Below are 287,511 nucleotides of genomic sequence, written 5' to 3' on the forward strand. Positions count from 1 at the left end.
TTTTCACTTATAGAAACATAATATGTGTCAACATTTTATCAAAATGTTATCTGACAATAACAGTACAAAGGTGGGAGCAAAGCTGTTTGGGGGTAAGTTAGTGATAACTCACATCCACCAGAAGAATCAGACATGATAAAAAAGAAATTTAGTGTAACAAACTCTATAAATATATAATCGCTCCACTTTCGTCTCACAGGTTCTTCAAGACAGAAGATTATGTAAAGTAGGCCTATAAGAATGTATTGTTGGGCTTATAATATATATGGAGGTAATATATATAGTTTCCATATATATATATATATATATATATATATATATATATATATATATGAACAAAGATCATGGCATCCGGTCCCATCAAATAGATTGGAAGCAATGGAAACAGTGACAGACTTTATTTTCTTGGGCTCCAAAATCACTGTGGATGGTGACTACAGCCATGAAATTAAAAGGCTTGCTCCTTGGAAGAAAAGCTATGACAAACCTAGACAGTGTATTCAAAAGCAGAGACATTACTTTGCCAACAAAGGTCAGTTTAGTCAAAGCTATGGATTTTCCAGTAGTCATGAATGGACGTGAGAGTTGGACTATAAAGAAAGCTAAGCACAGGAGAATTGATTCTTTAGAACTGTGGCATTGGAGATGACTCTTGAGAGTCCCTTGGACAGCATGGAGATCAAACTAGTCAATCCTGAAGAAAATCGACCCTGAATATTCATTGGAAGGACTGATGCTGAAGCTGAAGCTCCAATACTTTGGCCACCTGATGAGAAGAGCTGACTCACTGGAAGAGGCCCTGATGCTGGGAAAGATTGAAGGCAGGAGGAGAAGGGGACAGAGGATGAGATGGCTGGATGGCATCACTGACTCAATGGACATGATTTTGAGCAAACTCATGGGGATGGTGAAGGACAGGGAAGCCTGGTGTGCTGCAGTCCATGGGGTCGCAAAGAGTTGGACACGACTGAGTGACTGAACAACAATATGTGTAACAATAATAACAGAGAAGGGGAGGAGACATCTATAGACCATTCAACCTAAAAGCAGCAAAATATACATTCTTTGCATGGGCACATGTAACATTCTCCAGGACAGATCATATGCTAGGCCAATAAAACAAATCTCAAAACATGTAAGGTGACTGATATCATACAAAATAGGTTCTCTAACCACATGGAATGAAATGAGAACTCAATAACAGAAGGAAATTTGGGAAATTTACAAATATGTAGAAATAAACATAAGCCTAAAAAACAAAAGGGTCAAAGAATAAATCACAAAGGAAACTAGAAAATATGTTGAGATGAATGAAAATGAAGAGAAATAAGAAAAACTTGTAGGATGATGAAAAAGTAGTCCTCAGAGGGAAATTTCAATCAGTTCAGTCGCTCAGTTGTGTCTGACTCTTTGCGACCCCATGGACTGCAGCACGCCAGGCCTCCCTGTCCATCACCAACTCCTGGAGTTCACTCAAACTCACGTCCATTGAGTCGGTGATGCCATCCACCCATCTCATCCTCCGTCATCCCCTTCTCCTCCTGCCTTCAATCTTTCCCAGCATCAGGAAATGAGTCAGTTCTTCACATCAGGTGGCCAAAGTACTGGAGCTTCAGCTTCAGCGGCAGTCCTTCCAATGAATATTCAGGACATTTCCTTTAGAATAGACTGGTTGGATCTCCTTCCAGTCCAAGGGACTCTCAAGTCTTTTCTCCCAACACCACAGTTCAAAAGCATCAACTCTTTGGTGCTCAGCTTTCTTTATAGTCTAACTCTCACATCCATACATGACCACTGGAAAAACCATAGCTTTGACTAGACGGACCTTTGTTGGCAAAGTAATGTCTCTGCTTTTTAATATGCTGTCTAGGTTGGTCATAGCTTTTCTTCCAAGGAGCAAGCGTGTTGTAATTTCATGGCTGCAGTCACCACCTGCAGGGATTTTGGAGCCTGCAAAAATAAAGTCTCTCACTGTTTCCATTGCTTCCCCATCTATTGGCCAAGAAGTGATGGGACCAGATGCCATGATCTTAGTTTTCTGAGAGGGAAATTTATACCTGTCAAATTATATATTAAAAAAGAAGAAAGATCTCAAATCAATAACCTAACTTTTCACCTTATGAAATTAGAAACATGAGCAAACTAAACCCAATGCAAGCAGAAAGAAGGAAACAAAATAGCAGAGTGGAAATAAATACAGAATGGGAAAAAAATCAGTTTAATAAAAGTCGGTTCTTTGAAGGGATCAACAAAACCGGTAAACCTCTACCCAAACTGACCAAAAAAAAACAAAAACAAAAATCACCCCCCTCACACACATAACTAAAATCTGAAATGAGAGAAAAGAATCACTATCAAGTTTACAGAAATAAAAGGATTATAAGAGAGTATTATGAACAGTTTTATGCCCATAAATTAGATAATCCAGATGAAACAGACAAATTCATAGAAACACAAATTACTGAAACTGACTCAAGGAAATATAGAAAATCTGGATAGATGCATATCAAACAAAGAGACTGAATTAGTAATTTTTGAAGTGTTTTTGTTTGTTTGGCTGGGACACACGACTTGCGGGATCTTAGTTCCACAACCAGGGATTGAACCTGGCCATGGCAGTGAAAGCTTGGAGTCCTAACCACTGGCCTGCTAAGCAATCTCCTGAATTAGAAATTTAAAAACCACCCCCATCTGGCGTCTCTGGCGTCTCTGCATGTGGCACATGGAACTGAGGTGTTTATGGGGCTATTTCTTCCTAGGAGCTCTGCTCTGAAGTGTAGGGTGCAAGGCCTCTGCCCGTGGCCTTCTGTGAGCCAGTGAAACTAGACTAAGCACCAAGCGGGGAAAAGGATCAGAAATTTGAGCCCCTCTCATTGCTCTGTTGTGGTTATGTCCACATTCAGTACCACCCCCCTCAATGTCTTCTGGCCTATCCCCCATCATCACTGCCCTTGTCTGGCACAGTGTCCTCTGCCAGAACAAATGCATCGCTCAGTAACTGCCCTTCCTTCCTCCTGGATGGCCCTGTCCAGTCCACCCTCCATAGACTTCACAACTCTCCTGCTGTTGCTCACTTGTCCTCCATGGTGTTTGTATCACTTAGGATTAGGTTTGGCTGCTTGTTACAGAAAACCCTAAATTACAACTGCTCAGGCACTTCATTTCTGTCACTTTCAAGGAGTCCGGAAGTAGCCATTCCAGGGCTGCTGCCAGGCTTCATGGTCTCAGAAACCCAGGCTCTTTCTATGTTATTGCTCTGCCACATGTGACTCCTCGTCGTCCAATATGGCTGCTCAAGTGCCAGCAGAATGTAGAATGTATCTACATTCCAGCCAGCAGGATGAAGGAAGGGGAAGACTCATTCCTTCCTTTAAAGACCCTCTCTAGAAATTGCACAGGCAACTTCCACGTGTATCTTGCAGGGCAGAAGTCAATCCATTGTCACACATAGCTGCAAAGGAGGCCGAGGCAGGTATAGCTTACCCTAAGTAACGTATACAGCATGAAAGATGTGTGCATGTGTCTGGACTTGGGTGATCACATCCAAGACCAAGACAGAGGCCCTCAGTGCCTTCACAGACTTCCTGTGTGGCTCCCAGTTTCGAGACCTCCCCCAGTTCTGCAAATTTTGACAAATCTGTACAGTCCTGTGGCCACCACCGCAACCCAGACACGGAAGTCTCATCATCCCTACTTCCCTTTGTGGCTGGCCCCTCCCCAACTCTCAGCTCCTGTCGGCCACAGATATGTTTTCTGTTCCCCACAGTTTTATCCTATCTATTAAGTCATATAAATGGAATCATGTAGTGTGTAGGCTTTGTCACTGGCTCCTTCCACTCAGGGCAATGCCTTTGAGATTCATCCATGTTGTAGCAGTCTCCATAGTTCAAACCTCTTCAGGGCAGAGTAGCGCTTCATTGTCCAAGTGAAGGACATTTGGAGTGCTTCAGGCTTTGGGTAATTATGAGAAAAACCACTTTAAACAATTGTGTGCAAGTTAAAGGAAACTAAGTTTTCGCTTTTCTTGGGTAAATTTCTGGGAGCGAGATTGCTGGGTCATAGGCTTCACTGCGAAATTGTTTTCCTTTCGTGACCCCACCACTGATGTTGCTCTGCATCCTCACCAGCAGTTGGTCATGTCAATTTCTTATAAAAATTATAGTCACTCTTGAGAATTTCCTGGTTGTCCAGTAGTTAGCACTCAGAGCTTTCACTGTCGTGGTTCCAAGTTCGATTCCTGGATAGGGAACTAGGATCACACAAGCCTTGCAATGCAGCCAAAAAAAATATTTTTTTAGTCATTCTGGTGTGGTGTTTTATTGTGGTTTTAAATTATCTTTTCTTAATGACTAACAATATTGAGACTCTTTTCATGTTCATATGTGCCGTCCAATATGTCTTTAAAAATATTTGCCTGTTTAAAAATAGGGGGGCTCCCCTGGTGGCTCAGTGGTAAGGAGTCTGCCTGCCAACAGAGTTCGATCCCTGATCTGGAAGCTCCCACATGCCAAAGAGCACTAAGCCCACAACTATTCCGCCCGTGCTCCAGAGCCCAGGAGCCGCAACGACTGAGCCCATGTGCTACAGCAACTGAAGCCCCGTGCCGCAGAGCCTGTGCTCCTCAACAGGAGAGGCCGCCACGTGGGGGAACCAGTGCCCGGCAACTAAAGAGTAACCCCAGTTTGCCGCAACTGGAGAAAAACCGGCATAGCAAAAAAGACGTGGTACGAATAAATAAATAAGTAAAATTATTAAAAAAAATTCTTTAGAAAAGGGAGTTGTTTGAATTTTCTTATTGCTGAGTTTTGAGAGTTCTTTATAAGTTCCAGCTAAAGATCCTTTATCAGATCTGTGATATTATAGTTATTTTCTCCTAGTCTTTGGCTTGCCTTTTTACTCTCTAAACAGTGTCCTTTTTTAAAGGCTGCACTACACAGTATGTGGCATTTTCTCCAACCAGGAACTGAACCCTCACCGCCTGCATCGGAAGCTCAGAGTCTTGGTCACTGACTGTTCTGCCAGGTAAGTCCCAACAGTGTCTTTTGAAGAGCGTAAGTTCTTCGTTTTGATGAGGTCCAGTTTGTCAAGTTTTTTTTTTGTTTTTTTTTTTAACGGATTGTGCTTTTGGTGTCACATCTCAGAAACCTTTGTCTAATACAAGGGCCCCCCAATTTTTTCTGATGTTTGGTTCTAGAACTTGTATAGTTTTAGCACTTACATTTAAGTCTATGACCCATCTTGAGTTAGTTTTTGATTAATGTGTAAGGTAGTGACTTTATTTTGATGGCAGTAATACATGTACAGATTTGAAAACACCACGTTTTAAAATGAAAGGCAATCCCATGCCCTCACTCCACACTGGACCTCTCAAAGGCAACCATTATCAACTCGTTTAACTTTTTCTTCTGGTGTTTATCTCCATATAACATGCTCATAACTCTTGATTTACAACATTAGACCCTTTCTGAGTTCCTGTCATTGCAGATCAGGTTCTTTCTTACACTTCCGCACACATCCCCTCCCCGATCCCATCACAATCCCAGTGTAGCTGTGTAACAGTTTTGGTAATTATTCAGTTCAGTGCGGATCTCATAATGACTGTATACATACTACTCACAGCTAAGCAAAACAGTGTGTTATGATGCCACCTCTTTCCTAAGACTCTTTTTTTCTTTTATAGTAACAGTTCATATATTTTCACTTGTTTGATTTTGTAAGTGCTTTGTAAATGCTAAGTCATCCCCGTGTTCTATGACAGGTTCTATCAGACCTCTCCACGTAGTATGATAAAATCAGATCATCTCTTAAGTGTTTCTGCTTCTTTAGAGTTCCCTCTTGCTCCTTTGGATGGGCACCCTCCAGGCCTGTCCTCTACGGGCCCTCCTGGGGCTGCTTCTCACCTGGGAGGGCCCTTCCTGTCTCCTTTCTCAGACACTCGTCTTCCTCTTTCCTGTTTGGTTCCCTGGTTTGGGTGGATACTTCACTTCCTCCAGAGCATCCTAAGGCAGTGCCCCGGGACCCTGTGTGACCGCAATGTCTTTATTCTGCTTTCACCCTTGTGTGAAGTCTGGTTGCTGTACAGAAATCCAGTTTGGGTATCCTTTTCCCTCAAAATGTCACACTTGTCTCCAGTGCTGTTGAGAAGTCTGAAGCCATTCTGATGGCAGATTCCTTGTGCAAGTTTTCTCATTTTTTCCCCCCTGGAATCTTTTAGTGGACATAATGTGGATAAGGCGCAGACCCACCAACCAGGGTTCTGGGAGCAGAGAAGGGGAAGGCGCTGGGGGTTTCATTTTCCACTCTCATAGTCTCTCATAACTTCCCCATCTTCAGCTGGGCCTCGGTGCCCTGTCCAGAGCCTCCTGGTTCATTTTGCCAGATGCAGGGTTGCCTCCAGATGAAATATGCGATGCTCTGGATGCTGGATTTGATTGTCAGATAAGCAATAATTAGTGTTTTGGAATAAGTATATTCCATGCAATATTTGGGGCATACTTATACTAAAAGAATTGTTTGTTGTTTGTCTGAAATTCAAATTTGGTTTAGCTCTTGTTTTTCATTTGCTAAATATGGCCTTCCTATCCAAAATCAACTGTGTTTCTATAAACTAGCAAGAAACAATCTGTAAATTGTTACCCAACAATTACATTTAAAATATCACAAAAATACTTCGGAATAAATTTAACCAAAGTGCAAGATACATGGAAAACTACAAAACTTCACTGAAATAATATCTAATTAAATGGAAAGACATCTGCAGTCATGGATTAGAAGACCTAATATTGTTAAAATGGCAATATTGCCCAAATTGATCTATAGATTCAATGCAGTTCCCATCAAAATAAGAGCTGATTAATTTACCAAAATTGACAAAGCTGATTCTAAAATTTATATGGAAATCTGAGACCCAGAATAATCAAAATAACCTAGAAAAAGAAGAACAACATTGGAAGATTCACACTTCCAAATTTCAGAACTTACTGTGAAGCTACAGTAATTAAGAGTATGTTACTGGCATAAAGACAGACACATCAATGGAACAGAACTAAGAACCCAGAAATAAACTCATACATTTGTGGTCAGGTGATTTTCAGCAAAGATGCCATGATAATTCGATGGGGAAAATAAAGAGTTTTTTCAACAAATGGTCCTGGGACCACCAGATGTCTCACAGCAAAAGAATGTAGTTGGACCCCTCTTATACCACATATAAAATTTAACTCAAGATGGATAAAGGACTTAAATGTAAGAACTAAAACTTTAAAGTTTTCTTAGAAGGAAATTTTAAAACTTTTCTTAGAAGAAAACATAGGTGTAAATCTTCTTGAGCTTGGATTGGACAATGGTTCTTGGATATAACACCTAAACTGCACACGTAACAAGAGAAAAAATGATAAGGGACTTGTGTCTAGACTATATGAAGAACACTTAGACAAATAGTCCAATCTTAGAATGAATGAAGTATTTGGGTAGATATCTCTCTAAAGAAGGTATATGAATGACCAATAATTTCATGAAAAGATGCTCATCATCAGGAAAATGCAAATTAAAATCACAATGAGAGACTTTCTTGGTGGTTCAGTCATTGAGAATCTGGATGCAGATTTGCAATACAGGGGACATGGGTTTGATCCCTGGGCAGGAAACTGATGTCACATGCCAAGGAGCAACTAAGCCAGGGTACTGCAACATCTGAACCCACATGCTGCAATGAAGAACTCACATGCCACAACTAAGACCCTATGCAACCAAATAAATAAGTAAATATTAAAAAAAAAAACAAACCCAGGAGATGCCACTTCCACAGATTGTTGTTATCAGTCACTAAGTCATGTCTGACTCTCTGTGACCCTATGAACTGTAGCACACTATTTTCCTTTGTCTTCCACTATCTCTGGGAGTTTGCTCAAATTCATGTCCATTGAGTTGGTGATGCTATCTAGCCATCTCATCCTCTGCCCTCCTCTTCTCCTTTTGCCTTTAGTCTTTCCCAGAATCAGGGTCTTTTCCAATGATTTGGCTCTTTGCATCAAGTGGCAAAAGTATTGAAGCTTCAGCTTCAGCACCAGTCTTTCTAATGAATATTCAGGGTTGATTTCTTTAGCATTTTCTTTAGGATCTCCTTGCAGTCCAAGGGACTCTCAAGAGTCCAACACTACAATTCAAAAGCATCAGTTCTTTGGCACCCAACCTTCTTTATGGTCCAACTCTCACATTTGTCTGTATCTGACTACTGGAAAAACTATAGCTTTGACTAGACGGACCTTTGTTGGCAAAGTAACATCTCTACTTTTTAATATACTTTCTAGGTTTGTCATAGCTTTCCTTCCAAGGAGCAGATTAAATCAGATCAGATCAGTCGCTCAGTCGTGTCCGACTCTTTGAGACCCCATGAATCGCAGCACGCCAGACCTCCCTGTCCATCACCAACTCCCGGAGTTCACTCAGACTCACGTCCATTGAGTCACTGATGCCATCCAGCCATCTCATCCTCTGTCGTCCCCTTCTCCTCCTGCCCCCAATCCCTTCCAGCATCAGAGTCTTTTCCAATGAGTCAACTCTTCGCATGAGACGGCCAAAGTACTGGAGTTTCAGCTTTAGCATCATTCCTTCCAAAGAAATCCCAGGGCTGATCTCCTTCAGAATGGACTGGTTGGATCTCCTTGCAGTCCAGGGGACTCTCAAGAGTCTTCTCCAACACCCCAGTTCAAAAGCATCAATTCTTCACCATTCAGCAAGTGTCTGTCTTTTAATTTCATGGCTGCAGTCACCATCTGCAGTGATTTTGGAGCCCAAGAAAATAAAATCTGTCACTGTTTCCACTTTTCCCCCCTTTTTGCCATGAAGTGATGAGACCAGATGCCATGATCTTATTTTTTTGAGTGTTGAGTTTTAAGCCAGCTTTTTCACTCTGCTCTTTCACCGACATCAGGAGGCTCTTTAGTTCCTCTTCACCTGCCATTAGAGTGGTATCATCTGCATATCTGAGGTGGTTGATATTTCTGCTGGCAATCTTGATTCCAGCTTGTGATTCATTCAGTCTGACATTTCCCATGATGTACTCTGCATGTAAGTTAAATAAGTAGGGTGACAATTTACAGCCTTGTCTTACTTCTTTTCCATTTTGGAACCAGTCTGTTGTTTCATATCTGGTTCTAACTGTTGCTTCTTGACCGGCATACAGGTTTCTCAAGAGACAGATAAGGTGGTCTGGTACTCCTATCCCTTTAAGAATTTTCTACAGTTTATTGTGATCCACACAGTCAAAGGCTTTAGTGTAGTCAATGAAGCAGAAGTAGATGTTTTTCTGGAACTCCTTTGCTTTCTCCATAATCCAAGGAATTTTGGCAATTTGATCTCTGATTCCTCTGCCTTTTCTATATCCAGTTTGTACATCTGGAAGTTTATGGTTCATGTACTGCTGAAGCCGAGCTTGAAGGATTTTGAACATAATCTTACTAGCATGCGAAATGAGAGCAATTGTACGGTAGTTTTAACATTCCTCGGCACTGCCCTTCTTTGGGATTGGAATGAAAACTGACCTTTTCCAGTCCTTGTGGCCACTGCTGAGTTTTCCAAATTTGCAGACATCCTGATCATTAAGACCTTTTTTGTATAGTTCTTCTGTGTATTCTTGCCACCTCTTCTTAATCTCTTTTTGCCTCTATTAGGTCCTTATAATTTCTGTCCTTTATTATGCCCATTCTTGCATCAAATGTTCCCTTGATTTCTCCAGTTTTATTGGACATCTCTAGTCTTTTCAGTTCTATTGTTTTCCTTTACTTCTTTGGATTTTTCATTTAAGAAGGCTCTCTTATCTCTCTTGCTGTTCTCTGGAACTCTGCATTCAGTCAGGTATATCTTTCCCTTTTCCCCTTGCTTTTTGCTTCTCTTCTTTCCTCAGATATTTGAAAGGCCTCCTCAGACAGCCACTGAGGAGACAACAAATGACTTCTTGCATTTCTTTTCCTTTAGGATGGTTTTGGTCACTGCCTCCTGTACAATGTTATGAACCTCTGTCCATAGTTCTTCAGGCACCCTGTCTACCAGGCCTAATCCTTTGAATCTATTTATCACCTCCCCTGTATAATTTGATTTAAGTCATATCTGAATGGCCTAGTGGTTTCCCCTGCTTTCTTCAATTTAAGTCTGAGTTTTACAGTAAGGAGCTGATGATCTGAGCCAGGTTTCCTTCTTGCTGAATGTATAGAGCTTCTCCATCTTCAGCAGCAAAGAACATAATTAATCTGATTTCAGTATTGACCATTTGGTGATGTCGGGTGTAAAGTCGTCTCTTGTGTTTTTGGAAAAGGGTGTTTGCTAAGACACAACTCTGTTAGCCTTTGCCCTGCTTTATTCTGTACTCCAAGGCCAAACTTGCCTGTTACTCCAGGTGTCTCCTGACTTCTATTTTGCATTCCAGTCCCCAGTGATGAAAAGGCCATCTTTCTTTGGTTTTAGTTCTAGAAGGTTTTATAGGTTCTCATAGAACCAGTGAACTTCAGTTCTTCAGCATCAGTGGTTGGGGCCTGGGCTTGGATTACTGTATGTTAAGTGTTTTGCCTTTGAGATGAACCAAGATCATTCCATCGTTTTTGAGACAGCATCCAAGTACTGCATTTCAGACTTTTGTTGACTATCAGGGCTACTCCATTTCTTCTAAGGGATTCTTGCCCACAGTAGTAGATATAATGATCATCTGAATTAAATTCTCCCATTACTGTCCATTTTAGCTCACTGATTCCGAAGGTGTCAATGTTCACTCTTGCCATCTCCTGCTTGACGGTGTCCCATTTACCTTGATTCATGGGCCTAACATTCCAGGATCTTATGCAGTATTGTTCTTTACAGCATCAGATTTTACCTTCATCATCAGACACATCCACAACTGAGCATCGTTTCTGCTTTGGCCCATGTGCTTCATTCTTTCTGGAGCTCTTTGTAATTGCCCTCCATTCTTCCCCAGTAATATACTGGACACCTTCTTACTTGGGGGGCTCATCTTCTGGTGCCACATCTTTTTGCCTTTTCATACTATTCATGGGATTCTTACGACAAGATACTGGAGCGGTTTGCCATTCCCTCTTCCAGTGGACCAGATTTTGTCAGAACGCTCCACTATGACCTGTCAGTCTTGGGTAGCCCTGCACTGCATGGCTCGTGGCCTCACTGAGTTACACAAGGCCCTCTGCCATGACAAGGCTATAATCCATGAAGTTGCCCAATGACCCAGCAATTCCACTCTTAAATATATGCCCCAAAGAACTGAAAACATATGTTCAAACAAAAACTTGTACCTGAATGTTCACAGCAGCACTCTTCGCAATAGTCAAAAAGTGGCAACAACTTATTAAATAATGAATAGATAAATAAAAATGAATAAATAAAAGATGGTTTATCCATTCAGTTGATATACCAAAAAGAAATGAAGTTCTGACATCTGCTAAACACAGGTGAGCACTAAAAACATCGTGCTCAGTGAAAGAAGACAGTCCCAGAGACCGTAAATTGTGTGAAGTATTGAGAATAGGCAGTCCATAGATACAGAAGTCGGATTAGTGTTTGCCAGGGGGTGGGGGGTGGTAGAGGAGATGAGGGGGTGACTGCTAAAGTGTGTGCAGTTTCTGTTTTTATAAGAAGTATGAGTAGGCTGATTTTATTTATTATTATTAATTTAATGGAATATAATTGCTTTACAATTTTGTGTTATTTTCTGCTGGACAGCAGAGTGAATCAGCCACATGTATACATACTGCTGCTGCTAAGTCGCTTCAGTCGTGTCTGACTCTTTGCGACCCCATGGACTGCAGCCCACCAGGCTCCTGCATCCGTTGGATTCTTCAGGCGAGAGCACTGGAGTGGGTCGCCATCTCCTTCTCCAGATGTATACATATATCCCCTTTTTTAAAAATTTCCTTCCCATTTAGGTCACCACAGAGCACTGGGTTGGGTTCCCTGTGCCATAGAATAGGTTCTCATTATGCACAGGTTGATTTTAGACAATACTTATTTGTATCAGAGAATGATAAGGAGGAGCTGAGATCTGTGATTAATCAATGAATTCTCTTCATCCAGATGTCACAGTCCCAAGTGTCTTTACAAGTTAGTTCCTCCTATCTTTGGGATTTCTTTTTGGGGTGATAAAATGTTCTAATATTGGTCGTGGGGACTTCCTTATTGGTCCAGTGGTTAAAACTCCATGCTTCCAATGCAGGGGGCATAGTTTCCATTCTGGTTGGGGAACTAAGATCCCATATGCTACACAGTGGAACCCAAAATTAAAAATTAAAATAAATAAATTTTAAAAAATTGGCTGTGGTGATGGCTGCACGGCTCTGAATAGTATCGTATAAATCACTGAACTGTACATTTTAAGTGGATGAACTTTATGGCATGTGAATTTTATCTCAAAAAAGCTGTTATATGGCAAAAAAAAATAAACAAAATAAACAAATAAGCTACCCACAAAGGAAAACCCAGGACCAGAAGTCTCACAGGGGAATTCTACCAAATGTTTAAAGAAGACTTAGCATCAAATCTTTGCAAGCTCTTCCAAAAATAAAAGAGGAAGGAACACTTCCCAGCTTCTACTACAAGATAAGGTACTTGGTACCAACACCAGAGAAAGACAGCACAAAGAAAACTATAGACCAGAATCTCATGAATATACAAGGGCTTCCCTGGTATCTCTGTAAAGAATCCACCTGCAATGTAGCAGACCCGGGTTTGATCCCTGGGTTGGGAAGATTCCCTGGAGAAGGGAAAAGCCACCTGCTCCAGTATTCTGGTCTGGAGAATTCCATGGGCCATATCGTCCATGGGGTCACAAAGAGCTGGACACAACTGAGCATATAAACAAATTCTCAATAGATTATGAACAAACCAAATCCAGGAACATGTACAGTGGATTACACACCATAATTAAGTAGAATTTATCCCAGGAATGTAAGCTTGGAATAAAATATGAACATCAATGTAATGCATCACTTTAATAGAATAAAGAACAAAAATGACATAACCTGTTCAATAGATACAGGAAAAGCATTTGACAAAATCCAACCACCCCTCCATGATAAAACATAAACAGCTAAAGATGGCACAGAAATTGCTCAACATGATAAAGGAGGTTTATATTAGCTTATACGAGCTAATATATTTCATGGAGAAAGAGTATACTTTCAGGCTAACAGCAAGAACAAATTTTCTATTCAGCAGTGTACTGGAGGTTCCAGCCAAAGAAAATAGGCAAGAAAAATAAAAAGCATCAAGATTGGAAGGGAAGAAGTAAAACTTTCTCTATTTGCAGATGACATCTAGTATGTGGAAAAACTTAAGAAATCCCCTATGAAATTTTGAGGATTAAAACACAAGTTCAACAGGATTATAGGATACAAGATCAGTATACAAATTTTAATTGTATTTCTATACACTAACAATGAAATATCTGAAAAGGAAATTAAAAGGCAATTGCATTTGCAATCACATCCAAAAGAATGAAATACTTGGGAATAAACTAAAGAAGCACAAGACTTGTTCACTGAAAACAATAAACATTGTTAAATGAAATTAAATAATATCTAGATAAATGGAGACACAACTCATGCTAATTGATCAGAAAACTCCTTTATAGTCACACCTCAGTCGCTCAGTCGTGTCCGACTCTTTGTGACCCCATAAACCGCAGCATGCCAGGCCTCCCTGTCCATCACCAGCTCCCGGAGTCCACCCAAACCCATGTCCATTAAGTTGCTGATGCCATCCATCCATCTCATCCTTTGTCGTCCCCTTCTCCTCCTGTCCTCAGTCTTTCCCAGCATCAGGGTCTTTTCAAATGAGTCAGCTCTTTGCATCAGGTGGCCAAAGTATTGGAGTTTCAGCTTTAACATCAGTGCTTCCAGTGAACACCCAGGACTGATCTCCTTTAGGATAGACAGGTTGGATCTCCTTGCAGTCCAAGGGATTCTCAAGAGTCTTCTGCAACACCACAGTTCAAAAGCATCAATTCTTTGGTGCTCAGCTTTCTTTATAGTCCAACTCTCACATCCATACATGACTACTGGAAAAACCACAGCCTTGACTAGATGGACCTTTATTGACAAAGTAATGCCTCTGCTTTTTAATATGCTGTCTAGGTTGGTCATAACCTTCCTTCCAAGGAGCAAGCGTCTTTTAATTTCATGGCTGCTATCACCATCTGCAGTGATTTTGGAGCCCCAAAAATAAAGTCAGCCACTGTTTCCACTGCTTCCCCATCTATGTGCCATGAAGTGATGGGACCAGATGCCATGATCTTAGCTTTATGAATGTTGAGCTTTAAGCCAAGTTTTTCACTCTCCTCTTTCACATTCATCAAGAGGCTCTTTAGTTCTTCACTTTCTGCCATAAGGGTGGTGTCATCTGCATACCTGAGGTTATTGATATTTCTCCCGGCAATCTTGATTCCAGCTTGTGCTTCCTCCAGCCCAGTGTCTCTCATGATGTACTCTGCATATAAGTTAAATAAGCAGGGTGACAATATACAGCCTTGACATATTCCTTTTCCTATTTGGAACCAGTCTGTTGTTCCATGTCCAGTTCTAACTGTTGCTTCCTGACCTGCATACAGGTTTCTCAAGAGGCAGGTCAGGTAGTCTGGTATTCCCATCTCTTTCAGAATTTCCCACAGTTTATTGTGATCCACACAGTCAAAGGCTTTGGCATAGTCAATAAAGCAGAAATAGATGTTTTTCTGGAACTCTTTTGCTTTTTCGATGATCCAGCGGATGTTGGCAATTTGATCTCTGGTTCCTCTGCCTTTTCTAAAACCAGCTTGAACATATGGAAATTCATGGTTCACATACTGCTAAAGCCTGGATTGGAGAATTTTGAGCATTAGTTTACTAGCGTGTGAGATGAATGCAATTGTGCTGTAGTTTGAGCCTTCTTTAGCATTGCCTTTCTTTGGGATTGGAATGAAAACTGCCCTTTTCCAGTCCTGTGGCCACTGCTGAGTTTTCCAAATTTGCTGACAAATTGAGTGCAGCACTTTCACAGCACCATCTTTCAGGATTTGAAATAGCTCAACTGGAATTCCATCACCTCCACTAGCTTTTTTGGTAGTGATGCTTCCTAAGGCCCACTTGACTTCACATTCCAGGATGTCTGGTTCTAGGTGAGTGTGAGTGATCATACCATCATGATTATCTGGGTCCTGAAGATCTTTTTTATACAGTTGTTCTGTGTATTCTTGCTACCTCTTCTTAGTATCTTCTGCTTCTGTTAGGTCCATACCATTTCTGTCCTTTATCGAGCCCATCTTTGCATGAAATGTTCCCTTGGTATCTCTGATTTTCTTGAAGAGATCTCTAGTCTTTCCACATACCCCCTCTCCAACCATTCCTAATGCTTGTTGTTATTGTTCAGTTGCTCAGTCCTGTCCAACTCTTTGAGACCCCATGGACTGCAGTGAGCCAGGCTTCCCTGTCCTTCACCATCTCCTGAAGCTTGCTAAAACTCCTGTCCATTGAGTTGGTGATGCCATCCAACCATCTCATCCTCTGTTGTCCCCTTCTCCTCCTGCCTTCAATCTTTCCAGCATCAGGGTCTTTTCCAATGAGTCGACTCTTCGCATCAGGTGTCCAAAGTATTGGACCTTCAGCTTCAGCATCAGTCCTTCCAATGAATATTCAGGGTTGATTTCCTTCAGGATTGACTGATTGATCTCTTTGCAGTCCAGTGGACTCTCAAGAGTCTTCTGTAATACCACAGTTCGAAAGCCATCAATTGGCGCTCAGCTTTCCTTATGGTCTAACTCTCACATCCATACATGACTACTGGAAAAACCATAGCTTTGACCATACAGACCTTCGTTGACAAAGTAATGCCTCTGCTTTTTAATATGCTGTCTAGGTTTGTCATAGCTTTTATTTGCAATTTTTAATTTCAAAGTTGTTATATGAATTACACAGTATGTCATCTTTTAAGACTGGCTTTTTTTCCCACTCAGAAAAATGCTCTTGAGATATGTCCAAATTGTGTATGTATCATTCCTTTTAATCCTGACTCTGTATGTAACCTTGAATGTTTTTTTAGAATTCCATGTTGCTTCATCTATAGTGCCTTTTGGTGTATCTCTTTGTATAGATTTTTAAGTACTTGCTCTAAAGAGCTGTGTGTACATAACTTATCACGGTCCGCTAGCATCAGTATTTTACCGTTTTCTGGTAGTGTTACCGGCTCCTAGGGGGCTCTGCATCGTTGTCAGCATAGCTCTCCATGCTCAGTTTGGGTAGTTTACCCTCCTCCATCCTGGGCTTTCTCAATCTGGCTGCTGGCAATAGGCATTACTCTTGGCCCCATGTGGGTGCCAGGCACTGTTTCTGCGTACTCTTTTGGGTGTTTTTTCCTCCCCCCAAGGAGTTGTTTCTCACATGCACGTGCTTGTCAGCACTCTGTTGGATACCTGAGGGCGACCCTCTGACCTCGGAGTTCTCTGTCTGTGCAGCCTTCTCCTCCCCAGGGTCCAGCTCCACGAGGTGCAGCTGCCTCGGTGTCCCTGGGCTCTCCACGCCTTCTCTATGGGAATCCTCTCAGGTTTGCTTGGGTTCCTCTTCTCCTGGCGTGGGTTTGGGAGCACTCTCCAGGTAATAAGCTGGGGCAACCGCTGTCCACTGATCTGTTCTCCTGTCTCTTATGGATTACCATCCTTTGCTACCTGGTGTTCAGTTTCTAGAAAACAGTTGTTTCATATATTTTGTCTCTTGTTCTACATATTTTGTCTGGTTTCTGCTACTATATCTTGGTTGAGCGTAGAAGTCTTAGTAATTGTTCTTTGTCTTGGAAAACATAATTTTTATAAACATATATTGTGTTAATATGTAATGATGTTCTTATTGATTTTAAATGAATTTATAACTAATCACAAATTTTCATTTTCATTTTTAATATGGTAAATATTGATAGATATGACCCACATAAATAAAAGCATCCTTGCTATACCTTGGCATATCCAGGCTACCTAAGTATCTTTGGTATCCTCAATACTTTGGAGAATCACTTACACATATGGGTTTATTTAATCCCCATGACATCTCTATTAGGATTATTGTTACTAACCCTGTTTATAGATGAGGAGACTGAGGCCCAGGGAAGGGAAGCAGTTGTCCATCATGTGGCTAGTTCAGTTCAGTTCAGTCGCTCAGTTGTGTCCGACTCTTTGCGACCCCATAAATTGCAGCACACCAGGCCTCCCTGTCCATCACCAACTCCCGGAGTTCACTCCGACTCACATCCATCGAGTCAGTGATGCCATCCAGCCATCTCATCCTCTGTCATCCCCTTTTCCTCCTGCCCCCAATTCCTCCCAGCATCAGGGTCTTTTCCAATGAGTCAACTCTTTGCATGAGGTGGCCAAAGTACTGGACTTTCAGCTTTAGCATCGTTCCCTCCAATGAACACCTTAGTGCCAGACAATATTTGAACCCATGTAGCCTGATTCCGTGGTTTATATTCTTCAAGTCACTATGCCCCACTGCTCTTAAGAGCATGGATTTGTCCACTTGTTACAACATTTCTAAGCTTCAGAGTAACCATTAGATGCAGGCCCAGCCCTTTTCCCCCCAGGTGTCTGCATCCTTCTTGCCCAGCAGAATCCTTGGGTTCCAAGTGTCTTCATATGGACATCCTTCGGGTGGCCCTAGGAAAAAGATGTACAGTTGACTTCTGCTTTGCCCTCATGCTACCCCACATTAATGGACTCAAACCTAACTGATAGATGTGCAGGTGGAATTATAGCTTCTCTGCATGGCACTGGCCAGAGGCCTTGCCCCTCTCTGTAGCTGGTCAGTCAGCAAAGCAACATTAGTGCTGGTCAAAATTACTGTGCCTTATCCGGTGAGCGGGGGGAGTGTCCCCAGACCTGCTTCTCCTGGGGCAAATCTCAGACCAGTGAACTGCTATGAAAATCCAGCATAAGTAAGATAAATTTGAGCATCAACTGCATTTTCAAACAGATTCCACTTTTAAAAAAATACTTTCCATCAAGACTTCTTCAAATTACAGATTCACTTAGGTGTAAGTACACTTTTTTTATTTATACAAATTCAGTTCAGGAATTTATGTCTTGAGTAAAATGGTATCTGAGATGCCTCCAGCAACAGGAGTGTGATACGCAGTTTACAATTAGGCAGCTTATCATATATGTACAAAACTTACCAAGAATATTCAAAATAGTGTTAATCTAACAGATATTTACTGAACAGTTTCTCTGAGTAGAACCCTGCCCTTGGCTCAAGGGATAGAGCAGTGAGCAAGGCAGGAGTCTATCCTTGGAGAGTTTACGTTCTGGTGTATAGCACATTCATAGCATAAAGACAAGTCATTCTAAACAACACCGCAATACGGCGTAACGTTACTAGCTCTGGAGAATAGCCGAGTGCCTGCTCTGTGTCTAGGCAGCCCTCTGCTGGGTGCTGTTTTGTGTACACGTTAAACAGTTCCAACCTTGAGGTGTGTAACATTGGACTGAAAAATGAAAACCAGTTATCCTCATAAAAGTTGTGAACATAGCGCACATGAATGCCGGCCCACCCCTTGCAAGCAGACGAGTCCAGGGAGATCCCGGGGCAGCATTTTTGTACAACAGAGTGTGACTAATGCTCAGCGCTGGACAGCGGGGCAGTCCGGCTCAGGGCCAGTGTGGACACCTGCCATGAAGACACAGAACGTGGAATTGGGAACACAAAAGAATCACAAAAGAACTGCAAAAGGGTCACAAAATAACTGCAAGAGGATCACAAAATAACTCTACCCAAATAAGACTGGAAGCAAAGTGTCATTCTCATCTTGGATGATGCAGCTCAAGGTAAGTTTTCTTCTTACTGCCTCTGGGCGGTTCCCGATACATGAAATTTTTATAGCAGAAAATTATAATTAATTTGATGTGGTAGAAATAATCCTAAGAATTCCCTTCTTTGGGGACAACAATAACTGACAGCGAGGTGTCTTAGTAACTTTTCTTAGGTTACTCCTAGTGATTGCAGATTCTCTCATGTCCTCATAGGGGGCAGCTTTAGGGTGTGTGCCTGCTCTAAGCATCAGGCTTCCCAGGGGCTCATTAACCCCATTTAGCGAACGCTCAGTTTAGTGGCTGCACGGGGAGGCCACCCTGGCTGCTGTACCTTTGCTGGCTCCTCTGATTTCAGAGGGCAGCTGTTGCTCCGTTTGTCCTGCAGCCCTGGCTCCTGGCCTGCAGAGGAATAGGCTTTCAATGGCCCGCCCAGCAGGCACCTCTCCAGGGAGGCCGGCCCTTCCTTCCTTGGCTTCCTCCATCCTCTCTGGCCCCACAGAGTGCCTCTGGCTCCGCCTCTAGCTCTAGCCCAGCCTCCTGTCCAGGGAGAGATGAGCCAAAGTTCCTGGGCACCTGGTGGTGGCTGGACACTCCCAGCCGCTGCCCAGGCTTCTCCACGTGGCTGTGCCAAGAGGGCCGGGCAGCTGCTGTTCCCCAGAGAAGTGACTGGCAGCACTCCACTCGGGGCAGGGAGCAGCAGGAGGAGGCCGAGGGGCAACTCAGCCCTCTGAGGTAGAGACATTTCACAGTGCCCACTGAGTGGTGCTTGTTGCTCTCGAGATGTGCATGGGGCCCAGCCTGGTTCTCCCTGCCATTCTCTTTATGGCTTCTAAGTGGTCATGCTACTGTTGGGGTAAAGGACCAGCTGCAGCGGGAATGCCTAGCTCATCCTGGCTGGATGCTGGGCCTCCTGCAAGTCTGGACAGGTTGGGGGTGAGGGTGGGGAGCACCTGATCTCTGTTGTAGACACAGGCTGGAGATGCTCCAATGGAAGGGTTAGTGGTTGGTTGTCCTCATGAGAAAGGGGAAGCAATGTGAACCTTTACATGCGGAAGAAAGGTGCTTTGGGAAGCAGGGGAGGCTGATGAAGAACTCTGTGGTCACTGTGCACAGGTGGTTTCTTGTTGGGTAACTGAGGCCAGGATGCTTTGAGGTGCAAAGATGTGGCATTGCTGCATGCCAGCTAGAGGCATTCTGGGTCCAAACTCGGCCACTCTTGGTCCAAACCTGGGAGTTGAGTGAAGTCTGTCCCAGAGCTAAGGTAAGAGTGAAATACATTTCTCTCTTCAAAGTTCAAGGCAGGCAGTCTTTGGAAAGGAAGCAGAGCCATGAGCGGTAAAGCTCCTGGGCTCAGCTCCACCGCTGAGTAAACCAGATCTGAACAAGGGCCCTGTGTTCTCTTTACATTGAAAAACATCTCTGGGTCTCAGTGGTAAAGAATCTGCTCTGCCACTGCAGGAGACGTAAGAGATGTAGGTTTGAGCCCTGGGTTGGAAAGATCCCCTGGGTCGGGAAGATCCCCTGGAGAAGGAAATGGCAACCTACTCCAGTATTCTTGCCTGGAAAATTCCATGGACAGAGGAGCCTGGTGGGCTATAGTCCATGGGGGTCACAAAAGAGTCGGACACGACTTAGTGACTAAATAACAACTTTGTTTTTCTACAAGTGTTAAAAGAATTAGTGGGTTATGATACCACCAGCTTCTTTCACTGAGGTCTGCATGGTCCAAGAAGTAAGTACATTTTGTGCCGGTCAAACGCTGTGTTCTGAGGGCGTGCTCACATTTTAAAATAGAAAAACTCAGGGATTCCCTACGGTCAGAACTCCATACTTCCACTTCAGAAGGTGTGGGTTTGATCTCTGGCGGGGAAACTAAGACCCAGCATGCCGCATGGCACAGCCAAAAAGAAATATTTAAAATAGAAAAATGTGTTTGTTAAAATGACAGCTGTCCTGGTGTGTGTGGGTGCACAGAGGCGGGTGTGAGAGGCGGGTGTGCCGCTCACTGTTTGTTTCTCTGCCTGGGGAGAGGCTCCCGCTGGAACAGGCCAGGTGCTTCCCCGCCCTTCCCCAGGGATTCTCACAGGCCTCTTCGGAACAAACTTCAGGCTCGAAGCAGCTGGCTGATTTGAGTTATGTATCCCTACTCTACGAGGTTCAGTGTTGGACCATCCCCAACACCCTGAGAGGGAAATGCCCAGACCAGTTCCAGGGAGGGGGAGCCCCTGGGGCACTCACATCACATTGGCCATTAAAACTAGGCATGATACTGGTCCTGCCTGCTGGGAAGGCACTTTGCTCCTGAGGGGGACCTGAGACCTCCTCCTCCTCCACCCACACCACAGCCCCACGTGGCTCTGGGGAAAAGGCCGTTTGCTCAAGGCAACTGGAGGCCCCAGTTCTCACTGCTGCTGCCATGGCCATGCTGGTCCAGGGAGGCCCAACCCCTCCTTTGGACCCCATGACCGCCTCCCTCTCCCCCTGCCGTGGGACCTCCAGGGAACTGAGTTAGCTCAGGTGTGGCAGTGTGCTGGAGTGGGGAGTGAGAGGGTGGTGTGGGGCAGCCAAGGAAATCCCCTGGGAAGGGGGTGCTCACAGAGAACCTGAGACTCAGAGGGCATGGGGCCTGCACCTAGAGGGACCCTGCACCTCCCAGTCTCTTCTAGGACAGCTGTCACGTCGTCCACTGCTTGCTTTGTGGCCCAGCCTTGACCTCTGACATCTCAGAGCCTCATCTGTCCTGCTCTGAATCGTCACATGCAGTGGGTGATTCAATCCTCACTTCTGAGTGTCAGCAGCTCTCTCCCCGTCAAACCCCAGCCTCCGAACTGCACCCTTTCCTCCTCCCTCCCTCACATGACAACTGCCCGCTTCTCTGCTCTCTTTAGAGCAGGATTTCTCCAAGCAGTTATAAAGTTCTCTGCCACCTCCATTGCCCCCATTGGGTGCTGTGTTACCCACCCCAGGGAGCGCTGTCTACAGGACCACAGGACCCTGGGAGAGGGCATTGCAGGCCTCTGCCTTACCCAGATGGTGCTAGTGGTAAAGAACCTGCCTGCCAATGCAGGAGACGTAAGAGATACAGGTTCAATCCCTGGGTCAGGAAGATCTCCTGGAGGAGGGCATGGCAACCCTCTCCAGTATTCTTGCCTAGAGAATACTCCCATGGACAGAGGAGCCTGGAGGGCTATGGTCCATAGGGTTGCAAAGAGTCAGACAGACACGACTGAAGCGACTTAGAACACACGCATGCCTTATTCTTCCAGCTTGTCCCCTCACTCCCATGGGTCTCCTCCTGACACCAAACCCAGGTACCTCCCTGATCTGCACCTGAAGCAGCTTGCACAAGGGAGCAGAGAGTGGTCGTGCTCTCTGGGCTTCTGTGACACCTCACCCCAACCTCCACACCCTGGCTTCCCTCCCTCACTGGGACCCCTGACCTCTCATCCTTAGAGGGCTTCTAACTCAGCACAGACACCTTCAGTGACATGAGCCCCAGGCTTGAAACCCTATCTGCACAAAACCATCCACATCTTTGCAGAGATGGGACCTCATTGAGTTCCAGGGTCATGGCACCCACTCCCCTACTACCTTCCCTGGGACACCCAAAAGGCTCTTCAGGGTTACATACCCCTCATCTGACCTGCCCCAGCTGTCTTGCCACATGGCCAACGAGCAGGAGAGAAAGAAAACCTGTCAATCATCTGGACTCTAACAGAAATCACATCCACATCAGCCACAAACACCCCAGTCAAGCATTCAGCAAAGCTCAAAGAATTTTAACCACGAATGCTCAGATACCCGGGCTTCCCTGGTGATGTGGGTTCAGTTCCTGGATGGGGAAGATCCCGTGGAGAAATGGCAACCAACTCTAGTATTCTTTCCTGGAGAATTCCATCGACAGAAGAACTTGGCAGCCTGAGTCCACGGGGTCGCAGAGTCAGACTCCAGTGAGCGACTGACTACAGCAGAAAAACTAGTCGGTGGTGGAAAAAATTCAGGATGGTGGCTACCTCTGTTGCTGCTGCTGCTACGTCGCTTCAGTCATGTCTGACTCTGTGCGACCCCATAGACGGCAGCCCACCAGGCCCTCCGTCCATGGGATTTTCCACGCAAGAGTACTGGAGTGGGGTGCCATTGCCTTCTCTGGGTGGCTACCTCAGGGAGCTTCAAATAACGGAGCAGCCCTCTTTTGCTTAAGGCTTCTTTCCGAGTAATGCCTGGAGATTGACCCACGTTGGTGTCAGAGTGTTGTGTCCTGCGCTCAGACTCCGCGCCTGTGCTCTGGCCCCGCCCTCTCCCTTATTTCCGATGCCCCGCCCTCGTGTTCTCCTTATCACCTTCTTTCTGACCTCAGGGTCCCTGCACTTGCTAACTTTTTTCTTCATTCAGTCGTCACCACCACTTGCCTCTCCATGCTCTAAAGCAGCCCTGTACACTGCCTCTTCTTTGCAATACTGTTCCTGACTGAAACCGTATTTATTAATTTGTTTGTAGTTCGTCCCACACCCCAGCTAAACTCAGTGTGAACCTGGCCCAGGTCCTCTTGTTCACAGCTGAACCCCCAGTGCTCATAAACCATAAATAGTCTTGAATGAAGGGGTGACGAGTGATTGAACATCTGAATAACCACTGCCAGGCAATTGCCAGCTCTTTACTGCAAATCTGACCTGTAGCAGCTCTGTACGAGGCTGGCAGACAGCTCCTTGAGGCTCCACCTCTGAATGATGGCACAGTCGCCACCCAGCTCTTGCTGAGTTTGCCCAGGCCCAGGGAAGAGGCACTCTGCGTGACAGGTGAGCAGCAGAGAGCTCTGGTTTGGCCACAGGTAGATCCCCGCCTGCTCAGTGACCATACAAAAGGGGACTAGAAGGCTGGAGGGCAGGCATGGGATCCCCAGGTAGGGAGCAGGTCCCTTTGGTGTTCTGCTCTCTACTTTTCATCCCCTTTGGTTCCCACAAAACCCCAATATTTGATTAAGCATCCAGTCCATTGCTGGTGCACAACCTCCAACACATTTGCGTCTCTGTGTCAGCAATTATGAAAAGCATTTCTCTATCAACAGGCGGATGACCCAAGAAAGCATCCATACTTTCCACTTAATCATCAAATTGCAGTTAATCAGAATCAGCCAAGACACATTTGCAAAAAGAACTGCAAACCGCAATAGTTTCAAGATATCAGCTACTTAGGAACAGGTGCCTTTCCCAAGCTTGCTCTGCAGGTATAATGCTGCACGTTACTATCAATTCATCGCTCTGAATTCCACTGTTTATTTGTGAGTTGCTACTTTGTATGGCCATTTCTAGATAGTTTTTGTCTGTTTCCAAGAAGTAAGGCAATGTTCAGTTGGTTTAACAGACCAGGCTGCTCAGTTTTATTACAGCCTTGGTATTTGGGCTGCCTTGAATTATGAGCTACACTCCACTGCCTCGCTAGAAATTTCTGCCTTTAGGTGGAGTAAAGGTTTTTTTTATTTAACATTTTTATTCAGAATATGTTCCCTAAATTTTTATATTTCTCCAGGTCAGTTTAATGACTCCTCTCTAGCTTTCCTTGGTTCTCCTCCTCAACTTCTGGCGTTTGGTTCATCTTTATAGAGTAACTTCTGCTAGGTTAGGGGGCTGCTCACAGACTCGGATGACTTGGGTATCTCCGGGGGAGGGCACTGGCCTGTAAGTATGCAGGATCAGGCTCCTGACTCAAAGAGGGCGCCCCTCGACCTTGACTTTCCTGGAAGCGGGACTCCGTGGACTGGGAGTCCCCAGTGCCCGAGGAGGGAGTCGGTGTCCAGATACGTCTATCTGCAGAATTAAAGCGTGAAGGTGGCCCCTTCTCCTGCCCGGGGCCGCAGAGGGGACTCGGGGTTGGGGGCCAGCGAGGAGGTGGCTTCAGCATCTGTCCCCGTTGCTCCTTCCCCCGCATGTGTTCGCGTTCCAGGGCAGCCTGGGACAGCCGGGGCGGGGGAAGCTCCGGGCGGGGCGCCCCAGCGGGGCAAGGGGGCTCGTTCGTGTTTATTATAACTTCACTCCCTTTTAAAGGAAAGCTATGCCCGGAATCCGGGAGGTGGCGAGCGAAGCCGGCGGGGAGGACGTGACCCGCGCGCTCCGCAGGCCGTGTTCGGGTGTCCCCAGAGGCGAGGCTGCGCGGGTGGCGCGCGCCCCCTCCTTGCCCTCCGGCGCGCTGTGCCCACCGCCTCCCCCCGCCTCCCGCACCCCAACCTCCTGGGCGCGGCGGGCCCACCCCACCCTGCCCTTCAGAGCGAGCCCCCACCTCCGGCTCGCCGGGCTGGGCGGGGCGGGGCTGGGCGGGCGGAGCGGCTCCGGCCTTTTTTGGGCGTCTCCTCGCTCCGGGAGCGGACCTGCCGGCGGGCGCTCCGCGAGCGGCGGCGGCGGCTCAGGGGTCCCGAGGCGGCCCGGGTTCGGCGTGCGCAGCCACCATGACGGGAAGGTAACTGCCCCTCCCCGCGCCCCTGGGCGGTGGGCGCCGTGGGCCCGGGAGGGGGCGCCTGGGGCGCCAGGCTGGGCGGGGCTGCGGGGCAGGACCCCGGCCAGCCCAGACCCCTGCGGGCACCCCGGCCTCACCAGGCCCCTCCCCGGGTGGCAGCGCTGGTCAGGTCAGGGGCGCCTGCCCCGCTCCCGCGCGTCCAGCCCTCTGGCCGGGCAGCGGCAGGTGAACGGTCTGTGCTGTCCCGGACGACGGAGCCATTGCCACACCCGCCCCCTGCTCCCGAGAACTAGTGCTCCGAGGGGCCCGGGACTTGCTCAAGGTCACTACCAACTGAAAGGCACGGCGTCAAAATCCAGGCGGTCGGCTCCCGCCGGCTTCCCTGTCCCCTCGCTGGGTGACCCTGGTGACAGGTCACCTCTAGAGCCTTCTGTTTCCTGCTCTGTAAGATGGGGTGGTAAAAATGGTAAACGGTCGGTCTGGGGACCTAGCAAGACCTGCCCCCAACACAGGCTGCACAGGGATGGGTTGAACCCCAGAAACTCCCCCAGGCCTGGCCCGGTTTCCACTTTTATATCCCTTGTGGCCATTTCACAGATGAGATGACTGACGCCCCATAGGCCAAGTGACTCACCAGGCCAGTCACATGGCCACCAGTGTCTGGCCAGTGCTGGCCTCTGCAACCCTTTCTGGAACTTGGCTCGGTACAAGTGCATGACTCAGGGGTGGGAGGGGCTGGTCTCTGAGGCCCACAGACCCCCTTCTAGCCAAGCCCTGGGAGGAGGATGCTCTTCTTTATGACCCCTTGACTTGGGGCTGGAGGCTAGAGTAGACCCCGTGGCTTTGCTGGGGAAAGGAGCTTGGAGAGGCAGTACTCAGAAATGGGGAGCAGCCACAGAGGGCAGAGTGGTGTCCCCAAAACCTAGGCGATGTGCAGGACAGTCACCCAGCCTTCAGGGTCACACAGATCGCTATGAAGGCTATGGCCTGGAGTCCTAGGGCAGTCCCAGGAGCCAGCACAGGTCCTGTTATCTGGGGAGTCCTGTGCTTCACATGCAGTTTACTGCCCACTTCCCAGACCTCCTGCCGCAGCCCAGGTCTGCCAACAAAGCCCGCTCCCAGTGCTCACCCCTCCTAGTGTGCTCTTGCCTTCCTGTCCCTCGCAGGGCACCCCTGCCGGCTGCCTCACTCCCCACCCTCTAAGCTCCCGAGGAAAAAAAAGGGGAGAGAACAGGGACAGAATCAGGAGCAGCGACAGATGGGTGTTGGTGTGGGGCTGGGATGCGTGACAGGTGGTTTTCCAGGCACAGCGGAGATCGTGTAAGGCCGAGCTGCAGGATGTCAGCGTCTATAGTAGCTTCAGCTCTGATGCTCTGGGGTGGGGAGAGGCAGAAACCAGATGCACCTCTGTTCCCTCAGCAGGAACTCTTTCCCCCCTGAATCCCGGGGGTCTTCCGGGGAGAGGCGGGTATCAGGTTGGCCAGAGGATAGCGCCGCAGGAGAAGCTGGGAACGCAGGCCAGGGTGGGCACAGGGGTCAGCCTGCTCCAGCTGCTGCCTGGCTCCAGTGGGCACCCTGAGCCTGAAAGATGCTAGTCATCAAATGACACAGGGACTGGAGTGAGCCTTGGAAAACTCTGAGTTGGGTTAAAAGTAAATCTGCTCATCTTAGAGAGTTAGGGAGTTAGTAAAGAATCTGCCTGCAATGTGGGAGATCTGGGTTCTATCCCTGGGTCAGGAAGATCCCCTGGAGAAGGGAATGGCTATCCACTCCAGCACTCCTGCCTGAAGAATTCCCTGGACAGAGGAGCCTGGCGAGATACAAACCACTGAGGTTGCAAAGAGTTGGACACAACTGAGCAACTAATACTTTCTCTCCCTCACTAGGAAAAACCCAGAAACAAAGAGGTAACAGAAATGTTAACAGAAAGAAAGAAAGAAAATAGCCTGTGGTTCCACTCTTCAGAAATGCCCTCAGTAACATTTTGGTGGTTTTCTTCTTTTCTTGTGTATTCTTCTGCTCTTTTCTTTTTCACGAGCTGGGAGTGGTCTGTGAGCCCATGCTCCCATCCTCTTTTGAAGTTGGCCTACCACATGTGGCATCCATGCCAGGACTGGCTGATCTCCCTTCCACATGCAGGCATAGGGGCCAGCCTGGCAAAGGAATGGACGTCCGACCCAGCCTTTGGGGTGGGTGAGGTTTTTCCTGTCCCAGAAGCTGTGGAGTTTCCTTTTCATTCAGTTTCATGCCACCGTGCCCTCTACACATCCACTACCCCCATGAGATGCCAGGGGAGTTCTCACACCTGGATGCTGGTTTTCCCCACATTATCCCTTGCTGCCCAGACCAGACTGATTTTTGGAAATTACCCTCTCCTTGTACACCTCCTGCATCTTCTGGGCTCTCCCTGCCAACAGTGTAAAGCCCCAGCCCTCCAAGCAGGTGAGACAAGAGGGAGGTCAGTGGGGGAGCCGCTGAAGTGACCTGGAGTGCCATGCATGGCTGGGCACTTTGGAACTACTCCTCTGAGTACTGTTAGGAAAGGGGCTGCTGAGGAAGAGACAGGGAAGGAGACCAGCCAGGTGGCAAGCAGTGATGAAGCCTCTCCTTGGCAGCCATGGGGCAAGAGAAAAGGAGAGGGATTCAGGAGACCTGGGAGGTGGAGTCTGGACCCAGGGCAGGTGCCCAGTTTGTGGTGGCAGGTGTGGGAGTGGACACAGAGCTAGTTTGGGCCATGAAGCATTTGGAGAGCGGTGGTAAGTCTCGGGGGAAACCCTGAAACTGGACATGAGGGCCTGTAGCCCAGGAGAGGGCTGAGCTAGGCCAGAAGAGTGAATGAGGCCTGGGACGTGGGCGTGGTTATTTAGGGAGCCTCCATGCTGTGGGAAGAGGCTCAGCCCTGGCTGCAGCCCTGAGAACTCTGGACTTAAAAACACCGTGTCTTTGTCCCAACTGAAGGGACCTTTGACGTCAACGTTTTCCAACCTTGGGCGGGTTACCTCCCCCGCCCAGGGAACTGACCTGTCAGCGGCTGTCCTCCAGAGGGAGCCTGGGGCACGGTGCACACAGCTGTGACTCAGTGGCTTGGCCTGTTGGAGGGGAGGCCCACCCACCACATGACCGACACCCACAGAGGCCGCCAGCTCACAGCCGGGCCCCGTCCTTGGCACAGTGCAGAGTGGGGCTGCTGGATCCCTGTCCTCACACCTACCAGCCCCCTCACCCTGTCCACCACACCCCCCCAGTGCTCCCAGATGCTCCCCACCCTCCTCAGGAATATGCCCAGTGACTCCCTCAGCAGAGGAGCCTGCCAAGGAGCAGCTAGGGTGGCAGCCACAGGCCCTGGGACAGCACATGGGGCTGTGATGGACTCAAGGGTTTAAGCAAACCCTTGAGTGTGTGAAGTGTGAAGCAGGTGACAGGGGATGTGCAGCTGGGCCCTGAGCCCCAGACTGGGCCCCACCCATGGCCCTCACCTCCTCCCTTTTCTTCTTCTGGTGGAGACTCCCCTCTCTGGCTGGCCAGGGGAGTGCCATGGGGCCTGATCTATAGGGTGTGCGCAGTTCCGTGCTGTAACACCTCTTACTTGGGCTCACTTCAAGCTACCAAGGTGATGTGAACCAGTTCCCAGAATTCCTGAAAACTGAGCACTCGGCACTTGTGAGCTGGCCTACTGCTTGGGGAGGGCCTGGGCTCTCCCTGCACAGCGGCTGACCTACCTCTCCAGCCACATGTCCACTCTCTGCTTCCACCTACTACATACAGTCACACTTAAACCATCCTTAGGGCTTCATTTCTGCCGGGGGGTGGGGTGGGGGAGGAAGGGAGGGGAGCAGAGGGAGGCACCTGAACAGTCCTTCTTGTTCTGTTTATTCAGATCTTCTAAATTTTGGATGATGACTGTTCATTCGAGATGACCTAATAAGATGATCTTAATGAGATGCTCACGTGAGATGACTGTATCTCACCAAGATGAGAGGTCTCATATGCGTGTATATAAAACCAAACATACATGCACCGTAAGAAAATACAATCACTCAGAATGTCCTGGTGAAATTATCATTCATCTCAGCCATGCCAAAGGATCTGGGCGAGTTGTCTTCAGTCCCCCAGTGAGACTGGCTCTGGCAGAGAGGCTGTGGTGGTATCGCTGGCTGCCCTGGGGATGGCACTCACCGCCCAGAAAGAGATAGCAACCCCGCCTCCCAGCTTCGTGCTGCCTCTGGGGCTCTTGTCTCTTAGTAAGCAGCATAGTTGCATTCTTCACTATGTGTGTGCTGCTTTAACATTTGAGATATGAATCCCATGCCATGAAATTCACTATCAGAGTGTGCAGGTCAGTGGTTTATAGTATATTTACCAGGTTATGCAACCATCACCACTAATTCTGAATATTTTCATCACCCCCAAAAGAAACCCATTTGCAGCTAATCCCTTCTTCCCCCAGCCCCTGGCAATCACTAGTCTGCTTTCTGTCTCTACAGGTTTGCCTGTTCTGGACATTTCATATGAATGGAGCCATACATTATGTGGCCTCTTTTTTTTTTTTCTCTGCCTAGCTTCTTTCATTTGGCATAATGTTTTCAAGGTGCATTTATATTGTTGTATGAATCAGTACTTTGTTCCTTTTTTGACTAAATAATATGCCCTTATATGGATAAACCACATTTTATCTGTATATTCATCTGTGGTGGAAATTTCGTTTCCACTTTTGGCTCTTATGAATAAGCGCTGCTGTGAATATTCCTACATATATTGTCTACTATCTGGAGAATATACCTAGGAGTGGAATTTGGGAGTCCTATAATAACTTTATGTTAAACTGAGGAATTGCCAAGCTGTATTCCAAGTAACTGCATCAATTTTACATTCACATCAAGAATGTCTGAGAGTTCCGTTTTCTCCACTTACCGTTATCTGTTTTTGTAGGTGTAAAGTGACACCACATTATGGTTTTGACTTTTATTTCCCTAGTGACCTGTGATCTTGGACACTTTTTCAGGAGCTTATTGGCTGCTTGTTGATCTTATCTGGAGAAATGTCTACTCAAATTCTGTGCCTGTTTTAAGATTGGGTTCTTTTTATTGCTGGATTGTAAGAGTTCATGTATTCTGGATAATAGATATTTATCAGATATATAATTTGCAAATATTTTCTGATGTAGGTTGTCTTCACTTTCCTGGTAGTGTCCTTAAATACACAGAAGTTCTAAACTTTGGTGAAGTTCTACTTATTTCTTTGTGCCTAGAGTCTGAGCTGCAGCTGTGGGGTCTTTTGTTGCTGTGTGTGAGCTCTCCAGTTGTGGCACATGGGCTTACTTTCTCTGCAGCTTGTGGGGTCTTACTTCCCCTACCAGGGATGGGACCTGCACCCCCATGTTGCAAGGCAGATGATTAACCAGAAAGTCCCTATTTATTTATTTCTGATGGCTTGAGTTTTTTGGTGTCATATCTAGGAAACATACCTAATTTATAAATATTTACACATATGCTTTTTTTTCCCTCTGGAGTTTTTAGTGTTAACTCTTTAACATTTCAGTTTTCAGTACCTGAGTCGATTTCTATTTCTTTATTTTATGAGACAGTTTTTATATATGACCTGAAGTGGAGGTTTAAAATCATTCTTTTGCATGTGACTATTCAGTGGTTCTAGCATCATTTGTTGACAAGACTATTCTTTTATCATTGAATTATCTTGGCAGGCTTGTCAAAAGTCAGTTGACCCATAATAAAAGCCATATATGATAAACCCAGAGCAAACATTATCCTCAATGGTGAAAACTTGAAAGCATTTCCCCTAAAGTCAGACACAAAACAAGGGTTCTCTCACCACTACTATTCAACATATTTTTAGAAATTTTACCCGCAGCAATCAGAGAAGAAAAAGAAATAAAAGGAATCCAGATTGGAAAAGAAAAAGTAAAACTCTCACTGTTTGCAGATGACATGATCCTCTACATATAAAACCCTAAAGACACCACCACTGATCACTAGAGCTAACTGACGAATATAGTAAAGTTGCAGGATATAAAATTAACACACAGAAATCCCTTGCATTCTTCCACACTAACAATGAGAAAAACAGAAAGAGAAATTAAGGAAACAATTCCATTCACCATTGAAATGAAAATAATAAAATACTTAGGAATAAATCTACCTAAAGAAACAAAAGACCTATATATAGAAAACTATAAAACACTGATGAAAGAATTCAAAGATGACACAAATAGATGGAGAAATATACCACGTTCACGGATTGGAAGAATCAATATAGTGAAAATGAGTATACTACCCAAAGCAGTCTATAGATTCAATGCAACCCCTATCAAGCTACCAATGGTATTTTTCACAGAACTAGAACAAATAATTTCACAATTTGTATGGAAATACAAAAAAACCTCGAATAGCCAAAGCAATTGAGAAAGAAGAATGGAACTGGAGAAATCAACCTGCCTGAATCAACCTGCTACAGTCATCTAGACAGTATGGTACTGACACAAAGACAGAAATATAGATCAATGGAACAAAATAGAAAGCCCAGAGATAAATCCACGCACCTATGGACTCCTTATCTTTGACAAAGGGGCAAGAATAAACAATGGAGAAAAGACAATCTCTTTAACAAGTGATGCTGGGAAAACTGGTCAACCACCTGTAAAAGAATGAAACTAGAACACTTTCTAACACCATACACAAAAATAAACTCAAAATGGATTAAAGATCTAAATGTAAGGCCAGAAACTATAAAACTCCTAGAGGAAAACATAAGCAAAACACTCCGTGACATAAATCACAGTAGGATTCTCTATGACCCACCTCCCAGAGTAATGGAAATAAAAGCAAAAATAAACAAATGGGACCTAATTAAACTTAAAAGCTTTTGCACAATGGAGGAAACTCTAAGCAAGGTGAAAAGGCAGCCTTAAGAATGGGAGGCAACAATAGCAAATGAAGCAGCTGACCAAGAATTAATCTCAAAAATATAGAAGCAGCTCATGCAGTTCAATACCAGAAAAATAAACGATCCGATAAAAAAAAATGGGCCAAAGGACTAAGCAGACGTTTCTCCAAAGAAGACATACAGATGGCTAACAAACACATGAAAAGATGCTCAACATCACTCATTATCAGAGAAATTCAAATCAAAACCACAATGAGGTATCATCTCACACTGGTCAGAATGGCTGCTATCAAAAAGTCTACAAACAATAAATGCTGGAGAAGGTGCGTAGAGAAGGGAACCCTCTTACATTGCTGGTGGGAATGCAAACTAGTACGGCCACTATGAAGAACAGTGTGGAGATTCCTTAAAAAGCTGGAAATAGAATTGTCATATGACCCAGCAATCCCACAGCTGGGCATACACACTGAGGAAATCAGAATTGAAAGAGACACCTGTACCCCAATGTTCATCACAGCACTGTTTACAATAGCCAGGACACGGAAGCAACCTAGATGTCCATCAGCAGACGAATGGATAAGAAAGCTGTGGTACATATACACAATGAATATTACCCAGCTATTAAAAATAACACATTTGAATCAGTTCTAATGAGGTGGATGAAACTGGAGCTTATTATACAGAGCGAAGTAAGTCAGAAAGAAAAACACCAATACAGTATACTAACGCATATATATGGAATTTAGAAAGACAACGATGACTCTATTTGTGAGACAGCAAAAGAGACACAGACATAAAGAACAGACTTTTGGACTCTGTGGGAGAAGGCGAGGGTGGGATTTGAGAGGATTGCATTGACACATGCACATTACCATATGTGAAATAGATCACCAGTCCAAGTTCGATGCATGAAACAAGGCACTCAAAGCCGGTGCACTGGGACAACCCTGGGGGATGGGATGGGCAGGGAGATGGGAGGGGGTTTCAGGGTGGGGGAACACATGTACACCCATGGCTGATTCATGTCAATGTATGGCAAAAACCACTACAATATTGTAAAGTAATTAGCCTCCAATTAAAATAAATAAATAAATTTTAAAAATCAGTCGACCATGGATGTGTGGGATTATTTCTGAATCCTCAATCCATTCAATTGATGTATCTGTCTGTCCTTATGCCAGTACCTTACTGTTTTGATTACTGTAACTCAGTAGGAAATTGGAAAACATGAGTCCTCTGGTTTTGTTCTTCTTCAAGTTGTTTTCAATAACTATTCTGAGTCCCTTGCATTTATTTCCATGTGGATTTTAGGATTACCTTGTCCATTTCTATTAAAAAGGCAGTTGGAATTTTGATAGGGATGGTGTTGAATCCATAGGTCATGTGTGGGAGGGGGAAATATCGCTATCTTAACAATGTTAGGTTTTATAATCCATGAACATGGGATGTCTTTCTGTTTCTTTAGGTATTCTTTAATTTCTTTCAACAATGTTGTGTAGTTATCAGTATATATAACATGTGTGCAGGCTCAATCATGTCTGACTCTTTGCAACCTTATGGGCTAGCATCCTCTGTCCATGGAATCTTCCAGGCAAGAATACCAGAGTGTGTTGCTTTTTCCTACTCCAGGGAATCTTCATGACCCAGAGAGTGAACCCACGTATCATGCACCTCCTGCATTGGCAGGAAGATTCTTTACCACTGTGCCACCTAAGGCTTACACTTTTTTGGTTAAATTTATTTCTAAGTATTTTTTCCTTTTGATGCTATTTGATCCCATGGACAGAGGAGCCTGACAGGCTACAGTCCATGGGGTCACAAAGAGTCAGACACGACTGAAGCAACTTAGCATGCACACATAGCCATTCCTGTCTTCTTTTGGTTGCTGTTTGTATAGTATATCTTTGACATTCTTTTACTTTCCATCTTTCTGTGGTTTTGAATGTAAAGTGAGTCTCTTGTAGAAAGCATATAATTGGATCACCTTTAAAATATTCATTTAAAGAAAGTTAAAAAACTTTCTGATTGGAAAGTTTAATACATTTCAATTCAGTTCAGTCGCTCAGTCATGTCCCACTCTTTGCGACCCCATGGACTGCAGCACGCCAGGCTTCCCTGTCCATCACCAACTCCCGGAGCTTGCTCAAACTCATGTCCATCGAGTCAGTGATGCCATCTAACCACCCCATCCTCTGTCGTCCCCTTCTCCTCCTGCCTTCAGTCTTTCCCAGTATCAGGGTCTTTTTTGATGTGTCAGTTCTTTGCCTCGGGTGGCCAAAGTACTATTGGAGCTTCAGCTTCAGCATCAGTCCTTCCAGTGAATATTCAGGACTGATTTCCTTTAGGATTGACTGGTTTAATGCATTTAGTTAATGTAATTACTGGTAACTGGGGTTTACATCTGCCACTTCGCTATTTTTTTCTCTATATCATGTCTTTTTTGTTTCTCACTTCCTACACCATTACCTTCTTTTGTGTTAAATTATTTCATTTTGCAGTCATCTTTAAGCCAAATGGGAAAAAAGGTTTACAAGCAAAAAATACATTTATATTGTCTTTTATATTTATCTTATGGTTACCGTTACTGCTCTTAGTTTCTTCATGTGGATTGGAATTGTTGTCCAGCGTCCTTTAATTTCATCCTGAGGAAATCTCTTTGGTATTTCCTTTTAACTCTAGGATTTCTATTTGGTTCCATTTTATCATTTCTATCAATTGATATTCTACATTTGATAAAGCATCATTTTCATGCTTTTCTTTAGGTTTTTAGACCTGGCTTCCTTTAGTTCTTTGAACATATTTAAATTAGCTGATTTGAAGTCTGTCCAGTAAGTCTAACATCTGGGCTTCCTCAGGGCTTCCTTTCTACTGATTGCTTTTCTTTTTTTCCCCTGAGTCTAGGTCATTTTTTGTTGTTGTTTTTTTGCATGTATTTTAACTTTTGCTGAGAACAGAACTTTTCAAATAAAATAATGTGATGTGGCAGCTTTGGAAACCAGATTCTCCCTAATCTCCTGGTTCTGTTGGTGCTGCTTATGATTTGTTTGTTTGTTTAATGACTTTCCTGAACTTACTCTGTAAAGTCTGTATCTCTGTCATTTGTGGCCACTGCAGTCTCTGCCTGGTTAGTTTAGTGGCCAGCTAATGACTGGACAGAGATTTTCTTTTTTTTTTTCTTTAACCATGCTGCATGGCCTGTGGGATCTTAGTTCCCTGACCAGTGGTTGAACCTGAGTCCCCTGCATCCCTGGAGTCTTAACCACTGGACTACTATGGAAGTCCTTGGGTAGAGATATTTTTGAATGCCTGAAACTGTTGACTTAAAAAAATGCACCATGTATGAGTTGTGAGTTAAGTTTTATCTGGGTCAAAGTGTGGGCTATACCCCAGGAGACAGCATTTCAGATAGCTCTGAGAAGCTGCTCTCAGTGGGGTAGGGGGGGATTCTGGTGACAGGAGAACACGTGCAATTAAGCAGGGTTTTTTTTTTTTTTTTTTTTTTTGGCAATAGGTTTCTGCTAGTCATGAGGAACTGCCGTCACCATGAAGGATTTTAGTGCTTTTCTCAATATGAGAAGATATCTAACTATAATACCTGTTCTGCCAGTTTTTCTCAGAGCACAGAGTGCCTCATTTCTGCTCTCCATCCTGATCTCCTTTCAGAGAGTATTAAAAGTTAGCAGATACAGCAGCACCTGATTTACCCTTGTAGAAGTAGATGGCAAGTGCTGATGGCAAATGCCAAAATTTGTAGTTGACAAAATTAGTGTCTCCCAGCTTTTACAGAAGGCTCTGAATGTATTTTTGGGCACGTTTTCAACATTCAACCTGGCATTTTACAACTCTGCCCTAGCCCTCATTTCCTGCTGTATGGAGCTAAAAGGATCTGTCAGAAGTGAAAGCTTAGGACCTTCTAAGGTCTTTCCTGAGCATACGCACAGCCCTGGGCATGTGCATGGCCTTCTAGAATCCCGGAGATATGTCAGTTCTTTTCAGAGCTCCTAAGCACATCTAATTCCTTGGTTTTTCCTTTTAAGCATCTTTAAGTTAGTTATCTGTTTGCCCAACTGTTATCCATTGTCTGTGACAGTGATATCATAGGTAGTTTTGATAGTAATATATTTGAAAAACTCTCCCTAGGAGAGGCTTTCAGCACTGGGTTGGTATGACTGAGGTCACATTAAGAAAAGCCCTCAAGTGTGATCTTCAAGAGAAGACCAGGTCATTCTTTGGGAATGAAGCCTTGAAAGAATTTCAGCCCTCTTCTCCCCTGTTACTGGGAATGTCGGCAGTTACTGTTCTAGGCAGCTATGGAGTTAGGACTTGGGGATTAAGGTACTAAGATAAATTAAAATACCATAAAAGTGTTCTTACGAAGATTCAGCTTTTTTTTTTTTTTTTTGCTTTTATTCCCTCCCAGTTATTATTTTTTTAATTTTTTTCCCAGTTATTTTTTAGCTTATTGATTTTTATTGAGATATAATATTAATTTTAGAAAATGTGCAATATAATGATTTGATGTTTGTATATATTGTGAAATGATCACACAGTAAGTCTAGTTAACACCTGACACCATAATTATAAAAATTTTTTTCCTTGTGACGAGAACTTTTAAGATTTATTCTCTTAGCAACTTTCAAATATGAAATACAGTATTATTAACTATAGTCACCCTGCTATACATTACATCCCCATGACTTATTTATCTTATAAATGGAATTTTGTACTGTTGATTCCCTTCACCCATTTTGGCCACTTCCCATCCCCCACCTCTGGTAGCCATCAAACTATTCTCTGTATCTGACCTGGGCTTTTGTTTCTAAAATTCCACATGTAAGAATAAATAAAATTCCACACGTAAGTGTGATCATGCAGTATTTTTCTTTCTCTGACTTATTTCACTTAGCATAATGCCCTCAAGTTTCATCCACATTGTAGCATATGGCAAGATTTCATTCTTTTTCTTTTTTTTTTTTGCTGCACTGAGTCTTCATCACTGCTCCAGGGCTTTCTCTAGTTTTGGGGAGAGAGGGGCACTCTTCATTGCAGTGTGCAGGCTTCTTATTGTGATGGCTTCTTGTTGCAGAGCATGGGTTCTAGGCACAGGGGCCTCAGTGGTTGCAGCTCAAGGGCTCAGTGGGTGTGGCTTGCAAGCTGCAGAGCACGGACTCAGTAGTTGTGGCGCGCAGGCTTAGATACTCTGCAGCATGTGGAATCCTCCTGGACCAGGGATCAAACCCGTGCTCCCTGTGTTGGCAGGTGGATTCTTAACCACTTCCACCAGGCAAGTCCCTTTGTTCTTTTTTATGGCCAAATAGTATTCCATTTCATTTGTATACCACATCTTCTTTATCCATTCATCCATCAATGAACACTTTAGGTTGTTTCTATACCTTGGCTTTTGTAAATAATGCTGCAATGAACTTAGGGGTGTGTATATCTTTTCTAATTAGTGTTTTGTTTCCTTCAGATAAATACCCAGAAGTGGAATTGCTGGATCATATTGTAGTTCTATTTTTAAATTTTTTTGAGGAAACTCTATACTGTTTCCATGGTGGCTGCATCAATTTACATTCCTTTGAACAGTATGCAAAGGTTCCTTTTTCCCCACATCCTCACCAATACTTGTTATTTCTTGTCTTCTTGGTAATAGCCTTTCTGACAGGTGAGAGGCGATATCTCATTGAGGTTTTGACTTGCATTTTCTTAACGATTATGATTATAATATATTGAGCATATTTTCATGTACCTTTTGGTCATCCATATGTCTTCTCAGCTGTTTTTCTTGCTGTCTGCTTACTGCAAGTCTTTGGTTAATTTCTAGAGTTCTGAAAAAGGGGACTCTGACAGTTTGTGCTAGTTTTTTCATTGCTTTTGTTGTTGTTGTTTAGTCCCTAAGTTGTGTCTGACACTTTGCGACCCCATGGACTGTAGCCTGCCAGGCTCCTCTGTCCATGGGATTTCCCAGACAAGGATACTGGAGTGGGTTGCCATTTCCTTCCCCAGGGGATCGTCCCGATCCAGGGATTGAACCCATGTCTCCTGCATTGGCCAGCGGATTCTTTACTGCTGAGCTACCAAGGAAATCCTTCATTGCTTTTACGGAAGGACAGACTTTCAGAGGTCCTTATTCTGCCATTTTTGCTGACATCATTTTTGCTGTGTTTTTGCAACTGTGTTCTCTGGAGCCAGAATGCTGGACAGGGAGGCCTGCATGACTGGCAGCCTCACCCTGCAAGAGAGGCTGAAGAGTGGGAAAACAAGTCTATGCAGAGATTTGGGATTTGGACTCAATTAGTCACTAAATTTCTCTCAATTTCTAGCCTCTGGTGCCCCTTTTACAGTAAATATTTGTTGAATCAATTAGTGTTTGGTAATCTTGGACTTGAACTTCATTTAAAATGGTGATGTGCAAAACAGTTGTGGCTATAGCCTCCCTCCCAGGTCTATCCACCATTGTGGACATGTTCCCTCATTAAACATAACTCTGACTCTGGCTGAGAGCTCTGGGTTCTAGAGATCAGAATTTCCATACGGGTCAGGTTGAATGGAGGCTGGTAAGAGGGGCCTAGGCCCTGGGCCATCAACTTGAAGCTGCCCTAAGAAAACTCTATACCCTAGCTTTCTTAAGCATTCAGCTCTAAATCAGAAGGCAGGAGGTGATCCTTCTAGTTGTCAGCTCCAGGCTCAGTTTCTCTATGCCCTTTTAGCCCCTGGTGCCACCTTTAAGAAAATATTTATTGAATTGATCAGTACTTGGTACCTTTGGAATCAAGGTGTATTGACAAACTGTACTGCACACAGTGCTTGTAGTCACCTGGCTGTGTTTGGGGGTTGACTCCCAGAGCAGTTAAGGAGCACTTACTTCCTCGAGTTTGAATTTATTGGGCGATGTTCGTTCTTTGACATGTAGGCCCGGCATCTGAGTGCTGATGGATCCCCTCTAAAGTTTCCTCCTTCCCCAGTGTCAGAAGACCAGCACCCTGCTGTCTGGAATGATGGAAGGCAGGGGAAGATACTGCTCATGCTTTCTGACCTCACTAGAGAGGTTTTTCAGGGAAATGGAATCAATGTGATAGATTTCTGTGAGTGCTGTGGATCCTTATTAAATGCTGATCGTGGTTCTTCCTTGGCCATCAGTGGCCACAGTTCAGATGCTGGTCGTGGGTGTTTGCACATAGATCACAGTAGCCCCACCAATAAATACCTTTAGATAAAAATGCATGGAAACCATGCCTTCCTGGGGGTCTTCCATCAGAACCTGCTGCTTCTGCTCTCCATGAAGAGCTGGGGGACTGCATGCCCTCCAGGTTTTGACCGTGTGAACTTTTTTTGGAGTGGATGGTTATTTGTTGGCCAGGTCCAGGGACTGGGCTGCCCTGTTCTGGGTCTCCTGTGCTGTGCTCAGTCGTGACCAACTCTGCGACCATGGATTGTAGCCCACCAGGCTCCTCTGTCCCAGGGATTTCCCAGGCAAGAATACTGGAGTGGGTTGCCATGCCCTCCTCCAGGGGATCTTCCCAACCCAGGGATCCAATCCAGGTCTGCCACATGGCAGGCAGATTCTTTACTGTCTGATCCACCAGGGAAGTCCAAGAACACTGGAGTAAGTAGCCCATCCCTTCTCCAGGGCATCTTTCTGATCCAGGAATTGAACTGGGGTCTCCTGCATTGCAGGCAGATTCTTTGCCAGCTGAGCTACCAGGGAAGCTGGGTCTCCTGGGTCTCCCTGGGTCTCCTAGGTGGCTGCACTTTCTCAGGGAAGGGACCAAGGCAGAAAGTGGGCACGTGTGTGAATCCCTCATCAGCTTCTTGACTACAGGATTCGTAAGCTGGCTCAGGTCCATACTGCCCTCCTCAAAGGAGGACATACCATCCTCAGGGTGTTCAGGGGGCTTAGGATTTCCTCGGAGGCTCCTGGCAGCCCGGGATCTCTAGGCAGCCTGCCCTGCCACTGTGGACTCACCTCTGTGCTCGTTGGGATCTTCCCAGCGCGTCCCCTCCCCAGCCGGGACCCAATCCTGCTAGCCTCAGCTTTCACTGCGCTGCCCCCGCGGCGGGAACAATATCCTTTCTATTTGGAGTTGACTCCGCTGCCCTTTGGAGATCGCAGTGCCTAACGTGAGCTCCGGTGCAGAGGGGTGGGTGCCTGCAAGCCGGGCGTCCGGGCCCCGGTGTCCGGTCGTTGGTGGCTGCCCGTGGCAGCACCCGCCCTCCGAGCCTGGGGTCCCTCGACCCGGCGGAGCGGGCGGCAGGAGGGAGGGAGGCCCGTGCCATGGCCACCCGGCTGGGCGCGCTCGCTGCGTCGGGGCTGTACCGGCGGCGCCAGCACCGGCAGAGCCCGCCGCCCGCGGCGCCAGGGTAGGTGGCCCGGGGGGCAGGGCAGGGGCGCGGGGGACAATGGCCGGAAAGCAGCGGCCGCGGGCCTTTCCTCGGACACCCTGCCTGGCCCTTCCGACGGCGGCGGCCGCCCGGCTGCCCGCAGCCCGGGGCGTGGGGACAGCGCCTGGCTTGGCGGCCAGAGTGGAGGCAAGGCGCGGCTTCATCCAGCCGGGGTTACTGATCTGGGATCAGCACTCTTGGGCAGGGCGCTGAGCATGGGGCGCTCAGATAAGTTGTCGAAGTAACCGCCACTACCGCTTTCAGGCTCCTCGAAACTTTTTGGCCGCTTTCTAGCGGATGGAACTGAGCGGTCAATGAACCTGCCGGACATCACTCATCTATAAAGGGGGCTAAGCGGTGAATTGAAGCCAGGTTGGACTGACTCAAAAGCATGAACTGCTCTATCCTGGGGAGAACTGCTGGGGTAGACCAATGATGAACGCTTCCTTTGGGACTGGGAGGGGGAGCCTCTGGGGCTCAGAATGGACCTCAAGGTGTCTCTGAGGATGAGTTAATCTGGCGTGGAGAGAGTCTGAAGGGCACATAGATAGTGGAGCCCTCCGAGTGAGAGTGGGGCTGGGGGAGGGGGTCCTGGATTCCTTGCATTTGCAGCATCTCAGGGGCCATCTGGGTGGAAAGATCTGCTAGAAATTGGGGCAAGAGAGCAGTGGGAGCTGTGAGTTTGTTGTCTTTTGCATCAAAGTAGCCGGTGGGAACCCCGGGGGGTGTGGGGGCAGAGTGTGGGGGAGGACTTGAAGGTTGGGAGGAAGGGGTAGGGATTCAGGGATGAGACAGAGCAGCAGTCATAGAGGTGAGGTGCCTGGAGGACCCGGGGAGAAGAGGAGGTTTAGAGGCTGATGCTCAGCGGTGACCACAGAGCACCGTGGTGGGTGCCTGGGAGGGAAGTGAGCCCGCAAAGATGTCTGGGAGTACGAACGCAGCAAGCAAGAGGCTGTCATGTGGGGAGTGGAGAGCAGAGGCTGCAGAGAGGTACCCGTGGGATACCTGTTGCAGCTGGACTTGTATCCGCACCGGTGTTGCAGGTTCCTCGCCAGGGGCCACACCAGGACAGGAACTGGATAAGCCCACTGCTCTGGTGGGGGACTCGGGGCTTGGGAGGCCAAGTGACTTCCCTGAGTGAACAGGAACCCTCACCGGTTGGTCTCCGGATGACCCTAGATGTGAGTGGAGGGAGCCATGGGGCAAGGAGTGGGTGACAGGGCACTGATGGGCCAGAGACCCGTGTGGAGGCTGGTTTCATGGTATGAATGCAGCACAAGAACTTGGTCTAGATGCAAGGAGGACAGGGCTGATAGTGAGGATCAGGCATCAGGAATGTCCCACACACGCACGCACGCACACATGTTCAACTCAACTTCCTATTGCCTTGAGCTTCTGGCTTGTGACCTGGCCTCACCAACACTGACTCACCCTTGAGTGTGGAAAGTCCCCGATGGCTGGCCCTGCCTGTGCCCAGGCCCTTTTGCTGGCTTTCCAGGGTTAGGTGGGGGGGAGGCTGCAATGGAGGTTGGTCTGAGGTTGTAGGAAAAACAGAGTTTTGCATGGTCGTGCCTGCGTGATGCCACCAGGAGCTGAGGGGACAAGAGAGCATGGATCCAATCCCGTGTGACCTCAGCAGGTTTCTGACCCTCTTGGTAGGTCAGTTTCCCTATCTGGAACCAGCAACCTCCCCTCATGAGGACCTGGCTCAGAAAGGACCCCACCCACTACACCCCAGGCTAGAGCTCCAGATGTCTTGCATCAAATTCTTTTATGTTGGGTATCAAGACAGAGTATTTGGGGATGCTGGGGAGGGTTGGAGAGGGGGACAGGGTGGGGTGACCACCTACCTCCGGCTCCACTGGCTGCCCCAGCTCGTCTCAGGCAGTGTGCACATCTGTGGGTGAGTCTCCACGCCCGCCCCCCGCCCCCCGCCCCCAGCAATGGGGTTTGGCTTCTAGGTGCTGGTGGGGCGGTGGTGTCTCCCTGATGTTAACTGGGCAGACTGCGCTCCCCGTTCTTGGGCAGAATGTGAAGGAGGACATGGAATGCCTGCCTCCCTCCTTTGCCGTCTTGCAGGGAGCACTGCTGGGCTGGGTGGGAGGTCCCTGGGCTGCTGGAAACAACAGCTCTTTTATCCAGCACTTGGCCTGTCTGGCCCTGTGCTCTGCGGGCTGTCTGCTGTAGGCAGCAAGTTCTTTACTTCAGTTCTGAGGGGCAGTTCCTGCTCCTCTGGCCCCCTCCTTGCGGATGAGGAAATGAGGCCCCAGGGAGCTGGTACCTTTCTCCAGGGGCACGACTGGTGGCTAGAGCTGTCAGGCCTTAAACACGAGAGGTTGAGCCTGGAGCGGCTGCCTCCTGCAGCTGGCATCGTCTCTGATGGGGCTGTGATCCAGTTATCGGGCACATGGGCTTGTCTGTCCATCCCCCGTCTTTGGTCAGTGGGTTGGAGTACTGTGTTCCCAAGCAAGGACCATGGGGATGCAGACATGGAAGTGCCATTGGGGGTGCTACTGACCAAAACTTGGGCTGGGGCCACCAGCGGGGCGGGAGGTAGGTAGTCTCCCCCATGCCCCACCTACCTGAGAGGCGTGTAGGGGACAGATGGCAAAATTGTTGACCTGAGCCTCCTAGGGCCCCAGCCAGGGAGCTGGACCCAAGCAGAGTGCAAAGCCAGCCTCTCTTTTAGGGGCCAGCTGCTGTGGCCATCACGTGGAGATGCTGTCTCCGAATGTCTGCCCTGGGGTGAGGCTGGGGCTCTGTAGGGGCAAACTGATGATGGGCCTGCTGCATGCTCACTCGGTCAGGGTCCAGATGTCTGGAACAATCTGAAAGCCTGGGGCTGGACTTGAATACGTGTTTTGGCTGCATTTTCTGGGTTCTTTGGGTGGGGAATTCCAGGCCCAGAGTCACAGGATTTCCTGTTGATTTCTGACTTCTCCAAGACCTGCCAAGGTCTTGTTCATGGCCAGGCATTGGAACTTCCTCCCAGCTACCTTGGGTGTGTGTTTTGGGAGGACAAGGCCTCCAGGTTCACGGTGACCTTGGGACAGGAAACTGTGCCTGTGTTGAGAGTCCAGCCCAGCTCCTGAGGGCCTGGGTGATCAGTCCCTGTCCTGTCTGTTCCTCTACATGGTGACCAGCAGTAAGCCAGAAAGGAAGGTGGTGGCCGCTGCGTGCAGAGCCTCCCTGTCGACTTGGGCTCTGCCCAGCCCCTCCTGCGTCTGTCCTGCTTCCTCGCCCCTTTGGCCTAAATGTGGACATGGGAGGTGGCTTTGGTCCCCCAGGGATGCCTGAGGGCAGGCGGAGGTCTGCTTGCCTGACAGGGCTTGCTGAAGAGCCTTCTGGCCCTTCGCCTGCCATGAGGGCTCCTCTGGCAGAGCAGAGAGGAAGTCCTACCTGGGTGCCCCAGCCCAGCTCCCCTTCTGTGTCTGTGGCAGCACCTTCTGCTAGACCCACTGTCCACAGCCCCCACCTGAGAGGCAGAGCCCTAGCCTGCCTCCCGGGTTCATCCTGCCTGGGGACTCCAGCACGAGCAGTGTCACTTGAGACTTCTCACGGTGCTGTAGCCCTGAGAGAAGGATGGGGTTCAGCATGGCGGGAGGCAGAAAAGGCTGGAAAGACGTCCTCCAAAGATGGGCCGAGCGCCACTGCACGAGTCTACATGACACGCCGATTGGTTGCGTCTCTCGTCGCTGAGCCTGACCTCCCTCCTGCGCCCACCCTTCCGGCAGCCACCAGAATCCACCGGAGCTGACAAGAGACAAAGTCTGTTTGCTGCTTTGTAGTCGAGGTCGCGGGCATTAGGGTGCTGGGAATTTGTAGAGGCTCTTGTGGCTGACCGCCAGGTTCGTCCTCCTCTCTGAGCTGGGGCCCTAGGCTGGAGCCAGCGTGTGTCTCTGTGGCGATTTCCCCTGGAGTTCAGTTTGGCTTTCACGCCTCCCATAAGGACAGCCATCACTTGCCCCGGGGACAGCAGTTGCCCGCTCCCATCCTGCTCCCATTCCCAAATATTCATAGTCTCACCTTCTCCATGGTAGGGTGGTTTTGTGTTTGGAGTGGGGTGGGGCAGGGATGAATCTAACTCGTGGTGCAGGGGAAAGAGCCATTGAACTCAGTCCAACCTGAGTTCACATTTGGACTTTGTCATCTGCTCTGTGAGTTTGCTCAAGTTACTCAATCTCTCTGAGCCTTAGAAAAGCAGGGTGACCTCAGGGATGAAATAAGTATGTGAATCCCACGCTGCTCCCCTGTGTCTGGATGATGCTTTGTACCCGAGACACTCTGGTTCCCTGAGTGGGAGACAGGAGGCACAGGAGGGTGCCCGGGTGTCCCTGATGCCCTGAGAGATGGCCCAGCTCCACGACTGAGTAGCTTGGGGGCCAGGTCAGTGGCAATGACAACCACAACACCGTCCTCTAAGCTTACAGTGGGCCACGCACCCCATAGACAGCTTGTGTGTCCGCCATCAAAAGGCCAGAACACACGCTCATGGCCATGATTAGGGTCCTTCTCAGGCTGGGTGCCTGGGCTTGGAGCGCGAGGGCCAGCCCCAGCTGCACCACGAGTGAGGGCCTAGACTGGAGCCCTGACTGCTCTGGCTGGCATGAGCCCAGTGGTGGCCTGACCTGCGCCTGACCCTCCATGAAGGGCACTGGGGGCTGCAGGGTATAGGGAGAGACAGGGCTCCAGGGTGAGGGGCTTTGTCTCTGCCCACTGCGGCCCGGGGGGTCACTCTCTCCAGGTGTCCGCTCGTCCGTCTGTGAGCTGGACACGCTATGCGGGGCTCACAGGGTTGTCATCGGGGAAGGCCACTGCATCCTGGCACACACTGGCACCTGGTGTATCCTTGGCACACGGTGGCTACAGGGATGGGGTGTAGACAGCCACCCGGGGTGACCCAAGCTGGTGCGGGGCAGCATGGACTGACTGCGTGACTGAGTCTCCACGGCGCCAAGGCCAGCCTGGGGTGGGGATGGTGCTGTCCTCTGCTCCAGAAAGCGTGTTCCTTGAGTGCGGCCCGCAGGTCCTGACTTCTGTTCCTTTTTCCTGCCCAGCAACATGTCCAACGCCTTGGCCAACGCCGTGTGCCAGCGCTGCCAGGCACGCTTCGCCCCTGCCGAGCGGATCGTCAACAGCAACGGAGAACTGTACCACGAGCACTGCTTCGTGTGCGCACAGTGCTTCCGGCCCTTCCCCGAGGGGCTCTTTTACGAGGTGAGAGTGCTCCCTAACCCTTGCCTCTGCTTCCCGGAGCCCAAGCCCCTGACCCAGCTCAGGGTCTGCCCTCTGGCAGCCTGCGGGCCTCGCCTGGCCACGGCCCTCCAGTGACAGACTGGCAGACGTGCCGCGCCGTGAGCCGGTGGTGCTCCTGCCAGCCCAGAACCTTGCTGGCCACCCCGCGGGGGCCCAGCCCTCACCTCTGTGAACGGTGCTCTCCTGCTGTGCGTGGTGCTGAAGGAGTCACCGTTCATCCTGTCATCTCTGGGAGGCCCTGGGGTCCGACAGTAAACATAACCAACATACACCTGATGCTGCTAAGTGCCCAGGTTATGAGGAATCCTGAGGGTGGGGGGCCTGAGCAGGGAGGTAACGTTTGAGCAGGCCTGAAGGAGGTGAGGGAGCATGTGTGTACCTACAGGAAGAGCTCTCAGCAGAGGGCACAGCAAGTGCAAAGACCCTGAGGTTGGGGCATGTGGGTTTTGGAGCAGTAGGAGGCTGGTGTGATGGAAGCAGAGGAAATGAGAGGGCGCGGCAGAAGATGAGGGAGGGCAGGCAGAATCGTTTAACCCTGCGGGCCTTCATGGGGCCTTAGGCTTCATCCTGGGAGGGGCGGGACCCATCCTGTCTGTCTGTCAGTAGAAAAGGGCCTCCCTGGTTGCTATGCGGAGGGGACACTGTGCAGGAGTGGGGACAGAAGCTGGGAGAGCAGGTGAGGCCAGAAGCCAGTTATTTCTTTGGTAATCCAGATGGAAGACAAGGGACCTAGGCTGAGGTGCCCTCGGTCCCAAGAGCAGATGGTTAAGTTTTCAGCAATCCTGCAGACTGGTTGCTAAATACAGTCATTATTAAAAGTTAAATGATGTATACATACAATGAGATAAAATTTTATTAAAGACAAAAATAGCAGATACTCAAAACTCATCATTTCCTGTTTTATTACATTTCACTACCTGTTATTGTGTTTGGGTGCTGGAAACGCAGTACCGTGGTGGCTACTGACATCTCTTCTCAATTCCACATCAGCGTCATTTTGGCAGCTTCAAACTGACCACGGTGGGACTATTTACACCACAGAAATTGGCAAATGCTGCCAGGCTGCCTCAGCGCTGCCTGTTAAGCGTTTATAGGCACACCACGGCAATGCTCAGAGGCTGGCTAGATTTTGAAGCTGAGGGGACTGGCCGACAGACGGCTGGGAGGTGTGTGAGCTGCCTGACTGAACAGGAGCTGCTGTTCCCCATGGTGCCTCCTGAGAATTGCTGGCCAGTGGTGGAGGTGGGGTAAAGGGGTGGAGTGGTACAGGGCTCTGTGGATGTGCCTATGATGATTTAGATTCCCGCTGCTCCTGCTGGGTAGGGCTCTAGCCAGGTGCAGCTTAATAAGACACTCTCAGGGAACAGGGGACACCCAGATAAAATCGTCAAGGGCCGAAAGGCAGAGGCAGGTGTTGGCCACCCTTGGGGCCGTGCAGGGGTCCACCTTGCCCAGACAGATGGGGACAGCGTGCAGGGCTCAGGGTGCTCTGGTGCACCCCATTCCTGTGCCTCTTCTTCTGGGTCCCTTCCCTACATATTTTGTGGGCCCTGGGGGAGTGGACCTCTCACACATGAAACAGGGCCAAGGGACACACAGAATTCAGCCTTGATCCCTGGGCTTCCCGGCATAAACATCCACCCCCAGCCCGCAGCCTGCCCCTGGGACCAACATGGCCAAGATCTTCGGCAAACAGCGGTGGCCCTCTGAGGGGCCAGCCTTGCCGTAGCCAGCTTCCTCGAGGTCCCTCACTTTGCACTCTCCCCAAGTCAAACAGGCCAATCCCGTGCCGCCCGCAGGCCGTGCACTGACTGCTCCCTGTGTGGAAATCCCTCTTCTTAGCACCCCCTCCCCTTCTGTCTTTCCACTCCTTATCACCTCCTTCAGGAAGTCCCCACCCATGCTTCCTGTGGTGGTAGCAGGTATACAAAGTGGGGTGCTCATCCAGCCTCCCCGAGGGCAGGTCCTCACCCCACCGACCGGCGCAGCTCAGAGAATGACAGTGCCTTCCTTGTCCTTTCTCTCCTGGCCCCATTTGCAGTTCGAAGGTCGGAAGTACTGCGAGCATGACTTCCAGATGCTGTTTGCTCCGTGCTGCGGGTCCTGCGGTAAGGCTTCCACGATGCCTGGGAAGTGGAGATGCGAGAGTAGGGGGTCCTGTCTGAGCATTGGCCTTCGGGCCCCTGTGCTCATCACCTTCTCAAGCTCTGGGAGGGGCGCCCTGGGGCCAGGCAGAGCCAGGCGGGCTCCAGTGCAGGAACTCTGGAGGGGGAGGGCACAAGGCCAGCAGGGATGTCTCTCCTCCAGGTGAATTCATCATTGGCCGTGTCATCAAGGCCATGAACAACAACTGGCACCCTGGATGCTTCCGCTGTGAGCTGTGCGACGTGGAGCTGGCTGACCTGGGCTTTGTGAAGAACGCAGGCAGGTGAGATGGGCCTAGGCCTGGTCCAGGCGCCTCGGGCTGCCAGTGGGGCTGCCACCCCCGCCGTCCCTGTGAGGCGGGCAGGAGAACTCTCTCTGGTTTAGGGGTGATGATGGAGGCTGGAGAGTGAGGGGTCAGGAATCGGGGCTGCCCCAGGCTCAGGGCTGCTTCCTGGAGCGGCTGACGGTAGACGCCAGCGGGCAGGCAGCCGAAGCCGGAGCTGTTGGTGCAGAGTGAGGATGAGGAGTTGTGAGTTAAGCTCCTGCCTGCCTGGCCACCCAGGCTGCAGCCGTCCCCCGTCCTTAGACCCCACGGGGGCTGCTAGGAGAAAAGCACTCAGTTGGGGCCCAGCGATGCTCCAAACTTCAGGCCCGGGTTCCCTTAGCAGGCTAAGCTGTCACCTTCCACGAAGACCTGCTCTTTCTCCTCTTCCTCCCCTCCCCTCACTGTCCCTGCACCTCCACCCCCACAGCCAGGACCTCCCTTCCCCCTGCCCTGCCCTGCCCTCCCCTGCCCTGCACCTGTGTTTCCCTCCCTTGTCGCAGCGGGGTCTGTGTCCTTACACCCAAAGCCCTGCTCACTTCCCGCTCCTCCAGCGGGGCTCACAGCTCTGGACCTCTCTGGTCCCTTTCTAATGGCTCAGGCAAGGTGGCCCCTGGTTCAAGGCACCCTGTCAGCCTTCACTGCACAGCGACTCCCTGCAGCCCTTCCCAGTACCCAGCCGGTTCCTCCACCTACTCCCCCCGCCCAAGCTGCTCAGGGCTCCCGCAGCCTGCACTGCCCCTCCCGCTTCTCTCCAGGTGCCCAGGAACCCATGGGGTCTCCTACCGCATGGCTGTGCTGTCCCGGTTCCCCTTCCTCCACCCGTCTCTCTATGGTGGGCTCCTTTGGGGCTTTGCATTTGGCCCAAATGGCACATCTGTGCTGGGCAATCCAGATGTAGGCCTCCACCCTAGACCTCTCCCTCGGAATACCCCATTGCCCACATGCCATCTCCACAGTGTCTGGCAGGCATCCCAAATGCCACAGAACCCAACCAGCCAACTTTGAGTTTCTCCTCTGCTGGTAGTCAGGCCTCACAGAAGCTCACACCTGCCTCGCTAGCAACACCTCAGTTGTCTGTCTGCCCCCTGCTTCCTCCCCTATCTGGGCGCTGGGCACCATCTCCGGCCCTGTTGGAGCCCCACTTCCTAACGGTGCTGTAGTGACCTTGTCCATCTGCCTGCTCCTCCAGAGACGTGTGTTGTTCATCCTGGTGTCTGCAGGGTGCTCACTAGGAGCCTGAGTGTTGAGTGCTGATATGAGTGGCCTTGGGGGGCACAGTTCAGCAGGGGTCCTGAGCATGGGCCTAAGCTGCAGCTCACGCTGGGACTCCTGCTCTAGTGTTTGCTGGAAAAATCGAGAAGAGGCTGGACTTATTCAGGAAAGTAAAGTATTGCTGTGGTGACAGGCAGGTGGGGCACCTGTGGCCCAGGTCGGTACTGAAGCCCACAAGGCAGAACGTCAGCGTCTGTGCGGGGCGGGCCGGCTGTGGCACCACCGGAACCACAGTGCACACTGCTGCCTGCGCCGCCACTTTGCCGTTCTTGGGTTGGAAGGGAGAGAAGTTCTGGGGAGGGAGTTGCATTAACCAAACAGAATAACTTTCAGTTATTAAAGTACAGTTATGTTTATGATCAGTATGCATGCATGCTAAGTTGCTTCAGTCGTATCCAACTCTTTGTGACCTGGACTGTAGCCTGCCAGGATCCTCTGTCCATGGGATTTCTCAGGCAAGAATCCTGGAGCGGGTTGGCATTTCCTTCTCCAGAGGATCTTCCTGACCCAGGAATCAAATGCAGGTCTCCTACATTGCAGGCAGTCTCCTGCATTGCAAGCAGATTCTTAACCAACTGAGCCACCAGGGAAGCCCTTATGATCAGTATAACCAAGGACATAAAAGGACCCTTGAGGAGCATACAGGCCACCCTCTAAGCAAAACACCTCACAGCTGGGCCAGCCAGGCGAAGACTTCTTGGGGAGGAGTGGGGCCCTGCACCTGCTGGGTCTGGGTTAGGGGGAGATAGATTCGTGGGCCAGGCTGCATGCCCCCCACAGCTGGCAGTGATGAAGCTGGGCTTCCCGTGATGGCGCCCCATAGTCTGTGCTCCCCCAGGACTCAGGAGGGACAGGGCAGCTGCTGAGAAGCACTGGGGATTGTCGGCACATGCAGGTCTGTGTGTGGCAGGAGGGACCCACAGGCCCTGTGTTGCTGGACGTCACCTGCAGATCACCCTGAAACGTGCTTCGAGTGTTCGGCTCTCATGTACTGCCTGTGTCCACTAAACACAGGGGCCTTTGGGAAAGGGGGCACAAAGGGAACTCAAAGCACCTTGCACTTGAGGGGAAATCTCTAGACACCTTCTCCTGACCCTCCGCCGAGCGCTGCCCCGACCCGTGCCCCCTCTTCTGGCAGGCCGTTCCCCTCTGTCTCCTGAGTTCTCTCAGCTAAGCTTCACCGCCATGTGCTTCTATTGTGAGGAGGTCCAGAGCCTCGCAGAGGGCACTTGGCAAAGAAAGACGCTCATTGTTCAGGAATGTTCCTCTGGCCTCCTTGCCCCTCACCGGGGGAGGCGGAGTGGGGTCCAAGTCACTGAGTGTCTCGTGGCTGTGAATGAGCAGGGTCAGCCCAGTCCCCGCAGAGGAGCGGCCGTCTGGGCGCTTCGGTGCTGCCTCGCCAGGGATCTGCTGACAGCCAAGACAGAACTCGGCGCTGGGGGATGAGTTCGGACCTGGAGCAGGTGATGGTGACCGGCCGAGGTTTCGGTTTCTTTTCACAGAGGAGGTGGGCTCCTCCTCGGTGAGTCTGCGGGGTGGTCCTTGTGGGGTTGGGGAGGGGGCGGGGCCCAGGCTCACAGCTCCGACCTGGCGCTCAGCGAGCTCTCGTTGGTCCTCCCGTCGGCACTGGGCGGCGGCCCTGGGAGCCGCTTGCCACACAGCAGGCTGCACAGGGCATCTCGGAATTTCTCGGCCACGAAGAAGTACATGATGGGGTCGAGCGCGCCGTTGAGGCTGGTGAGGCAGGAGGTGATGCGGTTGCCGAGGGCCAGCGCACGCTGGGCGGCGCACGAGGTGCGGTGGCCGCGGTAGTGCAGCACGTAGACGGAGCGGTGGACGTGATACGGCACGAAGCAGATCAGGAAGATGGCCAGCACCGCCGCGATCATGCGCACCGCCTTGTTTTTGAGGCGCCGCTCCACGCGTGGGCCCTGCCGCAGGCTGCGGATGATCAGCAGGTAGCAGGTGACGGTGGTGACGAACGGGAAGGTGAAGGCCACGGCCAGGGACGCCAGGGCATGCTGCGAGGCCTTTTCCCTGTACAGCTGCAGGCAGACCACCGTGGTGTTGGTCCGCATGGTCTGCGGGCTCACCAGCAGCGGGGCCATGGCCACGGCCACCACCACCCAGAGGAAGGCGCAGGCCAGGTGGGCGTGGAGCGGCCTGCGGAGCTTGAGGGACTTGACGGGGTGCACTATGGCCAGGAAGCGGTCAGCGCTGATGCAGGTAAGGAAGTAGATGCTGGCATACATGTTGAGGTAGAAGAGGAAACCTGTGAGCCGGCATGGGATCTCCCCGAACGGCCAGTGACTCCCTGAGAAGTGGTAGACCAGGCGGGTGGGGAGGACCAGCACGCAGGACAGGTCGGCCACGGCCAGGTGCATCAGGAACACGTTGGCCGGGGTGCTGGACTTGTGATCCCGGATGAAGAGCCACAGGGCCAGGGCGTTGCCCACAAAAGCGAGGATGAAATCCAGGAGGTAGAAAGAGGCGAAGAGGACGTTCTCCAGGGGCGTCTCTTGGCCGCATTGCTCCATAGGGGCCAGGGAGGAGTTGGCCAGTAGACCTGGGGAGGCCACCTCGAGGCCATTCATGCTTCAGCCAGAGGCAGAGGCACTGAGCCTGGAGGGAACAAGCAGACACCCCCGCTTCAGAGAGCCTGGGACAAGTGAGGCATCACCCTCTGCAGACATGAGCTCTTGGAAGCCTTTAGCACCTGCCGACCCCTAACCCCTGGATAGACTGTTCATGCTTGGCATTGCCTCAGGGGCTACAGGGCACCTCCTGTGTCCAGCTGGGGGTGGGCAAGTGTCACAGTTGTGTCTGACTCTTTGCGATCCCATGGACTGTAGCCTCTGTCCATGGAATTCTCCGGGCAATATTGGAGTGGGTTGCCATGCCCTTCTCCAAGGGTTCTTCCCCACCCGGGGATGAAACCCTTTCTGTTTTATGTTTTGATTTTTTTTTTTTTTTTTAACCTCAAGGCATGTCTTAGCTCCCTGACCAGGGATTGAACCTGCACCCCCTGCTTTGGAAGGCTGCAGAAAGCAAAACCAAAACCAGGGCCTGGGTGCCAAACTAATGCTGGGGTCAGCTCCCCACCGTGCGGCCGTGTCCCTGTAGAGCATGGAGAGCTCTGGGCAGAGCCCTGGTGTTCCTGAAGGCCACCTCTCAGGCCTGGGGGATAGAGTCAGCACCGCAGGGAGAGAGAGCATGATGGCCTGTCTGTCTGAGGCCCTGGGGGGTGTGAGGGCTGAGGGAGGGGCCCGCATCTTCTGTCCCTCTCCCCTGTGTGCTGTCTGACTGGTGGGGTGCATGAGTCCCCTGAGCCCTGCTTCTCATGGGTGGGGCACCTAGGCCTGAGAGCCCAGTGTGGGGGGCTCAGCCAACCCTGCCTCAGCATCAGGTGAGCCCTGCTCAGCCTCCCTGACCCGCCTGTCCACTAGGTTCCCCCATGCTCCCAGCACCAGCCACGGGAGGGCCTCACGAGGAATGCAGTGTCCTGCTCTGTCTACAGCACCCGAAGGCCGTCCAGGCCAGCAGCCAAGGTCTTGAGCTTTTTGAACTCAGCCACCAGCCCTGCTTTGGGCATATTAGTGGGCGGAGACTTGTGTCTTAGAAAGACAAGTGTCTTAGACTTGTGCCTGTGGGTCCAGTGGGTGTTTTACTACCTGGAGTAGTTTAACTAGAGCTTCCCTGGTGGCTCAGACAGTAGAAGTATCTGCTTGCAATGCGGGAGACCAGGGTTTGATCCCTGGGTGGGGAAGATCCCCTGGAGAAGGAAATGGCAACCCATTCCAGTATTTTTTTCTGGAAAATTCCATGGATGGAGGAAGCTCATAAGCTACAGTCCATGGGGTCGCTTTAACTATCAGGAGGCAGATTCTTTTCCAGGAGAGGAAGAGCCATATGCCCCAGAGGTGGGGAGACTGGCCGTGGTTTTCTGGCCAAGATCTGCAGCCCCAGAGAGGCCGGGACCCAGGGAGGCGGCCTGTCTCTGCCCAGCCTTGCCCACCTGGTTTACCCTCAGCATAAACCAGGGGGTGCAGCTCGGAGCCCTCCTGGCCTCGGAAACAAACCGTTTCTGTCTGGTGACCCCAGTTCTGAGTGGGTCACCGGTGGTCCCTCCCCAACAGACAGAGTGACAGATTTCCCATGTTGATTTTGGTCGACTCAGGAGATTCACAAAGGAGAGGAAAGGTCCAAACGCCCTGCCTCCCCCAGGCCTTGGACAGGTGTGGGCAGGAGAAGGCCAGATGGCACACAGCCCACAGCCCCACGTGGGCTTGGGGGGGCAGCTGCCTGTTTCTTCTCAGGGCACCTCTGCCTACAGTGCAACTTCAGGGGCTCCCCTGAATCCCACCTCCCAGCAGCCACACTGCCTGCCTGTGGGCTGCAGAGGGGGCAGGAGAGGGGCTCACAGGAGCAGTGGGGATGGAGCGGGAGCAGCAGTTGCTTGTGTGTACAAGCCGCAGGGGACCTGGAGCAAGTTCTCTGTAAACTCCTCCTGTCCTCGGGTCCTCTCCTTTTAATGACCAAGATAATAGTCCTGGCGGGGGCTGGCAAGTGCTCCGGGAGCACGGGGACGTTAGCGCTGGCAGTCCCTGAGTATGAGGCTGGGCGCCATCACCAGGCATGGGTTCCCAAAGTAGACGGAGCAGGGCCAGCGGTTCAGACTTTGGCAGCTAGGAGGGCAGGAGGGCAGTGTGGGTACTGAGGAGCTGTCGGGCCAGGCAGCAGCTTGACCCTCCGCTTCATGCCTCATCAACCACCACTGGGGTCCCTGGGCACACCTGGCACCCCCGCTGCCCCACAGGTGGCTGAACAGGAGGAAGGCAGGGGTGGTGAGCATCTGGCCAGTCATTCTCAAGCCAGCGGAGACTCTCGCCTGATCACATCACGTTTTGATTATTGGAGAGATCCAGGGATGTCCCCTTGCCCAAATCTCTCCTGGACCCAGAGTGGTTCAGGTTCCCTAAAATTCTAATACAGAGATTATTTCTTGTTGCTCCCAAGTGTGTGTGACCTGAGGCAGTGGGGGAAGTGGGGGAGGCCTGGAGGCCAAGTGAGGGAGGGGTCTTGATGGGGATGGGGCGGGGCTGAGCTGGGTGCCCTCCACTCTGGGCTGCTCTGAGGCCCAGACTCTGCCCACCCCCCTGGTGGTACAGTCATCACCCAGCCCCTCCGTGAGGTCTGCTCACAGGTACTGACCATCTTCTCTGCCCGTCGCGAGGCAGTCCTGCCTGGGCAATGCCCACCAGTCCTCAGGGGCAGATGTCCACTGCCTCATTTTACAGAAGAGGAGGCTCATTTTACAGATGGAGGCTCAGCATCAGCTAACTTGCCCAGGGTCGTTTGGCCAGGGCAACAGCGCAGGGGTAGGAAGCCAGATCCGGAAGACCCAGCAGGGACAGCCAACACCTCCGCCTGCTTTTCCTCCAGGGGCTGATGGGTCCCCGCTGCCAGGGCTGGTGTGGAGCTGCCTCCCAGGCTCAGTGCCTCCCCCGCGGGCCTGGCCCCAGGAGCAGCGACAGTCTGCACCAGCCTTTGTTCCAGAAGCAAGGCTTTCCAGATGGCGACAGTAGAGCAGTGGCCTGAGCGTGGGGCCCTGCGTGTGCGCAGGTGGCACCCGTGGGCTGCCTGGCACCTGGCTTTCTGCTCCTGCCCAGCGCCTTCTGAGTCCCACCACTAGGCCGCATGCCCCGTGCTCTCTTTGGGTGCAGACTTGATTTCAGAATGCTTTCAGGCTTGTGTGAGGTCTGTTGCGGTTTCTCCACCCTGCCCCTGTGTTAGGAGTTTTGGTGCTGGTTTTGGAGTAGGTCTGGGGGTGGCTCCTGCTCCTCTCCACGTGTCCCTAGAAATGCCTGCTCTCACTGTCTCTCGACGTCTCACTCTGCTCGGGGCAGGGCGGCTTGGGGGCGTGGGGCCCCCGACCACGGAGCAGGTGCAGGGCTCGGCCTCTGAGCGAACATGGGCAGGTGTGCAGCAGGAGGAGGCTGAGGTGGCAGGAGGTCTCTTGGTGTTGCCGGCACCTGTCCCTCCTGCCTCCTCGTTGGGCCCCTCCAGGTGCCCTGGCTGGAGGAGAAGAGTGTGGGGGCGTTGCTGCAGCCATGGGGCCACAGACTGGGCACCCACTCTTCCTTTAAAAGCCCCCACAGTGAGACAGGAGCACTGCCCATGGACTGCTCTAATTCAAACCAGGGAGGCCTCGGTAAATAGGTTGAAGCGAGAAGGCAGAAATGGCCCTGCTCTGCTGGGCCCGCGCTTGCCCCGCACCCCTGTGCCCCGCTCCCCAGCCCTGCCCTTACCTCTCACAGCGGGTCTGGGGCAGCAGGTGGGCTGCGGCCTGTGGGTGGGTCGTGGCTCCGTGTGGCCGTGGTAGAGGCTGGCTGGCTATTTAAGGAGAGGCGGGGAGGCTGCACCCCCTCGGGCCCTGAAAGGCTGCTTCATTCCTGAGGGGTCCCCTGTGTGGTGGGCCGCTACTCTGGCTGCCTCTGCTGCCGCTGGGCTGTGAATATTCCAGTGTGGCCCAGCACCCCCCGCCCCCCAGCTGGGCCGCCGAGCATCACAGAGGCCGAGTGTGTGACTGTCTGCGAAGCCGTGGAGTGGGCGCCGGCTGGGTGGGGGGCTTGGCTGGGACCGACAGACAACAGGACGTTTCAGAACAGGGTAATTTCCTATCGAGGGGAGGGGGCCTGGGAGGGGCTGGTTGCCATGACAACGGGCCTGGGCGCCCAAGCCTGCACTGGCCATCGGCGGGGGGGGGGGGGGGGGGGGGGGGTCTTGTGAATGGGGAAGGGTGGGAGGCCGAGGAGTCTTGTTTGGTCAAATGAGAGGGGATTCTTTCAGGACACTTGCTGTAGGGTCCTTGTGTCCTGCCCTGTATAATGAGGCCCCCTTTGGGTGTGCGGAATAAATCATGGCCTTTATCTCCAGCAGGGCCCAGCTGCAGGCTGCCTCATAATGGGGCGCTGTCTGTGCCTGTGGGGACCCGGAGGCCTGGCCCTCGTCTCTGCGGGCTCCTCCTCTGGACAGGAGGCCTGGGAACAGAGCCACTGCCGCCTGCCCCGTGCTGCTCCCCCAAGGCTCCTCCTGGGAGTCTGGGGGGTGGCTGTTTGCATGTCACCCAGTGGCTACTCCAGCAAAGTTGGTTCTCTCTGTCTTTCCCAAAACGATACACCCAGTAGCACAGGGCACCAGACCACTATTACTTGTTTCAAAAGACTTTACAACTTTTTAGTTAAGATGTTTAAAGATGTACATGCTATCACTGGGAGGAACCTCCCACAAGTACTCTCTGAAATGTCTTCTTTCACGCAGTCCTGTGCACTTGGGATTACTGCCCATTTTACAGACGAGGAAACTGAGGCTCAGAGAGGTGACCTGACTGGCCAACCACAAACCAGTGAGCCAGGATTTGGACTCAAGCATGTGTCGCTCTAAAACTTAGGCTGCATGTGTGTGTGTGTTGTTTTGTTCTCTTCTTCTGTTGCACCTCAATGGTAGAATTCCTAGGTTCCATCTTCATTCTACCTTGGAAAAACTCTACTGGTTGTCCTTAGATCTGGTGCTGGGATCAGGTCTGTTGAAAAGCTATTTCACGTCTGGAGTTCCTCTGAGAGAGCGGGGTTCCTCAGTTCTGTCTTGCTCCGGAGCTGGTGGGGTGTGAGGCTCCCTCCCCACTGTGGCCCAGGGTAGCTGTCTAGGAGAACTGGCTCATGGTGGCTTGAAACACGGGAATCTGGCCGGCTTGCCTGAGTGCACATGTCTGTTGTTGGATGATTGATGACAGTGTTTAAGGGCACAGAGTGTTGCAACCAAATTTTGGGGAGTTGCGCTCATTTCTGTAAACTTTGAGGCAAAAATCTTTCCATATGGGTTGACTGTTGTCCTGCTGCTAAGAGGACTCATGCAGAAGGCCTGGGATGGGGCTGGGGCACAGGGTGGCTTAGGGAGAGTGGGGTGGGGAGAGCCCACTGGGCTTCAGGAATCTTGCGGGGGAGGGGGGCGAAGCCTTGCCCAGGAGATGGAGGCTAGAGCCCAGGCCACATCTGTGGCCCCTGGGCGGGTAGAGTGAGCCAGGGGTCCCAGGCCCGGAAATGGCCTTCCAGTCTCAGTGGCCGTCATATGTTGGGGACATGACACCTGCTGTCCTTCCCTTCCTGTTGTTCACAGTCGTTCATGTACTCACGCATCAGAAGATGCATCCCGAGCCTCCGCCCTGTGCGGGGCACCCAGGGTTCAGAGGAGTACAGCTGGGAGCCCATCAGCAGCTTAGCAGGTGGCTGCTGGGCACTCCCTTGGGCCCTTGCCCTTTAGCCCTGGGGAGATGACACACTCGGGGCAAGCAGAGGCCAGTCCAGACCCAAATGCAGTGGCCAATGCTGTGGTCAAGGGCAGGGAGTTCTCTGCCCTGGAATCTAGGCCCTGCCTACACACCTGCCTGGCGGGGGTGGGGGGGTGTGTGTGTGTGGGGAGCAGCGCGGTCCTGAGTCTCAGAGTTAATCTTTTAAGGAGACTCCCTGTGCGTGCTCAGATGCTCAGTTGTATCAGACTCTTGGCGATCCCATGTTCTGTAGCCTGCCAGGCTCCTGTGTCCATGGGGTTTCCCAGGCAAGAATACTGGAGTGCGTTGCCATTTCTTCCTCCAGGGGATCATCCCAACCCAGGGATCGAACCCGAGTCCTCTACATCTCCTGCATTGGCAGGTGGATTCTTTACCTGACCTGCCTCTGAAAGAGGCCAGCGCTGGTATCAGGTGGGCAGGAGGCTGGTGGGAGGGTTGGGGGCCTGGAAAAGGGAGGCAGGAAGGCCCAGATGCCGAGAGCACCGGCAGATCAGGTGGCAGGTGGGGGACGGGAGCAGGGCACTGCGGCCTTTGTATGAATGCGTCTTTGCCCAGGGATCCTGAATCTAAATCCGTGCTGCCTGTGAGGCCCAAGGAGACAGAAACCGTGTTGATTTCTCTCAGTAGAGACCGCAGCTGTTGCCCAGAGGAGAAAGTACCGTCAGAAATTACTTGGAGGTCTTTACAAAAAAGACTCTGTAATGACAGTTCCTAGGTCTGGGGGCCTCCATCTGGCACAATCGTGCTTGTCTTTGGAGACAGAGTGAGCCTGTAGACGTCCGGGTTCCTCTTTGTTGGGAGGACCCCTGAGGAAGCAGGCCCCGAGTGCCCGACAGGCCTGGCACTCCTTGGCTCCTTGACTGGGCACAGTGGGATGGTAACACACTGCACAGTTACTCTTATGTGTTCAACGATATTTGAAAAATAAAGCGAATTTTTGAGCTGCTCTTGTCCACGTGATGTCCTAGGTTCAGGAAAAGCATAAAGAAGAAAAACACCATGTTTGCCTTGCCGTCCAAAGATGTCAGCTCCAGCTTGCTGCCATGTCTCCTTCTGCTCTCTGTCCTGTGCCGAGGTTCCTGTTAGAGGGCTCACCTGTGGCCTTCCCAGCAGCAGGATTGTTGGCTGGCTTTTCTGGGCCAATGGGCTGAACCCCCAAGGCTTCCCGGCATTTGTTCGGGCTGTGGGGGTGAGGGTGTTGTTGTTGTTCAGTCGCTCAGTCGTGTCCAACTCTTTGTGACCCCATGGACTGCAGCACGCCAGCCTTCCCTGTCCTGCACCAACTCCCAGAGCCTGCTCAAACTCATGTCCATTGAGTCGGTGATGCCATCCAACCACCTCATCCTCTGTTGTCCCCTTCTCCTCCTGCCTTCAATCTTTCCCAGCATCAGGGTCTTTTCTAATGAGTCAGCTTTTTGCATCAGATGGCCAAAGTATTGGAGCTTCAGCTTCAGCATCAGCTCTTCCAATGTATTGATTTTCTTTAGGGTTGACTGGTTTGATCTCCTTGCAGTCCAAGGGACTCTCAAGAGTCTTCTCCAACACCAGTTTGAAAGCATCAATTCTTTGGTGCTCAGCCTTCTTTATGGTCCAACTCTCACATCCATACATGACTACTGGGAAAACCACAGCCTTGACTAGACAGACCTTTGTCTGGGGTGTTCGGGGATGTCTTCTCCAGGGAGGCGGCCCAGCTGTCTGGGGGGGCTGCGGAGGGGCGTCTGTGTTCCTCACACCTGCCTCACTCCCCACAGACACCTGTGCCGACCCTGTCACAACCGCGAGAAGGCCAAGGGCCTGGGCAAGTACATCTGTCAGCGCTGCCACCTGGTCATCGATGAGCAGCCCCTCATGTTCAAGAATGACGCCTACCACCCTGACCACTTCAGCTGCACCCACTGCGGGTAGGGGGAGAGCTGGGTGAAGGTGGGACAGCCGCCCAGGGCAGTTATGGGGCTGGAGAGGAGGACCAGGTGGGCAGAGGGGCGACGGGAGAGTGGGGTGCAGGGGAAGGTAGAATGGGGGCCCGGGGGCAACCGTGCTGGAGACTCCTCTCTTTGGGGCTCCGTTCAGGGAGGACTGGAGACTCAAGAGTTGCACGAGGGACGAGAGAGGAAGGAGAGGCTGCAGAGCCCCACCTCGGGTCTGTCCCAGATGCCCAGTCTAATCTAGGGGCAGAGGGGCCGGGAACAGATCTGTGCCAAACACAGGCCTCCTTCTGTGAGGGCTAAGCGGGAATCCCATGCCCTGGGGCGTGTCTGGGGCACAGGAAGTCTCCAAAGAGAGCAGAGATGAAAGCACCGCCTGCCTGAGGGGCTCTGCAGGGACAGAGCTGGAGTCGGGGGCTGTCTGGAAGCTGCTTCCTTGGGTCTGCAGGGGCGGGAGCTGGGCAGCGCCCTCACGGGGGGCTCTGCATTGTCTTCCAGGAAGGAGCTGACTGCAGAGGCCCGGGAGCTGAAGGGCGAGCTCTACTGCCTGCCCTGCCACGACAAGATGGGGGTCCCCATCTGCGGGGCCTGCCGCCGGCCCATCGAGGGCCGGGTGGTCAACGCACTGGGCAAGCAGTGGCACGTGGAGGTGAGCGAGGCCGGTGTGGACAGCAGGTGGGGGCCCCGGCTCACACTCACACTCCCTCCCAGCCCTGGGCCGTGCGGCCGGCTCCCAGAACCAACCTTCCTCTTGGGTGCTGCCCTTCCTGGCCCCTGGACGGGGACAGGTCAGTCCCTGGGGCCCAGAGACCTGGGCACACAAAGCATGGCCAAGCAGGCACACCACCCCCCAATCTTCCTTTCCCTCCTGGCCTTCTAGAGGATTCCAAAGTCCTGAGACACCCCCACCCATCCTCCCTTTCCTGGTCTTCTAGAAGATTCCAAAGTCATGAGAACGCCTTGGGGACACCGGTCCGGGGCGCCCTGTGGGATTGTGGTTGATGGAAGTGGCTGTGTGTACTGTGCAAACGGGAGCTCAGCCCACCTGCGGGCAAGATGGTCACGTGTGTCCCACTGGGTCACACTGGGGGTTCCGCTGGGGGTCTGGCACTCACAGTCACTATCTGGAAGAGAGGCATGCAAGCCCGTGGCCAGGCCAGCTCTGTGTCCCACAGGCTCTGCCTTGGGTGGCCCCTCTGTGAGGGTCCTGATGTGGCCCCTGGCCCCCAGCCCTCCATGGGAAGGTGAGTCATCACACCCAAAAGCCTCCCTGAGTGGGAAGACGTGTCCGGTGACTCTGGGCTTGTAGAGACAGAGGAGTCTGCGGGAGTGCAGCCCTCGGTGCTCCAGGCACCTCACCAGCACCTGACCTCTTGGGCTGCGGGTGCCTAGCAGCGAGGAGTGAGGTCTGCTGAGCAGGGTCAGCTCACGGGGGTGTCGGCCCCACGGCCCTCCTGTGGGTCCACCCCATCAGCCTCTGGGCTGTCTCCTGGGGTCACTGCCGTCTCCTGGGGAGGTGGCTCCTGCTCCGACTCTGCCATCCCTGCCCCTCGCCCCCCTCCCCAGCACTTCGTCTGCGCCAAGTGTGAGAAGCCGTTCCTGGGGCATCGGCATTATGAGAAGAAGGGCCTGGCCTACTGTGAGACCCACTACAACCAGGTGCGGCTTGAGGCAGGGCAGTGGGATGCAGTGCTGCGGGGAGCCAGTCAGGGCGGGCTGGCCGGAGAGGGTATGGGGCAGCCTCCTCCCCTGGGAGCCCCGTGGCGGGTGCTGAGTGGGGGCTGTGCTGCAGGCCTGTGTGCTGAGTGTCTCGGGACCTGGGCAGCCCCTGTGACCTCAGTGTCCCCGTTTGGGAAATGTGCCCTGTGGCCAGGCCTGTCGTGGGGACTGAGTGAGATGGCATGTGGAGTCCTGGGCTCTCGGGGTGACGTGTGGCAAGCCCCCTCCCTCCTACCAGGCCCAGCAAAACCGCCCAGACCGCGCCCCTCAGGACACCAGGGGAGCGGAGGGGCCTTACAGGGGGCAGCACCTCCACCTGTGTTTCCTGGGGGGCGGTGATTCTGACCAGCCCTCAGGCCCGGGAGGCCTAGGAGGCCCGGGAGGCCCGGGCAGATGACAGGAGCTGCCCTTTGGGACGGGGTGGGGCCACACCCCTGGCCCAGGGCCGGGGGCATGAATGCCAGCAGCCTGTTTAAGCCCCTGCTCTGTCCACAGCTCTTTGGCGATGTCTGCTACACCTGCAGCCACGTGATCGAGGGCGATGGTGAGGCCCCCCCGCCCCCCGCCCGGTCCCTGTGCCCACTTCCTGCCCCAGCCCCTGTCCCCCGCACTCTCTGGGCTTGTGGGTCTTGCAGCTGTGTGCCCAGCTGCCCCTCCCTGCGCACAGGGGGCCCTGTGGCTGACCTGTGGGGTCACTGAGCCTGCGTCTGCCCCAACAGTGGTGTCAGCCCTCAACAAGGCCTGGTGCGTGCACTGCTTCTCCTGTTCCACCTGCAACAGCCGGCTCACCCTGAAGTAAGTGGCGTGCCCACCCCCCACCGCAGCCCCGCCCCGCCCCCACTCCCGCGCCCCGCCCCCACTCTCGTCCCCCGCCCCCGGGCGGGAGAGGAGCCGCAGTGGGCCGAGACCCACACAGCACCCCCCTCCTCCCCTTTCCTGCTCCTGGAGCCTGCTGGGGTCTCCTGTTGGAGTTGGCTTTCCGTGGTTTCTCCCCTTCATTGGGTCTTACCCTGAACGCCCACTGACATCAGCCTCTGGAGATGCAGTGGGCACAGGGGCAGCCCCCACCCCGAGCAGGGAGGTCCAGGGACCCTCAGGGCCCAGTGGGAAGAAGAGTCACACTGAACTTTGGGGAAGGAAGAGCCCGCAGCAGCACGCTCAGAGCCAAAGGAAGCAGACCTCCTCAGAGAATGAAAGGGGCAGGATAGCTGGAGCCGGAGCCTGGTTTCCCAGGACAGCAGGGAACCTTCCCATGGAAGGTTCTGGAGTGTCAACATTCAAGAAAAGTCTCTAGGCAGAAAGGGAGGCCTGGAGGCCCATCTCCTACCTCCAGAGGTCTACCGTGACCTCTGGCCACAAAATCACCCCCAGGGCGGGGGACAGGCTGCTGTGTGGGAGGCGGCGTGCTCCGGGCTGGGGCCCAGAGGAGACCCCACCCCTCCTGACCGCTGCCCGTCCTCCCCAGGAACAAGTTTGTGGAGTTCGACATGAAGCCCGTGTGTAAGAGGTGCTATGAGAAGTTCCCGCTGGAGCTGAAGAAGCGGCTGAAGAAGCTATCGGAGCTGGCAGCCCGCAGGGCGCAGCCCAAGTCCTCGGGCCTCCACCCTGCCTGAGAGGCCCACCCACCTGGCTGCTTCCTGCTAGGTGCTCCTCTGCTGCCCGAGGCTTCACTCTGCACTTCGGCTCCCTGAACCTGCGGCATCTCGCTCCTGTCTCTGTGCTCAGCATCCCTCCTCCTCCCCGCCACCTTCGAGCATCCCTTCTCTCCCTCCTCTCTCCCCCCTCGTGGGAACGAGGCCATGGGGCAGGGGCCTGGGTGTAGTGAGCCTGTGACAGGCCCACATCCGCAGTTTCGGCCCAAGGTCCTCCAGGGCCAGGAACAGATAGGGGCCGGTGCCACCTGACTCAGCCTGCCCTGCCCTGGCCTGTCCTGTCCCATCCCTGCAGGAGGCCTCCTGGCAGCGTGGCCAGCCTCCGCCCCTCGTGGCACAGATGGATCCCCCAGCCGGGCAGCCGCCCTGGGCCCTAGGCCACGTGAGTGAGGGCCCTCCGGTAAACTGTCCTTCTATCCCCACCACGTGCTCACTCAGTCAAGGAGGATCCCAAGACCCAGACCAGGCCAGCACATCCTGCACTTCACCCCACACAGCAGCTGGAGGGGCCCAGCACACCCCGCCTCTGGGGCACATGCTGACTCCCTGGGTGCAGTCTGGAGCCAGGAGGTGGTGGGCCCCAGTGGGTGGCTCGTTCCTGCCCTCCAGGAAGGATGTTACATTCGCACAAAGAATGAAGGCTTCTTTACACCATTGCACGGCCTGTGTGGTTTGTGGCATCAGGGTGGACGTGCTACCACAGTGAAAGACAAAGACCAGACTGGACAGGCATCCCAGGGCCAGGCTGCAACGGGGCCTGGAGACAAGCTCAGTAGAGACCCTCAGTCCTTGAGGGCTGGCCCCGTGGGTGGAGTCGGGGGACAGGCCGGCTGGGGCGGTCCAGGGCGAGCCCAGGCTCCACAGCCCTGCATGCAGGTCCGCCCTGTGTGTGGGCAGAGGGGCCCACAGCTCCTCCAGCAGACCCCCCGGCAGCCTCCCGTGCCCAGAGTCCTGCTGGGGACGGGGGAGAGGTGTGCCAAGGGCCCATAGGGAGTCTGAGAAGCAGGAAGGGAAGGAAGTGGAAAGAAGGGTGGGACATGAAGGAAGTCATTCTCTGAGGATGAAGCTGTCCTCCCTTGTCCCTGGGGGGATCATAGTGCTTTTTGCTTTTTGCAGAAGGAACTTTTCCTGGCCAGCACCTCCTGGATCTCCTGCCCATCTAACCCGCAACCCTCTTCTCTCATCGACACACACTCCCCAGTGCTCCATGAACGTTTATTGAACATTTCTAGGGGGGTCCTCTCCATCATCCACCCATCAGCTGGGAGGCCTACCACTCCCAGTGCTGCCCTGGGCTCCTGCCTTTGCCCCTCATAGTCAGCACCCGGGGAGGGACCCACTGGGGTGCCAAAGGGTGGGAAGGGGTGTTCTGGGGAGAGGGCAGGCCTCAGGCCCAGAGGAGGGCCCTGGGTAAGCCCCACAATGACCCCTGACTGGGGAGGGCGGCTGAGTGGGCCAGAGGACCCTGCTGCTACGGGTGGCTTGGGACTGAGCTGCGGGGGGCCCGCTGCCGGTTCACGGCGCTTAGCAGCTGCTGCACGTATGAAGTCAGCAGGTCATCCATCTTGTAGCCCTGCGTTAGGGAAAGGTGGGGTACAGTTAGGCAGGGCGTGGACCAGGGCTTAGGGGGCCCAGCTGCCTCAGTGACACCCCAGGCAGACGTGGTGAAGAGAGAAGCAGAACTGTGTCTGGACCCTGAGTACTCATCCCTCCTGGGACCACAGAGGCCCCTGCCAGGTCTTGATGCCCCCGAGTGACACGCCCAGCCCTCCTTGCACTGCACCTCCATCGAGTCCTCCACCGGCCCAGCCTGGCCTGTCCCTGCCAGGCGTGGGAGCCGGGCCCTCCCATGAGCAACTCACCCAGGGGCATCAGGGGTCAGGCTGAGGGAAACCTATTGTCCAGAGCCTCTGGGCGCTTTGTGTCTGGGCTGGGAAAAGGGACCTGGGGGCCCCGGAAGGCCCTCCGGGCCTGGAGCTCACCAGAGAGGTCTCACACAGCAGGCGGCTGCCCCGGCCCAGCCCCCCCAGCACCATGTGGAAGTAGGTGCTGCCGCTGCTCCAGCTGGCGATCTTGGTGAAGGGGTAGGTGGTGAGCAGGTCCTGCGGCCACAGCAGGCGGGTGGGTCAGAGCCAGCCCAAGCCCAGGAGGCCTGAGGGGCCCTGGGGTTGCACTGCTGCCCCGGATCCTCTAGAGCCCAGGGCCGACGTGTAGGAGGACGGGCACCCAGCCCCCCTGCACGGGGCCCCCCCCGGCCCTGCCAGGGCCCTCTGCTACCTTGGTCTTGGGGTGGATGAGCAGGACCCCATGCCGGTTGATGGCGATGAGGATGATGTCCGGGTGGGAGGGCTCCGAGGTTTGCTGCGGAGGGAGGGCGTCACCGGGATCACAGCCCCTCCCTGAGACGCATGCACGCATACGTGCCCTCCCAGACCTGGCTGTGGCCCTGCCTGTGGCCTGTCTGCAGGAGAATCTCAGGCTGCCGGGGCCAGAGCTGTGTGGGGCCTGCTTGGCCAGGACAGCGGGTCTGGGGTGCCACCTACCTTCACTTCAAAGAAGGCAGACCCAAAGGTGGGCCACCGGCAGATCCACTTCAGGAAGGCCACTTTGGCCTCCTCCACCGTCTTGTCCTTGTGCTTGTTGCAGGCCAGGAGGATGTTCTAGGGGAATCCAGGACCAGTGAGGTCTCAGTGGAGACCACAGCTTAGCTGGCCCACCACCCGAGGCTCTGTGGCCCCAGCCAGAACAACAGCCGCAGCCCGAGGCCGGGGTTGGCAGACCCAGTCCACCCTCCCACAGCCACACATGGGCAGGACCCCTACAGGGGCAGCAGCCAAGGGCCCCCTCCCCAGCCCCCAACAAGGACCTTCTTCCATTCCTCTGGGGACATTAGGCGCGTGAGGCTCTCAGGCACGAGTTCCCGCAGGATCTTGGGGATGCTGGCTATCTGGGGCCGGTCATCACCAAACCTGGCCTTGTAGATTAGGCCGGCCAGGTGGATAGCATCCTCCCTGGAACACTTGTGGAACCCACGCAGGTACTTGGGCAGCTCCTGGGTGAAGGAAAAGCTGGATTTTAGGCTCCTGCCACCCCCAGCTTTGCGCTCAGGTGGTAGCCCAGTAGAATGTAGGAAACGGAGCCTGCAGAGAGATAAGGTCCTCAGGGTTAGGGAACAGAGGGAAGATGGATGAGTGCGGGTAGGGCTCCCCAACGCCTCGCTGCAGAGCCGGGCCTGCTCTACCCCTTCGGGGCAAGGCCTAGCACTTGGCAGGCGTGGGACCCTCTGGGTTCTCCCCTCGCCGGTAGGCATGTTGCAGGTGAGGGTACAGCCACTGTCTGCAGGTGCCGCTGCCCCAGGCAGCACTCTCCATCTGCTCCTGGCTCCAGAACCCTGACCGACCACGAGGCCCTGGGCGGGAGGTGGGTGGCCCTGGACAAAGAGGCCATGCCCCACTCTGAGGGCAGGTGTGACTGAGTGAGAGTGGCCCCAACACCCCCCAGGAGGGGCAGCCCAGTACCTGGTGGTAATGAAGGATGGTGTCTGCTTTCACATCTTTCCCAGGGGCCACGTTGAGCCACAGTTTCCGCATGAAATATACCTGATAGGGGATTGTCACAGGGGCCCCTGGGCAGGGGCAGCAGTGAGCACAGAGCCTGTCCCTGGCCAGCCAGGCTCTGAAGGCTTACCCCCACTCCTGCACCCCGCCACTTGGCCCTCCCACGTCGCTGCTGTGTCTGCTACCATGACCTCCCCTTTGGAAAGCCCCCATGCCTCTCTCCCTGGCCCCCAGCCCTTCCTCAGCCTTCAGGATGAGTGGGCGCTCCTGGATCTCCCTGCGGGGTCAGACTCCCTTCTGCCCCTGTGCACCCTTCATCACCCCAAAGTCCAGCCATGTGTTCCAGGCCTGCCCCAAGCCCAGCCCCTGCCCGAGCTGGTAGAGTTCTCAGGGCAGGGCCTCAGTGCCTGGCCCCAGGCCTGGCCACACCCATGAGCCAGGGGACCTGAGGAGAATGAATGAATAAATGGGCATGGGTCACGTGGGAGGGTCCAGGGAAGCTGTATGACCCTGGCCCAGGAGGCAGACAAGCTCTGCTTCACCTCACATCCCAGCAACACCGTCCTTTGTGGCCCCAGCCTGGCTCCCAGAATCTTCTGCTCACCTTCCTTCTGGGGCTTGTTCTTCTTTACCCAGTCGGACACATGCCGCAAGGAGTCAAAGAAGAAGTCTCCCTCCTTCTGGCTGATGACCTGGGCCAGGTGGAGAGGAGGGTACAGGCAGGCAGGTGTGCAGGAGGCCAGGTGTCACCCTGGGGCTCCGTGACCCCCTCGCCTGTGTGCCTGTGAACCTCGGCCGGGCTGGCCCAGTGCTGGTGGGAGACCCCCACCCGCCTTAACCGCCTTCCCTCCCGCCCCCTGGCCTGTGGGCCACACACCTTGTCTGCGATCTTGATGAAGAGGCTGCAGCCCTCCCAGGAGGCAAGCTGCAGCCGGGCGGCGATGCTGTCACAGGCGTCCCGCACCCGGGTGTTGGCACCTACCTCCAGCATCTGGGCAGAGAGGCAGCCCGGCTCAGCTCTGCATAACCCTCTGAACCCTGCTGGCCAAGGCTGGGCGTGCCCTGTCCTGAGAAGGGTGAGACTACCCCTCTAGAAACCTGGCCAGACGTGTGCACTGTTCCGTCACAGGGCTCACCATCTTGGGGTACCCAAGAGGCCTGGCTGTCTCAACTTGCTCTGAGAGCCTGCAGCCAGACTGGGAACTTCCCATCATGGGCTCTGCCATCTCCAGGCCACAGTCCACTTGGGGAGGGCCGTGAGGTCATCACCCCACTTTTCCTCCCTCCACTGCTGCCATTTAGCCAAGGTCTCCCACTGGAGGAATGGATGGCAACCCACTCCAGCACTCTTGCCTGGAGAATCCTTTGGACAGAGGAGCCTGATGGGCTACAGTCCATGGGGTCGCACAGGGTCAGACATGACTGAGCGACTTAGCACGCACGCATGCACTCCCAACTTGCACCTGGCTCTTCCGCTGTCCCCAACAGCCAACTGGGCTCCATCCATAGGCACCTCATGGGCTCCCTGTTCACTGTGGTCCCAGGGCTGGGTGGAAGCCCCTAGGGGCCTCTAGGCCCTGGAACTCAGCCTCGTTGCCCAGCCTCCTGGCCTCCTCACTCCTGTGCCTGGCCTGGAAGGCCCCCCATGCCTTTGGGACATCCCAACTCCCCACCATACTACAACCTGCCCAGGGCCAGTAGTCCCCTGCATGGTGCAGAGCTCCCGAGCGCACCCAGCACTCAGTTCATGCTGGTGGGGGCCAGCGAGAGCAGAGCAGTATTTTCACAGGAGAGGGGCTAGAAGCGCACAAGGGGAGACAGTCCATTCGAACTCACACAGCTGTGTCCGTAGGCGTCTCCCAGCCCTCCTAGAGTGACCCCAGTGGGGAAGTGCCTTGCTCTGGCTGTGAGCCCCTGGTGGCATGGGGGGCGGGGCGGGGAGGCTCACCTCGCTCGTGTCGTTGGGCAAGTAGACCTTGTGGCAGATGCGGGAGACGTTCTGCTCAGCGGCCTCCACCTCCACCTGGTGCGGCGGCTGCTTCCGGGGCCCTGTCCTGGAGCCAAGGGCACGCTGCACGGGCCACCCACCACCCCCACCCAGGCCCGGCCCCAGCACCAGCCTCTGAGCTCAGCTATGTGCCATGCACACAACAGAAGCTAACCCCAGAGACATGCACGGTGGTGCCCAGGTCAGGGCGGGGAGCTGCCCTGCGGAGGCGCTGGGCACATGGCCCATAGGAGGCGGCAGAGGCCAGACTGGCCTCATCTCCCAGGAGCCCCGAGGTTTGAGGACACATGGGGAGAGGACCAGGCTGGGCAGGCCACCAGTGGGCAGTGTGGGTTGTGTTCCCATCTTCACATAGCCGGGCATTGGGTATGGGCCTCTTCATGACCCAGGCGGCCACTCATGGCCAGGAACTCCGCCAACCCCTCCAGCCTCCCCACAGCCCTCCTGGGCCTCTCTTGTGTCTTGCTCCCTGGTGGCTGGGACCAGGTCCTGTCTCCCCAGACTGACACCACTTCAGACAGGAAGCTGAGTCTGGCTCCTCTGGCGGGTGTCCCCACTGGAACATGATCCTGGGAGACTGGAGGCTGCCCCCCCTCACCCGGCACTCCCAGACCAACGTTCCAGGGGCACCTAGGAGTTGGCAGGCTCACCTCAGGACCCTCTGGATGCGGCGGCTGCAGTCGGGGGCCAGCACCTTCCTTCTCCGCGTGTCTATGAACTTCTGGGCGTGCGGCAGCAGCACCTTGCCAGGCGGGAAGAGGCCGGTGCAGAGCCATAGCAGCTGCCAGCCCCGCTCCTCGCTGTGCCTGTGGGCGGCAGCACAGGTCAGCCCGGGAGGGGCCCCTCCTGGAGGCCCGCCCGCCAGCACTGCAGGGAGATGCGGCTCTTTGTAGGGTTATCATGTGAGCAGAGGCCTGCCTGAGGCCCTGGGCAAGGAGGCCACTGCCCTGCTGCCAATGCCACCAAAGCCTTCCTGCTCACAGGAAGGGAGTGCTATCATGCCCATTTTGTGAAGGAGAGCACTGAGGTTTAGAGAGGCCAGGGGACAAAGGAGACAGGGTCAGAGAGGCACGGCTCAGGGCAAGAAGTCCCAACACCACCCCCCCTCAATGTTACAACGAAGGCTGCCTTTACAAGGTGGGGGCTGGGGGAAGGACCAAGGGGGCCCCAGGCACAGCAACCCTGTGCCCACTGTGCCTTCCATCCCTCCCTGCTACCCACAGACCTCTTGGTGTTGTGCGTCAGCTGCTTCAGGATCTGGCAATAAACCTCATCCTGCAGGACAGCCTCCTGGAGGGCTGATGAGAAGATCTGGTCGGTGAGCTCTAGGGAGGTCCAGGCCTGCCGAGAGGGGTAGTCACCCATGTACCTGAGGATGGGTGCAGCCGTCAAGGAGCAGCGCCCGTCACCACCGATCCTGAGTCTGGCCTGGAGCTGATCCCGCACCCCCGCCGGGGCACTTTACTGCCTCCGGAGCAGCCCCCTGCCCTGAGAGGCCTGGCCCTTGGGTGGGCCAGCTGTGGGGCCCGTGCCCACAGGCTTGGCATGGGGCTGGGGTAGGTTGGCCGGGAAAGGATATCGATGAAGATCTGACAGGCAGCATCCCGCAGCTCAGCGTTGGCGTGGACACGCCGGAGCAGCGGCTGCCGCAGGGGCTCGGCCGAGTGGGCCCACAGCTGCCCGCGGGTTCGGGCCAGGGGCAGCACGGCTCTGCTGACGGTCTCCTTCTCTGGGACCCTGTGGGGATGGGGGCCAGGGTCAGGGTGTGTGCTGCTCCTTGTGCCTACCCACCATGGGCCATGTACACACAGTGCAGAGAGAACCCAGGGTTCGAGGGTGGGCCCCCACGGGGATGCCCTCTGCACTCACAGCACTCCACTAAGAAACGGGTGGGTCATGTCAGAGTCAGAGGGCCCCCTCCCTGCCCAGGGAGCCCAGGTGGGCACTGCATCTGCTTTCATGGACCTGAGTCCCCAGGGAGCACAGAAGGGCTGGTTGGGGGGGGGGCCTGGGATGGAGCAGGGTGGGCACCTAAAAAATTCATAGGAGAATTCCTCCAGGGTGTGCAGGTTCTCCTCGGGCTGCTCCTCGGGGGGAGCCTCTGTGGGCCTCCCCTCCTGGGCCGCCAGCTTCCGCTTCTCCGGTGACATGGCCAGCAAGCTCTGGGGGTGGGGGGGCACAGGTATGGGTGTCCAGAAGGCCCCACTCATGGGCTCCTCCTGGCTAGGTGTCCTCAGAGACTTGGGAGGGGCCGGGCCACAGGGCTGGACAGGCCTGGACCTACCCGTCCTGTGTCACCTGCTCTAGAACCCAGGACCAGTGACTCGATGTTTCTGAACCTGTTTCCTTTTTCTTCAGGGGGCGCTCAGGCCCACCAGGCTCCCCTCTCCTGGGGCACTTCTCTTCAGGGGTATCCCTCACCCTGGCCCTGCTGGCCTGGCCCCCTACCTCCTTCGGGCCTCGTCACTGAAGTGTCTGTCCCTCAGGGAAGTCCCCCTGGACAGGGTGAGCCCCCTCCTAGAATCTGCTCCTGTAACAAGTGCTGCTTCTTGGTGGCACTTTGCACACTTGCCATCAAGTTATCATTCATCCAAGTCTCCTTGAAGGTGGAGAAGCTACTGTGTTTGACACTGTATTGTGGTACATGGCCCTCAGTTGGCACTCATACATGCATTGGGAGGCCTATCTGTCCTGTCTCCCTGGGCAGGGGCGGGGGGCGCTGGTCTTGGGGGTTAAGGTGGAGTGGTTGTCAGGGGTAGGGAGACTTGAGCCCCTGTGGGTCAGGGTTTTTAAACGACATTGAGGCAAGATGGGTTTACCCCCAGGATGCTCCCTGGTGGGAGGGATGCGCACTGATTGAGCACCTGCTGAGTGCCAGGTAATACCCCAGCCACTCACTGCACAAGCACTTCCTGCCTCTCCCAGAGGGGCGGCGGGGCTGGCAGGGCTGACATGACACCCAGGCTTTCTGGGGGGTAGGCCCAGGCACCTGAGCTAGGACCCCAGGCCTGGCCTCTCAGCCTCTTCCACAGGTGCCCAGGGGTGCCCAGCTGAGGGCAGGCGAGCACGTGAGTTACCAGCAGCTGTGCTGAGGGCTTGGTGACTGTCGGGATGGCATAGAGGCAGGAGGTAGGCACCAGTCCCGTCTTCTCGGTCCGGTCATTCTGGGCCAGGGTCCAGTTCTCAGAGGCCAGCAGCCCCTGCTTCTTTGTCAGGATCAGCAAGTCCCCCTTCTTGAAGGGCAGGAGGGTGGAATCCTCTACAGTCACACGGACACACACAAGAGACAGAGAAGACAGTTTCCCCAGGGTTCAGTGGAGGCCAGAGGCCCTGCTGGCATCCTGTGGGCGGTCCCCTCTGACAGGTGAGGAAACAGGGACACCGAGCAGGGGGCCCAAGGCCACCCTGAGAGTGACTGGGGGTGGAATTCCCTGAGCTCAGGCACTCGGGGGGCCTGGACAGACACAGCCGGGCAGGCAGAAGCTGGGGAGACCTGCTCAGAGGCCTGACCAGGAAGTGGCCAGGGAGCCATGAGGCAGATGGACCAAGGGGACAGAGGACTGGCAGGCTGTCACCACGCCTGCCCAGGAGCTAAGTGACCCGTCTGAGCCTGTTTCCTCAGCTGTAAAATGGAGAATATCACCCTTCCCTCCCAGGGCGGCTGTGAGGATGGGATGGGCCATGGGGACAAAGCTTCTGCTGATGTTTCCAGCGCAGTTAAGACCCTATGCACAGCCCTCCCCTGCTCCCCTACTTTCTGAAGCCTGATTTCCAGCTGTGCTGAGAGAAGCTGTGGCCATCAACGAGACCACCAGGGCTCACCCCTCTCCCATCCCCACCCGCAAGCTAAGCGGCCCTGGACAAGCTGCGTTCCTCCTCTGAGCCGGCAATCCTTGTCTGCAACACTGGATAATGGTGGCTGTGGGGATGGTGTGCACTGCACAGGCTGGTGACCTGGCTGGCTTTCCCCCTGCTTCCAGAAGAAGGACATCCCTCGGTGCCCTTCACTTTGGAGGGGCTGAGAGCCCTCCTGAACTCCCTTATCTTTCAGGAGGGAGGGCTTTGCCCATGGGTGACCCTGAGCACTTTGTGGCCTCTCTCCCTCTCTCTGCTCGAGTCCCTGCCCTCCTCCTGCTTCGTGACCACCAGGACCTGGCACAAGCAAGCCGCCCTCCCACCAGCCACATGAGCGGCCCCCCTCACCAGCCCCCTCCCTGCCTGGCTGGGTACCTGTGGCCTTCCTGTCCTGCAGGGCCATGGCGAACACAGACCTCTCCTTCAAGCCCTCCAGAAACATGGCCACCAGCTCGGCGACGGCCACGCTGCTGGGGGACCGGAACTCATACTCCTCTTCGTGCAGCGTGGACAGCATCAGCCTCTGCCCACCCCGGGCCTCCCTGAGGGGAAAAGGGGGCAATGTGACCAGAGGCTGCCCCATCCTCCCCCTGGGTCAGCCCCTCAACAGCCTGAGGGGTGACCTGCCCAAGTTACAGAGTCCAGAGTGCCAACCATCACACCATGAAGCCTTCTTAGAAATGAGGAAACTCCAGTGTGTCTGGAGCCATACAGGGCCTGGGGCTGAGCATGGATCTGCCCTAGCCCCGGACTCTCTGTGTGCGTGGGCAGATGAGCCAGAGCTTAGGGTCCTGTTCTATGGGCTTCAAAGGCAGTGGCGGTGCCAAGCCTGTTTGTGGAGTCAGCTCTGGGCAGGCAAGGTGGTGGCCGGCGTGCAGGGCCACCATGGGGCCACTGCAAAGAAAGTTGGTGCTGAGATGGAGCACCAGCCTGGGTGAGTTTGGGTGAGCTACCCAGCCTCTGTGGGCTTCCCTGGTAGCTCAGCTGGTAAAGAATCCGCCAGCAATGCAGGAGACCCTGGTTTGATTCCTGGGGTGGGAAGATCCCCTGAAGGAGGGCATTGCCACCCACTCCAGTATTCTTGCCTGGGAAATCCTATGGACACAGGAGCCTGGCGGGCTACAGTCCATGGGATCGCAGAGTCGAACACAACTGAGCAACTAAGCACCTACCCTCTGCATGCCTGTTTATTCATCTGCAGAGTACGGGGTGATGGGGGGACTTATTGGAATAGAAGAGAGCACCTGGCACAGTCTGCTTCAGTAAGTGGTGCCAGCATGTGCCCTGCACACACTGGGAATGACCATAATGGTCATGCCACACTAGGGTGTGTTTTAACCAAGGAGGGGCTCTGGCAGGGCACAGGCAGGCCTTCCAGAAGGGCGTGGAGGCCTTCTCAGTAGATGAGAGCCTGGGGCAGGGTGTCTGGGGCACGCCTGGCATGCAAGGTGGTCCTCACTCTGCTCCATGCCCTGCACACACAGGCCTGTCCCTCGCTCCTTCTCCCAGACTGCTGGCACCTCCAAGTGAGCAGTACCCCCCAGCGAGAAGAGAAGGAACCTATAAGTGAATGGACGCCCCGAAGGCTGCAAGCTTATGTGCCTCTTTCCAGGGGAGCTGGGCTCTAGAGGAAGTTTGAGAGGGCAATCCATGGTGTGTGGACACATTGCTGACCCCAGGACAGTAGAGGGCAGGGCCTGAGCCAATGGCCATCATGCCACACATATGACGCAGTGTGAGTCAGTCGGGCCCCCAGTAACAGTGTGCCCCACCCTCTCCTGGTCTCTCCTGGAGCCCCAAGGACTGAGGTTGTGGGAAGAAGCAGGTTTGGGGCTTCCCTCGGAGCACCCACCTGTTGGTGATCAGACTCATGACCTCGATGAAAGAGAGTTCTAGGAGCACCTTCTCCTTCTGGTCCAGGAAGTACAGCCCCTTCCAGTTAACAGCCAAGATCAGCTGAGTCTTGGGCAGTCGGGGACCTGGCAGAAGGAGAGACGGGTGTGAAGCCAGGGCTGGTCCAGGGTGGGGGCCCACTGGCACCCTCTTACACATCAGACACCATTACCTGAGAGTGTGGTGACTTCAAAGAGCCGGGAGAAGAGCAGCGGCCACTTCAGGCAGGCAGTGTCCACCACCTGCTCCTGCACGGTCAGTGGCCTGGCCCGCTTCTGGGTGTAGGGTGCCTGCACGGAGGTTGCGATGATGAGTCACCGCCATCACTTATCCCCCAGCTAACTCCTCACCCGGTGCCCAGGGAGCTCATTTGCTGGATCATTCTGTGAAGCCGCTGCCTAAAGCCAGGCCAGTGTCCATGAGAGTCAGGTGAGGGACTCTGGTGGGCTGGGGAGGGCCCATCACTGGTGGTTCTGATCCCTGCTTTAGAATCAGAGCTCCCAAGAGCCGGAGGGCCAGGCTGCTGCTCGCTGCCTGAGCCTGGAAGACAATAAGGGGCACATGCCGCTGTCTGTGGGCCCCCGTCTGCGGACTCAGACGGGCTCTCAGCAACGCCGGCCTCCTGGGGCTGCGTGATGCTCCGTGCTCGAGGCCCGCGTTGGTGCCTGTGCCTATGTGTTGGTGCTCCGCTCTGCCTCTCTTCTACACTTTGGGAGGCGTCTCTCAGGGACCTTCACCTCAATCCCCCTCCCCAGTCCTGTCTCACCTTCCTCCCTCCCTCACCCTTGGCTCTATCTGACCTTCACCCTTTCCTCTTCCCATCTCCACAGATCTGTAACATCCAACTGTAAAATCGCCAGCTGTAACATCCAGTTGAGCTTTCCTGTTATGGTTTGTTGGATAAAATGTTGTTTCTCTTGTTCCCTCTTTAAAAGGTGGTTGGGTAACATTCATATACTGAATCAGGGGATGTAAATGGACACATCCTGAGATTTGGTGCTTTGCAACACATATCAAGGATTTTAGAACATTCATGCGTGCTCATTCACTTTTGTCATGTCTGACTCTTTGCGACCCTATGGACTGTAGCCTGCCAGGCCCCTCTGTCCATGGAATTCTCCAGGCAAGAATACTGGAGTGGGTTGCCATGCCCTTCTCCAGGGGATCTTCCCAACCTAGGGACTGAATCCATGTCTCTTATGTCTCCTGCATTGGCAGGCAGCCACCTGGGAAACCCAACATTTGTACACTCTGAAATCCTTTTTTAAGAAATTTATCTTGATGAAATAACCATCAAGCATATAAAAGTTGTATCTACAAAGAGATTCACTTCATCAGTTTAACAGTGAAAATGGGACATGACCTTAAAATTCACCAGTGAATGAATTGTAGCTCATGAATACAGTACTATTCAGCCCTTAAAAACAGATTGGTATTTAGTGACACAGAAATAAGGGCCCAAACTATTAAGCGAAGTGAAGAAGCAGGTTTAAAGCTGTCTAATGATGATCCAATTTTTATTTTTTAAAAAGGTGTGTTTCCTAACAATGAGAAAACAGAAAGAGAAATTAAGGAAACAATCCCATTCACAATTGCAATGAAAATAATAAAATACTTAGGAATAAATTTACCTAAAGAAACAAAAGATCTACATATTGAAAACTATAAAACACTGATGAAAGAAATCAAAGAGGTCACAAATAGATGGAGAAATATACCATATTCATGGATTGGAAGAATCAATATAGTGAAAATGAGTATACTACCCAAAGCAATCTATATATTCAATGCAATCCCTATCAAGCTATCAACAGTATTTTTCACAGAACTAGAACAAATAATTTCATAATTTGTATGGAAACACAAAAACCCTCAAAAGCCAAAGCAGTCTTGAGAAAAAAGAATGGAACTAGAGGAATCAACCTGCCTGACTTCAGACTATACTACAAAGATACAGTCATCAAGACAGTATGGTACTGGCACAAAGACAGAAATATAGATCAATAGAACAAAATAGAAAGCCCAGAGATGAATCCATGCTCCTATGGACATCTTATCTTTGACAAAAGAGGCAAGAATACACAATAGAAAAAAGACAATCTCTTTAACAAGTGATGCTGGGAAAACTGGTCAACCACCTGTAAAAGAATGAAACTAGGACACTTTCTAACACCATACACAAAAATAATCTCAAAATGGATTAAAGATCTAAACATAAGACCAGAAACGATAAAACTCCTAGAGAAAAACATAGGCAGAACACTCTCTGACATAATCACAGCAAGATCCTCTATGACCCACCTCCCAGAGTAATGGAAATAAAAGCCAAAATAAACAAGTGGGACTTAATTAAACTCAAAAGCTTTTGCACAATGGAAGAAACTATAAGCAAGGTGAAAAGATAGGCTTCAGAATAGGAGAAAATAATAGCAAATGAAGCAATTGACCAAGAATTAATCTCAAAAATATACAAGCAGCTCATGAAGCTCAACATCAGAAAAATAAACGACCCAGTCAAAAAATGGGCCAAAGAACTAAACAGACATTTCTCCAAAGAAGACATACAGATGGCTAACAAACACGTGAAAAGATGCTCAACATCACTCATTATCAGAGAAATGCAAATCAAAACCACAGTAAGGTATCATCTTATGCTGGTCAGAATGGCTGCTATCAGAAAGTCTACAAACAATAAATGCTGGAGAGGGTGCCGAGAAAAAGGAACTCTCTTACACTGTTGGTGGGAATGCAGACTAGTACAGCCACTATGGAGAACAGTGTGGAGATTCCTTAAAAACCTGGAAATAGAACTGTCATACGACCCAGCAATCCTACTGCTGGGCATACACACCAAGGAAACCAGAATTGAAAGAGACACATGTACCCCAATGTTCATCACAGCACTGTTTACAATAGCCAGGACATGGAAGCAACCTAGACGTCCATCAGTAGAGAAATGGATAAGAAAGCTGTGGTACATATACACAATGGAATATTACTCAGTTATTAAAAAGAACACACTTGAATCAGTTCTAATGAGGTGGATGAAACTGGAGCCTATTATACAGAGTGAAGTAAGTCAGAAAGAAAAACACCAATACAGTATTTTAATGCATATATATGGAATTTAGAAGATGGTAACGATGACCCTATATGTGAGACAGCAAAAGAGACACAGACATAAAGAACAGACTTTTGGACTCTGTGGGAGAAAGCAAGGGTGGGATGATTTAAGAGAATAGCATTGAATCATGTATATTATTATATGTGAAACAGATTGCCAGTCCAGGTTCAATGCATGAAACAGGGCACTCAAAGCCAGTGCACTGGGATGACCCAGAGGGATGGGATGGGCAGGGAGGTGGAGGGGGGTTCAGGATGGGGGAACACATGTACACCCATGGCTGATTCATGTCAATGTATGGCAAAAACCACCACAATATTGTGAAGTAATTAGCCTCCAATTAAAATAAATTAATTTTTTAAAAGTGTGTTTCTTGCATTCCAATCATATGCACATGTCAATTGCGTACACGTGAATACAGCAGTCTAGAAGGATATATACCGCAGTGTTAAGAGGGATGAGCTCTTTGATGTGATACTATTGGTGATTTCCCTTTTTTCTTTGTGTTTGTCTTGTTTTCTGGTTTATTTGGTAATGTCCACATTTTAGTGTTTACTGAAGAAAAATCAGTGAAACTTATGTTCCCTTTGGAAAAAACAGTGGCATAAATTTCCTCATTCTTTATTCTCACCCTATCTCCCCTTTCCCCAAATGATGATGCCACTTCTTACTCGTGTTCATTCGGGTTCATGTGCATCTCTTGTCTCCTCTGCCTCGTACTAGCCCTAAAAAGTCCATGGCCTCTCCCCTGTAAACGCATCCACTTGGGCTGGGAAACAACAAAAATAATCCACAAGGTTTGCTTCCCCAAATTCCTGTTCAAGGATTGTCCCCAAGAAATGATAGCAACTGCCTTGGGGAACAAAGCTTCTGTGGTGAAGCTTGTGTGAGGAATATTAGGCAATACAACTGGGTTTCTCTCTGGCAGGACTCCTCGGAGCCTTTCCTCAGGGTTGTGCACTGTGACTCCTGAAGAGCAGGACAAAGCACGCTGCGTCCCCCACTGCAGACGTGCACAGGGCCCTTGTCTGCAACCCACACTGAGCACCTCCTTTCCTGCGGCCGGAATGCAGGCTGCATTGGTCACCTCCCTGCCCCGCTCTGAACTCGGGCAACGCCTGCTATCTGAGCCATGCACCTGGGACTCATCTCCTGCAGCCAGGCTGTCAACCCCTGACAAACCAGCACTGCACTGCCTTTGAACTGCCCACTGCTTGTCCTGCTGTTTCTTGGCTCCCAGTGCCACAGGGTAATTGAAGCTGGGAAGGCTTTCCTGGTGGCTCAGATGGTAGAGAATCTGCCTGCAAAGTGGGAGACCCGGCTTTGATCCCTGGGTTGAGAAGAACCCTTGGAGAAGAAAATGGCTACCCACTTCAGTATTATTGCCTGGAGAATTCCACGGACAGAGGAGTCTGGCAAGCTACAGTGCATAGGGTGTTAAAGAGTCAGACAAAACTGCGTGACTAACACACACACAAGCATTAACCAAAGGGCTTTATCCTCCCCCTTAAACCCCCCCTCACCCCATGCACAGCTCTTCTGCAGCAGCAGCTGCAGCACGGAGCCCACCAGCCCTTGGAGATCCCTTTGCACCCTCAGGACACACTGCAGAGCAAAGCACCCTATAAGGAAGGAGGCTCTGACAGAGGGGTGGTTTGGGACAACCCTGTGGGGAGGGGAAGAGAAGCAGGGGGACCAAGTCAGAGGGCTGTCTTCTTGGGGAAAAGGCTGTGAGCCTTCAGGAACCATCTTCACTTGCTGTGGGCTGACCAAGCAGGGGTAGAGGAGGGGCAGCCCTCCCTGCCGTCCAGGCCAGCATCGGGCATTCAGGGCCCAGCAAGGGGACACCAATAAGGCCCAGGGCGGAACTGGGGCCAAGGTGAGGGTGTGTTCATGGTCAGCAGCTGGGGATGCCTTCTTGCACCCAAAAGCCAAGGCCCAGATTGAGCCTGTAGTAGAGACCAGTGGAGGACTGAGTTGCCCAGACCAGCCAAGATGCCATCTTGTGAGGGGGTTGAACCTGAACGAGATTGTTTAAACCTGAAGACATAGGGCTATGCTGACCGGGAGGTTAGTCTCCATCCCCTCAGTGAGTAGGGACTCATAATGGGATCTCCAGCCCCTCTAAATACCAAGGGGCCCGCCACCCCCAAAAAGAGCTTCATAGCCGGAGTACACAGGCTCTGGGGAGGCTGACCTTGGCATAGGCGGTGGTGACCAGGCTGGCCCACTTCTCTGGGGTCTTGGTCCTGTACAGCTTGGAGGGGACACAGCCGGGCAGCAGCTCCTGGATGGCCTGGCTCCCGGCCGAGGCACCGAGCTGCACGTAGCAGTGCTGGGCCAGCAGCTCCACCAGCTCTTCCTCCTGCAAGGCCCAGGCACACACACGGGAGCCAGGGTGGGGTGTGCATGTGCGAGCCCACTCTCCCCCAGGAAGCCTTGCCCCTGATGAGTGCTCACCCCCCACAGCGGAGGTGAGCAGCCGCCTCTGCTAGGCAGGACCTGCCCCTCCCCCAACACGGCAGAGCGCCTGTGTGCGCTGACTGGGCCCAACACGGGCTGCGCTCCTATTGGCAGGCCGGAGTCTCCCAGCAGCCCAGCCTGAAGACAAGGCGGGTGTCCTGCATGCTCCTTGTTCAGCCTTCATGAGCCAGTGAGTGTGCGGGATTGAGCTCTGGGGCCTGGAGCCCCAACACTGCTGAATGAGGTGAGTGCTGTTGTTCAGTCACTGAGTCGTGTTCGACTCTTTGTGACCCCGTGGACCACAGGACATTAGGTTTCTCTGTCCTTCACTTGTGGACAAGGCCTTTACCCTGTCTCCCCCTGTCCCTAGCCATTCCTGCAGAGCCTCTGCTAGGATTCATGTGGGCAGGAGCCTGTGTAAGTCACTAGCATACCCAGCACACAGAAGGTTCCCTGCTCCAGGCGCCCCACAGGGACAAGCTGCCCTGTTCTTTCCAAGGAGACAAACCTTGCCCAGCCATCTATTTGCCTGCCCTCTGTCCCCACGACCCCTTTGCCCCCACCTCTCCCTGCCCACTGCCCTGCTCCAGGCAGGCCTCCAGGACTGCCACAGTTGCCTCCAGTTCCCAGCTCATCCTCTGGATTCAGGCCTGGGGAGGTCTGCACCCGCTGAACAGGCACAGCATTGCCCAAGGAGGTCAGGTGCGTGGGCTCCCCTACCCTGAGTCTCACAACCACACAGAAAGCTCTGGTGACTGCACCTTCCAGGAGAGAGCCAGAGGCTCAGAGAGGTGACCTAACGTTCCAAGGCCAGACCGCCAGGAAGAGGCACACGTGGGACCTGAATTCAAGTGCTGGGACTCCAAGGCCGTGTTCCTGACCCCCAGGCCCTGCTGTCCCATGAGCAGCTGCTGTGGTGAGGTTAGGTGGGCCTGGGGCTGACTGGGCAGAGTGGTGCTTTGCTGTTGGCGGCAGATGGCTCAAACCCCAGAAGCTTGAGTGAACCTGTGGCTAAAGGAGGGGATGGAGGCTACTGGGCAGGGACAGCTGCTCCCAAAGGGCCGCAGGGACCTGTACTCGCAGATACATCCCAGGCCCACTCCTCTCCCTCAGCCTCCTGCCCTTCATGACCCACAGGGCCTCCCCAGGGACATGCCTGGTGCCCAGCCCAGCTGCCCTTGTTCTGTCTCAAAGTCCCTGCCCTGGAGCAGGGCCCTTCCCCAGGCTGTCTGAGAGGGGGGTCTTTGGGGCCCTGAGCGCTGCGGTCCCCTCACCTTCTCGAAGGGGTACTCGCCAAGCCAGACTCCATGGAGGACTTGGCGGTAAATGAGATGGGTGCTGACCGGGTCCTCCTGGGAGTCGTGCCACGGGGTGAAGAACTCCTTCCGGAAGTAGATGCGCCAGGGCGCCTGGCGCTCACTCTCGCCCCTCTCCCGGGCCAGTTGCTCACACTGGGCCAAGGCATCCATCACGTGGTCACGCCCGCTGCCCAGGGACCAGAACTGAGACCAGAATCAGAGCGGCAGGGGTGAGCGACTGCTGCGTGTCAGCCCCCCAGGGACACCTGCCTTTGCCATACCCATGTGGAGGTGTGGACATCAAGAGGACAGGAACCCTTCAGACTCCTCCCTATTGGGCGTGGCCTGTCATTCACCCCTAAACACGCCTAGACTCTCCCCCTGCCGGCCCCTCTCACAGGAGGCTCATGTGTATACCTGGTTCTGAGCGTGGGAATCAGGGCATCTGGGTGGGTCGACGATGTGGGGTCAGGATGGGGCAGTGCTGGTGTGACCTCCACATGGATGCATGGGATTCTGAGCTCCTCAGGGTGAGGGGCTTGGCGCAGGATGTAGGCACAGCAGGGGACCTTCCAGGTGTGTGTGTGAGATACTAGGCTGAGTGTGTGAGTGTTGGGCCAGGGGGCAGGCTGCCTGGTTAGGAGGCACGTCTATAAGCGGGAGTTTGTGCTCCCATCTGTGTTTGGCAGCTGGGAAGGTGAATGGTGCCTAGGCTGGCATGATACAAGGGCTGGTGTTGCCCTGCATGTGTGAAGGAGGCGGGCGGTGGATGGGACCCCTGGCCAGTACCTTGTCGTACACGGCGACCTGCAGAGAAAAGCCCAGGTGGTCGCTGAGGCCCTGCTTGCGGGCGATGTGCAGGCAGACTTCCCGAGACGTTGAGGCTGAGTCCACCATGACTGTCAGGCTCTCTCCAGTCGCCAAGCTGATATGGATTGGGATGTGCTTCTTGGACTTGACAGCCTGGGGACGGACGAAGACTCAGGTCCTCTGCCCAGGAGGCCCCTCGAGTCAGTTGCCTGCGCTGGAGCTCCTGGAACTCTGCGATGGGAGGCTGGCCCACCAGCCCCTCTTCCCAACCCACTGCCACTGCGGGAGCATTCCCATGGGTTCTGGTGGGCGGGGCCTTCTGAGGCCCCGCCCAGCTCGGCAAGTCATTTACGAAGTCCTGGCCAGCAGACATCGCTGCTGAACTGAAGAACCCGCCAGGGCAAGAGCTGTTTAAGCACCGTGTCCGTGGGGGTGCAGCCTGTACTGGAAGGCCCCATTTTAACATGAGTTCCCTGAGCTTTGGCGAGATTGGGTGACCCAGAATCACAGAAAAAAGCTCTCGGAGATGTCTGAGTCTTGGACTCTGGAACGTTTTGGGTCAGAGGAAGCCACTGTTACTCTCTGTGTACAGCAGGGCTTGAGCACAGGCCACATAGCTGCAGCGAGTTCACTTTCAACTCCAAGGCTTCTGGACAGAGCAAGTAGATGAGGTGGAGGAGGGAAGTCCCGTGGATGTTGGTGGCAGAGTGAGAACAGGACGGGGTGTGGTGGGAGGTGCTCTCTGTGTCCTGGTATAGGGCACCGCAGGGCATAGAGTGTGAGTACCTTCCAGGAGCCACGGGTAGAGTGGGGGCCAGACCCTACCTGTGTCTGAAGTACTGTTCCTGAGGATCCTGCAAGAACTCACAGGTAACACAAACAAGAATGCCACCTAGGTAGACAACTTTGCATGACCATATACAATGCAAGTGTCTTTGGGAGGGGTAAGCTTTAGGCAGTTAGCAGCCACTCACACCCTGCAGCTAAGGAACTAAGACTGATTTTCCCCTTCAGCTAGAAGGGCCCTAAGTGAAAGAGAAAGTGTTAGTTACTCAGTCATGTCTGACTCTTTGCAACCCCATGGACTGTAGCCCACCAGGCTCCTCTGTCCATAAAATTCTCCAGGCAAGTATACTGGAGTGGGTAGCCATTCCCTTCTCCAGGGGATCTTCCCAACCCAGGGATTGAACATGGGTCTCCTACATTGCAGCAGATTCTTTACCATTTGAGCCACCAAGGAATATCAATTTAGATGTGGGGGAGGTGGCACTTTTGAAGCCTGGACTGGGCCTGGAGAGGCTGAGCCCCAGCTGGGGCTCCCAGAGACCACTGGCCCAGAAGAGCGGGGAGGGGCCCAGAGCACATACTTCCTGTTTTCAGCCCCATGAGCTGTGCTGGAGGAGTCACGGGGGCTGCCACCACCCCACACTGGCTGCCTCCCATCCCCTCCAGCCCCTACCTGCAGCTCCAGCCAGGAGGGGGGCTCTGTGCGCACCCCATTGGCACAGGTGCGTCTCAGGCGCTCAGCACAGAAGGGCCCGTAGCCGACTGGTCCTTGACCAATGAAGTTCAGCAGATACTGGTGGATGAGGAAGGGAACGGCATGAAGGTACTTAGAATGGAGGCCACTTTCTATTCACTGTCCAGATTCTAGGAACTATGATACTAATTGTAATTATGGATGATGTATTACTTGGCAATCATTTTACAATACACACCTATATAAAATCACAACACTGTATACCCTACATTTGAACAATGTTATATGTCAATAATATCTCAATAAAACTGGAAAAAAGCTAAAAATGATAATAGTGATAGCAAAGATGCAATAACACGGGGCTGTCACACTATGAGGAGTATCAGTTGCACAACATTTCTGAGGACCCATTTGTCAATATGTTTTAAATAGTACATAATTTTAAAGTGTGTTCACTCTTTGACCTAATTTGGTAAAGGTAAAAATAATTTGGTAAAGGTAGATATATAGTTTTTAATCATAGTGGTGTTTATGGTGATGGGCAATTGGAAGATAGATCCTACATGTCCATCAAAAAGTGAAATATGCATTAGGAACACTAGCAAATGGCATTAGCACTGCCATTTGGGGACAGTTTATGACGTGAGAAGACGCTTATAAGTGAAAGCTGCAGGAGAGCCGATGTTCAAAATATGTTCCATGAGATATTGAAACAAGGTGTTGAAAAGCTTTTTGTCTCTCAGAGAGATTCTTTGAGAAGATGCAGCCTGGAAGGATTTACTGCTGTCAAGGCTGCCCCAGGGCAGATGGCCAGGGTGATCAGACTTCCTGCTGTCCCTGGAGGCATGAGCGGTAGTGAGATTGTTTTCTGTGTGATCACAAGTATGACTCTCTCACACCACAAAAGGTCAGAAACCGTAATGCAAGTTGCCTCTGGGTGTGAAGATGACTTTTATCTTCTATTTAGACTTTTTACATTTCCTACACATTACTTTTTTCTCCCTCTTGGCTGCAGGGCATATGGGATCTTAGTTCCCCAACCAGAGACTGAACCTGTGCTCTCTGCAGTGCAAGAGCAGACTCCTAACTACTGGATCACCAGGGAAGTCCCCCCTACATATTACTTTTATATTCAGAACCAAAAGGTGTATTAGAGTAGCGAAGCCTGGGGCCTCCAACACTTGGAAACACCTCTCTTGTTAGTTCTTAGGCCTAGAGGGAGATGCTGCATCCAGCCTCTCATTGGTACGGATTCCTCAACACTTTTGTCTTTTCGATGCCCATTTCATCCACCACCTCACTGTCTTTTGGTGATGGAGCCCAGATGAGATGGCCCTGCAGATCCTGATTAGGGGCCGGAGGAGCATCCTCTTTCATAGACGTGAAACTGAGGCCCAAAGAAGGCCAGGCACTGCTGCCCATCCTGGCCTGCAGGAGCAGGAGAGCCAGGCCATGGGCTGGGGTTTCTCCATCTGCTGCAGGGCCCTGGGCCCACCCATGCTGACCCCACCCTCAGGTCCTGCTCCTGCCCCTCCCCACCTTCAGGAACCTCTCAGAAGGCGGGAAGCAGCCCAGGCACAGGCCGAGCAGGATCCAGCCCCTGGCCAGGCTGCTTGTTTTGTAGTTCTCTGAGAGCTGCTTGCAGATCTGGCAGTAAATTTCGTCCCTGAAAGACACAGAGCAATGGGAGGCCAGGCTGGGGGCTGGCTCTGGAGGAGGGGAGGAACCCTATATTCTGTATATAAAATCTTCCTAAATCTCTGGCTCACCCCTCACCTACACATGTCTGAGGCAGACTCCAGGCAGCGCAGCAAAGGCTAAAATAACTGCACAGGGATTCCAGCTGCTGCTTACCACAGGGAGACAGAGTTTGAATCCAACCAAACTAATTGCCTCCCAAAACGAAAAGTCTTTGAAGGAATGTAACAGATTCCAGAGTCTTCAAACATATCATCCCCAAATGTCTAAGATAACAACCCCAAAGTACTAGGCTACTGAGAAAATAATAGTCAAGTATCAGACAAATGAGGAGACAGGAAAACATGATTATTCTCAAGAGAAAAGGCAGTCAATGGAAACTGACCCCAAGATGAACCAAATATTGATTTATCAGGAAAGGTTTTAAAATTACCCTGACTATGATCAAAGATATAAAGGACATTAGGCTCATAGTGAATGAACAAACAGGAAATCTTGGCAAAACAGAAACTATTTTAAAAAAAAAAAGAGTCAAGTGCAAACTCTGGAATTGAAAAATATAATATTTGATATTTTAAAAAATATTGGATGGGTATAACAGCAGACTGGGGAAAACAAAAGAAAAATCAGTTAATGTGAAGACGGATTAATAGAAAATATCTAACCTAAAGAACAGAAGGGGAAAAAAGAAAGCACAGATGAACAGACCCCTTAGGGATGTGACAGACAATATAAAAGTCTTCTACAGATTTAATTAGAGTTCAAAGGAAAAGAGAGAGAATGAAGTAGAAAAAAACATTTGAAAAAAATTATGACTCAAATTGCTTGAGTTTGGTTAAAAATATTAATAATAACTTAAAATATGTGAACCCCTGAAATACAGTAGTCTGTCCTTATAAGCAGTATACATAGTTCTTAAAATTTGTATAAAAACACAATTTCTGTAAAGCAAATTATATATAAAGCAAAACATATATAGAATAAATGAGGAACTTGCCCATTTACAGGGTCTTGCAGTAAAGCTGGTTATAAGATGAATCAACAGCCCATGATGAGTTTGTCTTCCTAAAACTGGGTTTTACCCAGGGGTTTTAATGCAGAGCATTAGAGAACCCATGGTTGTTGTACCATCTGCTGTCCTGAGAGCCAGCCTGCAGGCTCCAGGGTGGGGAGCAGGTTAGGGATGGGGCCCTGGGCTGAGAGCTAGTGAGGGGCTGTGTTCTCAGGGGGCGTGATGGGGGTGGGGACTGACCTGAGGTCGGGACGCAAGATGGCGTAGCCCACAACGAACTGCACCTTCTCCAGGTTGGACATGGGTCGGTCTGAGAGGGGGCTGTCCTCTTCAAATACCTCTTCTCCAATATTCAGCTGGCTGGCCACCTTGAAACCCAAAGGTGGCAGTCAGGACAACCAAGATCGCTTCCATTTGCAAAGAAGGAAACTGGGTGAAAGCCTGGAACGCTGCAGCCGGCTGGCCAGTGGGCAGCAGAGCTGGGAGCAAGCCTGGGCCCCCTGGCCCTGGGCTTACCTGGCCTGTAACCCAGGAGGACCGCTTCAGCTTCATGGAGGAGATGTCCTTGGTCCCTCTGTCCCTGCGGCTGGGCCTCTGTGGAGGGAGACAGCTCCTGAGGGAAGGTGAAGCCTGGGCAGCACCTCCAAATCTAACCCAAGAGCCGCCTGGGTGGGGCTCATCTCTAGCTCCCGAGCCTTTTCCCAGCCTGACTCATAAAGCAGCATGCACTCCCTCATCTCCACCAAGCTGTGCAACTCTGACAGGTATGCACCGCCATCCTCACTGCTGGGTGAGGAAACAGGCGAGAGAACGTGAGAAACTGGACAAAAGCCGCTCGGCCAGATACTGGTCCTCCAGGAGGGTTCAGGACTGCTCCGATTCCAAAGTCAGGACCTCGCACCAGCCAAGTGGGTTGGGTCTGAACCCAGGCGCCCAGGACAGCCACAGGCTACAGTCATTCTCTGTGATCATGTGGTGGATGAACCAGAACACACTCTGCCCACTGCAAGGTCAGAGTTTTGCTAGAGACTCAGAAGACTAGACTTTGGGGCCCGGGCCCACTCCCAGCCATCAGGATCGGATGGTCTCCGTAGGCAGGGGTCACAGCCTGTCCTGATGGTGTCATGAGAAGTTGTTGCCAAAATCAGAGCTCACTGTGGGACTGGGCTTGGGCTGGGATGAGCCAGGTCTGAGGCTGGGCACGGGCTTCTGTGTGTGCATGCTGTGTGCTCAGTTGCTCAGCTGTGTCCAACTCTTCGCCGTTGCATGGACTGTATAGCCTGCCAAGCTTGTCTGTTCATGGGATTTTCCAGGCAAGAATACTGGAGGGGGTGTCATTTCCTCCTCTAGGGGATCTTCTCGACCCAGGGGTTGAACCTGTGCCTCTTACATCTCCTGCACTGGCGGGCAGATTCCTTGCCACTAGTGCCACGTGGGAAGTGGGCAGTGGCTTCTGGCTGGGTTAAAACTGGTTTGCCACACAGGGACCAAATTGAAAATACATTAGCTGGTGAACGAGGGTGGGCAGGGCTCAGTAAGACCCCTGCCCCTCCTTGGGGGCACACACACTTAATAAGCGTGCAAGAAGGAGCACTGGGGATCTGACTCTGTGCTCACCTTCCAGAGGTGCCGGCGGCTCAACCACCTCTCGATGTCCCCTCCCTGAGTAGTGGCCAGACTCCAAGGTGACCCCCAGGGAACCTTGCCTCCTGACATTCTCACCCACAATGGCATGCAGGCAATGAAGCCTCCTTCCTGCTTTCTCTCTTACGTCACTTGTCATGGAGGAAGCAAATTGTGAGAACACTCAGGCAGCCCAGTGGAGAGGTCAGGGTGGCCAGAGCTGAGGTCTCCCACCATCAGCTATTTGAGGGAGCCATTCAGAGGCAGATCTTGTGGCCCCGGTCAAGCTTTAAATGACAGTTTGGCTGCAACTTTGTTAGAGACCTGGAGCCCGAACTAACGAACTAAGCCACTCCTGATCCTCAAAAACTGTCTGAGATAATGAATGTGGGCTGTCTCATGTCATCACCTTTAGGGGTTCATTTGTTGCACAGCAATGGATGACATTACACTAGGCAGAGTCCATGTCTCTAGAGGTCATGGAGTCAGGGCTTGAGCTTGGGCAACTTCCGTGTAACCTCTGGACCAGATTTGACTATGTAACCCCAGATTGCAGACCTGCTTAGATGTCTGTGCAGTTGCTCTGCTATCTGAGCACCTCATGTTTGGGGGCCTGTGATATTTCAGTTTATAATAAGAAATAGATACTTAGTCTTTGTCCCCATTGCTGGCACAGAACTCCTAAAACCCTTGGAATCGCCTGTGATAAAGATGTCTTTTTATGTTAATGAGGTGACTTTTAGAAAGCACCTAAGGATGGGGGCAAAGCTTTGGTTTTTCCAGTAGTCATGTATGGATGTGTGAGTTGGATGGTGAAGAAAGCTGAGTGCTGTAGAATTGATGCTTTTGAACTGTGGTGTTGGAGAAGACTCTTGAGAGTCCCTTGGACTGCAAGGAGATCCAACCAGTCCATCCTAAAGGAGATCACTCCTGGGTGTTCATTGGAAGGACTGATGCTGAAGCTGAAACTCCAATACTTTGGCCATCTGATGTGAAGAACTGACTCATTTGAAAAGACCCTGATGCTGGGAAAGATCGAAGGCGGGAGGAGAAGGGGATGACAGAGGATGAGATGATTGGATGGCATCACAGACTTGATGGACATGAGTTTGAGTAGGCTCTAGGAGTTGGTGATGGACAGGGAGGCCTGGTGTGGTGCAGTCCATGGGGTCGGAAAAAGTCAGACACGACTGAGATACTGAACTGAAGGATGGGGGCTGGTGGCTAGTGGTCAAGGGGAGGAGGGAAGGCATAAAACTGAGCTCAGTTGGCTCAATGGCCAGTGATTTATTTGATCATATCAATGAAGTGAGGCCTCTGTCAAGACCCAAAAGGACAGGGGTCAGAGAGTTTCCAGGCTGGTGAACACATGGAGATTTGGGGACAGTGGTACCTGGAGAGGGCATGCAAGTTTCTTAATCTTTTTCATATCTTGCCCTGTGCATTTCATACCTTGCCTCTTTCATCAGGCTGTAGTGACTTGTATCCTTTATAATAAACCAGTAGGCTAGTGAGGACAATGTTACTCTGAATTCTCTGAGCTGCTCTTGCAAATTAATCAAACCCAAGGAGGAGGTGTGAGAATGTCTAATTCAAGCCAGGTAGTCAGCAAATAAAGACCAATCTGGACTTGCATTAAAGTAGGGGTAATCTAGAAGGACCGGGCCCTTCGTCTGTGGAATTGGACACCATCTCCAGGCAGATAGTATCCAAACCGAGTTGAATTTTAGGACACCCAGCTGGTGCTGAGAAGATTTGGTGGAAAAAACCCATATACATTGGAACTGGTGTCAGAATTACAGGCCGCTGTGGGGCTCCCGTTGCTGGTGGGCCCAAGTGCTATCACTGCTGTGTCATTCCTTTGAACTATTCTTGGTTAATTCCACTAAGATGATATCATGAAACTGAGGCCTTAGGAAGGGCTTCTGACCAAAAATGGATATAACAGCCTTTCATCAGAGGGCAGTGTAGAAAACGGGTAAAGAACTGGGTCTTTGAATTCAGTGGAGTGGATTCAAAGCCCAGCTGTGTAACATGTATTCACTGTGATTTGGGGGCAAGTTACTTAATTTTAGCTACAATAAATTTAATAATCCTACTTTGTAGGGATAGCTCCTCTGGAAATTAACTGAAGAGAAGCAGACGGCATACAGCATGTTGACAGTCGGTAACAACATTTGTTGTTATTATTACTGGTCTATGCATGTGAATCCTGAAGGGCTTCCCTAGTGGCTCAGACAGTAAAGAATCTGCCTGCAATGCAGGAGACCTGGGTTTGATCCCTGAGTCGGGAAGATCCCCTGGGGAAAGGAATGATTATCCGCTCCAGTATTCTTACCTGGAGAATCCCATGGACAGACGAACCTGACAGGCTACAGTCCATGGTGTCTCAAAGGGTCAGACACAGCTGAGTGACTAAGCACCAAGTTTGACTAAGTCAAACCCAGTGTTCAGCGTCTGAAGGACCTTCTCCAATAATGACTGTATAATTCACAAAGTCCTGGGTATAACGCCTGACTCATGAGTTCCTGAGTGCAATTCAAGACTGAAAACCCTAGGGGTGCCTAGGTCCTATGGGCGATGCTCACTCCACACTGTGCCTCCCCTTTCTGGTCCAGCTTCTCCAGGCCCTGGGCCTGGGGACACCGGGAGGGCATCTCCCCTTGGCAGTGCCCTCATGGCGCACCTGTGCTGATCTGCTGTGTTGTGGAGGCTGGGTGCTGCTGTCCTTGCCCAGGGCATCGTGGATCTGCCGCATCACTGAGCCGCCACGCAGGGTGTTCCTGGTGAAGAGCACTGGCTCCGGAAGGTCGCCCATGAACCGCAGGATGATGCTCCATACAGCCAGGGCAGCCTGGGAAAACAGAGACAGAGCCCCGGCTTGGAACCCAGCTGCATGCAGCACAGAGCCCACAGCATCCTGCCCCTTTGTTGCTCCCGCAGAGTCAGCGGGAGGCCTGAGCCACTAGAAAGCACGGGACCAGGCACCGAGCAGTCAGTGTCATCCTCGTGGTAGAGCAGAGGGTATCGGAGGGGCCGCCGGATATGTGTGTGGCTGGCTGATTTCTGGAAGTAGGTCACAGCGAACTTGGGGAAGGTGTACTCGGCCAGGTCATCCTCAGGCTCCTCCATCATGGGGACCGTGTCTAGGTCAACCTCAGGCAGCTTCTGGGTCATGTCCTTCAGATCCTGGGACAGAGACAAGGGTCCACTCTCCTCTCAGATGTGATCTGCCAGTGTGCACATCTTGGGGGCCAGGGAGCCCCAAGAAGGGCCTGCCTGGTTTGTGACAGGGTACAGAATGACCCACTCCCCCTTGTGTTGGGGACCGTCCCCTGCCCACACCTTCAGTGCATCCCTGGTGGGCTGCCAGGTGCTGGGTGGGCCTTGATATGAGAGGTACCCAGCAGCTTGCCCTCAGAGCCCTCTGCCTGTAGACCTCGGCTCCCCAGACACCCCCACTCCTTGCTGCCTCCTCCGCCTGTAGACCTCGGCTCCCCAGACACCCCCACTCCCTGCTGCCTCCTGCCTGCCTCCCTTAGGTGCCCCTCCAGGGGAGGTATCCCCAGCTGCCCCCACAGCACAGACGGTTTGTGGGTAGGTGGAGCTTGGAGGAGCAGGCATGATGAGCTCCTGGAGGGATGCAGTGAGAGTCAATAGGACGGCCCTGGAGCTGCCCTCTCTGCCCAATCCTCCTGCTCTGCTCCCCACCCCCAGTCCCACAGGTCCCATTCTGCAGAGCAGCAGCCAATGAGATGCTCTGTGACAGCGGCCAAATACAGGTGGGAAACACTGCCCAGTTGAAAGCCCAAGAACATTTGCACAGTAAAGGCTCTAGGAAGCCTTGCAGCTAAGACACCTTCTTAACTTGAAAGGGGCTGACCATAGAGACCCTCACTCCTCTTTTCTCTGCATCTTCACCCACAACCACAGAACTCACTCCTCGAGCCAAGTCGTGGCTTTTCAGTAAAGCCTAGAGGTTGGCTGAAGCCTGGGACCGGGCAGGCACCCCACAAGATCCCATGCTGGGCTGGCAGGGCCCAACTTACCTCAATGTCCGGTGTGGCCGGGCTATCCTGCCCACCAGTCAGGGAAGGCAGGAAGCCAAACACCTGCTCCACCATCTCTGTGTCGGTGATGGTGTCGTAGATGGACTTACGCTTCCTTTTGGGTGTAGCGCTTGGGCTCTTCTGCTCTTCAGCTGGAATGACCAGAGGCACCTGCACAGACACCCCGTGGGGCCAGAGTTGCCACCAGCCCAGCTGGGGCAAGCCCCTCACAAAGCTGAATAAACCTTCTGCTGCCATATTTGTCAAAATCAATAGGTTTCCCTTTAAAACCCTAGGTTTCAATAGCTAGAGGCACTGGAGATCAACCAGCCTGGGCTTCCTGTTTCAGAGAAGATGTAAAGAAGGGACACGCTTGCTTGTCCCCACATGGGACCACACCAAACCCCACAGATTCCCAGAACCTAGCTGAAAAACCCACTCAGGCCCACAAGGTCCCTTCATTAAAAGCAAGGAGGCTCCCCTGGGAGAGGGCCCTGGCCCGCCCGGTCTGTTGCTCGTCCAAGGCCATGTAGGTGTAGGAGCATCTGCTGATGAGGCTCTGCACTCTTTCTCGTTGTGGCCACTGTACCAGTACTGTGCTCAGGGGACCTGTATTATCTATGGAGCAGGAGAGAATTTCACCCTAGCCCCCTTCTTTATCACCATTGCCAATGAGTGAGTTCTGAGGAGTGAGGTTGAGTCTTGGGTCCTCTCTGGATGGAGGGAATGGGACCACCCAGGGGTGAAATGTCACAATGCAGGGATACACATCTCAGTGACTTTTGTTTGCCTCCTGCCCTCCCGTCTCTCCTGCCCAGACTCTCTTGAAGGCTATTGGTATTCTCTTGGTATTTCTCTGCCCTAAGCTATCAGACCCTCCCAGGAACCAGGCACCTCCACCCTCCTCCATGGAACTGTGGCCTCCCATAGCTCAGCTGACCCTGGTTTCCTAAGCCTTCCTGGGGACTGATCAGTGCTGCTGAAAAATCATCCCCAAAGCTAAAGGAAGGGGACCAAAGAACTTGAGTTCCAGATTCCAGGTATAAGACTGAGATAATCCATCTCCCATGCTGCATCCGCAGCACCCAGGGTATGAGCTGGCTGTGCCTGATGGTGGGGGCCTACTACGGTAGTAACTTTGGACCCAGAGGGGTCAGGAGTGTCTGATGATGGTCTTATGTTGCTGCCCATTCCTTCTGCCTGCCCTCCCTCATCTGCGCCCAGACATTCCCACCTGCCCGAGAGGGCAGTGACCACCTACATTGGCTTTCTGCTGCCGGAAGTTCCGTCGAGCAGCCATGCCCCTGGCATGTGCCTGGATGACCACCACAGCCCTCCTCTTGGCCTGGACTTGCTGGCGCACTAGGTAGCCCCTGCAGAGGGCCTGCAGCCTGACCATTCTCTGCCGCAGGGCCTGGTACTGCTTTGCCAGCAGATGGCTCCGGGCAATGGCCTGCAGACGCTCAAAACCCAAGAGGATCTGCGGAGGCAAGAAGGGCGTACACTCTCAGATGGACCTGGGACTGGCAGGGCACAGAGCAGAGAAAGGCTTCCTGAGGGGACAGAGAGCGAGAGGCAAGGTGTTCTCGCCAATTAGCTTTACAGTTACATGCTTTTTGGCAAAGTGCTGGTGCTAAAATTTTGCACACCTGTGAGCACAAGCAGATTAAGTGACTTATACTTGTAAAGCAGTTAGAGCCTGGCATGAAATTGGTGCTAAAGAAGTACTTTTACATGGCATAAATGATAGAGTGGTCTTCTGATGGCTGCTGCTGCTGCTAAGTCATTTCAGTCGTGTCCGACTCTGTGCAACCCCATAGACGGCAGCCCACTAGGCTCCCCCGTCCCTGGGATTCTCCAGGCAAGAACACTGGAATGGGTTGCCATTTCCTTCTCCAAAGCATGAAAGTGAAAGTGAAAGTGAAGTCGCTCAGTCGTGTTCGACTCCTAACGACCCCACGGACTGCAGCCTACCAGGCTCCTCCATCCATGGGATTTTTCCAGGCAAGAGTACTGGAGAGGGGTGCCATTGCCTTCTCCCTTCTGATGGCTAGTGACAGAGAACTGGGCTGGAAGTCACGTGGGTGGCAGGATTGCAGAGGTCCTGCTTTTCACACCTGCAGCCAAGTACAGTCAGCTTGTGTGGGGCTGTGACCTGGTGGAGGCCTTTGGCCTGCTCGATCAAGCAACTCCCTCACAGGGAACTTGAAAATAAAGAGGAAATAATAAACTATGAGCACGCACTTCTATGCTGCAAACACACTATGGGCCAGAGGTCTCTGAGCCTCTGGGCTGACTACTATTGGCTTTTCAAAGACCAACCCTGGTGCGTGCTGTCTGTGTAGGGTCGTGCTTCATTTTACAACCATCAAGTCACACAGGCCTGCATCTCAGCTCCAGCTCTGCTGCTTACTGACTGCGTGCTCTTGGGAAAATGACTTAATTTCTTTATGTCTCAGATCCATGACATATAGTGTTGGTTTAATAATAAATAAAATGATGCACATAGAGCAACACACCCCATGTAGCCTTTCCATCTGCGTGTTCCAGCCACAGTCATAGCCATGACCAAGGCAAGCAGTCAAGGAGGCCCAGCAGGGCATGTTAAAGGTGCCCCTGGTTTGTTTGCTTAGCAGACACTCATTAGCAGTGCCTGTGGTCAAGGAAAAGATTTGGAAGAAGTGCTTGAAACAGAATAATCAATCCGTTAACTTCTATTGCTGCCTGCAAATTGGGGGGAAAAAAACCAGCCACCATCTCATTTCAGAGCAGGACATCTCATTCCAGCTCTGGAGATGCCTCAAATCCTGCAGGAGAACACTTGAAACCCACAAACACGTGACCTGACACTGCTAAGAAGAGTGTGGGGTGCTGAGGTTTGTGACTGGTGATGCTCCTTGCCCCAGTGCTCACATTCATAAATAAATGTCTCACACTCACAAACAAATGTTGATATTGGTTTCTAACTGGACAGGTGTCCCCTGCCCCTGCAGGTTCCACCTCCCGCATGAGTTCTCTTACCAGCTTGAAGTTCCGCTGGCTGTAGTGGCCTCTCCACCAGGCCTGGAGGGTCACAGCTGCCTGCCTCTGCCTCAGGAACTCCTTCCTAGAAGGGGAAATGCAAGTCCGTGGTACCACAGGCATTTTAAAAGCCTCGGGGGCAGGGGGCGGGGGAGAGGGAAACTGATTTTGAAAGGAAGAGAGAAAACAAAATTCGGGTAAAAATGAATACACATGGTATTTCTTTTCCAGAAGACTTTATAGGCTGAAAGGTTAGGAACAAAAAATCTACTGCCAACAAATAAACTTGTGAATGAGGACAGTCTAGTTTCTGTTATTTATTAAATTTATCTTATATCTTTTATTTATTTATTTTTGCCATGCTATGCAACATGTGGGATCTTAGTTCCCTGACTAGGGATCAAACCTATGCCCCCTGCAGTGGCAGTGTGGCACTCTAACCCCTGGACTGCCAGGGAATTCCCGAGGACAGTCCAGTTTTTAGAATGAGGAGGAATAATTTCCTCATTACCCCCAAAGATCTGTGAAGGTATAAAACCAGTTTCCAACTTTTTATTCCTTGCCCCCTCCTCTGGCCACTAGCCCAGGAGTCTACTGAAATCAGGTCAGAAATCTTAGTACCAGAGCTCCTTTCTGGGGACAGGTCAAACCAGAGGGCAGCACCCAGGCGCTGGCAGCCTGGCAAGTGCCATCTAACTGCTCCCTCCACAAGGAGGAAGTGCTAGTGCTAAGTCACTTCAGTCGCGTCCGACTCTGTGCCACCCTATGGACTGGAGCCTGCCAGGCTCCTCTGTCCATGGTTTTCTCCAGGCAAGAATACTGGAGTGGGTTGCCATGCCTTCCTCCAACAGAGAGGGAAGTGGACTGAAAATGGAGGGATGATCTGAAACCTGGCCTCTGGAGAGTCAGAGGTGTATATGGTTGTATCTTTCTTCCCACACTTAACTGAGTTTTCTTATCACTTCTAATAATTTTTCAGGGTATTTTCTTAGGTTTAGAACAGTAGATTTCGATCATATTAAAAATCACCCTCAGGGAGTAGGGGCAGGGGGATTTAGATGAAGATGATCAAAATGTGCAAACTTCCAGTTATAAGTAAGTGCTAGGGATGAAATGCACATGGTGACCAGAGTGAATACGGCTCCAAGGCACATGCGAGAGTTGTTAGAGCAAACCCTAAGAAGGATTCTCATCAAAAGGAAAAAAAATTTCTTTTGTTTTTGTATCTATATGAGAAGATGGATATAATAATAACTCTGGTGGCCCAGTGGTAAAGAACCTGCCTGCTAGGAGGCTGTCCTAAGATGGCAGAGGAACAGGACAGGGAGACCACTTTCTCCCCCACAAGTTCATCAAAAGAACATTTAAGTGCTGAGTAAATTCCACAAAACAATTTCTGAATGCTGGCAGAGGACATCAGGCACCCAGAAAAGCAGCCCATTGTCTTTGAAAGGAGGTAGGAAAAAATATAAAAGACAAAAAAAGAGACAAAAGAGGTAGGGATGGAGCTCTGTCCTGGGAAGGGAGTCTTAAAAAGAGAGGTTTCCAAACACCAGGAAACACTCTCACTGCCAAGTCTGTGGTGAGCCTTGGAAGCACAGAGGGCAACATAACAGGGAGGAAAAATAAATAAATAATTAAAACCCACAGATTATGAGCCCAACAGTAACTCCCCCAGTGAAGAAGCAGCGCAGATGCCTGCACCCGCCACTAGCAAGCAGGGGCTGGGCAGGGAGGCGCGGGCTGCATTGCTTAGAGTAAGGATCTGGCCTGAATGCCCCAAGGGCAATTTGAGCAAACTAACTTGGGCTAGCAAACCAGACTGTGGGATAGCTACCACGCGAAAAGCCCTAAGACACCACCAGGCCCGCGCATGGAACAAAGGACTGAACAGAACTAGCCGGCTGCAGACCATCCCCCTCTGATGACAGGCAGCCAGAGCCGGAAGGGGGCAATCGCAGCCCCAGAGAGACATTATCTACCTAACTGCAAGCAGGCTTCTTTGCTAACCAAGACTTCTTGGGGTTCTGGACGGTCAACATCCACCTGAGAAGGTGTGCTGGTTGTACACCCAGAAAACCGAGCAGCAGGGACAGGGGAGGCGATAAGTCTCAGTGACCGAGCTCGCCAAACACCTCATCACCTGAGCTGCTTGGACCTGGGAAGGGCACAAAACTCAGGCCCAACCAAGTCTGCGCCTCTGAGGACTACCCAAGTGCCTGAACCTGAGCAGCTTAGACCTGGGAGGTACATGCAGCCCAGGGCTGGCCTCAGATGGTTCCCGGCGGAGCAACCTAGAGCCTGAGCAGTGTGGGCAGGGAAGGCACACGTGCCGAGAGCAGGGGCAGGCCCAGTGTGGCTGAGACACTGCGAGCACACGCCAGTGTTATTTGTTTGCAGCGTCCCTCCTTCCCCACAGCGGGACTGAACAAGTGAGCCTAAAAAAGTGTCCACCACCGCCCCCTTGTGTCAGGGCAGAAATCAGACACTGAAGAGACCAGCAAACAGAAGAAGCTATAACAGAGGGAACTGCCTTGGAAGTGACAGGTGCAATAGATTAAAACCCTGTAGTTAGTACCGACTACATAGGAAGGGCCTATAGATCTTGAGAAATATAAGCCAGACCAAGAAACTATTCAATAATGAACTGATCCCACAATACCCACAACAACACCAGAGAAAGTCCTAGATATATTTTTACTATTTTTACGATCATTCTTTTTTTTTTAATTTTTTAAAAATTTTAAGTCCTCTATTACTCTTTTAATTTTCACTTTTATAACCTACTATTACTTTGCAAAAAAAAGACCCTATTTTTTAAAAGCAAACTTCATATATATATATTTTTATAATTTTTGTGACTTTTTTTCTCTTTCTTTTTTTTCTTCTTTTCTTTAATATTGTATTTTTGAAATTCCAAACTTTACTCTAGATTTTTAATCTTTGCTTTTTGGTATTTGTTATCAATTTTGTACCTTTAAGAACCCAATCTTCAGTACCCATTTTTACTTGGGAGCGAGATTATTGGCTTGACTGCTCTCTCCCCCTTTGGACTCTCCTTTTTCTCCACCAGGTCGCCTGTGTCTCCTCCTTACCCCCTCTCTTCTCTACCCAACTCTGTGAATTTCTGTGTGTTCCAGACGGTGGAGAACACTTAGGGAACTGATTACTGGCTGGATCTGTCTCTCTCCTTTTCATTCCCCCCTTTTATCCTCCTGGCCACCTCTGTCTCCTTCCTCCTTCTTCTCTTCTCTGTATAACTCCGTGAACATCTCTGAGCGGTCCAGTTGTGGAGTGCACATAAGGAAGTGATTACTGGCTAGCTTGCTCTCTCCTCTATTGATTCCACCTCATCTCATTTGAGTCACCTCTAACTCCCTCCACCCTCTTCTCTTCTCCATGTAACTCTGTGAACCTCTTTGGGTGTCCCTCACTGTGGGGAAACTTTTCATCTTTAACCTAGATATTTTATCAATGGTGCTGTATAGAAGGAGAAGTCTTGGGACTACTGTAAAAATAAGACTGAAAATCAGAAGCAGGAGGCTTAAGTCCAAACCCTGAGAACACCAGAGAACTCCTGACTCCAGGGAATATTAATTGACAAGAACTCATCAAACGCCTCCATACCTACACTGAAATCAAGAACCACCCGAGGGCCAACAAGTTCCAGAGCAAGACATACCATGCAAATTCTCCAGCAACACAGGAACACAGCCCTGAGCTCCAATATACAGGCTGCCCAAAGTTATTCCAAAACCAATGACATCTCATAACTCATTACTGGACACTTCATTGCACCCCAGAGAGAATAAATCCAGCTCCACCCCCCAGAACACCGACACAAGCTTCCCTAACCAAGAAACCTTGACAAGCCACCTGTACAACCCCACCTACAGCGAGGAAACTTCACAATAAAGAGAACTCCACAAGCTGCCAGAATACAGAAAGGACACCCCAAACTCAGCAATATAAACAAGATGAAGACACAGAGGAATATCCAGCATGTAAAGGAACAGGATAAATGCCCACCAAACCAAACAAAAGAGGAAGAGATAGGGAATCTACCTGATAAAGAATTCCAAATAATGATAGTGAAAATGATCCAAAATCTTGAAATCAAAATGGAATCACAGATAAATAGCCTGGAGACAAGGACTGAGAAGATGCAAGAAAGGTTTAACAAGGACCTAGAAGAAATAAAAAAGAGTCAATATATAATGAATAATGCAATAAATGAGATCAAAAACACTCTGCTGCTGCTGCTGCTGCTGCTAAGTCACTTCAGTCTTGTCTGACTCTGTGCGACCCCATAGACGGCAGCCCACCAGGCTCCCCCGTCCCTGGGATACTCTAGGCAAGAACACTGGAGTGGGTTGCCATTTCCTTCTCCAATGCATGAAAGTGAAAAGTGAAAGTGAAGTCGCTGAGTCTTGTCCGACTCTTGCGACCCCATGGACTGCGGCCCACCAGGCTCCTCTATCCATGGGATTTTCCAGGCAAGAGTGTTGGAGTGGGGTGCCAAAACACTCTAGAGGCAACAAATAGTAGAATAACAGAGGCAGAAGATAGGATTAGTGAATTAGAAGATAGAATGGTAGAAATAAATGAATCAGAGAGGAAAAAAGAAAAACGAATTAAAAGAAATGAGGACAATCTCAGAGACCTCCAGGACAGTGTTAAATGCCCCAACATTCGAATCATAGGAGTCCCAGAAGAAGAAGACAAAAAGAAAGACCATGAGAAAATACTTGAGGAGATAATAGTTGAAAACTTCCCTAAAATGGGGAAGGAAATAATCAACCAAGTCCAAGAAACCCATAGAGTCCCAAACAGGATAAACCCAAGGCGAAACACCCCAAGACACATATTAATCAAATTAACAAAGATCAAACACAAAGAACAAATATTAAAAGCAGCAAGGGAAAAACAACAAATAACACACAAGGGGATTCCCATAAGGATAACAGTTGATCTTTCAATAGAAACTCTTCAAGCCAGGAGGGAATGGCAAGACATACTTAAAGTGATGAAAGAAAATAACCTACAGCCCAGATTACTGTTCCCAGCAAGGATCTCATTCAAATATGAAGGAGAAATAAAACGCTTTACAGACAAGCAAAAGCTGAGAGAATTCAGCACCACCAAACCAGCTCTCCAACAAATGCTAAAGGATATTCTCTAGACAGGAAACACAAAAAGGGTGTATAAACTTGAACCCAAAACAATAAAGTAAATGGCAATGGGATCATACTTATCAATAACTACCTTAAATATAAATGGGTTGAATGCCCCAACCAAAAGACAAAGACTGGCTGAATGGATACAAAAACAAGACCCCTATATATGTTGTCTACAAGAGACCCACCTCAAAACAGGGGACACATACAGACTGAAAGTGAAGGGCTGGAAAAAGATGTTCCATGCAAATAGAGATCAAAAGAAAGCAGGAGTAGCCATATTCATATCAGATAAAATAGATTTGAAAACAAAGGCTGTGAAAGAGACAAAGGACACTACATAATGATCAAAGGATCAATCCAAGAAGAGGATATAACAATTATAAATATATATGCACCCAACATAGGAGCACTGCAATATGTAAGACAAATGCTAACAAGTATGAAAGGGGAAATTAACAATAACACAATAATAGTGGGAGACTTTAATACCCCACTCACACCTATGGATAGATCAACTAAACAGAAAATTAACAAACTTTAAACACAAACTTTAAACAATACAATAGATCAGTTAGACCTAATTGATATCTATAGGACATTTCACCACAAAACAATGAATTTCACCTTTTTCTCAAGTGCACACAGAACCTTCTCCAGGATAGATCACATCCTGGGCCATAAATCTAGCCTTGGTAAATTCAAAAAATAGAAATCATTCCAAGCATCTTTTATGACCACAATGCAGTAAGATTAGATCTCAATTACAGGAGAAAAACTATTAAAAATTCCAACATATGGAGGCTGAACAACACGCTGCTGAATAACCAACAAATCACAGAAGAAATCAAAAAAGAAATCAAAATATGCATAGAAACGAATGAAAATGAAAACACAACAACTCAAAACCTGTGGGACACTGTAAAAGCAGTCCTAAGGGGAAAGTTCATAGCAATACAGGCATACTTCAAGAAACAAGAAACAAGTCAAATAAATAACCTAATTCTACACCTAAAGCAACTAGAAAAGGAAGAAATGAAGAACCCTAGGGTTAGTAGAAGGAAAGACATCTTAAAAATTAGGGCAGAAATAAATGCAAAAGAAACAAAGGAGACCATAGAGAAAATCAACAAATCCAAAAGCTGGTTCTTTGAAAGGATAAATAAAATTGACAAACCATTAGCCAGACTCATCAAGAAACAAAGGGAGAAAAATCATATCAATAAAATTAGGAATGAAAATGGAGAGATCACAACAGACAACACAGAAATACAAAGGATCGTAAGAGAGTACTATCAACAATTATATGCCAATAAAATGGACAACGTGGAAGAAATGGACAAATTCTTAGAAAAGTACAACTTTCCAAAACTCGACCAGGAAGAAATAGAAAATCTTAACAGACCCATCACAAGCACGGAAATTGAAACTGTAATCAAAAATCTTCCAGCAAACAAAAGCCCAAGTCCAGACGGCTTCACAGCTGAATTCTACCAAAAATTTAGAGAAGAGCTAACACCTATCCTACTCAAACTCTTCCAGAAAATTGCAGAGGAAGGTAAACTTCCAAACTCATTCTATGAGGCCATCATCACCCTAATACCAAAACCTGAAAAAGATGCCAAAAAAAAAAAAAAAAAGAAAGAAAGAAAGAAAACTACAGGCCAATATCACTGATGAACATAGATGTAAAAATCCTTATCAAAATTCTAGCAATCAGAATCCAACAACACATTAAAAAGATCATACACCATGACCAAATGGGCTTTATCCCAGGGATGCAAGGATTCTTCAATATCTGCAAATCAATCAATGTAATACACCACATTAACAAATTGAAAAATAAAAGCCATTTGATTATCTCAATAGATGCAGAGAAAGCCTTTGACAAAATTCAACATCCATTTATGATAAAAAAAAAAAAAACTCTCCAGAAAGCAGGAATAGAAGGAACATACCTCAACATAATAAAAGCTATATACGACAAACCCACAGTAAACATTATCCTGAATGGTGAAAAATTGAAAGCATTTCCCCTAAAGTCAGGAACAAGACAAGGATGCCCACTCTCACCATTACTATTCAACATAGTTTTGGAAGTTTTGGCCACAGCAATCAGAGCAGAAAAAGAAATAAAAGGAATCCAAGTAGGAAAAGAAGAAGTAAAACTCTCACTGTTTGCAGATGACGTGATCCTCTACATAGAAAACCCTAAAGACTCCACCAGAAAATTACTAGAGCTAATAAATGAATATAGTAAAGTTGCTGGATATAAAATCAACACACAGAAATCCCTTGCATTCCTATACACTAATAATGAGAAAATAGAGAAATTAAGGAAACAGTTCCATTTACCATTGCAACGAAAAGAATAAAATACTTAGGAATATATCTACCTAAAGAAACTAAAGACCTATATATAGAAAACTATAAAACACTGGTGAAAGAAATCAAAGAGGACACTAATAGATGGAGAAATATACCATGTTCATGGATCGGAAGAATCAATATAGTGAAAATGAGTATACTACCCAAAGCAATTTATAGATTCAATGCAATCCCTATCAAGCTACCAACGGTGTTTATCACAGAGCCATAACAAATAATTTCACAATTTGTATGGAAATACAAAAAACCTCGAATAGCCAAAGCAATCTTGAGAAAGAAGAATGGAACTGGAGGAATCAACCTGCCTGACTTCAGGCTGTACTACAAAGCTACAGTCATCAAGACAGTATGGTACTGACACAAAGACAGAAATATAAATCAATGGAACAAAATAGAAAGCCCAGAGATAAATCCACGCACCTATGGACACCTTATCTTTGACAACGGAGGAAAGAATATACAATGGATTAAAGACAATCTCTTTAACAAGTGGTGCTGGGAAAACTGGTCAACCACCTGTAAAAGAATGAAACTAGAACACTTTCTAACACCATACACAAAAATAAACTCAAAATAGATTAAAGATCTAAATGTAAGACCAGAAACTATATAACTCCTAGAGGAGAACATAAGCAAAACACTCTCCGACATACATCACAGCAGGATCCTCTATGACCCACCTCCCCAAATATTGGAAATAAAAGCAAAAATAAACAAATGGGACCTAATTAAAATTAAAAGCTTCTGCACAACAAAGGAAACTATAAGCAAGGTGAAAAGACAGCCTTCAGAATGGATGAAAACAATAGCAAATGAAGCAACTGACAAACAACTAATCTCAAAAATATACAAGCAACTCCTGCAGCTCAATTCCAGAAAAATAAATGACCCAATCAAAAAATGGGCCAAAGAACTAAATAGACATTTCTCCAAAGAAGACATACAGATGGCTAACAAACACATGAAAAGATGCTCAACATCACTCATTATCAGAGAAATGCAAATCAAAACCACAATGAGGTACCATTTCATGCCAGTCAGAATGGCTGCTATGTAAAAGTCTACAAGCAATGAATGCTGGAGAGGGTGTGGAGAAAAGGGAACATTCTTACACTGTTGGTGGGAATGCAAACTAGTACAGCCACTATGGAGAACAGTGTGGAGATTCCTTAAAAAACTGGAAATAGAACTGCCTTATGATCCAGCAATCCCACTGCTGGGCATACACACTGAGGAAACCAGAATTGAAAGAGATACGTGTACCCCAATGTTCATCGCAGCACTGTTTATAATAGCCAGGACATGGAAGCAACCTAGATGTCCATCAGCAGACGAATGGATGAGAAAGCAGTGGTACATATACACAATGGAGTATTACTCAGCCATTAAAAAGAATACATTTGAATCAGTTCTAATGAGGTGGATGAAACTGGAGCTGATTATACAGAGTGAAATAAGCCAGAAAGAATAACACCAATACAGTATACTAATGTATATATATGGAATTTAGAAAGATAGTAACAATAACCCTGTATGCGAGACAGCAAAAGAAACACAGATGTATAGAAGAGTCTTTTGGACTCTGTGGGAGAGGGAGAGAGTGGGATGATTTGGGAGAACGGCATTGAAACATGTACAATATCATATATGAAACGAATCACCAGTCCAGGTTCGATGCATGGTACTGGATGCTTGGGGCTGGTGCACTGGGACGACCCAGAGGGATGGTACAGAGAGGGAGGAGGGAGGGGGGGTTCAGGATGGGGAACACGTGTATACCATGTTGATGTATGGAAAAAACAATATAATATTGTAAAGTAATTAGCCTCCAATTAAAATAAATTTATATTAAAAAAAAAAAAGAATCTGCCTGCCAATGCAGGAGATGTGGGTTCAGTCTCTGGGTTGGAAAGATCCCCTGGAGAAGAAAATGGCAACCCACTCCAGGATTCTTGCCTGGGAAATCCCATAGACAGAGGAACCTGGCAGGCTGCAGTCCATGGGGTTGTAAAAGAGTTGGATGTGATTTAGTGACTAAACAACAACAACAACAATCTCACTGTGGTAATCATTTCATGATATAAGTCAAATCATTACTTTGTTGTTGTTCAGTCGCTCAGTCATGTCTGACTCTTTGAGACCCCATGGACTGCAGCACTCCAGGCCTCCCTATTATGTGGTACACCTTAAACTTATATGGTATTGTATGTTAATTATACCTTAATAAAACTGGGAGACAAAAAAAGAAGAAGAAAATCTTCTGGAGAGCTTCAATATTTATTGATGTCTGGGTGCCACCCAGTCCAATTAAGTCAGAATCTTTGTTGATGGGCAAAGAATATATGCGTGCACATATAATAGTTTTAATGCATGTACACACACACTTACATGATGATTCTAATATAAGGCCAAAGTAAACAACCGAATAGTCTAAAGAAAATGTTGTCTCTTTTCGAATGTACCAGTGGTCCTCAGTTGGGGGTGATTCTGCTCCCCAGGCACATTTGGCAATGTCTAGACACATTTTTGGTTGCCATGACTGGGGGGTTGGGGAGGAGAATGCTACTGGCATCTTAGTAAGTAGAGTTTAGATGCTGCTAAACATCCCACAATGCCCAGGATAGCCCTCTATAATGAAAAGTTATCCAAGCAAAATGTCAATAGTGGGACTTCCCTGGGGTTCCAGTGGTTAAGAATCCACCTTGCAATGCAGGGGACATCAATCCAATCCCTGGTCTGGGAAGATTCCACATGCTGAGGGGCAACTATGCCCATGCACCACAACTACTGAGGCTGTGTTCTGGAGCCGGCAAACCACAGCTATTGATGCTCACACACCCTAGAGCCTATGTTCCACAACAAGAGAAGCCCGTACACTGCAACCAGAGAGTAGCCCCTACTCACCACAACTAGAGAAAGTGTGTGTGTAGCAATGAAGATCCAGCACGGCCAAAAATAAGTAGATAAAGAAAATAAATATCAATAGTACTGAAGTTGAGAAACCCTGATTTCTATTTATATCTTTAAAAAAAGTTCTTGTCTAATTGCTTTGGCCAGAACAGCAATAACACTGCAATTATCAATAGTGATCAGTTCTGGGTAGATGGAGTAAATATACTTTTCCTTACCTCTCCTGCTAACTATGACTAAAAACTCTTAGACATTATACATAAAACAAATATGAAGAAGACCCTGAAAGATGGAGGATGAGAAGGAAGACAAGCTAAGGATCTCAGACAGTGGTGCCTTCTCTGAGCTTCTTTTTGTCTCATGAACCACAGACTAGGAGCTAAAGAAGTAGAAAATCCAGAAATGACAATGGGAACAGACCAAAAAACCCCAAGAAAAGCCTTCTCTCTCCAGTAAAAAGACCAGAAAAGGGACAGTTTAGCAAGACACAAAACTTTTAGATGATAACCAGTCTACTCCAGTGAAACACCATGTAAACAACTGTGGTTCTCACCCCTAGTTACACCAGAAAATGCCCATTGGGCATTTTCGATTCCCACCCTCACCTGTATTGTGTCAGAAAAGGCTGAGCAGGAAGTCATTCTCAATAGGCAGTAATGAGTCCATCCCCCACAATGTCACTGGAGACCACTGGGGACTCCTGCACCTGTATGGCCTTCCAAGCCACACTGCCCTGCCTCCTGACCCTTCTTACAGGTGCGCACAGCCTCTGTTCCTGTGACTCAGCCACTTCCTCCTATTTTGTCCTGTCCGGGTTTCCAGGCTTTCCTGTGGTTGGTAACAGGCCGGTGGGACAGCAGGGAACAGCATCATGGTATCTGCAGAGTCCTCTGAACCTGCAGAGGGGATAGGCTCCCCACTCCAGAATTTCTGGGCTTCCCTGATGGTTCAGCTGGTAAAGAATCCGCCTGCAATGTGGGAGACCTGGGATTGATCCCTGGGTTGGGAAGGTCCCTTGGAGAACGGAACAGCTACCCACTCCAGTATTCTGGCGTGGAGAATTGCATGGACTGTATAGTCCATGGGTTAGTCTTTGGGGTTGCAAAGAGTGGGACATGACTGAGCAACTTTCACTGGACATGGTGAGGGTCAGGGAGGCAGTAATATGGCTGATTTGCTGAACCTGGGCTGAATTCACACGTTACCTATTTACTGACCAGGGAACTGAGTCAAAGATGGTTCTTTTCTTCCCTCCAAAACCAACCACCTCATAAACCCAAATCCATATGTTTTCTAAGATAATTGAAGGAGAATCAAAACACAGTTGAGACCACACTGGTAGATTCTGCCCTTCACCCCTAAACATTCAAATTGTGTATTAGAAATTCTCTCCCAACACAGACGGCAGTGTCCCTGGTCAGCAGGTTGCAAAAGCTTTTCTGCCTCAGTCACCCCCAGAGAGAGACCAGAGGGAACATGTGACCCTGGTTTAAGGGGTACACACCTGCCCAGGGGACAGGGTGTGTGGATGTGTCAGTGGGGGAGGGGGGGCGGCGCTTGGGCCAGGGCCTGCACCTGTGTGTGTAGCCCCGCAGGACTCTCTGGATTCTGATGGCAGCCTCGTCCAGGGCCTGGCTCCTCTGTACCTCCAGCAGGGTGTCCTGGTTTTCCTGGAACAGAAGAGTTCTCATCGCATAACTGCCCTGCCTCACCCCCAAGCCCCTACCTGCAGCCAGGGCTCTGTCTCCAGAAGTCAGGAACTCTCAGACTCTTCCCGGGAGAAGCGGGCAGGGGTTGAAAGACATGAGGTTAAAAGACCTGCTCTTAAGTTGCCACTGATGTGGCTCCAAGCCCAGAGCCACAACCCAGCCCCTCAATCCAAGAACTTCCCATTTTAGCTCTTTCTTCTTGTTAATTCAATCTGGAAAATTTCATTTCTGCTCTGGAAAACCCAAGAGGGGGGCAAAAACTGTCCCTGAAGCTGTGTTTTATTTCCTAAAAATCATGTGAAACACGCATTCAGGTGTAATATAGACGCATGCTTGTTTCAATATTAACATGTTTCCCCAGCCTTTGCAGAGAATTCACACTGTGAGGTGATGGACTGTATTCATCCCTGAGTGGTGACATTCCCAGGCCCACCTTGATGCTCCCCCTGGATCCTGGTTTCATGGAAAAGACAATTTTTCCATGGATTGGGTTTTTCATGGACTGAGGGGTGGGGGGTGGTTTGGGGATCATTCAAGTGCATTACATTTATTGTGCACTTTATTTCTATTATTATGATTATATCAGCTCCACCTCAGATTATCAAGCATTAGATTCCAGAGGTTGGGGACCCCTGCTCTAAACCACACCCTACTGGGTAGCACCCTGGGATTCCCCAGACCTCTTCCCTCTGTGGAATCAGCTGCCCCAGTGGAGTCTGAAGCCCCTCTGCTTCTTTCCTTTTTAAGCCCCACAGTCCCAGCTCTAGCCTAACTAGTGATGGATCGACAATAGGCCCACTGGAGAGCTGGGGCTGGGAGGACAGACAAGGATTGGTGGGCAGGCTCCATGGGGTAAGAGGAGAGAGTGGAAGCCTCAGGAAGGGGCAGTGGGGACGGGGTGTGGTGCCAGGTGGGCTGCAGAGCCCTGATTCTGGCCCTGATCTTCTCTTGTTCCTCCTCCGCACCCTGTTGACCTACCCAAGGTGTGTGGGGCTAGGAAACACTGACAGTCTCTCCCTTAGACCCAACTCAAAATCCTACAGGGCCCGAAGGCCAGCCTCAGGGGCTGGAGGCTGCCTCAGCTGTGACCTTGGGCCTCCCTGTAAGTTGATGGAGAGGGAGATGAGAGGTGGGAAGTGGTGCTGCTTGCCCGACCCTGCCAAGGATGAGCTGTCAAAGGGCAGGGTCTGCACTGCCGCCTTCCCTGAAGCTCCGCCTCCCCAGGGAGGCAGGGGCGGGGCTTCCCCAGGACTGATGCAGACTTCGCTTCGGCTCCGGCTCCGGCAGCAAAGACTGCTCCGGGGCTGGGGGACAGTGGAAGACCTCCCTCAGGTCCTGTTTGCTCTTGCTCAGTAGCTTGGAGGCAGCCCCTCTGTCTCCTTAGGTCTTGTCCTAAACGTCCTCTCCTAAGAAGCCGCCCGGGCTTTCGCAGGCTGGGCTGGGCCTTTTCGGTGACTCCATGCCCCTAGCATGGCTTTCTACGACCAGGCTCCATGAGGGCAGGGACTAGGCATGCAGCAGGCACCCACGGGCACCAGACCAGCCACACAGGCTTCAGGCTCTCACCTTCAGGAAGATCTTGGTCTTTCCCATCTTCCATTCTTTATCTGTCCCCAGCCACCTTTCGGCGATGCGCAGGGTCATTTGGCGAAACTTGTTCCGGAGCTGCCAGGAGGAAACGAGTGACTCAGTGGAGTCACGCAGGAGGCCGAGGTCCCTCCTCAGGGCCTTCTTAGGGATCGGGGTCTTTCTGCTCCCACAGGGGTCATCGTCAGGGGCTGCTGGGCCAGGGCACAAGCACCCTGCACCCTGGATCAAGGATGGGGTCCAGAGGATTACGAGACCACAATGCTTCCAAGGGTGTGGGGTCTCAGTGTGGCCCTTGGACACGGGCAGTCCAAACTTCAGGATGGCTGAGTGTTTGGGGGAAGGATAGGACGACCACACATCACCTCTGTGACATTCTGCCCTAAAAGGGAGTATTTGCTTTAAACTTTGGTTGCTCCTAGAAGCAACATATTCAGCCGCGAGCCTCCTCCAGAGAAGGGAAGCAGAAACAGGGGTCATTTCAAAGCTTCGGCCCCTGGGCATCAAGAAGGGGCCCTGAGCCCTCTTGGAACTGGGAGGTTGGGGGCGCCCAGAGGCACCCGGGTTTTCAGGATGCTCACGCCGCGTCTTGCGGCCTGCGGCCAGGCTGCGGGGACACACACCTCCGTGCGCACGGCACTGGGCAGCAGGACGCGGAACCTCTGTGAGAACTCCTCGAACGAGTAGCGGATGGGGAAGCCGGATTTGCGGATGTGCACGGTCTCCATCATCCCCGAGTAGCGCAGCTGCTGGATGCACAGCTCCCGGTCGAAGAGCTGCGGGTGCAGAGGCGAGGGGCTGATAGCACGGGCCGCCCCCTTCCCAACCACTCGCCACCAGCTCTGCGCCACCACCTCTGCCGCTGTCCCCAAATGCAGGAGAACGAAATAAACACTTGGTTTCATGAAAATTCTATTCTGAAGAGAGATATTTGGTTGAAGTCGCTGAAAGTCCTGGAAGTGTTTCCAAGGAGATAAAAGTCCATCACATACAAACTGGGACATCCATAAGAAGAGCCAATATTTCCCTCATTTTCAGGATATGCAGAGTATGAGGAATAGAAAAATTTTTTGCATATGCCACATTTAAAATATTTTTAAATGCCCCCAAACAGTGATCCCAAAGAACACGGTTTCCTCCTGACCTTGCCAATGTTGGGGTGACCACTGCCCCTGGGGTCCTTCCGGCAGGGGCACCATTATGCCTCCCACTCTAGTGGAAGGAAAAAGTACATTCCTTACTTAGACTCAGAAAATATTGTAATCGATTTAGTCTCTGCATCCTCCAGAGATAGCTATTTGGAGAGGAGTTTGGTCACAATGCTTTGCACAAGGGTATGGGGGCTCAGCCATGGCTGGCACCCTAGAGGGGCCCCCTCCCCCTGGAACCAGGAGTGTCTGGGGACTAGGTGCATGCCCTCCAATCTGGCAAGCCTACCAGCAGGCAGTCACCCACTTGGAAACATGGAGGGCCACCAGGGCAACTGCTAATGGGGTCAAGGACCACCCAGCAGTTTTGGGCAACTAGATTTCTTCCATTTGTCCAGTATTTCTGGTGAATCTGCTGTTTCTTATTTAATCTTTACAACAGCTCGACCTGGATGGGGTACTTAGCTCCAATTTAAAGATGAGGTGCCTGAGCCTCAGAGACATATTCTTAAGTGGCAGAGCCAGAGTTTCAACCTTAAGCCTGCCTGGCCCCTCAGCCTGGGTTCCCCTATACCTGCACAGGAGCTGCCTCTCCCAGGGGTGTTTCAGCCAGGGGCACCCACAAGACCTGAGCACAACCCACAAGCCTCTGTGGCAGAGGGCCTTTGGGAGCACAGTTACTATCTAACATCTGTGCATTGTGATTTAAGGAAGATGCATTTTGGATTTCCTGGGCCAGCCTGAAATTCATGTAATTTTATACTTTCAAAAAAGAAACTTTATTTAATGTAATATTATTTTTTTCTCTTATAAGACTTTTTTTTTTTAATCATTTTATCTCCTTTCAGATGGCATCTTCCCATGTCTGGAAGCCTTTAAATTTGTGGTCTCTGGGTGGGATTCCCAAACTGGAATCCCAGGGACTGGGTAGGCAGCAGGCTCCCACCCAGCACATAAGTAGATACAGCCACTTTCCAAGGGTTTAATGGCCTCAGGTCTCGGTGACCAGTAGTTGGTGTCAGCCTCTAAAATCACAGTACTGGTTGCTGCCCGTATGGAATGTGGCTTGATTATGCAGATATGGTGCACGCACACACACACATACATACACACACACACAAAGTCATGTGCAACCCTTGCTGCTCCCTGCAGGCTGGCAGATCCAGAGTTTATGGAAGAGAAAACTGAGGCTCAGAGAAGCAACACACTTGGCCAATGGCAAGCAAATGGCAGTGTGAAAACAGTTGAGGTCTGGGAGATCCAAAGCCTTGAAGGTCACCAGCCTTCAAATGGTCTAGACTGGCCACCTTGCCTCAGTGTCCCCATCTGTAAAATGGGGGCAGATAGCTTCAAAGCTGCTCAGGCACTGGTGAAAGGAGAGACATGACTCCAGATGCCATCAGATTCATTCCCTTAGATACCTCCCCTCGTCCTGTGCAGGTCCCCAGACTCCCCTCATTACCAGCGGCTTCTTGTAGTCATTAGGTTTGATGCAACGGACGAAGTAGGGCTGGCAATTGGTGAGGATTTTCATCAGCTGGTCCAGAGATTGCTTGAACTGGCCAGCCAAGGTGGAGGGCCGCTTGCTGGAGTCTGCAGACTAGACAGAGCACAGGGTACAAGTGGAGCTTGGTCCAGGGCACAGCTGACCCAGGGCACAGCGAGGGCTTCTGCTGAGGTCCCACAGGTGGGCAGGGCTACATTCATCCAGTCGCTCATCCATTTGTTTAGCATAGGTTCCCCAAGTGCCTACTGTGTGCAGGCACCCAGGAGACACTGGGAACCCAGAGGCAAGTAGAGCTGGGCAAGCCTCCTGTCTAGGAGTGGGGACCCCAGAGCGAGATGCACCAGGGTGAGGAGACAATGTCAATTTTTACCTTGCCATTCTACATTTTTCAGTTTTTGTATAGATTTTGTATGCTCTTTTTGAATGTTATGTACTGTACATTGTAAGCATTACTGTAAATGTATACAGCATTTTTTTAATGTATTAAAATGATGGATGCAAGAGAAAACAAAAAACCCAGGCCAAGAGTGCGTAAGTGGGTTCTCAGTCACTTCAGTCATGTCCGATTCTGTGAACCCATGGACTGTAGCCCACCGGGCTCCTCTGGCCATGGGATTTCCCAGGCAAGAATACTGGAGTGGGTGGCCATGCCCTCCTCCAGGGAATCTTCCCAACCTAGGGACCGAACCTGAGTCTCCTGCGTCTCCTGCATTGCAGGTGGATTCTTTATTGCTAAGCCACTGGGAAAGCCTTGGGCCAAGAGTAGTGTGTGTTTTTGTGCCATACTGATCTTGGCCAATGCTCCTTGATCAAACTTTTTCCAAGGTCAAGTGCGCTTGGCAAACATATGTACTGCCAAATTGCATCAGTCTGGAGACTCGAATTCATGGTTTAACGCCTCTGAGAATAGGATGCAATCCCTGGCAGGTATAGTAACAATGGGCAGCATTCTCCTGGTCTTAAAATAATGCATTTTCCTCCTGTTCCTGCTCCCTGAAACCTGTGGACATGCCTTGGAGGCCCTACAGGGCCAGGACCAGGCTGTGCTCCGGCCTCAGCTGTGGAGTCCAGCCTGGCTCCATGAGGGCAGAGGATCTGGCTCAGCTTCAGCTGGTTCCAGACCTTGGTAGTTCCTGCAAGCCTCATAGCTCCTTGGTGCCTCTCTGCTGGCTCTGCATGTGGTCATGCTGTGGGCCCTGGGCACTAAAGTGTTAGGAGCTCCTGTGGAGGTGGGGGTGGGGTGCCTCAGTGTGGACTACAGCATGGAGTAGGGGGCGGGAGGTTCCTATGCCTGCACCCACAGTTCCTGTGCCAGTGTGCCGACCCCGTCTCCCAGCCCAGGGGTGGGGAGCTCCTCATCAGATGACCCACAGGGATTTTCTGGAACAGTCACTGTTAAGGGGTGAAGGGAGACCCCCACCTGGCAGGATGTCCTAGGCTGCTCTGAGGAGCACCAGGGGCTCTCTGCTCCCTCCTCTCTGGTCAGCAGGCCCAGCGCTGTTGCCACCACACCACACACCCACACACACCCCACCTACCACACACACCCACAAAACACACAAGTACCCCACATACCACACACACACCACACCACCCACACACACCCCACCTACCACACACACCCACAAAACACACAAGCCCCCCACATATCACACACACACCACACACACACACACACCCCACCTACCACACACACCCACAAAACACACAAGTACCCCACATACCACACACACACCACACCACACACACACACCCCACCTACCACACACACCCACAAAACACACAAGTACACCACATACCACACACACACCACACCACACACACACACCCCACCTACCACACACACCCACAAAACACACAAGCACCCCACATATCACACACACACCACACACACACACACCCCACCTACCACACACACCCACAAAACACACAAGTACCCCACATACCACACACACACACACACACCCCACCTACCACACACACCCACAAAACACACAAGTACCCCACATACCACACACACACCACACACACACACACACCCCACCTACCACACACACCCACAAAACACGCAAGCACCCCACATACCACACACACACCACACACACACACCACACCTACCACACACACCCACAAAACACACAGGTACCCCACATATCACACACACACCACACCACACACACACCCCACCTACCACACACACCCACAGAACACACAAGTACCCCACATACCACACACACACCACACCACACACACACACCCCACCTACCACACACACCCACAAAACACACAAGCACCCCACATATCACACACACACAACACACACACCCCACCTACCACACACACCCACAAAACACACAAGTACCCCACATACCACACACATACCACACCACACACACACACCCCACCTACCACACACACCCACAAAACACACAAGTACCCCACATACCACACACACACCACACCACACACACACCCCACCTACCACACACACCCACAAAACACATAAGCACCCCACATATCACACACACCACACACACACACGCCCCACCTACCACACACACCCACAGAACACACAAGTACCCCACATACCACACACACACCACACCACACACACACACCCCACCTACCACACACACAAAACACACAAGTACCCCACATACCACACACACACCACACCACACACACACCCCACCTACCACACACACACACAGAATACACAAGTACCCCACATACCACACACACACCCACAAAACACACAAGTACCCCACATACCACACACACACCACACACACACCCCACCTACCACACACACCCACAAAACACACAAGTACCCCACATATCACACACACACCACACACACATACACCCCACCTACCACACACACCCACAAAACACACAAGTACCCCACATACCACACACACACCACACACACACACACACCCCACCTACCACACACACCCACAAAAGACACAAGTACCCCACATATCACACACACACCACACACACACACACCCCACCTACCACACACACCCACAAAACACACAAGTACCCCACATATCACACACACACCACACACACATACACCCCACCTACCACACACACCCACAAAACACACAAGTACCCCACATACCACACACACACCACACACACACACACACCCCACCTACCACACACACCCACAAAACACACAAGTACCCCACATACCACACACACACACACCACACACACACCCCACCTACCACACACACCCACAAAACACACAAGTACACCACATATCACACACACACCACACACACACACACCCCACCTACCACACACACCCACAAAACACACAAGTACCCCACATACCACACACACACCCCACCTACCACACACACCCACAAAACACACAAGTACCCCACATACCACACACACACCCCACCTACCACACACACCCACAAAACACACAAGTACCCCACATACCACACACACACCCACAAAACACACAAGTACCCCACATACCACACACACACCACACCACACACACACACCCCACCTACCCACACACACCCACAAAACACACAAGTACCCCACATATCACACCCACACCCACAAAACACACAAGTACCCCACATACCACACACACACCACACCACACACAGACACCCCACCTACCACACACACACCCACAAAACACACAAGTACCCCACATACCACACACACCCGCAAAACACACAAGTACCCCACATACCACACACACACCACACACACACAGCCCACGTACCACACACACACACACAGAATACACAAGTACCCCACCTACCACACACACACCCACAAAACACACATGTACATACCACACACACACACACACACACCCCACCTACCACACACACACCCACAGAATACACAAGTACCCCACATACCACACACACACCACACACACACAGCCCACGTACCATACACACACCCACAGAATACACAAGTACCCCACCTACCACACATACACCCACAAAACACACATGTACATACCACACACACACACACCCCACCTACCACACACAGATGCACCCACAAAACACACATGTATCCCACTTACCACACACACTCCCCCACAAAACACACAAGTACCCCACATACCACACACACACATATACCCCACCTACCACACACACACACCCACAAAACACACAAGTACCCCACATACCACACACACACACACACACACACTCTACATACCACACACACACATACTAGACACCACACAGAGCACACATACACCACATACACCACACACCCCCATAAAACATACACAGAGACCAATATAGAAAGAAATAACACAAACAAACTCAGTGAGCCCTACAGAGACCACTGCTCACTGGGAAGCAGGCAGAGCCCCGTGCTCCTGCCCCTGGCCACTACCCCCACAGTACCTCAGCCCCTTTTCAGTCACCTCTGCACCCCAGACTCCAGGCAGCAGGGCTTCTCCATGCCTGTCTGCCCCCCAGGCCCTGGGCAGAGCAGGGCCACCAGAGCCCACCTTGAATTGCTGGCTGCTCGACTTCAGCCGGACGATGCTTCCAGGGCCCCGCCTGCTTTCCTCCGACTCCAGCCCAAATATCTCCCGCAGGAACTTGTTTTGGGAGGAGTGGACCAGGGCGAGGATGTCCCTGTTCAGCACATCCCGATTCTTCTCCAGGAAGCCTGTGGGGAAGCAGAGCCCCCAGCCCCTGCCAGCTCAGACCGGGGAAGGCAGGGTGAAGCGCAGGCAGGAGGCCACCATCTCCACCTCCCCACGTCTTGGCATCCAGTGCCTCCGCTCAGCGCCAAGTCATGTCACATCCACACCCTGCAGCCCCCACAACCCACCATCCCCACCCCAAACTCCCTCATCCAAGCTTGCACCCCACCCTGGGGGTCTCCTCTCCCCTAGTACCTGTGCCCCACCCCAGGGGCCTCCCCTCTCCTGATGGCCTATGGCCCCCAAGAGATCTCTGGGGCGTTCTTCCCTTCTAAGCCCTCCGGGATAATGCTGGCTTGTGCTTCAAGGACAGCTCGAGCGTCATCTATTCCAGGAGGCCCTACTGACCCACACGTGGCTCCCATCTGCCCTGTGTGGCCCTTCACCTGGGCCCTGTCATTCAGCTCAGGGAAGCCTGAGGCCTTCCCATCTGTTCCATCAGCCGCAGCTCCCCGGGGGGACCACGGGTGGGAGCGAGTCCCTTCCCCTCAACATCCTGGCCTTCCCAACCCCCGCTGTCACTCCCGCGTCCACCTAGGAACCCACTAGCAGCACAGCAGATGGAGTGTGCATTCATTGTGCGGTTTGGACCTCCCGAGGGTGGTGCCTGTGGATTCTTGTCAGGGCTCTGAATTTCTGGGGAACCCTGGGCAAGTCTGATTGAGCCAACCACTTGTCTACATAAGGGAGCAAAACAGAAGAGAAGGAAAAGGAGAAAGTGAAGAAGCCTGCCCAGCCCCATAACTTCTGAAAATCTGGCAACCTGGCTGCGTCCAGGGAGCTTGCAATCTGGACAGGAAGGCCTGGCCATTCCTGCTGGGAGGTCCACCCTTCCCCAGCAGCCCGTCTGAAAAGGAGCAGCTACTTCACATGTCCCTGTGGAACCAGCAAGTGGGGGAAATCGCTGCTTTGCTCTTCCTGGAAGCCCGAAATGGGGAAAGGAAAGAAATTAAACACGACTTGGCTTCCTGGCGTCAAGGATAGGGGGCAGGGCTAGGTGACTTGCTGATTATGAGGTCCTAAAATGTATTTCTTTCATCATAAGTATAAACTGCATTGGTCTTGGAATTGAACGTGTGCCCATAGGCAGTGTGTGCACATACACGTGAGCACTTGCGTGAATACACATGTGCAGGCACATGCATGGGCCTGGACCCAGTAGGTTTGAGAATGAAGCATGTCTTCTGCTTACTAAGGAGACTCTGAGGGCCTGGGTGCCCCAAGGCCCTTCTACCAACCTTGCTCTGGGGCCTTGGAACAACATGCTAGAGTCAGAGGCCCCTCCAGCCTAAGGAGTGAGACTCTAGAAATTAGGGACGGGGGAGCTGAGCTGAGCTGAGTTCAGCTGAGTATGGGCTGAACTGTTTGCTCCCCAAATCCAAATGCTAAAGCCCTAACCCATAGTACCTCAGAATGTGTGTGGAGAGAGGGCCTTTGAGGAGGTCAGGGAGGTAAAATGAGGCTGTTAGGGTGGGCCCTAACCCAGTCGGAGTGGTGTCCTACAAGAAGAGGAGATTAGGACACAGACACGCACGGGAACAAGAAAGATGCCAGGGAGAGATTTCAGAAGGATCCGGCCCTGCTGACATTTGTCTTGGACTCCTGGCCTCTGGGACTGTGAGAAAATGCATTCCTGCACCTCTTTGTGGAATGTTGCTATGGGAATGTTGGCCAGGGGACACAGCGTGGGTCTGGAGGCGAGCGGACAGCCCACCTCCCCTCCCGCTGTGGGAGAGTGGACCTGCCTGAGGCAGGGCACGGAACAGCAAGAAGAAGGCGCCAGAGGATGGTTGCTTCTCAAAACCAGGCCAGATGATGACTGGGGGCCTGCTGAGGGCTGCACCCTACAAGCGCTCGACTCCGACTTGTCTTCTCCCTTTAAGTCACCCCTTTTTAGTGGGGTGCTCTGTGCATGCCTGCACAGCCTCGTGTGGGGTCTGGGAAGGCCATGTCAATGGTGGAAGAAGGAAGCTTGATTCCCTCTCTGCTGGCAGGTGCTATAAGAGGGGAAGACTGGACCAAGAGCTCAAACCGAGCCGCCCTCACCAAGCTGAGAGTGGTGACAGCAAGCTTGCTTTGCCAGGCTCCAGGGCCACCTGAAGAGAAGGCTGGCACATAAGCCCTTCTCTGAGCCCTGTGCTGGAAGACTGCCTTCTGCAGACGGGGCGAGCGGACATGTGATGCTACCCTGTGCCCTTCCAGGCTTAGACAGAGCCTCCCCGCCCCAGGTGCTTTCGGGGGGATAATTGAGGCACACCTGGATCCAAATCTCCCTCCACCCCATCCCCGCCAAAAGACAGAGTAATGGGGCTTAAGTCATGAAGATAACAGGGCACTGAAAAAAACCCAGCAGGATCAGTTTCAAGGAGCAATAATGGAATTCTGTGCTCCGAAAGCCTAGAAAGAAGCTACCTTACTTTCAGCACACATGTAAGTTGCTGCCGCTGCTACTACTGCTGCTAAGTCGCTTCAGTCGTGTCCGACTCTGTGTGACCCCATAGACAGCAGCCCACCAGGCTCCCCTGTCCCTGGGATTCTCCAGGCAAGAATTCTGGAGTGAGTTGCCATTTCCTTCTCCAATGCATGAAAGTGAAAAGTGAAAGTGAAGTTGCTCATTCGTGTCCGACTCTTAGCGACCCCATGGACTGCAGCCCACCAGGCTCCTCCGTCCATGGGATTTTCCAGGCAAGAGTGCTGGAGTGGGGTGCCATTGCCTTCTCCCAGAAGTTGCAGATCACTTCAAAAACTAAAACTTGGCCTCGAGTAGCCCACGGAGGTTGATGTGCTCAGTGTCTTTGTGTTCTGGAATTCTGAAGTCCCACTAGCTCTGGTCTCCCCCTTTCGGAAAAGCCCCAAAGCCAGGATCTGGTGGGAGTTATAAAGGAGCCCCCTTACCTCCTCATTTCTCCAACAGAAATAATCCCCTGGCCTCGGAACACCTCCCTGCTCCATGTGAAAACAGCAGCCCCTCCTGCTGCCTTGTCCCTCCACCTGAAAAGTGTACTTGGAGCACCCCTGACTCCAAGTTTCCAGTTAGACCACAGTAGCTCCTCAGTTCTCCTTACAAGCCACACAGAGTCACCCTCTGGCTTTCCGCCTCATTTTCCTGATCACGGCACCCACTGGCCACCTCTCCCATTTTTCTAAGCACACCAGCAGCTTGACCACCTCAGCCCCTTATTTCTTTAATCAAAACTATGCTTGGGACTTCCCTGGTGGTCAAGTGGTTAAGAATCCACCTGTCAATGCAGGAGACATGGGTTATATCCCTGGTCCAGGGAGATCCCAAACACTATGGGGCAATTAAACCCAGGCACCACAACTACCGGGGCTTGTGAGCTCTAGGGCCCACACGCCACAGCTACTGAGCCTTAGCGCGGCAGCTACGGAAGCCCTCGCTCCCTAGAGCCTGTGCTCCGCAACAAGAGAAGCCCCCACACCACACTGCAACTAGAGAGGACCCCCTGCTTGCCACAGCCAGAGAAAGCCCACGTGCAGCAATGAAGACCCAGTACCGCCAACAGATAAATAAAATCTTTAAAAACATGCCTGACCTTATCTCCACATATACACTTTCACTACCAAGAGAGTGAAAAGATATCCCACAGAATAGGAGAAAATATTTGCAAATTTTATATCTGATGAGGTAATTACAATAAAAAAGAAAACAATTAACATGTGTTGGTAAGGAGCTGTAGGAATTGGAAACTTCATATGTTGCTAACGGGAATGGAAAATGGTGCAGCCACTTTGAAAAACAGTTTGGTGTTTATCCCAAAAGTTAAATAGAAATACCACGTGACCCAGCAATTCCTCTCTTAGGTATGTGTCCCAAAGAAGGGAAAACGTATGTCCACAGAAAAACTTGTACATGAGTGTTAATAGCAGCGTTACTCATAATGGCCAAAAGCATCCATCAGTTGATGAAGGGATAAACAGAAAGTGGCCTATCTGTGCTGCGGACCGTTGTACTGCAGTATAAAGAACCAGTGTGAATGAACCTTGAAAACGCCATGCCAAGTGAACGGAGCCAGTCACAAAGGCCGCACCGTGTACGATTCCAGTTATGTGAAATGTCCAGAACAGGCGACTCCACAGAGACTGAAGTTAGTAGTTGCTGGGGTTGGGGAGAATTGGGGAGCAACGAGGAATGAGTGCTAATGGGAGTTCCTTTTGTTTTTCTGAACGTAAGAATGGAGTCTTAACCTTTGGACTGCCAGGGAAGTCCCTAGTGAGGATTTCTTTTGAGGGGTGATGTAAATGTTCTAAAATTGTGGCAACAGCTGCCTAAGTCTATGAATATACTAAAAAACCATTGAGCTGTAGACTTCAAATGAGTGAATTCTATGGATGTGAATTATCTCTCAGTAGAACTATTACCAACAAAACAAAACACAAACATACATGCCTGGTCCATTCCATTCCCTCTGTCCCATTTTTGGCTCTGCAAAATGACCTAGCCTTCTTTCCATGGCCTCCCTGGGGCGCTCCAGATGTGGAAGGAAGGGACTGTGGAGAGGAGCTTCACCTACCTTCTACATGGTAGTGCACCTCGCCAGCAAAGTGGGCGATGCCAAATTGGGCATCGTGGATGTTCTTGGGCTGCAGGAAGCCCTTGTTGTTAGCGTGGACGCTCTTCAGTTTTTGCAGCAAGGTGGTATCTGTCCCCTGGAAGAACGGATGCCCTATGGGCCGAGGACCTGCAGCCCAGCCACTGGGTACACCCCCAGATCTCAGGGGCTCCCTCAAAGGGCAAAGCAACTGGGTTCAGAATGACTGAGGGCCTTTCTACAGACAGCAAGCGGATGTGTCAGGGGCAGGGGATTGTTCCCTGAGTGAGGGCCGAGGCAGGAAGAGAGGCTGCCAGCTCGCTGGCTGTAGCCTTCCCTGGGAGCAGAGCATCTCCTTTCTCTGGATCAGAGCTTTTACTGACTCCCTGAGAGTCCATCTCCCCAGAGACATGCAGAGTCCCCCAAAGCAAGAAGGAAAGTGTTGCCTCGTCTTGCACTCTATGCAGCCCTTGGCCCACAAGGCTCAACCAGCCCTCTCTGGGGGTGTGTTCCTGAATCTAAATAATCTATGCTGAGGAGCAGAAGTGAGGGAGGACTCAGGTGCCTTCCTCCAGGAGGTGAGCCTTGAGGGAGAGGGAGGCTGGAAGGCGGGGGCTCCTCTGCCAGCCCCTGCGGTTTCGGCGGCCCTGGAGTTTCCCAGGCATGGGGTCTCCCCCGAGAGGGGCGGGCCCGGGGCGCACCTGTGGGAAGCGGCTCTCCTCATCCAGGAGGGAGATGACGCTCATGGGCTTGAGGGCCAGCAGGTCCAGGGTGGGCCGGTTGTCGGTGTAGTGAATGTAGTCCCAGGCGATGTTCTCCGCGCGGTACTCCTCCTGCTCCACGGTGAACACGTGCTGCACGAACAGCTGCTGCAGGTGCTCGTTGGCCAGGTTGATGCAGAGCTGCTCGAAGCTGCAGGCGCAGCACCGCCCCAGGGGGGCAAGGTTGGCCTGGCTGCCACTGCAGCCAACCCCCGGCACACAGCCCCACACATGTGTACCTACAGAGCACACCCCCAAACACCGTACAGGCCTACAGACAGCCTCCCTCTTCCCCTGACTCCGCCTCCATCCCCTCCTCCATCCCACAGCAAACCGATTCAGAGAAATGAGGAGGCTCCACTTAGCATCAAGCCCTGACTTTGACTCCGTAAGGTCCCCAGCAGGATCCTCTGCCAAACTAGGCTGTCCTGACATGGAGACAATCTCTGGGGGCCAAGGGTCCAGTAGCCACCCTGCCCCATGGGCAAGTGGCTTGGGTATTAAGACAAGCTTCTGGAGACCCGTCATTGATGGCTGGGCTCCTTTGCATCAGTCAGACATACCCCTTTCCCCTCCCCGAGTCCTCCCACTCGCTCTTCCTCCTGGGCTCCATTTCACCTCCTGAAATGGCCCCTCCACTCATCACCCCTGGCTCAGGTCAGAAACCAGGCCGTCATACCTGACACCTCTCCCTCGTTCCCAACTCCAACCCGTTGCCAAAGTCTGGCTGCGCTCTCTCCAACACAGCGCCTAACCTGTTTACTTCTTTTCACTCCCACTGCTGTTCCCTTAATCCAGGTCACCCTCTTTCTCACCTGGAGCACAGTAACAACCGCCTCATGGCTCTCTCTGCCTCCAGCCTCACCCCTCCAACCATTCTCCGTGGCCACTAGACAGAGGTTTCGGACGTGCAGATCTGATCCCCACCCCACCCTGCTCTCCCCCTGCCTTGAATCCTTGTGGACCTGAGCTCCCATTATTTTCGTGATCCAGACAGACAGTGACACAGTGGAAAGCCTGCCCAACACAGCCAGGGAATGGACACAGGGGACTCTGTGAGTGATAGTCGCTCAGCCGTGTCTGACTCTTTGTGACCCCATGGACTACAGCCTGCTAGGCTCCTCTTGTCCATGGAATTCTCCAGGCAAGAATACTGGAGTGAGTTGCCACCTCCTTCTCCAACAGGGCGCCCTGCCCTTCTCTAATTCTAAGTCTTCACACATGTGAGACCCTCCTTTCTCTGACCTGCTCTTTTGGTTCATCCTTTGGGTCTCACTTAGGCATTTCTTCCCCAGGATGGGTTGCCCATTTATGCAAAACCTTATGGCTCCTCAGGCTGGTTGTTCAGGTCTGTTAACCCAAGAGAGTTCACACACTGCTGGACAGCGTGGAGTGATGCCGTAGCCATCGGCAATTGCAGCCACCCCTGACAATGAGCCCTGAGGGAACTCAGGATGGAGACCAGGAATCCTGGCCACCTAGCAGTCATCAGACCGCCTGTGTGCTCAGTCACTCAGTCACGCCCAACCCTTTGAGATCCTTTGGCCTGTAGCCTGCCAGGCTCCTCTGTCCATGGGATTTTCCAGGCAAGGATACTGGAGTGAGTTGCCATTTCCTCCCCTAGGGGATCTTCCTGACCCAGGAATAGAACCCACGTCTCCTGCATGCAGGTGGATTCTTTACTGCTGAGCCATTGGGGATGCCCCATCAGATTGCAGTCACTCACAACAGTAGAGCTTGAAGAAACTCAGGATGTGAAAACACAGAATGCTGGCCCCAGATATCTGAGATTCATATCAAAGGAATGATTTAAGTGAACCCAGACTCTTGCATCTTTCCACACACAGAAAAGTGCTAAATACCTTAACTTGAGATATCTAGTTTTCTTTTATTAACGATAATCTTTTGATGTTCTACCTGCCCTTTGTCGCAAAAAAACTCCTATATATCCTGGCTCCACCCTCGCCTCCTCAGAGCATTTTTCTCAGAATTATTTGAGATGCTGTCTCCAGGGCTTGAAGTTCTAGGAATGTCTGCTGAATAAAACATACGTCTCAACTTTTAGGTCATGCGCTTTTTTTCAGTTGACAAGAGTACTCGGTGCACCCTTGCAGAAGGCAGTTTGGGTAAGTGACTGGGTGCTGAGTGACATGGCCCTGCTCCTTCAGGTGGCCCCCAGACTGCAACCCTGCCACAAACCCAGCTTGTGGCTCCTTCACAAGGAGGGGAGGCGTCCCTGAATAAATGGCCAGATCCCCCCAAATAAACTACTCATTCAGCTCCACAGTGGCCAAAGATATGCTTGGTCTGCTTAGCTGCCCCTCTCAGGGCCAGAAACCAATGATCAGAATCATTTTTTACTTTACTGCTCCTTAGAGCTTCCGTCATGTTGGGCTGAGTTCTGCCAGCCCTGCCCCATCCCACCTGCCCACGGTGAGCTGGTCCTAGGAGCCTGCAATCCCAGTGTGCATGCACTCAGAATGGCTTGCATCTTGACCAAGGGGCCTTCTCAGCCTTCAGCTGGAGACAGGGCCTTGGGCAGGGGCATGCCAAGGTCAGGACAGCCCCTTGGCACCTCTGACAGTGCCCGGAGACCTCCACTTGGGACTGAAACCAAGCAGAACCCTGTGGGGCCCTCCTGGATACAAAACTCCCTCCTTGTCCCCCATTTCCTATTTGTAGCAAAAGGCTTTAGTCTCCTATGACATCTCTGAGTCCTAAGAGCAGACTCAAGACCAATTAGGGAAGTGAAGAAATGCAGTCAAGAAACAATAGTGCAGTGATAAAACAGTCCTAGTTCTTCGTCAAGGGATATCTTTGAGTCGTTGTGCAGAAACTAAGACCCCTGCCCAGGTGGAGTGTGGTGACTCCATGTAGTCACAAGCATGTAGACCCCAGACTGGTTGGAACCAGATGTTGATGATTAAGATCCCCTAAACATCACCCCATTACCTCACCACCAACCAATGAGAAGAAAGTCCACAAGCTGATCGTGTACCCTGTGACTCTCACCCCTAAAACTGCCTTTAAAAAACTTTACTTGAAAGCCATCAAGGAATTTGGATTTTGAGCTGCCTCAAATTTGGAGGAGCTGCCTGCTCTCCTTCTCGGCCCTGCAACAAGTGTTGTGCTTCGCTTCACCACACCCCGGTGTCAGTAGACTGGCTTTGGCGCACTTTGGGTGAGCAGACCTGAATTCCATTTGGTAATGGAACTAGGCCTAGGCTCTGTCTCACCCATGCTTTAAACGAGCCAGGCTCATGTTGGGAAGCTAGGTTGCCCGTGTAGGACACTTCCTGCTTGCTTGTCCCCCTGTCCTTGTTTCCTCATCTGGCCCCTTGATGATACTTCCCCAGAGCATCACCTGCCCTCGTCCAGCTCCACGGCCTGGCTCCCCTTGCTGCCTCTGTCTACTTCCACCCCAGTCTTCATCGCAGTCTTCGCTGGGAATTACTTTTCTGACCTGCTTCATTTCTCTAGCTCTTCAGCCTCCAGGCTGGGACACTGGGTCAGAAGTGTCCTGCCTCACCTTACCCTTGTCAGACTGAAAAATTGGGGATGGGCCACAGATCCCCTGCCTTCCCCATCACCTAGTATGATAGCCCACCCAAGGATGCAGTCACATTAGTGTTATTGATTTCCACTCTCACCTTAACCACACGTGATAATTCACTCTAGTTTGTGAGAAGAGTGGATAGCTTGAGGTGGGTGATGAGTGCTGGAGTGTCAGCCTGACTCTCATGATGTTCTTAGCTATATGGCCTTTTCTAGACACCCTGTGGATGCCAGGGGATGAGCACAACTGCCTCACTGAGGAAGGACACAGTCTTGCTGAGGGACTCACCCTGGCGTCTGTGAGCAGAGGCGAGGCCCTGCTCCCAGCCAGTCTGGGGGGGAACGGCTGCCTTCCAGTTGGCTCAGGGAGGACCTAAGCTTATCTCTCATTTTTCTGAAAGCAGGTGCAGGGACCTCCATACCTATTTTTCTGGAAGTTTTCAAAACCAAATATGTCCAGGAGGCCGATTGTCCTTTGCACATTTTTGGGGTCCTGGGCAGGTGGGGTGAAAATTGCAGCATTGATCTTCTTGACAATCCACAGGAAGAGATGCCCATAGATGCCCTGTAGAGACATGGGGTAGAACCCACAGGCTTTGATGCATGAGAGGAAGGCGGCTGCTTTCTCCAAGTTTACCTGGAAAGGCCCCAGGCACACTGAACCTACTGAGAGAGATCACCCCTACTTTATGGCAAGAAACCACCCTGGAGAGCCTAGGCAGCCCACGGTCACCAGACAGGGGACTGGCAGAGTCAGGACTTGCCCAGCTCTCTGCCCTTTCCTGCTGTCCACTCACCAGGCAAGGAGCTACACTCAATACCTATACACGTAGGCCCCTTCTCCCACAACTCTGCACCTTGACAAAGGCGTCCCTCCGGTCTGCAGCCTGAGTGATGTTCAGGGGCCTGGTGACAAACTCCCCACGGATGATGATGGAGTGCTTGATCAGACAGTCTCGGAGGGCCTGGTCCTTCACCTGGAAGGCAGGTAGGGGCTGGCATCACAGCTGATAGAGCAGGGCCTGGTGCCAACATGCTCTCTCATAACCAAACATTCCATGCCCAAAGTCCAAGGATGGGAGATGCCTGTGACTAGGACCAGAGTCAGGATGCTGGCAGGACTGGTCCAGCGTCAGTCTGAGCACGGGGATATCAGTGTCAGGGAAGGATGCGCCAGTTGGGTGGGCCCTGAGCGTGCTGGCTGCTTGGTTGACCAGTCTTACGCTGGTCTCCTGGTACTGGGCCCACCATCGGGTGGACCCTGGAAAACAATGGCCATGGAGGGCTCTGAGGCCTGGCCACTGACATCTGAATACACCTCAACTGAAGGCACTCCTGCCTGGAATCTGGAGGCCCAAGTTAACAAGAGGAGTCTGGATGAAGTGCCTCCTACATGCAGAGAAGACTTGGCTGGAAAACTCCCAAAGTTTCTAAGAACCCTGCAACCACATGAAAAACATTAGCAGCAAAATGTGCCTACCTAATGTGATTGCCTTTTCCCCCCCTTTGAGTCTATTAATTTCCCACTGAACCTGTTAGTGGGGTGTGATTACAAAGCCCCATCACTTGTCCTCCAAGTCAAGGCTCTATTTGATCTCTTTAATAATGTGCAGGGGAAACTTCCCTGGTGGTCCAGCAGTTAAGACTCCGTGCTTGCAATGCAAGGGACACAGGTTCTATCCCTCATTGGAGAATTAAGATCCCACATGCTGTGTGAAAGTGAAAGTGTCAGTCGCTCAGTCATCTAACTCTTTGCAACTCCATGGACTATAACCCACCAGGCTCTTGTGCCCATGGAGTTCTCTAGGCGAGAATACTGGAGTATGTTGCCATTTACATCTCCAGGGGATCTTCCTGACCCAGGGATTGAACCTGAGTTTCCTGCATTGCAAGTTATATAGAAAGTACAAGTATCAGCAGTCACAGCCTAAATGCCTACAGGGCCAGCAGGTGTGGCAAAGCTAAAAAATAACAACAGCAGAAATAACACGCAGGGGGAATGGTCTGAGTAACATTCCGTCAACCCAGAAGAGCACAACTCATGGAGAAGCCCTGGGGACCAGGATATGGGGCAAGGATGTCTTGCTGTAAAGGCATCAGATTGGTTAAGTGGGGACAACCTGGGGAATGGGTGAGGTAGAAAGTTGAGCAAAGGCCCTGGAAGAGCACGAAGGTCAGGGAAAGGGCAAGAAACACAGGTTCAAGCCAAACTGATCATGTCCGGGACTTTGTTAATGATTAGCTCCACAGGCCTGATTCCCACGCCTAGGGCCTGCAGTGCTCCACAGGGGAGTTGGAGGGGAGAGGGTGAGCGAGAGCCTGGGAGGCAGGAACTGGAGACTGGCAAGGGCTGCCAGCCCAGGCCCTGGGGCTGCTCACAAAAAAAGGAGGCTGGCGGACAAAAGAGCAGAGTTACCTCCAGTAACTTCATCACAGTGGGAAAGGCAGGGGTCTCCATCACGTCAGAGGAGTCCAGGTTCTCAAAGACTGCAGCTGCAGAGAGAAGCAATGACCCGAGAGGCAAAGTGGCCTGAAGGGATGGGACAGGGGCCCCGGGGAGGCTGTTCCAGATGCATGGCTCAGAGACAGCCATCCCTGGGTGCCGGGCACTGCCTCTCCCAGGCCCCCTCTGAGAGCCGTGGCCTCTCTGGGGACTATCAACACTTTGCTTCTAACCACTGTTCCCAGGGTATGTCCCCTGCTGCCCAGATTGAGATTCTGACTCAAAGGGGCGTCTGATGCTATTGGAGGGAAAAGTCTGGTGCCAGTGGGGCGGGTGAGGTCTATCAAGGGAGAGGAAGACCCGTTGGTCCCCTTCCATCCACTTTGTTGTCCTTAGAAACCCAGGTGTGCTCATGCATTCAGCAAAGGAGGAAGCAGGGCCCAGCTCTGCTGCAAGTCTCCTGACCCACCTCCTGGTTCAATCCCTCCCCTTTGAGTCCCTCCCTTTGGGGCCGCTGAGCTGCAGGGACGGAAGAAAGCTGTTTCTGTCATTTTTTTTCTTCTTTAGACTCAAAAATCGTAAACTAACGCATATGGATAAGAAATGCATAAAACCCAAAGGTATGTTATAAAGGATAATTATTATGTCAATATTGTGAATCAACCACTAAAGCCAAACCCAGAGCTTCACGAACAGCTGGGGCCTCCCACGACCTTTCCTGCTCAGACCAGTTCCTCCACTGAAGGCAGTATTCTCCTGACCACCACGGAAACCACTTCCCTGGTTTTTCCTTATCTTTTTACTACCTATATGTTAATCCCTGTTGCTGTTCAGTCGCTCAGTCTGACTCTTTGTGACCCCACGGACTACAGCATGCCAGGCCTCCCTGTCCCTCACTGATTTAACCACTAAGCTGCATTTAATCTTACCCGTTTACTTATGTGTCATCTAACTACCTACATTCCTTTGTAGCATCTAATTTTTTAAAAAAATGTTTATTTATCTATTTTTTGCTGTGCCGGGTCTTGGTTGCTGCATCGGCTTTTTCTCTAGTTGCAGAGAGTGGAGGCTACTCTCTAGTTGCAGCGTGTGGGCTTCTCTTGCTGCGGTTCCTGGGCTTTAGGGCACAGGCCCTATAGTTATAGCTTAGTTGCCCCGCAGCATGTGGGATCTTCCTAGATCAGGGATCGAACCTGAGTCTCCTGCTTTGGCAGGCAGATTCTTTACCACTGAGCCACCAGCGAAGCCCTGTAGCATTTAATTTTATCTTTGTTTAAATTTTGTGTGTGAGCTCTCTGCATTCTTTTGCCTGATTTCATTTCCCCAACATCACATTTGGTAGTATGTCCATGTCCTGACGCCCCCGGCTTGTCAGCACCCACTTTTTACCAGCAGAAGTGCCCGGTTTGGTTGATAGATTACATGGTCACCCAGCTACAGCTTGCTGGAGTAGATTTCCTTATATGATCTGAGATAGTGGTTCATGTTTTCTACATGAATACCCAATCGCTCTGGAACAATTTATTGAAAAGTCTGTCTTTTCCCCACTGCTGTGTGAGTTGGTGTCTTTCATTAGCTCTAGAGCCAGCCATAATCTCTTCAAGTGTTGTTTAAGTCCCAAACCTCTCTTTTCCTTTACATTTTCTAATACATTTTCTAATTAAATGTATTCTGCATCTTCTCACTCTATCTTTGAGGTCTCCTACTCTGTCTTTTATATTTTCCATCTTTTAAAAAATATTTACTTATTTATCATTTGGCTGTGTCGGGTCTTTGTTGCGGGATGTGAACTCTTAGTTGCCATGTGAGATCTACTTGTCTGACCCAAGATCGAACCTGGAAACCCTGGATTGGTAACATGGAGTCTTAGCCACTGAGCCACTAGGCAAGTTCCTATTTTCCATCTTTTTTGTCTTTCCATGCTGCACACACAGTTTCTCTCTCCCTTTAGAACTCTAATTAAATGTATACTTTATCTTCTCACTGTATCTTCTAAGTCTCCTATTTTCTCTTTTATACTTTCCATCTTTTTTGTCTTTCTGTACTGTACACACAGTTTTTTTCTGACTTTTTCTCCTTTTTCACATTATAACACTGCTGGTTAAACTCATCCATAGAGTTCATTTTGGTTTTAACATTTTTAACTTTAGAATTTTGATGTGGTTCACTTTAAAATCTGTAATGTCACTTTTTTATACTTTCCAGCTTGCAAGTTCATGCATGGCTTTGCTTACTCCAAGTTGTTTACTCTTTGGGTTTCCAGCCAAAAGTTAGGGATGATTGATCAATGCCTTCACCTTTGGAGGGCCCTAAGCTTTGGCATCTTCCCCCTAATTCCACAACACCTCCAAAATTACAGCTAAAATTCCTAATGCACTTTTCCAGCACGTTGCGACTTTGATGGGCCCTTTGGATGAGAACCCACAGGGATTTCTTCTTCCTCTCGTCCCCATTCTTCCTCCCCAGGGGGTGTACTTTGGGCGGAAGCAGCATTACCCATGAACTCCACATTCCCCAGGTGGAGAATAGTGGCCAGCAGCTTGCTGAGGTCCCAGTTCTCAGAGTCAGAGAACATGAGTATCTTCATGGCCGAGCGGACATGGGCATAGTCCTTGGCGTCATTGCACCCCTCACAGGAAGTACAGTTCCCCTGAAAGATTGAACACATCAGTTTTTGGGGGCCTTCTCCATTGTAAGGCCAGCAAGGCAGGGATGTATCAGGGACTCAGCCAAAGGCCCCTGGTAAGTGATACTTCATTGGCTCTGGGTGGGTCCCATGGGACCATCTGGAGGACCAAGCTCATAAAATACACAAAGGTATTTCCAAAGGCAGAATTATGGTGATATAGACCCAGAATTCTATGGTAGCTTGATAGCTGTGTGGCCATAGCTAAGTCATTCAGTTTCTCTGAGCCTCTGTTTGTCAACCGTCCATGGTAATGCCTGCCTCAGTCTCTTGGGGGAATACCATGGGTTAATTCCTTTAACAAACACCTTCTAAGGCTCACTGTGTGTCAGACCCTGGGGTCCTTACTGGGAAGTCATTAATGAGAGAGCGGGTCCTGCTCTGCATGCTGTTGCATCCAGGAGAGGAGACAGAAAGATTATGTCATAGGCTTCTACAGATGCTGAGACAAAAGGGGGGGTTGGCCAGCCCTCCTGGGAACTGGGGAAAGGCTTCCTGGAGGAGGCACCTGAGCTGGTTCCACAGGTTGAGCTTTATAGCAGCACAGGGAGAGAGGGTTTTGGCAGATAACAGCTTGAGTTAGACTGTGAGATGGGAGGCAGGAAGGTTGCAAAGAGGTTGAGGTCATGTGGAAGAGGAGAGGTTGGCAGAAGGTGGGATCTGGAGGGACTTGGAAACCTTGCCAAGGAGCCACAAGGAACTTCCAAAGAGCTGTGACCAGGAATATGGTCTGCCAGGCGCCCTGTATGGGAGATTTGCGGGGTGGATGATAGATTGGGGCTGAAGTCTGGGGAGAGGGGGCACCCAGTAGGAAAGTAGCACCATGGTCTAGGCAAGAGATGATGAAGTCCTCAGGCAGAGACAGGGGAGACAGGGGCGAGGCAGGAGAGAGTGTCAAGAGGTGGATCTCATTCATTCTGTTGTCAACAATGCAAGCCCAACTTGTGAGACTGCTTGTGTGGCAATGTTCCAGGCATGGGGACACAACTGAGCAAGGCCTCTGCTGTCCTGGAGTTCAAGTTCTAGGGGCACCCAGGAGGATAGTGACTGGGATGAAATGAGGCAGGGGCTATGGGGTGGCCAGGAGCCTTCTGTCCATGAGGACCAAAGGAAGGTGAGGCTTGTGGAGCAGGACTGTAGGCTCTGCAGAAAACAAGGAAGCACACAGACAAGGGTAGGGCTCTGATGGTCAAGAGTAATCCTCTGATGGTTGTACAGTGGAGGTCAAACACAGAAGGGTGGCGTGGAGAAGGGGAAAGGGAACCCCCAGTCCCCGCCCAGGGGCCTACCCAGAGTCTGGGCTTTTATGAGGCTGTAAACCAACGCTGAGCAAGAACTGGCCCTTCTTACTTCTTCCTCATTGTAAGAGGCAGGGCAGGGAGAGGTGGGAAGGGGAGGAGGGTCGGGGAGGGGGCAGGCGCCTCACCATGGTGAGGTAGTGGTACTCCGAGGGCGTCCCCAGGCACAGCAGCTTCTTCTCCTCCGTGCTCATCCCCATGAGCATGCAGTAGAAGATGTGGTAGTTCCGCTCCTCCGGGGCCTGGCAGGGAGGGAGTTCAGGAGCTTGTCAGCAGCTTCCCTGAGGTTCTGGGTCCTCAGGACTGTCTCCTGGCCCCAGCCCTGTCCCAGTTTCTTGCTCCCCAGCCAGTAGGGCTCTGGCATTGACCCAAGGGATGAGCACGCCCAGTTGCTGTCCTCACCCAAGGCCAGTTCATCCTGACAGCTCCGTGCAGAAAGTCACTCCCCGGCACTTCCCTGCAGCCCGACTGCCCCCGCAGTCCAGAGTCACAGGCAAAGCAAGGTGTCAGGATTCAGATCCAGGCTCTCTGACTCAGAATTCCCAACTCTACAGTCTAGGGAAAGCCTTTCCTGGTGGCTCAGTGGCAAAGAATCTATCTGCTAATGCAAGAGATGTGGGAGACACAGATTTGATCCTCCAGGAAGATCCCCCAGAGAAGGAAATGGCAACCCACTCAGTATTCTTGCCGGGGAAATCCCATGAACAGAGGAGCCTCGTGGGGTCGACTTAGCAACTGAGCAACAATAAAAACAACAAAGCTTTCCTATCACCTCATGACCCCCAGGGACCTGACTTCCACAGGTTTACCTAGCTGGGTCTTCTGCATTTTTAAACATTATTTATGAGCACATCTCTGTTGTGAAATTCAGGCAATTCAAAATATAGAGTGTTAAAGAGGGAGTTTCTCTCCCCCCCGCCTTCCCACTCCTCAGACGACCTCCTCTTCTTCCTCAGAACCATTGGACGTCCTTTCTACACATCACTAGAACATTTACTGAGAGCGAATGCACGCATGGCTCCATTGGTCGTGTCCACCTCTGTGATCCCACTTACACACCAAAAAAATTTTTTTGACGTGGACCGTTTTAAAAGTATTGAATTTGTTACAATATTGCTTCTGTTATACGTTTTCTGGCCCCGAGGCATGTGAGATCTAAGCTCTCTAACCAGGGATCAAACCTGCATGCCCTGTATTGGAAGATGAAGTCCCAACCTTTGGACCACCAGGGAAGTCCCTCCCCCACCCCCATCCCCACAAAATTTTTCATCTTATCATGGACAGGACTTGTCTCTGATCTGCTTTAGAAGTCTCCTGTTCATTCTGGGATGCCCCTATGAGGACCAAGTTCCATGAATTCACCAACCACTATGTGAAGAACTATAAGCTTCTGGAAAGGGCAAACTTTGGAGTCAGAGAGATTCTACCTTCTACTAGTTCTGGGACCTAGATAAGTTACCCTGGACTTGGTTTCCTCATCTATACAATGGGGACAAAGAGACCTGTCTCCGTGGTTGTTGTGAAGATCTAATGAGATAACACGGGAAACCCCTGGCATCAGGCAGGGGTCACTAAAGGTGAGCTTCCTTCTTCAGCTTGCCACAGTGTCCAGGTGTCTGTCTGTCCTCATACACATCTCCAGCCCCTTCAGTGGCATGGCCCCGTTCTGAAACTTCATGAGCATGCACACACGTGTTACGGGTTATACCATTACGCGAGAGGAGTATCCTACCCCCAACAAGGCTGTGTTAACTCTGCTGATGTGGCTGTCATGCTTTGGGGTCTTTCTCAGCTAGGACTGTCTACTTGATCTGTGGGGCACAGTGCAAAATGAAAACATGGAGAGTCTCTCTAAAAAGTTATTAAGAATTTCAAAATGGCAACAACAGAGCATTAAACCAAATGTGGGCCCTTGTGAGCACGAGGCCCATGTGACGACACAACCATGCGCCACCTCGTTTCCTGGCCGGGGGTCTTTTGCACAGTGTCATCTAGGTCCTTCTGACGGGGCCCCCAATACATCTGAAGATACACCCACCCCCAGTTGAGGACTTACCTGGCCTCAGAATTAATTCTAATAGAGGTGAGGAGTAGTAAGCACCAAATATTGAAGGCAATTGTATAGATGGAAAATTCAAAACAGAAAATCCTATCATTTCCTTGAATATTGGGGAAGAACCATCATTACCCATTTCTAGGGTCCCCGGCCCATCTCAGGCCAGGGTTCAATGGCAGTGAGACAAGGCCTGTGGGGGTCCCGGGAGGAGGGAGAGAGGTATGAGAGTGATGGAAAGGAACTCTCTTGGAAGCCTCCCCATTCCCTGGACTCCCATCCTGGGACAAGGGGAGGTTCCCCAGGACCAGGGTAGTAGGCAGAGGCCTTACCTGCCGGCAGACCCGGGATTTCTCCAGGAGAAACTGCTCAATGCGCGCCCCCTTGATCACCCCACTGGAGTTGAAGTAGATGTCAATGTACTTCCCGAAGCGGCTTGAGTTGTCGTTTCGGATTGTCTTGGCATTTCCAAAGGCTAAGGGCCAGAGGATGATGCCCACGATGGGAGCAGAGAATAAAAATTTTACTTTTAGTGAGATATTCTGGGAAGGTTCCTCAGAGGAGGTAGCTAAACCCAGAACTGAAGGATAGGTAGGCTCACACCAGACAGTGGTGGCGGCCAAGGGTTTGCTAAGAGGAAGTCAAAGGGCAGCTGAAGGTTGGGAGGTCAGAAAGCATGAAGTGTGCTTTCAGGAAGGGAAATTCGGCTGGACCATAGGATACAGGAGAAAAGCAGAGGAAGATGGATGGAACCATTCCCAGGTGGGGCCAAGTAGCAAAGAACCTTGAACGTGAAGCTAAGAAGTTTGGAATTAGTCCTGGGGCAATGAGGGAAGCAGACCTCCTCAGGGAGTTTGGGTGCATTTGAGAAAGATTGCTCAGGCTGCGGGTTAGAGACTAGGCTACAGAGGGCAGGCTTGCAAGGAAAGTGACAAGGGCTGGCACAAGCCAGGGCATGGAGGTTAGACCAGATGGCATTTGGGTTGCAGTATGATCTGAAGTGCATTGCATAGAGCTGTTTGATGATGTGACTGCATAAAGAAAGATCTTTCTGTGCACACATCCTCACGTACAGGTAAATGAAAAAAAAACAGAGGGTCTGGCTACTTTTATTAGCATAATACATTTGGGATCCTTCTGTGTATCAATAATACATTCCCAGAATCTCCCAAATTGATTTTATCTTGGATTCTTTTTTAAAGGAATGCTTAAGATCCCGTGTGTGGAAAACACACCTGTGAAAGCTAATAAGGTCGTCAGTCTTTCTTTTCTGTGCTTCCTGGCAGCTGCCACACTACCATCCACCCCATCCTTGTCTTTTGTGTCCTGGGGAATCCTGAGAAGTTGCTCAAAGTTTACGGCTTACCCTATCCTTCTTCCCCAAGAGCACCGCCTGGCAGGAAGGTACCAGCCTGCAGAGCCTGGGAAGGAGGCTGGTCTGGTGGGTGACTGCTTACCTTCCAGGATGGGGTTGGCTTCCAGGACCTGCTGCTCAATCCACGAGTGCTGGCCGCTGATGGTGGCCAGGAACTGCAGGATGAGCTTGGTGGTCTCTGTTTTCCCTGCCCCAGACTCGCCACTGCAAAGAGGCGTACAGGTATGTCAGTCAATGAAACAACTATTTTTCAACATCTCTTGACTCTCCTGCAAACCCACCACAGGTCCACTTTCTGGGCCAGTCTGAACAAAGATGCTCTCTCCCTGTGCAGAAATCGCACTGCGTTCGCCCTGACATCCCCTGCTAACTTTGTGCTAGTTATTGGTGTGTTCATCTTTCCTTCTCTGCTCAGCTGCACAGTCCTGCTCATATCTGCTTCATCCCAGGGTCACTGGCTCAATGTTTAGTCACCATAGATGAATGAATGGGACTGGGCGATGCCATGCCCTGATGTAACATTGTCTCCATGAGCAGCAAGGTCATGCTGGACAGAAGGGAAATGGCGTCAGTCCTTTGGGAAAGCAATCTGGCATAGTTGCAAGCCCCTTCAGAATTATCCTGCCTTTAGTCTAAAGAGTTACCTTTTTGTTGACAAATTTAGTTTACCTTAAACCTAGGCATAATGTATTATATAATGTTGATGACTTAAGACATGTCTTAATTAGATCAGCAAACAATTATATTTAAATTATATTTATATTTAAATAAACATTATATTTAATATTGAATTTTTTTTTTTAGTTCACATGAGTTTGAATTTAAATAAAGCTCATTAATTTCATATTATCTAAAAACAAAGCTGGTGTATCGACAGCAGCACTGCCGGATGTTGAGGGTTTCAGGTAAAAGATGGAATTTGCCCCAGGTTTTTGTTGAAGGGGACCTGGGGGGTCCCCTGCTTGGAGTTTCCTGGAATAGGTTTTCCTTCAATGTTAAATTTAGACTTACAATCTTTGGCCCAATGTATTTCTCTACGGCAGTGAGGGCAGATATTTGGAGGTTTTTTTTTTTTATTTTTATGTTTTCCTTTTTTTTTTTTTTTTTTAAGCTTTCTTAGGGCAGTCCCTTTTTAAATAGTTCTTATTTCCACATGTAAAGCATCCTTTAAAAAAAATTATATTTTTAATAGAATAATCTATTATTATAATCTAAAATAATCTCTTAGGATTGGGATAACTTAAATTTCTAGAGTTGTACTAAACTAAATAATAAAAGTTTATTAAATAGCTAGGTCATTTCCAAATAAAATAAGATTTTAAAACATTAATTACTAAACATTAACTTCCTCTTACAAAAAGCTTTTCTTACAGAAAAACTAAAGAGATTTTAAACCATTAATAAATACATTATATAATGTATAATATATTGATATATAAATATAAATATATATTTATATATAATAAATATATGTTATACTATGATATAGTAAATATATTCACCAATCTATAAAATGCTAATATACAAGACACTTAATAGTTGCTAAGGAAAAGTAAGATATATGCTTTTAATAAAAAGATATAAGATATGGCAAGCTCAGATATACATTTCACATTTTTCCTGGGGGCCACTGGTCATTTAACAAACAATACAATTATTAAAATAACTTGGAAGAATGATGAGCCTATTTGGACAGAGCAATGGCCCCTCACAAAAGAGAAATTACGGGCAGAGAAGGCACTGGCACCCCACTCCAGTACTCTTGCCTGGAAAATCCCATGGACGGAGGAGGCTGGTAGGCTGCAGTCTATGGGGTCGCTAAGAGTCGGACACGACTGAGTGACTTCACTTTCACTTTCACTTAGTCTAAAGCAAGAATCTTAAAATCAGAAAAAGCTTTCTCCACAAATGCTTCCTGCTCTTTAAAGCATTATTTTTTTGTCATTGCAATTGTGGAACATTGGAAGTAACATAAATGTGGGAAATTATGGTCCATCTAGTCAGAGAATATTGTGCAGCCTCTTAATCCAGGTCTGCACAGAGCAGTAACATGAGCAATGCTTACTAGTTAAGTGAAGTGACAAATGTAGGCACTGTTAAGTAAAATTTATCCAAGAGAGCAGCAGATGGAGATTGCAGCCATGAAATTAAAAGACGCTTACTCCTTGGAAGGAAAGTTATGACCAACCTAGACAGCATATTGAAAAGCAGAGACATTACTTTGCTAACAAAGGTCCGTCTAGTCAAGGCTATGGTTTTTCCAGTGGTCATGTATGGATGTGAGAGTTGGACTCTAAAGAAGGCTGAGCACCGAAGAATTGATGCTTTTGAACTGTGGTGTTGGAGAAGGCTCTTGAGAGTCCCTTGGACTGCAAGGAGATCCAACCAGTCCATCCTAAAGGAGATCAGTCCTGGGTGTTCACTGGAAGGTCTGATGTTGAAGCTGAAACTCCAAAACTTTGGCCACCTAGTGTGAAGAGCTGACTCATTTGAAAAGACCCTGATGCTGGTAAAGACTGAGGGCAGGAGGAGAAGGGGATGACAGAGGATGAGATGGTTGGAAGGCATCACCGACTTGATGGACATGGGTTTGGGTGGACTCCGGGAGTTGGTGATGGACAGGGAGGCCTGACGTGCTGTGGTTCATGGGGTCACAAAGAGTCGGACACGACTGAGTGACTGAACTGAACTGCACTGATCCAAGAGAGTGGAGGAAGACTTTTCTTCCAGAAACGTCTAGCAATTTTTTTTCTGAAAATATTTATTTTTCTGAAAATTTTGGAAATTCTTATGGTGAATATATATTAAATTAATAATAGTGAAATATGAAAAACAGTTTTAAACATTACTTATGGCCGTGGACTAGCCAAGATGGTGATGTATAAAGACCTAGAGCCCACCTCCTCCCATGGGCACAGCAAAGTTTCAGCTATTTTCAGAGAAATTATTGATGGCAAAAACTGGAACACTAACAGAAAAGAAATGTGTAAATAATACATAAAGAAAGAACCATAGCACAGGGAACTCTACTCAGTATTCTATGATAACCTATATGAGAGAAGAATCTGAAAAAGAATGGAGATATATATATATGAATTACTTTGCTGTATACCTGAAACTAACACAATATTGTAAGTCAACCATACTCCAAGAAAGTTAAAAAACCAAAAACAACAACAACAAAAAAGCAAACAAAAGATGTTCACTTCATTGTCTCAGGACTAAATGTTAAACGGCATTATGTTTAAAGGATAAAATATATTTAATTCACAGCTAAAATATATCAAGTTAAACAAATAAAAACAACAGCAAAAAGGAAGGACCCGCGAGGAGACAGTCGGAGGAGGGGCAGAGATGCAGTATAGTCGAGACACATACCCCCGTAGGTGACCCACAGATGCGAGAAGAACAACCACACAGGTTCTCCCCAAGGAGTGAGGAAGCCTTGAGGGTCAGTGGGGCCTACTTTTAAGACAACCAGAGGGCTGTGGGAAACGGAGAGTCCACTTGTAAATGGTGCACATAAAATCTCACGTGCTCCAGGACCCAGGGCAGAAGCAGGGATTTGAAAGGAGCCTGGGTCAGACCTGCCTGCTGATCCTAGTGAGTCTCCCGGAGACAGGAGGCAACTGCAGCTCGCCCTGGGACACAGACACTGGGACAGCCTTTTTGTGGAGCTTGTTGACCACATGGCCCCTGGTGCTCGCGAGTGCCAGGGTGGAATCCCCCCTCTAGCTAGTTCAGCCTGGATTCAGCCCTGCCCACCAGCCTCTTGGTACCAGTACTGGGACACCACATGCCAAGCAATGAGCAGGGCCAGGGCACAGCTCCACCCATAGCAGGCCTGCTGCCTTAAGGCCCCCAGAGCACACTGTTGGACAGGACCTGGCTCTGTCCACTAGAGGAACCAGAACACAGCCTCACCCACCAGTGGGCTGGCACTACCCTCAGAAGCCCCTGGACTCCAGTGCCCACCCACAGTCAGGCCAACACCAACCTTGAAAACCCCTGGACCTTGCCTACCTGCAGGTTGACACCAGCGCTGAGACAGCTTGGAAGCCCAGTTCTGCCCACTGTGAGCCGGCACTTGCTCCAGGACACCCCAAGGCACAGCCCCACTCGTCAACAGGCCAAAGCTAGATTTGGGACATGCCAGACCCTGCAGCGAGCCATGTCAGGAGCCGGCCCCGCCCATCTGTGGCCAACACTGGGTCTGGGATTCCCGGGCCTGCCACCACCCATTCCAGAACCCTGCCCTGCTCACCACTAGTCCCAGGACCCCTCAGGGTCCTGCAGCCTGCAGCCTTGTGACAAGGCCTCACCAGCTGTCAGTAGTCTTCATATGAGGCGGGGCCTGGCAACAAACTGGACCAGGGGCCAGTCACACCTACTAGACCACCTTCAGTAGTCAGCCCACCACAGTGGATGACCCAAGCTGCTCACATAGAGGGTACCGCCAGAGCATGGAGCTCTGGTGATCAGAGGGGACTGTGCTGTCTCCTATAAAAGGCCTCTTCTCCAAAGTCAGGAATTGTAACCAACCTAACAGATACACAGAAATAAAAACAACAAATTAGGCAAAAGGAGGCAGCAGAGGAATGTGTTCCAAACAGAAAAACAAGAAAAAATTCCAGAGGAGCTAAGTAAAGTGGGGACAAATAATCTGCCTGAGACCAAGCTCAAGGTAATGATTATAAAGATGCTCAAAGAACTCAGAAAAATGCATGAACACAGTAAGAAGTTTAACAGAGAGTTAGAGCATATAAAGAAGAACCAAACAGATCTGAGGAATACAATAACCAAATTGAAAAATGCAAGAGAAGGAAACAGCAGGAGATCAGATGATATATAGAAATGCATGAGCAAGCTGAAATTGCAGTGAAATTCACTGATGCGCAACAGAAAAAAAGAATGAAAAGAAAGGAGGACAGGTTAAGAGACTTCTGGAACAACATCAAGAATACTAACGTTCACTTTATAGGGGTCCCAGAAGAAGAAAAGGGAGAGAAAGGGGGCAGAGGACATATTCGAAGGCATAATAGCTAAAACTTTCCCCAACCTGGGAAAGGAAACAGACATCCAAGTACAGAAGCACAGAGTCCCAGTCGAGATCAACCAATGAGGACCCAACCAAGACAAATTGTAGTTAAAGCGGCAAAAATTAAAGACAAAGAGAAAATATTAAAAGCAGTAAGAGAAAAACGGTAAGTGACATACAAGGGAACTCCCAAAAGGCTATCAGCTGACTTTTCAGCAGAGAGTCTGCAGGCCAGAAGGGAGTTGCACAATATATTTAAAGTTGTGAAAGGGAAAACATACAACACAAAATACTCTACCTAGCATTCACCATGCAAAGCACAACATGATAAATGTAATTAGCACTGCTGTACGTCACACGTGAAAGTTGTTAAGAGAGTAAATCCTGAATTCTTATCACAAGAAAAGACATTTTTTTTTCCTGTTTCTTTAATTTTGTATCTGTAAGAGATGATGGATGCTCACTAAACTTCTTGTGATAGTCATTCCATGATGTATGTCAATTCATTATGCTATACACCTTAAACTTCACTTATAATTAACTGTATGTCAAAATTTAACTTATAATTAACTGTATGTCAATTATATCTCAATAAAACTGGAAGAAAAAAAGCATTAATATATGCCATAAAATAGTAATCAGAAAAAATAGCCAAAACACACATTGTGCTCACAGAGTTTGGGGAAAAAACAAATAATCAAAAAATAGCCAAAACACTACCACAAAATATAACAAGGAAAAAAAGCATTCATACAAAAAAATAGGGCATTACATAATAAAAGAAACCATTCCCAGAATATCAATATCACAAATTTATATGCACCTAATAACACAGCCTCCAAATACACAAAGCCAACTTTGTGGAAACTAAAAGGAGGTTTTAAAACATTTTTTATCAGAAATCTAAAGCATGTAAAAAGCACTAATAAACTTAAACTAATAATTATTTATAGACTCTTGAACTAACAGAGAACATATAAATGTCTTGAAACTCACATAAAATAGTCACAGATTTGACCAAGTAATAGGGCTGTAAAAGAAGTCAATGTATTTCAGAGTCAATAACATATAGAACATATTAATCATAATGTGATTAAATTAGAAATTGAGTTAAAAGGTGGAAGTATTTTTATATTTAGAAATTACAGGCGCTCTTCTAAAATATAATGAATTAAAGAGGAAACCAAAATAAAACTACATGCTTTAAACCTTAACAATAAAATAATTAATCAGTATAAAGATAAAAATTGCTTAGAGTGTTTAAATTGAAAACTATACTTATGTCTGGCATATAGCATACACTCAGGGTTGCAGTAATTGACACTATTATTATTATAAAGGGAGAAATGTTGCTTTTATGAACTTTTTTAAATTATAGAAAGCGTCAAACGTTACAAATGAAGGCAGAATGCTGCAGTATGCTGCTAATAAAAGTATGGCCTATATGCCAGCAGCACCTGCTGCCTAGTTGGAAATGCAAACTTCAAGGCTCCCTTGCTCTACTCAGCCGAATCTGCATTTTCACAAGATCCCCAGGGGGCTCCTGCACTTTACAGCTTTCTTAATGAACTCCTAGCGTCCCATTCCCAGCTGCAACTCCTGACCAATTTTGATCCCATTCTGTACAGTTTTTCCCCCCACATTGTGCAGGATGCTAGTTCCTCGAGCAGAAATTACACCCGCAGCCCCTGCACGGAGAGCACAAATTCTAAACCCCAGGACTGCCAGGGACATCCCTCTTGTACTACACTGAAGCAAACTCCGGACAAACAAGCTTTCATCTGAAAGTATTAAGTTTTTAAAAAGTTTTGATCCAAATGTTCCTCTTCCCTGAAGGTGTGTGTGACGTAAGCAGTGACACTTCACATGATGCCCCTGCATGGGGAGGTGGCTCTGAGGGCGGAGGACTCAGGGCCTCGCCCACGTCCCAGTGCCCTGGGCTCTTCTGCAGGCGCTGCTGTCCGGGGGGGTGACGCTTCCTGGCCAGGCCACCTCTCCGTCTTCTCTTCCAGAGCTCTGGGTTTGCCGCTCCTGCTTGACAGCTGTGTGTCACTAGGAAAGAATATCCACCTCTCTGGTAGGAGGTCTCCCCAACAGTAAACCGGGAATAGGAGTACCTACTTGAGAGAGTTGCTGAGAACATGAAACAGGATAACCTACACTGTAGGACCTCATTCTAATGGCCAATGGCCATTCTAATGCTCCAATGGCCCCTCCTCGGAGAGGCCAACCCAATCTGCCCTTCCACCTAGGGCAGCGACCCCATCGCTCTCTTTCCTCTTTCCCTGCAGTGTTTTTCTTCAAAGTTCTTATTATCTGCCAAAACAATTTATCTATGTATTGCCTGTCTCCCCTTCTAGAATGTAAGCTCCACAAGGCAGGGATTCTAGTCCCTTTCCTTGGCTGCTGTCTAGCCATCTTAGGACAGAGATGGACACACAACTGGAGCACAGCAGAATCTTGAATGAATAAATGAATGAATGAAGAGATGACTTTACTAGAGCCCCAAGCAAGGGGCCCTGGAGCCAAATTCCCTCTCCCCCTTCCTTTCCTGCTCAGCCTCCCTTCCATGAGTGCTGGGAGGGCAGGAGGCAGAGAAGCCAGGCCAGGCAGTGAGTCTCTCTCTGAGTCAGGATTAGTGTCTGGACTGGAGAGAGACACATCCCTTCTGGGTCCAGCAGCCTGAGAGCCATCCTCTCTGAGATCTGCCTAAAGTTGTTCCATTTTTGTTTTTTATTTTTGGTAGCAGCATGTGAGATCTTAGTTCCCCAATCAGCAGTTGGATCTGAGCCCCCTGCATTAGAAGCAGGGGGTCTTAACCACTGGACCACCAGGGAAGTCCTCCTGAGGTTGTTTTTCAGGGATCTCACCTGTTTGATCCTTGCACCCCAAGTGCCTATCCTGGGTCCCATTTCTAAACCAACCCATCCCCATTCTTCCTTTCTTGTCTCAGGAAACATTCACAGAAGGCTGGGGCTGTTCAGGCCCTGATGATAGGAGAAGAGTAGGCTCTGAAGGAAGGACACCTCGGAGGGACCTTTCAGGGTGGAGGAGCCGCAGGTGCCAGATGCAGGGGGAGCTCATTGATTGGGGGTCTCTAACTCGCACGCTGGTCTGGAGAGGTTTTGGGAGAGAAGACGCTCCCTTCTTTACGAGATGCTCAGAAATGGTGGGTGGCCCACCCAGAACCTCACCTGATAATGCAACACTGGTCCCTCTTGTTCTTCTTCATGTTGAAGTAGCAGCTGTTGGCGATGGCAAAGATATGCGGCGGTAGCTCACCCACATGGTGCTTGTAGTACAGCTGGACCTGCTCCACGGTGTAGAGGGGCAGCACCTGGAACGGGTTCACTGCCACCAGGATGGAGCCTGTGTATGTCTGGGGAAGGGAGGAGGTGGTTAGTGGCCCCTAATCTGAGGATCGGTGCTGACTTTGGATGTCACTCTGCAAGGGCACCAGGCAGGGTTGACTCTGGCAGGGAGGCAGGGACTGATTCTGGGCTGAGAGATGACACTCTTGGCGGCTCAGATCCTTCCCCTGGAGCATCCTGGAAAGGATGCTCACCAAGAACAAGAGCTCCTGGGTGAGGATGCCTTCACAGGAACATTAAATGAGGTGGTTTATGTTTAGCACTAACACTAACATTGTGGTTAATGTTTTGCGCTCTGTCTGGTATTTAGAAGAGGCTCAATGAAACTAGACTGAATGTATGAAGCAAGTCTTCACCTGCCTCCCACAGGGGCCTCAGTGAGGCTGGGACACCATTGGAGCCCTCAGAGTCCTCTTGGACCTTAGTTCAGGGTCACTTGCCCACGTGGAGCCTCCACTGGGCCTGCCAGCCCCTCTGGGTTGGGATGGGGACAGTCACCTCAATAGTCGTGTACAGTGCCTTCGTTTTCATTTTAGGAAAGGAGAGGACTCAGGACTATGACAACCAGATAAAAGAATGCAAGTGTAAGCTCTTTGGTAAAGGATAAGCTGCAATTCAACTTAATTTATTGCTGTTATTAGTCCCAGGAGCCAAGGCACACTCAGCCAGTGTGAACTCTGAGTGCCTGGTCCCTGCCCTCCAAGGCCTCTCTCCTCCTCTCCCACCCTGCCCTCTATTCAGAGGCCCCTGCTCTGAGCATCCCAGGATCAGGGCTGGTCAGAGGTCAGTGAGCCGCCTCTCCCTGTGAGAGGCCCAGGCAGGTGGTGACACCCCTGGGTCACACCCACTCACGGCAAGGCTGGTGTCAGTTTTGGAATACCACCTCACCTGGTAAGTCTGCGTTGGAGCAGGGATGCTAGCTTTGCATCCATCACAAGGCCTTGGGAGAAACACCCACATCTACCTACACGGCCCTCCTGGTCATCACTTCATAGAAGGGCAGGGTCTTCTGCTTGGTGACCCTGTCTCTGCCATGTAACCAGAAGGAAACCAGGCAGAAAACTACTCTCCCACAGCCTCTGATCCCCTCGGCCACCAGAGCAGGCCTCTTGCTCAGCCACGGATGCAGGGGAGAGGCAGCACTTCATCTGTATACTGCGTCCTGTGCGCTGTGCTGGCACGTGCGGGTCAGCTTTCTGCAACCTTGAAGCCTTTATGCACCTGCTTATTTCGGACTGGGGAGCAGGGATTGATGAGCATCCTCACACCGTAAGGGTGTGGGGCGCAGGGACTAAGCCAGGCGTGCCTGGGGCACGGTTTGCTTCCCCAGCCGGCGCAGCATGTGTGGCCCAAGCATGCCGTGGGGGCACACATGGCCAAGGGAGACTCACGTAGATCTTGTGCTGCTGGTAGCGGATCAGGAGGTTGTGCACCATGCCTGCCTCATTCAGGTCCCCCAGGCGGATCATGTCATCCACGCCCTGAGCTGAATTGGGGTGCATGGAGCTGAGGGTGCCAAGGTCCTCTGCTTGGATCCAGTGTTCCTGCAACAAAGGGCACAGGCTCTCCTGAGAGGTGACCTCTGCCAGGGCTAAACTCTCCTCCATGTCCTCAGTGGACTGGCTGACCTGGTGGCCCGCACCTGGCCAGGGTTGGTCTGTGGTGATGGTCAAAGGATCGAGTCAAGCCGAGGCTGGAGTCGGCACGTGTCTAGGGCCAGGGGTCAGTGTGTACTGGGGCTAGGGGTGAAGTTCAGGCCAGGGTCAGAGGAGTGTGGAGCCGGGAGTTAGATATGGCTACAATTGGGATCGGGGCAGCTTGCAGCTGTGGTCTCACAGATAGCTGGGATAAAAGTGTGCAAGTAAATGTTTTTTATATAAATGATGTTATGTCATTTTGCAAATAGGAGACATTATTGTTAATATTTGACTGGCTTCCATACTATAGGGTTCACAGATCACACTCTAGAATTTTCTCCTCGGAGGCCAAGTCTCTACATGCTTCACTTTGCAGACCCTCAGCAAAGAGGGCTGCCCAGGGAGAACTTCAGTGACCAGCTGCAGGCCCCAGTCTGTAAGTCCTTCCCCTCTGCCCCTTCCCTGCTCCTCCCCAGCCTGCCAGGTGACTGAGCTGGTTCCCCAACAGGTCACCCTGAGCTTCCTACTCTCTCATCTGGGCTGCTTTGCTTATGTGAGATGGGTCTCCTTCTCCTCCTCATGTGCTGGGGGGCCCCCCTCCAGGCATCTTTCTCATGCACCTTTCTCTTCCTCGCTTCTCCTGTCCTTCCTGCTCACCTTGCATTACTTTGAAAACAAGTTTCTGGCCCTTTCCCCTCTCTGCCTCCACCCTTTTCCCACTTCAATCTTTCCTGCTCCCCTAATTGTCCTAATTTTCTGTCTTCCAACATGCTCCCTGCTTCTTCCCTATAGAAACAGTTCCCTAGACAGACACACAATGCCCGCCATGACAGGACTCCCCTGTGGTCTATCCTGCCACGTGGTTCCCAGACTTGGGCTCTAGAATCCCTGGTGTTGGGAGCAGCACCAGAGAAGGGAGGGGGCTCTGGGTTCTGGACGGGAGCTGAGAAGGCTGAGCCTCTGAGGAATGTATAGCCATACTCACCTTGCCCTCATCATCTTCAACCAAAATTTTGCCAGGCTTGGTTTCTTTGATGATGCCCCCAATGGCCACCCTGGTCTTGTCAGCAGGGGTGGGGTTCAGCCACACGTGGTCACCCTGGAGGGCAGAGAGGTCAGATCCACGTTCCACCTTCCCCTTCCTGCTCAAGACTTACCTCCCTGGGGGCTGTCCCTTCAACCAAGAGATGCCAAGTGACTGGGATGTGCTCTCTCTCTTGTCCTCCCTGCTTCCCCTTCTCCTCCTCCTCTTGTTTTTTCTTCTTCCCTCTCTCCTACCCACCCCTCCCCAGTCCTTTCTTGTTCTTGTCAAGATGTTAATGGGTGATGGCAGGGGAAGCTCCGCTGGCCTGGTTTTTGCAGGAAAGTGTCCCCCGTGAGGTGCAAAAAGAGAGTCTCTGCCCTTTGGCTAGCCCTATAGTACCCAAACCCAGTGTCTGCTGCTGCTAAGTCACTTCAGTCGTGTCCGACTCTGTGTGACCCCATGGACGGTGGAGAAAGCAAAGACTAAAATCTCAGTAGGTTTCTTCCTGGCCTGCAACACGGCATTAACCCACATGAACCTCTTTCTGATCCAAGAAAGCTCACCCTACTCAAAGAGGAGTAATCCCAAAGGAAAAAGCACAGGTCTACACACAAAGATACTGAAATGTAAAAGGAGGAAAGGAGCAGGTGAGTGACACTCACCAGGGGAAAACCAAACACCACAGAACAGTGGAAAGTCATAACCAAGTATTTCCCCACGATTTCCAAAAATTTGCTGAGCTCAGATATTAGACACTGAGACAGCTGAAAAGGATGAGACATGAATTGGCAGAGCTCAAAAGAGAAATGGAGGAAAACAAGTAAGCATGAGCCAGAAGTGAAAGCAAACCGGAGCAACAACAGGGAAATAAGCACTGCTAAAATCAGGGTAAAGGTCATGGGTGACAGGAAAAGAAAAGGGAGCAAAGTGACAAAGAAATTCAAACAATCAGGATGAGGCAGAAGAGCATAGATATGGAAGGCAGGTGAAAATACAAATAATTTAAGTGCACAAAGAAGGAAAACAGGGGGGAAAAAACAGAAAAATCACTTAAAGATATAATTCAAGACAACTTTCCAGAAGTTAATGAAGGTTTGGATCTATGGGTTGAAGACACACCATCCTTTCTTTGAAATGATGACAAAGAAAAATCAACTCTAGGACAGATACTGATCCTAGAGTTAATTTTTTGAGGGGTAGGCAGATAAAAAGACAAGTGCCCTTATAAGGAGATAATTCAGGACAAATTCAAATCAATAATGAGGGCTGAACAACTCCTACAAAGACCTCAGGAAAAGAGCAATACAGCTATCAGAATGGCCGTTATAAAAAGAACAGAAAATAACAAATGCTTGTGAGGATGCAGAGAAACTGGAGCCCTTGTATAGTGTTGGTGGAAATGTAAAATTGTGACACCACTGGGGAAAACAGCATGAAGGCTCCTCAATACACTAAAATTAGAATTATGATCCAGCAATTCCACTTCTGGGTAAATTTCCAAAGAAATTCAAAGCAGGATCTCAAAGACATATTTGCATTTCTATGTTAACTGCAGCATTATTCATAATAGCCAAGAGGTAAAAGCAACTCAAATGTCCTTCGGCAGATGAATAAATAAAAATGTAAAATACACAGTTATCGTTCAGAATCATCAGGGGATTGACTGCAGAAGCCCCTGCAGATACCAAATCCATAGATGCCCAAATACCTTATATGAAATGATATAGCACAGCAAATAGTACACTATGGAATATTAGTTCAGTTCAGTTCAGTCACTCAGTCCTGTCCAACTCTTTGTGACCCCATGGACTGCAGCATGCCAGGTTCCCTGTCCATCACCAACTGCCAGAGTCTATCCAAACCCATGTCCACTGAGTCAGTGATGCCACCCAACCATCTCATCGTCTGTCATCCCCGTCTCCTCCTGCCCTCAATCTTTCCCAGCATCAGGGTGTTTTCCAATGAGTCAGCTCTTCGCTTTGAGATTGCATGCAGCCTTAAAAAAGGAGGAAATTCTGTCATAAGCTACAATATGGATGGACCTCAAAGACATTATACCAAGCAAGAGAAGCCAGTCACAGAAGGACAAAACTGTATGATTCCATTCAGAGAAAGTGTCTAAAGCAGTTAAAATCACACAAACAGAGAGTAGAAAGGCAGTTGCAGGGGCTAGAGGAAAACAGATGGAGAGTCATGTTTAATTAGTGAAGAGTTTCAAGTGCACAAGATGAAAATGTTCTCACATCTGTCACACAGCACTGTGAATATATATAACAATATTGAACTGTATACTTAAAAATGGTTCAGATGGAAAATTGAATGTGATATTTTTTAGCACAATTACAAAAATAGAAAAAATAATCCAATAACTTTTTTACCCAGCCCAATTGTCATCTCCGTATAAAGATAATAAACATTTTTAAGATGAATATTTTCTCATAAGTCTTTTAGAAAAAATAATTAGGGGACAAATTTAAGTCAACAGTACCAAGATTGAATATAAATCCACACCAACATACACAATCATGAAGTTTCAAAATATTTGGGATAGGGAAAAGATCACAAAAACTTTCAGAGAGAAAAATTAAGTTTCATACAAAGGCTCAAGAATTAGAAGGGTTTCCAACTTCTCCATAGCAATACTGGAAATCAGAAGGAGTACATGTTTTCACAATTTTCAGGTAAAATTATATCTAGTATGGATATATCTAGATATACATATATATATATATATCTAGGGATATATATCTAACCCTAAGTCCAGCTGATATTCAAATGTGAATAAACATAGTTTTAGACGTGCAAGTTGTTAAAAATGTTTGCTTCATATGCAGCCTATCTCAGGAAGCTATTACAGGTCGTGCTTGATCAAAACAAGCGAGTAAACCAGGAAAGAGAAAAACCTTGGGTCCAAGCAAAGGGACTCGGGTAAAGGAGAGGTGAAAGAAATGTCCGGGGTGGTTGTGGAGGAGACCCCATGACCCTGAGACGTGTGCCTCAGAAGCAGGAGATGCAAGTGTAGATATGGCATCGGCAGCTCTGGGAGAAAGCTCCTCCTGAGGATGACATTGACTGAACTCCCAGATGAATCATTTTACAAGGATGTTGACATACCTGGGAGAAAGCTGGGTGGGGGTAGGGTGAGGTACAGTTATGTTGTGATAAGTACAGAGAAAACAAAGCAGATAGGGAGCAAGATAATTACAGTCTAGCACTTAGAGTACACTACAGGGATCAACCAAGAGGAACATTTTCTGTTTTTATAAAAACGTTTTCTTTTATATTGGAGTATAGTTGATTAACAATGCTGTGTTAGTTTCAGGTGTATCACAGAGTGATTCAGTTATACCTATACACGTATTTATTCTTTTTCAAATTCTTTTCCCATTTAGATTGTTACATAATACTGAGCAGAATTTCCTGTACTATACACCAGGTCCTTGCTGGTTATCCACTTTAAATATATCAGAGTGTACATGCCAATCCCATACTCCCTAACTATCCCTGTCCCACCCTTCCCCAGAGAATCATAAGTTGGGTTTGAGAGGAGCATTTCCTTAGATAAAATAAGTAAACCCTGTAATCTGGGATTTAACAATTTGGGGAGAAAGGAGAGACACTGTGAGTGTTGTGGGCAAGGAAAGGAGTGAGGAGCTAAGACCTTCCTCACCCAGTGGGAAATCAATAATAGGTGATGCCTGGAATAAAAAACTCAAGTGGCCCTGTACACATGGAGAGAAGTATCAAAGAATTAACTAGAAGGTCAGTGGTGGTCACCTCTCTGGGAAAGGAAGTGGGAGACTGATTCTTTAAACTGTGTGCCTATAATGACTGTATCAGAGAAGGCAATGGCACCCCACTCCAGTACTCTTGCCTGGAAAATCCCATGGATGGAGGAGCCTGTTGGGCTGCAGTCCATGGGGTTACTGGGGGTCAGACACGACTGAGTGACTTCACTTTCACTTTTCACTTTCATGCATTGGAGAAGGAAATGGCAACCCACTCCAGTGTCCTTGCCTGGAGAATCCCAGGGACGGGGGAGCCTGGTGGGCTGCCGTCTCTGGGGTCGCACAGAGTCGGACATGACTGAAGTGACTTAGCATAATGACTGTGTAAAACTGAAATCTAAGTGAAAAAGAACAGCAAAAACAGTTGCTACAGGATATAGAAGACCAGCCTGAACAACATACTGGTTTCAGTGAACTAACTGAATCACAGCAGGAACTTCAGAGACCTGGAGAAGTTTTCTTACAAGGATGAAATTCCAGTGTGAAAACTGCACTGTGTGGCTGCAACAGCTGCTGAAATCACCAAAGTGAGAAAACTATCAAAGACAGATGATGGGCATCTCATACAAGCTTGATACTAACCAGAGATGAAAAAGAGAGAGAGACCATTTCCAATTCATACTGAATTTTAAGATGTCAGCCCAACATGAGCCAGAAGAATACATAAAAGAGCTGTAATGGGACTTTCAATCACTCCATTTGGCCAAAGCTCTACTAGGAAATAAATGAGAAACCAAGCAGCAGAAAGTAGAGCTTCTTTATGAACTCTACTGGAAGAAAAAGATGACTGCAGAAGCAGCTGAATCAGGGAAAGAATGAGCAAGAAGAGGTAAAGAAAAAGCTATCAGCTGCAAAAAAAAAAGTCGATATGGAGATTCAAGAAATAAAGGATGGGGACTTCCCTGGTGGCACAGTGATAAGAATCTGCCTGCCACTGCAACAGGGTTTAATCCTTGGCCCAGGAAGGTTCCACGTGCCTCAGGGCAATAAACCCCTGCACCACGACTACTGAGCCCACACTCTAGAGTCTGCGTGCCGCGACCCCTGAAGCCCCTGCCTAGAGCCTGTGCTCTGCACCTAGAGAAGCCACCACAACGGAAGCTCAAGCACCACAATGAAGAATAGCCTCAGCTCACCACAACTAGAGGGGAAAAAAAGCCTGCACAAAGCCATGGAGACCCAGCGCAGCCAAAAATAAGTAATAAATAAATAAATGATTTAAAAAAAAGAAGAAATAGAGCATGAGGGACTTCCCTGGTGGTCCAGTAGTTAAGACTCCACGCTCCCAAAGCAGGGGGACCAGGTTCCATCTCTGATCAGGGAACTACATCCCACACACCACAACTAAGAGTTTGCATGACACAAGTAAAGATCCCACATGATGCAACAAAGATCTTGTGGGCCTCAACTAAGGCCCAGTGCAGCCAAATAAATAAATAACATTTTTAGAAAAGAAATAGAGAATGAGTCACAGAAAGCAGAGGGATCTAGGTCTTCACTGCTCTTGTGATAAGAAATACCTGACAACTGACTTCTGCCCGTGATGCAGAAGAGCTCCTGACCTAGCCTGAGACAGAAATCACTACAAGGAATCTCAAAGACGCAAAGAATCCACTTCTGAGACACCTGATCCTCAGTCTTTCGAGGTGAGCTGGCTATTCCAGCCATTGGCTGAAATGCGCACTGTGGCTTGTCTCGTGTGCCCACCCACCAGGCTTTTCTTCCCACAGGAGAAAAGATGGGCCTAGAAGTAGCTCTGGGCTGCCTTTATTTAGATAAGTGGAGAAGTTAACAAGTGAAAAATACTGTTGTCAAGATATTTTTTTCCAGGTTCTTTTATTTTTCATTTTATTTTTTAAAAATTTTACTGAAATACATTTGATTTACAATGGTGTATTAATTTCAGGTATGTAGCCAAGTGATTCAGTTATATATATATATATTCATGTAGTTATATATATATATGTATATTCATGTACGGATGTGAGAACTGGACCATAAAGAAGGTAGAGCGCCAAAGAACTGATGCTTTCAAACTGTGGTGCTGGAGAAGGCTCTTGAGAGTCCCTTGGACTGCAAGGAGATCAAACTAGTTGGTCTTAAAGGGAATCAGCCCTAAATACTCATTGGAAGGACAGATGCTGAAGCTGAAGCTTCAATACTTTGGCGACCTAATGCTGTTTAGCTGACTCACTGGAAAAGACCCTGATGCTGGGAAAGATTGAAGGCAGAAGAGGATGACAGAAGATGAGATGGTTGGATGGCATCACTGATTCAATGAACATGAACTTGGGCAAACTCTAGGAGATGGTGAGGGGCAGGGAAGCCTGGCATGCTGCAGTCCATAGGGTCACAAAGAATCAGACCAACTTGGTGACTGAACAACAATTCTTTTTTTACATTCTCTTCCATGATAGGTTATTATAAGATATTTAGTATCTTATAATACTGTGCTATAGAGTATATCCTTGTGGAACACCTATTTTAAATATAGTATGTGTTTTGTCAAGACATTTTAAGCCCTGAGTACAAGTGAGGGATTACTCTGTGCACGTGGCCATCCTGCCAAGGCCAGGTATGGCCAAACTCATTTTTCTTTAGGTAATACAATCTGGTGGTTCAGCTGGTAAAGCATCTGCCTGTAATATGGGAGACCTGGGTTCAATCCCTGGGTTGGGAAGATCCCCTGGAGAAGGAAACAGCTACCCACTCCAGTATTCTGGCCTGGAGACTTCCATGGACTATATAGTCCTTGGGGTGGCAAGGAGTCAGACACGACTGAGTGACTTTGACTTTTCCCTCAAACTCCCTGTGTCTGGTATTTTCCTTCCAAGGTCACATTGCCTTACTTCTTCTTTCCTTGGGAGTGGTTTGAGTCAGCATTTGGCAACTCCCATGAACAACCCCTTGATGGAAGAGATGCAGTTCTTACCAGTCTCAACCCTGACATCCTGAGGCAGCAGCTCCCGACAGCCTGTGTGCAGAGAGAAAGCAAAATGTCAGTCTTTGTGACCATGAGCTGGAGCCCTGGCGGGGAGGGGCCACAGTGCTTATCAGTGTAGCCCTGAGTGCCTGGCATGGGGCCAAGAAAGGACTCTTGAAAGAATGGATGGACGTGTCATAGCCCCATGGCAAGTGTTGGAGGAGACTCGCTCAGTTTCTTCAGTCCTATCTCATCTTTGAAGTGAAGTGAAAGTCACTCAGTCGTGCCCGACTCTTTGCGACCCCATGGACTATACAGTCCATGGAATTCTCCAGGCCAGAATACTGCAGCGGGTAGCCTTTCCCTTCTCCAGGGGATCTTCCCAACCTAGGGATCCAACCTAGGTCTCCTGCATTGCAGGTGGATTCTTTACCAGCTGAGCCACAAGGGAAGCCCTATCTCATCTTTACTGAACGCTTATTTTGCACTCGGCACTCGGCTCAACATAGGGAGTGGTGTGGTTCTGAACCTCCTCAGAACAGCATCTCTGCCACCCAGAAACGCAGACTGTGTCTGGTCAGACATCTGTGAACATCAGGCATTACCATACGCCACACGGAGTGCTGAGGGAACCAGCCAGCAGAACTTAAGATGCAACATACTTGATCTAAACCTCATGCACCCACAAAACACTGACACCCCCATTTCATTCATGGGACTCAACAAAGGAAAGGTGACCCATTATCAGTAGCATAGCTGGAAATTCAGTCTGGACCTGCCTCCTTTCAAACCTATCTCAGCGCCTGGCTGCTTCCGGTACCCAGGGAGCATCAGGCAGGCCTGAGTAGCTGCCCCCTAGTCAGGGAGGGAAGGCGGGGCCCTGATCTCAGGAGGAGCCCCGCCCACCACCAGCCCCGCCCTCTCTGCATTGAGCATCCTGACACAGAGGCTGGCTTTTTTGCTCGTCCCATACTCCCTGCTTGTAACGCAGACCTGCCCCTGGGAGGAACTTAGGACATATCTGTTGAGTGAAACAGAGAAGGAAGCCCTTGGAGAGGGTGTCCTCTGACATTGGCTTTGTCAGATGAGCAAGAATTCACAGTGGAAAGAAAGGGGCATTCTCTAGGGATGCTGTAACTTTAGCAAAGGCAGAGGGAAAAGTACAGAGGATGCGTGGTCAGCATGTTTGGGTTGAGCAGACTGTGGGGAGGTGAGACAAGTGTCTCGTTGTAGGCAGCGGGCAAATGTGACAGAGAGTCTTTGCCTCTCTGTTCTGCTGAACAAAGAATTTTCTCATTCCATTTTTTACTTAGTGCATGGGCATTAATATGTTTATGGCAATCTATACCTTCCAGCATTTGTTGAGCACCTAAAAAGTAAAAGGAGATAATCAGACTGAGATTCCTTGAAAGAGGCTACAGCTCTTTCAAAGAAAGGCTGGTCCATCTTTGGGGTAACCTCACATACCCCAGTGAGGTGGCAAGTGGGGAAGAGGCAGGGGGCATTTTCTATCTCTGACTCCCCACTGTGGCCTGGCCCAGGCTCCTCACTTCTCCTCCCAGCTAGGAATTTGAGGCCTATCTGTGTTCTTCAGCGCCCTCACCCATGGCACTGGCCTCCATGGACATCATCTCCAGCCTCCAGGATCTGCCCCACAAGCATTCCCCACCAGTCCTGCCATCCCTGGGGGTTGAGCCAGCCGTGTGTCCTGGACTCCCAGACTCCACTGCCTCCACTTCCCACAACTTCCCCTGGTCTTCCCATGTCCCAGAACTTCTCCACTCCAAAAGCCACATCCTCTGAGGGGTTCCCTGGCAGTCTACTGGTTAGGACTCCATGCTTGCACTGCAGAGGCCACATCCTCCAACTGCCACTCTCTTGCCACACCCCAGACCAGCACCGGGCCCTCTGCCCATGGCAACTGTTCCCTCATTTCATCACAACTCCTCAGCTTTTGCTTTTCTCCCCAGTCAGTCAACTATCCTAGCTTCATTTCTATCTCAACCAGCCTGGAAATGGAACTTAAATCGTTTTTGGAACAGAGTAGTTTTGTAAGTACCCATAAATGGAATACAAGCAGTACAATGAGCTGCACACTCTGTGGACCCCTCTGTCCACCTTCACTCCTGTCCTGTGAATGTTGTTGAGTCCTGCTCTCACCTTGCAAAGTCCGAGCACTGAGCTGAGCATTCCAAGGATGGGTCACACCATCTTGACAACAGGGGCCAGGGAAATTTCATGACCTGTACCTCCCCTAAGACTCTAGAACTGCTTGGGGATCCTTGAGTGGGCTCTAGTCAGCTCTTTCTGAAAAAAAAAAAAAAAAATCCCTCCAATTTCAAGGCTCCGTCCCACTAATCACTCTGCAGAACTCCTTGATCTGCATCACTGAAAAAAGAAAGAAGTCACCCTCAACTTCCAGCTCTGTTCAATCCCTGCCTTCTCCTATACCTGTGGGCACGTAAGGGATGCCCTGGGGAGGGGCCGCTGACAGCTCCAGGCTTACCCTTCCAGCCCTGCCCTCTCTGGCCTCCTCCATCAGGGTTTTTGCTTTATCGATTATTGTGGAGATAAAAATATGCCCCCATATTCTTTGACTCTGCTCCCTTCCAAAGATGGACTCATTCGTTCTCCCTACCATGGGTGTGGACGTAGGGACTTCCTTTTAACAAATAGAATAAGATGGGAGTGATAGAGTATAGCTTCCAAGACTTGGGGCTTCCTCCTTGTTCTCTCTAAGATTGCTCAGCCTGGGGAAACTTGCTGCCATGTTCTGAGGACACTCAAGCAGCCCCACAGAGGTCTCTAGTTAACAGCCGGTGATCTTGGAAGCAGATCTTTCAGCCCTGATCAAGGCTTCAGATGACCACAGCACCAGCCAGTGTCCTGACTGTAAACCTTTTTGAGTATTGAATTGTGTCCACTCCCCCTCTCAAGTTCATAAGTTGAAGTCTTAACCCCAGCATCTCACAATGGGACTGTATTTGAAGATAAGGCCTTTAAAGAGGTGGTCAAATTAAACTGAAGTTATTAGGGTGAGGCGTAATCCAATCTGACTGATATCCTTGTAAGAAGAAAAAGAGATGCCAGAGCTGTGTGTGCAAAGGGATGATCAAATGAGGACAGAGTAGCAAGAGGGTAACTGTCTGCAACCAAGGAGAGGGGCATCGGGAAAAACCAACCCTGCCAGCATCTTTGGTCTGGGACTTCTAGTTCCAGAATTGTGAGGACAGAAATGTCTGTTGCTTAAGCTGCCTCGTCCGTGGCGTTTTGTGATGGCGACCCTAGAAAACGAATACAAATCTCCTGAGGGGCTGCCCTGGAGGCCCGACAGCCAAGGCTCTGAGCTGTCAGTGCAGTGGGCCTGGGTATCCCTGGTCAGGGAGCTAGATCCCACATGTGGCAACTCAAAAAAAAAGATCTTACATGCTGTGAATAAGACCCAGTGCAGCCAACAGCAAAAACCAACCAACCAAACAAAAAACCTCATGAGAGATCCTGGCTCAGAACCACCCATCTAAGCCACTCTTGGATTTCAGAAATTGGTGGGAAAATAAATATTTGTCATTTTAAGCTGCAAAATTTTGGAGTAATTTGTTATGCAGCAGTAGACAACTAATACAATCACCCCTCTCTCTCACATCTTCATTCATTATTTCTCTTCTGATTTCCTTCTTACATAAAAATGCAAGTTTTGTCTATCTTTTTTTTAGGGACAAAGGTGGAGTTTGTTTTTATTATAAAAGAAAAAAACTCGGGAATCTTAACCAAGGAAGGGAATATTTTGTACTCAGAGAATAGATACAAGAATACAAAATTACAAGTGTTTGGACTCCAGACCTGTTCCCATCTCCTCCAAGAGTAGAGATGGGAAGGAGACAGCTGAAACAAACAAGCAATTCTGTAAAGCAAAACTTAGAAATCCTATAAATATTATTAAAATCTAAACTTCTGTTTTGCTTTAAAATTTTTTAATGTATCAAAAAGCCTGCTTTAGTGACATGATAATTCCACCAGAAAATAACTCCAATACCCCCTTGTCAGTAACATTTTCAAGTTGAAGTTTTGATTATCTTAAAATGAATTTTCTTGGCCTCCTGACCCCCTCCAGATATTGCCTTCCTCTTATTTCTACTCCACAGCTGAACTGCCTGAAACAGTTGCCCTGTCTCCACGCTCTCGCCCTTCACACCTTCCCAAGCCTTGGGTTGCATGTGCATACCCACCAACACTGCACCAATCCCTCCAGGGACACCACTGTCCACGTTAGTGCCAGGACTCTCTCAGCCATGCCCTGTCCCCTGAGCTCGCCCCTGTGACTTCTGCAGGACTGCACTTCCCTGTCTTTCCTTGTATTCTGAGGTTGCCCTCAATCTCCTCCCAGGGCTCTTTCCCCTCACTTTGATCTCTTGATGTCTGAAGGAGATGCTGATGCTTTCAGTCTGCCTGATACGCTTTCCTCTATTTTCTTTCAGGGAAATTCTTCTCCCTTTGCCCAAAATGTTTCTGATAGGGACCATGAATCATGGTACCTCAGAGATGGGGTGTGATGCAAGGAAGGGCCAATCACAGGCTTTCCCTGGAATGTTCTGAATTGGAACTGGGGATTGATGTTCCTCTCTAGTCTCAAAGTTTTGAAATATGATTCCAGAACTGCCAGGGGCTATGGTTCTAGTGTCCCAAAAATAGCTGATAGGAGAGAATAAAGTTGGCAGGCCAAGAGGGAATGAGACAAAGACAGAATGTTGTCTTTGCAGTTTGTTGCTTGAGCAAAGCCATCTGGACTCTGTCATTGAAATCAAAGAATTCTATCAACCTAGTGGTCCTTATTCTGTTCTCTCTCAGTCTGCCCACTCCCCTTGTGCATGCCCATCCTTTCCCAGGGCCAGTGACAGGATCAAAGCTCTCGACTGTATTCAACGTCTCTAACCCTCATCTCTGTCCGGAACTTAGATCCACCAAGACTCGAATCCCTGGACATCTCCAGAGATAGGCCATGGGCACAGCACACTCATCATGAATACATATCTCCTTTGTCTTCTATCTGCTCTTTCCTCTTCATTTTTCATCTCAGTGAATGAAACTATCAATTGTTGAAGAAAACATTTGAGTCATCTTGCAAAGAGTCGGACACGACTGAGCGACTGATCTGATCTGATCTGATAATCCTCATATCTGAATGATCGCTAAGATTCAAAGATTTCATCTTTTAAAAGCATGAGGCTTCCAACCATATGTTGTCTACAAGAAACTCACTATAAATATAAAGACCCAGATAGACTGAAGATAAATAGAGAAAAATATACCATGTTAAAACTAAGCAAAAGAAAGTTGGAGTAGCTATACTTAATTAAGACAGTGTGGACTTCAGGGCAAGGACAATTATGAGGAATATAAACAGGAATAACATAATAATAAAGTGGCCAGCTCCCAAAGAAGATATAACATTACTTAACATGTATGTGCCTAATAACAGGGAATCATAATACATGTGGCAAAAACTGGTAAACCTACAAGGAGAAAAAGGTAAATCCAATATCATAGTTGGAGACTTCAACATGCTTTTATCAGTTATTAATGTATTTGGCAGGCATAAAGTCAGCAAGGACATAGTTGAAATGAATACGATTGTTAGTCAACTGTATCTAATCGACATTTATGGAATACTTCATCTAATGAAAACAGAATATACCTTCTTCTCAAGTTCACATGGAACATTCACCAAGATAGAACACCTTCTGGGTCATAAACACTCCTGAGCAAAATTTTAAAATAAAACCCATACAATGTCTGCTCTTAGACCACAAAGAAAATAAACTATAAATCAAAATAGCTGGAAAATCCCCCAATATTTTGAGATTAAGAAACATAAACAATACAAATCAAAGTCTCAAGAAAAATTCTTAAAGTGTTTTCAATTAAATGAAAATGAAGATACAACTTATTAAAAGTTGTGGAATGCAGTGAGAACTTGCTTAGAAGGAAACTTATAATGCTGAAAGACTATATTAAAAAAGATGAGCATCCAAACCAAGATGGCAGAGTAAACTCACCTCCCCCCACAAACACACCAAAAACACATCTATGTGTGGAAAAATTCTCACAGAAAACTAACTGGAGACTAACAGGAAGACTCCTGTATGACAAAGACTCTAAGAAAGATATACACAGAATTGGGTAGGAAGATAAGAGAAGTGATCAGGTTGGAATCTGTGCCCCTAGTAGGGGACTCAGAGGAAAAGAGGTTGCATAGGCAGAGACCCTCCCTGGAAAGGAAGCAGTTTGAGCCACTCATTGGGTTCCCCAGCCCTGGGTATGACACAGGGAAGATGAGCCCCCTTAGCTTGCTGGCAGCTCAGTGGGACTAACAGGAGGGCTGTGCGAAGACTGGACCCTGCTTTTGAAGAGCACATGAACACTTGCCTGCTCCCAAAGTGGACAGGAGAGGGCAGACTGAGATCACGCAGTCAGCTGACGTGTTTCCCAGGACCACTCCAGAGCACGCCCTGGCCTGAGCAGAGTGAATGCTCTAGCCCTGATCCCCTCACGTCACAGCTCCACACAGGAGGGAGGGCTGCCATAACCAGGGCAAAGGCTTTGCTGTGAGACTCTGGCGGCTCAAATGCTACGCAGCTTCCTAGCAGGGAGGGGGCTGTCCTCACTGGTGATTGCACAGGTGTTATGTGAGAGCCGGTTCAGGGCTCTGACTGTGGCCGTATCACCATACTCTATGCCCAACCTTTGTTGAATGCCCACACCTGCTCTTGCTCCAGCGCTGTTCCCTTCTGGGGCTGAAGGTGCTGGTGCTGGGAAAGGGAAAACACACACACTGAAAGGGGACTCAGCCAGCTCACACCTGCCACACGGGGCTTCTGTTCCAGCAACTTGTTACCTAACCTCACCCTCAATAAGGCAGTATTAGCCACTGAGCAAAGGGGAAGACCCACTTCGCACCTGGCTCTAGCCCTATCCGCTCTTTCTCCAGCCCCGCCTAGCACCACGGTGATAGCTGCCGGCACACCCTGAGGAAAAATGCCACTTGTGCTCATATCAAATCCAAATCTCACAGCAAAGCCACTGGGCATAGGCAAAGTGTGCAGGGACACTCTCCCATAAGAACACCACTTCAAGACCACTGTGTGTAACAATTTCACCTAAATTCATAGAGACAGAGAAAGATAATTAAAATGAGAAGAGAGAGGAATTTGTCTTTATTGGAAGGGCAAGAGGAAACCCCTAAAAAAATACAATTAATGAAAGAGAAATAAATAATTTACTAGATAAAGAACTCAAAGCATTAGTAATAAGACTCCTAAGTGAATTAGGGAAAAGAATAGATGAACACAGGGAGAATTTTAACAAAGAACTAGGAAATATAAAAAGGAACCAGTCAGATCTGAAGAATACAATAACACAAATGAAAAGCACATTGGAAGGAATGAACAACAGACTAGATATAGAAAATTCATAAGTGATGTGGAAGGTAGAATGATGAAAATCACCCATAAAAAACAGTGAAAAGAAAAACGAATTGAAAAAATTGAAACAGAGTAAGTGATCTTTGGGATAACATCAAGCATACCAATATCAACATCATAGGGGTCCCAGAAGACAAGATAGAGAAGAAAGTAAAAAAAAAAAAAGCATTTAATAAAATTATGACTGAAAACTTCCCAAGCCTGAAGCAGTAAACAGATATCCAGGTACAGGAAGCATAGAGTCCCAAACAAGATAAACAGAACAAACCCACACCAAGATTTAGCATAACTGAAATGGCAAAAGTTAAAGAAAAAGAGAGAATTCTAGAGACAACAGGAGAAAAAACAAAGAGTTATATACAAGGGAAACCCCATAAAACTATCAACTGATTTTTCTGCAGAAGCTTTACAGGCCAAAAAGAAATGACATGATATATTTAAAATGTTGAAAGGGAAAAAACCCATGAAATCAAGATACTGTATCCACCAAGATTATAATTTATGATTTAAAATTGAAGGAGAGGTAAAGAACCTTTCAGATAAGAAAAAACTAAAACAAGTTCATCAATACTAAACTAACCCTAAAAGAAATGTTAAAGAGTCTTTTCAAAGAAACGGAAAAAGTTATAAGAAAAAGTAAGTACCTATAAGAAAGGAAAAAAATCCCACTAGTAAAGACAGATATATAGTAGAGGTTGAGTATCAACCATTTAAATAAGTTATTATGAAGATTAAAAGACAAAAAAAGGATAAAACTAAGTATAACTACAATAATCAGTGAAGGTATAAACATGAAGATGTGAAATATGACACCAAAAACACAAAATGGGTTGGGGGGGTAGAATTTTTAAGCATAGATCTTTTACTATAAGGTAGTCAAAATGTTGGAGAAGGCAATGGTACTCTTGCCTGGAAAATCCCATGGACAGAGGAAGCTGGTAGGCTGCAGTCCATGGGGTCACTAAGAGTTGGATACAGCTGAGCCACTTGACTTTCACTTTTCACTTTCATGCATTGGAGAAGGAAATGGCAACCCACTCCAGTGTTCTTGCCTGGAGAATCCCAGGGATGGGGGAGCCTGGTGGGCTGCTGTCTATGGGGTCGCAGAGAGTCGGACACGACTGAAGTGACTTAGCAGCAGCAGTCAAAATGTAAAAACTTCTAGTTATAAGATAAATAACTCTGTACAGCATGGTAACTACAGTCAACAACCCTATATTGTATATTTGAAAACCTCTTAGAGAGTAGATCTTAAACGTTCTTATCACAAGAAAAATCTTTTGTAACTATGTGAGTGATTGATTTAATTAAACCTGTGGTAATCATTTAAAAAAAAAAAGAGTAGATCTTTTAGAATGTGTTTGAAATCAAAGGGCTACCTGTTTAAAACAGATACAGTTATAGGTCAACATGCATGAACCCTATGGTAACCACAAATCAAAAGCCTATCATAGATACTCAGAGGCAAGAAAGAAAAAACAGAAGCATACTACTAAATAACATCATCAAACTACAAGGGAAGAAACTAAAGGGGAAAAAAAGGAAGATTAGGGAAAGACTACAACATCAACTGGAAAATAAACAATAAAATGGCAATGCTACTATCAAAAGGCATATGGTGGCTGATTGGGTTATAAACCAGACTCATCTATATGATATCTGCAAGAGAATCACTTCAGAGATAAACACACACAGAGACTGAAAGTGAGGGTAGGGGAAAAGACATTTGTGTAAATGTAAATGAAAGACAGTGGGACTAGCAATACTCATCTAAGAAGAAGGAGACTTTAAAAAAATGTCTGTAACAAATGACAAAGAAGATCATTATATAATGGTAAAGGGATAAACATAAGGAGAGGATATTACATCCATTAACATGCATGTACCCAATACAGAAGCACTTAGAAATGTAAAGCAAATATTAACAGACATAAAAGGAGAAACTGACAACAATACAATAATGGTTGTTGTTGTTCAATCACTCAGTAATGTCTGACTCTTTGCAACCCCATGGACTGCAGCATGCCAGGCTTCCCTGTCCTTCACAAGCTCCCAGAGCTTCCTTAAACTCACGTCCATTGAGTTGGTGATGCCATCAAACCATCTCATCCTCTGTCATCCCCTTCTCCTCCTGCCTTCAATCTTGCCCAGCATCAGGGTCTTTTCCAATGAGTCAGTTCTTCGCATCAGGTGGCCAAAGTACTGGAGTTTCAGCTACAGCATCAGTTCTTCCAATGAATATTCAGGACTGATTTCCTTTAGGATTGACTGGTTTGATCTTGCAGTCCAAGGGACTCTCAAAAGTCTTCTCCAACACCACAGTTCAAAAGCATCAGTTCTTTGGTGCTCAGCTTTCTTTATGTTCCAACTCTCACATACATGACTACTGGAAAAACCATAGCTTTGACTATAGGGATCTTTGTTGGCAAAGTAATGTCTCTGCTTTTGAATATGCTATCTAGGTTGGTCATAACTTTTCTTCCAAAGAGCAAGCGTCTTTTAATTTCATGGCTGCAGTCACCATCTGCAGTGATTTTGGAGCCCCCCAAAATAAATTCTGTCACTGTTTCCACTGTTTCCCCATCTATTTGCCAGGAAGTGATGGGACCAGATGCCATGATCTCCGTTTTCTGAATATTGAGTTTTAAGCCAACTTTTCACTCTCCTCTTTCACTTTCATCAAGAGGCTCTTTAGTTCTTCTTTGCTTTCTGCCATAAGGGTGGTGTCATCTGCATATCTGAGGTTATTGATATTTCTCCCAGCAATCTTGATTCCAGCTTCATCCAGCCCAGTGTTTTTCTTGATGTACTCTGCATATAAGTTAAATAAGCAGGGTGACAATATACAGCCTTGACGTACTCCTTTTCCTACTTGGAACCAGTCTATTGTTCTATGCCCAGTTCTAACTGTTGCTTCCTGACCTGCATACAGATTTCTCAAGAGGTAGGTCAGGTGGTCTGATATTCCTATCTCTTGAAGAATTTTCCACAGTTTGTTGTGGTCCACACAATCAAAGGCTTTAGCATAGTCAATAAAGCAGAAGTAGATATTTTTCTGGAACTCTCTTGTTTTTTTGGTGATCCAGCAGATGTTGGCAATTTGATCCCTGGTTCCTCTATCTTTTCTAAAACCAGCTTGAACATCTGGAAGTTCACAGTTCAAGTACTGTTGAAGCCTGGCTTGGAGAATTTTGAGCATTACTTTACTATTGTGTGAGATGAGTGCAATTGCGCGGTTGTTTGACCCTTCTTTGGCATTGTCTTTCTTTGGGATTGGAATGAAAACTGACCTTTTCCAGTCCTGTGGCCACTGTTGAGTTTTCCAAATTTGCTGGCATATTGAGACAAGCACTTTCACAACATCATCCTTTAGGATTTAAAATAGCTCAACTAGAATTCCATCACCTCCACTAATTTTGTTCGTAGTGATGCTTCTTAAGGCCCACTTGACTTCACATTCCAGGACGTCTGGCTCTAGGTTAGTAATCAAACCATCACGATTATCTGGGTCATGAAGATCTTTTTTGTACGGTTCTTCTGTGTGTTCTTGCCACCTCTTCTTTAATATCTTCTGCTTCTGTTAGGTCCCTACCATTTCTGCTCTTTATTGTGCCCATCTTTGCATGAAATGTTCCCTTGGTATCTCTAATTTTCTTGAATAGATCCCTGGTCTTTCCCATTCTATTGTTTTCCTCTATTTCTTTGCATTGATTGCTGAGGAAGGCTTTCTTATCTCTCCTTGCTATTGTTTGGAACTCTGCATTCAAATGAGTATATCTTTCCTTTTCTCCTCTGCCTTTTGCTTCTCTTCTATTCATAGCTATTTGTAAGGCCTCCTTAGACAACCGTTTTGCCTTTCTGCATTTCTTTTCCTTAGAAATGGGCTTGATCCCTGCCTCTTGTAAAATGTCACAAACCTCTGTCCATAGTTCTTCAGGCACTCTGTCCATCAGATTTTATCCCTTGAATCTATTTGTCACTTTCACTGTATAATCATGAGGGATTTGATTTAGGTCATATCTGAATGGTCTGGTGGTTTTCCCTACTTTCTTCAATTTGAGTCTGAATTTGGCAATAAGGAGTTCATGATCTGAGCCACAGTCAGCTCCTGGTCTTATTTTTTCTGACTGTATAGAACTTCTACATCTTTGGCTACAAAGAATATAATCAGTCTGACCATCTGGTGATGTCCATGTGTAGAGTCTTCTCTTGTGTTGTTGGAAGAGGGTGTTTGCTATGACCAGTGCGTTCTCTTGGCAAAACTCTGTTAGCCTTTGCCCTGATTCATTCTGTATTCCAAGGCCAAATTTGCCTGTTACGCCAGGTATTTCTTGACTCCCTACTTTTGCATTCCAGTCCCCTATAATGAAAAGGACAACTTTTGGGGGTATTAGTTCTAGAAGGTCTTGTAGGTCCTCATAGGACTGTTCAACTTCAGCTTCTTCAGTATTACTGGTCAGGGCATAGACTTGAATTACTGTGATACCGAATGGTTTGCCTTGGAAATGAACAGAGATCATTCTGTCATTTTTGAGATTGCATCCAAGTACTGCATTTCAGACTCTTTTGTTGACTATGATGGCTATTCCATTTATTCTAAGGGATTCTTGCCCACAGTAGTAGATATAATGGTCATCTGAGTTAAATTCACCGATTCCAGTCCATTTTAGTTCACTGATTCCTAAAATGTCGATGTTCACTCTTGCCATCTCCTGTTTGACCACGTCCAATTTGCCTTGATTCATGGACCTAACATTCCAGGTTCCTATTGCTCTTTGCAGCATCGGACTTTACTTCTATCTCCAGTCACATCCACAGCTGGGTGTTGTTTTGCTTTGGCTCTCTTTTTGTTCTTTCTGGAGTTATTTCTCCATTCATCTCCAGTAGTATATTGGGCACCTACCGACCTGGGGAGTTCATCTTTCAGTGTCCTATCTTTTTGCCTTTTTGTACTGTTCATGGAGTTCTCAAGACAAGAACACTGAAGTGGTTTGCCATTCCCTTCTCCAGTGGACCACATTTTGTCAGACCTCTCCACCATGACCCATCCAACTTGGGTGACCCTACATGGCATGGTTCATAGTTTCACTGAGTTAGACAAGGTTGTGGTCCATGTGATCAGATTGGTTAGTTTCCTGTGATTGTGGTTTTCAGTCTATCTGCCCTCTGATGGAGAAGGATAAGAGGCTTATGGAAGCTTCCTGATGGGAGAGACTGACTGAGTCAAGTACTGTGTCTCTGTACTTGATCGGAAATGAGTTAGGAACACATATACATGCACACATGTACTCACACACAGGCACACACATCTCACATGCAGCAGCTCTTTTTGTATCATCACTTACTTCTGCTTTTTGTGTTGTGAGATACTTAGGAGCAAAACCTTGCCTTACTCATTCCATAAAGAATTCACAAAATGTTTGCTGAATAATGGATGGATGGATGGGTAAATGTATGGATAAATGTGTGGGTGAGTGGATGGATGGATGAAGAGATGGATGGATGGGTGAATGGATGTATGGATAAATGTGTGAGTGGGTGGGTGGATGGATGGATAGATGAGTGGGTGGGTGGATGAATAGCTACCAGGAGGATGGAAGCAGCCTGGTATCCATCCCAGGAAGGCAGGTAAGGGGTTGCCTATGAGGTGAAGCCCAGGAGTATTTGCAAGTCCCTGCCCTTTTGAAGTGAGATGTTTCTTCTTAGCTCAGGCCCCCTTGTCCAGCTCTGAGGCTGGTCAGTATGAGAATGTGGGGATCAGTGTCCTGCACTGGACCCAGAGTCTGCCTAATCTTAAGAATCAGAATGGCGATGACTATAACTTGAGTGTAGAAGGATAAGCTGCTGGTTCCCAAAGACCTCCTCAGAGCTTTTGGAAGTCTAAAGCCGCACCACTCACATGCATTTCTGGGGCATCATTGAAGTGGAGTGTGTGTAGCGGGAGTGGTAAGAAATGCTAAAAGGTGCGTGGGAAGGTAGATCTGGGGAGAAAATCAAAGTGCTGCAGGGACCAAAAAGGACAAAGGGCTGTGTGCTAGGTGGTGAGGGTGGCATATTTCAGGAGATCAGGGTCTAAAAGGCAAAACCCAAATGGAGACTATGGTCTATGAGCTGCCAGTCCAGAAGGAGCCCTCTCCTGGAGGACTAAAAAGCATTTCCCAAGGCAGGTATGCGAGCATTCTTGGGCAGAAAGGATTGGGTAACAGAATGAGAACCTTGGAAGGTATGCTATGCCACCAGCTAACTGCCTATTCTCCACTCCTCCCTGCCAACCCCGAGCCTAAGGTCCCTAGCCTGGAATCCTTCACTCCAAGGAAAACAGCCTGCATGGGCTGGTGAAGGCAGAAAGGGCCACTGCTCTGGAAGTCAGAACCATCCAGCAGGCGATAAGGAATCTGTGCTGGACCACCCAGTCCAGACATCAGGAAAGTCAAACATTGGCAGTTTCATACGGTTCCATCTACATACATATTGATATATGACTATGTAATAGAAACAAGCTATATTTTATACAATTATGCCATTTTTGCCATGGACTTCCCAGGTGGCTTAGTAGTAGAGTCCAACTGGCAATGCCGGAGACGCAGGCAGCTCGGGTTCAGTCCCCAGGTTGGGAAGATCCCCTGGAGGAGGAAATGGCACCCCACTCCAGTATTCTTGCCTGGAGAAGCCCATGGACAGAGGAGCCTGGCAGGCTACAGGCCATGGGGTCACAAAGAGTCAGACACGGGTTAGCATGAGCACAAGACTGCCATTTTTGTTTTAAAATATAAGATATATTTGGGATATATACATCCTTTTTATAGGTAATTACATTAAGCCATTGACAGTGGTTTTTCCTGGAAGGGGAATCGGGATAGGGAGCAGAGAGAGATGGGCTTTTCCATATCCAGAGATTGCTTCTATTGTTTATTTCACTGTTCACAGGATTGTCCATTGGCCTGAAATCAGTTCCATCCCTTTCCTGCAGTGATGACTACCTGCAAAGATCAGCCACCAAGCTCAGTGACAGAGGGGCATGGAGGAGCTGATGGCAGGATGCCAGGAATACCTGTTACTGGCCACCCAGGAGGTATACAGAGGTGCCCCGACCTGGAGACACGATACTCCTGGGTCCTTATTAGGGCCCTTTCTCTTCTGCCCAGGTGGCCCAGGGTGGGGATATAAAGTTTCAGTCCTCCTTCCCATCTTCCTCTAGTGGGCACAGGGGCTGGCCACCCCCACTGCCAAAGCCCCTGCAGTGTGAGACAATGCAAGAACTGGCTCCCCCAGAGCCTGGGTCCTGTTCCCTCCCAGGAAGTCAGAGATGGCAGGCTGACTCTGGTGAAGAGTTGCTCCCAGGGGAATCTCTCTTCCCAGCAGGGCTCTGCTCCCACTCTTGAGGGCCAATGCACCTGTGGGGAACTCACCAAGCCTTCCAGTCCTCTGCAAAGTCATGAGTAAGTGAATTAAATCGATGCTGGGAGGGATTGGGGGCAGGAGGAGAAGGGGACGACAGAGGATGAGATGGCTGGATGGCATCACTGACTCGATGGACGTGAGTCTCAGTGAACTCCGGGAGTTGGTGATGGACAGGGAGGCCTGGCATGCTGCGATTCATGGGGTCGCAAAGAGTCAGACACGACTGAGTGACTGATCTGATCTGATCTCATCCCTTCTCATACCTGGGTTCAGGTGGTTTCTGGTTCCCTGCAGGTATAGGTGAAGTCCCTGCCTCTCCAGCCTCATCTCCAGCCCACTCTTCCAGATCTGGCTTAAGAGTCCCCTTGCAGATACTTAAGGGCTTTCAGAAGGTCATGTACATACTGCTATATTTAAAATGGATAACCAACAAAAACCTATTGTATAGCAAAAGGAACTCTGCTCCATGTGCCAGTTATGTGCCAGTCTGGATGGTAGGGAGGTTTGGGGGTGAATGGATACACATATTTGTATGACTGAGTCCCTTCACTGTTCGCCTGAAACTATCACACTATTGTTAATCGGCTATACCCAAATACAAAATATTTTTGGTGTTAAAATAAAAATAATTTTTTTTTTAAAAAAAAAGAGTCCCCTTGCAGCCTCCCTGATGCTGTTCTCAGCCATCCTACCTATTATCTGTCACTCTCTGGTCCCAGAAGACCCTGGCCAGCCCTCAGGAAGGGCATTCACCACCCTGAATTGAAACCCATCATTTATACCTGTCCAGAGAACATTTCTTTTCTTGAGATTCACTTTGGCAAGATGCTGTCAGCCTGCCTGGAGAGATCTTAGCAGGGATGGCCCTTGAGAAGCCCTCCTGAATTTACTTTTTTTTTTGTCAATAGCATTTCCTTATTTGATATCCCCTTCCTGGTATCCCATCAGTGCTTCTTCTCAGAAATGGTCTTGTTCTTAATTTGAGGACATTATTATTCTTGTCACTGCTTGTATTTTATTTCTGATTATCTGCCAGAAATCCCAGAATACATTTGGTAGCTTTGTCTAGCAAATAGATGGGAACTTTTCTATGAAACTTTTTCCAGCTGCATCATGTTTACCTTAATTTTCCTTCATTTTGGTTTCTCATTTCAATTTTGATTCCTCTGCATTACAGGTATCTCTGTAAGCTATCTCAAAAGGCTCTTGTTTACCTTTAGAATAAGGCAGGAGATGGATGAGGGAGAAGTTGACAGATACATCCACATGTACATGCCAGTACCCCACTGTGCCATGGCCCCTCTCTGTACCCCCTCAGCACTCCATCTCTGGCCCCCAAAACAGAGGAGGGGCTCATAATATACTTATTTAGAGTTTTAAAATAGCAGTTCATTCGTTTAATCTGTACAGTAATGCTGCAAGGTAAGTGATGTGGTTCCATCTGAAAGTTGAAGAAACTGAGGCTTCCGGTACCACCCTTGGTAAGTGGCCGAGTCAGGATTTGAACCCACGCCTGTTTGGTTCTGTTTGTTTATTACACTTCACCTCTCTGCCAAGTCTGACATGCTCTGCTCTCTAGATCTGCAAGGTCCAATATGGTAGCCACCAGCCACATGTGGTGCAGTGGTAAAGAACCTGTCTGCCAGTGCAGGAGATGCAAGAGACACTGGATCTATCCCTAGGTTGAGAAGATCCCCTAGCATAGGAAATGGGAACCCACTCCAGTCTTCTTGCCTGGAGAATCGCATGGACAGAGGAGCCTGGCAGGTACAGTGCATGGGGTTGCAAAGAGTCAGACACTGAGCACAGCACAGCACACAGCTACATGTGGCCACGGAAATTTAAATTAGTCTTAGTTAAAATTAAAAATTCCTCAGGCCTGCTGGCTGCGCTTTCAGGGCTCTGTAGCCCTGTGTGGCCAGTGGCTACTGTATTAGTACAGAAGAGAATGCCATTCTCAGCACAGAAAGAGCATTTCCTGCAGCCTCCTTACGCCTGCACTGGGGTCCTGCCAGGAGCCAGTAGTACCCAGGCTGGACTTGTACTTTCTTTCCTCTGCATCTTTAGAATGTTGTTTGCTCAGCCTGGGCATCCTAGCCCTCCAGCATCGTCATCAAGCCATCCTTGCCTTCGCAGCCTGCTTCAATCCGTCCCCTTCCCCACCCGTCCTCGGCCCCAGACATCTCCACCTCTGACTTCCTGATGCCTGAGGTCTGTGCCCCCAGGTGGGTGACTTCTCTTTGGCACAGCCTCACCTCACTCACCCAGCAGTGCAGAAAGGAGATACACTCTGCTTGATTAATTGAGGGGGAAGACAAGAGAGTGTAACATGAAAATCGACTAGAAAACATGCCTTTGTCCCAACCTCTATTTCTGCCACTCATGACTCCACTCCCCCGTACAGCTCTCTGCCCAGGGCCTCCTCTCCTCTAGGCCGTGGGTGGCTGCAGGGGCCTGAGAAACTGAGCAGGTCCAACCTGTGCCCTCATGGCGCTCATCTCCAGTGGCTTTGGGCAAAGGATTTTACCCTCCTTCATCTCAATGTCCTCTATTGTGAAAAATGTCCTGTAATTCCTGCTGTTCTTGTCACGGGGACTGAGACTGTAGAAGCCAGGGCCTTCATATGACATGAAAAGCACTCAGTTATAAGAATGTAGCTGGGAAATTGGGAAATGTTCACCCCCGCTGCGTCACCCTTACATCGAGCTGTAACTCCCACCCCCACTGTAAGCCGTTTTGAAGTGGGGGTGCAGCAGGGCCCAACACCCACACGGACAGCTCCCCTGGGAGAAGGCAGTGGGGCCAGCGTTCAGCTCCCAGTGGATTCAGAGAGACAGGGGTGTCACTGAACTGAGTGGCTCTAAACAAAGGTTCCTTGGGGGCTTGTGCTCCAGGCCGATAGCTGCACACAGAGTTTTGGTTTTCTTCAAAATAAAACCCTGAATGGAGTTCAGGTTGGGACAACGTTTAAGTCCAGAGTTAAAGAGTGGAGACTGAGGGGAAGGCCTGGCTGTGGGGTTAGGAGGTTCAGGATGGGCCTCACCCCAGCCTGTGTCTGTGTCAGATTCCCTCCTGTGAGAGGTGAGGACAGTGCCCAGCACTCTGACAGCTCGAGGGAGAGCCGGGGAGTGTTCCTCCTCTCAGAACGCCGTCCCGCCACAGCCCAGCACCCCACCCAGGGGAGGCTTTGAGGCCTGGCAGGCAGGGTCCTGCCTCACTCTGGGGCCCAAGCTGTTCAGAGGTGACGAACACACTTGTCCACAATTGTCCAAGAAGGTAGGTGGTAACTCAGGTCAGCCTGGGCCTGGGCATCAAATCCCCCTTTGCTTCTTCCTGTGGGCACTTCATCTCTCATGGACCTCAGTGTCCTCGTCCATGAAACAGAGGCAATAACACCCCAAGTGCGGGGAAACGGCACATATGACACGGCTGACATTACCCGGTACCCGGGCCTCGGGGCCGAGGCTTCACACCTCCTGAGGCCACCCTGAGGCCCCCCTTCTGGGGGAAGGCACCCCCACTCTGCCACCCCCTCTACTCTTCTTGCACCTGCCTTCCTGGAGCAGAAGCCCAGCACACCCCCTCCTCCTGCTCGGGCCCCAGCAGCCCTGCGGCTGCTGGGATGGCTCTCTGGGCTGGAGTTCAGGCTCCTGAAAGGGCTCGCACGCTCCCTCCTCATCACCTTGTTCCCTGCAGTGCTTTCCCAAGGCTGTGACTCCCAACCCACCCCTGCCCGAACACCCTCCTCCCACCCTCCCAGCTGGCAGAACACAGGCTCGGGGCAACCAGCCCACAGAGAAGGCCCCGGAAGTGCCCTTACCTTGTCAGGGTAGGGGTCTTGTTGCTTGCCTTCCCCTCCACCCAGGCTCTCCGTAATGAGCTGGGCAGAAGGCAGTGCCAGGACTCTGGGTGTGTTGGAGTGCACAAAAGAGTAGGAAGAGGAGGAAGGGCCCCAAGAGGAAATGGCCGAGTCCTCTGGGCCCACGTAATTTATGACAGGACTTTGTCCTTGAGCTCCAGTCACACCCACTCCCACAGGGCTCCTGCGGCCCCAGCTAGCAGAGCCTCAGATCGGTCCAATCTTTAACCCTGGCCTCTTCGTCAGAGAGTCTCTGTGGGCCATGAGAGCTTGATTCTGTGCACCTGTTGCTGCTGCTACTGCTAAGTTGCTTCAGTTGTGTCCGACTCTGTGCGACCCCATGGACTGCAGCCTACCAGGCTTCTCCGTCCATGGGATTCTCCAGGCAAGAACACTGGAGTGGGTTGCCGTTTCCTTCTCCAACGCGTGAAAGTGAAAAGTGAAAGTGAAGTCGCTCAGTCGTGTCCGACTCTGTGCGACCCCATGGACTGCAGCCTACCAGGCTCCTCCATCCATGAGATTTTCCAGGCAACAGTACTGGAGTGGGCACCTACAACCAGCCAAATCCCCTGGTGCCCATCCATCCAGGGAGCTGAGCATCTTTCCAGGGATCACGGGAACTCCAAGGCTGCCTATGCAGGAGTTCTACTCCCAAACCCCCTGTCCTAGTTGGGAGCACCCACAGGAGAGGCCAGGGAGCCTTGCACCAGAGCTGAAGGCTACTGGGGCACCTGGATTCCCAGTACAGTCCCTGGGATCAGAGGGGGCTGACTTGGGCTGGGACTTGAATAAAGGGGGATTTTTGCAATGAGGCAAATTCAGATCCTTCAGAAGTAAAGAGCATGCAGCAGTGCACCCTGGGAGAGGCCAGGTTGGAGGGGACAGGCAGTCCCTGGAAGCAATGGTGAGGTCTTTGAAGGTGGATGGAAAATGAGTTCATAGGAGATGCCTGCTGACTGCAACACTTTCCCTGGGCAAGGAGAGGCCTCAGGGGTACTCCTCGGTGACCCAGCAGGAGCCCATCAGGTTCCCTCTCTTTCCCAGGACTTGGCAGGCAGAGGTGTGGGAACTAGCTGTCATATTTATTTGTTTATTTGGCTGCACTCAATCTTAGTTGTGGCATGTGAGATCCTTAGTTACGGCATGTGGGATTTTTCATTGTGGCATGCTAACTCTCAGTTGTGGCATGTGGGATCTAGTTCCCTGACCAGGGATGGAATCCGGGACTCCTGCATTGGGAGCGCAGAGTCTTAGCAACTGGACCCCCAAGGAAGTCCCTGCTGCTGCTAAGTCGACTCTGTGCGACCCCATAGACGGCAGCCCACCAGGCTCCCCCGTCCCTGGGATTCTCCAGGCAAGAATACTGGAGTGGGTTGCCATTTCCTTCTCCAATGCATGAAAGTGAAAAGTGAAAGTGAAGTCACTCAGTCGTGTCCGACTCTTAGCGACCCCATGGTCTGCAGCCCACCAGGCTCCTCCATCCATGGGATTTTCCACGCAAGAGTACTGGAGTGGGGTGCCATTGCCTTCTCCGAGGAAGTCCCTATAATCTTCTAAATAGGACTGAGGCCACAGCAGGGTGACAACCCTGACCTTGAGCCTCTTTGAGAGATGGGAACCAAATGCTGGTGGAAGGGAAAAGGGTAAAGTTGAAGAGCCATGGGGGAGCAATCATGTGGCCCTGGAGAGAGACAGTGGCCACTGCTGTCTGAGCTTTCTGTGGGTCCTGCTGTGGGCTCTGCAGAAGCCCAGCTTCCTGCTGCTACACACTCCATTGTTGAGACAGCTTGAAGGCGTTTCTCATCCTTGCAATCAAGCAGCCCAGGACAAAGGTTCAGTCTCTCGGTCGTGTCTGACTCTTTGCAGCCCCATAGGCTGAGGCATACCAGGCTTCCCTGTTCTTCACCATCTTCTAGAGCTTGCTCAAACTCATGTCCATTGAGTTGGTGATGCCAGAGGTAGGAACGTGAATTGGGAGGTGACTTAGAAAGGGCCATTTGGAGGAAGCACGGGCTCTGAGGCATCCAGTCAACTTCCCACCCACTCCCCAAAAGTGCTGTGCTCAGGTTCTGTCCGGCTCCAAATAGCTTCCTGGCCCCTAAAACCTCATCCAGTTTCTGGGTCGACACTTGCTTTGGGAGGGTTTCACATGGCAGGTGGCTTTTCTGGTTGAGAAAGGAAACATTTCACTCCCACAGAATGGGTGCTGCTAATCCTGGCAGCTCCTGGAAATGATGAGCCCCCTACTTTGGGACTCCTGAAACCAGACTGGGTCCTTTGTGGCCCTCATTCCACTGTCCTCTTCCAAAAAAAATAGTGGAACAGAATATTTGTGTAGAACAAAATGATTCATAAGACTTTTTTATTCTAGAGCCTGTCTTAAAATTGATAGAAACACATTTTGGATACTTACAGACTTGTCTCCTTTTTTTTTTTTTTTACTAGTTTGACAATAAATCGTAAGTATTTTCTTACACTATAGCAGATATTAACCATGAGTCTTCAAGTCAGCATGGTCAAAGAGAAATATCATATGATACTTCTTATATGTGGAATCTAAAAAAATGGTACAAATGAACTTATTTACAAAACAGAAATAGAGTCACAGATGTGGAAAACAAACATACAGTTATTAAGGGACAAATGAAAGTCAAAGTGTTAGTCGCTCAGTAGTCACTCTTTGTGACCCCACGGACTGTAGCCAGCCAGGCTCCTCTGTCCATGGGATTCTCCAGGCAAGAATACTGGAGTGGGTTGTCATTCCCTTCTCCAAAGGATCTTCCCAACCCAGGGATCAAACCCAGGTCTCCAGCATTTCAGGCAGATTGTTTACTGCCTGAGCCCCCAGGCAAAGAGAGGGGGGCTTAAGTTGGGAGGTTGGAACTGACATACTCCGTGGGTGCTAAGTTGCTTCAGTCATGTTCAACTCTTTTTGACCCTATGGTCTGTAGCATGCCAGGCTCCTCTGTCCATGGGATTTCCCAGGGAAAAATACCAGAGTAGGTGGCCATTTTTGTCTCCAGGGGAACTTCCCCACCAGGGATCAAACTCACATCTCCTGCATTGGCAGGTGGATTCTTTACCACTAAGCCACCTGGGAAGCCCCACTTCCCTGTATAGAAGAAACAATCACAACATTGTAAATGAACTATACTCCAATAAAATTAATTTTTAAAAAAGGCAGCATGGTCCATGCTACAAGTGGTCCATCATTTGTGTAACCATCATCCCTGGACGGACATGGGGTGGCAGTCAGTCCATCGCTACCACCCACAACACTGCAGTGTACAGACCTGTGCTCACAGCTCTGTTTGCAATATGTCATTACAGGGAAATTCCAGAAAGGAACTTACTGGGAACTTACTGAAACAAGAGGCCTGAATGCTTTCTCACTAACCTTTCTCAAGCAGCACATCAAGTTGTCCCTCCCAGCAGACAGTGTCCAGGAAACCTGAAGGACCTGGCCTGACTGCCACATCAGTTGGTAGAGCTCAAAGGGAACTCCTGAGGGGCAGTCCTCTGAGAGCCTCAGGTTTTCTGTTGCTGAGGGTACCCCAAGTCCTGGGAATCAAGGAAAGAGTCTGGGAAGTCAGCCTGCCGCAGCCTAAGAACTCTTATCTGTCACACATGTGGCCAGACTTGACTGTCCCACAGGCTAATGTTACTTCCACAATTCTCCTCAAGATGCAGAGTCTGTTAACCTTTAAAAATATGTTTCTGACTTGAACCAAAAGGCCTCCATGAGACAACCTATGTTCCGTTCCATTCTGTCCAAAGGTCAAGCCCACTGTAGTATCTGCATAGCAACTAAAAGACAGCGCAGTGAGCATTGCTTTTTTTTTTTTTTTAATAAACTCTTTATTTTGTATTGGGGCACAGCCAACTGACAATGTTGTAATAGTTTTAGGTGAACAGTGAAGAGATTCAGCCATATGTATACATGTATCTGTTCTCCCCCAAATTCCCCTACCCTCCATCTGTCATGTAACTCTGAGCAGATATGAGAGTTCCATGTACAGAGAGTATTTAATTTCAGCTCTGCCAAACCCATCATAGAGAAACCGGAAGCAGCTTGTCTCCTAGTGGCCCCGACCTTCCCATCCAGCCTACCGAAGCCAGAGTTACCCATTAACACTATACAATGGCACAGCTGTAAGCTCAGGCCTCCGGGACTGAGTTACTGTTTACAGAGTTTTACAATTCTCCGTCTCAAAGAAAACGAGCATTTAATAACTGCTTTCTGTGGTGTTGGAGAAGACTCTTGAGAGTCCCTTGGACTGCAAGGAGATCCAACCAGTCCATTCTAAAGCAGATCAGTCCTGGGTGTTCTTTGGAAAGAATGATGCTAAATCTGAAACTCCAGTACTTTGGCCACCTCATGCGAAGAGTTGACTCATTAGAAAAGACTCTGATGCTGGGCGGGATTGGGGGCAGGAGGAGAAGGGGACGACAGAGGATGAGATGGCTGGATGGCATCACTGACTCAATGGACATGAGTTTGAGTGAACTCCGGGAGTTGGTGATGGACAGGGAGGCCTGGTGTGCTGCGATCCATGAAGTCGCAAATAGTCGGACACGACTGAGCAACTGAACTGAACTGAACTGAACTTCTATGTAATGGGTTCATTGCATATGCCACTCATTCAACTTTCATCAAAAGCCTACAAATTAGAGGTGCTTATCTAACTCTTTTCACAGTAAGGAAATTAAAACCAAAGAAGTTAAAAAACTTGCTTAAATCACGTGGCTAAAAGTGGTGGAGGCAAGATTTGAATGGAGGTCTGCCTGACTCCAGGGCTAGGGCTTACTGCACTATATTACACCACACCAATCTTCAAACAAACCTGGACTCCCTCAAGTTTGAATAAGACATCCATTTTGAGAGATTTTCAGGGAAGGTGCTTCTCCAATTTGCTCATCCTAGCATAGGATCCTGGAGAAGGCAATGGCACCCCACTCCAGTACTCTTGCCTGGAAAATCCCATGGATGGAGGAGCCTGGTAGGCTGCAGTCCATAGTGTTGCAAAGAGTCGGACACGACTGAGCGACTTCACTTTCACTTTTCACTTTCATGCACTGGAGAAGGAAATGGCAACCCACTCCAGTGTTCTTGCCTGGAGAATCCCAGGGACGGGGGAGCCTGGTGGACTGCTGTCTATGGGGTCTCACAGAGTCGGACACGACTGAAGCAACTTAGCAGCAGTAGCAACAGCAGCATAGGATCCAAAGAGAATTTCTCCTTTAATTTCTGTGATCAACAACGTCCTAGGACAAAATTATCCGGGAAGAAACCAGGGCTAAATGCTTCCCTGGAAATAGTTGTGCATAGTATGGAAAACATTCTATCTGTGTGGTTCAGACTTTATTGACTTTGGCATTATTGACACTTCGAACTATACTATTCTTTATGGGTCTGTTGGGAGGAGCTGTCCTGGGCACTGTAGTGTTTTTTTAGCAGCATCCCTGGCCTCTACTCACTATGTGCACTCCCCCAGTGGTGCAATTAATTGCTTCCAAGTATTTCCAAATGTCTCCTAGAGTGGAAAATCAGCTCCCATTGAGAACCAATACATGGCTCATAGGTTCGAGTACAATTAAGGCTGGGACAAAGAGGAGGCCAGCAAGGGCTAGATGGAACAGCTTCTTGGAAGAAGTGATGCCAAAATTGGCCTCCTTGAGTGGCAAAAAGATCCAGCTCAGAAGATATGGGAGGTAGAGGGAAGGGGCTGGTGCTCCCTAGAGGACCTTTGTTCTAATACACCAAGAAAATGCCTATATCGACACAGAAGTCTTAGTGCGGCATCCTCCCTGGATCAGCACTATCACTAGACTGGGCAAAGCTTGGAACCCAAGTCCTGATGAGCTGGGGGTGGGTGGGGGGCGTCCACTACCCCTATCCAGGAGGAATGACTCATTCTGATTGGGCTTTATCATAACCCATCTGAAGGACCCACCCAGAGGTTTGTCCAAAGGTTGGGGTTAGGGTTAGGCAACAGGAGGGGCACAATTGTGTTATAACCTGCTCTAAGGCCCACACTTGCCCGGCTTTAAGACCAAAGAAAGAGCTCGGAGTCAGCGACAGTGGTATCAGTGGTTTAATGGATGACAGAGTCAGAGCGAGGTCCTTGAGCGACACCCCCACTGGATATGGCTAACAGCAGGCAGGACAGGACAGCCAGTTATAGGGTGAAATGGACATCAGTTTGACTTATTAGTTACCAGGGAAACCAGCAGAGGGACACGCCCCTCATTGCCTCTTTGATAAGAGCAATCACTAGCCAGGGCCTGTGGCAAATATGTAGGAAGGTCAGTCCTATGAGTAGGATGTAGGTGAAGGAGGCCCTGCTCCAGCAGGGGATGTATAGAGAACAAGAAAACAGTTGTCTTGAGTAATCTGACCACAAGGGCACAAAATATGTCACTCTCTGGAAAACCATGGCAGTCCAGTGAATAAATCTCTGTCTTGGGCCCTGGCACTTAAAGTCCAGTTACTGGTCATAAACACAGGGACCTCTGCCCCATGACCAGAGTCAATAGCATCCCAATGACTAATATGATTGCCCTGGGGAGTTGAAGTAGTGGAAGGAACAGCAAAACCTGATTACGTGGCAACTCAATAAACCAGCTAAATGATGCTGATGATGGTGATTGTGATAATGATGATAATACTTTGTCCAGCTCTTGGAAAAGGTTAAGGGTGAAAGGCCCATTGTTGAAAGCTTTATTTCTAAAGAAAAAAAAAAAGAAGAAGAAGAAGCATTAGGATAGATTTCTTACCACTGACTGGAATGCTCTGTGTACACCAAGGTTAGTTTCTTTTCCTCCTGGTTCCACAGCTGGAATTCTCTTTTCAGCCTCACTCATGATTAGGATCAACCACGAAATGAGGGTAAGTAATATGTTTCACTTCCCTGCCTGCCCCATTTAAACCTCCTGCACTAGCCTGCACAGTCTCTCTTCTCCTCTCTGTTGGTGGCATGCGGAGCTTCCAAGAGTGGATTCTGAGGCCCTAGAGGGTGGTGGAACCACAATATGGAAAAACCTTGGGTTTCTGAATGACTCTGGGATGCAGAATTCCACCACTGACCCCAGTACCCATTTACAAGGACAAGAAATAATTTTTTTATTTCAAGTCGCTGAAATTTGTTGTTGTTATAACAGTTAATCTACCATCTTTAAAACATGATCCTTCTGCCATCCAAATCTGCCTTTGTCTTTCAAACACCAGCACAAGCACTCCTCCCAGGAACCTGGCCCTGACTGCCACTTTAGCCTTGCCCCCCTTTTAATTTCTAAGGCACTCATTACACACATCACATAACTTACCTGTTAGCATGTATTTTTTTTCAGAGTAGGACTTCCTGATGGATGGTAAGTTTCTCAAGGCAAGAATCATATGTTACAGTTTTTTGTATCTTCACAATTCCTAATAATAACAATAACAATTCTTAATAATAATTAATATATATATTATGTCCCAGGAATCAGTATTTATATATAAACACATTTCATAACAACACTATGAGATGAATATTACTATTATCCCCAGCTTATAGATGATGTTTAAGCACAGAGAGGTTAAGCAGTCTGTCCAAGTTCGTCATAAGTTAGAAGGTGACAGAGCTAGGATTCACACCTAGAAACCTGAGTACTGAGTGAGTGTCCAATAATTATACCATCTTAACCATAATTGTTAAAGGACTGTTAGCTTGTATGTCCAGTTAAATTGCACCCTGGTTGAACAGGGAACATTGGTATTGATCTCACTTGTTCTTATATCTGAAGCTGGCCAGGTGCAGAGAAACTGTCACCCCCCACCACTGCAGGCCAGCCGGAAGCCAGCTGTGTGGGCAGGGCAGGATTTGCTCTTATGCTGTCTGTATTTACCACCCAGAGCCCTGGAAAAGGTGTCAAATAATTCAGGAAAACTGACTGCTGCTTTAAACTAGTTTTGGAAAAAAACAACTAACCTTTTTTCCTGCATAGTCCCGAAAGCAGAGATTATAACTTTTACCAACTTCTCCTAAATCTTTTTTTTTAGTATAATTAACTTTCCAGCTTTGTATCTCCTGTTAAACCCTGACTATTAGAGCCAAATGGAGGTCTAGGGTCTCGAGGCAGCCCATTATGGAATTGCATTTGAGATAGGACCTTTAAAGAAGTAATAATTAAGGTTGTGTGTGTGTGCGCACACACACTCAGTTGTGTCCAACCTTTTTCAGCCCCGTGGACTGTAACTGCCAGATTCCTCTGCCCATGGAATTTTCCAGGCAAGAATACTAGTAATTAAGGTTAAACAAGGTCATTAGGGTAGAGCCTTACTCGGTCCAATCTGACTGATGTCCTTAGGAGACTGAGACATAGAGATGAGGAGGGACAAGGCAGTGACAGAGGGGAAAGGCAGCTGCCTACAAGCCAGGGAGAGAATCCTTCGGAGAGACCAGCCCTGCTGGCACATTGATCTTGAACTTCCCACTTCCAAAACTGATAGAATAAACCCCTGTTGTTTAAACTGCCCAATCTGTGGTATTTGTGCAGCATCCCTATCAGACTAATATACCAAGTGATCAAGTGATCATGATTTTCCTGTGATACATCATATTCACAGGCTGTGATGAGAACAGTATTTCATCTCTGTGGTATTCTTCCCCCAAACCCACAATCCCAGTCTAATCATGAGAAAAACATCAGACAAACCAAACTGAAGGATATTCTACAAAACATTTTTCCAGGATGCCTCAAAACTGTCAAGATCATGAAAAACAAGAGAAGTTTGAGAAGCTGTCATAGACCAGTGGAGACTAAGGTGACCATACAATATATATCCTGGTTGGGGTCCTAGGACAAAGAGAGGACACTAGCAGAAAAACTGTTGAAATCTAAATAAAGTCTTCTTGTGTTGTTTAGTCGCTAAGTCATGTCCAACTCTTTTGCAACCCCGTGGACTGTAGCCTGCTAGGCTCCTCTGTCCATGAAATTTCTCACTAGAGTTTAGTTAAGAATATGTATCAGTGTTGGTTTCTGGCTTTTGAGAAAAGTAATGACAAATGGTAATGTAGGTTGTTAATATTAGGGAAAACTGGATGAGGGATATATGGAAATTAAACTTCTTTGCAAATTTTCTGTAAATCTAAAATTATTCCAAAATCTAAAATGTATTAAAAGACAAAGAGTCCATTTGAGTTTCTGCTTTCAGTTCTTTGGTATCCATACCTAGGAGTAGATTTGTTGGGTCATATGGTAATCCTAGGAGAAGGCAATGGCACCTCATTCCAGTACTCTTGCCTGGAAAATCCCATGGATGGAGGAGCCTGGTGGGCTGCAGTCCATGGGGTCGCTAAGAGTCGGACACGACTGAGCGACTTCACTTTCACTTTTCACTTTCATGCATTGGAGAAGGAAATGGCAACCCACTCCAGTGTTCTTGCCTGGAGAATCCCAGGAATGGGGGAGCCTGGTGGGCTGCTGTCTCTGGGGTCACACAGAGTCGGACACGACTGAAGCAACTTAGCAGCAGCAGCAGCAGCAGGGTAATCCTATGTTTAACTTTTCGAGGAATGGCCAGGCTTTTCCACAGTGGATGCACTAGTCCCACCAGCAACTGTTTCAAGATTTCAATTTCACTGTATCCTCACCAACACATGTTAGTTTCTGTTCTTTTGATTACAGCTATCTTAGTTGGTGTGACATGGTGCCCCACTGTGGTTTTGATTTCATTTTTCTACTGACCAGTGATGCTGAGCATCTTTTCATGTGCTTATGGGCTACTTGTATATCTTTGGAGTAATGTCTATTCAAGTCCTTTGCCTGTTTTTAAATGGGGCTGTTTGTCCTCTTGTTACTGAACTGTGGGAGTTCTTCATATATCCTAAATATTAAGCAATTATCAGCTACATGATTTGTAAAAATGTTCTCTTCCATGGATTATCTTTTCACTCTCTTGGTAGTGCTCCTTTACAGATTTTTTTCATTTTATGAAGTTCACTTTATTACTGTTGTTACCTATGCCTTTGGTGTCATATTTAAGAAACTATCACTAAATCTAAGGTCACGTAGATTTGCTTGTATGTTTACTTCTAAAAGTTTTATAGCTTTAGCTGTTACATCCAGATCTGTGATCCATTTTGAATTAATTCTTGTATATGGTGTTAAGATAAGGGTCTAGTTTTTTTGATATGTTGATGTCCAGTTTTCTGTCACCATTTGTTGAAGGGACTGTTCTTTCTCCACTGAATGGTCTTGGCATCCTAGTCAAAATCAATTGACTGCAGACGTGAGGATTTATTTCTGGATTCTCAATTCTATTCGACTGGTCTATATGTCTGTCCTTATGCCAATACCACACTGCTTTGATTAATGAAGGTTTTTAGTAAAATTTGAAATCAGAAAGTGAAAGTCTCCCAGCTTTGTTCTTATTCAAAGTTGTTTTGACTCTTCAGGATTTCCTTGTGATTGCATATGAATTTTAGGACAGGTTTTTCCATTTCTGAAAAAAAAAATACTGTTGGGGTTATGATAGGGATTGCATTGAATCTGAAGATCATTTTGGGGTAGTATTACCACTATAAGTCTTCCAATCCATGTACATGAGATATCTTTTTATTTGTATATTCTTTGTTTTTAGAAATGTTTTGTATTTTCAGTGCACAAGTCTTTCACTTCTTTGGCTAACTTTATTCCTAAGTATTTAATTCTTTTTGATGCTCTGATAAATAGAATTGCTTTCTTAATTTCTTTTCAGATTGTTCATTACTAGTGTATAGAAAAAAACTAATCTTTGTGTGCTCATTTTGTATGGCAATTTTGGTCTGCATAGAAGTATTATTCACCGTAGCCAAAAGGTGGGAAATATGCAAGTATTCATCAACAGAAGAATGGATAAACAAAGTATATCTGTGCTTTGTATATATGGATAAATATGGATATCCACATATATGTACAATTGAATATTATTTAACTCTTAAAAATGAAGTTCGGACACATTCTACAACATGGGTGAACCCTGAAAATATGCTAAGTGAAATAAACCAGTTACAAAAGGGCAGACATTGTATGCAATATAAAGAATAGGCAAATTCATTGAGAAAACAGATTCGAAGTTATCAGGGGCTGTGAGTAAGGCAAAATGAGGAGTTACTGCTTAATGGGTGCAGAGTTTCTGTTTGGGATGATGAAAATTTTTTGAAACAGTGGTGACCGCTAGGTAACATTATACATATATTTCCAAAAGGATACATATGCATTTCCATTCCACTTATCCATACTGTCCAAGTGTCCCACAATAAATTTGCCTATTTTTTAACCTTTCTTTCAAAAAAAAAAAAAAAACATTATACATATAATGAATCGTACACTTAAAATGGCAACTTTTATTATGTTATATATATTTTACCAATATTACAAAAATTTAAAAAAAGACTGCGAAGTTCACTTGGTCCAACCATGATTTCACAGCTGACCCCCTGTGACATACTGACGGTCTCGGCTCCCACGCTTCCGAGGAGGTGGTGCTCACCACAAACCAAAACCAAAGCCAACAAAAACAAAACAAATAAAGAGTCATTTTGTAACTTAAAAAAAAAAATTCTTTTAAGTTGATTAAGTCTTTATTTATTTATTTTGATGGCATGGCATGTGGAATTTCCCGACCAGAACTCCAATCCACGGTTTCTATGTTGGGAGAGCACAGTCTTAACCATTGGACCATCAGGGACGTCCTTCCTTTTGTAACTTGAATAATTATTCAGCCACATACATATCTGTGTGTTGAAGAGGCTGTGCTCAGGACAGGGCACACATCTATACAAAGATGGTTTCTATACAAAGCAAGACCAGAATCCGTGAAGATATCTCTGCCTGATCCCCAAGCATAGCAAATTGGTCTGGTTAGCTTCCACATCATGATCAACTGGAGACTGGCACTTCTGGTTTTCAGGTTATGAGTAGTCAGCCCATTAGTGGGGTGTGAAGTTAATTTGATATGCTGACCTAAAACAATCAGTTATTTTACCAGCAAAATAGGTTTATTCAGGAACAGCAAAGAATTGCAGTTCACGACATGCAATCTATGGTGAACTGCAGGTATATCCAGAGAACAAAAGAGAGGACCATTTTCTTTATAGAGGAGAGGGCATTGGGAGAGGCTGTTAAACAGAGTCCACTGAATGAAACTTCTAATTTGAAGTGTAGCGGCTTTTCATTGGCTAAGTTGTGACGGCTTCTCATTGGCTGATGATTGCCAGCCCAGGAAAAATTCTTCCTAGCTCCTTCTGGGTAGTAGAGCAGTAATTCTTCCTGTTGGCGATGTAAAGTTACTTCTCTCTGTTGGGTCTGTAACTGATGTGAAGCGGTAGAGCATTAGAGCTTCCCTTTCTGGCCTACTGACTCCACTGAGGCTTCTGCTTATCCATTTCACAGGTATAATATGACAAAATCAGAGCTGAGTAGAAGTTATAATGTGGAACAAGAGTAAGTGTTTCATGCTATTAACAACTTTAGAAGCTTACTTGCACCATTTTCCCTTGTCCTCCCTTTCCCCAACAGAAAACCAATGTTTTGTTTCTTATACAATCTCAGATTAAAAAAACATAGTTAAAAGCAACAACAAATATATGTACTCTTCCCCTTTTCACAAGCGATAGCATATTCTGTTCTGCACTTTCTTTTTTTTCACAGTTTAGAAATCTTTTTATGTATCAATACATAAGAGAGTTTCTTTGCTTTTCACTATAGCTATATAACATTCCATTGTACAGATGTATCATAATATGTGATCATTCCTGATTAGATATTTAGGTTATTTCCAGCATTTTTCAATTAGTGCTGCAATAAGTTAATTTTGTAGATAGATCATTTGTACATAGCCAAGTGTAATTGTAGGATACATTTTCTGAAGTTCAATTACTAAGCTAAAGAGTATATGCATTTGTAATTTTTATAAATATTGCCAGCTTACTTTCTGGCAAGTAGTAAGAAAGTAAAGTCTGCTGTAATATACTCCCACCAGTACCCTGGGAGAGGGCCTCTTCCTCCATGGCCTCACCAGTAGAATGCTTTCAGATTTTTGCAATCTGGGGAAGTGAAAAATAATATCTCAATGTAATTTTAATTCGCTTTGATCTTGTTTTAGGATATCTTTTATGAATTTTAGAGCCCTTAGTATTTTCTATTTTGTGAATTGTCATATCTTTTGTCCATTTTCTTACCGGTTTATTGGTCTTTTTCTATTGAGTTATTGATTTCTAGGGTCTCTGTATTCATTAAGGAGATTAACCTTTTGTTCTATAAATTTTTTTAAGAATTTTTTTTAATGTGGACCATTTTTTCCTTAATTTTATTTTTTTTATTGAAATATAGCTGATTTACAATGTTGTACCAATCTCTGCTGTAGAGCAAAGTGACTCAATTATACACATATAGACATTCTTTTTTTAATATTTTTTTCCATTATGATTTATCACAAGATCCTGAATATAGTTTCCGGTGCTACACTGTAGGGCCTTATTTATCCCAAGACATTTAAATGCAACAGCCTGAGGCCTGACTTTTCCCCGGTCCTGGCTCAGCACAAGTGGAAATGTTAAACATCATCCTTAGTAATAGACCTGTTGATGTTTACAACTGAGTGAATTGTACTGTACTGTTCTGTTAGTAATAGAGCAGAACAGTACTGAAGACCTGAGCCAGGAAATTCCCTTTTATCAAATGACACAAAGTCCACCCTCTGGTTTAAAAGTTCCAGGTAACAAAATGGAAAATAAATTCATATTTAAAATGTAGCCCACCAGGCTCCTCTGTCCATGGGATTTCCCAGGTAAGAATGTTGGAGTGGGTTGCCATTTTCTTCTCCAGGGTCATGTGGACCATTTTTAAAGTCTTTATTGAATTTGTTACAATATTGCTTTTGTTTCATGTTTTGGTTTTTTGGCCAGGAGGCATGTGGGATCTTAGCTGCATGACCAGGGATGGAACTTTACCTAGAAGGTAAAGTCTTAATCATTTCTCTTAACCACATAGAGAAGGTTCTATGATAGTTGAATAAAATTTTTTTTAAATTCCTAGTCATTTATCTTTTGGCTTTGGTAATGGTGTGTTGTTTCTGCCATACATATGTTTTTACAGTTGTTTTACTATTATGTTTAATTTTTTGTGTGTAGTCAAAATTTTCAGACTTTTATGACTTTTGGCTTTTCAATCTTTGTCTGAAAGTTTTTTTCCCTCTTTTTATTAGGGAATTCTTAGGTGGGGTTTTGGTTGTTCACACAAAGGTTTGCCATTTATAGTATTCTATGACTATTTTGTTAATTTCATATATTCTGGCCATCCTTCCATGTGAGAGCTAAAGATTCAATTAAATTGTATTAGTGGCGGTGTGGTGTGCCATGGTATTGATGTTTAATGATTCATTATCCTCTACTCATGGGCTTTCAAGTGGGTCCAACTTTTCAGTATTCTGAACGATGTGGCAGGACAAATCTCGCATGTGTCTTAGTGAGTGGTGAGTCTGGGATGTGCGAACGCTGCACAGAGCTGGAAAGCAGGCTTAGAACACACTTGTTTCTTTTGTTTCTTCACCTGCAGGGACCCCTAGCGGCTCAAGCACAAGAAGGCAGGTCAGACTTGGAGATGGCTTCTCTCACAGAGAATAATAAGATAATAATGAAACAGAGAATAATGAAAATAGTGGTCACTCACCTAGAGCCAGACATTCCGGAGTGTGAAGTCAGGTGGGCCTGAGGAAGCATTACTACAAACAAAGCTAGCGGAGGTGATGGAATTCCAGCTGAGCTATTTCAAATCCTAAAAGATGATGCTGTTAAAATATAGTATGGCAGCAAATTTGGAAAACTCAGCAGGGGCCACAGGACTGGAAAAGGTCAGTTTTCATTCCAATCTCAAAGAAAGGCAATGCCAAAGAATGCTCGAACTACCGCACAATTGTGCTCATTCCACATCCTAGCAAAGTAATGTCATTTAAAATCCTTTCAGCTAGGCTTCAGCAGAATGTGAACTAAGAATTTCCAGATGTAGAATCTGGATTTAGAAAAGGTAGAAGAATCAGTGACCAAATTACCTACATTCGTTAGATAATAGAGAAAGTAAGGAAATTCCAAAAAAGATCTGCTTCACTGACTATGCTTAAGCCTTTGACTGTGTGGATCACAACAAACTGGAAAATTCTTAAAGAGATGGACATATCTAACCACCTTATCTTATTCCTGAGAAATCTGTATGCAGGTCAAGAAGCAATAGTTAGAACCGGACATGGAACAATGGACTGGTTCAAAACGGAGTACGTCAAGGCTGTATATTGTCACCTGGTTCATTTAACTTCTACATAGAATATGCCGTTAAAATACCAAGTTGGATGAATCACAGCTGGATTCAAGATTGCCAGGAGAAATATCAGCAACCTCAGATATGCAGATGATACCACTCTAATGGCAGAAAGTGAAGAGAAGCTAGAGCCTCTTGATGAGGGTAAAAGAGGAGAATGAAAAAGCTGCCTTAAAAACTCAATACTCAAAAAACTAAGATCATGGCATCCAGTCCCATCACTTCATGGCAAATAAAGGGGGAAAAGCGAAAACAGTGACAGATCTTATTTTCTTGGGCTCCAAAATCACTGTGGACAGTGACTGCAGCCATGAAATTAAAAGACACTTGCTCCTTGGAAGGAAAGCTATGACAAACCTAGACAGTGTATTAAAAAGCACTTTGCCAGCAAATGTCTGTATAGTCAAAGCTATAGTTTTTCCAGTAGTTATATGTAGATGTGAGAGTTGGACCATAAAGAAGGCTGAGTGTCAAAGAGTTGATGCTTTCAAATTGTGGCACTGGAGAAGACTCTTGAGAGTCTCTTGGACAGCAAGGAGCTCAAACCAGTCAACCCTAAAGGAAATCAACCCTGAATATTCATTGGAAGGATTGCTGTTGAATCTCCAATACTTTGGCCACCTGATGGGAAGAGCGGACTCATTGGAAAGGACCCTGATGCTGGGAAAGACTGAGGGCAGGAGGAAATGGGGGCAACAGAAAATGAGATGGTTGGATAGCATCACCAACTTAATGGAGATGAGTTGGAGCAAACTCCAGGAGATAGTGAAGGACAGGGAAAGCTGGCATGCTACAGTCCATGGGGTTGCAAAGAGTCAGACATGACTTAGCAACTGAATAACAACAACAAGGGTCTTGAAATCTTCTGATTCAACTGCCTCATCTAACACAATAAACTCAGAGCTTGACATAGAACCCAGATTTCTGACCCCCGAGTCTGAAGTTCTGCCAGTGCCAGGCTGCTCTTGATATCGTATGACTTTTCACTCCCAGAAATATTCAGCAAGTTGCAGTGTCTCAAAAGGCTGGGAGGATAATTCTTGCATGGTTATCAGTCAAGGTAAACAGCGTTCAGGACTGCCACAAGCTCATTTCTCCCATGTCTCTTCTCTGTCTTTAGTATCCTTAGGGGGAAAAAACAGCCTCCCTTCTGAGTGGCCTCTCTACCACCAGCTGTGCTGGGACTAGAACGAGGAGTGGAGGAGATGGTGGTCTTCAAAATGCAAGGCAGCCAAGACTCAGAAAGCGTATCTGTTCTGCTCCAAGATCTATCCTTTGGAGGCTCTGAAAGACAGCCACCTGGTGGAAAGGGGCTCTGGAAAACTCTTCCGGAGCTGTGTTTGCATTTGCAACCACAATGCTTTAACTAAGATTTATACTTATTTCAGAAAGCCTGTCCTATCTCACTAAGTTAATGGCTTCTTGAGTACAAAACATAGATCTGACACTTCCTTAGACCCTTCTGGCTCTCTGCACATTATGGTGTATTCGGTCTGCTTCTATTTCTCCATACTCTAAACCATCAGGACAGTTAGAATTTTTATGTTAAAATTCAGTCATTATCTTTTTGTAATTGCATTGCTTAGGCCAATTACTTTCATAGCTGTTGGTTATATATGTTTGGTGAAACTACAAGATCTTTATTGACAGGATTTTCAGTGTGTTCTCTTCCTGGATTTCTGCCCTATTCACTCACCTTATTACACAGGTACAGCCTCTTAGAAGAGAGGTTGATCTCTTTGGAAGAGAGGTGAATCCTGAGCCCTTTTCTACTAAATGGAAGGGAATGAATTTTTAAATTTTCTACCTTTGGTTCTAGGCACTGGTTAATTCCTTGCTCTTATGATTCTCCCAATAGCTTAATAAGATGTCATTCCTACAGCTGAAGGGGTAGACTGGGATTTCAAAGTTGTTTTCCACTGTATGTACAGGGGAAAGACTGCCTGTGAACTCTCTTGCAAGAAAATGGTAATTTCTAGAGAAACCATCCGTCTCTCTTCCTTTCCATGTCCTTTTCTGGAGCCTAGAACTGGGTTCTGCCAGAGTATTCTGACTGCCTAACAATGCTTCCAGGATTATCAAAGCTGGGATGTGGCTTCACTAATGACATTCTGAGACTTCACAGCACAGCTAACATCATAAAATTCATCAATCTGAACTCCAAGGTAGAATGTGGACTTTTCGGGGCACCACATGGGCCCTTACAGCAGGCTAGATATGCCTTGAAATCCAGTCCAAGATGTATGCTTTACTAACTAACGAACGAAAGGCCCTATTTCTGCAAGTCTTCCAGAAAAACATCTATTTCTGCTTTATTGACTATGCAAAGCCTTTGACTGTGTGGATCGCAATAAACTGTGGGAAATTCTGAAAGAGATGGGAATACCAGACCACCTGACCTGCCTCTTAAGACATCTGTATACAGGTCAGGAAGCAACAGCTAGAACTTGACATGGAACAACAGACTGGTTCCAAATAGGAAAAGGAGTATGTCAAGGCTGTATATTGTCACCCTGCTTATTTAACTTATATGCAGAGTACATCATGAGAAATGCTGGGCTGGAAGAAACACAAGCTGGAATCAAGATTGCCGGGAGAAATATCAATAACCTCAGATATGCAGATGACACCACCCTTATGGCAAAAAGTGAAGAGGAACTCAAAAGCCTCTTGATGAAAGTGAAAGAGGAGAGTGAAAAAGTTGGCTTAAAGCTCAACATTCAGAAAACGAAGATCATGGCATTTGGCCCCACCACTTCATGGGAAATAGATGGGGAAACAGTGGAAACATTGTCAGACTTTATTTTTTGGGCTCCAAAATCACTGCAGACGGGTGACTGCAGCCATGAAATTAAAAGACGCTTACTCCTTGGAAGGAAAGTTATGGCCAACCTAGATAGCATATTCAAAAGCAGAGACATTACTTTGCCAACAAAGGTCCGTCTAGTTAAGGCTATGGTTTTTCCTGTGGTCATGTATGCATGTGAGAGTTGGACTGTGGAGAAGGCTGAGCGCCAAAGAATTGATGCTTTTGAACTGTGGTGTTGGAGAAGACTCTTGAGAGTCCCTTGGACTGCAAGGACATCCAACCAGTCCATTCTGAAGGAGATCAGCCCTGGGATTTCTTTGGAAGGAATGATGCTAAAGCTGAAACTCCAGTACTTTGGCCACCTCATGCGAACAGTTGACTCATTGGAAAAGACTCTGATGCTGGGAGGGATTGGGGCAGGAGGAGAAGGGGACGACAGAGGATGAGATGGCTGGATGGCATCACCGACTCGATGGACGTGAGTCTGAGTGAACTCCGGGAGTTGGTGATAGACAGGAAGGTCTGGTGTGCTGCGATTCATGGGATCGCAAACAATCGGACAGGACTGAGCGACTGAACTGAACTGAACACCTCCTGCAGAATATTTCCTATACTTCCTCCAATCTAAAGACAGTAATATTGTCCTCTCTGTTTAAGACAAAAATAAGCAAGAAAATAAACTTTATTCAGGGTATTGCAATAGAGAGAGTACACCAGATCAGAGTATCTAGTTCAGGGGAGATGGGGTTGTCTCAGACTTTCCTAGAAAGGAATGTGTGATGATTTATAGTTGTGATTGATTTGCAATCATAAGTTTCAATCAGTAATTAGAACAGAAAAATGCTTATTCCTGCATCTAGTTATTTTGGGGCTTCCCTGGTAGCTCAACTGGAAAAGTATCTGCATGCAATGCAGGAGACCTCTGTTCAATTCCTGGGTCATGAAGTTCCCCTGGAGAAGGGACAGGCTATCCACTCCAGTATTCTTGGGTTTCCCTGGTTGCTCAGATGGTAAAGAATCCACTAGCAGAACTGGGTTCCATCCCTGGGCTGGGAAGATCCCCTAGAGGAGGGCATGGCAACCCATTCCAGTATTCTTGTCTGGAGAATTCCCATGGACAGAGGAGCCTGGCAGGCTACAGTCCAAGGAGTTTCAAAGAGTCAGACATGTGCGCAACTAAGCACAGCACAGCACTAGTTAGTTTTAGAGGGGCAAAGACATGAACAGAAAGTTGCAAGATCTGAGCAGGTTCAGAAGAAAGGGGAAAGGTCTTCTGCCTTGTCATGGGTAAACCAGGAGGTCATCTCTAAGTCTTATTGTTCAGTTCAGTTCAGTCTCTCAGTCGTGTCCGACTCTTTGCACAGAGTCGGACACGACTGAAGCGAATTAGCAGCAGCAGACGGTAAAGTCTTACAGGTCTCGTGAAAAAGAGTGGAGAATAACTTTTACTTGAGAGATAGGAAGAAGGATGGTTCTTTACAGTCAGCTTTCTGACAGGTCAGGTAGTTTCTCAACCATTGTTGATTCTCACAAGCATGTAGTGCTCAAGTTCAACAAGGTCACTTTTGCAAGATTTCATCCGGGAACCCTTCTGGAAGCAAAAACCTGTACTTCCCAGTGTAAACCAAATGGTTTCTTAAGATGTAAATTAAGTCGTAATTTTTAAAAAGAAAGGAAGAAAAATGCCTTGAAAAGAGGCTCTTTTGATCAGGCCACTTAGTAACACATCATAGCTCGCTATGCTTCGAACTACAAGTCCCAGAGGGAAATGCGCCACTTCCCGTACTAAGGGCGGGAATCAAGAGCCTCGCTGCATGATGGGGACGATAGTTAATTTCCGTATGATGGAAAATTTAATTTTAGCGAGTCTTCATTTTTCGGAACAATAGTCCAGAAGGTATTCAAACAAAGCGCGGGCGGAGAACCCATAAAGTAACACTATCATCTCCATGGGGAACAGACCAGGTTCCTCCAAGGAGAAGATTGTAATAGCAGTCGCGGCTCCCGCTCAATTTTCCCACTAGTCTCCTTTCCGGCCATGCCGTGCGTCATTAGCGTTGAGTCTTCTCATTGGCCAGATGACATGAGCTAGCGCCTGCGCACTGCATTCTTTTGAGGGTCGTGGGCAGACGCCATTTTGGCCCAGAGGTGCTTCTGGGAAGTAGATTACCGACCCGCGCGCCTTGGTCGCCAGCAGGTTACGGCCTTTTCTGCCGGCGTTTGTAGGTTCAAGTGTGCGCGTCTGCCGCCGTTGCTGCCTTACTCTCCGCAGTCTCCCAAACCTCCAGTTGGGCGGGAGCCTCTGAGGTTTGTTTGAGTACCTTCTGGAGCCTCTGAGGCGCAAGCAGGCGCCGGCAAGGAAGTGACGGGGGCGGCGCGGGGCCCAGACACTCCCCGCCGAGAGCCGCCTGCCATGGACTCGGAGTATTACAGCGGCGACCAGTCAGGTGAGGCAGGGACGTAGGGGACAGGGCTGGGGGGCGGTGCGGTTACTCGACCGGGCTTGGCCACTCACTCCCGCGGGGAAGAGAAGGAGGCCCCAGAGATGTTCTTTCCCGGGACTGGGTCTGATGTTGACTGAGGGTTAGCGGGGAGAGCTGGCAGCCCGTCTGCGGACCCAGAAGTTAGAACCTTGGAGAGGGAATTCTGGACGGAAAGCCGTCTTCCAGATTGGCGAAGGATGTTGCTGAAATGGGAGCCACTTCTGTATATCAAATGCTTACTGTGTGCAAAGTACTAGGGATGGCCTCTCTTGATAGGGAATGTCTTTGAGGAGTTGAGAGTGATTTTCGAGAATCCCGGGGAGCTAGCTGTTCATTGGGGGTGCAGGATCTTACCTAGACTTTTCACTTGGAGTTGAAACTGGTTTGACTACGCCTGCAAACTAGTTTCTCCCATTAAAGAAAACATCGGAGTTGAGTTGTATACGTATTTTAGAATAAGGTGTGTACCTCTGGGGCTTACTAGTGATTTTTGTGCCTTTCCTTCACCTTGAGATCTTTCCCCTTTCTCCTCCCTCAAGTTCCTTCCTTTTCCTTTTTATAAACACGGGACCCCACTTTGTTAACACAGTACTGGGCACTTGGGAACCAAAGACGAATAAGGCAGAAGAACCTCGTGGGGCAGTGAGTATTCTCTGTCAGAAGTGCTTAAATAAATTTCTAAGCATGAACTACCTTCTTTTCTGTTTTGCGTTCACATCGATTCTAGTATAAGAGGACGAACAGGGGTGGCTGCAAACACGTTTCCAAACATATTCTGCTGTTTGGCTTTAAACGTTTTCCTGATGTTTTCAAAATAGTTGTCAGTTCATTTGTGTTTTTAACTTTAATATGCTGAAAGACATGAAAAGTTAGCAATTCCCTGACTTTTTTTTTTTAGCCGTTTTTGATGTTTATCCATGTATTCCTAACTTATGCTATCTTGTTGCATCATTTTTAGGCATTCTGTAATTATTTCCTATTATGCTAGGACAGAGTTTTAACCTCTTCTGCCCCTCCCCACCCCGATTCTGACCGTTGAAGCATAACTTTTCATTACACTTCAAATTTTTTTAATTATGACTATATAAGAAAAAGGTTAAATATATGTATAGTCAGTACTCCTTAGCTGAGTAGAGTAGTTCATTAGTATGATAGTGATTTCATTCTTAAACTCTTCCTGTAGTTGGCTGGTTCATATTTTAAATTTTATTTTTATTAAACTTTTAACCAAGGCTTCCTGTATCCTCCAACAGCTCTGAATTCCTCTCAGTACAATTTTACTTTGTATTTTTAAAGTATTGGTTAAAGATAGGTAGCGATTTGTTTTATAATAGTATAGTAGTATATGCTTTTACTTCAAGGAGTTTACACTGTTTCTGGAATGGAATTCTGTATGCTCTTCATTCATAAACAAATACTATACCAGGTAGTGTTCTCCACTCCAGGGATTCATCAGTGAACTAGAATCTCTGCTCTTTTGGCCCTTTTATTCAAGTGAGGAAAGAAACACATTGAACAAAATTAACTTGGAAACTCATGTAGTCCGTTAGTAGGTGGTAAGTAAGTGCTGTGGAGAAAATAGACTTTGTTATTTTAACAAAGTTGAAAGTGCACACTGTTATTTAGAATTTGTTGACTTGGTTCTTAGTGGCATTTCTTAAGCTTCACGTTCCTTTAATGATATATTTTCACTGCCACATGTGTCAACAGTACAGGTTATGACTGTGAGTATTTATGTATGTATTGTACTTGTTCCCAAATTAGCATTATTAGTTATGCTTCATCAGTGGTAACCTTTGCTCTTACATTATTCTTGATTCATTGTGTTCATTTCAGTTGAGGATGTCATCCATCTTACTCCTTAAGTGGGTTTTTGTTTTATTTTTAAGCAGATGATGGTGGCGCTACCCCAGTGCAGGATGAACGGGATTCAGGGTCAGACGTTGAGGATGATGTAAATGAGCAGCACTCTGGATCAGACACTGGAAGTGTAGAACGTCATTCAGAGGTATTGGCTAAACAACATCTTTGGGGAGGCTTTTCCCTTGCTTATTCTGTGAGACTTGTTTTATTTAGGAGATGTAGAGACCCTGTCATGGGGTCTAGGCTGCAAACCCTTCAAAAATAATAGAGAACTGCTTTAAAAATAAATAGGGATAGTCTGTTTACGTATGAAATCATAGGGAGTAAGGACTGATCGAGTCTCATTTTGGATAGTAAGCAGTCTCAACTGTGCTTATTGATTCAGAAAATAGGTCAGGTGTTTGATATTTGACTAGACTTCCTCATTCCCAGAATGATGTCTTAATCCAACAGTGAGGATTTGCAGTCTGAAGAAATACCAGTTGAAACAAAGTTATGGGGATTATCACCTGTTACCTTTGTGTCATTTTAATTTGCTTGCCTGGTTATACAGTCCTGTACTGCACAATGTTAACAAAATAAAATTGAGGCTTTTTAAAAAATTCAGCTGTAAGTTTGCAGTAAAACAAACTGAAGTGTAGGAATGATAAAGATGGCCAATATGCCATATATTTTGCACAGAAAATTGCCCAATTTTAGGTTATTACATGCAATAATAGATGCAGTTCTTAGAGATTGTATTATTGACTTTGTCCTTTGATATGTCTCTAGTTTAGCCATACATCCAACAAATATTTATTGAGCAGCTGCTATGTGTCAGGCCCTTTTGACATATTGATGACTTAATGAGGTTCCACTGCCACGAAAATCCTTCTCTTGGACTTGTTTTCCAGTAGCAGAAGAAAGACATTAAACAGTATACTTTAAAAAAAGAAAATTGTATAGTTTGTTAGCAGATGATAACTGCTGCTAAGAAAGAAGAAAGAATGGAGTGGAGGGTGCCAGGATGGAGGGCAGGCTTGAATGTTGAATAGGGAGGTGCATGTAGGCCTTATTAAGAAAGTGACATTTCAATGAAGATGTGAAAGGAAGTATGTAGCGAATGAACATTCCCAGCAAAGATCTAAGGTGGGAGCCATTGTGGCTACAGTAGAATGAATATGGGGCAGATGAGATCAGAAGTGCGAGGAGGGTTTATCTTTTAGTTATTTTGGTGTCATTTTGGTTTTTTGTATACTATTAAGCATTTAGACTAAATTCTAATTAATACATAATTGATAGGTAGAAATTACTTGATAATGTAAACATTGTTTTAGTATATTTAGTGTGTGACGTCTTAATTTCCCATTTTGGAAAACCGCATCAGGAGATTCACTCATGGCTTCATGCTTCAGTTTTAAGTGTGTTATAAATGTAGTGTTGACTTTCTTTTTTTCAACTACTTTTATTTTTTTAATGAGATGGATTCTAAGTAAATAAATGTGCATGTTGTAAATTTAGAGATTATATGAAAGTTTAAAAAAGAAATTAAAGTCAGCATACTCCTGTCACAGAAATATTAACTTTTTATATTATTATATAAAAAATATATTTCTCCTGCATTTTTATTCTTATATAGAATGTATGTATATGTTTTAAGTTACTTGAAATATATATATATATATGTCTGTATAACAGTTTTATCTCTTCACTTAAGATTTTAAATACTGCCCCATGTCATTAAAGATTCTCGCTAAGTGTAATTTTTAATGGCTGCTTAATATTTCATAACATGGATGAACTATTACTTATTCAGCAGTTTCCTAATTGTTAATATTTAGACTGTCTAGCTATTGTCAGTGAAGTCTGCCATGAACATACTTTTGTGCTTTTCATAGATTTTCCCCTCCAGAAAGGTTATTCTAATTACTAGTAGTTTTGAGTAGCAGTTGTACCCTTGAAAAAGTACAGTTACATTATATGGAGCAGTGCAGATTATAGCCCATAATTTGAAAGATGTGTATTAGTTTCCTATTGCTGCCATAACAACCAGATACAAATTTAGTGGCTAAAAATAACCCCAGAGATTTGTTTCTTAAAATTCCAGAGGTCGGAAGTCCAAAGAGGATCTCACTGGGTTAAAATAGGGTGTCACTGGGGCTGTGTTCTTTCTCTAAGGGAGAACCTGCTTCCTTGCCTTCTGCAGCTCTACGGGACACTTGCACTGGTTGGCATGTGGCTTCTTCCATCTTCAAAGCTAGAGCTGTAGCATCTTCAGATCTCTCAGACCTTTGCTAAGTTCCTCATATGTCTGTTTCTCTGACTTTCCTCCCTCCCCTGCATAAAGTGAAAGTGAAGTCATTCAGTCATGTCCGACTCTTAGCGACCCCATGGACTGCAGCCTACCAGGCTCCTCCATCCATGGGATTTTCCAGGCAAGAGTACTGGAGTGGGGTGCCATTGCCTTCTCCAATGCATGAAAGTGAAAAGTGAAAGGGAAGTCGCTCAGTCGTGTCCAACTCTTTGTGACCCCAGGGACTGCAGCCCACCAGGCTCCTCCGCCCATGGGATCTTCCAGGCAAGAGTACTGGAGTGGGGTGCAAGGATCCCTATAATTATTACTATATTGGGCCTACTCAGGTAATCCAAGATAATCTCCCTATCCTTAATTATATCTATACATTGCTTTTGCATATTTACAAGTTCTGTGGTCATCTTTTGTGGGGCATCATTTTGCCTGGTGCAAGATGGTACTCACAACTTGATTTTCCAAATAATGTTTTTCCCATTTGGATTTTGGAGTTCTACAGGCCAGGTTTTGTTTGTTTTTTAGTTCATTTTACCTGTAATACTCACTCTGCATGTATTTCTTCAGATCTCTAAGGAAAGTGTTGAAGAAGATCAAGATAATATTTTAAAACTTAAAGTTAATACAATCAATATGATGAAAAAAATAGCAAAATCTTAAAGTCAAGATTAGTAACAGTGCTTTAGTGGTCCATATTGGAGCCTGAAGCAAAGAAAAAATAAGTAATACATATCCCAGTGTTTAAATTTTGATACTATGTTCATCATGGTTTTTTTTTATATGTCAAATTTGACCTTTAAAAATAACACCTTTTTTTTTACACAGCTTTATTAAGATAAACTTATATACCGTACAATTCACCCATTTAAAGTGTGCAATTTAGTGATCTTTAGTATAGTCACAGCAGTACAACCATCAACATAGTCCTTTTTAGAATATTTTAATCACATCAAAAGGAAACCCTTTAGCTGTTACCTCTTTACCACTCCCACCCCCCAGTTAGTCATTCAGTTCAGTCGCTCAGTCGTGTCTGACTCTTTGCGACCGCATGAATCACAGCACGCCAGGCCTCCCTGTCCATCACCGACTCCTGGAGTTCACCCAAACCCATGTCTGTAGAGTCGGTGATGCCATCCAGCCATCTCATCCTCTGTCGTCCCCTTCTGCTCCTGCCTCAATCTTTCCCAGCATCAGAGTCTTTTCCAATGAGTCAGTTCTTTGTATCAGGTGGCCAGAGAATTTGAGTTTCACCTTCAACATCGTTCCTTCCAATGAACGTTCAGGACTGATTTCCTTTAGGACGGGCTGGTTGGATCTCCTTGCAGTCCAAGGGACTCTCAAGAGTCTTCTCCAACACCACAGTTCAAAAGCATCAGTTCTTTGGTGCCCAGCTTTCTTCACCGTCCAACTTTCACATCCATACATGCCTATTGGAAAAACCATAGCCTTGACTAGAGGGACCTTTGTTGGCAAATTAATGTCTCTGCTTTTTAACATGCTATCTAGGTTGGTCATAACTTTCCTTCCAAGGAGTAAGCATCTTTTTATTTCATGGCTGCAGTCACCGTCTGCAGTGGTTTTGGAGCCCAAGAAAATAAAGTCTGCCACTGTTTCCACTTTCTCCACCTATTTGCCATGAAGTGATGGAACCGGATGCCATGATCTTAGTTTTCTGAATGTTGAGCTTTAAACCAACTTTTTCACACTCTGACTTCCATCAAAAGGCTCTTTAGTTCTTCACTTTCTGCCATAAGGGTGGTGTCATCTGCATATCTGAGGTTATTGGTATTTCCCCCAGCAATCTTGATTCCAGCTTGTGCTCCCACCCCTGAGCCCCTCCTTATTTTGGACATTTCGTATGAATAGGATTATATAACATATGGTCTTTTATGACCGGCTTCTTTTCACTTAATGCTTTCAGTGTTTATCCAAGTTGTAGCATGTGTTAGTATTTCTTTCCATTTTGTGATCAGTAGTATTCCATTCTTTGGATAAATCACATTTTGTTTATCCATTTGTCAGTTAATGGACATTTAAATTGTTTCTGCTATTTTTTTCACAGTTGCTGCATCAGTTGACATTCCTACCAACAGTGCAGAGGTGTTCCCTTTCCTCCACATGTTTGCCAACACGTGTTATTTCTGTCTTTTTGATAAGAGCCGTTCTGACAGGTGTGAGGGGGTACTACCGGTACTGTGGTTTTGATGTGCATTCCCTGATAATGAGTGATCTTTTCATGTGTCTGTTGGCCATCTGTATGTCTTCTTTGGACAAATAGCTATTTAGATCCTCTGCACATTTTGTTTTTGGGTTATTTGTTTTCTTAATGTTGTGTTGTGTGAATTCTTTGTGTATGTTGGATATTAACCCCTTAACAGGTATGTTTTTTGCAAATAATTTTATTGCATTAAGTAGGCAACTTTTTTGTTTTGTTGATAGTTTCTTTTGCTGTGCAAAAGCTTTTTAGTTTGATTTAGTTCCATTTGTTTATTTTAGTTTTTGTTTCCCTTCCGTGAAGAGATGTGTCCAAAAAAATATTGCTAAGACTGGCATCAGGAGTGCACTACATATGTTTTCTTTAAGTTTTTAATCCATTTTTAGTATATTACTGTATATGGTGTGAAAGTAATCTAGTTGGATTCTTTGCATGTAGCTGTTCAGTTTTCTCAACACCATTCATTGAAGAGACTGTTCTTTCCCATTGTATATTCTTGACCCCTTTGTTGTAGATCACTTGACCACAGGTGCTTCTGTTAATTTCTGGGCTCTCTATTCTGTTGTGTCGATCTGTGTGTCTGTTTTTTATGCCAGTACCATACTGTTTTGACTACTGTAGCATTGTAATATAGTTTGAGATCAGGGCATATGATATCTCCAGCTTTGTTCTTTCTAAGGGTTTTGGCTATTCAGGTTCTTTTGTGGTTTATTTTAGGATTATTTTTTCCTAATTATGTTAAAAATGCCATTACAGTTTTGAAAGGGATTGCATTGAACCTGTAGCTTGCTTTGAATAATATGGTCATTTTAACAATATCAATTTTTCCAGTCCATGAGCATGGATTAGCTTTCTTTCTATTTGTGTCTTCAGTTTCTTTCATCAGTGTCCTAGTTTTCAGTGTACTCTCCTTGTTGGTTGAATTTATTCCTAGATTTTTCATTCTTCTTGATGCAGTTATAAATGGGATTGCTTTCTTAATTTTTTCTGTTTTATAGTTCATTTTTAGTGTAAAGAAATGCAACAGATTTTTTGTATGTTGATTTATACCCTGCAACTTTACCAGATTCACTGATTAGTTCTAGCAGTTTTCTGGTGAGTCGTTAGGGTTTTCTTTATACATTATGTCATCTGCAAATAATGACACTGTTGCTTCTTTCTGTTTTGGATGCCTTTTATTTCTTTTTTACTAAGACTTCCAATGCAGCGTTGTGTAAAAATGTTGAGGGATGCCATTTGTGTCTTTTCCTGATCTTAGAGGAAAAGCTTACAGCTTTGCACCATTGAGTGTGATATTGGCTGTGGGCTTGTCCCATGGTCTTTATTATGTTGAGATACATTCTCTCTTTACCCAGTTTGTTGAGAGTTTTTGTCCTTAATTGATGTAAAATTTTGTCTGCCTTTTTTTTTTTTTTTTTTTTTTTTGCAGCCATTGAGATGATCATGTGATTTTTAGCTTTCATTTTGTTAATATGGTGTGTCACATTAATTTGTGGATATTGAGCCATCCTTGCATCCATGGAATAAATCCCATTTGATCATAGTGTATGTCTTGCTGAATTTAGTTTGCTAATAATTTTTTGAGAATTTTTACATCTATGTTCATCAGGGATATCAGCCTGTAATGTTCTTTTCTTGTGTTCTTGTCTGGTTTTGGTATCAGGGTAATGCCGGTTTCATAAGATGATTTTGGAAATGTTCCCTCCTCTTTGGTTGGCACCAATTGAGAAGGACTGGTATTAGTTCCTCTAAACGTTTGGTAGAATTTGCCAGTGGAGCCGTCTGGTCCTGAGCTTCCTAATGCTGGGAAGTGTTTCAGTACTGACTCAGTCTCTTCATGGTGATCCATCTGTTTACATTTTCTGTTTCTTCTTGATTTGGTCTTAGTTTGAATATTTTAGGAATTTGTTTCCTATAGATTGTCCAGTTCCCTTGCATACAGCTTTTTAGTTTTTATGATCCTTTGTATTTGTGTGGTGTCAATTGTAATGTTGACACCTTTTATTTCCTTTATAGTTTAACTTCTTTCCATCCTCTTTTTTTCCCCCCTTGGTAAGTCTGGCTAAAAGTTTGCCTATTTGTTTATCTTTTTAAAAAACAATTCTTAATTTTATTGATCTTTCTGTTGTCTTTTTAGTCTCTGTTTCATTTATTTTTGCTCTAATCTTTGTTACTTCTTCTAATAACTTTGGGCTTAGTTTATTCTTTTTTTCCATTTCCTTGAGGTATAAAGTTGTTGTTTAAGATGTTTCTTTTTTCTTAATGTAGGCATCTGTTGTAACCTTCCTTCTTAGAACTACTGTACTGTTTTCCATAAGTTTGGGCATATTGTATTTCCATTTTCATTTGTCTCAAAGATATTTTTTGAATTCTACTTTGACTCATTGGTTATTCAGTAACATGATGTTTGATCTCCACATATTTGTGAAATTTTCTGTTTTCTTCTCATAATTGATTTCTACTTTCATACCATTGTGGTCAGAAAAGACGTTTGGTATGATTTCAGTCTTCTTGAATTTATTAGGACTTATTTTGTGGCCTAACATCTGATCTATACTGGAGTTTGTTTTATGTACACTTGAGAAAAATGTGTACTTTGCTTCTGCTGAGTGAAACATTCTGTAAATGTCTCTTCAGTCCATTTGGTCTAACGTGGTTTAAGCCCAGTACTTCCTTATTGATTTTCTGTCTGTTCTGTCCATTGTTGAAAGTGAGAGGTTGAAGTTCCCTACAATTATTGCATTGATATCTTATTTCTTCTTTCAGGTCTGTTAATATTTAGGTGCTCTGATTTGGGTGCATAAATATTTACAAATGTTAAATTCTCTTGTTGGAGTAACTCTTTTATCATTATATAATGATTTCCTTTGTATCTTATAGTTTTTGCTATAAGTCTATTTTCTCTTATTATAAATATAGCTAATACCATAGCTACCTTTGCTTTCATTTGGTTTCCATTTGCATGGAATATCTTTTCCATCCCTTTTTCTCTTCAGCCTGCATGTGTTCTAAAAGCTGAAGTGAGACAGCACATAGCTCAGTTTGTTTTTTCCCCAGCCATTCAGCCACTCTGTCTTTTGGTTGGAGAATTGAGTCGATTTACCTTTAAAGTAAATATTGATAGTTAGGGGCTTATCATTGCAATTTTGTTCATTGTTTTCTTACTGTTTTGCCATTCCTTTTTTCTTTCTCCTGCTCTCTTCCTTTGTGGTTTGATGATTTTCTGTAGCAGTATGCTAAGATTACTTACACCTTTTTGCTTTGTGGCTTACCATGAGGCTTATGTAAAATTATCTTTTACCAGTCTCTTTTAAGCTGATAACTTCAAGTACATGCTAAAGTTATTCCTTAATGTAATACAACTTTATTCCCATCCACCTTCTTTATACTGTCATTGGGAAGCGGTAAGTGTTAGTCGCTCAGTCGTGCCCGACTCTTTGCAACCCCATGGACTGCAGCCCACCAGGCTCCTGTGTCCATGATATTTCCAGGCAAGGATACTGGAGTGGGTTGCCATTTGGTTGTCATTGGGAAATGCACATTATATTCTTATATATTGCAGGATCAGCAATACAATATATACGTATTTGTGCACTGTTGTTTCAATCAATTACATCAAGAAAGGAAAAAATACAGATTTTATAATCACACAGTTACCTTTACTGGTGGTTATTGTTTTTTTCATGTAGATTCATGAGGTCACTTGCTTTCAGCCTGAAGAACTTCATTTAGCAGTTCTTGTATGGTAGTTGTGCTAGACAAATTCTTTCCTCTTTTGGTCATCTGGAAAAGTTTTCTTTTTTTTGTTAACTTTTTTTTTGAAGAAAGAAAGAGAGAAAGTGAAGTTGCTCAGTCGTGTCTGACTGTTTCCAACTCCGTGGACTGTAGCCTACCAGGCTCCTCTGTCCATGGGATTCTCCAGGCGAGAATACTGGAGTGGGTTGCCATTTCCTTTATTCAGTTTTTCTTTGAGCTCTTTGAATATGTTATCCCACTGCTTTCTGGCCTCCACTGTCTCCATTGAGGAGTCAGTTGTTAATCTTACTGTGTTGTTATTTTAAGTGATCAAATTTCTGTTTCTGTATATATTGTGTATTTGATATGATATTGTCATCATACCTTTATTTCTTTAAGCATGTTTATAAATGGCTGCTTTAAAGTCTTTTTTGATAAATCTGGTATCTGGTTGCTGTCACAGGCAGTTTCTGTTGTCTGCTTTTTTCCTGGTTATGGGTCAACTTTCCAGTTTCTTTGCATACCTTTTCATTTATTGTTGGAAACTGGATGTTTTGCATTGTTTAATGACTGGCTGGATTATTTTAGTGAATTCTGTTTCCTCACCCACAGCTTTAAATCTCTGATGTTGCATCCTCAGATGTGCAATTTGGGACATGCTGACTGTCACCTGGGATGATAATAGTATTAATAGGGCTCTTTTTTTCCTCTTTCTGTGACTGTCATCAGCTGTTAAAACTCCACAAATAGCTCTGTTTTTTTCAGCATTGCCCTATGGCATAAATTGCTCAACAAGTTAGTCTGGCTCCTCCCAACTATATTATTACCTGCTTATCTCCTGCAAACTAGCTGGCCTACAGTTTATCTATATTTTGAATCTCCTCCTAAGTGCATTTCACCACAACTTCCTGTGAAAGTGCCTTAGCCTGAACTTCCCCAAGCTTGGTTACAGATGAAATTGGTTTCTTTGGGGAAAAATTAGAAGCTATCTGGTTTACTGCCTGCCTTTTATTATTTATGTATATATTTGGCTATGCTGGGTCTTCGTCTCTGCGTGCAGGCTTTCTCTAGTTGCAGTGGATGGACTTCTCATTGTGGTGGCTTTCATCTTGTTGCAGAGCACGGGCTCTAGGCACACAGGCTCAGTAGTTGTGTACAGGCTTAGTTGCCCCACAGCATGTGGAATCTTCCCAGACCAGGAATCAAACCTGTGTCCCCAGCATTGGTGAGCTGATTCTTAACCCCTGGACCACCAGAGAAGTCCTACTGCCTGCTTTTTCCCCAAGCAAAATCTCTGAGCCAGGGATCTGGAGTTTGGGGCGGGAAAGGGTGATGGCATGTTTCTCTCTGAGTGACATCCCAGTTCCAGAAGCTGAGCTCTCAGTGTGGGGTGGGGATTGGATAGCAACCTGAAGTGCTCCTGGCTTGCCTCTCTTGGCATGGAACCACTGTGCACAAATTCGGGCAAAGGCGATAAGGGCTCCAGCACTCTCAGTGTGCTCTGCCCCCAGTAGAGCCTTCTTACTGTGATTGGGAGCCACCAGTTTCAGCTGCACTTGCTGGGAACTTACCTACAGCAACAGGTAGCTGGAGGCAGAATGAGAAACACTGACATCATGCTTTTCCTGGGAAGAAACCCCACCCTCGGGAGCTAGAGGAAGAGAGTACCCTGGTTTTGACTGCAGCAGCCTGGAGTAGAATCATTTTCTTGTTCATCTCTGAGGGTGGAAGTAAGGAGTAGTATTGGTTCAAATACCAGCTATTTTTGCCTTTCTTACCAAATTTTTGTAGACCTTCTTGGATAGATGCTTCTTTATTTGCTCTTTGTCTTTAGTACCATTTCCAGAGTGTTTGAATGGTTGTATTAATTTTTTTTTTTTAGTTTACACTTAAAGGTGTGTCTTTTTATTTCCTCTCAAATTTTCTTTTTTTGGCCACACCCCATGGCATACAGGATATTAGTTCCCTCCCCAGGGATCAAACCCTCACCTACTGCAGTGGAAGTGCTAAGTCTTAACCACTGGACCCCCAGGGAAGTCCCTGAATGGTTGTTTTTAAATACTTGTAACAGATTTCACTGTTAGATGGACACACTGTTAGTGCGTCAGCAGAGCATACCAGAAGTTTTCACTTAGCCTCATTTTTATCTCTCTTTACTAGTTGGTTGAAGCTGTGTTTCCCAGTTCACATTCCAGAAGAAGCCAGGCTGCTTTACTTGTTACTCTGGTAACACAGTCTCGGCTGGGCCCTTTGGCTCTTTGATCTCATTGGTTCTCCTGCTGTGTGTGGATGTGGCCTCCCCTGCACAGAGAGCCGCCCAGCTAAACAGATGATTCTGAGTAAGCCAGCTGTTGGCATTTAGAGGCAGTCCTTTATATCGCAGGACACTTAGTATCTTGGTTCCAAAGCATTAAATAAAATGGTAGTAACATACCCTCTCCAGTCATTGCTAACCAAAGGGCCTTTGCATTCACAAATGCCCCCTTAGGGGAGGACTCAGAACACCCTCAGGTTGAGAACACTGAAATGGACAAATGAGGCAAAGAAAACATAAGAAAGGAAGCAATAAGTGTCCAACAAAATGAAAATTAGTAATTAAAATATAAAGAGAACATTTCTAAGAATGGCAATGCAGCCATTACAGTTGTTTCCAAAAAAATATTTTGTGAAATGGGAGAATTCAGTGTGTTACTTGAAAGATACCGGCCATTAAATTGTGATTCTAGATCCTTATTTACTGTTTTAATTCACACAGAGAAGAGATTGGGAGGAAATTTCTTGTAAAAAATGTAAATAATGGTGATCTTTGGGTTGTGTTGTTGAAGGCGATTTTAATATACTTTTCTGTGTTTGCACATTAATATTTGAAATCATAGGAAAATAACTAGAATAACTGTCCCATCATTTTATATAGTTACCTATTTTTATTAGTATGCATCAAATAACTAAATATATTTAAAAATTACATAAAGGGCACATACAAAGGACTGTAGGAGGATGGGAGAGTGGGCTAAGTAGACTGAGGAGTGACTGACATTACCAGATAGAGAAGCCAGTTAGAGGTGGTGGTGATAATTCTAGCTGGAGAGAACCACAGGTTCAAAGGCCTAGAACTGAGAAGCACTTGTGTTTCAGAAGTATTATGGCTGGAAAGTAGGTTTACTCCTAGGTGTTGTATTCTTTTTGATGCAGTGGTAAATAGAATCACTGTTTGAGGTTTCTCTTTCTGATCTTTCGTTCTTGTGTATAGAAAGGCAACAGATTTTCTGAGTATTAATTTTGTAACCTGCAAATTTACCACATTCACTGATGAGTTCTCGTAGTTTTCTGGTAGCATCTTTAGAATCTTCATGTCCTCTGCAAACAGTGACAGTTTAACTTCTTTGGAAACACAATTTTTTAAATAAAGCAATTTGAGCATGAATGCAACCTAGTTATAACTAGTTGCCAGTTCTAATTTTTGTTGTTTTATTTGAATATTCTCTTAAGCAGCATGAAATTAGTTGTGGATTGTGATCATCTGATTTTTGTTCCACAGAAAATATATGGAAAGTAATGTGCATTTTAGAATCCACTTTATAGGTTTTATCTACATAGAAAAGTAATGTTCCCCTCTTGAGGGTCTCACAGGAAAAAATAGTGTATGGGGCTATTGAGAAAGAGGTTGTTTGGAAATAGTGCCTGGCTTCTCCTTTTTTGCTGACTGTAGGCAGAGGCTAATGAACACAAGTATACATCTTCGGTTGAAGTTGGTGACAGCCCCATTAGCCCCAGTTTTACTCTGAATTGAGAAGAGAGAGCAGTCTGCAATCATTTGGGTCTTTCCACAGAAAGGGTGTGCTAATAGAAGGAAAGCATTCCTGTGAGGAGTACACTGAAGCCCGTAGAAGATTGTTTTCAGACATTGCTCACCTTGTTTACCCTATTTGTTAGCACTTCTTTCAGTTCCATTTATGTCCTTTCTTTGTGTTAGATTTCAGCCTTTGTCTTTGAGTCTACCAAATTTATGAGAAAAACATTTTGCTTTGGTTCTTTTTTGTTAAGCATTATCTTGTGGGGTTTATTTGTATACTGAAGGTAAAAGATAGGTTTTGGGTTACTTTTCTTAAATGGTCTCTTATCTTAAGGTCATTTGTTCATTCATAGTATGAAGATAAATGTAAAAACATCACCTTTTAGTGAGGTAGATGCACAAGACGCTCTGGAGACATGAAAGGAGGAGTGACTGACCAGCTCAGCCTGCAGAGATGATGTATCTGAGCTCTGTCTTCAAGGGTGAATGTCTTATAATTAATAATTGGTTGTGGATGATTAGCAACATACAGTGAGTGCTCACAGGCACATGCATTTGGTCCTCTCAATAGACCGACCTCCAAGTTATAAATACTATTTCTGACTGTCAGATTGAGGACTTTGGGAAGTTAAGGTAATTTCCCTAAATTTTACAGTAGAAGATGAGCCACAAGCCTAGATGGCCTAGATCTTATAGACTCTTAAGTCCACATTGTGAACTGTCATATTGCTCAGAATCCATTCTACCTAGAGAGAAGGATGAAAGAGGCTTCAGGAAGGGGGTATTTTTGCCTCATGTTGAGATATGAAAAGGACAAGCTGAGGTGAAAACATGGAGTAATGTAGTGAAGTCTGTAGTTCCATGTGTCTGCAGTAAAATTTTAATGTGCAGTTAGAGTCACTTGGATCAGATGTCAAAATGCAGATTCTTTGACCCCCTTCCCCAGATTTACTATCTAAATACCTGGAGAGGAGAAGCACAAAAATCTGTGTTTTCACCAAAGCTTCCCAGGTGATTGTTAACGCACGAGTTTGGAAACTGCTAGTGCAGTGCATAGAGTTGATGCTGGTGAAAGGGCAGAAGCGAGTCTGGAGAGGTAGGTGGGAGTTTGCTTCATCATTACAAACTTTTTATTTATTTGTTTGTTTGTTTTTGGCTGTGCTGGGTCTTCATTGCTACGTGGACTTTTATCTAGTGGCGGCCAGCAGGGGCTACTTGCTGGTGTGCGGGCTTCTTACTGCACTGACTTCTCTTGTGGAGCACGGGCTCGAGGGGGCGCGGGCTTCAGTGATTGTGGCTCCCAGGCTTTAGAGCAGAGACTCAGTAGTTGTACACGGGCTTAGTTGCTCTGAGGCATGTGGAATCCTCCCAGACCAGGGATCAAACCTGTGTCTCCTGCATTGGCAGGCAGATTCTTTACCACTGAGTCACCAGGGAAGTCCCATCATTATAAACTCCTAAACTTTGTGTAGACATTTTCTTTTTCTAGTACCCAGCAGAAGTGTTTTTGTTTTTGACTGATTCTAAGATCAACCAGCTTTTGACAAAAGACACTCAGGTATATATCTTTATTTTATTATGTGTATGATTGCTGTACAGCTGGAGTTTCACAAAGTCAAAAGCCTTGCAGCCCTTCAGGAGCTACACTGGATTAACAGCATTGTGTAATAAAAACTGGATTTCTCAGATCCTTCCTTATGCTCTTACAGTGATATGTATTGTCAAAGCTCCACAATGAGGATTTAAAATTTATCTTCTTGAACTAAGATCCAGTGAAATATGTTTTGGAAAATGTTCCTGTAAATACTTCATCATGGAATTTACTATGTGACTTGGTGTTGAATGTTTTACCAATTTATGATGAAAGGTTGGTCTGCAAGTTCAACTCTTTTGAGTTTAATTCTTTTAATTAATAAGGAGGTAACAGTTGTCCTCAGTTTTTTGGTTCTTTACAAGGACTTCTATTTGATATTCTTATACTTCTTTGAAATTTACAAATTGATACTTGCTTTATATCATTTTGATTAATTATTTTTAATTTAGGATGTTAATTATCTCTGCATATTGTGGCACTGGTTGTAAGGAATCTGTTACCATTTGCTGAAACGAACAACCAATTCATCAACCAATTCATTCATTATGGGTAGCCACTATAGTGTAAATGATTTTAAGAGCGGGATATGAGGTGTTATAGACATGTCTAAAGCCTCTAAGGACTGTTAGAGAGCTCAGTTTCTCTGAGAGTTAAAATTGGGGATTCTTTTATATTAAGAAATAGTGTTTAAATGGTGCATGTTTGCACTGAGTTGCTCAGTCGTATCAACTCTTTGCGACTCTGTGGACTGGAGCCCGTCAGGCTCCTCTGTCAGTGGGATTCTCCAGGCAAGAATACTGTAGTAGGTTGCCATTTCCTATTCCAGGGGATCTTCCAGACCCAGGGATTGAAGCTACATCTCTCTATCTCCTTCATTGGCAGGCAGATTCTTTACCACTGGGCCACCTGGGAATCCCACTGTTTATTTGTTGATATCAAATATGACTTTTAAAAAGCATTTTTTTTTAAATTTTTTTTTAAGTTTACAATTTAAACTAATTGCTGAAACCAGTCTAAAGTTTTTTTAATATCATTTTGATAACATCTAAGTTTTACCATATAATTTCTAATGTACTCTTTTCCCAAGTCTTACAATGTATTCGCCGAAGTACATTGTCTACCTTGATTCTATCCATCAGTACTTTATGACCACGGTGACTTCCCACTTTCCCTCCATTATGCCACACCTGATGGGTAGATACTCAGATTCTTACAAATCTCCTCAAAAATTGATGAGAATTCACAAGTTTCACAGTCGTTATCACATGTCATGTCCTTGGTTGGGAAGTCCAGGGTAAAGTGTAATAGATGCGTTTGGGAATGACTGCTCAGTTCATGGCGTCTCTTCTTTCTTTGGGAGTCTTTCTGTCTTCTTTCTTTCTCCCAGCGCTGCGCCTCTGCTTTGGCTATAACCTGTTGGACATCCTCTATTGCCATGACCTGTTAGATCATTGCTTCTGGGCACTTAAAATTGAGGTCCAAGGCACCAAAATTTATCAGTGGTGAGAGCTAAGTCTATAGTGAAAGGTCCTTGAGTTTCCTTTCTGAGCTCTCTGAACTGCCCTGGTTCCTACCCTTCTGGAGCCTTTAACCATTCATCCTGCTGTGATTCTGGAAAGATTGTTCTGGAGTTAGCCTGAATGATTTGTGTTGTTTGCAGCTGAAATAAATTGAGTCATAAGAACATGTTGTTAGAGTTAGGTCATGAGTATGTTATTGAAAGCATTCCAAAAGGCAGTTAACAGTTTTCCCTTTTGCCTCCTGCTTTAGTTACCTCTGCTGGTACCTGTATGTTTTGCCTTCCACCCTCAATAATGTAGTTAACTTCTTAACTCTGTCATCACCAATAATTAAATACCTGTTGTCTGCACACCTTTTATGGCTTAGTTTCATATAAATCACTTCCTGGCTTTCAGAATATCACCTTTGTAATAGTGTATGTTATACTATTGTTACTGTATATGTGGCCAGCTCACTAGATATAACTTCCTTACGGTCAGGCACTGAGACATGTTCAGCCTTGATTCTTAGCACCTTGTACATGGTAGACTTGAAGCAGATACTTGTTGAGTTAATTATTCCTCACTTTAAATTATTAACATTTAATTCTTATTATTCATTCAACGAATTCTTCCTATGATTTTGTGTATACCAGACACCCTTCTGCGCTCTGAAGCACAGAGTGTGCCTTCTCAGTGAAGACAACGGGCCAAAAAATTCCTGCCTGTTTAGGCGCCACACTCTAGATAGTTAATTTTTTCATCTATATTCTTTTAAAACATAAAAAATTAAATTATGAAATACAGCCAAAAGTAAGCTTCTAGCAATATATGGAGTACTATATCTTGTACAGTATGAAAAAATTCTGTAATTTCTCCTGTCCTAATTTAATAGATAAATGCCAGTTTTATTGGGGTAACAGGGTGTATGACTGACAAGGAGTACAGTGCTATGCTGTGAGTGACCCATGATAATAAAAGAAAAATACCTTTGATAAATTTGAAAAGTTTATGATTTTAAAAAATTTCTTGAATATGTTATATTTGAATGAATATATTTATAGCAGTTACTGTGTCTTTGGCACTCTACTGTCAAGATGGCAGTGAAATACAGAGGGGGAAAAGCCCTCAAATTTTTATATTATAAGCTTATTTTATAAGCCTTTCATCTTGTCACTGAATTGTCTTACTACTTAATTATTTCATCCCATGATATGGTGGGCTTATACTTTGTTTCTTTGCTGCTTGAGAATTGGTCTGTGCTAAAGTAAGTCCAGGTAATGTTCGTCATATATTATAAAGAAAAATACTGGCTCAACATATTTTTAAGGAGGGAAACTCAAACACAGAAGTACTTTACTTTTTAAGCCAGAATATTAATTATTGTATTACTGAGAGTTCAGATACTAGAAGGGAAAAAATTCCCCACATTCTAGTTGTTAGTATTTTGACATGTTTAATTTTATATGTTTTTCTCTGCATTTACAAAAGCACAGCTATAATATACTTGTATCACCTTTGTACCCTAGAGTTTTCAGATTACTTCATGTGATGTTATATGTTAGTATTGTTAGGTTAGTGTTTTCCCTAAAACTTAAATTTTTGTGCCAGGGTTACTTGGATGTATTACCAAGACTGCTCTAAACCTCAGTTTTTTTTTAAAAAAAATAGCTGAAAAGTTTAACATTTTTACTACCAAACTTTTTTTTTACTTTTCTGATTTTTTCTCCCTTAATTTTTCAGAATGAACCTAGTGATCGAGAAGATAGCCTCAACAAAAGACGTCAGGTGACAGACTCTGACAATGATGACCCCTCAAATCTTAATGCCAGTGACTCTGAAAGTGAGGAACTCCAGAGACAAAAGGACAGTGACTCTGAATCTGAAGGGCATGCAGAGCCTCCTGCCAGTGATTCTGAAAATGAAGACATCAATCACCATGGGAGTGACTCCGAAAGTGAGGAGACCAGGAAATTACCTGCGAGTGACTCTGAAAATGAGGAACTGCTTAATGGGCATGCAAGTGACTCAGAAAATGAAGATGTTAGGAAGCCTCCTGCCAGTGATTCAGAAGTTGAAGAGCTCCCCAAAAGTCCTGCCAGTGACTCGGAAACAGAAGGTGCTCCAAAACCTCAAGCCAGTGACTCAGAGAGTGAGGAACCTCCAAGGAACCAAGCCAGTGACTCTGAAAATGAAGAGCTCCCTAAACCTCGAATTAGTGATTCTGAAAGTGAGGAGCTTCCCAAGCCTCGTATCAGTGACTCAGAAAGTGAGGAGCCTCAGAGGACTCAGGCCAGTGACTCTGAAAATGAGGAGCTTCCCAAACCCCGAATCAGTGACTCAGAAAGTGAGGACCCGCCAAGACAACAAGCCAGCGACTCGGAAAATGAAGAGCTTCCCAAACCCCGTATCAGTGACTCAGAAAGTGAGGATCCCCCACGGCACCAAGCCAGTGACTCGGAAAATGAGGAGCTTCCCAAACCCCGAATAAGTGATTCGGAAAGTGAGGATCCCCCAAGGAATCAGGCCAGTGATTCTGAAAATGAGGAGCTTCCCAAACCCCGAGTCAGTGACTCTGAGAGTGAGGAGCCTCAGAAGGGACCTGCCAGTGATTCAGAAACTGAGGATGCCTCCAGACACAAACAGAAACCAGAGTCTGAGGAGGACAGTGATGGGGAGAATAAGGGAGAGGATACGGAAGTGCAGAATGACTCCCTTCCTGCAGATGCCCATGTAGACAGGAAGCGGTTCAACAGTTCTGACAGCGAGGAGGAAGAACCTAAAAGGGCCAAAATTGACAGTGATGAAGATGAAGAAAAAGAAGGGGAGGAGGAGAAAGTAGCAAAGCGAAAAGCTGCTGTGCTTTCTGATAGTGATGATGAAGAGAAAGCATGTAAGGAATTATTTTGGGCTGTTTATCAGTAGTTTTACTTATTGTCTAAACTTACAATATGAAGCATAGTTCTGGCTTATGCGATCTTAGTTCCCCAACTAGGGATTGAACTCAGGCCCTTGGCAATGAAAGTGCAGCATCTTAACCACTGGACACCAGGAAATTCCCTCATTGGCAAGTCTTAATATTAAATTTCCTTTGAATTCTTTTAGCAGTATTTGTTAAGTTCTGACTGTTTCAGGTTGATAAGATAGATTGCATGGCAATGGCAATATGAAAGATTTACATGAAAATTTTTTGTTTGTTTGTTTTTTTACTAGAAAGGGTAATGTTCAAGGAAATATGTTTACATGAAAACTCAGCTGTATCCAGAGTTAGCGGTGGGTCTCTTTGACAGCTAATGCACTACATCCCATCCATACAGTGACTGAGCTCCCACGGGTACCTGTCTTCATTTGTTAAACATCATTGAATGCCGGAAAGTTTGTGAGGTACTCTTATTTAGAGACTCAGTGTCTCCACAGAGTATTCCAATCTTTACTACTTGATTACTTTTTTATGAAATATCTTCTTTGGAAAAGACATTCCCCAATACCTGACAGTTATTAAAGGAGAAGGGAAAAGAGCAACATATGTGCAGTTTGAAATTCCAGATTGAGCAGTGATGGATAATTGAGAAACGGGGATTCCACAAAAGAATATCCAAGCCTTAAAAGTTCTGCTAATACTAGGCAGCATGAAAGAGATTCTAGTCTTATTTTCTTCGTTCTCCCAAAGGAAAGGTAGCTATTGATGCCCACTTTATTTTGGTGAAAAACTTCATCTTTTGGCCTCTTTTTCCTAACATCTTCTTAATTGTAAGATGACTCTTGAGTGAATCTTTAAGTTTTTTTTATTCTAAACTGTGTTATAAGACCTTTGATTTTTGCCACATACTGCCATTTTAGAGCACCTGTTGTACATTCTAACACAGTGACCATGGTGAATAAGATTAATGATGGTTTTCTTTTTCAGCAGCAGCAAAGAAGAGCCGTGTTGTCTCTGATGCAGATGACTCTGACAGTGATGTTATATCGGACAAATCAGGCAAAAGAGAGAAGACGATAGCATCTGACAGTGACGAGGAAGCGGGGAAAGAACTGTCTGATAAGAAAAATGAAGAGAAGGACCTGTTTGGGAGTGATAGTGAGTCAGGGAATGAAGAAGAGTAAGTGACCGTGTAACCCGAACTTCCCAGGGTTCATATAAGGTGGTAGAGAGGAGTTTGTCTTTCAAGTTATTTAAACTTACATTAAAATTCTGTGTTGAAGCATAATACAGTATACCCTGCATAAGTGCATGGCTGTGGGAGGTGAAGGATTTTAATTCTTCAGCTATTGCTGCATAGTACAGCATGGGTGAATCTCAAAAACACTCTCTTACAAGTGAAAGAAGTACAGGGGACATGTTATCTAATTCCACTTATATGAAGTGCAGAACAGGCAAAACTAATCTGATGGTAGGTAGAATGGTGGCTGCCTCTGGGACATTTATATATTGGGCTCACTAGAAAGGGTCACAAAGGAACTTTCTGGGAGATGCAATTGTTCTATTAAGGTAATGGTTACATAAATGTGTGCTTTTGTCAAAACCCATTGAAGTAGACACATGAGACCTACATGTCTTACTATATGTAAATTATACCCTAGTAGAAAAAGGTTTCATGATTCCTATGCAAATGAGAAGAAAACAAATGAAAATTGTTTATATTTCTTTTCTAGAAATCTTATTGCAGACATATTTGGAGAATCTGGTGACGAGGAGGAGGAAGAATTTACAGTAAGTATAAGATGGAAATATTTCCTCTTTATGTTTTTTTTTGTTTGTTTTTATGGCAGTGGTTCTCTATTAAGAGATTCCAGTAAGTAAGAATAAACAACTATGATGTATCCAGGAGAATAATCTAGAAAAAAGGTATTCAGAAAGTGAAATGAAATGGTCTACAAAGGCATAAAAGGAATATGACAGGCAAATTGTATTAAGGACAGGAAGGAACACATTAAAGTACAATGAAAGGCACTTTATAATGCTAGAGATTCACAATAGTTATGGAGCTTCTAATTATAGCAATGGCAGGCAATGTAATTTGTCCTTCTGCTAAGGACATCTAGAAAAGCTAGACAAAATGTTTCAAAAAGTTGCTCATGATCATAAAAATGAGATAAAACCCAGCAGAAGGTAGGAACCTAAAGAGGTAAGCTCAGCATTTAGAATTGCTTTCTCTGGGCTATTCATCTAGTCAGGCTGAGAGGGTAAGGTTTATTTTCAGTTGCCTCAAGGCTCAAGAGACAAAACTTTGAGGTCAGGGCCTGCTGAGGTTAAGTGACCCTGAAAACCCGATGCTCTGGATTGAGACGCCTAAGATTAAGGGTGAACTGGAAGTTAAAATAGCCTTTGCTCAGATTTTAGGCTACCTTTGAGTCATCTAGCAGCATGGAGAACCTCAGTCTCAGAAGTTTGATTACCGTGATTAGCCCGTTGGCTGGCTCTCAGGAACCTGATATATTCAAACAGAAATCCTTTCAGGACAGGGACTTCCCTGGCAGTCCATTGATTAAGATTGTGCTTCCACCACATGAAGCTTGGATTTTATCCCTGGTCAGGGAACTAAGATCCCATGTGCCAAAACGTTAAAAAAAAACAACAACCTTTCAGGACAAAGTTAACATAATCATAGACCTCAAATTATTTCTGTAGTTTTTCAAATACATAATATGCACTTAACAATTTAAAAGAAAACAGTAGTAACAACAGATGGTAGAAATAGACCTAAGGGCTCTAGATATAGAAATTGTAGATAGTACCTGTGTTCAGCAAGATAAAAGATTAAAAAGTTTCTTAGAGCAAATAGTTGTGTGTGTGTGTGTGTGTGTGTGTGTGTGTGTGTGTGTTTAAATATTTGGAAAAGAACCAAGTGGAGATTCTGGGGACTTTCCTTGCGGTCCACTGGTTAAGTGTTCACCTTTCAGTGCAGGGGAGGAGGGTTTGATCCTTTTCCAGGGAACTGGGATCCCATGTGCCGCAGAGCAGCTAAAGCCCATGTGCCACAACTCCTGAGCCTGCACACTCTGGAGGCCATACGCCGCTACCGGAGAGTCATTGGCTGAAAGGAGAGATCCCGCATGATGCAGCACGGATGCCGTGAACCACACTGGGATGGTTAAATACCAGTGATGGTTAAACCACCACAACCAGGGTGGTTAAATACATTAATTAATTTTTAAAAAAAACTCTGAAACTGTGAAAATACAGTAAGTGAAATTTAAAACTTGGTGGATGAGTTTAACAACAGATTAGACATATTTGACAAGAAAATGAGTGAATTGGAAGGTAAGTTAGAAGGAACTATGTAGAATGAAATACTGAGATATTAGTGTAGAAAATGTAAAAAACATAATGAGAAGGTTTAACAGGGTGAATTGGAATCCTCAAAGGAGAAAGGAAAAATATACGTATATCAGAAGCAGTATTTAAAGAAACAATTCATAAATCATAGAGTCTAGAAATTCTACAGATTACAGGTAGGATAAATACAAACCAATCTGCCCCTAAATACATCACAATAAAATTGCAGGAAAGTCTTGAAAGCAGCCAAAGGGTAATAAACAAGCACATTCAGAGAGGAGTGGGTTGCCATGCCCTTCTCCAGGGGATCTTCCCAACCCAGGGATTGAACCCAGGTTTTCTGCATTTCAAGCAGATTCTTTACTGTCTGAGCCACCAGGGAAGCCCTCAGAGAGCAAGTTATTTTAATAGCTGACTTGTCAGCAGAAGTAAGAGACTCCAGTAACTAAAACTTAGAGTTCTTTTGTATTCTACAAAAATGAAGATTCCCTTCTTATTTCATCTTATCAAAATGCCAACTGAAAGAAATTATAAAGCAGAAAGAATATCTCAGGCAGAAAGTCAGGGATGCAGGAAGGAAAAAAGAGGAACAAAAGCATGTGGCTCCGTCTAAATGGGTAGTGGTCATGCAAGCCAAAGTCACGGTTGGTATGGTTTAAAATGTGTTTAAAATTAAAACATGATGGCAGTAGCAAAGTGGGCATTTACGTGAAATTGAAATGTTCACAGGTCTTTGCAAAGGTATGTAAAAATACATTAGTAGTCTTTGGTAAGTCAGGATGCACATTGTAATCTCTAAAAATACTATTGGAATGTGTAACTTCCAACCTAATAGAAAGGAAAAATGAAATAGTAAAAGCTAGTCAATCCAAAAGAAGGCAAAAAAGAGAAAAATAAAGGAAATACAGAACAGGGGGACAGTTAGAAAGTAGTACACGGTAAGATAGCAGATAACAAACTCTGATAATATCACACTGAAATGTATTGAGTGCTCCAGTTAAAGAACAAATTTAAAAAGACTAGATTTTTAAAATGAGCATATATATACTCATTTCAAAATTTATCCAAAACAGAAGATAAAGAAACATTGAAAATAAAAGAATGGAAAAGGATACTCTCCCTGAACACTAACCGCAAGAAAGCTGATGTAGCTATATGAATATCAAAGAGTTAGACTTTAAGGCAAAACCCATTGTTTGAGATAAAGAGGGTCACTTTATATTGGAAAAAGGTTTTAAATTGTACCTAGCCATGTACTTAGTAACATGGCTTTAAATACATATAACATATGCAAAGCAAAAATTGACAGAACTGCAAAGAGAATGCACAATTCTGTAAGTGAAATGTAAACAATAGAACCATCAGACCAAAAAATACCACCAAAGATAGGAAAGAGTCTCTCTCTTTTTTTTTTTTAATTTAAAATTTTTGTTTGAACTGGACCTTCGTTACTGTGTGAGGGCCTTCTCTAGTGCAGAGAGCAGGGGCTACTCCATTTGTGGTTTGTGGGCTCCTCACTGCCGTGGCTTCTCTAGTTGGGGAGCACAGGCTCTAGGCACATAGGTGTCAGGAAGTGCAGCATTCAGGCTCAGTAGTTACGGTGCATGAGCTCAGTTGCTCTGTGGCATGTGGAATCTTCCCAGACCAGGGACTGAACCCATGTCCCCTGCATTGGCAGGCGGATTCCTATCTGCTATACCACCAGGGAAGTCCCAGAAGTTTCTCTTTTTATATAATCCAGACATAGAAACCCTTTGGAGATTATAAAAGATAAAAATATCTTCTATTCAGTGGCTTGCCTTTTCACTTTCTTAATGGAGTCTTTAATGAGCAAAAGTTTTTTAGTGTAAATCCGCTTTACCAATCTTTTGCTTTATGTTGAAAGTTTTTCGAATTGTAGGAAAATTTTGCCTATTCCCAGGGTTATAAAAACATTCTTGTGAGTAATTCTTTAGGATCTTGCTTATCTTTTCGCTTAATTTATATAGTCTGTCTAGAATGAGTTTTTATGTGCAGTATGTGGGCTTTCCTGGTGGCTCAGTGGTAAAGAATCTGCCTGCTGATGCAGGAGACACAAGTTAGATCCCTGGTTCGGGAAGATCCCCTGAAGAAGGAACTGGCAACCCACTCCAGTATTTTTGTCTGGAAAAATCCCATGGGCAGAGGAGCCTTGTGGGCTGCAGTCCATGGAGTTGCAAGAGTCAGACGCGACTCAGTGAATAAAAAACAAACAAGTTCAATATGTATGAGATAGTCAGGATTTCTGCCCCCCACCCCCTAGTTGACCCAGATTATTCTTTTCCACTACTCTGTAGTGACATCTTTGTAATAAATCAAGTGTGTATATATATCTTCTAGTCTTTTTCTGAATTATCTTTTCTGTTCCATTGGTCTATACTTGTACTGTTAATGCATAACTCTGGATATTTGGTTTTTTATGTCCTTTAAGTTTGTTTTTCTCAAAGGTTGCCTTGACTTTTCTTGGTTCTTCGCATTTCCAAATAAAATTTAAATTTTTACCAAACACAGAAACTATAGACAGCATTTTCTGAATGCAATGTAATTAAAAGTCTAAAACAAAATTGGCAAATAAAACAGCCTTGCCATCCAGAGAAAATTAAAACTTGTTAAACAGTTCTTATGTTGAAAAAGACATCATCAGTACTTTCATTACTAAAGTAAAGAGAGAATGAAAGTAGATGAATTTAGAGTATAGTTCAAGATGGTAGAAAAATAGCAAATTCAAAGAAAATAGAAAAAAATTCACTCAATGAATGCCAGAGATTGAACATTGCCCTCATGGGGCTTATACTCAACATTTAGCCACATTTACAAGGACAAGATATATTTTTCTAGTGTGGAGAATGGACATCAGCTGATAGGTTCAGTTCAGGGAGAAAAACAGCATACTAGGAAAAGCATTGGGAAGGCCTTTCTAAGTATAATATGAAAGTTACAAGCTATGAAGAGAAGACTGGCCATTTAAGTTAAAAAATTGTGCCTGGAAAACATTACCATAAACAAAATCAAACCGTATTTGCAAAACTGTACAGGTGTGAGGATTGTGCTATTCCTGTCACATAACAAGGGCTGATTTCTCTCATTTTTAAAGAGATTTTCTATACCAGTAAGACAAAGATCCAGTGGGAAAATGGCCACTGGATATTGAGAGTTCACAGAGAAATAATAACAGATAGCTTTGAAACCTGAAAAATGCCCAGCCTTACTCATAATAAGTGGATGCAGAGAAAACTACAGAGATGTTTTTTGTTTTTCTCAGTGCAGAGATTGCTAATGTCAATGCTTGATAACCTGCTGTAGTCCTGAGAAGGTGAGGAAACAGGTTCACTTGTGCTTTGCTGGAAGGAGAGTTAATGGTATAACCAATTTGCAGACAATTTGCAGATATTCCTCAAGATTTCAACTACACATATCTAAATGTCAATAGGGCAATATTTAAATTATGGCTGCGATTGTTTGATGATATCAGACAAAGCCTTAAAAACAAAGGTAGTTTATACCAATATCAGTTTGACTCCAGATTCTTCTGTTAGATGTGAAATGTGCACAACAGTATACCATACTCAGTGTGTATAATAAAAGAACATAGTAAGTAGAAGTGCTTCTGTAAGCTTAAGTGTTTCTGGAAGGAAACGAAAACCAGTAACACTAAAGGCTGGAGGGGAAGGGAGCTTTTTTGCTATATATCTTTTGGTATCCAAGAGCAAGCGGTTACACGGAAGAGTCTGTAATGAGGTTGTGATAACTGACTAACTTACCCTGCATTTAGGGTTTTAACCAAGAAGATTTGGAAGAAGAAAAAAGTGAAACACAGGTAAAAGAAGCAGAAGATTCAGATTCTGATGATAACATAAAGAGAGGAAAACAGTAAGTTTGTTTTATTTTTTTTTTAAAGGACTTTGTTAAAGAGAACTTTTAAAATGAGATGAAGACTACAAACTTTATTTTTCTTATTTTGGTTCCTGATTAAGTGTAGGAAAGAACCTTCCATTTTTGTTCTCCTGTCTACTTCTCTATATACAGTTGCTATCTTAAAATTATTTGTACTTGCTATTTTTCTTTCATTTGCCCTGTGCTTAGCTATCTTTGTGGAGCTATTTGATTGTCAGGCTTTTTAAATTCATATCTCAACTTACTTTTCAGTCTGAAAAGTAGCCCAGTAAAAGTTTGTTGAGAAGGAGAAAGTTTATTTAGGAGTCCCGGAGGGGAAAGTTTTAGGTGCAGAATACTGCTTGATTGTATTTCACATACTTTTGTTGAGAGGACTCTGTGCAGAAAAATCTGGTGTCTTGAAAGGTGCCAAACATAGAAAGATTTATTAGTTACTGTTAGGGTTATAAAGATGATACTGTAAATAATAGTTTCCTTCTTAATTCCTAGTGACATGCAAGAATTAAGCTGAGAGTTTCCAATACCTTTGGAAATTAAATTATATAAACTGTATCATCTTACTTGGCAGAGAGCATATTAGCTCCCTTGTTAAGTGTAAAGATTCAGGTGAACACTTAAGATGACTTTTTGAGGCTCTTAGCAGATTTGTCAGAGAAGGCAGTGGCACCCCACTCGAGTACTCTTGCCTGGAAAATCCCATGGACAGAGGAGCCTGGTGGGCTGCAGTCCATGGGGTCGGACACGACTGAGCGACTTCACTTTCACTTTTCACTTTCATGCATTGGAGAACGAAATGGCAACCCACTCCAGTGTTCTTGCCTGGAGAATCCCAGGGACGGGGGAGCGTGGTGGGCCCCCCATCTGTGGGGTCGCACAGAGTCAGACACGACTGAAGCGACTTAGCAGCAGCAGCAGCATTGTGTTCTGTTAAAAACAATTTTTAAAGTACTTGTACTTTAAAAAAAAAATAGTACTTCATTGAGTTAGAATTTTAAAAATGGTGGTTCTTAACTCTTAAAAGAAGATGTGTATTTAAAAGAGAATTTATATTCTACTTGCTTTTGTGTTACTGCTTAGCATGGACTTTCTGTCAGACTTTGAGATGATGTTACAGCGGAAAAAGAGCATGAGTGGCAAGCGCAGACGCAACCGCGATGGTGGCACTTTTATTAGTGATGCTGACGATGTTGTGAGTGCCATGATTGTCAAGATGAATGAAGCTGCTGAGGTGGGTCACTTCCGGCTTCATCCTTCTTTCTCTCACATAATTGGTTATGTAGCCTGTTTTGTTTTTTGGCCACACCTTGTGGCTTGCAGGATCTGAGTTCCCCAACCAGGGATTGGACTCATGTCCTTGGCAGTGAAAGCACCAAGTCCAAGCCACTTGAGCACCAGGGAATTCCTGCCTTTAAAAAAAAAAAAAACTTAATTCTTGCTTAATTTACATTAAAGATACTTAATTTTTTTTTATGATAAGCGTTTAATGTTCTAAATGTTAAACATGGAAATTTTTAGTAGTATGTTTTAGGGGAAAAAAATGAAGACTTGAGTATTTAGTAAAATGAGCCTTTTTAGCTGAATTGGTTTGCCTTTTTCATAATATTTTGCTATTTTATTTATTTGGCCACACAGTATGTAATTCCTCAACCAAGGTTCAAACCTGCACCCTCTGCATTGGAAGTATGGCATGTTAACATCTGGACTGCCAGGGAAGTCCCTGGTTTGCTGTTTTTATGGAGGAATGATTTTGCTCTCAGGTTTGGCTAGTTTACCACAAAGTGATGTTTCTTCACATACAAAAAAATTATAAACTTAATGTCTAATAGGTTTTAAATTCATGTGTCATGCTTTTGCCTGTGATTAAAAGATTACATTTAATTCATTGCATTTTAAAATTGTGCTCAAATTGTAAAAATTGGCCAAATACAATGATTAAAAACAAGACCTGCTGTTTTGGAGGCACTTGCTGAGGTATTTTGCTAGGTGTATAGGATTTGTTCCAGATTTGTTCCCCTTCACCCTTGAAGGGGAAAGCAGCTAGGGAGATCAGTTAGCAAGATTGGCCATGTGTGTTTAATCATTGAAATGTGTGTGTCAGGAGTGTGTCATTTTGTTTTCTTTGTTTGTAGAATTTAAATTTTCTACAATTAAAAAAGCAGAGGAAATTCCTTGGTGACCGGTCCAGTGGATAGGACACCAGGATTTTGTTGCCAAGGGCCTGGGTTTCAATCCCTGTTTCGGAAACTTAACGATTCCTGTGAGCCTTGCAGTGCAACCAAAAAAAAAAAAAGTAGGAAAAAAAATACCGAAATATCAAAGACTAAAAGTTTTTAGTAACATATTCTTTTTGTTACAAACTGCATAGGTAGAATATTATTCTTGATGATAAACTAAATTTTTCCATGTATAATTTGTACATTGAATGAACTCTGAAAACCTGACATTTGTGCCAGTATTTTAAATTAAAATTGTTACTCTCAATTTGTAGTTGTTAAAACTAATTATTCTAACAATTTTGTGGGTTTTGGCACTACTAAATGCCTATACTGTATGTAGTTCTTTCTTGTAGGAGAACCTCTAGTGTCTCAGAGAAGTTGCCACTTTGTTATATTTAAAGCTTAGAATTATAGTGTTAATAATTTGCTATTAGCAATTGTTCTCTGATGAATGTGGTATATTAACACATATATATGGAATCTAGAAAGATGGTACTGATGAATCTATCTGCAGGGCAGCAGCTGAGACAGAGAGCAGGCTCGTGGGCATGGAGGGAAGGAGAGGGTGGGACAAATTGAGAGAGTAGCATTAAAACATATACATTACCATGTGCAAAATTAGATAGCCAGTGGAAATCTGCTGTATTACTCAGGGAGCTCAAATCCAGTGTTCTTTGACAACCTGGAGAGACAGGATAGGGTGGGAGGAGGGAGGGAGGCTCAGGAGGGAGGGGACATATGTATATCTATGGCTGATTGATGTTCATATATGGCAGAAACCAACACAATGTTGTGAAGTAGTTTTCCTCCAATTAAAAATAAATTGTTTTAAAAAGTTAAAAACAAAAAGCCATTGCTTTCTTTTTACTTTTTTTTTAGAAAAATCTTTTTCTTCCTATAGGAAGACAGACAGTTGAATAATCAAAAAAAACCAGCACTGAAAAAATTAACATTATTACCTACTGTGGTCATGCACCTTAAGAAGTAAGTGTTCTGTTTTCTTAAAAAAGTGCTTTCCTTTTAATGGAATGATATTCAAGCTATGTACTGGTGTTCTAGAGATGTTAAAGAATGATCGCCTTCTATCAATTTACAGAAAAATAGTAATGAATAGGATTTCCTAAATTATTACTTTCTCACAGATTTTTCTTAAACTTTTATGCCTGATAAAAACAGAACAAATAGCAAGCTGATGGTAATGAAAGAAAACTTGGAAACTACTAATTTTGTTCTTTATACACTATAAATTGGGTCTGTTTTCCCAGTATGATCGAGAGCAGAGCAAATCCTGGAAGACTGCTTGGAGGATGTATTGAACAAGACTCCTGCGACCTGTTATATCATGAATTTTATCTTTGAATTAGTACACCAATGAGCCAAACACATGGTCTAGGACTTTATACTAGAAAATTGCTACCTCTATGCCAACAGAGAAAATTATCTGTGCCAGACTTCATATATATAATATCATGTTCCCTGTTAACATAATTGATCTGGTACCTAAAATGGAATTTTAATAGTAATCAGTATTTCATTTTGATTTTTTTCTGCTGGGAGAGTGGTGGTATTTCTGCCTGCAAAGAATAGCATAATTCTGGGTTCTCTATTACTTGAAACAGTTTAAGGATCACTATTCTCCTAGGTTCAACATAAGTTTTTTAGATGTGATAGTTGAAGCTCATTATGCTTGCTGTCTGCACCACTCATACCAGCATTAGCCTACCCTCGTGTATGTTGGTGTGTTTTGGGGGGGCAGGGGGGCGGGTTACTGTTAACAAACCATCTTTCTTTGTGTATCACATCTGTTTCTTGAAAACAGGAACTAAATTTCATAGAGCTGTTGAAATCTATGAACAGGGACTCAGTAAATAAATGCGTAATTTTTTTTAAGCAGTTTTTTGAAACATCACTAAATATATAAGAAAATCAAAGGAAGCTACAGTAGAACTAGCGTTCATAGACTTGACCTTCTTTTCCTTTATTGTTATTGTTTTAGGCAGGACCTTAAAGAAACATTTATTGACAGTGGTGTGATGTCCGCCATCAAAGAATGGCTCTCTCCTCTACCAGATAGGAGTTTGCCAGCACTGAAGATTCGAGAAGAGCTGCTGAGGATTCTGCAAGAGGTGAAAGGCAGATAATCTGACTTGTTTGCTCTGCATTAATTTTTTGACATGGCTTGTATTATCATAACCTCTGCATTTTACTGTGTATTTTTGTATTCTGTCTGCCATAGCCTGTCAGAACAGTTGTATTAGGTATGTTTATTAGGAGCATACCAAGTAAAAGGAACTTAAAAGGAAGGCCTTTTAAAACTTCTTGTGACTATGGTATTGAAGAAGAAAGATCTTGCAGTAGCTCTGGTTTATCTGAGAAGAGTAGTATGGTGGTGGGCGTGTTTTAGGGAGGCACTTGATGTAGAAAGAGCACCGACTTCAGCCTCAGATGTGCCTTTAAATCTTGGTCTGGGCCACCTTATGTGGCTCTGACACCTTGGGCAAGCTGCTTAACTTCTGAAGGAATCCCGAGGAACCTGCTATGTGCTAGGTGTTTTTTAAATGTATAGGTTCATTTATTCCTCACAGCAAACCTGCAAGATAGGTGTATTATCTCCATTTTACAGATGAGGAAATTAAGACTCAGAGAAGTTAAATGACTTGTCCAAGGTCACAAAACTAGCAAGTGGCTGTGGGTTCAGACGTAGGTCTGTTTGGTTCAGAGACCTGAGAGGACCCTTGATTTGTTAAACTGGCAACCTCTGAGGGTGCTTAGTTGACACTTTCTCACACTGTTAAGTTTTACTTCAACTCAGTGGTAGTACTGAACTCTGAGCTCCTCACAGAGTATCTTTGTGTTCAATGACTATAGATACTGAAAATAGAACTTTTTTGTCGTTTGTTCTGTTGAGAATGAACCAGGTGTTGCAGGCCCGCTAGAGTAGATTGGCAGGACTCCCAGCTTCTTAATGATTAATGTGTGTGTATGTGTTTATGTTCCCCAGCTACCTAGTGTGAGCCAGGAGACCCTGAAGCATAGTGGGATTGGACGAGCAGTGATGTATCTCTATAAACACCCCAAGGAATCAAGGTCCAACAAGGACATGGCAGGGAAATTAATCAGTATGTACAATTTGCTTTTTGTTTCTTGTGTTTATGTTTATAGAGAGACATGTGTATATATATATATATATATATATATATATATACACACATATATATATATATATAAACTAACTATATTTCTACCAGTATTCTTTTAAAAGGAGTCTATGAAATGAAGTAGAAAAATTTTTGATACCTTCTTATAGATACCAAGCTTTCTGTCCTTAGACTTAAAATGCTTCTCAGTGTATTTAAGGATGCTATCCCAGTGTATAACAAATAAAATGATGCGTTTTCTAATTGTGGATCACGAACATGTAGAGAGAGGGAGATTAGAATATAGGCCCTAGAATTCCCGTTTACCACCTGCCTTACTGCATATCCTTGGGCTAGTGATTTAAGCTCTAAATCAGGTTTCCTCCTCTGTAAAACAGAGAACTGTGTGTTTAACTTAGGTTGTCATAAAGATTAAACAAGATACGTATAAAGCATGGTGCCTAGAATACAGTAAATCCTCAAGAAATGTTAGCTGCTGCTGCTATTGTTGTTACTTTTATAATGATCTCCAAAGCCTTTTGTGTGTTATTACTTAATGATACCAGAGAAATCCTGAGAAGTCTTAACTGAAATTCATCTAATCAGTTGCTATATTGAACACCACATGTGTCTTCATCCCCCTCCTTAATTCTTCCTGTGCTTTGTGTTGGAAAGATACTTAAACTTTAAGGCTAGATTGAAATGGTAACTACTTTTATATCTGAATTGGAGAAGGAAATGGCAACCCACTCCAGTACTCTTGCCTGAAAAATTCCATGGATGGAGGAGCCTGGTGGGCTACAGTCCATGGGGTCACAAAGAGTCGGACAGGACTGAGAGACTTCACTTTCACTTTGACTTTATATCTGAATACAGTAGTTACTTGCCTATTGCTATTTTAAGATTATCAAAAACTTTTAGAAGAAATTTTATTTTTTAAATAAACTAGAGGAGTATTACATCTTATTAACCTGCAGTTTACTGCCTATTAAATAATAAGCTTTTGATGCTTTGATGCAGTAGTTTTCAACCTTCTTTTTGCCCTAGGCAGGGGGAAGCAGGCTGTTCCTACTGATACCCATGATGTACTACAAGTGATTCTGAATCCAGAGATGGGGAAGGCATGTCAGTTTTTAAAGAGATATAGACCCCCGAGACTCCTTGCTTCCTTCTTAGTTTGATGACACCTGTGTTCTGTCTGTAAAGGTCCTTTATTGTTTTGATAGTGTGTACCAGGGGAACCAGATCAGACAGCAGGAGGTGAGCAGCTGGCAACCAAACAAAACTTCATTTGTATTGACAGCTGCTCCCTATCACTTGCATTACCACCTGAGCTCTACCTCCTGTCAGATCAGCAGTGGCATAATAAACGTAATGCACTTTAAATCGTCCCAAAGCCATCACACGCATATACATGTCCATGGAAAAATTGTCTTCCACAAAACTGATCCCTGGTGCCAGAAAGATTGGGGACTGCTAGCATATGGAGTGGATAGCCATTCCCTCCTCCATGGGATCTTCCTGACCCAGGGATGGAACCCAGGTCTCCTGCATTGCAGGCAGATTTTTTACTGTCTGAGCCACCAGGGATGTCCATATAGTGCAGCAATAAGAACAAAAACATCAAATGGCACCTCTGGCCTTTTGCTGGCTAAACAGTGTGCATGTAGAACATTTTTGTGTGTGCACTTTCGTTAACAGCTTTCTTAGACTTGATGAATACAGGCCCAACGTCTGCACTATCAAAAGGTAATTTTTAAAGATTTAAACCACTTTGACAACTAAGTAATAAAGGAGCTTGTTTTTGGTTAGAATAAGAGCATAGAGAATTTCAAGACTTTCTGTTTTCAATATTTCTAAACAATGTGATCAACAAGGCTTAATATCCAGAATATACAAACAGTTCATACTACTCAGTATTAAAAAAAAAAAAATTCAGAAAATGGGCAGAAGACTTAAATAGACATTTATCCTATAAATGGTTCTGAAATAATGGTGCCTTTAAGGAGAGAATATTCTGATATGACATTCCCATAGGGTGTGATTATTTCAAGAATGCCACTCTGTTGACTAAATAATTAATTTCCCTTTGTTGTAGATGAATGGTCTCGGCCTATATTTGGTCTTACCTCAAACTACAAAGGAATGACAAGAGAAGAAAGGGAGCAGAGAGACCTAGAACAGATGCCCCAAAGGCGAAGAATGAACAGGTATGAGGGAACAGGTATGAGTAAGTGAAGTAAATACTATTGCTCTGATAACTCAGGGTTTTTGTTGTTGTTGTGTTTTTTTTGTAAATAAAGATGATTAAGAAACCCATAAGATGATAGGAGTTTGTCTTTCTGCTTGCTATCTCTTGTAGTTCATAATACCATTTAAGTTTAAATGTGGGTAGTGTCCAGTGACTAGACACTAGTCTAGTCTTATTCAAAGCCTCTATTATTTTATTGCATACTAAACTAGTGAATTAGTTGGAGAAGGCAATGGCACCCCACTCCAGTACTCTTGCTTGGAAAATCCCATGGACAGAGGAGCCTGGTAGGCTGCAGTCCATGGGGTCGCTAAGAGTTGGACACGACTGAGCGTCTTCACTTTGACTTTTCACTTTCATGCATTGGAGAAGGAAATGGTAACCCACTCCAGTGTTCTTGCCTGGAGAATCAATCCCAGGGACCGGGGAGCCTGGTGGGCTGCCGTCTATGGGGTCGCACAGAGTCGGACACGACTGAAGCGACTTAGCAGCAGCAGTGTCTAGTGAAGCTTGTTACCTACTCCCCTCCCAGAATTTCCTGGTTGCATCTGGCCTCTTCTGCCATTTTGGAGGTTGCTTCTGTTGTTGCAACCACTTACAGGAACAACTTTCTTAGTCCCATTTCCAGATTCTTAGTGGGGGGGGGGGGGGGGGGGGTGGATATTACTGGTTAAATTTGTATCCATAAACTGGATACAGTTGTATCTAGCAGGATCATTACAGGTGAGTGAAACCTGATGTGCAAATGATGACTGAAATAAATAGCACTTTTATAAGATTAGGAATTATTCTCTGATCCAATATAAAAGACCTAATTATGATCTGAGTTTGATATTTCACTTTGTTCTTTTCCCCTTAATTGTAAAGTTCTAACATTCCTAATATCTCATCAATTGCTTTTCTCCCAGCACTGGTGGTCAGACACCCCGAAGAGATCTGGAAAAGGTGCTAACAGGGGAGGAAAAGTAAGATTTTTTTGTACTGATTTTCTTCTTACACGATATTGTGAATATTCTTCTTGCTGCCTTAAGAAAAATAGCGAATGAAATGATGGTTCAGAGTGGTGGGGGATGATTTCTAGTGTAGCATTTATTGACTATCCACACTGTATTGGTGCTCTGGAGGCTACAAGAAAATTGAAAAATAGTTCAAGTAAAGATTTTGTTGCCACTTGCTATATAATAAACTGTGTTAGGCTCCAGAAATACAGAATCATATTAAAAGTAGTCCATTCTCTCAAAGTCTTTAGAGGGATCAGAGGCAAAGGGGAGAGCTTAAGCAAAGATGTAGGGTAAACACTCAAGGCCTATTTTAGGATGGCTAGTAGCCGAAATCAGATTGATTGTATTCTTTGCAGCCAAAGATGGAGAAGCTCTGTACAGTCAGCAGAAACAAGACGGGAACTGACTGTGGCTCAGATCATGAACTCCTTATTGCCAAATTCAGACTTAAATTGAAGAAAGTAGGGAAAACCACTAGATCATTTAGGTGTGACCTAAATCAAATCCCTTACGATTATACAGTGGAAGTGACAGATAGATTCAAGGGATTAGATCTGATAGAGTGCCTGCAGAACTATGGACGGAGGTTCATGACATTGTACAGGACGCAGTGATCAAGACCATCCCAAGAAAAATAAAGGCAAAATGGTTGTCTGAGGAGGCCTTACAAATAGCTGATCAAAGAAGAGAAGCTAAAGGCAAAGGAAAAAAGGAAAGATACACCCATTTGAATGCCGAGTTCCAAAGAGTAGCAAGGAGAGATAAGAAACTTTTCCTGAGTGAAATAGAGGAAAATAATAGAATGGGAAAGGCTAGAGAAAATTAGAGATATCAAGGGAACATTTCATACAAAGATGGGCACAATAAAGGTCAGAAATGGTATGGACCTAACAGAAGCAGAAGATATTAAGAAGAAGTGGCAAGAATACACAGAAGAACTATACAAAAAAGATCTTCATGACCCAGATAACCACAGTGGTGTGATCACTCATCTAGAGCCAGACATCCTGGAATGTGAAGTCAAGTGGGCCTTAGGAAGCATCACTACGAACAAAGCTAGTGGAGGTGATGGAATTCCAGTTGAGCTATTTCAAATCCTAAAAGATGGTGCTGTGCAAGTGCTACACTCAATACGCCAGCAAGTTTGGAAAACTCGGCAGTGGCCACAGGACTGGAAAAGGTCAGTTTTCATTCCAGTCCCAAAGAAAGACAATGCTAAAGAGTGTTCATACTACTGCACAATTGCACTCATCTCACATACTAGCAAAGTAATGCTCAAAATTTTCCAAGCCAGGCTTCAACAGTACATGAACTGTGAACTTCCAGATGTTCAAGCTGGATTTAGAAAAGACAGAGGAACCAGAGATCAAATTGCCAACATCTGCTGGATCATCGAAAAAGCAAGAGAGTCCCAGAAAAACATCTACTTCTGCTTCATTGACTATGCCAAAGCCTTTGATTGTGTGGATTACACCAAACTGTGGAAAATTCTTCAAGAGATGGGAATACCAGACCACCTGACCTGCCTTCTGAGAAACCTGTTTGCAGGTCAGGAAACAACAGTTAGAATTGGATATGGAACAACAGACTGGTTCCAAATAGGGAAAGAAGTACCTCAGGGCTATATATTGTCACCCCGCTCATTTAACTTATATGCAGAGTACATCATGTGAAATGCTGGGCTGGATGAAGCACAAGCTGGAATCAAGATCACTGGGAGAAGTATCATTAACCTCAGATATGCAGATGACACCACACTTACGGCAGAAAGCAAAGAACTAAAGAGCCTCTTGATTAAAGTGAAAGAGGAGAGTGAAAAAGTTGGTTTAAAGCTCAACATTCAGAAAACTTAAGATCATGGCATCTGGTCCCATCACTTCAGGGCAAACAGATGGGGACACCATGGAAACAGGGAGAGACTTTATTTTCTTGGACTCCAAAATCATTGCAGATGGTGACTGCAGCCATGAAATTAAAAGACACTTCCTCCTTGGAAGAAAAGCTGTGACCAACCTAGACAGCATATTAAAAAACAGAGACATTACTTTGCCAACAAAGATCCATCTAGTCAAATCCATAGTTTTTACAGTAGTCATGAATGGATGTGAGAGTTGGACTATAAAGAAAGCTGAGCACCAAAGAATTGATGCTTTTGAACTGTGGTGTTGGAGAAGACTCTTTAGAGTCCTTTGGATTGCAGGGAGATCCAACCCGTCAATCCTAAAGGAAATTAGTCCTGAATATTCATTGGAAGGACTGATGTTGAAGCTGAAACTCCAACCCTTTGGCCACCTGATACGAAGAGCTGACTCATTTGAAAAGACCCTGATGCTGGGAGAGATTGAGAGCGGGAGGAGAAGGGGACGACAGAGGATGAGATGGTTGGATGGCGTCACCAACTTGATGGGCATGAGTTTGAGTAAGCTCCAGGAGTTGGTGATGAACAGGGAAGCCTGGTGTGCTGCAGTCCATGGGGTCACAAAGCGTCAGATACGACTGAGCAACTGAACTGAACTGAGTAGGCTGAAGTGATCGGGCAGTGACTGTGGTGCCTGAAGTGGTGGAAGATAAGGTTGGAAATGCAAATATTGACCAAACTCTGAAGTGCTTTAAGTCAAGATGAGGGATGTTTACTTCTCTGGTTTCCTAGGAAGTTCTTTGAGCATGGATGTGAAGTTAAATTTGATTTGGAATGCACTGCTGGTGGCGTGCTGTGGGATGGGTTGCAGGGCAGAAGAACTGAAGGTAGTGATACAGGTCAACTGAAACTGTAATGGAGAAGCAGAAAGTTGAGGAGAATTCACAGGCGCAAAACTGCCAGGAGTTGGTGACTTGGTGGGCGAAGAGCTGGCTAGAGTTGAAGATACCAACCAGAATTTTAAACTTAACTAACTGAGATGATGGTGTTACCCTTCACTAGAGTAGAGAGAAGTTGATGTGAAGTCATAGGTGAGTTTTTTCTTGAACATATTAAATAGAAGGTGAATGAGATAGTCCTGTAAATATCCTGGGTCTAGTGCTGGAGTTTGAGCTAGAGACATTGATAGTTATCTCCCTAGCAAAGATTGTTGAATCATGAGATTAACAGAGTGAAAAATAATCTGAACGGGGAATTCCCTGGTGGTCCAGTGGTTAGGACTCGGTGCTTTCACCGCAGTGGCCCAGGTTCAGTCCCTGGTTGGGGAACTAGGATCTCGCAAGCTGCACAGTACAACAAAACAAAAAAACCCACTAAATGCATTAAAAAATAAACTGAATGCTTTGAAAAGGGGTGTAGCCACCAAAGGCCAGTGAGGAGCTGTGATCCTACACATTGGAAGAGAACCTAGAGAAGGACAAGGCTGCCCTGGAGGGGGCTGTGGTGGAGGGTAGACTTCAGAGGGGCTTTGCAGTGAATGCTGGCAATTATGCAGCACCCACATCACAAAAGGAAAACAGGAAATCAGTTGGAGGGAGCACATGTCATTTACTTGTGGATAGGTTTGCTGATAGTGGCTTCAGGGGGAAAATAAGAGTTGTGGGAAATTTTCTAGTCAGTTGATCTATTCACATATATGAAAGTTATAGAAGCTTGATATTTAAGAATAGAGCAAACCATACAAGGGAATAGAAAAGAGTTTAGAATCTTTTAGCCTTCTCTTCCACCCCCCACCCCAACATACACACATATCCAATCTCCGTTTACCAGTGGAGATAGTTACCTAAAAGTTGAGTGATTCGAATTCCCAGACACTGAATAGACTTTACTTTTGAAGGATGGCAGTCTTACTTGAGCATGGTAGTTCTTAAATTTGTATGTGAAAGTTACTACTGTATGTGACACCATTAAATGCTGGCAAGGATGCAGAAAAACTAGATCACTCATCCACTGCTGCAGGTAAAATGGTACAGCCACTCTGGAAAATAGTCTGGTGGTTTCTTATGTAGAAACACATGCACAGAGATTAATGAGTGTGAGCCAAACTGGGGAAAATGTAAATAAAAATTGATGAGTGACAGCAACATCAATATCCTGCTTGCCATAGTGTGCTGTAGTGGTTTGCATGTTGTTTTTTGAGAGAGACACTGGATCTCTCTGTATTAATTCTTAAAACTGCATGTGAATCTGTATCTCAAGTTTTTTTTTTACAAAACAGGGAACAGACCAAAAGATTTCTGTATGAGTTGCATATGCACAACCATGTAAACCGCTTTATGGTCATACTCAGTTTGGGAGGTCATTTGACGGCCTGACTTTTCATGTCACAAGTGAACACAAGTGACTCCATTAGACCAGAGAAATTGAGATTCAGAGTCCTCATGGAGGAACCAGCCTTAGAAAGGAGAGAGACACGATTATATCTGAAGCTGAGAAGAGGGGATAAGGAATCCTGCAGAGGAAGCTGGCTTTGTGGGGAAAGTCGAGCAGTTGATAGAGCAGCATGAGTGATGATGCAGCCGTCTAAGACAGCAGGGCATGGGTGGGGTGACATCGGGAGGGCAGAGGAGGTCTGACACAGATGTGCCGATGAGTGCATGGGCCCAGCTAAGGCTGGCTACATAAGCAGCGTGCTCTTCTTCCCGTTCTCAGGGCTCTTAGACCTGGAGATCCTGGATTCTGCGCCCGGGCAAGGGTCCCCATGCCCTCGAACAAGGACTATGTTGTCAGGCCCAAGTGGAATGTGGAAATGGAATCATCCAGGGTAAGTAATCAGTCCAGGGACAACAAGGTGGATCTGAAACGCAGATTACTGTCTGTCTTTTACTTCATGTTTGAGAACCCTTAAGCAGCTCTTAGGGTTTATCTGATTTGAAGAGAGCTGTTTTTCTCTTTATCTAGCCAGTTTATCTGGTTGTTACTATTACTGGTTTGGTAATATTTCTGACCATTATTACTGGTGAGCATTACTTCAGACTTAAAGAAACATTATCAGTTGGGAAGTTTCTTCATATTAACTCCTTTTATTTCAACTGAAGCTTGAAGGCTAGAGTGTTTTGGTGTAGTCTTTTATTTTTTTAGAACCCTGAGGAACAGAACTCGCCTTCTTTTGCACCCTACTGTTGAGCTGTTTTGAGTCAGTCTGTTATGAGGTGCTTAGGGTAGACACTGTGTCTCCATCACTGTAAATACTACTCGCTGATCCTCATTGCTGCTCAGTAATCTTTTTTTATTCTCCATTCAAACTACTCTTTCTAGCCTGGTATTCTTAAAAAGGGCCTAAGCCGATTGGAAAAGCATAAGAGGAGATTTGCAGAACAGAAACGACTCAGCAAAGTGCACCGTGCTGTCAAGTTCAGCATTGAAGGCAACAGGATGCCCCTGTAGGCCTGGCCCTGCCCGAGCCTTATCTGGGAGGTATCCCCAAGGAAGCATGCTCTGTGCATGGGCTTGAGCAGCTAGAGGGGAAACAAGCGTGTGTGTGTGCTTTCCTAACCAGAAAAGGCCAGAACCACTTTTAGTTCTGAAATCATGACTGTGACAGGCACCTAGTGACATTCTGGTCATCTTGAATATTTAGAAATTGATATGAGATTCCCTTCCTTTATCAGTACCCCAGTACATAATTACCTCACTGATAGATATTTTGGTCTTTCTGCCTGGTACCCTTTTTATTAAAAAGGTTTTTGTCAGGGCCCAGAATCATGGTGGTTGGTCTGCCTTACAGGCATATAAGCTGGTTAGTAACATCTGGGTGGAAGGGACGTGGCTTTGTGTTATCAGTGGCTCAGTAACCTGCCTTTGAGGGCTCATTGCATAAATCCTGACACTGAATATTTAGGAGATAAATTTAATTAATATACATTTGGAAGTCCAAGCACACAATCTTACTTATTGAGAATAAATAAAGGGTAGAAGAGCACTGGTTCAGTGCTAAGAACTCCTTCATCTCTACTTCCTTCACTTTTTTCTCCCCACTACCCCTCTTTTTGGTCACACCTTGTGGCTTGTGGGATCTCAGTTCTCTGACCAGAAATTGAACCCGGGCAGTGAAAACCTGAAGTCCTAACCATAAGACCACCAAGGAAGTCCCCTCCTTCCCTTTTCTCTTCTGTCTATTTCTGTTTCCCTTGATATCCCTCCTTCCCCTCCCCACCACCCCTGTTTTTCTTTACCTTTACTATTCTCACTGTCTCTTCCTTTCTTTTATTCTTCTCTTTCATAATATATTTTCTTCCCCAGTACACTTATTTCAGAAAATCAGGATCTACAATAGGGCAGAGAAAAATGTAATAAAAAGTGGTAATGGCCTGTCTCTTTTGGAAGGGCATGTGCCTGTCTGCTGGTGTTGATAGTCTGGATCCCACCCTCCCTGTAGGTGTTGGGGAGAGGGGAACAGGTGGCCCAGCCTCCTGCTAGCCTGAGACATGACCAGCATGACGAGAGGGAAGTTCAGAGTTCTCCTTTGTCCAACATTCCCAAATCAGAATGGACTGTTATTTATCTTGGCCTGTCTGGCTTAAAGAGCTCTGTCCAAAAAATAATAATAAGGCATTTGGGAGCTGGTCTCGTAGCTAAGTTGGTAAAGTGTCTGCCTGCAGTGCAAGCAACCCAGGTTCGATTCCTGCTTTGGGAAGATCCCCTGGAGAAGGAAATGGCAACCCACTCCAGTGTTCTTGCCTGGAGAATCCCATGGACAGAGGAGCCTGGCAGGCTACAGTCCATGGGGTCGCAAAGTCAGACACAACTGAGCAACTAAACTACAAACCAGCACATCCTGTGTTAAACTGCAGTGAATTGTCCTGCACTGTCTTCCTATTAAAGACTCCTCACATGTCCCCTCAGGCTCTCACATGGTACAGACACTATGAGTGTTACTGGAAAACACGCTTCCTAAGAGAAAACTGAACTGAATTAATGGCTTTCACATGAAACTGTTTTTATTTTAAGTGTAATTCTTATTTTTGAAATTACATGAGTAAATATACTGTAGAATAAACCCCATTCCCCAAAGTTCTATTCTTCCTCCATGTAAAGCACCACTGTTAACAGTTTTGATGTATTAAATGTATTTTCAGTAATGTTTTAAACTTAGTTTTTCCTGCTTATAATTGTAGAAAATTTTGAGATTATAAAAAGAAAAATCACTCACCACTCAAAAGCAGTTTGACAAAAATTTTGCCTTGTTTCCTATTGATATTTAATATAATTAAAATTATATTTATATAATTTTGATCACTTCCTCTCATTAAACCACCTTATATATTTATCATTTGTAATGGCTGCATAAGTCTATCATGTAAAAACATTAATAATTTGTTCGTTCTTCTATGGTTTCTGATTTTTCACTTCTAAATAATTCAATAACTTGCACTACATTGTATGTTTATATGCTAATTTATTCCATGTAATGCTTTTAAAATAACATTAAAATGACAAAGCAGTGCATGTTTTTATATAAATCTTTAAATACAAAATGCACAAATAAACTTAGTGTCACTTATAATCCCACCACACCTTATATTAACATTCTGGGTTATTTCTTTAATCCTTTATATGTGTGCATAAACATATTATTACTGGTTTGGGGTTTCTTTTGTTGTGGTAGTAGTGTTTGAACTTTTAAGCAAAATTGTGATCATATTCTTTTATACCTTGTTAGGTTTGTGTTTTACTTAACGTGGTAAAAATTCATTTGAGTAAACATTCTTCAATGACTAAATATTGTATTATAATATGATTGACCGTATTTTTTAAAGCAAACCCATCTTGCTAATCTTTTAGGCTGCTTTTGATGGACTGTTCACTGATAAAGTGGTGTAGTATACAGTTTTACTGTCCTAGGTGGTGTAGGGTTAAGAAATCAAGAGAGAAGTTATTGAATCTGACATGCTAGGTGTTCAGTTTTGTGTGTTTTCAGACTTGGGGTAGCCAGGCATTTGCCAGCTACGGGACTTATGATCTGTAACAAGGGGTAGATCAGCGCAGCCTGGGTGTGTCCCAGTTGCTGAGATTAGAGGGCTCAAATTGTTACAGAAGGGGCTGGGAGTGGACAAGAAGTCCAGGCTGATGTGTAGAGCTGCTGGGAGCTGGGCAGTCGGCAGAGGTCTGAGCAGGCAAGGCCTCCAGTGCGCACTGACTGCACATGCTAAAAACCGGGGCGCACTGTCTGAAAGGGAGTCAGATGCTTGGGGCTGTCCAGAAATCTGGGGTGTCGTGCAGGGTGATAGTGCTTTCTCATCTGATAATGGATTTTTACACCCCCTCACAGTACTAGTGCCAAATACTAAAATTGATGTTAATATAATATTTGTAATTGGGATGTACATAGAAAATCTAGGATGGATATCAATGTAGCTCTTATTCAAGAATGATTTTATTAGAGACCCTTGCTTATATCTGAGGTAGAAGCTGAATCTAAAGGTGAGCTAAGCCTGGGAGGGGTTCCCCAACTCAAAAGAACTTCACCACACTAGTACCAGCCCTAAAGTATCTCCTAGTCTCTACCTTATTTTGGCATTCTTTGAATAAGCTTCACAGGCGATTCAGTAGTAAATATCTGGGGAAAAGAACTGAAAGAACTCATCTCTTTTTAACTACTCAACATTCATGAAGATTGGGATTGCTGGCATTACTGTACCAAACAAGAAGAGTTTGCCCTGATCCAACATAAATGGCAGACCTTTTCAGCATTTCTTAAAGGTGTCAACTTCTTGGAGACCACACTTTTTCAAGACATAACAATCTTTTCAAAATATAGAAGAAATTACCTAACAACAAATCTTTAACCGTAAAAGGGCAAGTAAAAAGAGAATGCAAGAAGTAGTAAGCCCCTTGGATCAAGAGACTTAACTTACTTTTCTTTTTGTGTCACACTGATTGCAAAGTAGTAGTAATAGTAGTAGTAGCTGATGTTTATTTTGAGCCGTGATTGTGTGCTTGTATTTGTTATTATTACCTGATCACTTCTCCCAGCAGTCCTGGAAGTCTTTCAGACAAGGGGCATCATTTGCACAGGGTTATAGAATCCTGACTATTTCTAATCTGAAACTAGAGCTCCAGCAAGCACTTAGCAGTTCTGATCTCATTCGTTACGCTTAGGGTTTTTTCTTGATGACTTTCCTTGCCTTAGAAGATGATAATTTTTTATGCCAGCACTGTTTGAACTTGTGTATGTCAAGCGGTCACCTCCATATTTGGTCTTTGAAAGGAAAAAGCATACAGTCAAAATGTAATCTGATGAATCAGGGGGAATGTAGTTTCATTCCTCCCCCGTTTCTCTCTCCTAGCAAATTTCTGTGGACTTGAGGCAAAATTTTAAAATACGGCGCAGATAACAACAAAATTATTCTTCTCTGAGAGAGCTTAATATACATTTCTGACCCTGCTGTGTATACTTGCTCTGTTGTTCCTGAGGTCACCAAAGCTTATTTTGGTTATTCCAGAGCTGGGAGCTCTTCAGTCTGCTGACTTTCAGATAAAAGAAGGTGAAAGACAAAACTAAATATATGTGTTTCAGTAATTTGCTCTTTAATTTCTACCCCACTCTTAGTTTCAGGGGACCTCCAAGAAGGGTATCAGTCGACTGGATAAACAGATGAGAAAGTTCACAGACATCAGGAAAAAAAGCAGATCTGCACACGCAGTAAAAATCAGCATCGAGGGCAATAAGATGCCCTTGTGACTGCCTGGGAGGTTCCCCGTCGCTACTCTTCAGAAATGCGCGATGGACTCTTTGGAGAAAGATGATATTTTAAAAACTTTTTTAGTGTACCTGTAAATGATTCAGCTTGTAGCAAATGTCATAGGATTCGCAGTTCTCTCAGTTATATTTAAAACCATTTGTTGTGCACTTTGTACAGAAGAATACTAGTCATACTTCTATAAACTTTACACAATAAAATTCCATTCTGGTTTTGGGGGGCTGTCTCTTCATTGTCTTCAAGGGTGCATTCTCTGCTGGGGTGAAAATTGGTTCTTGGTGAGTGAAGAAAAACTAGCTGTTACAGTGGTTTGGCCCTTCAGAGTTCAACCTTCCAACTCCGGTATGGTTTGTCTGGCCTCCATCCTTGGTTCCTCGCCGTGTGCTTCTTAAGACCCTTGGGATTTCCTGGGTACTAGGAATGTCTTTATGTTGCTAATGAGGCGAGTCATGGTAGACCCCTGGATAACTAGGATTGGGGGCTGGTCACCAGAAAGGACCTACCACACAGAGGGTTGGAATTTTGGGCAGGCCCCGTGGTGGGTGGGTGGGGACCCTGGAGATTGACCTGACCTAGTTATAATGCCCCATGTTGTAATCAGTCATGCCCAAATAATGAAGCCTCAGTTAAAAACTCGGGACACTGAGGCTCAGTGGAGCTTCCTGCGTTCCTCCGTGAACACGCTGATGTGCTGCAATGGCAATGTGTCTTGATTCCACAAAAAAAGAGTGCAGAAGCTCTGCGTTTCCTCCCAGACCGTACCTCATCTTCCATGTGTCTTCATTTCGTTGATCCTCATTTGAATCCTTTATAATAAAACTAATTATAAGGGCTTCCCTGGTGGCTCAGATGGTAAAAGCATCTGCCTACAATGCGGGAGACCTGGGGTTCCATCCCTGGGTCGGGAAGATCCCCTGGAGAAGGAAATGGCACCCCACTCCAGTTCTCTAGCCTGGAAAATCCCATGGACAGAGGAGCCTGGTGGGCTACAGTCCATGGGGTCGCAGAGTCGGACACGACTGAGCAACTTCACCTTCACCTTCAAATTCGTTTTCTCCTTGGGGGAGGAGGGTCCTACAATTTGAAAAAAGATTAAGAAGTACTATCTAAGAGGAAACATGGGCATAGTTGAAAATCGCTATAATTGCTGATGAGCAGCCAGGCAATTGAGATAGAGAATAGTATAACTTACAGCTGTATAGTTCTATTTTCGTGATACTTGAAAGTCATTTTTATAGTCTCTGCAGACTTATTTGTGAGAAATCTCATTAATCAAGATGACTAGATGCAAGAATAAGTCATTGATTTTAATTATAGAAATCTTATGTTACAAATTGGGGAAGGGCTATCTGACTGTTGATATTCAGAAATACATGAGATTGTTGGTAAAAGTCTTTGAACAACCAAAATATGAAGTTTGTGCACTTAGAATCTCTCAGGATCTCTTTACCCTTACTTTCGATAAATTTAAAAGTACAAATGTGATCGTTGTAAAAAGCAGGTAGGTAAAGGTAGAGGTAATAACTAAGCACTAGGTGGAGATGGAAGAACAGCTGTTATCTGCAGCGTCATTTTTGCTTCATATTCTCAGAAACACTTGGAGAGCCAGCACAGCCATCTACTGAAGCAGATGTTGATGACCTTGATCATCAAAAATTCTAAACAAGAAAAGTAAAGTAGCACTTTAAAAAGACTTGAAAGCTATTCATGCACCATTCTAGCATTTAAAGTGGTAAGTCCCAGTCACCTAAAACTTTTCACCTTTATAGGGTTAAAATTCGTGATGGTGCCAAGTGTTAATGTGATAATCATACCTGAGAAATTTTAAATGTCAAAGTACTGTTTTCTGTATAAATGGCCGTTGCCGCATGGTTTATTTTAGTCTCAAAACTGGCCAAGAATAGCCTTGTTTTTCAAATTGGAAATAGTTCCAATTTACAGTAATGTTGCAAGAATGGTAAAATAAACCCCACATACATTTCACATATGTACAGCGAGTGTGAACGTTGTGCCACGTTTGCTCTATCACAGAAGTGTAACTTGCTTATGCTTGCCTCTTGATCCCCAAATACTTAAGCATATTTCTTTCTAAAACAAGGACCTTTAGTTTGTCCCAGTGTTGGTATTGGCAACTTTGACCACATGGATGCAGTGATGCAGAATCACGTTTATTTTTTTCAGCTAACAAGTTTTAATTGTTGATTAATTTTAACTTGGGGAAATTCTGTGTGAATATGTAAAATACCCATAAAATTTGCCATCATAGAGGACAGTTTTTAAGTATGCAGTTAGTGGCAATACAGCGTTCACTTTGCTGTGCAACAATCACTACTTTCCATCTCCACAAATCTCAGCTTGCAAAGCTGAAACTGTACCCTTTGGACAGTAACTCCTTTCTTCTCTCTCCCATTAGCCTGGCAAGCACCATTCTACTTTGTCTCCAATTTTGGCTGCTCTAGGTAATCTCATGTAAGTGGAATCATGCATTACCTTTTTTGACTTGATCACTTAGCATACTGTTCTCAAGGTTCATCCATGTTGTACCATTCATTTTAAGGCTAAATAATAATCTATTGTCTGTGGATACCACCTTTCGTCAGTCCATTTTGTTGACAGACACTTGGGTTGCTTCCACCTTTTGGCCATTGTGACTAATACTGCCATGAACATGGGTATACAAATTCTTCTTTTGAGACCCTACTTTCAATTTTTTCAAGTATATACCCAGAAGTGGAAATGGTGGATCATATGGTAATTCTATGAAGAACTGCCGTGCTGTTTTCCATAATGGCTATGCCATTTTACATTCTCACCAACAGGACCAATTTGTCCACATCCTCACCAACGCTTATTTTCTGTTTTTTTGATAGTAGCCATCCTAATAGATGTGAGATTGTATTATACTGTAGTTTTGATTTGTATTTCCCTAATAATTAGTGATACTGAACATTTGTATTATTTTGGGGGCTTTGGATATCTTCTTTGAAGAAATGTCTGTTCAGATCCTTTGCCCATTTTAAAAGTAAGTTTTTCCTTGTTGAGTTGTCAGAGTTCTTTATGTATTCTGGATAACTTTATTAGATTTGTAACTTTTTCCCCCATTTCTTGGGTTGAGTTTTCACTGTTGTACCCTCTGACACATAATTGGTTTTAATTTTGATGTAGTTCAGTTTATTTGTTTCCTCTTTAATTGCCTGTTCTTCTGTGGTGTCCAAGAAATAATTGTCGGATCCTGTCATGAAGCTTTTCTTAGGTCTTTGATCCATTTTGAGTTAACTTGCATTTGATTTAAGGTAAGCATATACCTTTTTTTTTTGACATGTGAATATCTAGTTTTTAAAACACATTTGTTGGAAATACTGTCCTTTCCCATTGAATGATCTTGGCAGCCTTGTCAACAATTATTTGACCATGTATGTCTATTATGTCTTTTTTTGGACTCTTGTCAGTATGCCTGTCTTTGTGCCAGTATACTGCTTTGACTACTGTAGCTTTGTATTAAAATTTTAAATCAGAAAGTGTGGGTCCTTATACTTAATTATATTTTGAGACTGTTTTGGCTATTTGGGGGTCATTTGAAATTTTGTTTGAATCTTAGAATGAACTATATTTTTCTGTAATAAACATCATTGGGATTTTGATAGAGATTGAATTGGTTTGGTAGATCACTGGGTAGTATTGACATCTTCAGAGTCTTCCCGTTTATGGACACATAACGTCTTTCTGTGTGTTGTCCTCCGTGACTTCTTTCGTCAACTTTGTGTAGTTTCCAGCGCACAAGTCTTTCTTTCACCTCCTTGGTTAACTTTAGTCCTAAGTATTGTATTCTTTTTGATTCAGTTGTAAATGGAATTGTTTTCTTAATTCCCTTTTAGGATTTTTCATTGTTAACATATAGAAATACAACAGATTTTTACATATTAATTTTATATCATTCAACTTTGCTGAATTTGTTAATTCTAACGTGTGTGGGTGTGGGGTATAGAATCTTTTGGCACATCTACATATAAGATTATGTCTACCAATAGATTTTATTTCCAGTTTGGTTAACTTTTTTTTACTTAGGTAATTGCTCTGGCTACGACTTCTGGTACTCTTTGATTAGAAGTCTCAAAAACAGGCATCCTGGGACTTCCCTGGTGGTCCAGTGTTGAGAATCCGCCTGCAATGCAGGGGATGTGGGTTTAACCGCTGGTTAGGGAGCTAAGACCTCACATGCCACAGAGCAAGGAAGCCTGCGCACCACAAGTAGCCTGTGTGCTACAACGAAAGATCCTGCATGCTGCCGCTAAGACCGGAAGCAGCCACTCAGTCAATCCAAGAAATATTTTTTAAATGGGCATCCTTAATTTTTCCTGATCTTAGAGGAAGAGCTTTCAGTTTTTCACCACAGAGTATGTTATCATCTGTGGGCTTGTCATGTATGGCCTTTATTATCTTGTTACAGTTTCCTTCTGTTCAGTTTGTTGAATGTTTTTTTATCATGAAAAAATGTTGAATTTTGTCACACACTTTTTCTGCATCAATTAAGATGGTCATGTGGTTTTTACCCTTTGTTCCATTAATGTGATGTATCTCACTAATTGATATTTGTGTTTTGAACCATAAAGTACATAATTCTTTTATGTACTATTGAATTTTGTTGGCTAAGATTTTGTTGAGGATTTTTTTAAAAAACATTTACTAGAGGAAACACCATGATTTTGTTGCTGTCATTAACATTAGTCACAAGGTGATTAAAATTTGTGTTTACCTCTATATTAATCAAATACTCTCTTGTTTTAACTGTTGAAAGCATTGAACACCTGTGATACCCAATGAACGTACACTCTTATTTATATTGTGTGCTGTAGTCATATGATTCCTAGACGATGGTCTTGCTCTTACTGCTCATTGAAAGTTCTTACCTAACAAAAAGCAACTGGTGTTTTAACTTTAAAGTTAACTTTATTTTTCTGGCTATGCTGGCAGTGTGGCCTAATTCAACTGCTTAAATTGGTGTAATACACAATGGTATTATATGTGGCAAGAGAATTATCATAGCATGGTGACTGTTACCCGCCTCTTCTTGTAGAATAACGGGTTAATTAGCCAAATACCTGTAATGGAGACAATTCAGAATTTTAAGGGCAGTCTGTAATTACTCTGTTTTAACATTCAATTTGACACAAGTTATTTTTGAAAATGTGGTAATATATACAGTTTATCCATATATAAAGTTATCTCTTAACTAAAGTGAAAGTTGAGATAATTGTTTCGTATCTATATAACTTTTTTATTGCTAAGAGCTTTTTTTCTTAGTCATAATACATTTTTGAAAATAATTCAAAGACACTGTCTTTTTAGCTTAATAAATTTTATTTTCCTAGAGTGAAAATAAAAGGCTATCAACTTATGCAGAAATTCAACTTAACAAACATTTATGTTTAGATCATGATACTTAATAATATAGGGAATCTCAAAGTGTGGAAAGTATGAACCCAATTTCAAGAAGTTTATAACCTTAGAAATAATTAGAAATGATAATTTCACTCTAATGATAATAATAATTATCACTCTAATGATACTAATAGCATCAGTTAGAGATTTTTAACTTAAACAACCTCACAGTCACCTGATTACATAATCATCTTTGTCATACCAATATTCAAAAAGTCATTCTGAAGAGGGCCTTCACTGGGTTACATGTGATTAATGTAGGCTTATTAGCTTTATTTACTTTGTTATATGATTCTCCTGTGTAGAGGATGTTTCCACCTATCTTGTTCAACATCCCCATTTAATTTTTCTTGTAACAGTTCTTTTAAACATCTGACTCTTTTAAAGAATTGATATACTTCCTTAAGCTGAATTGTGACAATGGTGGGGGGGTGGGGTACGGAGGGGTGAATTACTGCAATTAAAGGTTATTTTCAAATAGGTTTTATATCACAGTCTGAAGCTGTTTTTTTGGTTCGTTTGTTTTCCTTGAGATATAATTGACATGCAGCATTCTACTAGTTTCACATGTACAACATGATTCAGTCTTTATATTGTAAAGCCACTGCAGTAAGTCTAGTTAATATCCATCACCATACATAGTTCACATTTTTTTCTTGTGATGAGAACTTATAAAATTTACTCCCTTAGCAACTTTAAAATATGCAATACAGTATTATTAACTACAGTTGGTGTGCTTGCTGTACATTACATCCCTATGATTGAATTATCCTGGAAATTTGTACCTTTTGATCCCCTTCACCCACTGCCCTCGCCTTTGTTGAGAATTTTTGAATCTGTATACTTCAAGGATATTGGTCTGTAGTTTTTCTTGTCCTGTACAATCTTTCTCTGTTTTTGGCATCAAGATAATGCTGGCCTCAGAATTTGGAGTTTGGAAGTGTTCCCTCCTCTTCAGTTGATTTTGGAATCATTTGAAGAGGATTCATGTTAATTGTTTTCATGTTTGATAGAATTCACCAGTGAAGCCATCTTGTCATGGGCTTTTCTTTGTTGGGTGGTTTCTTTTAATTACCATTTCAATCTCTTTACTAATTACAGGTCTATTCATATTTCTCTTTTTTCATGTTTCTGTTTTGGCCCATTGTGTTTCTAGGAATTTGTCCATTTTTATCTAGGTTGTCCTGTTTTGATATACAGTTCATAGTACTCCCTCATAATTCTTTTTATTTCTGTAAAGTTGATAGTAATATCCCTTCTTTGATATCTGATTTTAGTTATTTAGAGTCTTTTTTTAGTCAGTCTTGCTAAAGTTCATTTTGTTGATCTTTTCAATGAACCAACTCTTTGTTTTACTGTTTTTTTCTTTTTTTTTTTTTTTTCTATTCTAAATTTTATCTCTGCTCTAATCTTCATTACTGCTTTTGCTCCGGGTTTAGTTTGTTATTCTTTTTCTAGTTTTTTAAGGTGTAAAGTTAGGTTACTGACTTAATGTTTTTTAATTAAGAATTTACAACTATAAATTTATCTCTTAGCATTACTTTTGCTGCATCTTGTAAGTTTTCATATGTTGTGTTTTCATTTTCATTTATCTCAAAGGTATTTTCTAACTTTGCATGTGATTTCTTTGACCCATTGGTTGTTTAAAGATGTACTGTGTAAATTCCACATACTTGTGGAGCTTCCAGTTTTCTTCTTGCTATTGATTTCTTTAGTTTTATCCATTATGATTAGAATAGATGCTTTGTATGGTTTCAGTCTTTAAAATTTATTAGGACTTATTTGTGGCAGCCTTACATATCATCTACCCGAGAGAATATTCCATATGCACTTGAGAGCTACTGTCCAGTAACACACTTATGTATATGTCTACTAGGTCTAATTGGGCTCTAGTGTTATTCAAGGCCTCCATTTCCTTATTGATCTTCTGTCTTGCTGTTCTATCCATTATGGAAAGGGGGTTTTGAAGTTTTCTTCTATATAAATCTATTTCTCCCTTTAATTTTGCCAATAAGAAATTATTGCTTCACATATTAGGAGCTCTGATGTTTGGTACATATATGTTTATAAATGTTTTATCTTCATGGTAAATTAACCTTTTATCATTATATAATGTCCTTCTTTGTCTCTTATGACAGATTTTGACTTAAAAGTCTACTTTGTGTATGAAGTGTGTGAAGGTTCCCTTTTCTCTGTATCCTTACCAACACTTGTTATTTGTTGTGTTTTTGATAATAGCTTTTCTGACAGGTGTGAGGTGGTGATATCTCATTGTGGTTTTGATTTGCATATACCTGATGATTAGTGACATTGAGGATCTTTTCGTGTGCCTGTTGGCCAGCATGGTGTTTTGTTTGCAAAAGTGTCTATTCGGGTCTTCTGCCTGTTTTTTAATCACATTAGGGGTTTTTTTGTTTGTTTGTTTGGTTAAATTTATTCCTAGATATTTTATTCTTTTTCATGTGGTTGTAAATGAAATTGTTTTCTTAATTTCTCTTTCTGATAGTTTGTTGTTAGTGTATAGAATTTCAACAGATTTTTCTATATTAACTGTATCCTACAACTGAATTCACTTATGAGCTTTAGTAATTTTTGGTGGTGTCTTGAGGGTTTTCTATGTAAGTATCATGTCATCTGAAAACAGTGACAGTTTTGCTTCTTCCTTTCCAATTTGGATTTTTATTTCTTTTTCTCATCTAATTGTTGTGGCTACAGCTGCCAATACTAAATTGAATAAAAGTGCCAAGACCAGGCATCCTTGTCTTGTTGCTGATCTTAGAGGAAATTATTTCAGCTAATCATTGTTGTGTATGCTGTTAAGCTGTGACCTCATCATATGGCCTTTATTTTGTTGAGGTATATTCCTGCTGTACCCACCTTTTGGAGACTGTATCATAAATAGATACTGCATGTGTGTGTGCTAAGTCACTTCAGTCGTGTCCCAGCTTTTTGTGACCCTATGGACTATAGCTCACCTGGCTCCTCTGTCCATGGGATTCTCCAGGCAAGAATACTGGAGTTGATTGCCATGCCCTCCTCCAGGGGATCTTCCTGACCCAGGAATCAAACCTATGTCTCCTGCAATTTTTTTCAAAGAACCACTCTTAGTTTCATTTATCTTTTCTAGTATTTTTTAAATCTCTTTTTCATTCTTTTCTGCTCTTATCTTTATCATTTCTTTTTTTCTGGTAATATTGGGCTTTGTTTGTTTTCTTTTTCTAGTTTCTTTAGGTGTAAAGTTGCTTATTTGAAATTTTTCTTGTTTCTTGAGGTCAGGGCTTATACTGCTATAAACTTCCCCCTTAGAACCACTTTCATTGCATCCCATAAATTTTGGGTCATTTATTTCTTTTCATTTGTTCCCAGGTGTTTTTTGATTCCCTCTTTGATTTCTGTTGTGCTTCATCAGTTGTTTAGTAGCATATTGTTTATCCTATGTGAATGTGGTTTTTCCAGTTTTATTCTTGAAGTTAATTACTAGTCCCATAGGACTGTGGTTGAAAGTGATGCTTTGTATGGTTTCAGTTTTCTTAAATTTACTGAGAATTGTTTTGTGACCTGGCATGTGATCCGTCCTGGAGAATCTTCTATGTGTACCGGAATGTATTCTGCTGCTTTTGGATGGAATGGAGTGTGTGTATATGTAACATGTGTATCTATCTGGAATAATCTGTTATTTAAGGCCAGTGTTCCCTTAATTGATTTTCTATGTAGATGATCTGCCCATTGAGTAAGTGGGATTTTAAAGTTCCCTTCTATTATTGTGTTACTGTCAGTTTCTCCCTTTATGTGTGTTAATATTTGCTCTGTGTATTCAGATGCTTCTATTTTGGGTGCATATATATTTGCAATTGTTATATCTTCTTGGATTGACCCCTAGAGCATTATGTAATGTCCTACCTTTTCTCTAGTTACAGTTTTTGTCTTAAAGTCTATTTTGTCTGATACAGGTATTGCAATCCCAGCTTTCTTTTTGTTTCTATTTACAGGGAATACCTTTTTCCATCCCCCTGCTTTCAGTCAGTTTGTGTCTTTAGCTTTAAAGACACAAATATTATCTCTTATAGACAATATACATATACCTTTTGGGTTTTTTAATTCATCCAGCTACTCTGTATCTTTTGATTGGTCCATTTAGTCTATTTACATTTAAAGTAATTATTGGTAGGTATGAAGCAGAAGATATTAGGAAGAGATGGCAAGAATACACAGAAGAACTGTACAAAAAACATCTTCACGACCCAGATAATCATGATGGTGTGATCACTGACCTAGAGCCAGACATCCTGGAGTGTGAATGGGCCTTTCAAGTGGGCCTTAGAAAGCATCACTACGAACAAAGCTAGTGGAAGTGATGGAATTCCAGTGGAGCTATTTCAAATCCTGAAAGATGATGCTGTGAAAGTGCTGCACTCAATATACCAGCACATTTGGAAAACTCAGCAGTGGCCACAGGACTGGAAAAGGTCAGTTTTCATTCCAATCCCAAAGAAAGGCAATGCCAAAGAATGCTCAAACTACCACACAATTGCACTCATCCACACGCTAGTAAAGTAATGCTCAAAATTCTCTAAGCCAGGCTTCAGCAGTATGTGAACCGTGAACTTCCTGATGTTCAAGCTGGTTTTAGAAAAGGTAGAGGAACCAGAGATCAAATTGCCAACATCCGCTGGATCATTGAAAAAGCAAGAGAGTTCCAGAAAAACATCTATTTCTGCTTTATTGACTGTGCCAAAGCCTTTGACTGTGTGGATCACAATAAACTGTGGAAAATTCTAAAGAGATGGGAATACCAGACCACCTGACCTGCCTCTTGAGAAATTTGTATGCAGGTCAGGAAGCAACAGTTAGAACTGGACATGGAACAACAGACTGGTTCCAAGTAGGAAAAGGAGTACGTCAAGGCTGTATATTGTCACCCTGCTTATTTAATTTATATGCAGAGCACATCATGAGAAACGCTGGGCTGGAAGAAGCACAGGCTGGAATCAAGATTGCCAGGAGAAATACCAATAACCTCAGATATGCAGATGACACCACCCTTATGGCAGAAAGTGAAGAGGAACTCAAAAGCCTCTTGATGAAAGTGAAAGAGGAGAGTCAAAAAGTTGGCTTAAAGCTCAACATTCAGAAAACGAAGATCATGGCATCCGGTCCCATCACCTCATGGGAAATAGATGGGGAAACAGTGGAAACAGTGTCAGACTTTATTTTGGGGGGGCTCCAAAATCACTGCAGATGGTGACTGTGGCCATGAAATTAAAAGACGCTTACTCCTTGGAAGGAAAGTTATGACCAACCTAGATAGCACATTAAAAAGCGGAGACATTACTTTGCCAACAAAGGTTCGTCTAGTCAAGGCTATAGTTTTTCCTGTGGTCATGTATGGATGTGAGAGTTGGACTGTGAAGAAGGCTGAGTGCCGAAGAATTGATGCTTTTGAACTGTGGTGTTGGAGAAGACTCTTGAGAGTCCCTTGGACTGCAAGGAGATCCAACCAGTCCATTCTGAAGGAGATCAGCCCTGGGATTTCTTTGGAGGGAATGATGCTGAAGCTAAAACTCCAGTACTTTGGCCACCTCATGTGAAGAGTTGACTCATTGGAAAAGACTCTGATCCTGGAAGGGATTGGGGGCAGGAGGAGAAGAGGACGACAGAGGATGAGATGGCTGGATGGCATCACTGACTCGATGGACGTGAGTCTGGGAGAACTCCGGGAGTTGGTGATGGACAGGGAGGCCTGGCATGCTGCGATTCATGGGGTTGCAGAGAGTCGGACACGACTGAGCGACTGAACTGAGTTGAACTGATGTACATATAGCATTCTGTAAATTGTTTTGAGGTTTGGGTTTTTTTTTTTTCTTTTTTGTTCTTTTCTCTTCCTTTGTGATTTGATGTCTATCTTTAGTATTATGTTCAAATTCCTTTCTTCCTGTATCTTTGTCTATTACAGATTTTTGCTTTATGATTACTCTGAGGTTTCTATATAGCAATCTCTACACAGTATGTGGTTGTTTTAAGTTGCTGATCTCTTAAGTTCACATGCATTTTTAATAACCCTGCATTTTTACTCCTTACCGTGTTTACTGTTTTTGCATCATGTTTTGTTTGTGATTCCCTACTTATGGATATAGATGCTTTTACTCCTTTTGTCTTTAACCTTTTAGCTTTACGTGTGTTGAGGGAGAGAGCAAATGCCAAGATGGCATGTTCAGGCTCTGTTGCCCCATGTTTTGTAAATAATGACTGTGTAGCAGCTGAGATGACTTACAACACTGCACACGCATGCTATGAGGTGCTTGCCTGGTCATAAGCTGCTTTGTGCTGTAGGGACAGGAGCTCCACCTGGAAAGTGGTGTCATTTACTCCTACGTTACAGCTGTGTCCATGGGGTCACCCTCGAGAGGACAGAATTCCAGTACGCCTTCTGTGCCAGCCAGAGAGAATAAATGTGTTTGTAGTTCCTACGGCTCTTCATGTCTTCTTCCAGCCTCTTAGTTCACACCTTGCCTACCCTGGGTTTAACGAACAGTGTGAACAGTGAGACAGTTGGCACTGTGAGCAGGATCAGCAATACAATTAGGTTGATTTACTCCCTTTACATATATTTGCATTTACCAATGAGCTTTTTCTTTTCATAATTTTCATGAATTATAAAATCATGAAAGACAAGCCTTTTCTTTTTCACTTAGAGAAGTACCTTTAACATTTTTTGTAAAGTTGGTCTGGTGGTGATGAACTGTCTTAGCTTTTGCTTGTCTGTAAAGCTTTTGATGTCTCCACCAGATCTGAATAAAAGCCTTGCCAGTATTAGTTGTATTTTTTCCCTTCACCACTTTAACCATATCATGCCACTCCCTTCTGGCCTGCAGGGTTTCTGCTGACAGCCTTTGGGAGCCCCCTTGTAATTTAACTGCTTTTTCCCTTGCTGCTCTTACTATTCTCTCTTTGTCTTTAGTTTTACCCATTTTAATGGCAATGTGTTTCTGTGTAGTCTTCTTTGGGTTGATCTGGTTTGGGACTCTGCTTCCTGGACCTGGATGTCGCTTTCCTTTCCCAGGTAAGTTCCCTATCTCCACTTCACTTAGTTCTTGTATTTTATCCTGTGCCTTCATTTGGAATATATTCCTCTGTTGTCTCATTTTGTCTAATTTGCATTTTTATCTCTATGTATTTGGTAGGTTTGTTAGAGTCCCAACCAGGATAAACCCTAGGAGAAACACACCAAGACACATTTAATCAAACTAACAAAAGCTAAATACAAAGAAAAAAATATTAAAAGCAACAAGAGAAAAGCAAAAAAATAACATACAAAGGAATCTCCATAAGACTGTCAGCTGATTTTTCAGCACAAAATCTCCAGACCAGAAGGGAGTGGCAGGATATATTTAAAGTGATAAAAGGGGAAAACCTACAACCAAGGTTACTTTACCCAGCAAGGATCTCATTCAGATTGGATCAAGAAAAAGCTTTACAGACAAACCTAAGAGAATTCAGCACCACCAAATCAGCCTTACAACAAATGGTAGAGGAGTTTGTCTAGGCAAGAAACCTAAGAGAAGAAAAAGACTAACAAAAACAATCTCAAAACAATTAAGAAAATGGCAATACATATTGATAACTACCTTAAAAGTAAAGCATTTAAAAGATATAGACTGGCTGAAAGGATGCAGAAACAAGAACTGTGTATATGCTGCTCACAAGAAACCCACTTCAGACCTAGGAACATATACAGACTGAAAGTGAGGGGATGGAAAAAGATATTCCATACAAATGGAAGTAAAAATAAAACTGGAGTAGCGATACTCATATCAACCACGTCAATAGAAATCCTGTTTAATGACGGGGGATACAACTAAAAGAAGTGGGTCTCAGATGTAATATAAGAAGGCTCTAAGGAAACCCAAAGGCAACAGGGGAGCCAAAGCAAAGACTCCAGAGGGAGTTTTATCCTCTGACATCTACATCTATGTGTGTGTGTGTGTGCTCAGTTGTGTCTGCCTCTGTGACCCCATGGACTGTAGCCCGCCAGGCTCCTCTGTCCATGGGATTTCCCAGGCAAGAATACTGAAGTGGGTTGCCATTTCCTTCTCTAGGGGATCTTCCCCACCCAGGGATCAAACCTGAGTCTTTTGCTTCTCCTGCATTAGCAGGCAGATTTTTTACCACTGTGCCATACAGCTTAACCCATAGCTAGATAAACATAAAGCCTCACATAAAAGCCTATTTACTTCAATTCATTTTTACCCAGTACCTTACACTGACCTTCAACAAAAAATTACAGATCATACTCAAAGACAAGAAACACATTTTGAAGAGACAGAGCAAGCATCAGAATAAAACTTGGATATGAGAGATGTCGAAATAACTAGGTTGAAAAAATTTTTTTAATTTGATTCATATGCTAAGGATTCCAATGAAAAGAAGGGTACAACATGCAAGAACAGATATGCAATATATGCAGAAAAGTAACTAAGAAAGAATCAAGTGGAAATGCTTGGAATCAAAAAATCGGTGACAGAAGTGAAGAATGTTTTTGAACTTATCAATAAACTGTACTAGCCCAGGAAAGAATCCAGAGCTTAAAGATATGTCAGTAGAAATTTCCAAAACTGAAAAGCAAGGAGAAAAAATAATGGAACAGAATATCCAAGAATGATGAAGCAGTTTCAAAAGGTGTAGCATGTGTAATTGGAATACCAGAAGAAGAAAGAGAAGAAATACTGGAAGTAACAATGACTGAGAATTTTCAAAATTAATTTCAGACAACAAATCACAGATATAGGAAGCCTAGAAAACACCAAGTATGATAAATACTTAAAAAAAAAAAAAAAAAAAAACACCTAGGTCTATGTACAGTATATTCAAACTACAGAAATCAAAGGCAAAGAGAAAAGTTGAAAATCCAGAGGGGGAAAACACATTACCAATAGAGGAACCAGGATAAAAAATTACATCAAAATTCTCTTCAGATACCATGTGGGCAAGAAGAGAGTGATGTAAAATATTTTAAGTATTGAAAGAATTAACCTAGAAAAACCACCAACCTAGAATTCTGTATCCAGAAAATTATCATTGAAAAGTGAAGGGGGAAAAAAAGACTTTCTCAGGAAAAGAGAGAGGGCTTCCCTGGAGGCTCAGTGGTAAAGAATCTGCCTGCCAATGCAGGAGACACAGGTTCGATCCCTGGTTGGGAAAATCCCATATGCCGTGGAGCAACTAACCAGGTGCACCACAATATTGAGCCTGTGCTCTAAAGCCTGGGAGCAGCAACTACGGAGCCCATGTGCCACAACTGCTGAAGCCTGTGCCTTAGAGCCTGTGCTCTACAACAAGAGAAGCCGCAGCAATGAAGACCCAGCACAGCCAAAAGTAATTAATAAAATTGTGGGACACTGTTGCCAGGAGATCTGCCTTACAGGAAATGTGAAAAACAAATTTTTCAAAGAGAAGCAAATGTATACAGGTCAAAAACTCATATCTGGGACTTCCCTGGGGGTCCAGTGGCTAAGTCTCCATGCTCCTAATGCAGGAGGCCAGGTTTGATCCCTGGTCAGGGAACTAGAACCCAGATGCCATAACTAAGAGTTCATATGCTGCAACTAAGACCTGGCACAGCCAAATAAATAAATAAATATAAATATTTTTAAAACTTGGATCTGCAAAAAGAAAGGAAGAGAAGAAATAAAGGTAAATTAAAATATTTTATTTTTCTTATTTTTAATTAATTTAACATTTTGTTCCAAATAGTAAGTGATTATAGATTATGGATAAGTGAAGTGAATGACTGCAATGTTATAAAAGATGGAGACAGAAATCAGGAACACTCTATTATAAGATATTTACTTGCACTATCCATGAACTGGTATAGTGTTAACTTGAAAGAAGACTTAGATTGGATGTAAATGTATATTGCAAACTCAAGGGAAACAAAAATTCTAATTTTTTTCAAAATATAGTTGATATGCTAAGTGGGGAGAAGAAGAATACAATATAATATACTCAATTAAGACTAAAGAAGGAAGAAAATGTTGGAAGAAAATAAATAACAGGGACAATGAATAGAAAACAGGAGTCTACATAAAACATTAAGATACAGATAGATTAAAAGTAAAGGAATGGAGAAAAATACACCATGCTAACACTAGTCAAAAGAAAGTTGGAATAGTTATATGAAATTCAGACAAAACAGATTTCAGACCAAAAAAAAATATCATTCTTATTGTGAATGAAAACTAGTACAGCTGCTTTGGGAAGACAGCTTGGCAGTTTCTTACAAACTAAACATAATCATACCATACAATCCAGCAGTCATGTTCTTTGGTATTTTTCCAAATGCTAATTTATGTTACCATAATTTGAAAACTTACATTCATACAAAAACCTGCCCACAGATGTTTACAGCAGCTTTATTCATAATTGCCAAAACCTACAAGCAATCAATAGCTCATTCAATACAGAAATAGATAAACCATGGAACATCCAGACAATGACATATTATTCAGCAATAAAAAGAAATGAGCTCTCAAGACATGAGAAGACATGAAGGAAACTTAAATGGATATTGTGTAGTGAAAGAAGACAGTCACAAAAGGCTCCGTACTGTATGACATTCTGGGGAAAAGGCAAAACTATGGAGACAGTAAAAAGACCAGTGGTTGCTAAGAGCTTGGAGGAAGGAAGGGAAAGATGAGTATGTGGAACATGAGATTTTTAAAACTGTGAAAATATTTTGTATAATATTGTAATGGATACATTTCATTATACGTCTGTCAGAACCCATACAAAGTAAAACACAAAGATTGAGCCCTAATGTGAATTATATATCATATCAGTCGCTCAGTCGTGTCCGACTCTTCACGACCCCATGAATCGCTGCACGCCAGGCCTCCCTGTCCATCACCAACTCCCGGAGTTCACTCAAACTCATTCCATCGAGTCAGTAATGCCATCCAGCCATCTCATCCTCTGTCATCCCCTTCTCCTTTTGCCCCCAATCCCTCCCAGCATCAGAGTCTTTTCCAATGAGTCAACTCTTCGCATGAGGTGGCCAAAGTACTGGAGTTTCAGCTTTAGCATCATTCCTTCCAAAGAAATCCAGGGCTGATCTCCTACAGAATGAAGCAGGGCAAAGACTAATAGAGTTTTGCCAAGAAAATGCACTGGTCATAACAAACACCCTCTTCCAACAACACAAGAGAAGACTCTATACATGGACATCACCAGATAGTCAACACCGAAATCAGATTGATTATATTCTTTGCAACCAAAGATGGAGAAGCTGTATACAGTCCACCAAAACAAGACCAGGAGTTGACTGTGGCTCAGACCATGAACTCCTTATTGCCAAATTCAGACTTAAATTGAAGAAAGTAGGGAAAACCACTAGACCATTCAGGTATGACCTAAATCAAATCCCTTATGATTATACAGTGGAAGTGAGAAATAGATTTAAGGGCCTAGATCTGATAGATAGACTGCCTGTTGAGCTATGGAATGAGGTTCGTGACATTGTACAGGAGACAGGGATCAAGACCATCCCCATGGAATGTGAATTATAGACTTCAGTTAATAATGGGCTTCCCTAGTGGCTCAGATGGTAAAGAATCTGCCTGCAATGCGGGAGACCTGGGTTAATTAATAATAATGTATCAATACTGACTCAGTTATAACAAACATATCACACCAAAGCACGTTGTTAACAATAGGGGAAACTGGTGTGTGTGGAGGGGATTCGTGGGAACTCTGTACCTTCCATTCAATTTTTCTGCAAAACTAAAACTGTTCCTTAAGAAGTCTATTCAAATTGTAAGTGTATCTGCCATTCTGCCCCTACCTCAACTCTCACCCCAATGAATTCGCTGATTAAAGAGACTAGATCAGTTCAGTTCTATTGCTCAGTCGTGTCCGACTCTTTGTGACCCCATGGACTGCAGATGCCAGGCTTCCCTGTCCATCACCAACTCGCAGAGCCTGCTCAAACTTATGTCCGAGTCAGTGATGCTTTCCAACCTCTGTTGTCCCCTTCTCCTCCCGCCTTCAATCTGTCCCAGCATCAGGGTCTTTTCCACTGAGTCAGTTCTTTGATCAGGTGGCCAAAGTATTGGAGCTTCAGCATTAGTCCTTCCAATGAATATTCAGGACTGATTTCCTTTAGGATTGATAGGTTTGATCTTCTTGCAGTCCAAGGGACTGTCACGAGTCTTCTCCAACACCATAGTTCAAAAGCATTGATTCTTTGGCGTTCAGCTTTCTTTGTAGTCCAACTCTCACATCCATACATGACTACTGGAAAAACCATAGCTTTGACTATATGGATCTTTGTTGGCAAAGTAGTGTCTCTGCTTTTTAAAGATTAAAGAGACTAGTGGGGTTCTAAATGGTGGAGCATAGTCTCCCTTACTCTTAGGTATCTAGGAGACAAACTTCTAACCAGAAAAAGGGCCTGACTCTAACAACCTTCCAGTCTCCTTAAAATATTTGCTAAATTTGGAAGGAGCATTGGTGGGTGTAGCAGTGGAGAGAAGACTGAAGAGAAGTTTAAAATTGCCAAAGGGAAGAATAACCTCCTGCATCTTTGGGGTGGACAAGACAGACCTGTCAGGTTCTCAGTCCAAAGCTGAGAATGTCTCCCTAGGAAGTACTTGAAATCTGGTGGGCTCTGATTTTAACTAAAGCTGCCATCCAGCTTCACCACAGCTTAGTTCCTCCTCCTCCTTTATTTTATTGAAGTATATTGATTTACAATGTGTTCATTTTTGCTTTTTAGCAAAGTGATCCAGTTAGATATGTTCTTTTTCATATTATTTTCCATTATGGTTTATCACAGGATATTGAATATAGTTCCCTGTGCAATACAACAAGTAGGACCTTGCTGTTTACCCATCCTATAATAATAGTTTGCATCTTCGGCTTAGTTATTGATTGAACTAGAAAGGGAAAAGATTTTCTGATAGGAAAAAACAAATTCTTCAGTTGCTGGTTCCTTTACAAACAGTTTTCAGCATAATTTTAAAAATTATGAGACAGGCAAAGAAACAGGAAATTGTAACCAATGATCAAGGGGGAAAAAGCCAATATATGTAGACTTATCAATGATCCAGATGTTGGAATAGATGACAATGATTTAACGTGATTATAACAATCTAAGATAGAAAAGAATTAATGAAAAGATGGAAAATTTTTTCAGAGAGATGTAATATGCAAAGAAAATTATACAGATGTTCTAGAATGGAAAACTTTGATATCTGACATTAATAGCTCATTGGATAGCTTTCACAATGGACACAGGAGAAGACAGAATTAATGAGCATGAAGAAAGAATAATAAAATGTACTCAAATCAGCACAGAGGGGGAAAAGGGAGTAGATGAGGAATTGGATGGCAGATAATGACTGCTCATACTAAGTCCATTGTACTAGTTGGTTGTTTAATCATGTGCATGTATAATTTTGGGCTTTTCTTAGCATGTGTGACAGCATGTGCAACATGCTCCTGCCTGTGGAAAGGTTCTGTGGGACCTCAGTGCCCTCACTCTGGCCCTTACATTCATAGTACAAACTGAGCTGGATTTAGAAAAGGCAGAGGAACCAGAGATCAAATTGCGAACATCTGTTGGATCATAGAAAAGGCAAGGGAATTCCAGAAAAACATCTACTTCTGCCTCATTGACTACACTAAAACCTTTGTGTGGATCACAACAAATCGGAAAGTTCTTAAAGAGATTAGAATACCAGACCTCCTTACATGTCTCCTGAGAAACCTGTATGCAGGTCAAGAGACAACAGTTCGAACCAGACATGGAACAACAGATCAGTTCAAAATTGGGAAAGGAGTACATCAAGGCTGTATATTGTCACCCTGCTTATTTATTTAACTTACATGCAGAGTACATCATGAGAAACGCTGGACTGGGTGAATCACATACCGGAATCAAGATTGCCTGGAGAAATATCAACAACCTCAGATATGCAGATGGTACCACTTCTATTGACAGAAGGTGAAGAAGAACTAAAGAGCCTCTTGATGAGGGTGAGAGGAGAGTGAAAAGGTTGACTTAAAACTCAGCATTCAGAAAACTAAGATCATGGCATCCGGTCCCATCACTTCATGGCAAATAGACAGGGAAAAAGTGGAAACAGTGGCAGATTTCATTTTCTTGGGCTCAAAATCACTGCAGACGGTGACTGCAGCCATGGACTTAAAAGACGTTTGCTCCTTAGAAAAAACATTATGACAAACCTAGACAGCATATTAAAAAACAGAGGCATCACTTTGCTGACAAAAGTCCATATAGCAAAGCTATGGTTTTTCCAATAGTCATGTATGAATGTGAGAGTTGGACCATAAAGAAGACTGAGTGCTGAACAACTGATGCTTTCAAGTTGTGGTGCTGGAGAAGACTCTTGAGAGTCCCTTGGACTGCAAGGAGATCCAACCAGTCAATTCTAAAGGAAATCAACCCTGATTATTCATTGGAAGGACTGATGCTGACGCTGAAGCTCCAATACTTTGGTCACCTGATGCCAAGAGCCAACTCACTGGAAAAGACCCTGATGCTGGGAAGGATTGAGGGCAGGAGGAGAAGGGGACGACAGAGGATGAGATGGTTGGATGGCATCACCGACTCAATGAACCTGAGTCTGAGCAAATTCCAGGATATGGTGAAGAACAAGGAAGCCTAGCATGCTGCAGTCTGTGGGGTTGCAAAGAGTTGGACATGGCTTAATGACTAAACAACAACAAACTGAGCAGGGGAAAGAACACGGGCTAAAAACCAGGGGTCCTGGATTTCAGGCCGAGCTCTACCACCAACTTGCAGTGTGATCTGTGTTTTCTTGCCTTTCAAGTGAGGGGCAACTGATGACTGCAGTGGCCCAATGGGGTGAAGTGACTGGCCCCCAAACAGCACAGGAGCCGTTAGGCTTGTTACAACCCAGTTACTACTATCTAGTTCCAGCTCATATGCCTTGTCTCAGGAGATCTGTTGTCTCTGTCTCCCACACCTCACTTTGTGATAGAATCAGAACTCCATCTATGGAGACCACACAGCAGGGACGTGTCAGCCATCAGGACCCTGCCCTCCCAGGGCTGGTCCCATTTATCTTTGTATGTTGAGCTCCACCTGCCCTCTGCACCCTTTCCTAGTTCCTTACTCTGCTGAGGTCTCTCCAGGACTGACAGGTCCTGAAAGGTCCTCGCTTGAAGTCAGAAAACTTGGGGGCAGATCCTCATTCTCTCCATACTCACTGTGCATTTCAAAAGTAATTTCACTTCTCTGAGCCTCAGTTTCCTAAGATGGGTAAAATGGGAGCGCATATATCTTTTAGAATGGCTTGCTGCTGCTGCTGCTGCTAAGTCGCTTCAGTCATGTCCAACTCTTTGCAGTCCCGGAGACGGCAGCCCACCAGGCTCCCCCTTCCCTGGGATTCTCCAGGCAAGAACACTGGAGTGGGTTGCCATTTCCTTCTCCAATGCAGGAAAGTGAAAGTGGAGTCGCTCAGTCGTGTCCGACTCCTAGTGACCCCATGGACTACAGCCTACTAGGCTCCTCCATCCATGGGATTTTCCAGGCAAGAGTACTGGAGTGGGGTGCCATTGCCTTCTGCTTAGAATGGCTTATAGGGGTTAAATCAAACAGTGCATATGAAGGGCCTAGAATAGTCCTTGAGCTTCCCAGGTGGCACTAGTGGTAAAGAATCCACCTGCCAGTGCAGGAGATGTAAGAGATGCAGTTTTGATGCCTAGGTCCCTGGAGAAGGAAATGGCAACCCATCCAGTATTCTTGCCTGGGCAATCCCAGGAACAGAGGAGGCTGGCGGGTTACAGTCCATAGGGTTGCAAAGTTGGACATGACTGAACACACACACACAGAATAGTCCTTGGCCCTTAGCACAGGTCAAGGTGAGCACAGCACTAGAAAGATTCTGATGTGCTTTCTTTCCGCACATTTGTAATTTAAAATAATACTAAACCACAAAATAAGTATAGTAAAATCCGTCAAAATTCTGACTTTGCTATGACAACTACTTTCGAAGCCTTTTCTTTTTCACTTGACAGGGTCTTTTCAAATTCATTTCCCCAACTGATTTAGCACCCTAATCACATGTTTATTTAGCCCCTAAATCAAGACTGTAGCCCTGTGGGTGGGGACAAGGTGGGGAACCACCTATCATGGGAGAAATTTCCTGATCAGAAGGTGCTGCCACCTGCCTGCTCCTCCATGTCCAATCCTGTTGAAGCCCCATGGAGCCCCCAGCAGGCAGGCAGGCAGGCCGGATGGGACTCGGGGCTCCAGTCCCCAAGGGATACAGCCAGGGCTAGGTCTGGCCCAGCACCTGCCTGAGGAGAGCCTGCCAAAAAAGAAGGCTGAGTTGGTTAATGATTGAACCATCCCAAATATTGACAGAGCCCAGGTCCTGCCACTGCCCAACCATAAATGACTCCTCTTTCACCTGTGACCTGGCTCCATGTCACTTGGAGGGAGCAGGGACTTTGGAGCCAGGCACACCCCCAGCTGGACTCCCCCAGTAGGGACAACTTAGGCATCCCCCTCGAGTCTCTTTCCACCTCATCAAAATGGGGAGAGTCAGCAATTCGCCCCTCTGGTTTCTGTGAGATTTCCATCACACAGTCAGCTGTAGTGAAGGTGTTCAGACCAGCCATTGTCACCCTGACCTATAGTCTGTCCCAGGACAGCCCTGGGGCCCATCTCACTGCCCAGCCTCCCTTGGCCTCCTCTGAGACTTGGCCTGCCTGTTCCTGGACCTTTGCCTACCAGTTCCTGCCACCACCCACCACCTCCTCCCAGGTCATTCTGGTCCTCTTGGCTCAGTTTAGTTAGCAGTTTCCCATCTGTCCTTCCAAGTGAGTCTGGGAAGAGGGCTCCTCAGGAGGCAGTGCCCCAACCCCTCACCCCAGCAGCCCCAGCATGGGGCTCTCTACATGCCCAGCTTCCACTGGAAAACTGAACTTTTCTGCTTTCATTGATCTCTGTGTCTGTTTTCATGCCAAAACCGTATAGTTAAAAATCAGGAAGTACGATGCCTCCAGATTTGTTTTTCTTTCTCAAGATTGCTTTGTTTTTAGGGGGTTCTTTTGTTGTTCCATATGAATTTTAGGAGGTTTTTCTTTTCTATTTCTGTGAAAAACATCTGTGAAAGATTTCTGTGAAATTCCTATTGGAATTTTGATAGGAGTTTCACTTTGATACGAATCTGTAGATTGCTTTGAGTAGTATGAACATTTTAACAATGTTAATTCTTCTAATCCATGAGCTACCTCAGAGTATCTTTTCATTTGTGTCTTCTTTAATTTCTTTCATCAGTGTCTTATAGTTTTCAGTGTATAGGTCTTTCACCTCCTGTGCTGTGCTTAGTCGCTCAGTTGTGTCTGACTCTTTGAGACCCCATGGACAGTAGCCTGCCAGGCACCTCTGTCAATGGGGATTCTCCAGGCAGGAATACTGGAGTGGGTTGCCATGCCCTCCTCCAGGGGATCTTCCTAACACAGGGATCAAACCCAGGTCTCCTGCATTGTAGGCAGATTCTTTACTGTCTGAGCCACCAGGGAAGCCTTCTGGGTTAAATTTATTCCTAAGAAATACTCTTTTGATATACTATGAATAGGATGGTTTTCTTAATTTCTCTTTCTGATAATTTAACATAGTGTATATAATTGCAACAGGCAATTATGTTAATTTTCTAGTCTGCAACTTTATTGAATTTGTTGATTAGTTCTAAAAATTTTATTTGGTAATGTCTTTAAGGTTTTCTATATACAATATGTCATCTGCAAATAGTAACGGTTTTAATTTTTCCTTTCCAATTGAGATACACTTTGTTTCTTTCTCTTGCCTAAGTGCTCTGACTAGGACTTCCAATACTATGTTGAATAGAAGTGATGAGAGTGGGCATCCTTGTGTTGCTCCACGTCTGAACAAAAAGCTTTCACATTTTCACCCAAGAATGACATTAGCTGCAGACTTGTTACATGTGACCTTTATTATGTTAAGCACATTTATCCTATATCCACTTTGTTGAGAGTTTTTATAATAACTAGATATCAAATTTTGTCAAATGCTTTCTCTGCATCTATTAAGATAATCATTTATCCTTCATTTTGTTAAAACATTGATTGGTTTGTAGATGTTAAACCATTCTTACAACCTAGTATTAAATCCCACTTGATAATGGTGTATGCTCCTTTTGATGTATTACTGAATTCAGTTTGCTAATATTTTGTTGAAGTTTTTGGATCTGTGTTCATCAAGGATATTTGTCTGTAGTTGTCTTCTCTTGTGGTGTCATTGACTGGTTTTGATATTAGGATAATGCTGACCTCATGCAATGAGTTTGGAAGTGTTCTCTTCAGTCTTTTAGATGAATTTCAGACAGATTGTTATTCACTTGTCTTTGAGTGTTTGATAGAGATAACTTAGAAGTCATCTAGTCTTGGACCATCCCCATGGAAAAGAAATGCAAAAAAAGCAAAATTGCTGTCTGAGGAGGCCTCACAGATAGCTGTGAAAAGAAGAGAAGCGAAAAGCAAAGGAGAAAAGGAAAGATATAAGCATCTGAATGCCAAGTTCCAAAGAATAGCAAGAAGAAATAAGAAAGCCTTCCTCAGCGATCAATGCAAAGAAATAGAGGAAAACAACAGAATGGGAAAGACTAGAGATCTCTTCAAGAAAATCAGAGATACCAAGGGAACATTTCATGCAAAGATGGGCTCGATAAAGGACAGAAATGGTATGGACCTAACAGAAGCAGGAGATATTAAGAAGAGATGGCAAGAATACACAGAAGAACTGTACAAAAAACATCTTCAAGACCCAGATAATCATGATGGTGTGATCCCTCACCTAGAGCCAGATATCCTGGAATGTGAAGTCAAGTGGGCCTTAGAAAGCATCACTACAAACAAAGCTAGTGGAGGTGATGGAATTCCAGCTGAGCTATTTCAAATCCTGAAAGATGATGCTGTGAAAGTGCTGCACTCAATATGCCAGCAAATTTGGAAAACTCAGCAGTGGCCACAGGACTGGAAAAGGTCAGTTTTCATTCCAATCCCAAAGAAAGGCAATGCCAAAGAATGCTCAAACTACCGCACAATTGCACTCATCTCACATGCTAGTAAAGTAATGCTCAAAATTCTCCAAGCCAGGCTTCAGCAATATGTGAACCGTGAACTTCCTGATGTTCAAGCTGGTTTTAGAAAAGGTAGAGGAACCAGAGATCAAATTGCCAACATCTGCTGGATCATGGAAAAAGCAAGAGAGTTCCAGAAAAACATCTATTTCTGCTTTATTGACTATGCCAAAGCCTTTGACTGTGTGTATCACAATAAACTGTGGAAAATTCTGAAAGAGATGGGAATACCAGACCACCTGATCTGCCTCTTCAGAAATCTGTATGCAGGTCAGGAAGCAACAGTTAGAACTGGACATGGAACAACAGACTGGTTCCAAATAGGAAAAGGAGTACGTCAAGCCTGTATATTGTCACCCTGCTTATTTAACTTACATGCAGAGTACATCATGAGAAATGCTGCACTGGAAGAAACACAAGCTGGAATCAAGATTGCTGGGAGAAATGTCAATAACCTCAGATATGCAGATGACACCACCCTTATGGCAGAAAGTGAAGAAGAACTCAAAAGCCTCTTGATGAAAGTGAAAGTGGAGAGTGAAAAAGTTGGCTTCAAGCTCAACATTCAGAAAACAAAAATCATGGCATCCAGTCCCATCACTTCATGGGAAATAGATGGGGAAACAGTGGAAACAGTGTCAAGACTTTATTTTGGGGGGCTCCAAAATCACTGCAGATGGTGACTGCAGCCATGAAATGAAAAGACGTTTACTCCTTGGAAGGAAAGTTATGACCAACCTAGATATCATATTCAAAAGCAGAGACATTACTTTGCCAACAAAGGTCCGTCTGGTCAAGGCTATGGTTTTTCCAGTAGTCATGTATGGATGTGAGAGTTGGACTGTGAAAAAGGCTGAGCGCCAAAAAATTGATGCTTTTGAACTGTGGTGTTGGAGAAGACTTTTGAGAGTCCCTTGGACTGCAAGGAGATCCAACCAGTCCATTCTGAAGGAGATCAGCCCTGGGATTTCTTTGAAGGGAATGATGCTAAAGTTGAAACTCCAGTACTTTGGCCACCTCATGCAAAGAGTTGACTCATTGGAAAAGACTCTGATGCTGGGAGGGATTGGGGGCAGGAGGAGAAGGGGACGACAGAGGATGAGATGGCTGGATGGCATCACTGACTTGATGGACGTGAGTCTGAGTGAACTCCGGGGGTTGGTGATGGACAGGGAGGCCTGGCGTGCTGCGATTCATGGGGTCGTGAAGAGTCAGACACGACTGAGCAACTGAACTGAACTGAACTGAGTCTTGGACTTTTCTTTGTTGGGTGAGTGTTGATTACGATTCAATCTCCTTACTAGTAATTGGCCTGTTCATATTTTCTAGTAATATTTCTTCATCAGCCAGTCTTAGTAGTTTATATGTTTCTAGGAATTAATCGACTTCTATGAGTTGTCCTATTTGTCATTGAATAACTGTTCACAGTAGTGTGTTATGCCCCTTTGTATTTTTATGGTAGCAGTTGTAACATCTTTTCTTTAATTTCTAATTTTATTTATTTGTGTCCTTTCTCTTTTTGGGCAGTCTACTTAATGGTCTGTCAAATTTATCTTTTAAAAAACCAGCTTTTACGGTTCTTTGAGAAGATAAATAAAATAGACAAACCATTAGCCAGACTTATCAAGAAAAAAAGGAGGAAAAGTCAAATCAACAAAGTTAGAAATGAAAATGGAGAAATCACAACAGACAACACAGAAATACAAAGGTTCATAAGAGACCATGATCAGCAACGGTATGACAATAAAATGGACAACTTGGAAGAAATGGGCAAATTCTTAGAACAGTATAACCTTCCAAAACTGAACCAGGAAAAATAGAAAATCTTAACGAACCCATCAAAGCACAAAAATTGAAACTGTAATAAAAAATCTTCCAACAAACAAAAGCTGAGGGCCAGATGGCTTCACAGTTGAATTCTACCAAAAATCTAAAGAAGAGCTAACCACTATCCTGTGCAGATTCTTCCAGAAAATTTCAGAGGAAGGGAAACTGCCAAACTCATTCTATGAGGCCACCATCACCCTAATACCAAAACCAGACAAAGGTGCCACAAAAAAAGAAAACTACAGGCCAATATCTCTGATGAACATAAATTCAAAAATCCTTAATAAAATTCCAGCAAACAGAATCCAACAAATATTTAAAAGATCATACATCATGACCAAGTGGGATTTATCCCAGGGATGCAAGGATTCTTCAGTATTTGCAAATCAATCAGTGTGATACACCACATCAACAAATTGAAAGATAAAAACTATACGATTATCTCAATAGATGCAGAGAAAGCCTTTGACAAAATTCAATACCCATTTATGGTAAAAACTCTTCTGAAAGCAGGCATTGAAGGAACATACCTCAACATAATAAGAGCCATATATGATAAACCCACTGCAAACATCATCCTCAATGGTGAAAAACTGAAAGCATTTCCCATAAAGTCAGGAACAAGACAAGGGTGCCCACTGTCACCACTGCTATTCAACATAGTTTTGGAAAGTTTTAGCCATAGGAATCAGAGAAGAAAAAGAAAAGGAATCCAGATTGGAAAAGAAGTAAAACTCACTGTTTGCAGATGACATGATCCTCTACATAGAAAACCCTAAAGACACCACAAGAAAATTACTAGAGCTAATCAATGAATATAGTAAAGTTGCAGGATATAAAATTAACACACAGAAATCCCTTGCATTCCTCTACACTAACAACAAGAAAACAGGGAAATTAAGGAAACAGTTCCATTCACCAGTGCAAAGAAAAGAATAAAATACCTAGGAATAAATCTACCTAAAGAAACAAAAGACCTATATATAGAAAACTATAAAACACTGATGAAAGAAATAAAAGATGACACAAATAGATGGAGAAATATACCATGTTCCTGGATCAGAAGAATCAATATAGTGAAAATGAGTATACTATCCAAAGCAATCCGTAGATTCAATGCAATCCCTATCAAGCTACCAATGGTATTTTTCACAGAACTAGAGCAAATAATTTCACAGTTTGTATGGAAATACAAAAAAACTCAAAAAACCAAAGCAACCTTAATAAAGAAGAATGGAACTGGAGGAATCAACCTGCCTGAATTCAGACTATACTACAAAGCTACAATCATCAAGACAGTACGGTACCCAAAGACAGAAATATAGATCAATGGAACAAAATACAAACCCCAGAGATAAATCCACATACCTATGGAAACCTTATCTTTGGCAAAGGAGGCAAGACTATACAATAGAGAAAAGATTCTCTTTAACAAGTGGTGCTGGGAAAACTGGTCAACCACCTGTAAAAGAATGAAACTAGAACACTTTCTAACACCATACACAAAAATAAACTCAAAATGGATTAAAGATCTAAATGTAAGACCAGAAACTATAAAACTTCTAGAGAAATATATAGGCAGAACATCCTCTGACATAAATCACAGCAGGATCCTCTATGACCCACCTCCCAGAATAATGGAAATAAAAGCAAAAATAAACAAATGAGACCTAATTAAACTTAAAAGCTTTTGCATGATGAAGGAAACTATAAGCAAGGTGAAAAGACAGCCTTCAGGATGGGAGAAAATAATAGCAAATGAAGCAACTGACAAAGAATTAATCTCAAAAATACACAAGTAACTCATGCAGCTAAATATCAGAAAAATAAATGACCCAACCAAAAAATGGGCCAAAGAACTAAACAGACATTTCTTGAAAGAAGATGGCTAACAAACACATGAAAAGATGCTCAACATCACTCATTATCAGAGAAAAGCAAATCAAAACCACAATGAGGTACCATTTCATGCTGGTCAGAATGGCTGCTATCCAAAAGTCTACACACAATAAATGCTGGAGAGGGCGCAGAGAAAAGGGAACCCTCTTAAAATGTTGGTGGGAATGCAAACTAGTACAGCCACTATGGAGAACAGTGTGGAGATTCCTTTAAAAACTGGAAAAAGAACTGCCATGTGATCCAGCAATCCCACTGCTGGGCATACACACTGAAGAAACCAGAAGGGAAAGAGACACGTATACCCCAGTGTTCATCACAGCACTGTTTACAATAGCTAAGACATGGAAGCAACCTAGATGTCCATCAACAGATGAATGGATAAGAAGGCTGTAGTACATATATACAATGGAATATTACTCAGCTTTTTAAAAGAATGCATTTGAATCAGTTCTAATGAGGTGGATGAAACTGGAGCCTATTATACAGAGTGAAGTAAGTCAGAAAGAAAAACACCAATACAGTATATTAATGCATATTTATGGAATTTAGAAAGATGGTAATGATGACCCTATATGCAAGACAGCAAAAAAGACACATATATAAAAAGCAGACTTGTGGACTCTGTGGGAGAAGGTGAGGGTGAGATGATTTGAGAGAACAGCACTGAAACATGTATATTACCATATGTGAAATGGATGACCATCCAAGTTCGATGCATGAAACAGGGCACTCAAAGCCAGTGCACTGGGACAACCCAGAGGGATGGGATGGGGAGGGAGGTGGGAGTGGGGTTCAGGATGGGGGACACAGGTACAATCATGGCTGACTCATGTCAATGTATGGCAAAAACTAATACAATATTGTAAAGTAATAAACCTTCAATTAAAATAAATTAGTTAATTAAAAACAAAAACAGCTTTTAGGTTCATTGATCTTTTCTATTATCTTTTTAGTATCTGTTTCATTTATTTCTACTCTGATCTTTATTTTCTTCCCTTCCTTCTACTAAATTTGGGCTTTGTTTGATTTTCTTTTTCTTGTTCCTTGAGATATAAAATTAGTTATGAACTTCCACTTAAAAGCTGCATCCACAGTTTTGATGTTTTATCTCCATTTTCATTTGTCTCAAGGTAGTTTTTGCTTTCTCTTTTGGTTTATTTAACCCACTGGTTGTTCATTGGCATGTTGTTTAATCACCACATAATTATGAATTTTCCAGTTTTCCTCTTAGAATTGACTTCAAGTATCATATCACTGTGGTTGGAAAATCTGCTTGGTATGATTTAAATCTTATTGAATTTATTAGGACTTGTTTTGTGGCCTAACGTATGATCTATCCTGGAGAATGTTCACTTGTACACTGGGGGAAAAATGTGTATTCTATTGCTTTTGGATGGAATATTCTGCAAGTATCTGTCACGTTCATCTTGTCCAATGTGTCATTTAATGCCAGTGTTTCCTTATTGACTTTCTGTCCAAAGTATCTATTACTTTAATGAAAGTCTGGTATTAAAGTCCCCTACTATTATTTTATTTCTGTCTCTTTCTCTCTTCTAGTCTGTTAATATTTGCTTTATATATTTAGAACCTCCAGTGTTCGTGCAGAAATCCTTATAAACATTATATCCTCTTGTTGGATTGGCCCCTTTACCACTATGTAATGACCTTTTAAACCTCTTATTACAGTTTTTGTCTTAAAGTCTATTTTGTTGAGAATTCCCCGGTGGTCCAGTGGTTAGGACTCAATGCTGTCACTGCAGAGGGCATGGGTTCAACCTCTGGTCAAGGAAATAAGATCCTACAAGCCACTTAAGTGCAGCCAAAAAAAAAAAGTCCATTTTGTCTAATATAGTAAAGCTACCCCAGGTTTTTTCAGTCTCCATTTGCATGGAATATCTTTCTATCCCTTCACTTTCAATCTGTGTTGGGTCTTTAAAGCTGAAGTGTCTCTTGTAGACAACATATAGATGAGGCTTGAGTTTTTATCCATTCAGGAATAGCTACATGACACAAAATAGACTTTAAAACAAAGACTGTTAACATAAGACAAAGAAGGACATTACATAATACTCAAGGGGTCAATCCAAGAAGAAGATATAACAATTGTAAATATATATGCCCTCAACTTAGGAGCACCTCAATATATAAGGCAAATGTTAACATACGAAAAAGAGAATTTGGCAGTAAAACAATCATAGTGGGGGACTTTAATACTCCACTTATAGCAATGTACAGATTATCTAGACAGAAAGTCAATAAGAAAATATCGACCAAACAATATATTAGATAAGATGGACTTAATAGTCATATACAGAAAATTCCATCAAAAAGCAGAATAGACATTCTTTTCAAGTGCATATAGAAAATTCTCCAGGATAGATCACATGCTAGGCCACAAAACAAGTCTCAATGCATTTAAGAAAACTGCAATTATACCAAGTGTATTTTCCAACCACAATGCTATAAGACTAAAAATCAATTTTAAGAGAAAGTAAAAATATACACATGTGAAGACTAAACAATATGCTCACCAATGGATCACTCAAAAAATCAAAGAAGAAATTTTAAAATATCTGAAGTCAGATAATCCAAAATCTATCCACATAAAGGTCCCTCAGTCGTGCCTGACTCTTTGCAACCCCACGGACTATACAGTCCATGGAATTCTCCAGGCCAGAATACTGGAGTGGGTAGCCTTTCCCTTCTCCAGGGGATCTTCCCAACTCAGGGATTGAACCCAGGCCTCCCACACTGCAGGCGGATTCTTTACCAGCTGAGCCACCAGGGAAGCCTAAGAATACTGGAGTGGGTAGCCTATCCGTTCTCCAGCAGATCTTCCTGATCCAGGAATTGAACCAGGGTCTCCTTCATTGCAGGAAGATTCTTTATCAACTGAGCTATCAGGGAATTCCAAAATCTATGGGATGCAACAAAAGCAATTCTAAGAGAGAAGTTTATAGTGATACAAGCATACCTCAGTAAAAAAGAAAAATCTCAAATAAGCAACTTAACCTTACACCTAAAGGAACTAGGAAAAGAAGAATAAAAAAAATCCCAAAGTTACTAGAATGAAAGAAATAAAAAAGGTCAAAGCAGAAATAAATGAGACTTAAAAAAAATAATAAATGAAACTAAAAACTAAACCTTTGAAAAAATAAATAAAACTGATAAATCTTTAGCCAGACTCACCAAGAAAAAAAGAGGGTCCACATCAATTAAAACTTTTTGTTATTAATTTCTATTTTCATTGCCTTTTATCTAGAGGATATGTTTTATATCATTCTGAGCCCCTGGAATTTATTGAGGCTTCCTTCATGGACCAGTAAATTTTTGTGAATGTTCTTAGTGTGCTAATCACTGCAGATGGTGATTGCAGCCATGAAATTAAGACACTCCTTGGAAGGAAAGTTATGACCAACCTAGACAGCATATTAAAAAGCAGAGACATTACTTTTTCAACAAAGTTGCGTCTAGTCAGTGCTATGGTTTTTCCAGTAGTCATGTGTGGATGTGAGAGTTGGACTGTGAAGAAAGCTGAGCACCGAAGAATTGATGCTTTTGAAGTGTGGTGTTGGAGAAGACTCTTGAGAGTCCCTTGGACTGCAAGGAGATCCAACCAGTCCATCCTAAAGGAGATCCAACCATTCCATCCTAAAGGAGATCAGTCCTGGGTGTTCATTGAAAGGACTGATATTGAAGCTGAAACTCCAATACTTTGGCCACCTGATGCGAAGAACAAACTCATTTGAAAAGCCCTGATGCTGGGAAAGATTGAGGACAGGAGGAGAAGGGGACAACAGAGGATGAGGTGGTTGGATGGCATCACTGACACAATGGACATGGGTTTGGGTGAACTCTGGGAGTTGGTGATGGACAGGGAGGCCTGGCGTGCTGCAGTCCATGGGGTTGCAAAGAGCTGGACACAACTGAGTGACTGAACTGAACTTAGTGTGCTGAAAAAAAAAAAGCTTATTAATTTTATTGTCCAAATCTTCTATATATCCATTTGCTTTTAATCTGTTTAATTTTTTGCTTTTGAGAGAATTTTTTGAAATTTCCAAGTACAATTGCTTATTTCTCCCTGCACTTCTGTCAATTGTTGGATTATATATTTTGAGGTTATATTGTTAGAGGCACATATTATTTTATCATGATTATATCTTTATACATGATTGATTCTTTTATCATTATTTGATGTCCATCCTTCTTGTTTGTGATATTTTTCATTGATTTCCATTTTATCAGTTATTGGAATCACTATCTTAGCTTTCTTTTCATTCAAATCAATGAGGAATTTCTAACATTCTTTATTTTCAATCTTTCAGTGTTTTTTGATTTTATGTTGTCTGTAAATAATATATTGTCAGATTTATCTTTTATTCTGAAAGAAAAAGCTTTCTTATTAAAAAAATTCTTCTAATTGGTAAGTTTAACCCAGTTACAGTATCTTTATTATTTCCATCTTACTCCATAGTTTTCGTTAACTATACTTTCTTCTTGTTTCATTTTACAGTTTTTATATTTAAGCCCATATGGAGTTAATTTTTGTCTATTTTTTCTGTGAGACTTAGATTGGGGTTATTTTTTAGCCTAAGGATGCCCCACAACATACCACATGTTGACAGGGTCTCCTTCCTCTAACAAATTGCTTTTGCACCTTTGTCAGAAATCAGACAGCCGTGGCTATGTGAGTCTGTTTCTGGATTCTCTCTTCCATTCCACTCATCTGTGTGTCTCTCCCTCCACAAATGCCATACAATCTTAATCACTGCAGCTAGATCATCATCCATGACGCTCGGTAGAGTGCCTTCTCATTTTTTCTTCTTTTTCTAAAATATTTTAGCTAGTGAAGGCATTTTACACACACACACACACACACACACACACATGAAATGGTAAGCTTGTTTACAAAAAAACTGTTGGGATTTTTATAGGAATTGTGTTAAACCTACAGCTTAACTTTGGAAAAACTGGCATCTTCACTGTGCTGAACCTTCTGTTGTCTCTCCATGCATTTAAGTCTTCTTTAATTTCTTTCATCAGCACTTTGTAAATATCATTACACAGATCTAAGGCATGTTTTATTAAACTAATATCTAAGAGCCTCATTTTCTTTAGAGTGATTGGAAGTGGTATTATGACTTTAATTTTGGTTTCCACATGTTCACCATTAGCATGTAGAAATACCATTAATTTTTACATGCTGCTCATTTACTTTTATTTTCCTTCTTTGCCTTCTATGGACAGATCAAGTTTACTTATACTGGTTTAAAAGCTGTAATTTTGTTCTTACTTTGTTTGCCCATAGGGCCATTTCTAGAAACTTTAAATGTTTAATAATTTTCACCAGTTTCACTATAGAGCAGGTCAGCAGGTCTCCTCCAGCTGGGATGCCAGAAGTTCTCTCTACCATGCTAGTTAACCACCTTGACAGGAGACTCACCTAGGAAATCTTTTACAGGGGTAAAGACCTCAGCATGCCGTCACTCTCCCAATCTGTCATGTCCCACTGCGAGTGTTGGGAACACTTGCCTGAAGCACTAATCAGCAGATGGTACCAGCCCCGGGCCAGGCTTCCTCCTACCCCCAAGCAGTCCCACCTACCCTTCCCCAGGTCCTAAGGAGATGGATCCTACAGGCCCCTTCTCCACCATGCTTCTTTCCTTGTGTTTCACATAGAGAATTCAGTGGGTCCTGGTGTCCCTTCTGGTCTGTATGCAGCCGCTGTGATCCTGAGAAGCGGGGTGTAATCATAAGTCAAGGTTTCTTGTACCGTTGATTGATCTGTGCTATACTGTTGTTTGTTTTATTGTTTCTTTTCTCTTTTTTTGGCTGTACCCTGAGACTTGCAGGATCTTAGTTCCCTGACCAGGGAATGAACCTGGGCCACTGTAGTGAAAGCTCAGAGTCCTAACCACTGGACCCCTAGGGAACTCCCTGTGCTGAAATTTCTTTATATTCATTGGCCCTGAGCATCATGGCACCTACCCAAGTAGGTGATTAAAGACCATCTGGTTGGTGCCTTTCAACCCTAGTTACACAGTAAAATGAGCTGAGGAGTTCTAAGTCTTGGTTCCCCATCTAAATCATCTAAACCAGAATCTCTGCAGGTGAAATTGGATGGACATGTTTTTGAAAGCCCCCCAGGAGATTCAAAAGTACAGTGAAGGTTGAGAACCACTGCTGACAATCTAATCTTCATTTTACTAATGCCCAGAAAACAGAAGTGACTTGCCTGAGGCATACATGCTGCTAAGTCGCTTCAGTCGTGTCTGACTCTGTGCAACCCCATAGACGGCAGCCCACCAGGCTCCTCTGTCCCTGGGATTCTCCAGGCAAGAACACTGGAGTGGGTTGCCATTTCCTTCTCCAATGCATGAAAGTGAAAAGTCAAAGTGAAGTCGCTCAGTCGTGTCTGATCCTCAGCGACCCCATAGACTGCAGCCCCCTAGGCTCCTCCGTCCATGGGATTTTCCAGGCAAGAGTACTGGAGTGGGACTAAGTGGAGTGGGATTAGTCTAACATAGAGTTAGACTAATCTGATGACTTTAGACTAATCGTTTTGGCTTTATCTCACCATTATCCCTTTCTGTTGGGTGCATCCTAACTTACTTCTCTGTCTCATTCAGGTACGCCTATAAGGCCAGGTCAAGACAGAGTCTCGCCTTTATTGATTGTGTGACATTGTTCTTAAACAGCTTCACCACTTACAGTGTGAGCTCATTCTGGACTCAACCAACCCCTCTGGGTCTCTGGCTCCTCCTCACACCAGGCCGATGCTGGCCTCCATAGCCAGCACGAAGAGAAGGGGACAGCCGGATGGAAGTCAGACCTAGTTTGGGTCTTGGCTTCACAATGCAAAACTTCCTGAACCTGTTTCTTCCCATATAATATGAGCTGCAATCTGTACCTTCAGAGGTGGATTTACTCTGGATCAGGATCCCTGACTCACACAAACTCCTTCCAAAGTCCTGGAAGGGGCTCTCACACTTTTGTAGTCCCATTTTGTGTTCTTTTTCATTAAGCGAGCTCTCCTATGTGTTACCAGCTTCAGATGCCACAAACCTCGGATACGCTCCTTCCTACCCCACAGAGGTGCTGTAGGAGTTAAATAAGATTCTGTTCATAAAGTGTGGGGCACGCAGTAGATACTCCAAAAATCCTTCCCTCCAGAGCAGCCCAGAAAAGGGTTGAAAAGACAGAGCCGCAGCTGGTGTGCTTGCAGCAAGCCCTTTTTAATGTCCACCATCTTGCCGTTCAACAATCCAGCCCCTACCCAAGGGTGTCCTCTGGGGTCCAGACAAGTGACGGGGGATGCTAAGGCACCTGGCTCTCAAGAGGGGCCTCCTGAGCTTTGATGTGGCCGTAGATCCAGTCAAGGTAACGGCTGACTTTGGTGTAAACGCCGTAGTTGTAGAGGCGCCCACAGCCCTCGCCCCAGCTCACCAGGCCCACCAGGAACCAGGTGCCACGGAAGAAGGTGACCATAGGCCCCCCGCTGTCACCCTCGCAGGCATCCCTCGGGTCCCCGAGGATACCAGCGCACAGCATGTTCTCAGAGATCTTGTTTTCCATGGCATGGACACATGCATTGTAGGGGACCACAGGGACCTTGATGAAGCTGAGGACGGAGGTGCGGTTTCTCTTGGTCTCGTCACGGTAGCCCCAGCCTGTCACCACAGTCTCCTGGCCGACCTGGGTGAGCTTGCGCTCAGAGAGGCCACTGTCCGGGAGGCAGATGGGCACAATGGTCTGCGAAAGAGTGGCAGGCTTGGCCAGGCGGAGCAGGGCGATGTCGTTGTCACTGGTGCTCTTGGTATAGTTAGGGTGGATGATGACCTCCTTGATGTCCAGGTCCACCTCCCAGCTCTCCCAGCGCCGCATGTCATACTCCCCTGCAGGGCAGTGGGGCTGTCAGAGTGAGCCTGGGGGAACGTCCTTCCCCAGGGGCCCCGCTGAAGCTAGCAGAACTGCCCTGCTCCTGCGGGCCCTGGTGGATGGCAGGGAATGGGTCCACAGTGGGAGTGGTCACCATGCATCCCTGGCAGGCCTGGGCCACAGGGCTGTGCCTCAGGTCCCTATCAAGGTTAACAGCCCACGAGTGTCCATCATAAAGGGGCAAACACTGGTCTGAACTCAGGACTGGCTCAGAGATGCAGCAGTGAGGCTTGGGCAGTGACCAGCAGTGGGCAGTCAGCAGGGAAACTCCCTGGAAACCTGGGACATAGACCAGAGCCTCAAAGAGAAAATGGGGTGCCTGCTGAGGTGGGGGCAGGGCAGGAGCAGCAGGACCCAGAGGAGGGCCAGCTGGACACAGGCTCTAACCAGGGAAGAAAGATCTGGATCACACATAAGACACAAGGTCTTCTCAGGCGAGGCAGATGGCGCCTAGTAAGTGGGGGTGGGGCTCTTATTCCAAGCCCAGCCCCATGGGAGCCCACTGGCCTTTGGTTGTGCTGGACATAATGGCAGAGAGTGTGGGTCTGGTCAGTCATTCTCAATACATATCTTTTTCCTTCTTTTTGCATGATGGTTGGAGTGAGAGCCCCCACCCCCAGAAATTGATAGAGTGGGGCCCAGGCTTGGGGAGCCCTGGGCTGTTGCAGGGGAGCAGCTGGCTGCTGTGGCAGATGCCAGGGCTCCCACTGCACAGTCGATCCCTGTCAATCCGTGTGAAGTGCGGCCCTGAGGCCAGGCCATGTGGACACCCCTGCACCCAAGGGTGCTGTAGATACATATACACAGCCTGCTCCACACAGTGAGAGTGAAGACACAGTATGTGTGTAACCCTCTCACTTGCAAACACACGTACGTAAACACCTGGCCACCAGATTCAAAGAGAACCCCTTACGTGCAAACTTACCTGGTATTGTGGTGTCTAAACTCCCACCATGGGAGGGGCGGGCTGGGAGCACACAGCCCTCTTCCCACCAGATGCCTTCTGCATGGGTTCAAGCCCCCCAGAGACCAGGCTCCCCAAACCCAGCCACCCTCCCGCCTGCTTCCAGCCCGCACCGAGCCTGACGATGAGCTTCTTGTGGCTGTCCAAGCAGTGGGCCACCGTCAGCACCCAGGAGACGTGGATCAGCACCGCCCCACAGACCAGCTTCTTCTTGGAGTCCAGCAGCACTGCCTGGAAGAGGGGGTGGGTGGAGGGCAGCGACTTCACAACACAGCTTTCTGACAGCCCCGCTCAGGCCTCTGGGCTCTTGTCACAGCCCTATGTATGGTTCTCAAGCTCAACACACTGGCTGCATAAGTAGGTCTTTCCTGGGTTCCCTGGTCACACAGCATGGACTTTTGGGCACTTTCTCCTCCTCACGTTTGAGAAGAGTTGGCCTGTTCCAGGGTGTCTCCCCACGTTTGCCCATGCTGTTCCTATAATCACCCTCAGCAGCATGCAGAGAGTCCTTCCTACCCTCGATGGCTAAGGCTGGGCCTCGAGTCCCCCGGGTAGCCTTTGAGGCCCCCCAGAGCCCTTGGGGGTCCCCCTCCAGGTTCCCTCAGCCCCTGTCCTGCCAGCCATCCCAGCTCTGGTCCCATTGGGTTGCCGTGTGTTTAGGATCCTGACCTTCCTGGGGGTGAGATCCCCAAGACCTACCAGTCCCCAGGTTATTGATCTCTGGGGACCCTAACCCCCAGTGCCTGGGAGTCAGACATCAAGTAAGTGTTAGCCATGGGGAAGCTGGAGAGGGACTCAGGGGTCAACCCTCCCTCCTAGCCTTTTGCTGTGCAAACGCTGCTCCCCTCAAGCAGGCCTCTGCCTGAAACACCACCAGCACAGCATTATCTTTCCAGCTGATTTTTAAAGCTATACTTCTTCCTGATTGCTCTGCACCCAAGGGTGCTGTAGATACATACACCTGTGCCCACTCCACCCTGCCCAACTGCTCCTCTCTCATTAGGTTAGCACCATCTTTCTTTGGGACCCTCTACCCTTAGCACTGCCTCTCCCCACCCCGAGCAAAGGCTCACTTCCCTCCCCACTGGTGCCTCCAGAACAGGAACTGGGCTCAGTGACTCCTGACCCAGATGGTGGACTGCTGCCTCTCCTCTTACCTGCCAGGGGCTCTCTCCCCATCCAGCCTCCTGCCCATCGACAATCCGTGGATCCAACTGGTCTTTTTGGTCTACTTGGTTTGTGTCACGTTTCAAGGTCTTGCGTTTCTTCTCCATTCGCTTCCCTAGCCTCCCACAGGGGAACGTCACTGAAGGCAGGAGAAAGCAGCTGAGTGCCTGCCCCCCATGTCTGTCCACCTTCTGCCAGCAGCCTCATTTGCTGCCTTGTAGGATAAATGGAGAAGGCAATGGCACCCCACTCCAGCACTCTTGCCTGGAAAATCCCATGGACAGAGGAGCCTGGAAGGCTGTGGTCCATGGGGTCGCTAAGAGTCGGACACGACTGAGCGACTTCACTTTCACTTTTCACTTTCATGCATTGGAGAAGGAAATGTCAACCCACTCCAGTGTTCTTGCCTGGAGAATCCCAGGGATGGGGGAGCCTGGTGGGCTGCTGTCTATGGGGTCGCACAGAGTCGGACACGACTGAAGTGACTTAGCAGCAGTAGCAGCAGGATAAATGATGCTTAGACATGTAGTTCTATCAACTTGCAAAGCCCCTCAGGTCAGTCAGTTGGTTAACAAACAGTGCCACTTAATGGCAAGAGTCAGACCAAGCAGCATCTCTAACCTGTGGCCTGTCCTTAGGCAGCTTGTTCAAGTTCTAGGAGTTCAGTACACCCCAGGGCTGTTGGGAGTAATCCCTGGGACGCGCAGTGAGCTCTCACGCTAGGATGTTACCGAGCTCCTAACAGAGGTAAGAACTCATGGGTAGGTGGAGGTGGGCACTCCTGGAGAGCCTCAAAGTGGCTCTGAGCACAGTTGTGTGGTCCTCTGGCAGGAGGAGAGAGCGCAGAACAGAACTGAGGCCAGGGCTCTTCACACTGGCTGGAGAGATTCAGACTTGCAGGAGCAAGAGGAAGCCATCAGCAGGGAGACTGAACAGTGACAGCAAATGGAGATGAGACAATAGCAACAAAGCTCCAGAAGCCCAGGGGCATTGTGACTGGCTTGGTCGTCTGAGGAAGCCGAAACCTCAGCCAGTCGTAGGAGATGCAGTAGCAGGCTGCTTAGCCCCAGAGATGCGCAGGAAGCCTCCGTGTGTGTCTGAGGAAGCTGTGCAGGTAGCATGGCAGGAATGTTGAGAGTTTGTCAAAGAAACTGCTAGAGCCCTAGGCTTCTGTCTCGACCCCTCATCAGTGACTTGACTGTCCTCTCTGATCCCCGCAGAAGACCCTAGGTGTATTCTCTGAAGAGGGTGAACCAGAGACTGTGAGCTCAGGACTCAAGGAGACGCCACAGGAAAGACTGATACACAAGGCTGGCCAGAGAAAGTCACGCAGACACCTGCAGACTGGGCAACTGCCAGCTCCTCTCCCCTGCACCCCCACAAGGGGCTGGAAGCCAGTCTGGGACCACCCAAGCATGAGTTTGGATGATTCCTCTCAGAAAATGGCCTAAAGACCTAAGAATCTGAGCAACAGGGTTTTGTCAGTGACCTGAGCCTTCAGATGGTCTCACAGAAAAGGCCACTGGCCAACAGGCTCACCAGGCATTTCTCTGAAACTTCCTGTGACTCTCTAATTACTTCAAAAGGAAAAGTTAGATTTTCTGTTTTGTTTTTTGTTTTTGTTTTTGTTTTTCAGTAAAAGGACTATAAAAGGACTGGACTATAGAGTCGTGGTAAGTTCCCCAAACGAAGAACACAGAATCAAAGAGATGGAAAATAGAAGAGATCATAAAACTAGAAAATCAGCCCCAAGGGAAGAGATCCGATTAGAAGACGCAGAAACGGAGAACAGAGAAACAGGAAGGTCAAGCCATCAAGGAAATAACGAAAGAAATGTTCCTAGAAGTAGAAGATGTGAATTTCCACATGAAAAAGGTGCTACACAGTGAATGAAAGAAGATCCACACTGAGGAACGACCTGTTGAAATACGTGGTAAGAGTTGCCAAACTCCGATTGTTGTGTAAGTATATAACTCTGATAGAAATTAAACTGTATAAAAAGGAAAACAGAAAAGAAGGTTGCGCTCTCTCTTAAGAGAAGCCAGCGGTAAAGGGAGGTGTAAAGCCATCCAAGACGGTGGCTCAGCTGGTGAAGAATCTGCCTGCCGATGCAGGAGACGCTAGAGACTCGGGTTCAATGCCTGGGTTGGGAAGATCCCCGGGAGAAGGAAATAGCAACGTGCTCCAGGATTCTTGCCTGGAAAACTCCAGGGACAGAGGAGCCTGGTGGGCTACAGTCCATGGGGTCGCAAAGAGTCAGACATGACTGAGCACACACACGATAGATGCGGAGGATGCTGGAGGCGCGCCCTCTACATCCGCTCATCCGAGGAGCTGCCTCTGTGCTCCTGCCCCAGGAGGCGTCCCCAAGGTGAGCAGTGGCCCCTGGAGAAAGTTGGGCAAGAGAAGGAAAGAGCGGGCAGGACACCCACGACACCCGTCGGGGACACCCTCCGTCTCCCATCTCCCTTGCCTAGGACTCAGCCCGGTGGCTCGCTCACCGCCCGGGGATCCCGTGCGGTCCCCGTTGAGGGAGCTCACCCTTGGACACGCAGAGCTGGTGGTCGTCCTCCAGCCGGTAGCCGGGCGCGCAGCTGCAGTGGCGCCTGCCCTCCTCCTCCAGGCAGTAGTGGGCGCAGCCGCCGTTTTCCGCCGAGCAGTTGGAGAAGCGCACCTCTGGGCAGACACGGAGGGCGCCGCGAGGGCGCCGAGGCTCTACGCGTCCGGCCGGCCACCAGCCCGGGGAGGTCCCCGCCCCGCCGCCCCCGCCCCCTCACCGTGCAAGCAGAAGCGGCCCTCCCAGCCCTCCGCGCAGTCGCAGCGGAAGCTGCCCAGGCCATCGATGCACTTGCCGCGTCCGCAGCATGGGAGGTCGCACGGGCTCCCTGAGGGCCGGTCCTCGCACTGGTCCCCGTCTGCGACGAGGGGTGAAGAGGGCGTCACCCGGGCCGCCGGGCCGCTCCCGGTTCCCCAGCGACCCGGAGACCCCAGAGGGGCACAGGTATGGCGGCCCGACGTCTGGAGCGCACTCACCGCTATACTTGGACCAGAAGGCCATCTGCGGAGAGAAGTGGCGGCATCAGGGGCCGTCAGCCCACCCCGCGCTGGCCCAGGTCCAGCAGAGCAGCATCTAAGCGGGCAGGGGAGCGATTATCCCACACAAGGAGGGGTCAATCCCCTTAGCCGGGGAGGGGCGCGGTGGGGAGGCAGCTGTATCCTGAGAAATGCCAGGCTCCTCCTTGCCTCTCTGGCCATCTCCACATCCCATACCTGACCCCCGTGCCCTGGAAGCTTGCTCTGGGTGCTGGCAGCCACCAAAGCAGCCACTGCGGCAGAAGGAACCCAAAAGCTCCCCCACCTCCGGAGTGCCCTGCTCTGTCTCTTTCCAGCCCCTCCCTCCTTTCTCAACCTGTCTGGTCTCCCTGAGCCGGTGTGCTCAGAGCTGAGTGACCAGCAGGACATTGGAGGTGAGACACAGCTTGCTAGTTCAAAGAAGTCTGTTTTTGTAACCAGGTTTGGGCTTCCCTGGTGACTTGGTGAAGAATCTGCCATGAATTCGGGAGACCTGGGTACGATCCCTGGGTCGGGCAACCCACTATAGTATTCTTGCCTGGAAAACCCCATGGACAGAGGGGCCTGGCGGGCTACAGTCCATGGGGTCAAAAGAGTTGGACAAGACTTGGTGACTGAACCACCATCCTGGTGGCACTTCTGCTGCTGGGCTGGGACCACCATTCCCTAAGATCCACTGCTTGATGCCCAGGCCACAAGCCCCCCGCTGGAGACTCGGGTTAGGTGGGTGTGATGTGCCCAGGCCATGCCTGCAGAAAGCCACCTAGGCGTCTGCTGAAGAGGCCATTTGAGGAAAGAGTCCGTGAGGATCTAATCAAGGAGGTGGTAGAGGAGGGCAAGAGAAAAAGCCGCCCAGAGTTCCCCCTTCAGCCCTGAAAGCCCTGAGTGGGAGGGCATGCCTACAGACAGCTTGAGGGCCCCCCAGGTGATGGCACAGCCCCCAGGTCCTAGAAGCTAAAGTGAGCTCTTGAAGCTGGAGGGGGTCTGAGCCTTGTATCAGGAAGCAACCTCCCCTACCGAGTGCGCCTCAGGGTCTCCACCACGGAGCTCTGGGGGACAGAGGACAGACCCTTTCTTTAGATGCCCTGAGCAACCAGATTTCAGCCCTGGAGACTCTGAGGCACAGAGTGGGTGTGTGTGCAGAGACATCAGAGTCTTGGGTCGCCTGATGAGCAGTTAAGCAGGGGTGCGGCGTGGAAGCAGTGGTGGCCTTTTGGCCACAGGGAGAGAGGAGAGGGAGGCAGTGGTGGCCAGTTGCAGGTGAACTGGGGCTGAACTGCCTCCCGTGGGACTGAGTGGGAACCCAGCCCAAAGCTTCCCAGACTCTTCATGCTCATTGCAGAGTTGTTTCTTTGGAGTCCTGTGTGCCCTGACCAAGACCGTAGGGCCATTTACGCCACGGCTGCACCCCAGCAAGCTGGGAGGGCAAGGGGCTGGCATCCACTGCCCCCCCTCCCAAGGGCCCCAGGCTGCTCCTCCAGGTCCCACCCCTGAGCCTCATGCTCTGCACCCAGTCGGGCGGCCTTACTGTGTCTTCCGTGTTTTGGAAAATCTCCCGAGCTTCCTCGAACTCACAGACCTCCTCTGAGCACTCACGCTCCACGTTGCCAGGCCGCAGCTCCTCCAGGAAGGAGTTGGCACGTTTGCGGATCCGCAGCACTTGGTGGGCACGCTGGCTGCTGGAGAACACTGAGTCTGGGATGGGGATGGGGAGCTGACTTTGGTGGGGGGCCTGCCGTGAGGGGCCCCCACTGGGGAGAGACCCTGGGCAGATTTGCATCTTGGTTCCCCTCCTCCCCTGCACGCCTCCTTCTCCCGAAGGAGGTGACAGGTCATGTGAGGACAGGACACTTGACCATTCAGAGCGCGTGTGCTAAGACAGACAGACCTTCTGAACCCAACCCAATCTCCATGTGACCTTGAGCAAGCCTTTACCTCTCTTCACTTTGGTTTATTCATCAAAAGCTGAGGATGAGATAATCATGTAAAACACTTAGCACAGTGCCAGGCGCAGAAATGAGCAGCCAGTGACCAGTGCCACGTGCTACTACTATTACTGGGATTCCCTGATGGCTCAGCTGGTAGAACCCGCCTGCAGTGCAGGAGACCCCGGTTCCATTCCTGGGTCAGGAAGATCCCCTGGAGAAGGGAAAAGCAACCTACTCCAGTATTCTGGCCTGGAGAATTCCATAGACAGAGGAGCCTGGCAGGCTATAGTCCATGGGGTCACAAAGTGTCTGACGCTACTGAGCGACTTTCACTCCTCTTGGTATTGTTCAACTGCAGAGTTAAATGGGCCTCATTGTTCTCCAAGTACCCCTTGAGGCACCCAGTCTTGACTCCCTCCCTCCAGCCTCCCTGCCCTCCCCTCCCCCACCCCATGATGACTTTCCCATGCCCTTCCCCTTGGGCGGGAACACCTGGACAACAGCAACGCAGCCACCCAGGGAGCACCACGATATCCCCAGGCTCTGAAAGGTGTCTGCCTTGGATGCAGGGGGATAGCTGCGGTGGAGGGACCGAGTTGGGGAGTGTAAAAGAGAGACTCCAGGATGCCATGGCCAGGAAGGGCATCCTTGGGGAAGGAAGATGTGCTGGAACTGAGTCTGGCCTTAGGAGCCACATGGACCAGGGTTGGGGGTGGGGAGGAAGGCACCCCAGGCAGACCAGCCACTCAAGAAGAGGCAGAAATGTAAGAAACAGCCTGTTGTGGCCCCAGGAGGTGAGGAAATGGCTCGCCTAATAAGCCAGGCAGCTCATTTCTCCCACAGGCCTCCCCTCCCCCTGCATTCTGGCCTCCGGTTCTCAGGGCAGCAGATGAGCATTTTAGGAGAGGCTGCCCTGGGGTAGGATGGGTGGCAGCTGGGCCTAGAGTTTACACAGTTGAGGGAGGGAGTAGTGGAGAGGGAAAGCCAGGGGACTGTGTGACCACTCCCCCCCAGGGAGGAGGAAGGGCGTGCCCCAGGGGCTCCGGGTCATCATCTCTGTACTCAGACCCTGTGTGCCCTGCTGCTCTTGCCCTCACTCACGTCCTCCCTGTTCACACCTCACCCTGAGGCTCAGAGGAGATGGCGAAAGGTATGAAGACCCCGAGGGTCCCAGGGAGCAAGGAAGGGGAGCATGGCCTTACCGGGAGGAGCTGCTGTGCTGGAAATTTCCCAGACGGTCACGAACAGTAAGAGGCTTGTAAGCTGCCACATTCTGAAGCTGCAGCCACCTGTCTGAGGAGGACTTCTGAGCTTCCAGCAGCCCCACCAGGCCCCACTCTGCCCACCACCACGCCCTGCCCCCACCGTGGGAGCTGAGTGAACAAGCCTCCGTGTGTGTGTGTGTGTGTGTGTGTGTGTGTGTGTGAGCGCACTGGTCGCCAGGGCAGAAGCTGGGGTCAGGAGTCCCAGGGGTCCGCTTCTCTATACAGAGCTAAAGTCACACGCCCTGAGTCTGCAGGGTGAAGAGAAGAAGTGGAAGGGGCAGCAACCTGGGGAAGATCAAAGGGGACTCGGCACTGAAGGGTTTGTGCCCTCCCCTGATGAGGGCTTGGGGGTGGTGCCTCTGCCAGTCTACAAGCCAGGCCAAGAGTAATAACTAACATTTACTGGACACTCATGGTGCCTTTCAAGCAATTTGTACCTGGTTCAGAGGGCAGGTCACCAAGTCAGAGCAAATCCCAGCTCCAGGACAGGGTTTCTGGGCAAGACCCCTTACTGCTCCTCGGTCTCCTCGTTTGTAAAATGGATGGGAAAACTGTATTTCTGCCTTATCTGGTTCTTGTGAGAATTAAATGAGTTGATCTACATAAAGCTGTTGAGTAGGTTTGCGCATAGCAAATGCTCAGTAAGCTCGAGCTACTAGTATCTCAGCTGAGGCTCACCACCACTCGAGAGAGAGGTGTTCACGGTGTCACCCCATTTCACAGAGCAGGAATTGAGGCTCACAGGAGAGAAGTCACGCATCAAACACTCCCAACCAGGAAGTGGAAGAGTTAGTACTCCAGCTCAGGCCCGCATGGCTCCAGACCTGGAACTTTAACCCCTGCCCCAAACCACCAGGCGAATCCCAAGGCCACAGACGCAGCACTTCAGGCCAGAAACCTAGGCGCCCCGCTGCCCCCCAGGCTGAGGGGGTGCCCCACCAGCACCCACTCCCTGCTGACCTCCCACCTTCCCCTCCCACCTTTGCTGACTCCCTCTGAGGCTAGTTCTGACTTTTGTTTAAAGGGTTTAGAAGTAGAAATGGGGGTGGGGCGGGCACCCCTGGTCACCCCGGGACTCCAAGCTGCCTCTGATGATGGCTCAGATCTGGAGGCCCTCAGCCAACTCCCACCTCCCTCAGAGTCTGGGAAGAAAGCCCCTGGGAACCATGGCACCCAAGCCCGAGGAATGCCAACCAGAGCTTTGGCCTGGATGCTGGCAGAGCTGCGATTTCCTTACGCCAAGCTCCAGCCAGCTTCTCGAACCCTGGCGAGAAGATCCCACCTTCAGGCCTGCTCCCCTCCTCCAGCCCCTGTCACAGACCTGCCTCGAAGGGGACTTACTGGGGTGGGCCACGGAGAAACTGCAAGGTTGCCCTCCTGCCGCCATGACAGCCTGGAACTCGAGTTAATCCACAACCACAAATATTTGCTTGGCCCTCGGTGCAGAGGCCTCCCCCTGCACAGATAAACAAACAAGCTCCCGGCTCAGGACAGCTCTGTTTGCCCCAAGCCCCCTGTGCCCCAGCAGTGGGAGGGAGGCGAGGGCAGGCACCTCCAGACGTGGCCTCGTTGTAGCCTCAGAGCAGCTGGCCAAAGGAGGGACACTGTCCCCTTTTCGCAGATGAGGACATTTTTACCCAGTGCTATTGCCGTTTGCCTCAGATCAGCACAACTGATAATGTTATTTCACCAAATCTAAGATGCCACTGGGCTTCCCAGGTGGCGCTAGTGGTAAAAAAACACACACACACAAACCTGCCGGTGCAGGAGACATAAGAGATACAGGTTTGATCCCCGGGTTGGGAGTGTCCCCTGAAGAAGGATATGGCAACCTACTCCAGTGTCCTTGCCTGGAGAATCCCATGGACAGAGGAACCTGGCAGGCTACAGTCCACAGGGTCACAAAGAGTCAGACAAAACTGAGCGGCTTAGCGTGCATGCAGGATGCCGTTAGTTACAAGATGCGTCTATTTTATGTGTCAGCATAAGAGAAACATTGTTACTTATTCAATGGCCTGCCTTCCTGATAACATCATGATGTGATGTAAAAACAGGAAAAGATTTGCCTCTCAGGCTCTCTACCACATGGGTGCCAATACTGAGCTAAACCCTCAGCTCCGGCTGCTCCTGTAACTGCCACCCTCTCCCACCACACACAGCTGCACACTGCTACTTCCATAACCTCAATTTTGCAGATGAGGACACTCAGAAATCTTTTGTCATTGGACTAAATTCACGGAGCCAGTAAATGGCAGGTCTGGATTAGAACTCAGGTCTTTCCAGCACTTCTGGCACCTCTCACCTACTTTTGTGAGCAAGTGAGAAAAGTCAACAGAATTGTGGAAAGTCTGCAGTCAGTTTGTGACCAGTATGTCAGAAAGGGCAGGAGCAGAAGTAAAGGGTTTGACCTGGAACCTTGGCCCTGGTGCTGCGGTCCATCAGCCCTTATCACCCATCTTCCTTCCTGTCCTAGAAATGCCCTGCTTCTTCCAAAGCCCACTCCCTCCTTGGAGGACTTGACCACACTCCTCAGAGTCCAGCCCTTGCACAGCTCATGTGACTCTGCCCTGCTGACCTCTGGTGACAGTACCAGGAAGTCCCCTGACCCAGGAGTCAAACAGATTCTCTCCCCCAGCCCACAGGAGTAGGGCATCAGTCTTACTCCACTGAGCACAGGACTCACAGGGTTTGAAGCCAGAGCTTAGATACACACGTCTGAGCTTAAAGCAGAGGAGGCTGATGAGGAGAAAGATGTAGATGTACAGAGAGAGACTGAGACCACGAAGACCTGGAGAGTCTGGGCAAGGGGAGCAGTAGCAGCCTACTTCATCATGACTGGGGCACACCCTGTGTTTGGCTTCATGGGGGTCTCCCTGCCCCCTCTTTCCTTAAGTCTCCTTGCAACCAGACACCTCCTCCTGGGGTACAGCACTGTTCCTGGTTGTGGAGTACAAGGCCCTTATGCTGCCCACACGGCCCACTGGAGAAAACCAGAGAAACAGGATGAACGTCTAACAAGGCAGACGCACTGTGCAGAGGCCAAGTGGCTGGTGAAGATGACGATGCTTATGAAAGAGAGGGAAATCAGCTCGAGTAGGGTGACCAGGGAAGGCTACCTGAAGGAGTCCAGCTTCAGCTGGACATCAGAAGGCAGGCAGGACCCAGGTAAGAGAGGAAGGGCCCTGGGGGTGGGGGGAGGGGAGGAGGAGAAGACAGAGTTTGGGATGGAGCTTCTGGCAAGAGGAGAGTCAGTGGCTGTTTGTAAGGTCTGGGGCTACTGCATGGAGAAAGGAAGTCATGGTCCTGATGACTTGGGCAGGAAGCATGAAGACCATGTGCCCACAAGAGGGGCGGCTTTCACAGCCAAGGAATGTATAAAGATGCCCCCTGCACCCCCATGCTAGCTCCAGGGTCTTCCCCCATGAGTCTGCAGCATCACTTTTACCCCACAGCCTGCTATCCCTCATTTCACCCTCCAAGGGCAAGGCGCTGTGTTTGTTCACAGGGACTCCTGCCCGTCTTCTCTCCCCTGCCATCTCCTCGCCTCCCTCCTGCTCCCCAGCCTAGCCCAGGAGGTCAGCTCCGTGTGAAGTTTACTTAGGGTCCACCACAAACCCTGACCAACAATAAGGGACTCTGCCGGAGGCGCCCACCTCCAAATCGGCCGAGATGCCAAAGCATCAGTACCTAGAAGAGCCAGGGCATCTGCAGTGGGGGTGCCTGCATCACGGCCTCCACATTGGCTGCAAGAGCAGGAGACTCGGGTCACCTCCCTGAAGCAGCGAAGGTCAGTGCCACCAGCTCTGAAGTTCTGCTGACTCTGAAAGGCAGGCATCACCTGGAGTGTCCGGGTGAGTCCAGGTATGCGGCATCTCTGCTCACTTGCGACAGCCTTCCAGCAGGGGGCGCTGCCCTGGTCCCGCGGAAGGGTTCCGGCCCGGGCAGCTTCACCCGGCGTGGTGGAAGTAGCCGACTGACCTTGTCTGTCTCTGGGGTTGCTCTTCCTAGGTGTGAGTCAGCCCACGTTGGTCCGATTCAGTCAAGTTGAGTCAGATGCTAGAGCAGAACTCAGGCATTCCAGCTAGAGATGGTTGAGAGACGGGAAGGAGTCTGTGTGCAGGGAATTCCCCGAATTTGTGAGGACGCGGGAGAAGGTACGGGAAGCAAAGGTATGAGGTAAAAAACAAAAGCCAGAATTATCAGGTGGCATCCAGCGGTGGGACGTTCAAAAACCTCCTCTTTGGGATCAGGCTCACGCAGGTTTAAACCTCATCTTGGTTCCTTCCTGGCTGGGTTGTTTAACTTCCCGGGGCCTTAGGTTCTTTTCTGGAAATGAGGCCAAGAAGAGCATCCACCCAGGTGGTTGTTATGGGGATCAAATAGTGTGTGTGTGTGTGTATAGATATATGATACATATGTATATAATATATAGATGTATATTATATATGTGTGTTGATTGTTTATTTCTGGCTGCACTGGGTCTTTGCTGCTTTGCGCAGGCTTTCTCGAGTTGCAGCCAGTGGGGGCTACTCCTCACTGTGGCGCACGGGCTCCCCCTTGTGGTGACTTTTCTTGTGGAATACAACCTACTCCAGTGTTCTTGCTTGGAGAATCCGAGGGATGGTGGAGCCTGGTGGGCTGCCGTCTCTGGGGTCGCACAGAGTCGGACACGACTGAAGCGACTTAGCAGCAGCAGCAGCAGCAGGATACATGGGCTTTCAGATCGTTTCTACAAGGTGGACAGGGCCTGGGACTTAACAAGTGATTGGTTGAAAAGTCGAAGTGTTAGTCGCTCAGTTGTGTCCCGCTCTTTGTGATGCCATGGACTGCAGCCCGCCAGGCTCCTCTGTCCATGGAATTCTTCAGGCAAGAATACTGGAGTGGAAAAAAAAAAAAAAAGGAATACTGGAGTGGGTTGGCATTTCCTCCTCCAGGGGATCTTCCCAACCCAGGGATGGAACCTGGGTCCCCTGCATTGCAGGCAGATTCTTTACCCTCTGAGCCACCAGGGAAGCCCAGGTGACTGATTAACTGACAATTTTCTCTTCCCTGCTCCCCAAATATGTCAGAGAGAAGGGGAGGATCAAAGCCCAGCGGGAATGGTCCCCTTTCACAACTGCCTGTGGAGGTGGGGAGGGGGTCCTGAGGCAGCGGTTAGCAGGAGAGGAAGGGCAGCTGCAGCCATCAGCTCTGAATGCTGAGTCACCCCAGATCCCCGAGGTCTGGCGGGCATGCCTACGTTGTATCGGGCCGACTCTGGAAACAGGTGTCAGAACCCAACGTGAGCTCACGTACTGGCCAGAGTGGTTAGAGGTGTGAAGGCTTACGGGGAGCCTCCGCCCTCACCCCCTGCCTCTCT

General features: G+C 46.7%; 5 protein-coding genes and 1 non-coding gene across 18 annotated transcripts; 3 read left to right on the top strand and 3 right to left on the bottom strand.

Moving 5' to 3' along the window:
* The first annotated feature begins 19,419 nt into the window (after positions 1-19,419).
* On the top strand, positions 19,420-63,858 carry LIMS2 (LIM zinc finger domain containing 2). 5 transcript variants are annotated; one of them, XM_025273098.2, is made up of 10 exons: positions 19,420-19,558; positions 45,613-45,772; positions 47,853-47,919; positions 48,119-48,239; positions 59,655-59,804; positions 60,327-60,477; positions 61,395-61,487; positions 62,043-62,091; positions 62,267-62,342; positions 63,013-63,858. In XM_025273098.2, the coding sequence occupies exons 2-10, from the start codon at positions 45,617-45,619 to the stop codon at positions 63,158-63,160; spliced, it is 1,011 nt and encodes a 336-aa protein (XP_025128883.1). In that variant the 5' UTR covers positions 19,420-19,558; positions 45,613-45,616; the 3' UTR covers positions 63,161-63,858. The 5 variants fall into 5 exon arrangements, with proteins under 5 accessions (XP_025128883.1, XP_025128879.1, XP_044788260.1 ...); XM_025273094.2 differs by lacking the exon at positions 19,420-19,558 and adding an exon at positions 24,926-25,276; XM_044932325.1 differs by lacking the exon at positions 19,420-19,558 and adding an exon at positions 40,261-40,285.
* GPR17 (G protein-coupled receptor 17) lies at positions 51,128-55,973 on the bottom strand. The gene is made up of 2 exons (XM_006047408.3): positions 55,862-55,973; positions 51,128-52,175 (listed from the first exon to the last, which is right to left on the bottom strand). The coding sequence occupies exon 2, from the start codon at positions 52,145-52,147 to the stop codon at positions 51,128-51,130; it is 1,020 nt and encodes a 339-aa protein (XP_006047470.1). The 5' UTR covers positions 52,148-52,175; positions 55,862-55,973.
* A 776-nt stretch (positions 63,859-64,634) lies between the features above and the next one.
* Positions 64,635-171,701, bottom strand: MYO7B (myosin VIIB). Its single transcript, XM_006047410.3, has 48 exons — positions 171,438-171,701; positions 152,748-152,789; positions 145,989-146,102; positions 144,758-144,910; positions 143,190-143,374; positions 135,040-135,161; positions 133,915-134,057; positions 131,658-131,771; positions 130,042-130,195; positions 127,519-127,595; positions 125,960-126,079; positions 125,525-125,667; positions 121,488-121,698; positions 120,769-120,904; positions 116,036-116,199; positions 111,472-111,609; positions 109,485-109,637; positions 108,841-108,939; positions 107,141-107,235; positions 95,091-95,175; positions 93,331-93,549; positions 92,070-92,240; positions 91,009-91,209; positions 90,707-90,874; positions 86,914-86,991; positions 86,638-86,765; positions 85,227-85,353; positions 83,667-83,786; positions 82,187-82,360; positions 81,374-81,601; positions 79,834-80,001; positions 74,685-74,802; positions 74,472-74,598; positions 72,995-73,161; positions 71,842-72,023; positions 70,796-70,926; positions 70,344-70,501; positions 69,990-70,143; positions 69,415-69,570; positions 68,705-68,810; positions 67,634-67,747; positions 67,361-67,448; positions 66,718-66,824; positions 66,066-66,251; positions 65,743-65,859; positions 65,477-65,560; positions 65,182-65,301; positions 64,635-64,772 (listed from the first exon to the last, which is right to left on the bottom strand). Exons 2-48 carry the CDS (start codon positions 152,763-152,765, stop codon positions 64,671-64,673), a joined length of 6,423 nt encoding a protein of 2,140 aa, XP_006047472.1. The 5' UTR covers positions 152,766-152,789; positions 171,438-171,701; the 3' UTR covers positions 64,635-64,670.
* Positions 171,702-191,748: 20,047 nt separating this feature from the next.
* On the top strand, positions 191,749-237,722 carry IWS1 (interacts with SUPT6H, CTD assembly factor 1). 9 transcript variants are annotated; one of them, XM_006047414.4, is made up of 15 exons: positions 191,751-192,068; positions 193,994-194,112; positions 210,834-211,983; positions 212,998-213,190; positions 213,744-213,801; positions 219,158-219,255; positions 220,357-220,507; positions 222,397-222,479; positions 223,492-223,621; positions 224,497-224,614; positions 226,731-226,842; positions 227,792-227,848; positions 232,455-232,566; positions 233,061-233,219; positions 237,355-237,556. In XM_006047414.4, exons 1-14 carry the CDS (start codon positions 192,035-192,037, stop codon positions 233,187-233,189), a joined length of 2,544 nt encoding a protein of 847 aa, XP_006047476.1. In that variant the 5' UTR covers positions 191,751-192,034; the 3' UTR covers positions 233,190-233,219; positions 237,355-237,556. The 9 variants fall into 9 exon arrangements, 5 of the variants coding, with proteins under 5 accessions (XP_006047476.1, XP_006047477.1, XP_006047474.1 ...); XM_006047415.4 differs by lacking the exon at positions 233,061-233,219 and having other exon boundaries at positions 213,001-213,190; positions 237,355-237,722; XR_003105856.3 differs by lacking the exon at positions 233,061-233,219 and having other exon boundaries at positions 226,731-226,856; positions 237,355-237,385.
* TRNAE-UUC lies at positions 230,999-231,070 on the top strand. The gene has a single exon. It is a non-coding gene; the product is annotated as a tRNA-Glu (tRNA).
* Positions 237,723-273,034: 35,312 nt separating the features above from the next.
* On the bottom strand, positions 273,035-283,599 carry PROC (protein C, inactivator of coagulation factors Va and VIIIa). The gene is made up of 9 exons (XM_006047419.3): positions 283,494-283,599; positions 282,090-282,176; positions 280,488-280,654; positions 278,921-278,945; positions 278,665-278,802; positions 278,429-278,563; positions 275,878-276,026; positions 274,834-274,951; positions 273,035-273,713 (listed from the first exon to the last, which is right to left on the bottom strand). The coding sequence occupies exons 1-9, from the start codon at positions 283,537-283,539 to the stop codon at positions 273,136-273,138; spliced, it is 1,443 nt and encodes a 480-aa protein (XP_006047481.1). The 5' UTR covers positions 283,540-283,599; the 3' UTR covers positions 273,035-273,135.
* Between the last annotated feature and the right edge of the window lie 3,912 nt (positions 283,600-287,511).

This window comes from Bubalus bubalis, chromosome 2, assembly GCF_019923935.1.
Source record: "Bubalus bubalis isolate 160015118507 breed Murrah chromosome 2, NDDB_SH_1, whole genome shotgun sequence".
NCBI lineage: Eukaryota > Metazoa > Chordata > Mammalia > Artiodactyla > Bovidae > Bubalus > Bubalus bubalis.

Bases quoted from the DNA above. Each gene is read 5' to 3' on its own strand.
- GPR17 (XM_006047408.3), bottom strand. From the start codon at position 52,147: ATGAATGGCCTCGAGGTGGCCTCCCCAGGTCTACTGGCCAACTCCTCC.
- MYO7B (XM_006047410.3), bottom strand. The intron at 135,162-143,189 runs GTGAGGTTCTGG...GCCTCTTTGCAG, and splicing joins GACCAGTGTTGCATTATCAG to TGGCGAGTCTGGGGCAGGGA. The intron at 82,361-83,666 runs GTAGGGGCTGGA...GTCCGTCCCCAG, and splicing joins CCTCCTGGCTGGAGCTGCAG to GCTGTCAAGTCCAAGAAGCA.
- LIMS2 (XM_025273091.2), top strand. From the start codon at position 40,449: ATGGCCACCCGGCTGGGCGCGCTCGCTGCGTCGGGGCTGTACCGGCGG. The intron at 40,535-45,612 runs GTAGGTGGCCCG...TTTCCTGCCCAG, and splicing joins CCGCCGCCCGCGGCGCCAGG to CAACATGTCCAACGCCTTGG. The intron at 61,488-62,042 runs GTGCGGCTTGAG...CTCTGTCCACAG, and splicing joins GTGAGACCCACTACAACCAG to CTCTTTGGCGATGTCTGCTA.
- PROC (XM_006047419.3), bottom strand. From the start codon at position 283,539: ATGGCGGCAGGAGGGCAACCTTGCAGTTTCTCCGTGGCCCACCCCA. The intron at 274,952-275,877 runs GTAAGAGGAGAG...CCCCTCTTCCAG, and splicing joins GGGGAGAGAGCCCCTGGCAG to GCAGTGCTGCTGGACTCCAA. The intron at 273,714-274,833 runs GTGCGGGCTGGA...ACTGCCCTGCAG, and splicing joins GAAGCTCATCGTCAGGCTCG to GGGAGTATGACATGCGGCGC.
- IWS1 (XM_006047412.3), top strand. From the start codon at position 192,035: ATGGACTCGGAGTATTACAGCGGCGACCAGTCAG. The intron at 223,622-224,496 runs GTGAAAGGCAGA...TATGTTCCCCAG, and splicing joins TGCTGAGGATTCTGCAAGAG to CTACCTAGTGTGAGCCAGGA. The intron at 232,567-237,354 runs GTAAGTAATCAG...CCCCACTCTTAG, and splicing joins TGGAAATGGAATCATCCAGG to TTTCAGGGGACCTCCAAGAA.